The sequence below is a fragment of the Python bivittatus genome, unplaced genomic scaffold (genome assembly GCF_059951505.1).
Source record: "Python bivittatus isolate LINGU-HERP-01145 unplaced genomic scaffold, Pbiv_v1 ctg000100_np1212, whole genome shotgun sequence".
NCBI lineage: Eukaryota > Metazoa > Chordata > Lepidosauria > Squamata > Pythonidae > Python > Python bivittatus.
Genome location: NW_028277038.1, coordinates 1,636,016 through 1,851,243, shown reverse-complemented (window position 1 = coordinate 1,851,243; position 215,228 = coordinate 1,636,016). Strand labels below are relative to the sequence as shown.

The 215,228-nt window shown below is 44.7% G+C and overlaps 13 protein-coding genes and 1 long non-coding RNA gene across 48 annotated transcripts; 5 read left to right on the top strand and 9 right to left on the bottom strand.

The window, feature by feature from the left end:
* Positions 1 to 461: 461 nt before the first annotated feature.
* On the bottom strand, positions 462 to 3,330 carry LOC148216580 (uncharacterized). Its single transcript, XM_088135184.1, has 2 exons — positions 2,063 to 3,330; positions 462 to 934 (listed from the first exon to the last, which is right to left on the bottom strand). Exon 2 carries the CDS (start codon positions 918 to 920, stop codon positions 750 to 752), a length of 171 nt encoding a protein of 56 aa, XP_087991310.1. The 5' UTR covers positions 921 to 934; positions 2,063 to 3,330; the 3' UTR covers positions 462 to 749.
* A 378-nt stretch (positions 3,331 to 3,708) lies between these two features.
* VPS33A (VPS33A core subunit of CORVET and HOPS complexes) lies at positions 3,709 to 13,678 on the bottom strand. The gene is made up of 13 exons (XM_088135183.1): positions 13,525 to 13,678; positions 12,537 to 12,602; positions 12,110 to 12,237; positions 11,320 to 11,509; positions 10,350 to 10,466; positions 9,708 to 9,882; positions 9,177 to 9,370; positions 6,822 to 6,948; positions 6,528 to 6,595; positions 5,988 to 6,125; positions 5,491 to 5,628; positions 5,216 to 5,384; positions 3,709 to 4,746 (listed from the first exon to the last, which is right to left on the bottom strand). Exons 1-13 carry the CDS (start codon positions 13,624 to 13,626, stop codon positions 4,553 to 4,555), a joined length of 1,806 nt encoding a protein of 601 aa, XP_087991309.1. The 5' UTR covers positions 13,627 to 13,678; the 3' UTR covers positions 3,709 to 4,552.
* A 2,152-nt stretch (positions 13,679 to 15,830) lies between these two features.
* CLIP1 (CAP-Gly domain containing linker protein 1) lies at positions 15,831 to 77,850 on the bottom strand. 16 transcript variants are annotated; one of them, XM_088135150.1, is made up of 28 exons: positions 77,707 to 77,847; positions 67,153 to 67,288; positions 66,440 to 66,631; positions 65,201 to 65,781; positions 61,773 to 61,897; positions 59,824 to 60,040; positions 56,616 to 56,813; positions 56,080 to 56,183; positions 54,514 to 54,574; positions 52,351 to 52,383; positions 49,645 to 49,749; positions 46,490 to 47,434; positions 45,463 to 45,579; positions 44,768 to 44,825; positions 44,533 to 44,616; positions 42,809 to 42,965; positions 41,785 to 41,950; positions 40,403 to 40,618; positions 36,278 to 38,563; positions 34,938 to 35,075; positions 33,786 to 33,892; positions 31,247 to 31,361; positions 27,885 to 27,937; positions 22,686 to 22,803; positions 21,702 to 21,843; positions 20,557 to 20,606; positions 18,149 to 18,273; positions 15,831 to 17,791 (listed from the first exon to the last, which is right to left on the bottom strand). In XM_088135150.1, the coding sequence occupies exons 3-28, from the start codon at positions 66,534 to 66,536 to the stop codon at positions 17,569 to 17,571; spliced, it is 6,621 nt and encodes a 2,206-aa protein (XP_087991276.1). In that variant the 5' UTR covers positions 66,537 to 66,631; positions 67,153 to 67,288; positions 77,707 to 77,847; the 3' UTR covers positions 15,831 to 17,568. The 16 variants fall into 16 exon arrangements, with proteins under 16 accessions (XP_087991276.1, XP_087991277.1, XP_087991280.1 ...); XM_088135151.1 differs by having other exon boundaries at positions 20,557 to 20,603; XM_088135155.1 differs by lacking the exon at positions 15,831 to 17,791 and adding an exon at positions 19,226 to 19,304 and having other exon boundaries at positions 77,707 to 77,849.
* On the top strand, positions 77,138 to 79,221 carry LOC148216579 (uncharacterized). The gene is made up of 2 exons (XM_088135397.1): positions 77,138 to 77,222; positions 77,686 to 79,221. The coding sequence occupies exons 1-2, from the start codon at positions 77,138 to 77,140 to the stop codon at positions 78,819 to 78,821; spliced, it is 1,221 nt and encodes a 406-aa protein (XP_087991523.1). The 3' UTR covers positions 78,822 to 79,221.
* A 1,466-nt stretch (positions 79,222 to 80,687) lies between these two features.
* Positions 80,688 to 89,529, bottom strand: ZCCHC8 (zinc finger CCHC-type containing 8). 2 transcript variants are annotated; one of them, XM_088135166.1, is made up of 14 exons: positions 89,202 to 89,529; positions 88,218 to 88,260; positions 87,425 to 87,499; positions 86,795 to 86,900; positions 86,078 to 86,155; positions 85,619 to 85,722; positions 85,088 to 85,153; positions 84,175 to 84,238; positions 83,930 to 84,072; positions 83,351 to 83,493; positions 82,805 to 82,926; positions 82,009 to 82,092; positions 81,795 to 81,906; positions 80,688 to 81,608 (listed from the first exon to the last, which is right to left on the bottom strand). In XM_088135166.1, exons 1-14 carry the CDS (start codon positions 89,359 to 89,361, stop codon positions 80,788 to 80,790), a joined length of 2,121 nt encoding a protein of 706 aa, XP_087991292.1. In that variant the 5' UTR covers positions 89,362 to 89,529; the 3' UTR covers positions 80,688 to 80,787. The 2 variants fall into 2 exon arrangements, with proteins under 2 accessions (XP_087991292.1, XP_087991294.1); XM_088135168.1 differs by having other exon boundaries at positions 80,688 to 81,440.
* A 149-nt stretch (positions 89,530 to 89,678) lies between these two features.
* Positions 89,679 to 132,752, top strand: KNTC1 (kinetochore associated 1). Of its 6 annotated transcripts, none has more exons than XM_088135163.1 (66): positions 89,679 to 89,874; positions 95,703 to 95,794; positions 101,062 to 101,517; positions 102,255 to 102,407; positions 102,843 to 102,963; positions 103,863 to 103,978; positions 104,507 to 104,579; positions 104,878 to 104,955; positions 105,313 to 105,347; positions 105,888 to 105,998; positions 106,458 to 106,551; positions 107,038 to 107,090; positions 108,027 to 108,139; positions 108,613 to 108,670; positions 108,930 to 109,028; positions 109,384 to 109,427; positions 109,520 to 109,585; positions 109,979 to 110,054; positions 110,360 to 110,479; positions 110,603 to 110,692; positions 110,812 to 110,880; positions 111,156 to 111,217; positions 111,330 to 111,441; positions 111,720 to 111,863; positions 112,525 to 112,581; positions 112,669 to 112,770; positions 112,938 to 113,054; positions 113,414 to 113,557; positions 113,648 to 113,746; positions 113,841 to 113,944; positions 114,541 to 114,646; positions 114,813 to 114,947; positions 115,842 to 115,964; positions 116,388 to 116,457; positions 116,568 to 116,635; positions 117,117 to 117,400; positions 117,521 to 117,693; positions 118,378 to 118,475; positions 118,656 to 118,797; positions 119,010 to 119,066; positions 119,631 to 119,794; positions 119,916 to 120,020; positions 120,124 to 120,252; positions 120,403 to 120,519; positions 120,864 to 120,973; positions 121,231 to 121,432; positions 121,722 to 121,811; positions 122,374 to 122,545; positions 122,669 to 122,727; positions 123,017 to 123,233; positions 123,565 to 123,638; positions 124,398 to 124,608; positions 125,398 to 125,507; positions 126,047 to 126,096; positions 126,558 to 126,636; positions 127,075 to 127,193; positions 127,936 to 128,071; positions 128,466 to 128,561; positions 129,164 to 129,220; positions 129,391 to 129,445; positions 130,240 to 130,303; positions 130,792 to 130,921; positions 131,091 to 131,180; positions 131,276 to 131,418; positions 131,794 to 131,884; positions 132,276 to 132,752. In XM_088135163.1, the coding sequence occupies exons 4-66, from the start codon at positions 102,276 to 102,278 to the stop codon at positions 132,309 to 132,311; spliced, it is 6,651 nt and encodes a 2,216-aa protein (XP_087991289.1). In that variant the 5' UTR covers positions 89,679 to 89,874; positions 95,703 to 95,794; positions 101,062 to 101,517; positions 102,255 to 102,275; the 3' UTR covers positions 132,312 to 132,752. The 6 variants fall into 6 exon arrangements, with proteins under 6 accessions (XP_087991289.1, XP_087991290.1, XP_087991291.1 ...); XM_088135164.1 differs by lacking the exon at positions 89,679 to 89,874 and adding an exon at positions 89,881 to 90,220 and having other exon boundaries at positions 101,062 to 101,381; XM_088135165.1 differs by lacking the exon at positions 89,679 to 89,874 and adding an exon at positions 89,881 to 90,220 and having other exon boundaries at positions 116,391 to 116,457.
* Positions 91,299 to 100,771, bottom strand: RSRC2 (arginine and serine rich coiled-coil 2). Of its 3 annotated transcripts, none has more exons than XM_007422738.4 (10): positions 100,616 to 100,771; positions 97,633 to 97,789; positions 97,185 to 97,228; positions 94,782 to 94,972; positions 94,055 to 94,198; positions 93,792 to 93,914; positions 93,360 to 93,439; positions 92,875 to 93,107; positions 92,413 to 92,502; positions 91,299 to 91,930 (listed from the first exon to the last, which is right to left on the bottom strand). In XM_007422738.4, exons 1-10 carry the CDS (start codon positions 100,619 to 100,621, stop codon positions 91,748 to 91,750), a joined length of 1,251 nt encoding a protein of 416 aa, XP_007422800.2. In that variant the 5' UTR covers positions 100,622 to 100,771; the 3' UTR covers positions 91,299 to 91,747. The 3 variants fall into 3 exon arrangements, with proteins under 3 accessions (XP_007422800.2, XP_087991296.1, XP_025018824.2); XM_088135170.1 differs by lacking the exon at positions 100,616 to 100,771 and adding an exon at positions 96,392 to 96,469 and having other exon boundaries at positions 94,782 to 94,994; positions 97,633 to 97,730; XM_025163056.2 differs by lacking the exons at positions 97,185 to 97,228; positions 97,633 to 97,789; positions 100,616 to 100,771 and adding an exon at positions 96,392 to 97,178 and having other exon boundaries at positions 94,782 to 94,994.
* A 45-nt stretch (positions 132,753 to 132,797) lies between the features above and the next one.
* VPS29 (VPS29 retromer complex component) lies at positions 132,798 to 139,138 on the bottom strand. Of its 2 annotated transcripts, none has more exons than XM_007422737.4 (4): positions 139,002 to 139,138; positions 134,848 to 135,039; positions 134,010 to 134,245; positions 132,798 to 133,213 (listed from the first exon to the last, which is right to left on the bottom strand). In XM_007422737.4, the coding sequence occupies exons 1-4, from the start codon at positions 139,002 to 139,004 to the stop codon at positions 133,096 to 133,098; spliced, it is 549 nt and encodes a 182-aa protein (XP_007422799.1). In that variant the 5' UTR covers positions 139,005 to 139,138; the 3' UTR covers positions 132,798 to 133,095. The 2 variants fall into 2 exon arrangements, with proteins under 2 accessions (XP_007422799.1, XP_087991308.1); XM_088135182.1 differs by lacking the exon at positions 139,002 to 139,138 and adding an exon at positions 135,964 to 135,990.
* Positions 139,139 to 139,370: 232 nt separating this feature from the next.
* On the top strand, positions 139,371 to 147,112 carry RAD9B (RAD9 checkpoint clamp component B). Of its 2 annotated transcripts, XM_007422734.4 has the most exons (11): positions 139,371 to 139,651; positions 140,330 to 140,400; positions 140,822 to 140,971; positions 141,488 to 141,602; positions 142,480 to 142,579; positions 143,168 to 143,274; positions 144,092 to 144,198; positions 144,518 to 144,582; positions 145,080 to 145,202; positions 145,954 to 146,074; positions 146,495 to 147,112. In XM_007422734.4, exons 1-11 carry the CDS (start codon positions 139,618 to 139,620, stop codon positions 146,621 to 146,623), a joined length of 1,122 nt encoding a protein of 373 aa, XP_007422796.2. In that variant the 5' UTR covers positions 139,371 to 139,617; the 3' UTR covers positions 146,624 to 147,112. The 2 variants fall into 2 exon arrangements, with proteins under 2 accessions (XP_007422796.2, XP_087991297.1); XM_088135171.1 differs by lacking the exon at positions 140,822 to 140,971 and having other exon boundaries at positions 139,505 to 139,651.
* A 623-nt stretch (positions 147,113 to 147,735) lies between these two features.
* On the bottom strand, positions 147,736 to 165,135 carry PPTC7 (protein phosphatase targeting COQ7). Of its 2 annotated transcripts, XM_088135176.1 has the most exons (7): positions 164,889 to 165,135; positions 164,211 to 164,386; positions 157,635 to 157,814; positions 155,045 to 155,243; positions 153,494 to 153,617; positions 151,809 to 151,938; positions 147,736 to 151,344 (listed from the first exon to the last, which is right to left on the bottom strand). In XM_088135176.1, the coding sequence occupies exons 2-7, from the start codon at positions 164,266 to 164,268 to the stop codon at positions 151,286 to 151,288; spliced, it is 750 nt and encodes a 249-aa protein (XP_087991302.1). In that variant the 5' UTR covers positions 164,269 to 164,386; positions 164,889 to 165,135; the 3' UTR covers positions 147,736 to 151,285. The 2 variants fall into 2 exon arrangements, with proteins under 2 accessions (XP_087991302.1, XP_087991301.1); XM_088135175.1 differs by having other exon boundaries at positions 164,211 to 165,135.
* On the top strand, positions 152,490 to 159,495 carry LOC148216578 (uncharacterized). The gene is made up of 3 exons (XR_015795137.1): positions 152,490 to 152,623; positions 153,355 to 153,449; positions 159,076 to 159,495. It is a non-coding gene; the product is annotated as an uncharacterized LOC148216578 (long non-coding RNA).
* A 4,513-nt stretch (positions 165,136 to 169,648) lies between the features above and the next one.
* On the top strand, positions 169,649 to 181,662 carry TCTN1 (tectonic family member 1; the record flags this gene model as incomplete). The annotated part of the gene is made up of 14 exons (XM_088135169.1): positions 169,649 to 170,213; positions 170,946 to 171,066; positions 173,173 to 173,303; positions 173,642 to 173,811; positions 174,040 to 174,124; positions 174,963 to 175,072; positions 175,265 to 175,285; positions 176,013 to 176,138; positions 176,702 to 176,827; positions 177,161 to 177,243; positions 178,163 to 178,303; positions 178,831 to 178,984; positions 179,430 to 179,555; positions 180,908 to 181,662. Coding segments are annotated over 14 exons (2,103 nt in total), but the record flags the coding sequence as incomplete, so codon positions are not given.
* On the bottom strand, positions 181,607 to 190,811 carry HVCN1 (hydrogen voltage gated channel 1). 6 transcript variants are annotated; one of them, XM_088135179.1, is made up of 7 exons: positions 190,256 to 190,607; positions 185,941 to 186,065; positions 184,651 to 184,892; positions 183,951 to 184,055; positions 183,207 to 183,438; positions 182,467 to 182,579; positions 181,607 to 182,046 (listed from the first exon to the last, which is right to left on the bottom strand). In XM_088135179.1, the coding sequence occupies exons 3-7, from the start codon at positions 184,852 to 184,854 to the stop codon at positions 181,981 to 181,983; spliced, it is 720 nt and encodes a 239-aa protein (XP_087991305.1). In that variant the 5' UTR covers positions 184,855 to 184,892; positions 185,941 to 186,065; positions 190,256 to 190,607; the 3' UTR covers positions 181,607 to 181,980. The 6 variants fall into 6 exon arrangements, with proteins under 6 accessions (XP_087991305.1, XP_087991306.1, XP_087991303.1 ...); XM_088135180.1 differs by lacking the exon at positions 190,256 to 190,607 and adding an exon at positions 189,717 to 190,205; XM_088135177.1 differs by lacking the exons at positions 185,941 to 186,065; positions 190,256 to 190,607 and adding an exon at positions 190,662 to 190,811.
* A 1,108-nt stretch (positions 190,812 to 191,919) lies between these two features.
* Positions 191,920 to 207,239, bottom strand: PPP1CC (protein phosphatase 1 catalytic subunit gamma). Of its 4 annotated transcripts, XM_088135174.1 has the most exons (8): positions 206,901 to 207,235; positions 197,994 to 198,125; positions 196,899 to 197,129; positions 196,028 to 196,132; positions 194,429 to 194,652; positions 193,903 to 194,037; positions 193,044 to 193,104; positions 191,920 to 192,293 (listed from the first exon to the last, which is right to left on the bottom strand). In XM_088135174.1, exons 1-8 carry the CDS (start codon positions 206,953 to 206,955, stop codon positions 192,280 to 192,282), a joined length of 957 nt encoding a protein of 318 aa, XP_087991300.1. In that variant the 5' UTR covers positions 206,956 to 207,235; the 3' UTR covers positions 191,920 to 192,279. The 4 variants fall into 4 exon arrangements, 3 of the variants coding, with proteins under 3 accessions (XP_087991300.1, XP_087991299.1, XP_087991298.1); XR_015795136.1 differs by having other exon boundaries at positions 193,044 to 194,037; positions 206,901 to 207,239; XM_088135173.1 differs by having other exon boundaries at positions 191,920 to 193,104.
* Positions 207,240 to 215,228: the final 7,989 nt, after the last annotated feature.

Below are 215,228 nucleotides of genomic sequence, written 5' to 3'. Positions count from 1 at the left end.
GGGTAGAAAACAATTATGTAGCTAACAAGCAGCTTTGCTGCCATTTAACTTTTACCAACTAAGAAATTTTATATGTAATTTCTGTCCAACGCTTGGAATACCCAGGGTAGTGTGTGTGTTCACAATGTTTCAAATCTCCTGTTTTCCTTTTTTTCTCTTAAGTTTAGACATTATAAGATGTGGCAATATGAATTCTGCTATGCTTAATTTTTTAAGGATTTAACACAGACAATCCCAGACCTGCAGGTAATTTTATTGAGTTGCTTCTTGAAAGAGGGAGCAGCTGAGCAGGCCTTTCCTCTCTCTGGCTGCTATCTAACACCGGAAATGTAACCACCTCATTAAAAAAAGAAAAATAATTAAGAAGTGATGATCAGGAGTACCATCAAAGTGAGGAAAAAAGTCAACATCGAAGCGTTTAGCAATATCTGGGGGGAAAAAAAAGACACGTTACAACATGCTCAGCCACATCCAGCTTTTATATTGATATTCCCATGGGATTATAAAAGAAAAATGGATTTGAGAGGTTAAGCGCATCAGTAACTCTCTGAGATTCCAATGCTTGAGAAATATGTTTTAAAAAGGAAACATCAGATCAAAACCAAGTGGTTTCTCTAAAAAGCGTCTAATTTATCACGAAACAAAATTAAGACGGGAAAAACTCTGGGATAGAAAGAGGCATTTTGTCCAGCTGAGGTATCCCGACTCCATGAGCTGCAGGTGAAAATGGCGTGCGCTGTTACTTGCTGTTACTTTAGCACCAGAAAGTAAGTGGTCCACCCAGCCAACAGGAGCGCCCCAAACAAGACGGTGTAGCTGAACAGCACGAAAGCCAGGAGTTCCTTCAGCACTTTCAGAAAATGAAGAGTGAACGATTCCTGCATCATTCTGGCTTTACAAGTTGGTGAAGAAAACTGCATGGGAACAACGGGATCTGGAAGAGGAAGGGAAGGTGGAAGAGAATGAGCGAAGCACAGAATTAAAGATGCTACAAAACAGAAACCGAGTTCGTGATCTACAACAGCCCAGTCCTATACAGATCTACTCAGAAAGAAGTTTTATGGGGCTCAGTGTTCTTGCTGGTGAGTAAATTGGCCTAGGATTAAAATATGTGTCTGTTAAAGCTCTGTGAGTGAGGTAATTGTCTTTGGACTAGAAAACTATTTTGCAAGATCTGACTATAATTTTAAGAGATCAGGAAAGCTGATCCAAGGGAAATAAGGAAAGAGGCCGTTCAAACAGTGAGTGCGCAGCCAGAGAACAGAACCTCAAGATATATGGCTAATAGTGCATTAGTACCAACTAAATTCAGTCATCAAAGCAGTCAATTCTTCCAAAGGGAGCCTACTTTAATATTTAATGTTATAATTGCATCTAATGGACAGGATGCCAGGAAAAAAATGTTTCTGGTTTGGCAATTATCTACAAATTGTATGGCCAGCATCTTTCCATCAGCCCAAAATAAATGGGGCAGATTTAAAATCAATTTCCCTATCGAAATGACACCCAGTGCTGTAACCCAGTAGGATTCAATAGTGCCTAAACTTTTTAAGTACAAGCTTAGTTCGTTTTCAACCCCCAGGTTTTAGAAATATGCGGTGGTGGTCTAATGAACGACGTACCCTTACGAAGATTTGCGATACTTCTCTTTGGGCTTATTCATTATACTGAATTTTCATTTTACAAAGAGGAACATATGAACAGGACAGCTAGTAATTAATCTTACTTCAGTCCCAAAGGTAGAAAGATAAAGCCAAGCTCAGCCTACGGCTAATTGAGATTATTTTTCTCCCCAACAACATAAAAGATGGGAGAGCAAACTAAATAGCCAGCAGACCAAGGACTTGCAGTATTTTGTTTTTTAAAGATACCTTCAGAGAATTTCCTTAAAATAACCGAAGGTATGATTTTCAGTAGCAATACATATGTTTGGGTGTGAATCTTATCTCCTGTAAGATTAGAATAAATCTAATAAATAAATCTAATCTAATAAAATGATCAGAGCACAAAACCTCTTCTATGGTATAAAGTTAATTATACTTGATCTGAAGAAATTGCTCACCTTTTTTGAACGACGAGGTTTGAAGTTCCTCTTCACCTTTGTTTCTGAAGCTTGTCTTGAGTGAGTGGCTTCTGGATGTGGCTGGATCCTCCCGTTAATCTGAAGAGGCAGGCACAGCGATGCTATATATACATACGCCAGATGACTGAAGTACTAATAGGCGAGGTGTGGTCAGGCACTTGTTCTGCCGTGGGATACACAGACCTTCTTTGTTCTTCGCTACACAGAGAAAAATATTCCGAGGCTTTTTAAAAATGAAAATAGAATGGAAGTCATGAGGAAAGTGTTTTTTTTTTTTTTTACAGATACTTCTGCACTTGCCCTAATGAAATACTTGTGTGTGCAAAAACACACGCGGTAATAAATTTGTTACCCTTCTAAGATGCCACTAGAATTTTCCACTTTTCCAAAACAGTACTGGATATGTTTTTATATCGAGCCACTGGATATTAAAAACGGAAGGAATGATTGTTGAGAATGTGAGAACAACTTTCTCCCCACTATCACAATGATAACCTTTACAATGAAACGAAGGTAGGTTTACATGGTTAGCTGCAATCTTACCTTCATACAAAAAAAGTACTCCTTTTAAAAGATGCGTTTGGTTGTTCAACAGAAAGCAAATATATGACAACAGCTAAACACATGTGCGTCAAGCTAAAAACAGCACATTTTCAAATTCAACATCTGCTTTACGTCTCTCAGCTGGTAACAGCATCCAACATCATTCGGTGCTCGGGTCCGTGTTTCACTCAGCCGGGCCTTGGCTGGGGGCGGGGGGGTTGAAGCAGCCACCACTGGGCTCCGATCCCTGCAGCTGACTGAAGTGGCCGGCAGCTTTCCAACTCTGCTGCTCCTGCAAGATAAAGCCCTGGCCACGTGGCCACGTTTCGTGGTGACATTTTGCAGATGCCTCTGACCTGGGGAGAATTTTCTCTCCCTGCTCTTTGAGCATCCCATGTACATTTATTAAATGTATGTTGGTCCTCTGTAGCTTAAAATTAAAAAAGCAGAATTCAGAGGTGCTGAAAATAATGGGGGGTGGGGGTGGAAGGCAGGGAAATGGCATAAGGAGCACAGGCCGTTTGGCACTTTAGAGAAACCCCCAACTTCCGCTCAGAACCAATTTTCGGTTTTGTAAGAGATTTCTCCCATTATGCCTGTATGTAACTCAAACCTGAAAGACATGTCCACTGCTCTATTTAAAAAGTTTATTTTCACCCTCTACGTTACCTGGCTCTTCCTAGCTTATTACGTATGAAAAGGTCTCATTTGTCTCCCCCCCCCCGCCCCTTCTTTAGCTTACAGACATTCAGGCGCAGCAAATGGACTCTAAATTTAATCAGGAGCTCTCGTTATCAAATTATTAGCCTTGCGATCAGCAAGGCCTTCATCAAAAGTGGATCAAAATCAGACTACCCAGGAAGCTGTTAGAATATAATTACCTCCCCCGAGACTTGGTCAACTTTCCCCCAGAAACAAGCTTACTTTTCTTATTCTAAGGTTTTGTATTAATGGGTCACGATAATGACGTTTAATGGGAGAGAATCGTGATATTTTTATAATGATATGAAGTGATTCTGCTGACACTGTTAGTGTAGAAACTGCACGTTCAATAAAGCACACTCACACATATACACACTGGATAATGCCTGCATTTGCATCTTTATATCATTTATCTTCTTCAATTTCAAATGTAGCATTCCAGCACTTTTTAAACATGCCCAGTTTGATTGCAACTGAATGAGGTTTGATGAAAAAAACCCTCTCATGTTCCTCTCCCACTATTCACAACAATATTCACTGCAAATTGTGCAAGCTTGTTCACTGTTAAAGTCTCATAAGCATTTAAGGAGGTATTGATGAGAAAAAAAGACCAGGATATTTTAAAATAGGCAGGAAAGCAGTATTTCCGTAATCTGCCAGAGAAAATTGTGAGAAACGAGTGAAAAAAACAACACCCATGGGAATAGGATGAGTGGGGTAGAACTGTATAAGCTAAGCGGCAGATCTGTTGGAACTGAAGACATTTACAGATTTGCAGACTTTCAAGCTTTAGAATGGTAGCCCGAGAGGGAACCTGGCTAGTTACAAGCTACCAACATGATCAACTCTCTGGGGAGAAAAATTAAGATTGGTGGACTGAAGTAAGAAAACCAAACAAACTATAGAACAGGAAGGAGGAGGAAGTATTAGGAAAAATATCCTGAAAGACTGGAATATACACTAATGAAACGGTGTTTAGAAGCCGTAAGAAAAAGTCTAGGAATTATACTTGTGGACTATGCGCGGGAGCAAACCAAATTCAGATCACTAGGCTGAGCTTTTAGGAAGCAGCCTAGAAACCATCTTCTTTCTCACATTTCATTCCATGATCTCCTTCTCTCCTTCTAAGGCACCAGCTTCTCCCGAAGTTCTCAACACGTACATTACGTATCGTAATGCCAACACGATCGAGTCCTGCTTGATCCCTCTACGCTGCCTCTTATTCTAAAAAGGCGGGGGCTCCAGCTTCTCCATCAGAGATTTGATCCAGCTTGTTCCATTGATCAGTTTTGTGGTTGCAATTACATATTCGGTGCCCCCATCTTCCATCTGAGAGAGAAACCGGAGGGCTGCAATTTCAGCGTAGGTCACTCCACCCAAGAAGAATACAAGGGTGACTCGATTTTCTCCATGCTGACCTGGATTGTTTATAGGGGAAGAATTGAAAACTGGCTTCAAAACTTTTGTGCTTTGCTGCTCACCCACTCAAACCCTCACCTTGTAACTCAGTTTGGACCAGTCAGGTCACAGTGAAAAAGTCTGCTATGTTATTACTGGAGTGTGAACAAACGTATGTATGATATCTTCATGGAGCATCTGCCATACAGGTATGAAGTGCAACGCGGAAGTGAAACATGCCTGCTGCACAGAAACAAATTGCACTTCTGCACTTTTAGAGGGAAGCAGTGGATCTGATCAAGGTTCTTTGAGTATTGTAATATTTGGAAACAACTGGATGCGTCCCACAGTAAGCAATCATCCCACTTGTGTGGCCACTGGAACCCCTAGGTCGGTAAGAGGTCACTGGATCGTGGTGGCCATTATCAGCAGTCCTGTCAGCATTTCAGAGCATATTCCAGGTTGAACCCCCCATTCAAGGAGACTTACGCTTTTTCTGAAGCCCGGTTGGTAACTGCTGCCTCTCCTCAAAGTGTGGGCCCGGAAGCATCTTTAGCACTTCTTCTATGCTTCGCCATCCTGGCCGGGCCAGCAACTGGGCCAGGCGTACGCTCAGAGGAGCGTAGCCGCTATACACGTAAGAAATATCATTCGGGTTCTGCAGAAAGGGAAGAAAGGGTGGAATCAAAGAGCAACAGCATGTTAGCTTACAACCACTTTGCAAGGAATCCTTTACAAGCTGCGAGAGGCAGAAGAGAACTTGCCTGTTCATTGACGTCGTCCATCCACAAACGCAAAGTTTTCCGAATGGTGGGATAGTTGTTTCGACTACCTAACTGGGGCTTCAGAAGTCCAGCCTTTTCTAGGTTATTTAAGGTCAGTATGTGTTCATAGCCGTAAGTCTGTAACAAGTACAACTGCCTTTTAGCATTGGTATATTTATTTTATACATTATTTATGAAATCGTGAGGTCTCCCGCTTAGATAGAAGCTGTCTACCTGCAAGGTTGAAAGAAAAAAATGGATTTATGACGAACATTCAAACAGGAAATGAGCAAGCCTGATTAACTGCTGCATATTCAAGGAAAATAAGTAAATTGTGGGGCAGGACAAAATATCTTGACCCTTTTGCCGAACTTTTCTTTCATCATCTGTGACTACTTCAATTCTGCAAAATGCAATACTCAGCTTTAACGAATTTCCCAAAATTGCTTAAGGTCTTCCCCGAGATGTATCAATATTTGGCTTTATGAAAGTCTAACCTGGAGAATTTCTCTCTTGTAATGATCCAGGACCTTCTGCTTCAGCCCACTGTTGCATACTGACTGCAGACAAACAAGCCTCAGTATCTTAATCAAGGGGTACTTTTGGGCAATACAATCTTCTACGTAAGAGTTGACCTGCACAGAAAAATCCAATTAAATCTGAAACAAAAATCCCAAACTTGCATAGAGGGTACATTCTTTGCAAAATGTACTACCTATTGAAGCAGATATGGAAGAGGTTTCATGCTGTCAACCCTAACTCTTGGCTTTCAAAAACATTTCGTACCAATCTGATGGACTGTAACAAGGCTACCTTTCCACCTGCAGTTTTTGCTTTCCCGTTAGTGATTGCTAAGGGATTAGTTTGGCCCACAGCAACCCGGAAGACAAAGACGCTGAACAGATGTTGTAAACACCAAGTTATGGATGCCACGTTTCCTGGAATAATGCCACTTAGCCAGATGTACATCCACCTCAGTTCCACAGGAAACTAGATCGTGGGCAACACATCAGCTATTTGAGAAAACGTTGGCCTACCTTATCAGTATCTATGCCGGACATAAATTCTTGCTCCACTGTTAAATTATCGAAGAAGTCTTCGGATGCTTACGGTACCAAAAACAAACAAACAAATAGCATTTGAAAAGAAGTGACGTTAATTGGACCTTGAGACATTTCAACAGCAGGGATAATGCTGAGATCTGGCCACTGGGACTTTAATTACCGGAGGGAGAGGTTAAAAGTGGTTCCTCCTTATCCTCCTTACATTCAAGAGGGCAAACCCGCCTTCCCTCCCACCCCGCCCCAAAAAGATGCCCTTGAGTTACTTACTGGTGATGTCTTTGATAAGTTCTGCGATGGAAGTGTGGTTAGCCAAAGAGCTCCTTGCAGCCTGCATGTGCGGCAGCTGTGACACAAACTGCTTGATCTCCCCCACAGTTTTGGCGTGGTGCCTTTCCTAAGAGCATAAATCAAAGGGTCCTGAACTGTGACCTCCTGGGCACCACACTGTCCTTATTTGGGGTCTACGCGTTTTGCATGTCCCCCTCTGCTTTGCTGAGGTTGGCAGAAGCCACAAAACATCGTTTCTGATGTTTTGAGAAGACCATAAAAATCTTCTCCGGGCTCAACTTTCTCCCCTCCTGTCCAACTGCCGAAGAATAGCAAAATGTCACTTCACTGGAAACAGCAATGTCTTAGCCTCCACTGGACTGGTCCATTTTTATGCCCGTTCTAGTTTTAGACAGCACAAAGGTGTTCCTACTTTTCTGTAGCCTGAAGGGAAGCCATGGATGGAACGAGAGGAATCCTCGACTGGAAACCCCCAAGGAGGAATACTGGCCCACATAATTCAGTAACATCTATCAATACAACGTATTTCTGAGCACGCCAGCAAAACTAAAGCTATTGCCAGTAGAAGAAATGGACCTCAGACACACACTCCAGTTTCTAAAATATATTTATTTTAACGGTTATCATCTGCTCTCATGTTTTTTTCTTCTAAGTTTTGTATTTCATTTTCACCATGCATTTTCTTTCCTTAAAAATCTTGTGTTTTGGTCTGAGAACCCTGGTTAAACAATAAACCCTACGCTTTCTAAGTCACCCCCCTCACGATCTGAGAAACGATCATCTGGCACATCTCAGAATGTTTCCTGAAGAGGGATTAGTGGGATTATCTCCACAGCAATGAAAAGCACAGGGTTTGACTCTAAGGACCGGATACTCTATTAATTAATGATCTATTAATTAACCTACCCCAGAAGTTCATCATCTATATCCAGTTTTCTCAGGGCAAAACAAGAGAAAAAAACCATGCACATCCCACACTGACACTTGGGGAAGTGTCAATGATATGAATGGCAAGCCCAGGCAGGAAGACTGTAATGAAGCTGGTCATTAACGGGCCCCTTCTGCCACTCGTAAGCTGCTGTTTCATTATCACCTATTAGATCTGACGATCTTACACCTCTTCTTTCTTCCTTCCTTCCTTCCAGTGTAAAAGTATGAATATCCCTGTGGTATCAGTTATGAAGCTCAGATCTGAACATGATTTCTGGTTCAAGAGACAAGCAGATCTGCCCTGGCCCTTCACAGAGGAAGCAAGGGGGGGAAAAAGGAAGCATGTTTTTAGATCCCAGAGTTCAGTCACAACAGGAGTGAAAGCTTTTTCGTGCCATCTTCTGGGGGGAATTTTCTGCAAGGCATGCCCAAAATTTCAAGTGACAGGGTTGCCTGGTAACTTTTCAAAGCTCACACACAGGGCTGGCTAAGTCAGTCTTGGAAATAAGATAGGTTAGAAAGATGTTTACAGTTTGATCTGGTAGCGCAAAGATGAGCTTTCTAAGAATCTCACCTTTCTTTTAAAGATCACAGGTTTCTCATTCTCAAGGTTGTTCTCTCAGAAAGAAGCAGGCATAGCTAAATGCAGCTATACATTACAGATGTAGCCAAACAGGTTTTCCTGTCCTTCCTCATGAACAGATGAAACCGAAATACAAAACAGTAACCATCGGAAAACTAAATTGTATGGATTTGCCCAGTTTCCATAATTTCTCTATGCCACGGACCTTAATATTTTTTCTCAGTGCCAAACCTGGCTTCATGTGACTCTGGAGAAATAGAAACTACCCAAAACATGCTGTTTTACTGCAATTTTCAAAGGGATCTGTGCATCTCCTCTGCTGTTCTCAGGAAGGACAAAAGAATACGACAACCGTCTTCTCCTTTTAGAGTCCAACTATGCTATGACCAACACGGTAGCCAAATTTTGTGTGGCTGCAGTGAAAATGCAGCAACACCTTGTTCAAATGGGAGAAATTTTTCAGCCTGGACCTATTTAATTAATTTTACTCTCTTATTAATATTAATTTTACTAATGTCATTTTATTTATTTTATCCTCCTTGTTTAACTTATTTTAGTGTTATGGACCTTTGATCGTAACAATCAAGCAGATTTGATTTGGCTTGGCTTGACAGGGTAAATAATTTAATTGGTTTTAGAAAAGCTTTTGCCTCAACCACTGACAGGAGAACCATCAGGGAAAACGTACAGCTGGGACACTCGGTCGCAACCAGCGACAGCAAGAGGAGTTTACCTAAGATGGAGCATCTCTGAGGCCAAATGGGAAAATCAAAGATGGCGCATCCCTGTAAGAAAGCGATGCGTAACCTCAGCTTTATTACCTCAAAAGCAGCTGAGATGATTTTGGCTTTCTTGCTCAAGACGCTGCCCACGGCGTTGAAGTTTTTGTCACGGATCTCTGCGTACAGCTCCTCCGCGGAATTCAGCTGCAGTTTCTTGGCCTCGGTGGGGAGCTCCTTCGTGCCCTCCCCCTGCTTCTTGGGAGCAAATTTTTCAGGGGGGAGTTTTACGTATGCTGTCAAACACCATTAAAAAAAAAAGAGAGGGACTTGGAGGCTTTAAAAGAAAGCCCTGCGAGAGACTGTGAAGATGTATATGACTTGCTTGCAGAAGCTCAGAACCCTCCTTCCTCCAATTTTTCCTCCTAACAACCCTGTGAAGCAGGCTGGGCTGAGAGGGAGGAGACAAAGTTTCCCCCTTCTTGGAGGGAAGGGGCCCCAAAAGGGAGCAGCCGAAAGGAGAAAACAGGGAGATGGACGAAGCGAAGTCTTGGCAATTTGTCTCCTCCCCTGAGAACGCATCTAGAGAGGATTGGCAATTCTGTCACCCTCTGGTCATGCCTGATTACTTACTGTTCTGAATTCCATATATTTCATCAATGAGGCCCTCGTAGGTCAGCTGGGTGGCCAGAGGAGATATCAAATCCACGTTGCGATCAAGCAGCAAAAGGGTATCGAAGACAGGCAATATGGGATTCTGGATCCCTGAAAACTCCCGCTTCATTCTGATCATCATGTTTGCCACGTGCTGGAATCCAAAGAACCCAGGAGGTTGCAGCACAGGCGACAAACCCTAACCCTAACCCTAACCTAGCCAAGACCAGGCATCTTTAACCTATATTCCTCACTGCCTGCCCTGCTGATTCAGCTCTCAAGTCCTAGGCACGAAAGCCAAGCATAAGCCACCTCCCCTTTGTCAGACCTCTCCCTACCTTTCTAACCTGGCAGGCCATCCCGGCTTCCACCACATCTATTTTGTACACTGCTCTTGCTCTTTGCCCAAACTAGGTGGCCAAGGCCTTCGATTGTTCCCTGTGGTTTGACCATCTGGAGTTAGGACATTGTGCCAAACTAGTGTTCATCAGCCACAAAACTTCCATAGGCCCCAATTTAGCTTCTAAATAATCCAAACAAAGGGGCTCCTCATTGCAAAAGCGGCAGGCAGGATGCTAGGCTGAGCTATTAATAAGGAAAGATGTTCCAGCTCATTTTTACCCGTGCACATTCCCCTTTTCCAAAGATGAGCGGGATGGTTCCGTAAAGAGCCTGGAGCGTCATGAGTCCTTTTGCTGCATGGTAAAGGCTGGTCTGGTCATTTTCTAAATAACACTCCTACGGAAAAGAAAAGTCACACTCAACGTTCCAGGAAGGTGGAATTTCCTGCAATCAAAAATGGATGCTTTCCCCCCTCTTAAATACTTCCAAGGAAAGAGAAGCCACCAGCTAAGGGCAACTATTACCGAACAGGTTTTCAATAATATTAGTTGCAAATTTTAAAAAAAACGTTTAACCACTCATCAACTGGAATTTTCAAAGCTGCTTATTGAAAAAAGCCCAGAATCATCATAAAACCAGAAACACACATCAGATACCTATCAAACCAGTGATCAGAAAGACACTCAACATCGTCTGGCACAGCAGTACTGATCAGATGAAAGCCTGCACAAACTGTTCAAACCCTAACCCTAACCACTGTTGAGGGAACAGTGTGTAAAAGAGGTGACTCTCTTTTTTGGACACCCACAGTAGAAACGCTCAGAAAAGATCCTCCAAAACAGATCTGTTCTGTTCTATTCATAAAACTTACATTTAATCCTAAAAACAACAGTGGAATGAAATACAAAAAGCAGTAAAATCAGCAAGATTAAGTAACCCAGCAGAATGGTAAAGAATGTACTGTAGCTAAAAATTAATTTGGTTCTAAAGCAAACTAACAGCACAAGAAGTACTATTTCACTGTGAAACAAATTTGTCTTACAAGACTGCCGCAAAGGGGCTTGGAAGAGTCCTAGTCCTACCCATGAGGCGGTCAGTCAACTTGCTGCTGATCCTCTGATTTCTTGTCCTACCATGCCTGGGGAGCCTCAGAGCTCTGTCTCTAATCCAGCCTCTTGCCTGACTAGTGAGGCCTGGAATGCCACAGGTCCCAATCTCAGGAGCGGCCTTGCTCTCTGTAGGTGCTGACCTTGAAGGCGTTTTCTGACTCCATGGACAAGAGGTCTCCATCGAAGGGAATGAGGTCCAGGCTGTATTCCTCTTGATGAATGAAGTGCTTCAGCACCCCCAGTTCTTTTAGTCGCTGCTCACATAATGAACTGCGACGTGGCACAAACAAGATATGGAAATCCCGCTGTGGGCAGCGGACTTTATCTTCACTGGAAAAAAAGAAGGAGCATTTCTCAGATCAAGCCTTCCCAGCTGAATGTTAATAGTCTCTGGCCCAATTCAAATGGCACCTTATGTATTAACTAATTAATTAATTAATTCAGTTAATATAGCCACCCATTAATGCATTAAATATAAATTTATTCATTGTTTAGATTGATAAGGCCGCCCAACTCAAAATTGACTCTGTGCAGTGTACGGATCCAAAACAGATACCATATCTAAAAGCTGATAAAAATCAGAACAGGGGAACAAACATGCACCCTAACTGAAACAGACAATGCACATCAGAAGGACATCCCCTGACCTTGGGGACTGGGGAAGAAAACAGGTTTTGACAGATTATTTAAAGGTTTGCAGAGTCGGGCAGTATGAACCTCAGGGTGGATGCTGTTCAAAAGGGCAGGTGCCATGGCAGAAAAGGACACTGATGATTTTGCTTGATGTCTTAGCATGAAGATGCCAGCTCTGTCAGTTCTTATGGGACTGGCTGAAGAGACGGTCTTCCCCCCCAACATAAACAGTATAGTTTTCCCTGATGAAAAAGCCAACGGCAGAACTGGACTCAAACTTCCCCAATGACTTTTTACCTGAGAATGTTGTCAGCAATGATGTCCATGAGCTCTAACCTGGGTCTGACAAAGAAAATAATGTTCTTGACATCAGCTGAGGGAAGGTGGCCTCCTTTGAGGGTGAACATTTTCTCCACCTCATGTTCCTGGCAGGAAACAAACAAAAAAAGACTATGAAAATATCCAATTTTGTTTTATTCTCTGGCAGTTGCTCCAGGAAGAGATGGGGCTTTGGGCTCAACCTGCTGCTATAGGTAGTAACAATAGTCTTTTTTGAAATAAAGGCACACCCTTCTCCATATCATTCCAGATGCACCAAACCATCCCAGCAATGTGGCTTTTTATTTTTCCGTAGGAAGAGAATAAGGCATGCATACTTTTTAATGAAAGCCCTGGTGCATTATCCTGTTTCCGGCATTTTTTACAACTCTTGCCCATGCCTTACCTTGAGAAGAGAATATTGTGCAATCAGTCCAAAGGGTCCTGTAAGGTATTCATCCCACACAATGGCCTAAGGAAGAGAAAACAGATTCAGGGGTGCCACAGCATTTCTTCAAGAAGCTGGGAAAGACTTTGAAGGACTAATAAAATATAATAATATAATGAGTTTGTTCCAGAAGAAAGCCAAAGAAAATTCAACAACAACAATAATTATACTAATGTATTCTGAGACTATAATGGCATAATAATATTATAATATAATTTTAAAACTATAATAATAAAACAGTAATCTGGCTAGGGCCAAAATCCTTGAAGTCACCCTCAGTTGATTAGACTGATACTCAATTGGACTAACCAGACAAATCAAAATAATGACATTGAGCAATAATAAAGCAGTGATTTTGCCCCAGAAAAGAGCCAAATGAAATGCAACCCAAATTTATTTATTTCTCACATTTATATAGCTGCCCATCTCACAATAAAGTGATTCTAGGCGGCTTACGAAAACAATGTATCCTAGAACTATAATATAATGATATACTAATAATATGACCCAAGGATAACGAGGGTGCGATATAACCCCAACAAACTATTAATAACATCAATGTATAATAAATAATATCAATGAATAATGAAATGTAACGTCAATGAATCATAGATATCAGTAAGTAACAATAACAATACCTATGTAGAATAAATATACTGAATAATAAATATTGAATGATAATACTAAATATCAATGCGTAATAAATATCAATGCAAAATACTATCAGCGCATAACAAATATCAGTGCACAATAATATCAATGCATAGTAAACAATATCGATGAATAATAACTAATAATGATAATAATAATAATAATTAAAATTATGGTGAGGATGGTCATGGCTGCTGGTTAAGGAAGAGGTGGGGGAGGGGCGGGGGACTCGGCGACCCATCCTCCCCGGCCGGCCGGGGAGGATGGGTCCCCGGCGAGGCGAGGCGGCGCTGACCTTGGATCCGGCGCACTTGTCGAGGAAGGCGCGCAGCTCGCGGCGCCCGGCCTCCCTCAGCGCCGCCAACGGGACGCGGCCCGAGCTGAGGTGAGACGCCATGGCCGCTCGCCCGCCGGTGACAGCCGCGCCGCGCCGCGCCCCGCCCACCCGGGTCACGTGAGGGGAGGGCCCTCGGGCGACCACGCCCCCTCTGTTCCAGGCTCTCCTCGCCCGCCTGCTTCTTGGAGGGCGCTTCATAGAAGAGGCGGTTATCCCTCTTGGGCACTGCCTGGATGCCAGGGGGGGCGAATGTGGGCACGACCCACGCAGCCCGTTCATGCCTTGCAATGCCTTATGGCAGTTCTTCCACCTTGGCCGCTTTAAGAGGTGTGGACTTCAACTCCCAGAATTCCCCAGCCAGCTTAGCTGGCTGGCTGGGGAATTCTGGGAGTTGAAGTCCACACCTCTTAAAGCGGCCAAGGTGGAAAAACATTGCCTCAAAGTATGGCTTCTTCGAGTTGCAGAAAATCTGATTATCAGTGCATCTGGTCACCCCTTCTTCGTCTAGCGCATTTTATTCACAGGCAAAAGCTTTGAGAGAGAGCAAGGACGCTTTTAATTATTATCATCATCATTATTAGTTATTATCCATCGATATTGTTTACTCTGCATTAATATTATTGTGCATTGATATTTGTTATGCGTTGATATTACTGTGCACGAAAGAGTGTCATCACGCACCTAATTTTTAAAGACCCTACGCTAACCCGGCTCACTTCCTGTAATGTCTTTTTTTTCCCCGCTTAATGCAATTTTGGCACCCTGAAGGTGATGCACGCCCTTCTTCCCTCCACAGCGCCCTAAAATTCTTCCCAGCAGTCTTGCAAGGGGGGGACAAGGTTGAAAGGTCGCCAGCAAACAATGCCGCGTCTGATTTCTTCTCCTTTCTGAACTTCACAACAGCCCTGCGAGGTGACAAGAGGGAAAACTCACCACTCAGAGTCACTGAGGTATCTTATAGTGGACCTAGATCTGAGTCACAAGTGCTGTTAAAGCGATGATGTTGGCTTATATGGGACAGCCTGATGAGGACTTATTGGAAGGAGTCATTTAAAGAGACAAACTTCGAAACTCTTAAGGCGTTGTGAAATATTGGCACGGGGGTACAGCTGCTGACAGACTGAAATGCCACGGGGGAGGCCAGCCGAGATGTCTTCTTCCCGCCTCGGCCACCAAACCCAAATTCACTTCCTGTCAGAGAAAGGCAAATGCCTAGTGACAAATTTTGGAGCAATGGGCTAGCATGAATAACTGGTGGATATGGAAGTATTAATACACGTACAGGACTGATCTGCAACTTTGCGATGCAGCGCTGTCTGTTCCTGTGGAAAAATGGTGTACGAATGAAATGCAGGTTTGCATATACACACATACATGCACGCTTGATGTGTGGTCTGCCTGATGAAACTGCCTCTATGAAGCCAACTCAGATATGGAAAGGAAGCAGATATATTGTGGGTGGCCCAGATGTGCGATACCTTCACCCACCCCCACTGCTAATTTTTTTTTTAAACCGAAGCAGCATCAAAAAACCAGAAATGGCTATTTTGGTTTTACGGACTAGTGTACAGTATCTTGGCTTTCGAGTTTTCTTGCAATCTACTTTCTGCATTTAACCTTCTGCCTTTTGGTGGAATTTACAATCGATCAAAGGATACGAATAATAAAAACCAAGCATCAGGCAAGGGGCGAATAGAAAGCTCGGGTTGAGAGCAGTTTGCTGAATCTTAAATCTGGATTAACACAGTCCCCACATTCATGAAATCATATCCCCATAAACCAGTGTTTCTCAAAGTTGGCCACTTTTAAGATGTGTGGACTTCAACTCCCAGAATTCCCCAGCCAGCCTTGCTGGCTGGGGAATTCTGGGAGTTGAAGTCCACACATCTTAAAAGTGACCAACTTTGAGAAACACTGCCATACAGTAAACCACATCCAGGTTTGGGATGTTCACCTAGCATAGCAAGGAAACAGACCGGATTGCATTTCAGTCTAGCATGTATGTTGGGCAACTCAACCTGTCTGGGTTCAAAGGGAAATTAATCCTAGGTGGTGCGTCACAGAGTGCAACCTGAACCAGAACAGGACGGCTGCTCAAACAACTGAAGGACGGTGCCCCTCAGATGGGTATGGCGGTCTCCTGAATCCTGAACATCTTCCCTTTCTCACGGCCTGTCTGAAATTATGATCCACAACGAGCCTGTCCAAGGCTTGCCGGGCGCCAAAGACCCGGAATTGCTGGGAAAAGAAGGAGGCAAGGCTGATGACAAAGAATAACCGCTTTATTAAAGATACAGTACACTTGGTTTAGCTGAATACTGCTTTCCCTGCTTTTTTATGACTATCCCTATAATACATTCGTTACTCCAAAGTTCAAACAATTACATTAAATTATTTTTTTTTTAAACTCATATGCCAAATACTGATTGTAATCTGGGAAAAATACACTAGCAGCACAGATGTGTGCACGTGTACGTGCGTGTGTGCTTTTTATGTGTGTGTGTGTATACACACATACATATACACACATAAACACAAACATAGACACAGTTATAGAAGAGTTAAATTCTTCCGTAATGTAGAGAAAGCAGGGAATGTTGACATTTTTTTCTTTTTCTTACATTTGTATTTGTGACATTCAAAAAGAAGAGAGCAGAACTAGGCTGGCGTCCTCTTTTGCTATCTTAAACAGTACACAGCATCGGACTCCGTGACAGAGTAAACTCAACAGGAACGCCACGCGCCTTAAGGTAAGCACGTGGCCACATGCATGACACAGTTTCACCCAGAAGTGTGCTCTGTTTCACGTTTTCAAAAATTTCTGGTAAAGTATTGGCTTCTTAGAAACTCCACAATGATTTAAATACTGAGTTTTCTATTTTACATTCATCTGGAACAAAATTCAGACCGAGGGGAAAATAAATAAATTACATATTAATTAAAAAAAAAGGTCTTGATTTCAGAATTGATCTTCAATAAAAATCTGTTAGAGGATACAAATTGTTGCTGGAAGATTTCCCCCCCCCCCTTTTTTGGTACATGCACACCCCCCCCCACCAAAAATCATCCCAGTCAGAAAAAAAGTCTCCCAAACGTGAGGCTATTTAAAGTCATTAAATCAAGTTACGGTGCTGTGCACAAAAGCCCTCTAAGTTCCGAATAACAGAAGCACTGAAGACAATAAGATAGCTTTCCAAAATATAAATCTTTTTCTTAAATATATTTATATATGTACTTATGTACAACTCTACAGAAGCTGAAAAAACGTGGAGAGATTTCCCCAGGGCACAGCTGAAGAGGTTTGGTTAGAAAAAAAATTTCCCCCGTGGTGGCTGACCTGCTTCATGATCTTGTTGCCTCAACGACGTCTCACACTGTTAAGAAATCTTGTGGAAAGGAAGGCACTACTCCAGGTCTCGCACCAGGTAGCACACGAAAGCTTGCTCACGCGTGTGTTCGTTGATCGAGAGGTCACAAAGCCGAGGAAAACAAACCAACTGAAAAAGCTTGCCTCTTAAACCCATTCCAGTGTCAGAACGTACAAAATCTAAAAACATACATCCGCCGCTTGGAGAGCTTAGTGCAAATATGAAAATTAACAGCATAATTTCAAAGACCTTTAAATTAGCTAAGATAGAACTAGTGCTTGCTTGTTTGACCCCCCTCCTCTCCTCCCCCCCAAAGTAAGCAACGTGACCGGAGGGAAGTTTCTCCCAAAAGAGGATTGCAAACCCAGAAGTTGGAAATGAAAAATGGCAGCACTCTGCCTGTTAAATGATTTATTTTAATTTCAGCTTAAGAAGGGTAGAATAAAATATCTTGCTGTGGAAGACCAGACTGACTCCATCTTTCTAAGCTGGGTGGCTGCTGCAAGGAATTCTGGGAAGGCAGAGCGCCGGTCCTCTCTCTTCTCTCCTGACGGCGACGTCCTTGAATGCTGGTGGTGGACGAGGTCCGACTCGCGCCCAGAGCAACGTTCATTTTCCCCGGTCCTGTCCTGCGTCAGAAGGTCTCATCATCGTTGCAGTTGGTGGTCCAGTGGCCAAACACTTCGCAGATTTCGCAGTAGGGCCGCTCTTCTTTCCGACTGCCGTGGTAGGTCGAGTGGGGAGGCTCCTCGGGCGCCTGGGCTTGGGTGGGACAGTCTTCGGTGTCGTGGAGGTCAAAGCAGTCGCAAATGTCGCAGAAAAGGCGAGGCTTTTTCTTGACTTGGTTGTCTTCCTCGCTGTCAAGAGAAATGTTGTACAAAAGATGATTGCCTTTCCGGGGAGCTCGCTGATGGAAGTCATGGGGAATTCCACAAGGAAGGTGGCTGGGGAACAGGGGCTAGCAAGAAGCCGGACCCTGCTTTTTCACCACCCTCTAGGCTGTGCTTCTCAACCTCAGCAACTTTAAGATTGTTGAACTTCAACTCCCAGAATTCCCCAGCCAGCTAAGCTGGCTGGGGAATTCTGGGAGTTGAGGTTCAGACATTAAAGTTGCTGAGGTAGAGAATCACTGCTCTACTCCATTCAGCTGTTTCTACCATAAGCCACCCCAAGTACAATGGCCGCCCGAATTCCCAACTTTTGCTATGACCAACCTGTCATAATTAATAGCTTCTTCCTCATTGCCATTGAGAGCTGCCTCAGACATCATTTCCACTTTCGATTTCAGTTCCTCGTTTTTCCTTTGAAGATCCACAATTACTGAATTTAGGAAGTCAATCTGAAGGGTTGAGGATGAGAGGAAAGAGGAGATGTGAGACACACAACACGAGGCAAACCGGATATACAGAACGTCTAGATAGTCCCTTTTAAACACGAGACATCAATCTTAGGCAAACATCAACTGGGGAAACTTAAAATACTTTGAAATAAATATGTTCTAAAACCAAGAATATTGGCTATCCAGAGGCTTTTTAAGGTAACTCACAAGACTGGCCCAGCCATGAAGAACACACGAGAGCTGAAAAATTTGGGAATGGCCACTTTTAGACAAAATCTAAACACCAAAGAACTACTTTTGAGTTTCGATGGAAGACTGGTTTGCTCCAGCATGTTTTTTTCCGACAAACCAGGGGATGCCTGGAAATCTGGAAATCCAGCAGGAGCACATCCTGTGGCATATTGCCTCTGAATGTGGAGATTCCAGACGGTCATCTGGCCATCGGCCATCCACAGGGTCCTCCTTTGCCATGAATTTTAAAGCTCTCCAAGACAGGGGTGGCTTTTAGGCAGGGAATTCCAAGTAGGAGGCCTGAATCTATTGTTGATGATCCTAACATGATGGGTAAAAGGGGAGAAAATACATCCCCTTTCTTTACAAAGCATGCACAATAGTAGAAAGCTCTGTTACATCTGCTCTCATTCCTCTTTACATCTTGAAAACACCACAAAAAGAGAGCCTGGCTCATCATCTTGGTTGGCCTTTCTCAACTCCACGCTACGGCTTTGTAAACTACGATACCCCTCAGTTGTAATCTCAATAGTTCCATCTCCTTGCGGGGAGAAAGAGAGCAGGGAGGAAACAGCCCAAGAAGACCCCAGCAGACTATCATCATGGCGATGGTAGCTCAGCCACCCTTGTTTATTGTTTCTCCTCTTCTCTCCCTCCGCTTTCTTACAAAAAGAACAAGGGTTCCCCTCTAGGAGGCTGAGTGGAGGAGAACAATAGCTACCTTGCTGAATGACACCAAGGTTATTATAACTGAGAACACTTATTTTTAAAAAGCAGAGAAAGCTGAAACAAACCATATGCTGATTGCAGGAAATTTTTCCCAGCCGCAGATAAAAGCAAGGGGCAAAAAGGAAAGCGGGGGGGGGGGAGGGAGGGGAGGAGGGAAGGGGAAAAAACAAAGAAACCAAACGTTAGTATGTTAAGGACATTACAAACTCAACCTCTGAACACCCAAGCAGAATGCATCTGGTGGCTATAATCCCTGGAAATCCCCTCCAACCTTTTTCTGATGATGATGATGATGATGATGATGGAGGAGGGGGAGGAGGGGGAGGAGATGATGATGATGATGAAGGAGGAGGAGGAGGGGGAGGAGGAGGAGGAGATGATGATGATGATGATGATGATGGAGGAGGAGGAGGAGGAGATGATGATGATGATGAAGGAGGAGGAGGAGGGGGAGGAGGAGGAGGAGATGATGATGATGATGATGATATTTGGTGCAGTGACAGTTATCATTTGAAGAGAATGTCTGTAGCTCAGAGCTGAACTGTGGAGTCCTGGGTGCTCTCTGAGCGCGGTGGTTGCCTTGCAGATGCTTCATCTCCCAACTAGGGAACATCCATCATCAGTACAAGACAGTTGATGTTCCCTAGTTGGGTAATGAAATGTCTGCAAGGCAACCACCACGCTCAGAAAGCACCGTTATCAACTGCCAGTAAAATCCTCTATCCTGGGGAAGAGTAGCAAGTTGGGAGAAATAAAATAGAAATCCTCAGAGCCCATAAAAACTGACCCATCAGAGTTGCTTACTCTGTCCGGGTCTGACTTCAGCAGGAGCAACTGTAGTTTCTCAAGCAGAGCGATCTCCGGTTGGAGCTGCACAGAGTTCTCGCCTCACTTTGTTAGAAAATATGGCCAGCCAGGACAGACCAAGTTGCTCCTGGCTCCCACCCCTTAACGACAAGACTCCAGTTACAGATTCTTCCCCAAAGACAATTCGGTCAGTGGAAAGTTTGCTTCGTCCTTTGAAAGCTACTAATGGCTGGTTGTATGTCGGCAGCATCTCTCCCCAAGTGAGCTGCAGCACAGCTCGGCCCGAGTCTGTCAGACCCTTGGGCTTTTCTCCATGGCTCCTCTCAAAGAAGGGCCTCTTGGATGCTTTCTGGTACAACTAGCTCCAGATTCCACAACCAGATTGCTCCTCCTTCTATCTTCCACAGGAACAATGGGGGAAAGGCAATGCGTAGGAGCCATCTGCGCCGCCAACCCATTAAAAGCTATTTCACAGAGTTAGCAAAGCATCTGCACCCAGGAGGACAGAAGCAGTACCTTGCTCTCTGGGGCATCTTCCTTCTGGAGGTCACCACCAGATGAATCTTCTTGGAAAAGAAAAAGGAAATAAAGTGTTAGAAAGGCATGATATAAAGACTCCCTGATTTCACATGACCTTAATCAGAGACTGAAAACACGTGGGATTCTGGACTCTTTGGGAGCACACGAGAATGTGTTGATATTTAATTCAGTTGACTTGATCCCAAGGGACAATATCTGGCCATGCTTCTCCATGTTTGGATGAAACCACCCTGTTGGAGTAATGTACTCTGTCATACCTTGCATTGGGATCACTCAGGACTCATTCAACAGGTCATATCAGGTCTGCCTCGCGAGAACCACGTGGCTTTTCGTCTCTTTGTGACACAATGCAAGGTGCTGGCTCTTGCATTCAAAGAATGAAATGATTTGAGATGAAGGTATCTTTGCCTGACTGAATGTAATAATCTTCTTTGGAGGCCCTGTTCCAAATTCTGCTTTCGGAAGTAGGGCCAACAAATGTCCAAGGTATCATCTGAACACAGACACCAGCAGCCATTTATCAACAGCAGTGTTTTTCAAACTTGGCAACTTTAAGATGCGTGGACTTCAACTCCCAGAATTCCCCAGCCAGCATCCAAGATCTAGATCAGTGTTTCTCAACCTTGGCAACGTTAAGCTGTGTGGACTTCAACTCCCAGAATTCCCCAGCCATGAAAAACACTGATCTACAGCTACTCAAAGAATATTCCAGCATTTCCAAATCTTGATAATTTCCACATGTGGAGATCCCAAAGTTCTCAGCCACAGCCATGCTCCACTTCTGGCATTGGAAGCTCACACATCTGGCAGCAGCCAAGGTTGGAAAATTTACTAAATTCCCTAAGAGCACATTTGAAAAGAGGCAATAGGTACAAAACTCATGAATGACACGAGGACAGCAGCCACCCTTCCAAGTTCCTCACGGGGTGATGCCAATGGAAGAGGAGGGGGTTCAATCCTGAACTGCTCTCCTCCTTAACAGGATGGATGTAAAGATGATGTGGGTTTTCCCCACCCCATGGAGACTTTGGCTCTGTCTACTTTGAAGAATCCCTATTTAACTGGGCCGCCTGAGGGGATCCGAGGCGTGCAGGTATCCTGCATTCCAGAGCTGGCTTTACCTGAAGGGTCTTTCTGGCTCTCTTTGAGTTTCTGCTCCAGATTCTTTACTTTTATCTCAAGTTTAAACTTATCGGACTCCAGGGACTGAACTACAGAATGCAAATTCCTTGCAGTGGCATTCTCGCCACGGAGCACCATGACCTGCAAAAGTAAAAAAGGAAGAGGGAGGCCGGATGTAAACCTAGTAAGAGATCACAGGAGGAAACAAAGAGAGGGTGTACGATCAGCATTCAGTAGTATGGTTTGTCTGGTGGAGATAAGATGCAGAAGCTATTCAGTTTCTTCAGATGATGTCTCATTTCCCATTACGGAAAATTTAACTTTTCAGGTTAACAATGGCGGTGGGGGCGTAAAGGCAACCCGTCATTTTTCGTTGGTGAATGTTTCAATCAAGCACGGTAGGGCCTGCTATTTACACAAAGAACAGGCTTGCTCGACCACCCTAAGGACTTGGTGTGACAAACTGAAAATTAACTGCAACTCTCTGGCCCGTTCTTTTCTTATTGCTTTCTTTGCACTGCCCAGAGACGCTCCATTTGGGTTTTTGGTTTAACTTCCTCAAGACTCAATCCTGCGGGTTCTACATCTGGAAGGGAACGAATACGCCCCCACCGCAGCAGCCAAAGGCCTAGCTTCTACTGTGACTCCCTGCCACACATCCCTGGGTTTTGGTAAGCCTCAAGAAGGATCTGGCATTTGCCTGAACCTCGTTACTCTTTTCAGTGCTTTTCCTGCCTGAATTCCTGGCCCTGCCATCCTGCCAGCGCCGGCCCAGAGAGGACACTCTCTCCTTAAAGTCAGTACCCCTAGCAGCCATTGTCACTGCATGATGGTTTGTCCCTACCTAGTTCACAAGTTACATTTATTTGTCCATGCTGGGGAGGAAGCCTGCAATGACATGCATGAAGTGGAGAAGGGTGGTGTTTCGTGGGCCAGCCAGCGATCAGAGGATGCTACGGATCACATGCTTTCTACATTTGTACCTCATTTCTGAGTTTTTCCAGCTCTTCATCTCTCTCTGTAATCAAGGCACTAGTAACACTGATGGATTTCTGTAATGAAGCTCTCTCTTCATCAGTTTCTTTTTTTAACTTGGCTTCTCTAAAAGAGAGGGTCAAACAATTTCAGAAGAGTCGTTCTATTAAAAAAAAAATCATTTCTAAAAAAAAAAGGATTAGCAGCAATGGGGCTTTCTGGAAATTTAAATATCATTTCATTTAGTTGAGCAACGTTTTCTATTTGGCGTTAATGACTGGGGACTTTACAACAGTGAAACAAAGTGAAAAGTTTTACCTAGGTAGATTCATGCCAGAATCTGCACATCATCATATCCATTTCAGTTTTTTTTTTTTTTTAATGATGTTAATAGGATTGGGAGATAAAGAATTGAAAAGGGAAAAAACGGGTTGCAGATGGTGAGCCTAAATTGGTTATTTCTAGGAACAGTAGTTAACAAGCTACAAAAACACATGCAAAGCTCAAACACACACAGTTGTCATGCAAAGCAGGGATTGTGCTGGAATTATCGGTTGGTCCTCCCTAAATTCTGTTAATTTAAACTTCCATGGAGGGCCACTATGGAGCCTTAGCTGAGGTTTAAAATTTAGAATTCACGGAGGTTAAAACATTAGAAAATTAAAATTAGAAAATTGAGTCAATGAAACATCTACAAGCCAACAACCATGCTCGGAGAGCACCAAGGACTCTTCAAAAGTAGTTTCGGAGTTTGGTTACAAGGCTGAGATGAGGCCTGAGAAGTGACGCGTGTGCTTGAAGAAATCTCATTCTTCTATGGAGGGAGCAGCCAATAGATATGGAAGAAGGGAGGAGGAAAATGAAAGACAAGAGTCCCCTGGGGATCACGGCCTTCATATTCTTCTACCACTGCAGCCGGTGCTGTGAGACAGCACTGAAGAGGCTCCTGTTCTCGCTGTGGCTATTGCTGCTGCTATTACAATTTCGACATGGGGTAAACGTCATTAGGCAAAGCTTGAGGAACTGACAGATGGGGCCTGTGAATTTGAGAATCCTTCCACTTTCTCCAAGGCTGCAGCGAGCCTTCTCCGGACATCATCCAGAAGGCCCCTTTTCTAAAACTTCCACCAAGTAAGAATGGGAAAGCATGGTGTTAATTCCTATCTGCTTCCACAGGGCCTGCTCAGAAGATATCCCCGGAGTTGCTTTATGTCCCTCCCCAAGAAAGGAACAGTTATTAGCTATGCAAACTAAAATCTAGCAAAGGGAAAAATGAGGGAGAGCGATCATGCACACCCAAACAGAGCAAAATGCAGATTTAAAGAAGGGGGCATCAAGGGGCCCAAAGAGAAGACAGCTAGGTATTCTTGGATCTACAGTTAGAGAGAACCACAATAACCAGCAGGGGAAATACGGCAGGATTGTTGCTGTCATCCAGGATAACTAGCAAACAAGCAATAATGGGCAGACGCATCACAGAAGTCCTTTCAGAAGCTATGCAGATGTTCATTCTCGGTCATGGAAGCAGCAAGGGGAGAATCTGGGATGTACAGACACAGAGGCACACCACATCACAGCTGGCTGAGATGCTTTTGTAAAGCCGAGAGAGAAGGCTACTGTTCCAAACAGAGCAGCTCTCCTACAGATCAGAAACGCTGTGGTTTTGTTCCAGGAAAAATCAGTGACATTTCAGCCTGACTGCAGAGCACAAAGGGAACCTTTTTGTCAAGGATGGACCAACTGGCTGCTAAAGGAACAACAGGGAGCTTGGCAAAATGGCTGGGTCTAGCTGGGCTAGAAAGTGAGTGGGAGGGTGGTCTGGGGTGGGCCAAACCCCAACAGGCCTGCTAGAATTGAATGGTGGGCATTCAGGAACTCTGTGGGTCGGCTGATCTGCATGCAGGTAAGCTCCACGTTTATGAAGACGCAGAAGGGTCTTACTGAGGACATCTTGCCCATGTCAGCTCATTTGGAAATGTCAAAAGATCTACATGAGCCTCCTGCTAATCTTCAGGGCTAGGAATCTGATTAAGAATGATAAGAAAAGAACTAATAATATGCCAATCTTTGCATCAGATGGGAAATGTTTGTGCTTCTGGGGCAACGTGGGAAACTCCTAAACGTGGGGAAGCCGTTGCTAAAGGGTGCTTGAGATAAAATACACAGGAACTGCAGATGATAGACCCTTCCTTAAAAGAGGCATCCTGTTGCCACTGGAGAACAGAGAAGAGGAATGCCTCTTCTAAAACAACAGCTGTGTGCATCGTCGAAAGACAAAGCAAATGACTACTGCTTTATCCAGACGATGAATTTGATTACTCAACTTACAGTCTAATCACACAATCTACATAAACACTAACATCAACCCCAACAGACCTCTCCTATTTCCCCCCAATTTACTCTCCCATGAACCCTTCCAGAACATCTCAAATCGAACTGCCAACCCAAAACCCCACCTGATACCTGGAAGAGCTGAAGGTTTTATTCTCCTTCTATTCTATTCTCAAATTCAGGTAAGCGAAGACCCAACCAGGAGGGTTGTGGATTGATAGATAAGGGCACCAAATTGTCCCGGACAATCTCCATCAACATTTATTTCACGCTCAGCAAGACGTGGCCAGCCCAGGCTTTTTTTTGGCTTTTGTTAAACTGGAAGAGGTTTGCTGATTGTGAGCCATACACACTTGCATCCATGTGCATTGCATTTGTTCTATTTTTACACCCACCCACCCACACACACACACATGCAGATCCCAGCTGTTTGCAAGCTCATTCATGCAAAGAAGCCACATCAGTATTCTTATAAAAATAAAGAGCAGTTACTCTCAACTCAAGAAGCGTAATTTCATGGATGAGAAGACCCACTTAAAAACAGCTTTGGTTCAAGAAGGAAGGATCCATATTCATTTTAGACAGTTACGTCAAGATAATATTAACTAAAAGGTGCACAGGACTCAGTCCATCAGGCGGATCTCTTGAATAGGTCTCTTATAATCAGTAAGATTCACTCCACCAAAATGACGCGATGTGTGCCCTTCTGTGTGCTCAGGAATCATTTCTGAAGATTGGTTTGGTAACCATCTCTGGGCACAATCACAAGAGTTAATTCCAATAACCTCCTGCTAGAAATACCACCCAGATTCTTCCCTTGCCACAAAAGAAATAAAAGAAATTCTAATAATGAAGCAAGTACCTTAAAGTAATACTGGGCAAGCTTTAAAAATGCAAGATAACGAGAACCACATGTTAGAAACATGGAAGAGAAATGCAAAGTACAGTAAAGGAAGAACTAAATTTGCACTGAAGTGGATTCTGCTTGTTATTAAAATATATATATATATATATATAAAGATTTAATACTGCCGAGTATTTTACAAAACCAAAAAAAATAAAATAAAATCAAAACCAGAAACAAACCAAAACCAAAAGCAAGACACGGAGGTAACAAAAGGCAGCCAAAAATATGTACAACAATTTCATTGGAGGAAAAAAAAAGTTATTTATTGTAACGTGGATAGACTTTCTTTAGTCTTACCATTAAAGACACACAGATATAGCAAGGAAGCAAAGGTAGGAAAGGGAAGAGAGATTTTGAGAAAATAGCGCAGAGCCAAGTCAGACAGTTAGCAAATCCACAATGAGTCTAAGGCAGTGTGTCTCAACCGTGGCCACTTTAAGATGGGTGGACTTCAACTCCCAGAATTCCCCAGCCAGCATGCCGGGCTGAAGAATTCTGGGAGTTGAAGTCCACACTTCTTAGAGTGGCCAAGGTTGAGAAACACGGGTCTAAGGAGCTGAAGTAACTCCGAATCTGAATCCTAGCCATACAAACGAAACTTTGGCTGAATAAATAAGTTTTAAAGAATAGAATACATGGTATCATTCATGTATATATGAATGAATGAATGAACGAACGAACAAATGAATGAGATATTTGGTGCCTTCAGGCCAATATGACTCCTGACAATTGCCTGGACTAGCCCTTAAAGTTTTCTTGGCAAGGTTTGTCAGAAGTCGCTTGCCCTGGCCTTCTTCTTCCTAGAGCTCAGAGAGAAGGACTGGCCCAAGGTCGCCCAGCTGGCTTCATGACTAAGGTAGGACTAGAACTCACGATCTCTTGGTTTCTAGCCTGGTGCCTTAACCACGACACCAAACTGGCTTCCATCTATCTATCTATCTATCTACAGGTAGTCCCCAGGTTAAGAACGAGTTCCATTCCCAAGGTCTGTCCTTAAGTCGAATTTGTACATAAGCCAAAACAGTGTTATTGTATAATACTGTTTAAGTAGTACTTGTGTAATGAACTCAAGCCATTATGAATTTAACTTGAACCATTGTGTATTTAACTCGAATTTTGCTACAATAGGCTCCGTTCTTAACTATGGGTTGTCTATAAGGCAGGCGCTCTTACCCTGAGGACTACCTCTATCTATCTATCTATCTATCTATCTATCTATCTATCTATCTATCTATCTATCTATCTATCTATCTATCTATCTATCTATCTATCTTCCGAAGCCAACCTACACATTTGTTTCACAATTATCACTTGTCCTGCAAGTGATTCAGCTATTTTTCCTGTGAGCAGTGTAACTCTTAGTTGCTAGCAGTGTTAGTTGTGCAGCATTGACACAGGGAATTAAGAAAGCAGCAATAAGAATCCACAATACTGTAATTGTGGGTGTTTTCCTGAGGGCAGTGTGCCTTCCTGAATTAGCCATGTCCTCAGGGGCCGTGAGAGAGGGTTTCCTTTTCAGGTTCGTAAGTTTAGCAATGATTTGGGGGGAAAAAAGAAACACTCCATAAAGAATGTAGAAGCTGGACAAGGGGAGGGCTTTGAAGATTTGACACATCTCCACAGAAATCCCCCAGGGGATGATAAAAACGGCTCTGAATTCAGTGGGGATTGAAATGCAGAGAAGAGAAGACATCAGCTAAGTGCTGAGGATGAGCTAAATTGTATTAAAGTCTCCAGAAATTAATGTTTCCATCCACATTTCAGCGATGGGAAGGATATAACTGCTTGCATGTGTCTTTAATTTAATATTCCACATGCAGAAGATGTTTTGAACCACCAAGGTGCAACAGTAGGATTATTTTAACTCCAGAAGAGTAGCAAGAATCAAAGAAATTTATCAGAGATTTATGTTCTGCTATTTTTCCTTCTAATTGCCTACATACCCGAGAGCTTGTGCAGATAAACTTACCTTTTTTTCATCTCCAACAACTGGTTATTGAGGACCGATCTCTCTTCTTCCAGCTGGAAGACAAAAAAAGCGAGAAAGGAAAAAAGGGCATCTTTACTCTGCACATGAAGGCCCCAGTTTCAGACATTCTGAACCTTCGGGTAACTTCTTGGGATTTTGTGGTAAAATCACCTATTCCACATCTTTGGGAAGGGGAAAAAAGGCTTTCATTTAGCCGCCTCCATGGGATTTTGCAACCCGGTTGTGCAGCCAACTCCCCCTTGTTAAAATTTAATTCATTACTAATTTCATATTTAGAATGGCCGCCCATTCCAGAAGACTCTGGCAGGTTAAAATCTCCAAATATAGAGTTAAAAAAAGTTACAAGCATGACACAAAACAGGGCAGCCCTGACTGAAATCAACCACAGCAATAAAAGCACAACACACACACGCCTGTCTCACTCCTTGATTCTCATACACTTTTTTTACTATTAAAACCTAGCTTTAGAGGGCCCTCTTCCAATCGTATTCCTCCCACGCCCTTCTTGCAGGTCCCTGGGGCCCTCTTCAACCCTTAAGCCACGTAAGGCAGTTACTGCTCATGCGAAAAGACCAAAATACAAGATGATGCATAATTCAGGGATCTGGAACATCCATTCTATTAGACCAAGAATATGCCAGCATCTAACATAATCATCCCAGCAATGGCACAACTCGCCCTGCCAGGTTGAGGGGCAGCCCACGGCCTCCCCCACACCAACAGGCTACGCCGGGGGCTGTACCCACGCTCAGGCATGCCCCCCGCAACAAACTCTCCAATCTTTTCTAATCTTACGCCGTTGCAATGTGCAGAAATGGGCTTCCTAAGAACTGGAGTTCTACACCCGCAGGCTGTCTTAAAAAGAGGGTGGTAAAAGTTGGAAGGCGTAACGCCTCTAGGCAGCAGGAGGACCGCGAATGCTCTATCGACAACGCTTCTGACTGCAGAGGATCTTGGAAGGTGCCCCTGAATAAGCCATCCTTGGAATGATACCTCCAGCCCACCTTAAGCGCTCGGACCCAGAAGGAGAGATGTTGGGCATGTCATGCCCTCATCTTACCTGACTTCTATCCCCTCCACCCTTCGGAGGGAGGAAAGTCTCTAGTTTGACATCTCCTCCTGACAGTCAATTTTTCCCCATTCATAAGTAGCCCCCCTCCCAACTCTTCTTGCTCCCAAACAGCAAACAGCGTCCCCTGAGCCACCAACTCCTGCCCATCTGGGTCTCATGGGAAATTTCTTGAACAGAAAATACCTTCTTACTACCCCCAGCCGTCGTGGCGTGCAGACTTTTTAAACGGGTTTTGGTCGGCCCCCGTGGAACCCCTCTGCAGCCCCACTGCCGAGTCTGCGGGTTGCTCCTTGCTAGCTAAGGTGCTCGGGCCCTCGCCACGGCGGCTAAACAAGCCCACCCAGCGATTCCATCATAGCTCCATGACTACCACGCCTCCTGGGGACGCTAATTTTTCTGTTGTCCTCTCTTACCTCCCTATTTTAAGCCTCTTACAAATTAAATTTAAAAAGAAAAAAAAGACGGTCTGCCAACGACATCCACCAAGTGGTTGAATAGTAAGAAGTCCGGCTTGGGAGGTTATGGCCAAATCTGGGCGCATGCTTAGTGTGAAAAGCTAATTAGAGCCGAGCACCCTGCTGACGGTGCAAAGCGAGGAAAAGGCCAGACCTGTTGCAAAATGCTGAGACGTGATGCCTGATTGCGCCTGAGCCTTGTCTGGGTGTCCCAGTTTCTGCTCAGCTTCACAGCTGCCACCAGCCTAACTATTGTCCCCAAAGGGAGACGGCAGAGCTCCAGGGGGTTTTGCACTTTTTTCAGGGGGTGGCAACCCCACGGCCTTCTCTTCCCCGTTCCTTGCCACGGCCTGACTCGGAGAGGCAAAAGCATACAGATCCTCAGGGCAGATCCTCATTCAGCTTTACTGTGGCACGGAAGGGGCGGCTGTGCCTGGTTCACAAAGCCAAAAAGCCACGGTTGTTCAAAAACGTGGTTGGCTGAAGAAGGGCCAGGGAGTTGCTTGGCATCTAAGGCTAAGCCACCGTGCGCAAGCTGAAGACAAACACGGGTAACCCCAACTGCTGCCTCATTTGACTGTAATGTTAAGACCATGAGAAGCACCCTCAGGCGGATGGCTGCTTGCATCCATTCTCCGCTCCTCTACAAGGAGATCAGAAGCTCTCACTTCCTTTTTAGATCAATCAAACTTTAGCCCGTTGCCAAGACCCCAAACTGTGGTTTCTCTCAACTATGTTGATGAAAACATTACTAAGGTTAACGAATAATGGTACCCACCACATTCCTACCAGTGCACAGTACCATCACTGCAAGCCCCAGCTGACCTCAGTTTTCTTTAAATGTATGGTCAGAATTCATCTATAACTTGAGCGCGACGCTCAAAAGCTGAACCAGAGACTCCATTCTCGGAATGGAGAACACGTGGACTTTTTCAGATGAACCTGAACTACTTCTCCCAGCCTCCTTCAGCACTGTCCACGTTGGACAGAGCTTCTGGGAACTGGAGTTCAGCAACCAGGTTGGGCGCCCCACCGAGCGCTTTGCCAGCACCTGATATGATCTTGGACTGCTTCCATTCATTTCAGCGGAGCTCGAATGTGAATCACACCCACACACACTCTCTCTCGTACACACTTTTGCCAAAGCTGGAGAGAGAATGTTCCTAAATCTCCTCACTCAAAGCCATTTCCTTCTGGTGCAAATTAATAGTGCTTCTGGGTGTATATCTGCAAAGGAGCCAGTTTTGCAAAGCTGCTCTGGAAAATCATTCCACTAAAAGTCCGATTATAGAGGCTTTCCATAATATAATCTGGAAATGTTTAAAAAGCCGTGAAGTCAGACTGTTCTCTGAACCCGTCTTCCTTGGTCTGGGATTCTCTCTCTCGACTGGGAATTCTGGGAACTCGTGCCCTAAGACATCTGGGAGGTGCAGGCAGGAGGTCATGCAACTCTCACCCCACCCTACCCCAGTTTTGGGTTGAGGAGATATCCGGGTATCCTAAAACAAAGGGCTTGCTTTTGTGCAGCCAGAATTAATTTTCCTTTGCTGGTGAAAGCTCCCACCTCCCTAAAAACTTCATTCCTCCCTGAGGTGAGCGTGATTCCTGGTCGCCTTCTAGCAGCGCCTAACCGGCCCAGCTGCTCCCCTGGAATTTGCCTTGCAGAAGGGACATTCTTTAAAACACAACCCCGTTTGGCAGCTCCGCTCTCTGGCTTGCCCGCCTCCACGTCCAGCCGCCCGGCCGCTGGGCGACCTCCTAAGGCCCTCTTCCCCCTCTCGCCAAACCTGGAAATCAGAGGCCCAGACACCCACCTTTTGGTGACCTGCGAGTTCCCCTTTTCCCAGCTCTCCGGCAAGTTTAACGTTCTCTTCTTGCAAGACTGCAAGCTGGTGGGATTTCTCCGCTTCTGCCAGTTTTAGCACTTCTCTGGAAAAGACGGGGAATGCATGGTTACCATAGGAACGAGAAGGGAGGAAAGAGAGGGGGTGAGATGGGGAAAAGAGATCAGCGTTGCAGCTCGCAAAGAGCGTCACGGCTTGATGAGGTCTTTCATAAAGAAACAGCCCACCTCCCCTCCCTCCCCTTGGTCCCCCTCCACCCCAAGCATCTGTCCCCCAAGGCAGGTTTTCTATTTTTTTTTTCATTACGCAGCTCACACCCTTGGAAACCAACAGTGCAAACTGAATCCATGCGAAATCCTTAAGTGCTTGTGCAAGTCCCCAGCCACGGATGGGTAGGAGGCTCATTGGGGTAACTTGCTGGATGGGAACCCAATCGCCCAATGGCTTGGGTTGCAGCCGGAACGAGGCAGGGTGGCCGGATCATAAAAGCGCCCTTCCCAAACATCCCAAACGTTCACACGGGCTCACGGACACACTGTGAAGCCACGGCTGAACACAGTGGCCCCAATGCTTGAAAGGGTGGCCCCAATGCTTGATAGCAAACGTTCCTCTTGTGGATGAAACGGCCACGCATCTCCTAACTCGGACTTATACAAAAATGTGTTCGGGTGGGACCTCGGTCCCTCTCCGTCACAGGCACGCTAATTTCCAAGGCAGAAACGCTGCGATATTTTTAGTGACAAACATCTCCCTGCGTCCTGCTCGGTGCATCTCCGTGTCCTACATTTCAGTAAGTGAATTAATATGGTGCCAAATTAGATTTCTTGCCTTCAAGATTGGCCGGAGTGAGCTTGTGTGAACAGTTGGATTTTAAAACCCTGTACTAAAATCTAATAAAAGAAGTCAACAGAGATTGCAATCTGCTTTCCTGCCTGCTGCGTGCAAATTCCATCCATTTATTATCCACCTATCTATTTTTAGAAGAGATTTTACGAGCTCAGTCTTTTCAAGTTGCATGGCATACGTTTGTAGGAAAAAATAATCATTTTTTTGCACATACTGCCCACACACACCTGAGGACTAAGACTGTATTTTCTATAGTGTAAAACATAAAGGAAGTCTGAGAGCAACAACTTCTTTCATTAAGAAAAAGCCATTTCAAAGGCTGTAATTCTCTGCTGCGTTGTAAAAGATTTAGTTTCATATACGGATCTCGTAACAATCTCAGAAAGAATATTCCCAGTTCTACCAATCAAGGTAAAAGAGATGCAACACCCACGATAATTTTAGAATAAGTATCAAACAACTTCCCCCATTATTGCCATGAGCATCAGATGAACACTTTTGATTCTCTGACATGTAAAACCACAAAACAGCATAATGAACACGGTTTGTCATATATAAATTGGGGAGTCCTCTTCTAGTGGACTCCTTGCATAAAATCTGCCATTGGTAATTAAAAAAAGTATGCATGGCATTTCCTCAACATGTTGTTAAGATTGGAGAAGATACACAAGGGGAATGAAGGAATAGTTGGAAAAACAGCGTCCTCTTTAGCGGATTTGGAAAAAAATAGCAATCTCTATGCAGATTTGTCTGTTTCAAATGCAACCACGTGGACTCTGTCCTTACACCCAGAGGCAGCTGCAAATTCTGGCTATTTTTGTTCTACACACAGCTTTAGGAATGCTGACTTCTTTCCACATTTCCTCTCAGTGAACGTCAGAGACGGCAGAGGAAACGGAATTCTCCCAGGAAAAACGGACTCTGCAAATAGGCGATTCAAGTCTAAAGGCAAGCTAGGGGACATTGAAGCGGGCGGATTCTGAAACGTAGGATTCTTTCCACAGAAAGGGGAAAGGGAAGGACCGTTGTCATCACGCCTACAACTGCCAAGGGAAAAGCAACCTATTTCTTTCAGGTCATACAAAGAGAAATAAATTATATATAAAATCATACCCCTGGAACTGGGAAAGAAAAGCTACTTGAGGGCAAACAACTTCCCCTTGTCATTAGCATCCTCTGGCAGCTATTACCACTCGCTCATTTTGGTTATGCCTGTAAGCTACCATGTGTAAAGTTACTGCCAGAATTAGCAGCCTACAGAGCAGTGAAAAAACAACAAAGAGATAGTTGAGTTGGGGTGTGTGTGTGTGTGTGTGTGTGTGTGTGTGTTCACAACTGGGATGGGGTTGGGAGGAGAAGCAGAGAACCGTCTCCTTTAAAGGAGTCATGGGCAAGAGGGTCAACTGTGTTTGGTCTGCAATCATAAAAAACCCCCCTGCACACTGCATTAAATGTCTCATGGTGTAAAACCACCATCATAAAGAGAAGGCAGTGGGCTTTCCTGAGCCAACTGCTACATGTTTTACGAAAATGGCATTTTAGCTACTGATTTTTTAAAAAATCCAATAATGCCCCTTCCTACGCCAGGAATAAACATTTGCTCTCCTGAATGCAAGTCTCACACGAGTAGGATTTTCAAAGAACAACAGGGTGACGCACTCACAGTTCTTTTCTAATTTCTTCCAGCTTTTTGCTCTCGGTGTTCAGACGTTCCTGAGACTTGGAAAGCTCCTCCTGGTTCTTTAGGTGGCTTTCTTTAAGAGTGCCCAACTTGAGAGAAAAAAAGGGGAAAAAAAACTTAAGAGTTCCCAGGAGTGATGAACGGTGACCCAATTTGTCTTGACCCTTTTTCACTTCTATTAAAGCAGCTGCAAGTATCAGATGGGTGGGGATTCAGGAGACCTTCATTAGTGGGAAACAAGGAAATACCATCTTTTTAGGGGGGGTTGTTGGTCCTGGCCCAAATCCCTTGCCATGCTTGTCTTTCCCATGTTTTCATTTTGCCTGTGAGGACTCGGCATCAGCCTGTAAGTCTCGTCTGTCCACAAGTACTTGGGGATATGTTTTATTTCATAACGGATCATCTCTGGCTACTTTTGAAGAATTAGAACGGGTGGGTGGATTTCAACTGTAATCTCTGTCTGTCTGGAAACCAACCAATGGATTTCACAAATATCCCGACTCTTCTTTCACTGATTCTCAATTTCTCAAGAGAACAAGGGGAGAAACAGGAAATCCCTTTACTAAAATCTGTGGGGATCTCCATACTAACGATTTGCCACTGACCTTGCACTAGATCTCTGCCCACTTAGTCTACACTGGCCGCCTTGGACCAGCAGCTTCTCACTAGGGGTCGGCCCTCCGAGGCAATCCATTCAAGAAGCACAAACCATGGGTACTATCACTACCTTTAATTGTAAGGTTAGAATAATCTTGCAAGTCTGAAAGTATTTCTCCCCTCCTTTACTTTTACTCTCCAGAAAACCAGGGAGGGTCCCTTCTGAGGCCCTTCCCACACCCTCTTTCCATCTGTGGGCTGAGATATGTTTTCCATGACGGTTGCCTAGCCTGCGGCTCTTCCTTCTGTCTCCCAAGGCCATTCCCACAGATGGTTACACCAGGCGGAGAAGAGTCCTTCCTATCACTTGTCACCTGAGCCTTTCTCCTCACTGGAAATGCTGGGAATTGAACTTGGAGCCTCCTGCATTCAAAGCGTGGTTTCTGCATGCATTGGGGTGTCCAAAATTGGAATCATGACACTGACCTGTCCCTAACCAAGGGAAGGATTACAAAGCTCAGATTTAATTTTATTTACCTCCCTTTTCAGCTTTTGGTTGACCTGTTTGGAATCTTCTAAGGAGGCCAAGGTTTCCATTTTCTCTTTATGAAGAGCATCCTTCTCTCTGGCCACTTGCTCAACTATCTGCAAAGCGTCTTCTGCTGTTTTTGCAGTCTAAAAGATGAAAAAAAAGTTATGTCAAGTCCTGGGCAAAACTATGTTGGATGATGGTGGGAAGTTTATCATTGGAGGGCAACCTGGTTTCCTATAGAGCTCTGTCTCATAAGCTGAGCCACTGTGATGATGGCTAAGGATTATGGGAGCTGTAATCCAAGCTATCTGTAGGTCTCCAGGTTGCCTACCTCTGTTTGCTCTACTCAATAGTATTTCTCTTGAATAAGCAGCGCTAAAATCCAGTCGCTGCTGGTGTCTAAAAACAATCCCTCTGGTTCCAGCGTTTACATGCCAGAAGCACAATCTAATCTACTGACAGTTTTGTTACATGCAGAAATTAAATTACAATCCCATGCTAGTATTATTCAAGTGAAATAACTGGCCCAAATTAAATTATCTTTGTGAATTTTTAAAAAAAATTACTCTTAAATAATAATTCAGGAGAGAGCTTCACTACCAACAGACTTGTCACTTGCACTCTTTCTTTTAAGAATATTGATAATCAGAGGATTAGCAACTGTGCCTCTAGATTTGTGAGACAAGAATGGGTGGGGGCCAGAAGAGATAATTGAAATATTTCAATAAAGCCCTCTAGTTTTAAGATCAGGCTAGTTAAGAGAGAAAAGCCTTTGGAATAAACCTCTAGGTTTTATGAAGTAGCGCGAGGAATGATTCAACATTCTAATGTGTCCTCTGTTGGTGGTGAACGCAAACCCTACTGTGAATAAAAAGGTAACAGGCTTCGCAACTTCCACTTTACAAACAATTCTGGTTAGAAACTGCCTCCCTGTCTTTTGGTCCAATTGGAGTAACAAGGGATAGAGGGAGGCATAACCATTAGTTCTGGGATACCAATTTAAAGTTAGACCACTTCTCTGATGCTATGGGTCTGCATTCAATTCGGTACCTACATGCCTTTTTATTCACAATTGAAAAGTTGACTTGAATATTCAGCAGCTGTGAGACCCTGAAAACTCTTTTCTCACTCGCCCGTGACATCATGACAGCTGTTGAAGAGAGGTGTCCTCCACCCCACAAATCTAACAAATCAACTTAATTTGCTATCGATAAGAGAATTAAGAAGGGCGTTCAGAGGGAGCTAAGGTGCTCGATCGTGCAAAATTAAGTGCAGACACAGGAACAATTGTCATTAGTGGTTGGTGTTAGTAACCATAACTGGACTGATTTAGCAGTTTCGATACCTCATATCTTTGCATTACCGCCTGTGCCTGCAGACTCTCAATTTCTTCCAGTTTCAAGACAAGTTCATCCCTTTCCCTTTGAAGGGCCTGATTTTTGTTCTGAGATGCCAAGAGGTTGGCAGACATTTCACTGTTGGCCTGGGCTAGAAGCGTTATCTCCTCGTGCAGTTTATAGTAGTCCTCAGAGAACTTCTCTTTCTCCTTCAAGATCTCTTCCTTTATGGTGATGAGGTCCTTCTGCTCAGAAAGCAGAATCTCATTCTCCTGAAGCAGCTTACCCCGTTCCAGTTCGCATATTTCGTGGCTGGAACGGAGGTCTTCTAGGATCTTGGAGACGCTGCTGTGCAGTTCCTGCAATTCTGCTTTGGACTTGGTCAGAGCCGCAAACTCCTTCTTCAACTTCTCAATGTTGGACGCAAGCTTGTCTGTCTCAGCACTAAGGATCTCCTTTTCCTTCATAATTTCTTCTAGCTTGGATTCACTCTTTAATTTCTCCTGGTTCAGTTTATCCCTTTCTACCAATAACTCTTTGTTTTTTATTGTCAGTTGTTCTTTCTCTCTCTCTAAGTGACAAACAGCGTTATGGAGTTGAGTATTCTCTACCACAAAAGACTCCTTCTCCATCTTACGACCTTCCCGCTCTATTGTAAGGTTATTGTAGATGGTTTTGAGCTCTTTACTCAACTTCTGGCATTCTTCTTGCAACTGAACCTTTTCTTTACTCAGTATTTCCTTCTCAGAAGAACTGCTTTTAAATGAAGCTGCTAGGAGTTGTTTAGCATGAAGCAAGGCAGAGTATTCATTTTCCAACACTGTTTTGGCACTCTGGGTCTCTTTTAAGATTTTGGACAGCTCACCTTTATATCTGACAAGCTCTTGGTTCTCTTCTATTTTCTGGTCAAGCTCTCGTTTTAGTGTTTCAGCACTACCCTGCAGTTTGGCCTTATCTTGGACCAGCATCCTCTTTGCAGAAATGTCTAACTCGTGCTTCTTCTTCAATTCACACAAGGCTTTGGTGGCAGACTGCTTCTCAGCAAGGAGCTCGGCACATTTTGCTTCCAAACTGGCCTTTTCCTTTGCAAGGCTCTCATGCTGTTTCTTGAGCTTTGAAGACTTCTGAGAAGCCACCTCCTTCTCTGCACTCAACTGGCTTAGCTTCTCATTCAAGGTTTTCTCAGTAAGGGCAGCTTCTTCCAATGTTTTAGTCAGCTTTTCTGAAATGTTTTTGTTTTCATTCAAAAGTTCTTCCCTTTCACCCACAAGTCTCCTCTCGGAGGAAGTCAAGGCTTCCTTCTCTTGCAATAACTGAATAAGCTCAGAGTCTGTTGATGCCCTGCTAGCCTTAATCTCTTCCAGAAGTTTTGAAAGACTAGCATGAGAGGCCTGCAGTTGGTTCTTGTCTTTGGTGACCTTTTTAAGCTCTTTATCGGACAATTCAAGTTCAGACCGCAGGCCCTCACTTTTCAACCCAAGCTTCTGCTTTTCATCTAGAGCCTGCTCTAAGCTTTTGCGCATCTCCTCCTGGATTTTCAAGAGAGTCTCCTTGTCTGACTGCAGATCCTGGCTAGTCTGCTGCAGACTATCCCGTTCCCTTTTCAAAGCTACATGCTTGTTTTCCAGATCCAAATGCTTGCCCAAGAGTGAGTCCCTCTCAGCAGCCAAGGTGGTTACTTCCTGAAGCAGCTCTTTTTGGTCTCTGGCCATATCTTCATAAGAGCTCTTCAGCTTCTGAATGACATCATCCTTATCTTTGAGAAGAGCAGCGTTCTCCTCTGAAAGCTTTCTCTGACAATCCTCCAGTTCTTCCCTTTGGCTGACATGCTTCCGACACTCCTGGGCCAAGGCCTCGCTGTGGGCTTGGAGCTCATCCACTTGATGGAGGAGAGCTGTCTTTGAAGTACGTAGAGCATCGTTCTCTCTCGTTATCTTAAGAAGGTCATCTTGGGCGGCCTCTATCTCCAGGAGCAACTTCCCTTTTTCAGAGAGCAGTTCATCGTTCTTCGCTTTCTCTTGGTGGGTTTTGTTCTCCGCTTCTTGTTTTTCCTTTACAATTTTTTTATTCTCCAGGTTAAGCTCTTCATTCACTGTCCAAAGTTTTTCCTGATCTTGTTTTAACAACCCAATCTTGGACTCCAAGTCTACCAGCTTTGATAACAAGGAACCTTTTTCTAATTTTAAAGCATTCCCCTCCTGTGCCAAGATTTCCTTCTCTGATATCAAAGCCCTCATCTCGTCTGACATTAGTTCAATCTCTTTTCTGGCTGTGGCTAACATAGAGGTTAACGACTAAATAAACAAAGGACAGGGAGAAAGGGAAACAAAACACAAAAAATAAAGTCAAGCAGACTAATGTGGATTAATAAATAGTGCTACTATTCCAAAATAAGACTAAACGTGTTTATATATTGACACACACATAGGCCTGCTTAAGACTCTCCAAATCATTGGGGAGGTTGCAGTGAACGCTTCCATGTAATAGTGAGGCATTACATCAACTGCTAAGAAGTGAGATTCAATGGCTCTACCATCTCATCCTCCTCTTGCCAACTCAGGAATGTGCATCAAGCAAGCTGAGTGACCTTGCCCCAGCCTAACTGTTGAGGTTGGCTTTGGCCTTCTTCCACACCTGAGGAGGAGTTCAGAACAACCTTCTCCAGGGTCAAGCTTTCTCCTAGCCAGGGAACACAAAATTTGGGTGGCACTCTTTGTAAGAAGTGGCAGCCATCAGGGGACAAGACTGGAGTAGGTGGGTTGTTATGAACTTCAGATCACAAAAGGTTGAGAGCCCTCTCAAATTGGCCAGAAATGAATTTGTGGACTTGCTATCTGCCTGGTGGGAGACAGGTCAACAAATCAGAACTATCTATTGATTTAAAATGGCCTTTCCCAAACTGGTCCTCCAGATGCGTTGTTATAATAATTTTCCCAAATTCCCCAACCCATCACATCTGGAGGCACAGGGCTAAGGAGGAGATTGCTTTGAATGCATTTCTCCTGTCTACTCATTTGTGTTATTATATCCAATCCTGAATTAAAGGATTACTTCAGAAGCATTACAGATCGCACCAATTCCAAAACAGAAAACATCTTAACTCCAGAATTTAGCCTACATTCATCCTTTATGAGGATTTACCATTTTTTCAAGCTTTTACCTGCACCTTACCTTATTAACAAATATGAATCTTATCTCTAATCTGTGTGTCAATATATACACCACATATTCAGGTATAGGAGTTACAAAACATAAAGCTTAAAGCACATTGACAATAATGTGAGATGAATAGCAGAAATAATTTCAAGGAAATGCAGAATAAAAAATTAGAACTGAAACTATTCAAGTCAATAAGGAACATGGTCAATTGCTGTAGGAAGTTAAGCAGTAAGAGATACCATCAAACCCGTCATTTCTAGCAAAGGTTATCCCTTTGAGCAGAATAAGGAGTTTTAAGCAGCCAAAAAATATGTAAAATGCAAACTGAAGAATAGCAAAATCAGAAAGCTCATGATTGGAAGGCCTAAAATTTAGGGGAAAAGCAGGTCCTTCTTTGCATTCTGCGGACCACAGCGCTGGATTCGTTGGCATAACTGCAGCGGACCCTCACTCCCTGATCTTTATTTTCCTAAAATGAATCTCTTCTTCTGACCACTAAAAGGCTTTTGCTCTCAAACCATCACATTGTCAGCAGAGCAACAGCTGAAAGTGACCTTTGGAGAAGCCAATCTCCATACACATGAATGGTCCAAGAGTGACTGCTGGACTGAATGCTGTGGGCTTTCCTGCTAACTGGCTCATAAATATGCCTGCATGGTGTTACTTGTTTTCTCGCGACCTGAAGCCCCACGTCAGACCCTTCATGCATCCCTGAGTGGCACTGCCCTGAGTCACTCTATCTCTGCTGCTGTGGCTCTCTCCAAGGTCTCTCCACCTGACAAGGACATTGCTCCCCTTCTCACCCTCCCCTTGCTGGCTTCTCCTACGCTCAGAAAGACAGGCCGGGCATCCCGGCTCAGCTCCACTTCACCAGGGAGGGCAGAGAGCTGAGGAACCCCACGAGCCTCCACACACAACGTGAGCCTTCCTCGCAAGGAGGAATTGCCTGGCTAATGCTGAAGAAAGACGCGCACCTTTGCATGCTCCACTTCCTTCCTTAATTCCTTGGCCTGCTTCTCTAAGTCACTGTTTGTCTTCTGGGCGCTCTCCAGCAGCTGCTCCTTCTTCTGAAGCTCCTGTTTTAGCTCCTTGATGGCTGCATCGTGCTTGGCAGCCATTTCAGATTGCGCTTTTTCGTTTGCGGCCTGCAGATTTTTATACTGCTCTTGGTTAGCTGCTATTTTCTTCTCCTGCAAAAACAGGCAGAGGAATGGTTGAGCACAGGACTTTGTTCCCTCCCTGTTTCATTAGCCATAGCTAAGGCAGCGCGGGCCCTCTCGAACCCCATGCCTCCTGAGATCCGGTTGGCCCCAACTTAAAAATGGGGCTGCTTTCTCAGGCACGGCGATCGGGAGGCTGATTGGGTCCCGAAAATGGATGCTCTTTTATAGTGACTGTTGTTGTGCTAGCTGCCAACAATGCCCGTTTAGCATTAATATTACTATCTAACTTTTGTTGAGTTTTAAACCTATGTTAGCTGTCCAGGGTTGCGTTGGAAGACAGGCAGCTGTACAGATCGATTAAAATAAATAAATAAATAGATAAATGAATAGCATTCTACAATTAGTCTCTTAGCAAGTCAAAAACATTTCCTGGCATTATTATGGGACACAGATATTGGCCCTGGGGCATCTTGACCTTTTTTGATATCTCCCCCCACCCCCGGCAGACCCCTGCTAAAGATTCTCCTTCACCTGACCGTCACCTCCTCTTTCAAATATTCTAATACTGAATCGTTTTAGGTGTTATAATGAGATGGTAATTTGGTATTATTTTTTTACATGTACTTTTATACCAAACAGTCAAAGGGACTCACGGCAAAAGAATACAAAGCCGTTTTATAAAAGCTTGCCCTGCTCCAACCCTCTATAAATTCTGAGATTACAGAATATCAAAACAGTATCAGCATAAAAGCAATCAAAAAGAAGAAGAAATAAACTCAAATCAAAAAGGCTCTGCATTTTAACTTTAAACAAGAACTAGACAGAATAGCTGGGGAAGTGGGTCACTCTACCAGTTACAGGAAAAAATATGGTATGAAAACCAGGTACATTGCAGTCAGAACACACTGTAAAACTATTTCCCTAGATTTTTGTTTGTTTATTATGTATGAAAAATGGGGAGAACCCGAGTCGAAAGGATATTATGTTTTCTACTGCACCCAGTATCGTACTGAGAATTATCGTAAGAATGACATAAAAATCAACATATTACACTTTCTACCGTATCCCGCTTTGCATCTGTAAGCAGGCGTGTTTGTGTTAAACCAATAAGGATTTCTTGATTACTTAAAGTTTGACCTCTTTGGGGAAATCTCCCCCACCCAGCCCAACAGCTTTCTGTCCCCTGTTCTTACCAGGGTGTCTAATTTCTTCTGCATTTTTTGCTGTTCATCCTGATGCCGTGTGTGCATTTCTTCCTGCTTTTTTTCAGCCTGACGGGCCGCCTGCTCCAAATTTTCCTGCAACTGAGCGGTGCCTGCACTGGCCTTGTTGAGTTGCAGCTGGAGTTCTTCCACTTGCCTAAAATTGACAACAGCAAAATCAGGGCCAGAATGGTGACCCCGGAGGGCTGGGCTTGAGAGTAAGCGAGCTCAGATGGCTAAACCCTTCAAAAGTCTGCTTTTTATGGGCAAGCTTTTGGCTTAATTCTTTAATCCAGACTAAGGAGAGGTAGCATTATTACTGCCTATTCTTCCCCATGGTCTCTGCTATTCTTTCAGAGCGTAAGCTCCAGCCACCAGTTCCTAACTGTTTTATGATCAGAGCGATGGGCAACAGGGCGATTTTTAACACAAGCTTTTCCTGCTTATCCCAGCCCCCGTTCTTCTTCTGCTCCTATTTGATGCTCAGCATGTTCCACAAAGATCACCTGCTTTCCCAAGAAGGGACCACATGAAGTTCTTTGGCTCAATTCAGAAGCCCACAATCAAAACGTCCTTCTCACTTGAGCTACTGGACGTCACTCTCCCTCCCTCTGGAAGGCAGAGTACAAAAACAGAGCACAAGTTCCTCAAGTCCTGGATGCAAACCCTGGCATATCCAGGTAGGGACAGCATTGGAAAAAAATCCTCTCTAAATCCTGGAGGCCCTCCACCAATTTAGGCAATTCTGGACCAACGGTTGACTAGAGATGCCTACTTTGTAATCTAACCATCCAGACCTGAAGTTGTTTGGATTTTTAGCTACCCATCCATGCCCAGTCCACAGATCATACAGACAATGAAAATGCTCAGAGCTGGAGACCAGAAAAGAAAAAGAATGGATAAGCTTATTTTGTTCAAAACAAAAAATATCATCTTCAGCAATATGGAAGACTTCCCCAAGTTATTTATCATAGGGGCAAGAGGGCCGAAAGCATCGAGATGGAAATGGGCTTACTTCTCCTTTAGTCGCAGGGCATCATTCATCTTGGTAAGCTGAGAGGAACTGTCTCCTGAAGACTTCATGATTTCAGCCACATCATTTTCAAGTTTAGTTTTAGCCTCCATCAGCTGCTGCTCCCTGACTTCCCTCTCTCTCAGTGTCTTCTCCATGGCTAAACAAGGAGAAAGACACACGTGCCGTTTTATTAGCCCGTTCAATACAAAACCCTCCTGTCCTTAAAACACAGAGGTAGAAAATATAGGCCTCAAAATAACACACACACACAAATATATAAAAAGCACGCATGTATGTGGTTGATTTTCCAGTGGAAACACTTTCAACATCAAGCTGGGAAACACAAGTCAAAGAAAATCACAAAATCACATTCGCGGCATTGAAAAGTGAAGGAGCAGAAGGGCCGGCCATCACGCAGCCCTGCAGAAACTCAGAATACAAAGGGCTTAAGTGTGATAGGAAGCTGAGTGGAGTTTCTCGACAACCGAAAGGACCGTTTGGAAAGCAGCACCACTGAAGGTGGTTGGGAAGAACCAGAACATCATGGCCTTCTTATGTAACAGAAGGGAAATGAGCAAGACAGGGCCGACCGGCCAAGAAAACTGGACAGGAGACACAGTGGGGTTTTGGACTTCCCACACGCTAGATCTGCAGTGGAGCAAAATTATATGGAACAGATTTCATGATCTACTGGTCACTTCACACATAGGGTTGGTTTGAAAAAGGCCACCTATCATCTACAACAGGGTTCCTCAACCTCAGGAACTTTAAGATGGGTGGACTTCAACTCCCAGAATTCCCCAGCCAGCTGTGCTGGCTGGGGAATTCTGGGAGTTGAAGTCCACCCATCTTAAAGTTGCTGAGGTTGAGGAACCCTGATCTACAACACGACAGATTTCTTGCTTTTGTTCTGAGAATGGTACTTCAGCTTTAATTATTTTATATATCAGCATTCTCCAACTTGGTGCCCTCCAGATAGGTCGGAAGTCTTGTTGGCAGGGGATTACGAGAGGGAAACCAGCCTGAAGCACAGCCTACACCCGCTTGGGTATGCTTTGGGAAAAGGTGGCGCGCGAATGGAGAAACAAACCAACAGCCCCATTCCTGTCTTCTGTCCAGAATTACAGAAAGCAACAAACATGCCTCTTTGCAACAGCACGAACATCCCGACGTGAACAGACAGATTCAGTTCCCCAAACAGCATCAGCGTAGCGATATCAAGCACCGTCGATGCAGCCCAGCTGGATGACAGTTAATTGCCCCCACTGGCAAGTATTCCCCCGCCAATGCCAGGTTGATAAGAACGAAGAAAGAGCCTTAGGGTTGCATCAGGCCAAGGGCCCAACAAGCCGGTATTCTGCCCCACTTTGGGGCATCCGGAAGCAAGAGATGAGTGCCTGCTTCATGCCTGTGCCCTAGCAGCTGGGGTTTAGGGAATGCGGCCTGTGATTCCAGAGTCCAGGTACAGACTGGGAGTGATTGAAAGGAGGGGTATCGGTCCCACGGCGCGCTTGCAAGGCCAACAACCCTCAGGCAGCAATGACATCCAGACTTTGGCCGACCCTGCAGCTCACACACTAAGCAGCGGGGACAGTGATGGAAGGGTAAGGTCCCTCGGTGCTGGAGGAGGGACGGGGGGCAGCTCTGCCAAGGGCCCTCCAAATTTAGAAGGAGGCCTGTCGATCTACGCACAAGACCAGCCTGATTCTGCTGCCTCTTCTTACCTGTTAAGTTAGATCTGAGCTGATCTAGTTCATTTGACATGTGTGCAAACTGCAGCTCTTTTTGGTTTAGTTTTTCAAGAGTTTCTAAAGGAGGAAAAGGCAACAAGGTCAGAGTTCAGCTCCTCAAAGAGAGATTTTTTTTAAAAAAATTAGGAATTATTGTAATAGAAGCCCATTCCATCTCTCCCACCCATCTCAAAAAATTAAAGCAAGACTGCATTGATGAGAAACCCACCTTGCATAGATTTTTGTACATGTTCTGCCTCATCAGCAGCCTTAGTAAATTTTCCTTTCTAGAAGACAGAGAAGGGCGAGAAATACATCTGGCTTAACAGAACAACATAACCACACTGAACAGAGAGCAGCACCCTTACATCTTGAAATGTAAACAACCCCAAGCAGCCTTAAGCCAGGCCAAAAAAAGGCTCTTTGGATCCTTCGCAACATTTGGCTGCTCTTTAAGAATGAAAGCAAGCCTAAGGACATCGCTTGGCAACTGCAAATCTCCCAAAGATGTTTTCTGAAGATGACTGGAGAAAAACTGTGGTTTGATGCTGTCTGTAGCTAGGACCCCTTTCTCATCACATATTAAGTCAATGTATTGCCTTTCTGATACCGTATCTATAATCTGTGAATTGTTGCGCAGAAATATTAGGTCCTACTCACTGCAATGTGTCCCGGTCAAACTGGATCGCTGCATGCTTTCCTAGACCTGCAGCCATTGCTCAAGCAACGTGACGATGCACTGTCACATGTTGGACAACACACTGTGATCACACCAAGCGGCTTTTCTTGGGACAAGCGGGACTGCCTTACCTTTGAAGACCTAATGGACTCAGAACCAGGTAACTGACAGCCTGCCACCTCCCCTCTCAAAGCCCTGAAGCAAAGCTCTCGACTGGATCGGCCTGATAGCCAGTGGTTACTCACCAAGTCTTCCAGCTCCTTTTCCAAAGAATCTTTAAGTTGGTTGACGGTGCCCAAGTGACTCTCAAGATCAAGCAGTTTTTGCTCTTTCGCTTGCAGTTCTTTGACTAGACTAGCAGCCTAGCAAGGTGGACCAGGTGAGGGTGTAAAAACGAAAAGTTACCCAAAGCAAACTAATAAGGAAACCAAGGCGTCTGTGAGAGGGGCAGGTCAAAATGAAGGCGAAAAGCAAACAAATTCACGAACGTAAAATGAAAGGGAGAGGATGTGGTGAATGAATGGGAATTGCATCCAGAAATGACATTTATAGCATCAGGAGGCTTTAGGGATAGAGCAACTATTACGGAGATCTGAAAATCATTTATTCTAGGCTCCAGTTCTAAATTCTGAAATCCCTCGCTTGCTTTTGAAGTTATGACTAGGCTCACTCAGTTAAAAGGGAGACCTTTCACTGTCTTCTCCCCAAAGTGCAGAAGGCAAGAAATGAAAGCTTGAAACTTACTCTGCCTTACAGCCCCTCGGTACCAGAGGGAAAATCCAGACCACATTTCTATTCAGGATGGCAGGTCTGGAACTATGCCCAATATTACCTACCTTACCACATGATCAATATGTCATCCTAAACAGCCTTCCATGTAAGAAGCTAAGAACAGCCCTGCAGGTTAAGATGGAAGATCTATTTCAACCACAATCTTACATCTCATTGTGGCCAATTAAGGACCTTTTGGAAACTGAGCAGAGACTTCCCTGCTTTATATTCCATGGATTTGTCTAAGTTCCAATTAAAACCCTCCAGGTTGATGAACATCACCACATCTTGTGGCAAATTCCATCACAGAATTTCCTGCTGTCCGTCTGGAGATACAATGCCCATTTTGTGACTATTCATTATTTCACAAAGTTTGAAGTAAGTTTTCAAATTTGTAAAAAACAGACTCCCTCCAGCCAATACAAACTGAAATAAATGGAATGAAGAAAAAAAAGAGACAAAAATTTTAAAAAATCACACAAAATGGATGTTGGTACAAACCTGGCTACTTTCATTATTTCTGTCATTCTCTAAACTCTGTATCTTTTTTCCAGCAGCCTCAAGTTCCTTGCTAAGTTTCTCCAACTCCAGTTTACCTTCAGAATGGGCCATCTGAAGGGCATCAAGTTTCATGAGCTTTGCTTCAGTAGCTTTGATCTTTGCTTTAAAGCTATCAACGGCCTTAGCTTGTTCCTTGCACTTCTCCTGGAATCCTTCTAGTTCCTTTACCTTTATTTCAGATTCATGCAACTTGTTAAGCGTGTCTTCCATTTCCACCAGGTGCTGATCTTCTGCATTTTCCAGTTTGGTCTTCAGTGCTTCCAAACTTCTCTCCTTCTCTTCTGTGACCTCCAGTAGTTTCTTATTCAGGGCTTCGATCTCGTTCAGGAGACACAACCTCTCACTTTCTTGCTTCAGTTTCAAGGTAGATGTATCATTCTGATGTTGATCTCTCATCTTCTCAATCTCGACCTTGAGCTCTGCAAATTCAGCTGCCTGAATCCCAGCTCCTTTGCTGAAAGAGGTCTTCAACTCTTCCATTGCTTGCTGATGAGAAGCAATAGCAGATTCCAGCTTAGATTTCCACAATTCAATCACTTCTGAATTCTCTTTGCGTGCAGTGTCCAGCTTGACTTTCAAGGAGTTGTTCTCTTTTGCCATTCTTTCATTGGATGACAACAGGGTTTTGATTTCCTTCTGGAAGGATTCTTCACTGACCCCAAGTTTTTCCCGCAGAGACTTCATCTCCTCCTGATGCTCCTTGTTTATTGATGCCATCTTCTCTTGCAGAGTGCTGATTTCCTGCAGCAGTGAGAGAGACGTGTCCACATTGCTGACTAGTTTATTGGACTCTAATCTTGACCGCAGCTCAGCGACTTCTTTCTCCCGCAACACTAGATCTCTTTCCAGTTCCATGATTCGAGATTTTTCTGACACAGTGGCAACCTAGGATAAATAGCATTAAAAAAGGAGGAGAAAATATTATAAAAGGATGCATTGAAAGGGACAATGGGGTATTCTAAGTACTTCAGAGTACTAACATGACATCTTCAGTGCTTCTAAAGAGGCCTCAGGGTGGTGGAGCACACCGATAATCTAGAAGGTTTTTCTATTTTTGATGATATTGTTAGAGGAATCCTACATACAGTTAAAAGGACATGCAATTATAACATAATAACTTTCAATTCACTCAAAATGTATTTGCCTTCCTTTAAACCAAAAGCAAACATCCTCTTGTGGACTCAGATGTAAGTCTTGGCTCCAAGTGAAGAGTCAATCATCTGAAGTTAGTGGTAAGATAAGCAGGCTGTTAAAGTCAAAAGCTTGCAGCTGCAGCTTGCACATTACTAGAAGTTTGCAGAACACCTTTAAGGGTTCCTTAAAAAAGTGAAACCGTAAGGAAATGTCAGTTCCAGAACTGCTGAAACTTGCGACTATGTACAGATTGCAGGAGACTTCAAAATCCTAAGACCACAATGTCCTGCGTGTTTTGTTTAGAACTGTCAAGTGATGATGCAAAAACTTGCTTTGATTGAGCGTGGAGGCAACAACAGTGATGGGGATTAGGCTCCAATATTTAGGAGTCCACCGCTCTCTTGATATTTTAGGAACATGAACAATACATCTCAGACGAACACCTTTCAACGATTGGCTATGGAGATTTATGAAATCTCTCTGGGTTATAGTGCAAAATGTTCTTAATTTTGTTCAGCTGAATAACCCAGGAAGCAGCTGATGTGTGAATAGTGGGGGCCTGAATAAATAAGAAGTACAAACAGCCGGAATATCTCCAGCCAGGCAGTGACTATTGCCGTGATGGGAAAAAAAGTTGGATTGCATTGGGCCCGCTGACTGGAAGAAGCCAAACAGCTGTCTTTCGACAAATGAACAAACTCTAGAGATCTTAGCTGAGTGTACAGGAAGATCCTTTGCTATAGTTTAGCACTGAGTCCTGGCAGTTGGCTTCAAGAAGAAAGAGAAAACTCATTCTACTCAGTTTTCTCAAATCAAGATTGGAAGATCAGAAAAACAACTGAGCTGTACAGAGGACTGCACCTTCTGAAATTAGAATTGCTGAATTGAAATAAAGTTTTTATTCAAGCCTGGGCATGCAAAATAAATTTTTCCTGGTCTTGGTAAACTCAACTGCCTAGCACTATCTGTACATAATCTTCTTTTAAGCCACGTGAAGTATTTTCTCCCATAAGTTGAGTCTTCAAACAAGTGATAATAGCGCTAAGATCTCAGTATTAATCACTTTTTTCCTAATGGGGAGACAAGGAGTCCATATAACAAAGTTGTGCATAGCTGCAAAAGGAAGGCAATTTGTTTGTCTGCAAGTAAGTTTGTAGTATGCATCAGCTATTCTGACATGCCTGAAGTTAAGAATGAGGGTTTAGTTGCTAAAAGCAGATTGACCAATCAGCACAGGTGCAGAACTGAAGGACTAAGGCCTTGAAGAATTCCACCCCAATATTTAAAAAAAAATAGTGCTAAAGGAAAGCAGGAGACATTTCCCATCTCTTGATGTGATTTAAATTTAGCTGATGTTCTACAACATCATGACTGGCTCTACATCTACTACCTAGTTTATCTTGGTTTGGTATGAGTTATCAGAAAAGTTTGTATAAGAATTCTCTAAAACTGGGGTTGCTGCTTGTCTGCTAGCAAACAAAGCAGAGAGCCATGAAATTTCAACCCATCTCCAAACCAGTTCCATGAACAACCAACAACCAGTATGAAGATCCTTCTTCACATGACTTCAAGAACTTCACGTTCAGCCAGGAGGCTAAATGAGTCCTCACCATGCGGATGAAGGAACCCTGAACGTTCACCAGCTCCTGAAGCCTGTTACTTGGATCCTTGAGGTTCTGACATCCCTTAGGCTTATTATTCCCTATCTGTTTCTGTGAAATTATCTTACCTGAACTTCACTGTAGCCTGAAAGCTAGTCCACAAAAAAGAACTGTAAGTTTAGCGGGGCTTGTATGTTTAAAGGCATGAGAAGACCAAATCAAGTTTAGGTTTTCCAAAACATAACCTGCGGCTTAGCTCCCACATCAGAAAGTTTCCCCACTGAACACTCTCGATCTCTTTCATACACGCATGCACACACCTCATGGCCATGTTCATTGAAACATAGTGAAGTCCATTACCCTAGTGTCTTCTAACTCCCTCTGGAGTTTGTCAGCTTTGGTCTTTTCAAAGAGAAGACTCTGCTCAAGCTCCTTAAGGCGGGCATGCTCCAGTTTGGTCTGCGTCTGTTAGTAAAAAGGGAAAGGAAGAGAACACAACAGTGCCACCATCACATGCCAGCATGAGAGGAAAGAGGAGCGACATGCAGGAGGCGCCACCAGCTGTCTTCTACCAGTAATGAGCAGCAGAAGATGGGGGGGAGCAAAAAGAAGGGGGTGGGTGGTAAAAATGAAAAAAGGAAAATGAACCAGGTGATACTTCAAAAGAAAGACTGATTCACAAAGTGCAACTCAGGGCTGATATACCGAGAGAAAAGGTGTGGATGTATGTACAGAAACAAAGGAGCACAACACACAAACAAAAAGCAACAGAGTCATGCAGCCAAAGTTACTGATCAGTGTGACATTTATCAGCACAAATTAGGAAAAGTTAATGCTCTGTCAGTCATGATTTATGCTCCTGGTGAGAAGAGGACAAGGACTTGTTTTCTGCTGTTCCTGAGGGCAGAAAGAGACTCTGTGATTAGCTTAAATTGCAGGAGCAGAACTTCTGGGAGGATGTGAAGAGAAGGGGAAGGGGAGCCTCTTTTGAGAGAAGAGTGCATCATGATAAGAGCTCATTGTGAAGAGCGTGATAAATCCCTCTTGCTGGAGGTCTTCAAGGAGAAGCTGGCAAGCCAGATGTTGGGGATGCCATGACTCTGAGTTTTGAACAAGGAGCTAGACTGGATGACCCCAACGTGAACCAGATGACTCTGGAACAGTTTCCCTCAGCCCAATCTCCTTCACCCACCTCCTTGAAAAAAAATAGCTCAACTTGACTGAACAGATTCCCTCCAAAATCTTACTAGAGGTTTCTTGGCAACGTTTTATGAGTAAGATTCCACAGGGGTGCTGATGGAAAGGAAGCACTGCAAATTGGGGGCAAGTCTTCCCCAACCTCAAAAGCTTAAACTTGGTCCAGCTGGGAAGAAGGAAGTCAGGCAATCTGAGAATTCTGCAACATTAAGAAACACAGATATCATCAATGTGTACGAAGCAGAGACTCTCCTGGAGCTTATCGAGATCCAGCAAAGATTTTAAAAGGGGTGCAAGACTGCTCCACTGAGTTCATGAGGAGTCACCTAAGTCAAGGGTAACCTTTAGGTAACACGCCCATACTGTAAAGGGTCTTCAAAGTCAACTGGCACAGAGGAATCCCCTTCCCCTACACTACAGGTCATTATAAAGATCCCTGAAATACATCCTTCTCCAACCGGGTCTGCTCCTGGGCACAGTGTGCTTCACGAGAACAGCTGGCTGTTGAACAAGCTGGGGAGAGAATGGGAGCAACATGAGAGGCACTGCCCCTCAACCTCCTACTCCAGATTGAATAAGAGGGAACCCACCTATAAAAAATAATCCTTATCCCATTTTGGGGTTTGCTAACAAACCCTGAATATCAAGGTAGGTAATTTGGTGGCCTCTAGCCACCGTGCCCAGTGGATTAGGAATTACAGAAGTTATAATCCAAGAGAACTAGAGACACCACTTGCCCAGACCTGCTACAGTTAATGAAGAACTCTACAGGTTTTCATGGTCTTGAGTCTTCTTCAGACCCAGCAGTCGTTTAGATGCCCCAAGACCCTTGTTTCTCCCAAAAGTTGGCAGCTGGATTAAAATGGGGGGATGGAGAAACAGATCTTAAACTTTTTGCAAGTGCTCAAATAAGTCAATCTTGAAAAACAATTTCAAGGGGGGGCTCCTTGTGAGCAAAAAAGACAGCTTACGTACCCTGCTTAGAAAAGATACGGATGCAGAAAGGAAGCATTCACAAAAAGGAAAAGAAGAGGAGCACACCGCATGCAGATTTCATTCGGCTACGCCACTGGCCTGATTTAAGAGGAGCAAAGAATCACAACGCTTTGCTGTGCAATCGGAGCGCACAAGGCCACACAGCAGGAAAGGAGTGCCAGGCTTAAGAATTCTGTTTTGTGCAGGGAAAAGGCAGACAGGTCCCTTCAGAGATCTTCTTGAAAACGCCACTGACTTTTTTGTGTAGGAAAAGGGGTGGGACCTAAAGTGTCCCTAGCTTCTTCCTAGGGGTCACACTGCACAATACGGGGAAATATAATAGAAAACATTATGTAAAAGGGAAGATCTTTCACTAAACCACTGAAAATTGGATAGCAAAGCGATGGGGAAAAAATGGAAAAAAAATGATTTCCCCTCCCCTGGTTGCTCACTTTATTATTTTATGGAATGGAACCAAATCTAGGGAAACACCCAACCTGTCCTACCCAGCCGAGGAACACCAGTGGACGTTCCCATATTAGTCAACCAATTCAAAGTTTGGTTGAACTAATCTCTCCAATGAAATTTCTTACAAGCTACTTGCACGGCTTAAGAATTAAGGGCACTATGCTAAGTTTGAAGGTTTGCATAAAAGCACCTTCTATGAATCCTGCCTTTCCTTCCTCATTTTCTCCTGCCGCTCACGTTCCTACGTCTTAAAAGCCGCAATGGTTCTTCAGTTCCATGCACACACAGGGGGAAGCGAATGTCCCAAGAACAAACTGTGTTGTTAGTGGTTAAAGAGCATCATCGACAAATGCTTTATTGGTAAAGAATCTGTGTTAAGGCTGGGAGAAGGGAGAGATGTCTCCACACGTTCAGAAGTCCTCTTACATTTTCAGGATCTTCAGAAATCTCTCTCTTTGGCTATCAGCAAAAATTAAGACAAAATGAGTCCACCAGAACATTCAATGTGAGGCTTCAAAATACAAGCAAAAGGGGGCGAACAACAGTGAGTCGAAACGGGGGGAATTTACACCACTGGCTGCTCTCAGTCAGATTATTTCCCCTTTTCCTTAAGGACGTTGTGAGATTTACCTGAAACAGAGACCAACTAGAGCAGGGTTTCTCAACCTTGGCAACTTTAAGAGGTGTGGACTTCAACTCCCAGAATTCCCCAGCCAGCATATGCTGGCTGGGGAATTCTGGGAGTTGAAGTCCACACCTCTTAAAGTTGCCAAGGTTGAGAAACCCTGAACTAGAGAGACATGGCTGGGTTGGCAGAAGCACACAGAGTGGTCCTGCTTGGTAGGCTGCAGTGCTCACGTATGCCCCACAGTGGAGAAGGACAGTAATGCAGCACCTGCCATACCTGTTGCACGTTTGCAGGAGCAGAGCACCTGCGCACGCATAAGCGAGCGAGATGGGCTGAGCAAGTGTGATCTGGGGTTAAGTCATTGTGTGAATTGACCAGAACACAAGTCTGGGACTAGCACGTGGCCATCGTGTCTTCTCATGAATCCAATTTTGGAGACTTCCCAAAGCTCCAGTGGACATGCGGTCCACAAGGATCACACCGTGGAGTTATTTGTGGTAAGGGGAAGGATTTAGCAATTCTGCCCTTTATGAACCAGCAGCCTTAAGAATAAAGCAGTCTTGAGTACAGGTCGTCCTTGTTTAGTGACCGCAATTGGAACTGGCAACTCGGTCATTAAGCAAAGCGGTTGCTAAGCGAAACTGTGACTGTGCTTACAATCTTCCTTCACCTTTCCTTTGCTTTACCAACCTGCAGAGGTCGTAAATGCAAGGATTGGTCGCAAAGTTGCTTTTTCGTCACTGTCGTAACTGCAAACAGTCACTAAACGAGGACTACCCGTATGCATTGGTGCAGAAAGGCAATCGTGAACTAATAATAATAATAGTAATAACAATATCCAGTTTTTCTGTTTACTGATCACACACACACACACACACACACAGACACAGAACCACAGGCTGAAAAAGTAAATGAGCATTCCTTGAAAAGTCCAGATAAAATGGATGGAAGGAGAACATAAAAGTAGAACTAAAGAAGATATTAATATGAAATGGACAGCCCCGTTCAAGGCTCCTGCTTTCAGTCTGAATTATTTGCAGCTCAGCATGTCAGTTTCCAATTCTGCATCGCACACGATACCAGGAAAAAGCATTTACTAAACGTTCTGAGAGGTTTCGTTTGTTAAAATAAGCAACATGCTACCGAACGTGCTAAAGACGCTCCCAACAATGTGAATTTAGTGTGCAAAAGTAGCAGAGTTTGTGTGGGTTTTTTTGCTGAAGGCTAACTTGCGAGGCAGCCTGGGCCTGCAAGTGTGGTGAAGTCTGACGTCGGCTGGGAACACCGTTCAGATGCTCAGGTAGCTATCTGACTGCTTAAAGCTTGCATCCTCTGAAATTTTTAGTGAAGAAGTGCAGGATTAAACGTAGCACAACTGTTAGCCACGCTCGATCGTACTTCTGTCCACAGCCTTCATCTCATTTGCCTTCCGCCTTCGTTTCGGAAAGGCTGAAGCAACCCCTTGCACATGTTTAAGCTTTAGCGCTAATCTCCGGTGGGTGACTTTAACAAACAGTTTATTAGGGATCTGGAAAGGCTTCTAGAAAGGTATCAAGCAGCATGGAATTAAAACAGAAGAATGAAAAAAGTTACTTACTCACATAGGAGACAAAGAATTAGACAGAAAATCTGCAAGATTTTCGAAATATTAGAACACTCAGCTAGTAATAGTAAGTCACACCGTGTGTCCTCTCAGACTGTCACCACATAGTAAAATGCCACCTCTTTTCTTCATTCTCCTGGTAGTTTACTATGATATAAGCCAGTGTTTCTCAACCTTAACAACTTTAAGATGTGTGGACTCCAACTCCCAGAATTCCCCAGCCAGCATTGCTGGCTGGGGAATTCTGGGAGTTGAAGTCCACACATCTTAAAGTTGTCAAGGTTGAGAAACATGGGTATAAGAAGTTATAAGTTTCTTTTTCAAGTAGCTGGTTTAACAGAATTGGAGACATTTTTACCTCTAAATCGCCTTTAGTAATAGATTCTTCCTCTACGCGGAACTGGAGATCTTCAACCTTCCTGTGAAAAATGTTTAAAAAGTAAGACCATGAAGACGATAGGGGTTGTCCAGATTATTTCTCAGGCAAAGGCCTGGGAGAGAGTTAAGCATCACAGCTGAATGATTTTGATTTTTTAAGGAAAGATTCGAGATGTCGTAGGATTCAAACCAGCAGCCTACGGATTAGGTGCTGTTTCGCTGCTCCCTTCAAGGAAAAGCACTGTAATTCTACCTGGATTCTATTAAGAAAAAAATCCACGTAGAAAGGAAAGAACAAACAGCTGCATGACCTCCTTTGATCTGCAGTGCCACAAATGTCTGGAATAACCCATGACAGGCAGAGGCCTGAATGCACGGAGCACAGTTCACTGCTAATTCCTCTAATGTAGTCATAACAGAAATTTAAATAAGAGTTAAGCAATCTTCATTCCAGCAATGAAGAGAGTCTCAGAGAGACATTCCAGGGGATGGCTGACCAAGGCAGTTCATGGACTTTGTTATCTGGATTCCTAACGTGCACCTCAAAAGACCGTCATCCAACTCCAGCCCTTAACCAGGAGCGCTTGAACTTCGTAACTGGGGGAATGTCCCTTTACAAAGAGCTTTTTCCCCCAACCTGCACGACGCAGCGCTCTTCCCCTTTCTTAACAAGAAAGCCCTAGCTGTGCACTGAAGTCTGATCTCTCACCTGCAGCCCAACAGGTGAGAGACCGCAACGTTTCTGACGTTCAGCAAAATTCTACCTGAAACCCCATTCGTAATAAGCACGTCACAGGAGAGAAGAGCAACGTACTTCGTAGGGGAGAAGCAAATTCATTCAGGTTTACACTTCAGTGGTTTCTACCCACTTCACAGTTGGGCTTGTGCAAATGAGTGTTTGGTAGGTGAAAGCCAACCAACTGCTTGGTTAAAGTTCCAGGTTTACGTGGAAGTGGGAGAAATATCGGGTGGCCCAAGCAACGGATATTTTTCGAGCTGTAAAATGTCAGCTCCCTTAAAGGACCTTAGCTGACTGTGTCCGCTGTGTTCAGTCACCTAGCAACTTGTTCAAGAGAAGCAGCAGGCTAACCAGGGAGAGACTTAAGGTAGCCCTGAAGTGGAATTTCCATGCCTTGCAGTAACGGAGGCCTGTTTGCAGAATAATTATCCCAAAGTAGAAAGCCAACGTGCACCATTCTTAAACAGCGTAACATGCCTAACCCTTGGGCCACACGGTCTCCCATCTTGATCTGGTTCATCCTCATACCTCTGAAAAGCAGGCAGGACTAACGCTTCCCTTCATGAGCTAGAGGGCATCTCTTTCCCCCCAGTAAAGCCCCAGAAACATTCAAAGGGAATAGAATGGTATGAAACCAAAACCGGTACAGGTGGGACTGGAACTAATATGCCTTGCCTGGGTTCTCACCAACTTCGCTAAAACTTGCTTCTGCTGTCCAGGTTTTTCGTGGCCTTCAGAACTACAATTGGTTTTACAACTCATCCATCACTTTTTCCAATTTTTTGTTTATTTGCACGGTTGGCTTACCTCCTTTCCTCCTCCAGCTGGTTAAGCAGCTCCACTTTTTCTCTGTCAGCAGCTTCAACCAGGGCTCGCAGCTGGTCCATCTTGGCTTCCATTTCCAGTATTCGCTGATGAACAGAGGTGCGCGTTAGAGGAACCCCTCTTTGACTTAAATCAGGCTACAGTGAACTGGCTACGTAGAGGGCAGGCTGTTTCCAAAAACAACCAAAGCTATTTGCTTCTCCCAAGGTCTAGCATTTGTCCGCAAACTACTAGGACCCTTTTCGTGAGAAATTGAGCTAATGCAGAATGGCTGTGTTGTAACTTTGCTTGATTAATGCGGAACAACTTAAGGAGCGGACCAAAAGGATGAGCAACTGATTTAGCCAACTGACTTGCAAAACCAATCAATAGTCAGTTACTTCTGCTAACCTGATGGAGACTCTCAGATAAAACCATCTTCAGGATATGGAGCCTTTTTACTTACTTCATCTTTTGTACACAAGCAGAGCTTGGATCTTCCCAGTGGCCACCCAAACCGGCCAACCGCCTCCGCTCACCTGATCGTGTCCATCCCGCGCTAACGCGAGCTGCTGCTCTATCTCCCCGACGTGGCTGGTGGCCTTGGCGACCTCCGCCCTCTCCAAATCCCGCTCAGCCAGGAGTTGCTCGATGTGCTGCTGCTTCTCCTTCAGCGCCTCTTGCAGAGCGGTGGTGCCTGAAATCTTCCGTGCGTACCGAGAGGACGTCTCTGTCAACTACAAGGACGAGAGACGTATTTCGAACAGCCCAGCTATTGCGGGAAAGATCAAAAATCACACCCCGGTGCTGCAAACGCCACCCGCTTCTCGAGTTTGGATTGAACCAGTGCAGCTAGTGTTTGCCAGCTGATCTGTCAAATACCCAGCAGGAAAATAAGGGAAAACCCTAATTAAGAGCTGCCCTGAAACAAGAGGATGTCAGCAGGGGGGTGTACATTAGATGGTGCAAATGGACTGATTTTTGTCTCTGGGAGCAGAGGAGATTCTCTTCTGCTGAACAGTCCTAAGGGCCTATTTCTGGAAGATGCTTTCTCTTAAAATTCAGTTTTGGTCCGGGATCAGAACGCAGCACAGCGCAGGGCAGAGACTTCCGTGCTGCATGAGCGGAGTCCCACCTATACGGACCGGTGAGTGGGGCAGGGTGATTTTTTAATCTTGGCTCCATCCCAAACAAGTGTTGCTTGAACCCCAGAAAAATTTAGAACGAAAGCTCTTTTTAGGGATACTTGTTTCCTAAAGCGAACGAACCCATATAAAAATGGCTGAAAATCCCAGTGAATGGTCAATGGTGTGAGCTAAGCTCTTTGGGGCATTATGAGTGGAACAGTCCCTGATTATTGTCTAATGCAGTGTTTCTCGACCTTGGCCACTTTAAGCTGGGTGGACTTCAACTCCCAGAATTCCCCAGCCAGCATGAATTCTGGGAGTTGAAGTCCACCCGGCTTAAAGTTGCCAAGGTTGAGAAACACTGGTCTAAGGTGAAGCATTTTCCATGTTTCGGTTCTGTGAAGCACGATGCCCCAGGATCACACTGGGGTAGTGACTGAAGGAGTGGACAGAGGGAGGGAGGAAGAGAGGAGAACCATTCACACATTTAAAACCATCCGTCTAGAATGGCTTGAATTTACTACTGCTGGTGATGGTTCCTTATGGTCATGATACAATCAGCAAATTTAGCACAGGGGGGTTTATTCCACATAAGTAGTGGCTAAAGAAAATGGACAATCAGCTAACTCAGTATTGCTCAACCTTGGCAACTTTAAGATGTGTGGACTTCAACTCCCAGAATTCCCCAGCCAGCATGGCTGGCTGGGGAATTCTGGGAGTTGAAGTCCACGCATCTTAAAGTTGCCAAGGTTGAGAAACACTGAGCTAACTGAAAGAGCCTTCCCATTTTAGGAGAAGAGATGAACATTGCTTCCCTCTTCCATGCTCCCCCCGACTTTAGTAGTCCGAGAAAGGAAGTGAACGTACCTGCATAGCAAGACTCTTAACGCAGCATTCAGGAGATAGGAAACAGAAGAGTTGAAAGGGAAACAAAAGCTTGTGTGGCTTCAACCTAAGCGGTGGGAGCCTAGGGCAGATTAGCTCGTTAAGCTGCTAAGCGTTCTTTGACAGGGGCGCTGGCTAAACATAAGAAACGTCCTTCGGTTAAGCCCAAGAATTTGCTCGCTTATTCAAGTCACAACCTGGGATCACGTGCAGCAAAACCAACGCGCTTTGCCAAAAGTGGAGGGGAAAAGTTATTCTTTGGGGTGCCTCTGCGAAGGCAACTGGGAACAAAAATGGTGCTTGCTAGGCCTTGCAGTCTTCCCAAGGAGGCTAGAAGGACCGGAAAACAGACCAAGTGGATTCACCTGGAAGTGTCTGCTGCTGAAAAGCAAATGGGGAGACGGAGCGGGGGGTCCTTTGCTCAGACATGTGAGTTTCCACCAGGCCAGTAGCCCTGAAAATCCTGCTCGCCCTTTCAGTATGTTGTACTACTCCATTGCTTTCCACTTTCTTTAGAGAAGCGCATGGTGAGGTTTATGTGAAGAATCGGGCGTTGGTGAATATTCCTGCAGCGAATAAAGCCCATTCTGCAGACAGCATGGGAAGTCAACTGCAGTCCCACCTGTGATTTACACTGGCAGGTAATTCTAGGGACTGCCCCCTCCAAAAGCAAACAACGGTGACTGTTGGAAATACTCCTGGGGACAGAAATCGTGGGAAGCAAATTCCGAAATCTCCTTGATTCAATTTTAAGCTGCGGGAAAGAATTGCGAGCTGATATTTGCTGCAGGTGACCCCAGATTAAGCCATTCATGTTTTCAAAGGTTAAGGCTAAGAATTAATATACAGTCAGTATGATGTTAACATAATACACGTTTGATACTTGCACAGTGACCAGGTCGTATCAGTTATGTTTATGGTTAAACTGAAGACTAAAGAAAGAGGCTTTTTTGGTGTAGGGAGTCTTTCAATTTAGACAACGCGTCGGCCAGATGCACGTAACCATGATTCTGGAGCAAAACTAGCAAAACAGCTAATGTCCAAAACAAACATGCAGGTACAAAAAAATTTTAAAAATCAAAACCACCCAACAACTATCACCTCTGTCTCTCACTCACATACACACACTTGAACATACATAGATGTGCAATTTTTTCTTCAATTAACAGGGAAAGTAAACCCATAGTACAATTTGAAAAATGCAACTCTCACTATATATTAAAAAAAAAAAAAAATCAGTGTTTTCAGTGTGATGCATTTTTAAGTCAAGGTTTCTGGATTTTCAACCCTCTTTTAATGCCAAATGCTCTCTGATAATACCTATGTGTGTGGGTGTGCATGCATACATACATATTTATTGCAGAAGTACTATACTATGCGTGGTATGTGTGTGTGTATTTATTGCAGAAATATTACTCTGTGGGTGAGTTGCAGATTGCGGGCAGAGACTATTCACTTTAAACCAAAATGTAACCTCTTTCTTATTTTAAGAAGCCACGGTTAGTATGAATTAAGCATTAGGATATCAGCTTAAACACTAACACTTCTATTCTCCAGGGCTAGCTAAGTTTTTTTTCATGCATGCTTTCAGAGAACACCACCATTCGAAGGGAAATGGGCAGGGCAAAACGGCCGGCGGGGGGAGGCGCCCCACGATCTGCGCTATCTGGCGACCCGCAAGAGTGCCAATTTCTGCTCTCAGGTCGTCAAGCACGCAGTACGAAAAGAAACTTACTAGTCCTGCGCGGCTCGGCTTGCTGCTTACGGAAGAGGCCACCGAGCTCAGGGAGCTGAGGGAAGAGGCGCTCGGGCTGCGTTTCAAGCTCGTTGGCGTGGGGAGGACTTTCCGGACGGCAGGCTTGGCCTTCGCCGGGGTGGTCGAGGGGAAGCCGATCTTGGTAACCTTATGCACCGGAGCAAAGAGGCCGTATTTGGACTGGCACTGGAAGTATCTGAGACGGGGAGGGAGGGAGACACCCAACTGTGAAAAGAGGCTGCACAGAAAACCTTCCACATACACAGAGACAGAAACACGACCTGAGCTACGGCTTTGTGTCGGAAGCAGAGGCCTCTTACAGAAGTGGGGCTGCCCCCATACGTGAAGAAATGGCTCATAAAAGCTGGGAATACACAGGCCCCCCACAGCAGGCTGGAGATGGCACACTGCAATGGTTGGCAGGAGGGTTGGCGGATCACCCTTCCCACGTTCGCTTCTTGGCCATTCACAGGAGGGTCAGTAAAGCAGTGTTTCTCAACCTTGGCCACTTGAAGATGGGCGGACTTCAACTCCCAGAATTCCCCAGCCAGCGTGCTGGCTGGGGAATTCTGGGAGTTGAAGTCCGCCCATCTTCAAGTGGCCAAGGTTGAGAAGCACTGCAGGAAAATGTATGTAGTTTATATGCTCGAGGTGGTCCCATCTTAAAATTATACTGAAGTAAGTCACCTGAGCTGTACGCAGGAGACACGCTCTCAGATGACGTGATCCTACAGCTGAATTTTGGAAGAGAAGCAGAAAACCCCGGGCTGCTCAACGGCCCCAGGGACGTAGAAAAAAAATCCAGAACCTGTCAAATGGATTAAAAAGGCGGGTGGACAGAAGGGCTCCGTGTGTCCACCCGGGCCAGAAGTCCTAAAACTGCAGCTGAAAACTCCACGGTTTTAGAATCAGGTCCTCCCATGGCTTGATATCCTGCATGCTTATTCCCAGCTAAGTGTCATTAGCTTTAAGCCTGAACGTACCCCAGGGCAGGGAACCCAGCCCCTCTTCCCGTGGTGTGATCAGTCACTCTGGGGCCATACAGTCAGGCTGCAGGGCAGGGCTACGCCTGAGAGGGCAGTGGGGGAACCGGGGAGATTCCTGGGAAGGACATCTCCTTTTCTGTGGGACACTGACATGAGCCCACACCCAGTTATAGCCACGGCCAACTTCCCCAGCCCCTCTGTATGATGAGGAACCCTGGGAGGAAAGTTGCTGTGGGGAGCTGTAAGCTGTTGATCGGTGGGGTGGGGTTGATGAACATTACCATTCTTGAAAGGTGACCCCAGAACCTAGGTGGGTATGAATCAGCTGGGCGTCAGATTGATCCCTAACTGGATCTGGCCTCATGTAGCCCCAAGGGCATGTAGGCTGGAAGAGTTGAGACAGCAGTGGTTGACTTTAATCCAGGGCTGGCTTAGAGCCCCAAGGCCTCTCCCTTCATTGCATTAATCCTGGGAGTGCAAATATGGCTTTACGCTATGGAAACAGAGCTTTCAAGGAGTCTATGCAAGTCAGACACTCCTGAAAGCCAGCTTGGCCCCATCTTTCCCAGGGTTCTCCTTGCCCTGTGAGATAAATATTGAAGAAAACAAAATCTCCTTGTCTTGGAGACAAAGAATGCAGGCCAGCATCCACAACGAGGCCTGTTTTTGCAGCAGGAAGGGAGCAGAACAGGTTTGCTGCAACGAGCAACTGTCGGTCCCCTTTCCCCGTGCTGTAACAAAAACACCGGAGAATTCTCTCACGGTGGCCATTTTTTTCCCAAGACCCTCCTTGTTCTACCGTCTTGCAAGGGGAAGAGGGGAGGCAGAAACTCACACAGAGATAACTCCCCCCTAAACATGAAGATCGATAAACTCAAAAGGGAAGGTGGCCAGGGCTGACTTGGAAACGGGATGCCCCGACGCTCAGCCACAGGAGCTTACCTTGTTCCCGCCACTGCGCCATCGTTCTTGCCCAGAGGTTCATCCAACTCAACGCCACACCACTCTCCCTTTGCAAAATCCGTCTCCCCCAGGAAACGCACAACGCCGGCTTTCGTCCCCCCAACCTGATTTGAAGAGAAAGAAGGTTGAAAAGAATACCGCACCATCTTTAAACAATCCTCCAGCTAAACTGGAACCAAAACTATGGTTGTGCTCAAACTATTCGGCTCTTCCGTTGCCTAGGGTGAAACCGGCCGGAAATAAATAACGCAAACTTGTGATGGAATGGACTTATGAAGGCCAGGCTCAGGGAGATAAGCGTGTTCTTAGCCCCCAACAGGAGCGTGGGAAGTTCAAGAGGTTGGGGCTGGCACCTCCCTAACGAATTCACGGTGTTGTGGCTGGCTGGCTGGCTTGGGAACTAGGGTTCAGTCTGGGGAGATTTTCTGTCCTGAGGTTGTAGCTAATAAATGCAACAGAACTGTATTTGCATTGTCTCGTGGAGTTCTTCCGGCTGAACCTGACAAAATTTTAGCCAATTCTAATAAATGCCAAATCTAAAATAATAACTAGTTGCTCAGGAAATCTCCAGTGCCAATGAGTTATTTTGGAAATGTATTTGTTCTGGCTTGTGAAATGACCGGCCACGTTTGCCAGAGAAGCAGAATAGTTCAGATCGTTTGACCTTAACAGGAAACTGAAAGAGGAAACTACTGTACGACATTAACCCAAAACATGAAGCGGCTCTTGGCTGTTATATTTTCTTGTCTGGAGCTTTCTCTGCATCCAGCCACGCACATAGCCAGATTCACGTAACATTGAGACGATAACCTGAAAATCATTTGTCCAGGTTCTGCAAAGAGAAAAAAAACCCTTCAAAGTTCTTTATAATATCATGTTTGGTGGACTATTTTATCTACCTCAATCTTGGCAGAAGAATCATCTCATTGAAGCCCTCTGACTGCCCTTTTTTTCCTACTGGGCCTGAAAGGGAATCTGTTGGCACCCAAGACTTGCAGAGACGGCATTTTTCATCACACTTCATGGAGACAAAGCTCAACCCACAAGTGAAGTCATTTCTCACGCGGAATGTCTTTAGGGAAGCTTAATCTGCTACTTTTAATTCTGAAAGGGTGGACGCCAACGCTCCTTCCACTGACGGCAGAAGCAGGATAACTCAGGCGAGGGCATACTCCACCCCAAATAATTCCATTCTGAATGATGGGCTTCTGCGTCGTGTACCAAGTTAAAAAGAACTCCCTAAGTCAAATAAGTTGGACGAGTTTTAATATGCTTTTTAAAACCACTTTTCGTGATTTCTTTAGGCTCTGCCCCCAATAACTGGATGTCACAAAGAATAGAAAATGTCTTTAAAATGCAAAACAAAGTCAAAAACAGAGATACAGCGCTCCACGCGTAAGTAGACATTCGGTGCCTTTCCGTCCTCGCTCACTCTTCTGAAGTTGACACATTGCCATGAAACGGATGCTAACTTCCTTCCCTTTTAGTTGAAGCTCTAAAATGTTTCACTCCAGTTCATTCCTTACCTTATTATTGGGAAAACTAGGATTACACTGAACTAGCATCTGCGATCAACATCTAAATTTCTAAAGGGATTATAAACCATCCTGCTTTAACTGCAGGTTTTTAAACAGCATTTAATTACAAGCGCTACTTTCTGCATTTCTTCTGCTGAAAAATAAATCGAGTGACACAATCATGAGTGGTCTTAGACCGGTGTTTCTCAACCTTGGCCACTTTAAGACGTGTGGACTTCAACTCCCAGAATTCCCCAGCCAGTATAGCAGGCTGGGGAATTCTGGGAGTTGAAGTCCACATGTCTCAAAGTGGCCAAGGTTGAGAAATGCTGCCTTAGACTGAGAAGAATACAGGAACAATCAGAAAATAAACCCTGCTGAGTTAAATTCACATTCCCTTCCATTCCCACGTTTAACCCAGAGGTATGTGGGGTGGTTTCTCTCCTTTCCTGAAAAAGCAGCTTAGTAAATTTACCCCCAAAACGAGGGCATCATCACAACATGGTGAAAATAGCTACCTAGTGACTTTCGCTCATATCCAGGAAGAGTGATAAAAAATGAAAGAGCGGTGAGAAGACCTGCCAAATCTTTTTTTAGTAAAGCATGACAACTCCATATAATTCAGAAAGGATGATGTAAAGCAGTAACAAGCCAAAGCAGCTGATCTAAGATCACCAGGTCATTTATTTTTTTCCAGACTGGGACAGGGATGGAAAGTAGCAGAAAGAAAAAATAAAGGTTTACATCATGAACATGGCTAGAATGATGGAGAAAGGTCCGCGGCCAAATTAAAATAAAAACAGAGTACCCTTTCCTTAAAGTGGCCTTAAGGGAAGTGGGTTTTTTCCTCCTTTTTTTACACACAAACCCATAAAAAGCTTCCTCACTGAGATTAGATGCCGTGAACAAGACTCATCCTGTAAAGAGACCTCTTTACAGTTTTATGCCTGCAAAACGCAACGTAGCAGCCTCGTCAACTTCCTTTCAAAAGAGAAAATGGGTGGTGGTCCTGCAGACCGAATTCTATATACAGGTTGTCCCCGCTTAGCAACCACAATTGGGACCAGCAACTCAGTTAAGTGAAGAGGCCACTAAATGAAACCATGACTGTGTTTATGATCTTACTTCAGCTTTCCTTTGTTTTACAGACCCACAAAGGTTGTAAATGTGAGGACTGGAGACAATGTTGGTGGACTTTCTAGATCAGTGTTTCTCAATCTTGCTGGCTGGGGAATTCTGGGAGTTGAAGTCCACACACCTTCAAGCTGCCAAGGTTGAGAAACAGTGTTCCAGATGCAAGCCCTTTAGGCGTACATTCTCCACTGTCTTTAAAAAGTGCCGACCAACTCAAAATCCAGGAAAACATCTTCAGCTGTTCCTCCTGCCTGGATTTCACTGAGTCAAGAAGACAACTGAAGTGATCTAAAGGTAACAACATCCCTCTTTCTTTCACACGCAGAGACTCGAAAGACATCCACAAATATCTAGGTTCATGCCTCTTCATTCCCGATCCTTCCAAATGGAGGATTCAATACCTCTCAATATAAAATATCCTCAATTTAAAAAATACTGACACAGCAGCTAATCACACTTACGGCGGTAAAGATCCCTCATAGATGAAGAGACTGAGAAACAACATTTGCACGGCTTCTAAAATGGTAAAGTTAGGGCCAGGAAAGCTTTCCTGGGACCACCATTGACCCACCAGCTCTCCAAGGACCTCTTCCCAGACGCATCCCAAGGAAGGCAGCAGCGAAGGCAGCACATGGACCGCTCGATGTCAGAAGCCCGAGATATCAGAGGAGTGTGAGAACCTTGTTGGAAATGAGGCTTATTAAGCCCCACAATCAACGAATCAACGCCATCCAAAACAGCAACCCGACAACTTACCAAGACTCTGTCTCCCATTTTGAGTTCTCTTTCACCCTTCTTTAGGGAGCCGGCTTCCGAAAGGTTTGAAATGGATTCACTGGTGGTTTTAGAGAGGTTGCTCATTTGAGAAACGGGGGTCTCCTTGGCAGCTGGAGGAGACATCTTATGAGGAATGCCGGTGGGAGGCAGATGTGCTACTGCCGAAGGAGAAGACACGAGGCTGGCTGCTGACGTGGAGGTCGGCGACGTGGCTCGAGATGCGTAAGATGCCTGGGTACCGTTGGCTTCATCCTCTGAAACCACTTTGCGTGTGAGCTTGGAGGGCCTTGTGAAGATTCCCCGCAAGGGTTCACACTGGAAGTACCTCACTCCGGCCACAGAGCCATCGTTCTTGCCAATGGCCTCATCCAGAACTATCCCTGCCCACTGGCCCGGAGCAAACTGCGTTTCTCCCAAGAACTGGATAAAGCCTGGCTTATTCCCATTGACCCAAATACGCTCCCCAATTCTGAAGTCATCCACAAACTCATCCTGGGCTTCAGGGGGAGCTGCAGCTGAAGGCTTCTCGCTGGCCGGGGTCTTTTCTGGCGGGGCTGAAACTGAAGAAGGAGAGCGTCAATGTGCAGATGGGTTTAACGCAACAGCCCGCCTCTACTTTCCTTCTGCTGAGAAGGAAGGAAAGAGAGCCGAGTGGGCCACTGATACGTAGCGACATTAACGAGAGCTGTACAAAACGCCTGAAGAGTCATATGGCTTATGAGGGAGGCCCCTGCGGACGTCCTCAACAGAGCCACAGAGCAAAGACCGCCATTCGAAGAGTTGGTACGGCTGCTTCGAGGCCTTCTGGACATAGGCACGCACGCAGACAGGCACATCTGCTGGATCGCTGGCAATGCTGTGCTGGGAGCCTCTCGCTATCCCCAACCCAGATAAGCCTACGTCCACCCTTACCTTGAACCCGTATATGGCCGATATGCGGCTAAATGGGTACAGCCATTTAACGGTGCCACGCACAGGGTGTCCCAGGCTGCAAGTGCCCCCCTTTAATGAACCGAAATGATTGTAAGAGGAGGAAGAAAGCTGAGTAACACTCACCACTAACTTCCCTCTTTTCCCCCTCCCGATTTTTATTCGCTCCAATTCTCCCTCCCTCCTTTCCCAGAGCTATTTACGCCACTAAATCTGCATCAGAAACGTGTGCGGGCGTCGACAAGGCGTGCAACGGCGTCGGTCGCCCTATTTTGAAACCTTCCTTACCCGCAGCAACCGGGGCAGCGGCCGCTTTCACCAGCACGCTTCCAGGTTTGCTGATCTTGGTGGGGGCTTTAAGCCCGCTGGGTTTCAGCATGCTCATGTTCTTTTTGCGGTCGGTACGTCGTCACCTCTGCACGCAAACACCGCCTCTTCCCAAGCACACGGACATCTACTTGGCTTGCCTCCGGGTTAAGCCTGCAGATCAACGGCACCGAGGGGAGAGACCTAAACATACGTTGCTCGGAAAGGACGTGCAAAGAAATTCCGCTCAGAAACCCTGCCCCACAAGCAGGGATGAAAGCATTTCTGGAGTCATCCTGCCAACTGCACATACCAGAAATCTGCCCCGACTTAAAAAATCTAGACTATTTCTTTTGTTTTTCTTCTCCTTAAAAGATAATAGGAGTGTCTGCTAGGTTAAAAAACAAAACAAAACAACAGTAAGAGTCTGCTGTTTGGATGTTTTTACCTAGCGGCTGTTTCGTGTAAGCAGCCTCACCCTAGAAACAATTCACTTATTGGTAAAGATATTAGTCAAGTGTTCCAACATCCCAGAGAAACCATGTTGGTTAGCAAGGAAACAACATACAGCACACACCTCCCTCTCCCACATCAGCACGATAACCTGAGAATCAAACTGTAGCCTCTGAGCGAAGCTCCCCCCAAGATGGCTCAGCAGAGCATTACCCCTTGGCAGCTCACGATTCCACACCCACCTCCGTGGGGCTGGCTAGAACTCCTTGCTGAAGATCATGAGATCGCTCAGGATATTGCACACTCCCCGTGCAGTGCCCCAGCTCAGATCCTTTGAGATAAAGTGAGAAGGGAGTTTTTCTTCCTCCTCTTGCGTTGCTAGGAAAAAAAAACAGAATAGCTGTGATTGATCAGAGGCCCCGTACAGGCTTCTCCAAGAGAAACCATCCCCAAGGCTTGTTTGGGTTTTTATTTCTTGCAGAAATGTTAATCGAATATTCCCCACTCGATATCAGGGTTGACCTGCTATAATTGCAGAAAGAAAGAGACGGGTTATTTTCAACTCCAGCAACACGCTGATCGGGGAGCTTCGAGTATCCGGACTATTTACACGGAAGCCAAACAGAGGTATTTGAAAACAGGCGGCGTTTGGGCAGGAGCGATCATGGGTGGGGACCGACTGGGAAGAGAGCAATTAAACACCTACAAGCAGCACTTTAAAAGGAAGAGAAGAGTTTCTGAATATATGGAAAAAGCATTTGCTTGCTCAGCCCTGTTCTTCACACTTGACTTCGGTTATGGAAGGCCGCCTGTTGTTGACAGCATAAGCTTCTGCACGCCCTGCTCTTAGACGATGCCAGAAGAAGTCCACTGCTGGAGGTTTTCTGGAAGGTAGAACACCTTCCCAGGAGGACCGAGATGCAAACTCCAGGCACCTTCCTCTCTTCTTGTGTTATGCAGACTCTCGCTACACCCTTGCTGTGGTTTACATCTGCTTCCCAACCTGGCGTCTTTCAGCTGCACGTCCAGCATTCCAGGTCAACCTCTGCAGGGCCCCAGACTGGAGAAGGCTGGATACCTCTTCTGTCTCTCCATTCAGACCAAGCCTGGTCTCTTGCTGAGGTCCACAAATCATTATTATCTCTGCCTCAGAAATGGCCTGGGACTCCGCCTAACCTAGTCTCCCTGCCATATTCCACAGACTTTTTTCCTCTTCTGTTGTTCCTTTAGCTCCATTGCCTTACTTTAATTTAATTTGATTTATGTCCTGCCTTTCACTCAAGGCCTTCTGCTACCCTGAAGACCCCTGCTGCCTTAAATGATTCTCCTTGCAGTTTCCTATTTCTGTAATGTCCTCCCCATCTGTTACAGAGAGATATTTCTCATTTATTTTAGCACAGGTATATGTGCCCTGCCTTGTCTGAAATCTGGGAAAGTACCCTTGTAATATAGGAATCTGACTCCTTGGAATTCTAACCAGGATGGCATACGAACTAGTACAACAGCCCTCAAGGTCTAAGTGAGTGGGCTAGATGGTGGAAATTCAAAACTCAGCCATGTCATTCATTGAACTAAGATCTCTCAGCCTAGCCAATCTTACGAAGCCAACCTTATATCACTTGGAGCTCCCTGGAGGAAGGCGAAGATGTGCCTGAGTGTGAATAACTCACAAGTGATGATCAACCTCAAATTGATCAACCTCTTAATGTCACGCATGCTAAGTTTCTAAAGCATTTTTGCTATTGTCGCCTACTAACTACTTCTGTCATGATACATAACCAGCAAATATACAGAGAAGAGTACAAGACCATTTATATACTTTAAGATAACAGAGCTGGAACAAAAGGAAAAATTAGCCACAGGTTACAGTGGGATACCAGACATGGGACAAGAAAAGAGGGGATGAAAAGTTCTTTTCAAAGCACAACCTTCTCCCTGTGAAGAAAACACTACAAGGAACACAACGCCTCCGTTCGATCTATTAACTTAAATTTTGCAGGGAATTTCAAGTCATCCTTCATTTAATCTAATGGCAATGGGTGTTAAACCCATGAGCTAAATAAAACACCCCTTGAAGAACTTCAAATTATAATTCCAGCAGATTAATTGCAAGAACCGATTATTCGTAGTAGGAAATAGATGGGACTGCAGAGCATTAATGGTTGGTCTACTAAGTAATCAACAGGGGTAATCAGCAACGTTCTGAAGTTCAATTTACAATATTTGACGTTGCCTAAAGAATGTAAATTACAGAAAGTCTGTTTAAAGATCCCAGTGTCAGAATGAAGCCATCAAGCGAGCAAGAGGACTAAAAAGAAAATCCATGCTTACAATGGGCTTCCTCAATCGGGCATCCTTCAGTCGTGCAGCTAGAAATTTGGAGAGTTGTGGCTTCAGAACATTTGAAAAGCAACAGACCTTGAGGTATTGCAGAGTTGGAGCTTAAATCCCTTCTGAGACTTCTGCACTACTGCAAACTTTTTACCCTTTGCAAAATGTCAAATGCGCTGTATTTCAACATTTAACCGCACTGATTTCCAACACCAGTAGTTGTAATAAACTGACAAACTTAAAAAGGGCCACTTGGCCTCTGTAGAAATTGTCTCTCTCTCTACATGTGAATGAGTGTTTTAGTACTGGAGGTCTCTTATCGACATTTGGATGGCAAAGGACTATACTCGAAATGTGATTGTTTCCTATTATTAAGTAAACTGACTTAAATGTCCATAATTTATCTGTATAACAGGACTGCAATATATACATAAGAATAGTTTTCATTAGTTCGTGAGAGAGGCATGCTTTTCGAGCAGCTGGATCACTCAAAAGCAGTTGCCTGTCAACAAGGCTGGCCAAGTAAAGGTATAATTTGGATCCATTTTGATCCACATTGCTTATTTCTGAGTAAATTGCAGAAAGAGTAAACAGTTGGAATATCCCAAATCTTGGAGGAAATAGAACACACTAGTCTGTCATCTGAAGGACAACCAAATTGTAGAACGAGGATTTGTAACTTTGGCCCTACAGCGGAAAACACTATTCCTGCATCTTCATCACCATGTTTTAGACAAGGGAGAGATTTGGAGCAAGGCCTCCAAAGATCTCTGACAAGGTTGTCCAGCGTCTTGTGGGTTATCCAGTGGCTTGTGGCCTTAGTCCAGGAGCAACCCAATCGTGTGGCTAACATTCGAAAGCAAGACGAGGAGGAGGAACGGTGCAATGATGAAAAATTCAAATGTAAGTTTAGCCTCGATTTGGGGTGGGATGGGGGTTAATGGCCTTGACCTCTCTCTTCAACTGAAAAGTGACCATCTCCAGATTTCTAGCCCAAGGTTATGTTTGGTGGAAGCAATAAGTCAACCCATCCGTGCAGACTTCAAGGACTCCCCGCTCAAAGTCTAACTGAAGCTAAAGATCGGATTGCTCTGAACATTACCTACCTAAACCACGAAGGCGTATTTCCAGCATTAATATATAGGGCAGTATTAATATCTAGGAAGACATCCAGGGGATCAGATTCTTGAGCTTTGAGTGGTGCGGCCTAGAATTCCCTCAGCTTGCGCTCTTTAATTAATAACATCAGAATGCACAGTCCAGCCTGCTTTCTCTCCCCCTTCCTCCCTTTTGCATTATGACATCACTGGCTCTGACCTCATCATTCAGGAATGCCTACCAGGTCACTTGGAATGCCACCGCAGAAAGACGGGCACTGCCAGCCAACAATACTGGCTTTGTAAAGTGCAACCCCCAGAAGAACAGAAGTTCTTATCCCCGATGGTTCCTTATTCACCATCTCATCAAGGGACAGCTGAAGCAACCTGTAGTTCCTCTATTAAGTATTATTGGGAATGGCAAAGGAACAGGAGGAAACAGAAACAAGAGTAATGAAGGAAGAATATATTCAAATTAAGCTACAAGAACCCTAAGCTTTGCTTTAGGAGAAAGCGCCAACTTCACCTAAGAGTTGGGTTTGGAGAAGGGCCTTGAAGCAAAGAAGAAAGGGGTGGCCTACAGGGTTCAAGGAGAAGGCAAGGAAAGAGAGGACGGATAAAATGGCTTCCCGGAGGGGATACCTCTCACGTGTGTTGGGACTGCCATTCGCAAGCTAACGAGCAATTTTCTCTGGACCTCACCAGAGCTTAAGGGATGCAGAGGTCTTCCCATGGGGTGAGTATAGTCCTTAGGACAAGAGAAGGACATATCTGAAGGAAGGCAAGAGAAAAAGACTGGCGAGGAGGGGAGCATCACAACTGTATCAGAAGAGGTAGGTCCATTTTGTTTGAATGCAAAACCATTGGGGCTGCTCTAGCAAAGGAGAAGCTACGATGTTCTAAGGCAGTGTTTCTCAACCGTGACAACTTGAAGATGGGTGGACTTCAACTCCCAGAATTCCCCAGCCAGCCATGCTGGCTGGGGAATTCTGAGAGTTGAAGTCCACCCATCTTCAAGCTGCCATGGCTGAGAAACACTGGGCTAGAGAAACTGAGAAGCCACCCTTTCCTATAGCCCCATTTTATATTCCTTAAATCACCATTTTAATCTTTGGCTTAAGCAAAGCAGCCCTGAAATGGATTTTAATTGTATCTACAGCAAGCAGGTTTATGGTCAGAGTTCTTCTTCAGGCAAAACCCAAGTATTTAGCTAGTGATTCTTCTTTTTAAGCCAAACAAATGTCTATGCACATCCAAGCATAAAAACACCACCAAAAAACACCCCGAGCATCTGGCTGACTTTATCTTTACTTCTCTGAGGATATATCTAACCCTGCTATTAATAGAAAAATACAGCTTGTTTTTAAAGAACTCTTGTTCTCCTGGAGGCTTTTAAAAATAGACAAGCGGAGTTCGACAGGACCATCAGAGATGGCCCATTGGAGGGTCTAAATAAATGGATTTCAGAGGGTCCAAAGATTCTATCCATGTTTCACTCTTGAAAAAATAAAGGAGAACGGCCTCTCGTGTCATAATAAAACAATGAAAGAATGTTGTGTGGGAACGCAGACGCCATTTCAAAAGAGTAACTGACAAATTGGAAAAAAAATCCCACCTTTAATTAACAGAGAAAACAGCATAACAGATAGAAGTCAAAGATGTGCAGGTGTGAGCTGCTAACGCTTGGAGTCAATTTGTCTAGATATATTTAACGTTTATCAGTGAGAGCCTGGTTTTATAACACCCTCAGATACTTTAGCTTAATTCTTCATTATACCTGCAAAGCAGTATTTTTACCCTTCTCATGATTCTGTGCAATATCCTTCGCTTAAACCTTCCCGTGCTTGAATAACTACCGAAACCCACGTTTCTCACAACCAAATCCAGTAGCGCTAACCAGTAGATCCCACAGGTATTCTTCAAGGGATGCGGGTGGAAGACAGATCATCATTCCACCAACTAAGTTCCAGCTAGCATTCTCTTGGTTAGACTCAGCTATGGGGAGGAATTCTGTAAGAATTAAGAGAATGTCTTACAAGCCGTTGCTTAATTCTCAGACAACATTCGGGCTCCCGTTCCGTGCATAATTTCTGTTGAAGTTTTTATGGAAGGGTTTGGAACGGCTCAAAACACAGCAAGCAGGCCTGTTAAGCAGAATTGAAGGAAGTGGATGATGGTGAAGGAAGGAAAGGGGAAGAAACGAAGTGAGCCAGCGTTATAGCTACCTGCCTTCTGGAATTCCTTCTGTTCTGTTCTGAATCTGGTGTGGACCATTACAGAGAATAAGGCAGACTCCCAAGGTATTATTTAAGATGCAAGCCAAGAATGGAACTTCACAGCTCTTTCTTTCCCCAGTGGGTGAAAAGAAGCTGCAGAAAGCTGAGATCATCGCCAGCTTCCTATAAACAGGCCTTTCATTTGAATACCAAAAAGCTCTAATCCAGGCCGAGCCAACTGAAAACCAGTTAAACCATTCCCATTCCAGAGGACTTCAGCAACATTCCCCACAGGAATGCCAAAGGTATAAACAAAAGGAGCTTTTGGCCACGGCATTTCCTCCTCTGCCAATTTCCAGGCCCTGGAGAAGCGGCATTTTTACTGAGGAGCAAGATAAACTTTTGAGTAGCTGCTGGGACTGACGCGTCCACCTCCAAGGTCCCTCCAAATTCTATGATTTTGCCCCCGCCTTTCAAGTAGGGCACAAAAGAAAGGAATCACAAAGCCGGCGAGAAGCTTGACCACGTGGGGTGAAAATAATGCGATTTTCCTCTGCCACTCCCAAGCAAGGAATAGCAGGCGAGGAGGCACGCTGTTCAGCGGATACACCCTGGAACTGAAGCTAGATTGCTTATCCTGGCCCAGTCAACGTGCACGCCTTTTTTCCTGCAAAGCCACTGCTTGAAATCCTCCAAAAAAAATAAATAAATCATGTAAATTAGCACCTCTTAAGTTTGTGTAGAAGGAAGTGGGAGACTGGTGTGTTTTAAAGCACCTTTCCAGGTGCAGTAGGTCACTTCTAAAGAGTTAAGGATCTTCTCTAAACATTCCTCCTAAAAGGGTGACAGGCTGTTAGGGGCCCTCCCAGCATTTGCTGGTTGCTGGGATTTTTTTGCAAAGAACGTAGGAATCCGAATGCGTCCCAGGGAGACACTTGTGACCGAGTTGACTCACCACGTTCACTGTTTAGATAATTCTGACTAGGATCTCTAAGCAAGAGATTGTAGTAAATAGTGCACCCAGTGGGAGTCTGTCTATCTTTATGTATTAGGAACCACTCCAGCGGCATGTGTTTTGCTAAAAGAGAGGAACACAGTCAAAGGACTCTTCTGAATCATGGAGCAGAAATACCACTCCCAACCACCACCTCCAGTTGTGTTTCATAACGGCAATGTCATGAGTTCCCAAACCTGCATTACCACTTAGGTTGACCTCATCCGTGCTAACGAAGAGGGGTGTGGACATACCAATGCATCTGGGGCTCAGAACCAGGTCCACCCCTCCTCAGAATCCAGTCTAGCAGTTGTTAAAGCTATGGGTTTATTTCACCGGTGTTGTGATGGCTGACAGGTACAAACACGGCATAATGCAACTGCCCTTATTTAGAAAACTCTTCATCCTTATGAATATGTTCAGCTCGTTAAGGCAGTGCTGCTCAACCTTGGCCACTCTTTAAGGTATGTGGACTTCAACTCCCAGAATTCCCCAGCCAGCCTGCTGGCTGGGGAATTCTGGGAGTTGAAATCCACACAACTTAAAGCTGTCAAGGTTGAGAAACACCGCATTAAGGCATGAATCCTGCAACAGTCAAAGATAGTGCAGGATTTTTCCTGAATGGGGAAAAAAGCAAGAATAAATGCGTTCCCGGTGAATCCCTGTCATCCAAAATTGTTGGGGTTAGATGCAAAACCTTAAACAGCTCAGCTACAAGGTTAACCCCAGGCTTCAAAATACCAGCCATCGTTTTTTTTGGACTGATTCTTACCTAGTTTTCCTTAGGAAAACTAAATCTACTGTGCATTCTCTTTTTTACAGGGCTAAAGAAACCACCCCCAAAATCACAAAGGCCAGATAAGACCAAAACATTCCTTGACTGCTGGCACAAAATGGATAAAACATCTGATAAAACACCAAACTTTTTACGTTCATATTGTAGTTTTGGATAACGGGTTGGTTTGACTTCCCCCTTTATTTCTAACACGCAGAGCTGTTACACGTATCCTGAGAAAGTAACAGCAATTTTGACAAACAACGTAGGCTACAACTTTGGCAACTTTAAGAAGTCTGGACTTCAACTCCCAGAATTCCTCAGCCAGCCATGGTGGCTGGGGAATTCTGGGAGTTGAAGTCCAGACTTCTTAAAGTTGCCGAGGTTGAGCAACACTGGTGTAGGCTGCTGTTTTGGCATTCCTCTGCAAGATACAGGCTAGAACTTCTAACACAGAAAGACCTTCCAGAAGTTGGAGAAGAAAGGCGATTTGAAAGAAGCAAACTCCCCCCCCGCCTTGCTTTTCCCCTGAAGCTCATCATAAAATTTTGGCACCTTAGCCCGCAGTCAAACTGCAATGATCGCAATGAAGAAGAATACAGATGCTGCTTTTCCTAATCTACCCATCTATTTCAGAGTGCCACAGGAAGCAAACATGTTCCTTTAATTGCATTGCACATACTGTCACACAAACACACACATGCACACTTCGCCTTGTCACCCTCTCTCTAGAGCTACGAGCTTCAAAGATGATGCAGCAAAACGCAGGAAGAGCTTTTGCCTGCTTTTATATACTGCCGAATCCATTTCTCCGGTTATGTGCAGTAAAATATCGCTTACTGATTTTGGATTCATATCTTAAGGGTGTGCGTTGTGGTGACGTCATCCCAAGAGCCTGAACCCTGTTACTAACCCCATCCTATATCTCTTGCTCATAAATACCCCCTGCACAAAATACACCTTCACGCTTTATAAGACACAAAATCTACTTTCCTGTGGCGTGCAAAAAACGAGAAGGAAAGCTGTCCTTTCCTAATTTTTACTCATTTGCTAAGTCCCGACGAGCGATTTAAAAAAAGAAAAAGGAATAAAGCACCTTCTACTGAACACAAAGAGAATGATTTTCTCTGTCGCTGCAAAGTTACCAGCGGAACGGGCTTTGTACATTCCTCAGAAGCACCGAAGAGCTTCAAGTGAAACTGAAAACCCAGAAGTCGGAGAAAAGTCTCTGAACACACCACCCGAGCCCACTTGCTCCCCGGGCGACCCACGGCTTGCAGGCCAAGGCGTTCGGTTCGGGACCCTCCACCCGGTCACCTCACCCAGGTTCGACGAGGACGTTCAAAACCCCGTAAACCCTCGTGGCAGGAAGGAAGCCCCACCGCGCTCCGGCCAATGGTCTTTCCACCCCACCACTGATGTCATGCGAGCAACCGCACACCAGTTGATTGCCGCGCCTCTCCGCCCGGTTCAGAGGCCGCTGCCTGACACCGAGCTTGCAAGCGCCCAGGAGACAATCCCACCGAAAGGACTCGGTTGCTAATAGCAGAGCAGTGGCGGGCCCGGCCCTCTCCTCTGGCGTGCCCGGCCCTCTCCTCTGGCGTGCCCGGCCCTCTCCTCTGGCGTGCCCGGCCCTCTCCTCTGGCGTGCCCGCTTTCTCTCGGGCTGTTCTCCGCCTTGCTGGAGGACCTGGCCAGGGGAGCCGGCAGCTGTCATTTCAGGGGCCGGCAGATCAGATGACTTGGCACAGTCTGCGCAAATCAAGGGGGTAAATCAGCCAACGTGTTGACAGCAGGTTTTCCTTCTGCCCTACAGCGCCAACGTGATCCCTCGAAGGGAGGAGGGGCACCCTTCGGTTCTGGCTCTGCCTCCCCGGTCCGCACCCGAGTCTGGCCAGCTAGAGAGCAGGCCTCCCGCAGTGCCCCCTCCACTTGCAGGGCCCCCTCCCATTTTTCTTCCGGATGCCCCTAGCCTGGCGAGGGGTGAGCAGATGCCCCGCTGGCAAGCCCAAAGGGAGAAGCAGACACTGCAAGCCGCCTATTTTGGTCCCTTGGCCTCCAGCCGGGCTAGAAACCAGGAATAACGCTCGATGGCGCTACGACTTTCGCCCGAGGGGGTTAGAAGAGAGAAAGACCCCCCCCATTCCTGTTGAAATGAAGCCCCTCTGTCTTGTTTTGTAGGAGAAGAACTGGGTTGGTCTACAGCAATGTTTCTCAACCTTGGCAGCTTGACGATGGGTGGACTTCAACTCCCAGAATTCCCCAGCCAGCCATGGAGTTGAAGTCCACCCATCGTCAAGCTGCCAAGGTTGAGAAACCCTGGTCTACAGCCTCTAAAAAGCAGGAGTCTGGCGGCCCCTTTTCAAACCATCACGAAAGCAGACTGGTAGGTCTGAAAAGGGGCCGCCAGACTCCTAATGTTCGTTTTATTTCTCCATTCCAACGATTCGCAGGGTGCCCATCTTGGAGCACAACTCCAGGGAGCTCACAACCACAATAAAATCCACCACTACCGCAGAAACCCCAAAAACAAAACTAAAAGCAGGCGCCCCAGCCAGCCATCCACAGGCTGCCATCACAGGCGCCCCACGCCATTTCGGTAGGTCCGGTCTACTCAGCGAAGGTAGGCAAAGTCCTGCAACTTCCTCACCGCCCCCCCGCCCCAGCACGAAATCCTTAACTAAAGGCAGAGCTCGCTGGAGTCGGGCGGCTATAGCCAATTTGGAAGAACAACAACAATAACGATAATCATGAGCCCTGCAGCTTTTTCACCCCAGTCCCCCCCCCAGCAAACACAGCCCCAAATTAACCATAAATGAGCGTCGAATCGTCTGTCACAAAGCAGGATTCCAGCAAATCCTGGGGATCCTCAGATCCTAGGCCGTGCCCCCCCGCGTCCAGTGTGGGCCAGGTCTCCCCCCGGATCCCCCCATTGTCCTGGCCATGCCCCCCCGTCTGGGCCCAGCAGCCCCGCTCCGGGGGGGCCGAACGGCGCCCGCGCCGCCCCCCAAGCTTTTAAAACCGGGGGGCGCCCCCTCCGAACGCAGCCCGCCCTCTCAGCAACGAAATGGGGAGGGGGCGAGGGAGCAGAAGGGGTGGGTGGGAAACCCGGGAAGCGGGAGGGGGCTGCCACGCCAGGCCAGCAGCGGCTCGCCTCTCCGCCAGGGCGAGGCGGGGGCGACGCGAGGGCAGGGGGCTGGGCAGGGGGCTGGGGAGGGGGCCGCCGCCCGCCCAGCCGCCCCAGCCGAGGGTGAGGCGGGCCCGTCCGTCCCTGCCCGAGCCGGGAGCACCGAGCCGCCCCCGCGCACAAAGCGGGCGCCCCTCCGTCCCCCTCCCCTCCTCCCCTCCCCTCCCGCGGGCCAGGCCGCCGGGCGCCCCTCTCACCCCGCGGCGGCGGCGGCGGCGGCGGCTCCTGCGCTTCCTTCCTCCTCCTCCGCCGAGGCGCGGCGGCGCTCCTGGCTGCTCCTCCCGGCTCCGAGGGGCGGGAAGAGGCAGCCGCCAGGCGGGGACTGCGGAAGAGCGGGCGGGCGGGCGGGCGGCTGCCTTCCTCCTCCTCCTCCTCCTCCTCCCCCTCCCTCTTCCCCCTCCCTCCTGGAGGGGCCTGGCTTCCCCGGGGATCCACCCCGCGGCTCCCCCGCGGGCGCCGCCCCCCCGGCGCCTTTCCTCCTCCGCCCCCCGGCGACGGCCCTGCGAGGTGGTCCAGGAGGGATCGCTGCCCCGCCCCGCCCCGCCCCGCCCCGCCCCCGGTCGCGGTCGCGGCGGCTGACCGGGCCAGCCTGGCCGGGTCGGCAGGAAAGGAGGCCACAGGGAGAGGACGGCGGCGGGAGGGGGCGCCGCTTCCCGCGTTCCTCCTCCCTGCTCCCTTTAAGGGGCGAAGCGGGCGTCGGATGCCGCTCCAGCTGCGCCTTTGGCAGCCGGGCTTCGGGAGCGGGCACGAGCCTGCGCGGCCCTCGGAAGAGCCCTCTGGAGCGGCGAGGCTCCGCCCGTCCCGGGGCAGGGTGGTCCGGGGGCGGCTCGAGGGCGCAGCGGCCCGGCCACGGCGCGGACGAGGAGGGTCCGATCTCCCGCGCTGGCCGGAGCCGCTCCGGCCTCCCGGGCCCACGGCCCCCGCGCGGTCCTTTCAATGCCCGGAATCAAGTAGCCGCAGGGGGCTGCGCGAGGCTACCCCGGGCCGGCCGCCGGGCGCTGAATTGGGAACGAGGTCTGCTGAGCCCGGGGGACCGGTGCGCTTGGCTGGCGCGGCCCCCCGGCATGCCAGGGCGAGCCTCAGCCGCCTTGGAGCCTTTGCCACTTGCGGCCCGAACCCTCCGGAACGCGCGCAGAGGGCTCGCCCGGTCACGCCCGGTGGAGATCGAGCTGCCTGGCACGGGCCGGAGAGGCGTGAGAAAGCCGGGCATCGCTTTCCGCAGCCCTCTCGCCTAGACGCGCGAACACGCCCAGTGCCATCCCCTGAAGCGGGAAATATGTGCTGGGTGACATGCCTGGCCGGGAATTTTTGAAGTTTTCTTGGATGCCCTGGCCCCGGAGCACGGTTTGGAGCACAGGGCATGAAAGGGCGCAAAGCCAGAGGATGGGTTCAAAAGGCGGGGAAGTGCCAAATGACCCCCACCGAAGAACAGGGGCTAAGGCCATCATGCCAGGGGTCCCAGGGGACGTTGCCTGCGTCAGCTTGTGTGGGGCTGTTCTCCCGCTGGCGCAGCTGTGAACATTCACCGCCTGCTTTAAAGGTGGCCAGTCTGTTTCTTGAAGGGCTCTGAAGCTGCCACGTGTGGCTGGGTCTGCCCCGCCAGCCACTTTCACCTTCTATTGATGGAAAGGCGTGTTATATATTGAATAACTAAAGCATGCGGATATTTGCTTTGGAGAATCCATAGGAGGAGGAGACAGCGCATTCATGGTTTAGACCAGGGTTTCTCAGCCTTGGCCGCTTGACGATGGGTGGACTTCAACACCCAGAATTCTCCAGCCAGCCATGCTGGCTGGGGAGTTCTGGGAGTTGAAGTCCACCCATCTTCAAGCAGCCAAAGCTGAGAAACCCTGGTTTAGACTGAAGCCTAGAAAATAAAATAAACTAGAGACAACAAACTGAAGTGTTAACAGTATGTGCTTTCTCCTGTTCAGGCAAACCGGTCACAAGCTGGGCGAGTTTAAACAAAGCCCAGACTGATCCATTCGATTAAGAACTTCTGTCATTAAAGCCAGCCAGCCCTTTAGGCAGAGGTGTTTTCATATAACTCCACCCTTAAAACCACACATTCTAATACACACACACACACCCCTGACATGGGTTTGTAGATCATGACATTCATTATTGGAAAGTAAGGATATTAACTTATTTTTCAAACCATACAGCATGTTCTGGGCTATCTGGTCTTCGAGGACAGGAGATCATCAGCAGAAATCATACATGGCCACCCATCTGCATCAAGAACAGACAGGGTCACCCGAGCCTACTCCTGAGGGGGAAAAAATGATGCATGCCTTTGACTGGATCTAAACACGAGAGACTTGGGAGAATGGAGAGAAGACAGATGCTGCAGGAGTTCTGTGATGAAAAAACATTGGGAGCCAATGCTCTAAATAAGCAGCTGATTCCCGTCTCAGATATGCATGCAGCATTAAACTCAGGAGTGTTATTTATGGATACCCACCAGTATTTTCTGTTGCAAAATTTCCTTTGCAATAGCTCCCTTAAAAAGGTATGGAGCAAAACAAAAAAAAATAATAATAAAAATGCAATATTCACCCATAGTAAAAGTGTCAAGCTTGGTTTTTCCAGTAGTAGGTTTTCTATAGCTTACCTTGAGGCTTGCTGACATACATACAAAAAAGTTATGAAAAAAATCTTTTTATTAAACTCCTGTACACAAGCACAAATATATGTACAGCAAGTTCAAATATGACGATGTTACAAAAAAAAAAAAGCAGAAGTGGCATTAAAAAATTAAATCACCTAAATTAGTTATAAAACTTTTCAAAAAAGATGGAAAGAATGGTGAAATCATCCCTGATTATTCCCATTGGATTGCCACAATTCCTGGTCCTCCTCAGAATCGTGGGGAAGCATTTTAAAAAACTGAAGTCCTTTTAAAAGTCACGGGCGGTAAATGTATCTGAAGAATGATCAGCTCAGTCTGGAAAGCGCAGGTCGCTGCGGAGACAAAAACCTCCACTTGTAGAGAGCCAAAAACAGGTTTGACCCACCGTTGGAAAAGATTTTCAGAGGCCTCTGTAATGCAGGACTGGATCACGTTTGCACTTGTATTCGTGGACATATTAGCCCTTAGGCAACCCCTGGTCCTAAGTCAAAACGGAAGCCCCGTTTACCAGGCTTTTTCTGAAGAACAAAAGTACTTCATCTGAGGAAGAACCAACGACCGCTTTCCATCTTCTGCCCTTGACTTGGTGCTTTTAACAGGAGCGCCTCCAAATCCCGCTGTTTTTTCTGTGGTGCCAGCAGGGCCGCTAAAGGGGCGCCTTCTTATTCTTCTGCTGGTTCCGTGGGGAGTTTTTCAGCACCCTCCTTATTCTGAGGTAAGTCCCCGTGGACTCAGTCATGTTGTCGAATTCAAAAGGGGTTATCCCAGCAGCAAACTTGCTCATGTCGGGAACAGGGCTGGCGGTCTTGGAGGGCAGCCTGGCGCTGGGGACTGCAAGAGCGTCGCTATGGTTCACGCCGCCTGCTGGGGCCGAGGAGGGGGTCTGGGCTTTGCCCTCAGAGTCCACGGGATCGTGCTGCTCCTCAACTGTTAAATCCACCAGTTCGATGGGCGAAGTCGGTGTATGATCAGGCTCTTCGGCTCTGGGTATCTGCTCAGGGTGGTCGTAAAGTTCAGGTTCGGAGACGTCCAAGTTCTTGGGGGCTGCTTCCTCCAGAGGAACAGAGGGCTCAGTCCTGGCGGGGGATGAAGTTACAGAATTCCCGGCTAGAGGAGTCCCCGCGGGTATGTCAGAGTCACTGTGGGTGCTCTCCGCCTGCTCCAGGGCCGCCCAAATCAGGCGCTGCTGCTCCTCCAGCTCCTCCAGAGTCAGTGTGTCTTCGTCCATGGCAGAGTCCTCTGGCCTCAGTGCAGAAGGATCCCTGGAAGGCGTCAAAGGCGGGGTGTCGCGAGGAAGTGCTGCTGGCATACAAGACAGCGGTTGAGGAGGAGTAAAGCTGGGGGGAGTGCTTGGAGGGGTACCTTGTGGCAAGGGGGGAGGAGTGGCATTCAGCGGTGACCCCGGAGGTAATGGAGGTTGGAACTGGAAGCCATCATAGCCTGGAGAGCTATGTGGCATGTCTAAATCTGAAATGAGGAAAACAGCACCTTCTTTAATCACTCTCCTGCCCGCGTTCTTACCTAAATTGGGGGCTCTTCAAAGAAAGTGCGGTGGTTTCCACTGGGAGTTAGTGGAACTGAAGGAAAGACCAAACCTGGGAGGAATCTGTAAAATACTGCACGGGTGACGGATTTTTAAAATGAAAGTTATACCCGAATCTATCTCCATGTCGGCTGACAGCACTTCGGCACTGTTTCCTTTCTGCCTTTTTGAATGATGAGAGCTCTGATGAGAAGGTCTTTTATGCCTGGATTTTGGACTTGCCTGAGGAAGGATGAGAAACAAATGAAAGAAATAAAGAACGCCAGAGGAAAACAAAACGTTTTTGTTAAGGGGAAGTATACCAGCGTGCTTAAAAATATTCACCGAATGGTAAGTGGAAAGATAATGAGCAAAAATATCCTTTTGTTGGGATGGCTGAAGAGGCACCGAGCCAAACATCCTCCATTCCTGTGTCAAAAAAACAGAAACAAAAACCAACTATGAAGCTATTAGGAAATCAAAGAATTAATAAACGTCCAAGACATATGTATGCACAGCAGAGCTTTGCTGTGTGTATTTAACAAAAGGAACAGAGGCCAGAAAGAATGAACTCTGATCAAATGTATTGCTGTGATAAATGTATGGCTTGCCTTTCCGGCAATCCTTCACAAGGGCATTTAAGACAATTAAGAGCTGTAACAAGCCAAATATTAAAAACGGAAACAACTTAAAAACAGTCAGCATTAAACATCAAGCCGCTATTATAATATTCATTGACAGGCAGAATATAATTAAAAAGAAAAAAAAATGGCCTTCCTTGGCTGGGGATAATGGGCTTCCTAGTTCCAACACATCTGGAGCACAACAGATTGGAGAAGACTGTTTTAAGAATGCTGATGAGGGGGCCGGGCCCACTAACCTGGGGAAGGCATTTTAAATTGGAGAAGCCATCTCCAAAAAGGCTGTGTGCATGATCCTTGCCACCCTGGTCCTGGTTAATCACGAGCGAGACAGCAGAATCTTCGGGATGACCTCAAGGCCTGACCTGATTCGTATAACTACAGGCAGCCCTTTAAAACAGGCTTCAAGAGTGTTGCCAGATAGACGGGTACAAGGAGGATACCCTACAGCTCCTCCATGGAAGGGCGGGATGACAGTGAGTAAAGAAACAGGTACTTACATCTGTTACTCCACTTGGAGTGGACATGTTAAAACCTGGGTAATTGATCAACTTGGAGATATCGTAAGTGACGCATGGATGCTGCTGGTGGTACTCCTCCTCTGTTTCGCTGCCAGGTGACGCTGTAAGAAAGCAGCATCGGTCCTTGATGATGCTACTGGCAAAATACACTCTCCAACTGTTCTCTTGCTTCTAGCTGTTTTGATGTTGAAGGCTGGAATGTCTTTCATAAATTAAACATGACCTAACAGCAGCCCCAAGAAACAAGGTCCCCATCTCTGCTCTAACCAACTAATTAGTCATGGGTTGAAACTGTGGCTTGTTTGTTGAAAAAGCTCAAGTCGTCCGATTAACATGTCGCATTAAGCTGCACTCTATGGCAGTGTTTTTCAACTTTGGCAATGTTGGACCAACTCCCAGAATGCTGGCTGGGGAATTCTGGGAGTTGAATTCTTAAAGTTGCCAAGGCTGAAAAAAACTGGTCCATGGTCTACAAACCATATTGATTATTTGTACAAATCAATTGGGAGCCTTCACTCCTTTTACCTTTTCCATCATAGAGAGTTAACCCAGATTTTTCCATTTCTGCCTCTTTGAGCCAGCCTGGGGGGTAACCCAGCTGCCGCATGCGATAGATGAAGGGAGGAAGCGTCTTATCGGTGACACCAAGGGCATCCTGAAGTTCCTCACTGTGGGAGGCAAGGGTCCAGTTAAAAACACAATGAAATTGAGCAACGGTTTTGGCAATCTGTTTTTGGATTGCCAACTGAGAAAACACAAAGTTGTTTGTGCACATTAGAGTTAGGTAAAGAAGCTGCTGAATTGTAGGTCCAGTCTGAAAATATTTGCAGGATACCATCCCCCACAGCTGTATCTCCTTGAGTCTGAATTGGTAGATTTTTTTTAAAACTCTACCTTCTTGCTTTGAAAGGTTTTACTCAGAAGTTTCCTAATGTATTGGTGAGCCCAAGGTAAAGGGTTGGTAGCACCAGTCATCATTAGGTTGGCCTTGGGAAGCCAGACTTTAACTTCTACTGTAAACTGCAGCTAGTTATTTTTATAGAATTACTTGCAATTCCGGTTGCTAGTTAGGAAAACACAGAACCACTGTGGGAGAAAAACTACCTAATTATTCCCGGTTTGAATCTTCCGAACCGTTCTTCCACTTCATCTGCGTGATACCTCTGCTGGAAGTTTTGGCTGCCTGCTTCCCCACAAGCATCCATGAACTCTTTTCTTTTTTCACTTATACGGGCAGCGTTTCGCGGCTAAAATTTAGTTAGGAGGGAAAAACAAAAAGGTTAGAATAATACCAAGAGCAGTAGTCACTGATGAGGCTATTAAAAGCACAGGCTGAAATATATACTTACCTGTGGGCAATCTTTCATCTGGTGATCTTCAGAGCCACAGTTGAAACAGTGAGATTTGGGCCTGCTTTATTTAAAAAAAAACAACAACACTTAGAGCTATTTCACTTGACACTCTCTCAATGACCTTTTAAAAAACTTGTTCTAATATTCTTGGTGCATCGTCAGATGCAGAAGCACAAAAGGACTCCTGACTGAGCAAATCAACTGCTACACAATTACAACTTTAAAGGTGGAAAAAGTCACACCAATGTGGCAATGAAATGATACTGGAAATATGGATGACACAAACAAAAATACTCCCTTTGATTTCAAAGTCATGTTCCATAAATAAATGATAATAATCAGACATTAGATGCCAGCACAATATCAAATTCTAAGCAGACTATAAGGCAGAGATCAGGAACCTGTGCGGCCCTCTTAGTGCTGGACCACAACTCCCAGCGATCTCTGCCAACGTGCACAATGAGACGGTAAGAAGGCAACATCAAGCCACTTTTGCACTGCTGCCAAGAATATTCATAGCATGCTTTTTCAACAAGTATTTCCAGCCAATCAAAGAAAAACATTTTATCAGAGCTTTGAACCAGAAGACAGAACCTATAATTGAGATAAAAATACCTCCTATAGGTACACATGCCCCAAAGTTTCCAAGATTTTTACTTTCTTGAGAGAGGCAGGCTAGCATTCAGACTTTTGCTCGTATACCTCTGGAGCTATCTGAGGACACAAATGATATCTGTTCGCTTTTTTATTGCGGTCATACTCCATTACCCCTTTAAAGTCCAACTGAAACATTTACATTAGGAAAGTAAACTGTGCTTTTACTTCATTCCCTAATCACATCTATTACTAACCAATCACAATACATACTTTTTAAAACTAGAAACAGTTGTAGATTTAAAGAAATACAAACCTTTTAGGCTTTACTTGTATCTCTTGTCCATCTAGAGAAAGAATCTGCGTGAAAACTTGCTGGTATCTTAAGAATTCAATAAGGAATTGCCATTGTATGAAGCAAAGTGCATTTGGTGTATACGTATGCATGTGCGAATAATATCTAGCCACCACCCAGAAGCGTTTGGCACAAACTGCCTTGCGGGAGCAGGGCATGATCAGAATTATTATCAACTACATCATGACAAAACCCTGTCTGAAAGCCTGCCACTATCTAGGTTCGATGTTTCTTTTCTCTCTTGTAGAGGTTTATCTGATCGCTGCTATATGTCACCTGCCTTTCCAGAAATGCAACATTAAGGTGCAACAGCATTTTAAATCAGAGCAGAAAATCCATCCTGTGGAAATGTTTTATTCAAACCAATGATACCAGACTTCGGGCACTAAGACACTGAAAATATATAAATGGAACCCAATCTGTTTTAGACTTATTGCATGAAGTAGCAAAGTTTAACAGGAAAAGGGAACAACAGTTAACTAAATAGGATACTTGGGTATTTCCCATCCGTCTGTGAGCTGAGGATTTTCATTTAATATAGGCTGCCCCAGTTTATCAAGACAAAAATTGGTAAAATACAGAACACTTCCTACAACCTGTAGAAAGAGTCAAAAAGTGTCAGTACTTCAATCAGACTAAAATATAACATTAAAAATGTACTTAAATATTTCACAGATATAAGTTCTGATATAATTAAGTACATTAAATAAATGGCTTGAGGATATGAGGATTCACAAAAGATCTTACATTCTACAGTTCAGTATCTATACGTTAAACCAATTAAAGGAAAAATACCACTTTCCAAAAGTTATAGGACTAATGACAATAATAAAATGCAATGAAATTTACATGGTCATTTTATAACTTACCAATTATTTCCTAATGCCATAAACAAGAAAAAACTCAAATATGGGACTCAACCACCCAGAACACAAAACAGAAAGAACTTACGCTAAAAGCTTCTTTGATTTTTTTGGACATATTTGAGCCTGTCACTTTATGATCCTCTTCCAGGACAAAGCTAGAAGGCTAATAAAATAAAAACAAAGTTTACAAAGCTAAATTAATTCTCTTTAATCAAGTACAGAAGTGTATTAATTCTGCACAATCTTTCTCGGTGCTCCTTATAGCTGAAGTCACCCTCAGAACACCTGCAGGATGCCAGTATTTGTTGGCTGGATTCATGATCTGCACTAAGCCATGGTTTGTTATGTCCATGGCTTACTGAATATGCCACATTGCCTGGGTTCACATATGCCATAATTAGTTATAGAATACATACTAAAACCAAAGCAAAGAAACCATCTTATGGCCAATCAGCCATATTTGGCCATCATCATCGTAAGCAGCCCCATTTTATGAAGTAGCTTCATGGGGCTCAATTTCAGCAATTCAGGAGAACTCCCCGATGCACAAAGCGTGGCTCTCTTAAACAGCACTGTGTTTTAAAAGCACCAGCTGCCTGAGAAGGCCACCCACCCCAGGGAGGGGTTTGTGACAGACCAGCCCACTGAACAGAAACACATTATTTCTAAGATGGCAATGCAACTCATCTTTCATCACAGTTGCCTACTTGGACTAGGGTACCAGAATGGCCACAAGGCATAGCAAGAAAAACAAAGGTGAAAAGAACTTTATAAAAGAATAAGCCCATCAACAGATAAATACCTGCGGCTTAACATTGAAGCAGGTCTTGTCAGATTCAGTTCTCTGTTGCTCCTCATATCTTTGAACTAAACTAGATATAAACTCCTCTATTTCTTGATGATATTGCCTATATAAGAGATTATCAGAATATAGAATGGATCAATTGCCCTGTTTATTTTTTAAACCCAACAGGACATGACTAAGGATATCTCTGATATTGCATTTATACATAATTAATGCTGGGGATTTTGTGCTGCAAACTTCTCTCTCATACGAAAGAACTGGTAGATTGAATTTCCACAGAGAAAGCTATACAGGTAATTTTTTAATTATTGTTTTTTTGCAGGCCTCTGCTAGCATATAGAAGCAACTCTCAAACATTTAAAATCTTGGGCACACAGAAACTATTTTTTTAAAAAACAATGTCTTCTCTCCTTTACTGCAAAGACTTACTGCAAAGTCTCTTCCATTTTTTAAAAAACAAAAAACCATGAATCTACCAAACATGGGGCAGCCACTAATGAAGAAACTACTTAAGCAGGAATCCAGCAAACTTATGAATCCAGATCCACCAGTGTTGTAATCTAAAACGCATACAACAGCCATCCATTCCGAACGTGAATTCAGCCAATACAAGAAACAGATACTCACTTTGAAACAGTATTATTCATGAACAAAATCTGTAACAAAGGTCCATCAAGTTTACAGTCATCCACTGTTATTGCACTAAAAAAGGAAGCATAAAGCTAACTTTACCATATGGAAGTAGTTTACTGAACCCTACAGAATGCCTTTGATGTCAGTTCATTTTTTATTTTACCTTCTCCATTATTCTTAGACCAGAACTTTCTTTACATGGTAACAGAAGAAAAACTGACTATGCTAAAATCACTCTCTTGTGCATAATTGCATTTCAGATTACAAGCAACATTTGCAAAAAAAGTAACGAACGTGAAGAGTTGATCGTTTCTGACATACTTCTTCAACAGGGACATGAGAATAACAATTACTGTGACAAGACAGCCAGGGATCTCCTGCCAGCATGCAACATATTGCTCCATATTTTAAAAATTGTGAACCATCACTAGGAAAAACTGGGAAACACACACAACAGTATGCCCATAAGCAGGTGTAAAGCTGCCATCTTTCAACTAAATTATGGGCCAAACTTAAACAATGGGTTTACCTGATTTCACTAGAACTCAGAGATGTATAACAACAGTTGAATGTGGGTGTGGAATTACAGAACAAGATGCTTTTGAGGACTTCAGCTCAGACCACAGCTGGTTTCTCTCCTGGCCCTCCCACACAAACCCGCTCCCAATCCACTTCATACCCCAAGAGCCAGAAACCCGTGACAATCTGTTGCAAATGGGCTGGAAATCTACCCAAAGACCCTCTGCTTGGCCTGAACATTGCAGATACTTGAGATGTTGAAACGTACCTTGGTCGAGTCAGGATGTTCAGTTTTCTTCTGAGTTCCTGATGTTAAAATTATTAAGGAATTTCAAGGCACAATAATGACTTCCTAGGAATGAAGCTGAGAGAATCCCTCCGGCCTCCTCTTGCCAGTCCTTATTATTATTATTGTTATTATTGCCTTTGAGTCAGTGTAACTCTTGGCAACTGCCTGGACTAGCCCCTGCAGTTTTCTTGGCAAGATTTTCAGAAGTGGTTTGCCCTTGCCTTCTTCTTCCTAGGGCTGAGAGAGAAGGACTGGCCCAAGGTCACCCACCTGGCTTCGTGCCTAGGGTGGGAGTAGAACTCATGGTCTCCCAGTTTCTAGCCTGGTGCCTTAACCACGACACCAAACTGGTGGTATCATCATCATCATCATCATCATCATCATCAATCTACAATTAGTTTCACAGCCTAAGACTGGTAGAAGCCTAGTAATTCAAGTCCTAACCAAGGACCTAAGAATTATTAAGGTAGTATCTAAGCATACAGGCAGTTCCAAGCAGGGTGTTTTTTTGTAAAATAAGGGTGTTCAGGTCCAATAAATTCAAAATTTCCAGATACCAAGGAAGCCCTTTAGGTATTGCTCCAAGGGCTCCAGACCCAATTGGTTAACAGCGGGTTTCTTTTTCCATAAGTGTTCCGTTACTATTATATTTTATCCCAACTTTTTAATACATAACTTAAGGCGGCGAACATACCTAATTTTTCCCCACCACCACAACCCTGTGAGGTAGGCTGGGCTGAGAGAGGGACTGGCCCCAAGTCCCCCGGCCGGCCCCGAACCCCCCCTCAGCGATGCCGATGGTCGAAAAGCAGCCACAGCGGCCCCACGGGTGGGCGAAGGCCGGACTCCCCCCGCTCCCAGACGCGTCCCACCCGGCCTCTCCCGCGGCCGGCGAGCCGCTCCGCCGGGACGGAGGGGGGCATTTCTAGCCAGGGCCGCTCTGCCCTCGCCCCGCCAGGATATTCTCCGCCCGCAGCTGCCTGACGGTCTCCTCGGAGTCCCTCAGCCGCTCGCGGAGCTCCGCCGCCTCTTCCGCCGGGCCGGGCCGCGCGGCGGCCGCCTCCTCGTCGGCGTCCAGCTGCTGGAAGAGCTCGCGATCCCCGAAGCCCACCTCGGCCGCCATCTTAGCGCGCGGGGGGCGAGCCGCGCAGGCCGCGGAGGAGGAGGAGGAAGAGGAGGAGGAGCAGGCCGCGGCCGCCGCGCGTTACCCGGAGAAGGCGCCCAGGGCCCGGCGCCGCCGCAGAACCCAGGCTCGGGGTTTCATCCGAGGCCTTCCGCCTCTCAGCGCAGGAAGACTACGGCGCCCAGCATGCAACGGGGGAAGGGTGGCCGCCCATAGGCCCGAGCGGGCTTGTCGATGCCGGGAGTTGTAGTTCGACTCGGGAACGGTGCATGCTGGGACCGGGCGAGCGCTTCCGCTCCGAGGTTCGGCGTGCGGAGCGGGGCGGGGCTGGCGGCCTCTTGGCGCTGCTTTGCCAGCCCGGAATGCTGGGAAAGGGCGCCAGCGGCGAGATAATTATGATGGCTCAGGGACGGCATGAAAGGATGGAGTACTAAATTGCCCAGCTCCTAAGAGAATAAAATCCATCACTAGTATGGATATGCGCACACTATTCTTCTGGATTCACAGAAAATGGTAACCAAAGCCACTGTGCTTGCACTAAACCAGTGTTTCTCAACTTTGGCGGCTCGAAGATGCGTGGACTTCAACTCCCAGAATTCCCCAGCCAGCAGGGGGAAGTTGTAGTCCACGGAACTTCGAGCCGCCACGGTCGAGAAACACTGCTCTAGAACAGTGGGTACAGATGCAATACTCATCTAACCCTGAAACCGGCCACGTACCTTGCGGAAGTTGATAGCCGGCCTCCTCTCTCCCACTACGTGGCAGAGCTCCGGGCTGTGGGTTTTCCTGGAGGAAACCCTCTCTCCAGCTGGGTGTCCTGCAAGGAGCTTGCAACCTGCAGCGTACGGGAACGGACCGGGTAAGTGAACGTAGCTCAGGGAAGTAACTGGCTTCTCCACCCTTGGACCTTTGGGATCCTTCCTTAATGCCCTTCCCCTCCTAAAACGGACGGGGCTGCAGGCTCCGTCTTACAGGGGCCAGAAAGGTGATCATTAAGTCCAACTGCTCTTCTCCATCACTGGAGATGGAGCTGCAAGGAAAGACAGATTACAGCAATATTCACAGGATGGATCAGCAAAAGCAGTTTGTAACATACTGTGTGCCCCAGTGTAACGTCTGCATCTGGTGAATTTGTCCAATTTATAATGGTAGGCAGAGCCCCAGAGCCACCCTACCAACATCTATTAACGGTGCTCCTCATTATAGGCCACCCATATAGTTGCCTCTCTAGAAAGCAGAAGTCTGGTAGCAGGACTAATAAATAACCAGCTGCCTTTTGATTTGGGCGACCACAGACTAGCACAGCACTCCTACTTTGCTTCTCCAGAGCGCGTGTTGCGAAGCAGGCAGGGGCTGACATCTTGCTCAGTGTCAGGGTAATGCACGTTCTATCCTAACAGCAGCAGAGCAGGAAACTGCACATTTGTCCGAAGGAGGCAAAGGAGCAACTCTTTGCCTCTCTAACGTAGGCTTCAGACTGATCCTGAGAGCCCTGTGTGCTTCTAGACTGAGCGAACAGCGTTCTCAGGGGTGGGGGGTCAGATACAAACCCGCATCTCATGCCTTGAAACAAAGCAGAAATGGCATGTGTTTACTACTCAAAACAGGAAATCTAAGCTATTTCAACTGAATTTTTTTGCTGAAGTAGCTGGAGGTGTTCTCCTTGGTGTGTCACAGAATGAAGTGGCCTAAAGCGGGAACCACAGGGTAGAGAATTGTTGCATCTGGGGGAGGAGCATCATCTGTTAGGATGGAGTATTTTGATATAGCTAACAAGTAAGTAACACACATCTAATACTAAAACCTGCTGCATGCTTTATCCCCTACTTTATCTCCTTTAACTCTGTCCTCTACTTCTCTACACTGGGGTGAGCACTTTTCTAAAAAGTTAAATATATTCCATGAAATTAAGCTTGAAATAATTTGTCTGCTGTACTTAAATACAACACTCTTTGAGAAAAACGTGTTTATTAACCAGGTTGCTGCACTGCATTATGGACCCACTGGCCCAATCTGCTAGTTTAACACCAATACAATGTGTTTTATGCTTCAAGAGTTGAAAACAACTGTACAGGTTTAAAGTACAAAAGTACACAACACAGTGGACACAAAATATCCGTGTATGAGTTCACCCTCAGCCGTTCTGTTTTAAAACCACAGAGCTAGAAACGTCCTCCTAGAGCTCTGCCGCGTGTAACGGAGGGAGCATAACCTGATTACAACACGGAACACCAGTTATCACTGATCTGATATTTACAAAAATTGTAATGTCAATAAATTAAAGTCAATGTAACACCCATGCAAGCTAGGATGCTAGCTTTTGGTGAGCAAGGACCCAACGTCTGAACAAGAATCTCGAGGTCTCAAGCTTTCGGATGACGTTTCTTCAAACAGCGTCCATTCCTCGCATTGAAGATGTAAAGCCCAATCCCATTCCTCTTTGGGTGTGTGTTTGTGACCGTGCCATTTCGTACTGCGCATCGAGATTTCGAAATACTTCTTCTTGCTGTTTCAAAGTCTTATAGCTTTCTTCATCCACTGAACTACTACCCCCGGCTTCCTCCTCGCTCTAGGAGAAACAGGTGGAAAGGATCAACAGAGGTGTCACTCAACTATTCTGCTCCGATACACGTCATTCAACTTAACAACAGTACATCATAAAGATTCAGATACAAAGATTCGCAGAGGACTTTGTTACTACAAGTCTCAGTTAACGCTCCCATAATTTTCACCAGTTACCAAGCAGTGGAGCAGAAGCTCTCTCCCCACCTGAGCGCCTCCAAATCTGCTCTGAAAAGTTGGAGGAACTCTGGAATGCTTACAGGGCCTGCAAGGGTGAGAGCAGATCCCCAGGAGACCATCTTCATCATTTCTGCAGTTCACAGTGTTTAAGCTTATCTATTAATTCATGCAGCCACATCACAAATCTGACTTCACTCTATGAACAACTCTGAAGTCTGTTTCATAGCCTGTATGCCTTCCAAGACCATACAGGCCTCTTCACACTGATCTTTCTGGCGTAAAGACAATGCTCATTTCAGAAACACCTACCTTAATACCCATCAACTTTCTAAATTTGACATTTTGGTCCTTATTTCCGAAGTTCAGTTTCTCCCAGATTTCTGCAGATTGTGATTTATCCTATAAAAACATAAAGGAGTAAGTTGTTACAGGTTGTGTACAGAAGTGTATTCATACTGTGAAAGAAGAACCACTTTAAAAACCCAGCAGGTAGCAACCAGCAAAAGATTTCTCCTACACATAGGTAGTTTTCTCTTCTTCCTCAGCATTCCTCTAACCCGTTCACCCCCTTGTGCTCTCCCCTTCGAACTCCTTCTAGCAAGATCTAGTTACCGTAGCTTGGCTATTAATGGCTCCGTGGATGAGCTCCTCAAAACAGAATCCCACCAAAGAATTCCAAAACCCCCGAACTGTCATGAGCTGCACAGCCAGGTGTAACCCTGCAACTTCCCATTGGCAGCCACCCAGAGATAGAGCAGCAAAGAGAGTTACCCCTTCTTTTTTGCCCTGCCACAGCATTTTCCTCTTCTTTTCCTGCTCGGCAAACTTCATGGGGTTCACCGCTGCCGGGTTGTAGTAGCTTGGGACTGCTATTCCTGTCTCTGCCAGAGCCTTGGCTTGCAGGGCTGCCATCTGGGCCGCCATGGCTATCTGAGGAGTGACCTGTGTCCCGGAGGCCAGGAGAGCTGCGACATTGATGACTGAACCGCCGGTGGCAGCTGCCGCTGAAACCAACATTACAACGTTATTCTTCAAAAGGCACTAGCTGTCTAATCCGCAAGGTTTACTATTCATGGAAAATAGTACACGCACTTTTGGCAGACAACTTTAACAGCTTTTGCCCAAGCGTGTACCCTTCTAATTTTCTGGCTGATGTATTTTTAGAAGTGGGAGAAGAGTGGAAAAGAGATTTATCAAAATGAAATAAAATGGTGAAACATATTAACTTCATTTCTTTTAAATGGAAGTTCAATTACCAGCAGCCATTTCCTGTTGCTTCTGCTTTTCAACCAATTCTTTCTCTCTCTGTTCTTGCAATTTTTTTGCTCTTTCCAACCTAGGAATAATAATGCAGAAATATGTCAAAGGGGATTCTCATTGCCCCACCTCAATACTGTACCATTCATTTAAAAACAAAACAGTAAGGAGAGTATCATCCCTGAAAAAGCTACACAAGTCACAGATTTCCTAATATTGAAAGAGTACTTTTTTTTGTTGCTGCTTCTTAATTCAAGTTTAACAGATACATTTGATAACAATGACAGGGGGCTGAAGTAATTTTCCTACTTCCAGCTTTATGGAGATTATTAACTGGGGGGCACTTACCACAGCATCCTTGTCATCGCTTAGAAAAGATCAAAGAAAACTACAATCAAGGCATGTAAACATTTGAGAGAAGGGTCTCGTACCTTCTGGCCAATGCTTCCTGCGCATCCATTGCTGTGTTTCGCCCCCGAAAGGGCGGGGGACTAGGAGTTCGGCTGTGACTTCTGCTGAACCTTCGTGGTTTTTCGGGTCTCTTCTTTCTTTCCCTGTTCAGAATCATACATTAAGACTGCACTTTCATTTTTTCCTGCTTCATAATTCCTCGTCTGACACAGTACATTCTCGTTTTCACTATCACATCCCGTAGGTTTACTGTTCTCATATTCAAAAACAAGCATTAACATACCTGCTCCTGCTCCTGGTTCTGCTCCTGCTCCGACTTCTATGTCTGTGTCTAGATCTGGATCTAGACCTTGATCTAGCACGCCGCTTTTTATCTCGACTGCGGGAGCGGGACTTTTTTCTGTCGCGGCTTCTACTACGGTGACGCCTGGAATCACATGCCAAATTCCTATTAACCTTTCCAAGCTTGACTATTCCATTTAATTACAAATAAAATGAAGTATTATCTCCATTATTTTCTGTTTAAGAGAGTATATAAAAAAAATAAAAGTAACTTAGAAAGCCTTTAGGCTTATGTTAAACAGCACATATTCACCTGAAATTAGGGCAAAAACACTACTCAGCATTGCCATTCTACAGAAAAAATTACTGGCCCAGGTTAAGGACTTGACAGAACTACTATATCTGAGATAAGAAAAACAGTCCAAGATCCTGCCTGCATAACCCGCCACCCCCAATCTAGTAAGTATAACAGCTTGGATCTAGGCGGAAGACACAAACAGTGACAGCAAAATCCAGTTATGAAGACACACAATGTTGCACCACCACTGCACATAGATATGTTGATGCAAATGCTTAGAGTGAGAGTATGACAGATGTTAGAAGACAATAACATCCACTAAGTAGGAGAACTCAAGATTTACATTTAGCACATTCACATCCTTTGCGAGTGGGATCAACAATCCCCAAATTCTCTCCAAACAAATATTATGGAAAAACTATTAATCTACCTTTCACGAGATCGAGACCTTGAATGGCTGCGTCCTCTCGAGGACTTCCTCTCCTTGCGCTTATGCCGATCCTCACCATTCTCAGAAGAGTTCAGGCTCTCTCTCCCTTTATCTGAAGAGTGGTCTTTATCGTTATGGTCTTCAGATTTGTGCTTCTTAGAGGACTTCTCTTTGGACCCATGTCTTCGTGCCTGTTTTAAGAAGAAGTTGGTTCTTTCAGGAAAATAGTGCAACAAAAAGAGTTAGTATGGGCATTAGAAGATCAAGAATGATATGTTGTGATGCAACATTAGTAACCTTAGGAGCGTGGCCCAGTCAACTGCAATGGCTTTAACACCACCATCTACACAATGTTGCAGAGACATACCATCATTCCTTCCCACCCAACTTAAATCTCGCTCCACAAGGTTAAAATATCTCCTGCCACAGCCAGTTTTACATCATGAGACAGAACGGCTGTTCTCTGAGTGTTTGGCAGCCTCATCCACAAAAGAAAACACACTGTCTCTAGGCACCCCAGAGAAATCATATGAGCACACACAGGATAAGACCCATGAAAAAGGTTTGTGTACAAGCTCATCAGGCAACGTGGCAGGAGATCTACTGGCCATCCTTCTACAACATCCAAATTGAGGTTTGGTTGTACAATGGATCCTCAGCCTAAAACCTTCTATGTCAAGTAGCCAGTATTCAGCAACATCTTGTATTGAACTTGCAACAATCTGGGCTCTTTTGTAGCAGACTTTTTACCATTCAGTGTTTGGTTTCTCTAAAATTTGGGTAAAGCTTCTCTGCAGCTTTCCTTTTCTGTACTTTTACTGCACAGATGTGTTTTTCTCTATAAATCATACTGGAATCACACCCAGAAACAATTGCACAGGTAATCCTTAAAACATTCATATATTTGTTTATGTCTTCCAGGTCCTAGTAACCACAATAAAAGCCAATACTACATACATACAATTCAATCAACTTGTTGAAGACAGATATTCATGACACCATCTTATTCTTAGGTAAGTGTTAAGCCACTACAATTACTAACATTTTTTTTTCCAGATAAGTTTCCAATATGAAACTATTTGGGCAACTACTGAAAATTATTAAAATACAGAGTGTAAACTATATAGTTATCACATACCCAAAATGGGAAAACTCACAAAGATGGAAGAAACCCAACTGCCAAGGCAGAGGTAATTTATGGACTAACTGTGGTAGATGTTTCTCCAAAACCGTGTGATGCCCATATCGTTCCCGTCCTCCTTCCTTTTTGTTCATGTAAAATTACTAGGAGAACTAGGAATAACCCTTTATTCAATTAGCTTTTAAGCATTACAGATTAGGACAATCACTTACTCTAAAGATATCGGGTCAAACATCAACGGAAATATCAAATACTAATAGCAGTTCTATTCCCCTGGAATTTAAAATCAAAGTAGTACAGGTCTAACAGTTTTAAAAAATTTATACATTTTGAGGGAAACACTTTTTTTAAACATAACGGAATACTCTTCTAAACATATAGTCTGTACTTTAAAAAAACACCATTATATCCAATAACTGATTTAAATTTCTTTGCAAGGGAAATATGAGTTTGAATGACTAATAGTTACCTTATCATGAAGTAGGCTTATAATTTTGCTATCTGAGTCTGGAGCGTCTTCAGTTCAGTCTCTTCGCGCATTAGCACGCTGAGTATGATTTATTATAGAAATGTTATCATGTGATCTAAACAATATAGTCAATTTCACAAATACTCTCCTACTTTTTTTTTTTTAACAGAGCTTCCATTGGCAAAGGGGAAAAATGTCCCTGGTCCCACATTAAGAAATTTCATCTAAAGCTATCCAGCAGAACTTAGGTATAATTTTCTAGCTACTGCTGATGCTCCTTCTCTGAGACAGCCTCTGCACTAGAGGCCAGTGATCCCCTAGCAGTGGTATTACTCTGGCTGCCTCATCTCGATCCCCTTGCTTCTGCTTCAAGACCATTTCTATTTCTGTGACTCCTGCTGTATGGACAATCCCCACCATAGGAAAACTCCAGCAATGTCCTCACCCAAATAGTGAGAAAAACTTAGGGGTGGGGGTGGAACGAGATGGGCAAAAGAACTTTGCAAATGCTTAGCTGAACTCTAGTGAATGGAAGCTCTGTGGGAATCTGATATATTAATATGTTTATAATGGTTGTTTCCACAGTAAATCTCCACATGAATTTTTTGGTCAATTATTACCTTTTTGTTATAAAGATGGCTTCACTCATGCTTCTCACTCCAAGCACTTTCTGAATTTACTTTTTTTTTCGTACTTACCATTTAGACAATTATATCTTAAGATTTATACATGCTATGACATACTTGTAAATATGTCCTGCACAAATACCCAAGCACTACAAAGTATTAATTACCTCTTTGCTTCTGCTCCGGCTTCTGTATTTTTTTCCGTCATTATCTAAAGAAGGAAGCATCTATTAATCATCAAATATAGAGTTTTAAAAAGTAATCTCCATCTACATAAGCTCCAATCACAGTGATATTAATGATTAAGCTATTTCACTGATTTACAATACAGTTGGAAATGTCAATATTCCCAACCCCCTTCTCTGATACAAGGCTCAACATAATTTTGAGGCCTGAAGTATTTAGTCAATTAGCTATTCTATCTTGAATATAGAACTCTAAACTTTGAACTTATAATTTAAATTCCAAAAAGTTGCATTTTGATTTTAAATATGTTTATATTAAAGTTACACAGATTGTAACAAATTACTATCTTAATCAAAGCAACCACTAAACTACAAGTGTGTCCACTAACAAAATTTAATAATGGAAACAAACAGCTAGAGACTTTCATACCTGATTTTCGTTTTCTTTCTCTTGATCGTGAACGTGACCTTGAATAATGGTGTTTTGAAGTTCTAGGTGAACTGGATGCATCCGATCGTTCCTTTTTCTTTTCTCTATCAGGAGATGATTTCTCTGGGGCATTGGCCTCTCGCTCAGAATCACTAGCCTAAGTTAAATGAAATAACTTTTAATATTTGCAGTACAGTGACCGTCTACTACTCTTCTGAAAGTTACTGATTACTAAGAATCTGTATTACTAGTTGCTAAAAAGTCTACAAGCCTCCAAAAACTAGTTTCATAGAAGAGCCTGCATTTATATTGTCTAATAATAAGATTAAAAAGTTAATATTAGTAGGCAATCCTATTCACAGCCAGTAGACAAGAGCTGATAAAAACAACCAGGACCCAATGCTTTGACAATTTTTCTGCTCTAGAATGGGAGTTGCAGAATACCAATTCACAGAAATTCTTCCTAACCTGATTCTTTTGGAGGAAGTATTTCATTTAAAAAATCCTAAAACAAATGTCAAACTCAATGACATCCATGGAACACTATCCCATAAGTCCTTTCTTTACTCAATCATCCATGGCACATATTACAACATGACAATATACATTTTAATGTGTTTAACTGACTCCCCTTATACTAAAATACACAACTTATTTTAATAGCATTTTCCAGAAACTAAATTACCTTCCTCACTTGACTGTTGCAGCAAGTCTGAATACCTAATTATGTCATTAAATAATTTCTTATCAGGCTGAATGAAGAAGCTCATATATTAATTTGTTTCCACAGGCTAGAGAACACAAGAATGAATAGCAACCCCCCCCCCAAATGTTTTAGATTGGATTTGAGCAACTTGGATTCAGATTTCCCATGAGCCAACTCACTGAACTCTCCTCAGAAGGCAGCAAATTTTGCTCATTTCCCCCCTCCTTTGCAGCCAATTTGTTCCACAGGGTTGAAAGGCCCTTTTATAAAACAAAATTATGAAACCTGCTTCCTCTGAGGTCCAGCCTATTATTTCTAGATGTGAAAAACTAGTTACAAAAAAATACAAAGGATTTTATGACTGCAATGCTTTTACTTGGGACTAAAACCTGTTTATATTTTAAGATATAAATTAAACCCTAGCTGAGAATATAGCAGCTAATTGGAACTGTACAACCCAAGGATTTTAAAACCAGGTCACTAACAGCATATAACACTGGCAACTAAGAGCAGCTATATATACCATTACAATGGCATAACAAATACACACACACACACACACATATATGTGTGTGTGTGTGTGTATAATATATAAAATATATATATAGGTGTATATATATATATATATACATATACATATATATATGTATAAAATATATATATGGGTATATATATACACACACTCATGTGCATGTGAGAGGAGAGAGAGAAAAGCCTTGTGGCTAAATAAATGCTAAAGAGCTATAAGTCCTAAACATTTAGTTCTGCGCAACCCATTTCATGTGCTTACTCAGAAGTCTCTGATGCCCACATAATAGGATTGCCAATTTAAAATACTTTTTTTAAAATTTGAAATACAAGAATACAAACCCCTCTGAAGTTAACAGACCCCCCCCAAGCTGTTAGAACTTGATTCCATGAATTCAATTACACGTTTATATTTTACCAGTTCCACATTGCTTGTAATGCTTCAAAAGTTATCTTTTTCAAGTACTATACTCAAAATAGTCAAAGGCAAAACAACAGCATGAAACAAATACAAATAAAGGAAAGCAAAGGGTTTTTTTTCACATTTCACCTGAGAGTATCTGGGGTTACTAAAAGATACCTTAAAGCAGTTAGCGTAGCCTTACACTTTGCATCCTTCAGTTGGGAGCAGGTAAAAGGAGGCAGAAGCCAAAGTGCCCTACTACAGGTAATCCTCGACTTACGACCATAATTGGGACTGGAATGTCTGTTGCTAAGCGATGCAGTCACTAAGTGATATGTGCCCAATTTTACGACCATTTTTGCTGTGATCATCAAACAAATCGTGTGGTTGTTAAGCAAATCTGGCTTCCCCCATTGACTTTGCTTGTTGGAAGCCCCCTGGGAAAGTCACAAATGGTGATCACATGACCCTGGGATGCTGCAACCGTTGTAAATACATGCTGATTGCCAAGCACCCAAAGTTTGATCACTTGACCACAGAGACACTGCAATGGTCATAAAAGTGATGACTGGTAGTAAGTCACTTTCTCCAGCACTGTCGTAACTTGGAACGGTTGTTAAATGAATGGTCGTAAGTTCAGGACTACCTGTAGTACTTTTTTTTAAGCAACTCCAATCTCTCCCACGCATGTACAGAGGCATTTACACAATTCAACTTAGATGCTAAAAAGGTTAACACATGCCCACACATACAGGCTTCCTTGCCTGGTGTTATATCTACAAAATAGTAGCAACAGAGCCTCTCTTTCCCTCCCCTCCCCTCCCCATAATACACACTCCCTTACATAACTTCCTTTTAAAAATCCCAAAGCCTCTGTACCCGCAAACACCCCCGTACCTTTCCACAGGGAGGCATATTCGCCTGCACATCATTTACTTCAAAACCGCCTCAGACCCATAGAGAGATTTGGGCCAACAGGGACGCTCCGCTTACTTTAAACCCGCAAAAAACCTCTCTCCACAACCACCACACGTGTATTAGGCGTGTCATACCAATGTGGGCAGAGATACTAGTTTCTCCCCTTTACGTTGCCAGGAGCGGAGGCTCTGCTCGAGCCCCGAGGCCGTCCGGCCCGCCGCCTCCCGCCCCTCTAAGGGAAGACGGCGCTGGCGAAGCTTCGAGAAGCTGAGCTGGGGGGGGCGCCACCGCCCCCCTCCTGCCCCCCCACAGGAGGCCCATCATGGCGGCCGGGCGCCATCTTGTCTCGCGCTTTCCACCCGAGGCGGCTCCGCCCGCCGCCTGGGCCTCGCCCTCCGCCAGCCCGGAAAGACGACGGGGAGCCTCACCGCCATGCCGGGGTGCAGGGGAGGGGAAGCGGGCCTCCACCGCCACCAGCGGACCTCCGGCTCCTCCTCGGCTTCGGCCCCTCAGCGAGCGAGCGACGCACGGCGACTCCTCAACCGACTGGCCGAGAAACCCCACCAACTCGGCCCCGCCCCCTGCTTCGGATGCCCGGATGTAGCCGCGGGGCGGGGGAGCGGCGGGAGGAAGCCGGGTGGCCCTGCGCCTGCGCAGCGGCCGCGGCTGGGGAGGGAGGCGCCAGTGAGAAGCATAGAGATACCAATTTTAAAATGGGCAGCTCTTGGAGTTCCTCGCTTTAGCTGTTTCTCTGGTTCTCCGGCGGGCGTCATACACCTGCACAAAGAACAGGGGGCGTGCTCCAAATAAGAAACTGTAACAAATAAACAGAAATATGGTTTGATTTCTCTCTTCCCATTTCTTTTTTTCTTAGTGGCTTTAATAAACGGACGAAAACCTCTCTGACGTGCTGGACTAATTTTCCCATATCCCCGGTCGCGCCCAATCCTCCTCAGTTTTGTCCTTGGATGGAATGGGAGCTGAATGACTAGTCGAGAGCCTGGCAGGATCGCTCAAGTCTCCCTTTCATACAGGCACGGGAATCGCGGCGGCGAGCGCACCTCTATACTTTTCCTATCTCCCGGCCTGGTGGCGGGCCGCCGTTCTCACTGAGGAGTTTGGCCCGCGCGGACCGCCGTAGCCGGCTATGCCCCGCCCCGCGGAGAGCAGGGAAAACTCCCGCCAAATCAAAAGGTCCGTTTGAACATCGGCGGGTCGGTCGCTGCTGCAGCTTTCTTGCCTCCTTCCGGGCCGGGGAGTGGCGTAAATTGATGGATGTGACCTGCCGGTGGGCTAGTCTTGCCAAACGCCTTTAAGAGCTGGCTGACAGGTGGGAGTTCATCAGGTGAAGCTTTGCCCTGCCTGGGGAAGAGACCAGTTGGATGCCTGCCTGCCTGGCGACTGTTTTACTTGCCAAAAAGTAAACGATCAGCCCACTGGGGAGGTATTTGGGGGAGACTGCACAAAATCATCTCCCCCCCCCCGATATAGCACGGCGGGATGTTTTGCTTCACAGATTCTCTTTTGGTTTGATGTAAAAAAAAATTAAATTAAAAAGCTTAAAAAGCTTAGCTTACAAAAAACCATGATTAGGTAAGAGAGGTGCAATGCAGAAAAATGACATTATTACCAGCGGCCACTGAGCGTTTGTACCTGTGTTTATGTGCAGGTTAAAGATGAAATGCATCTGTTATACGGTGGATGGGGAGGTATCGCTGATGCTGTGGTGTCTGTGAAATAGACTAGTTGCATAGGAGCTAAAGAAGGGCTGTATTATTTTTAGAGAAATTGAGCTCTTGGGTGCCAGGAAAAAAGGGCTGTGCCCCCATAAATACTGATTTTGCTGTTAGTGGGCTTTAAAAGCACCGTACACGCAGGCTTCCTGAACCATGGCAAGAATTAGACATCCGGGCACGCTGCTTGTAAAAGCAAATCCTAACTTTCTTGCACTGAGAAAAGGTTCCCCTGATAAATGTGCGAACTGAGATCGCTGTTTAAAGGCTCTGAGGGATTCTTTTACCTGAATGCACGCTGTTGCTTTGTCGTTTGCCTTCTGACTTTCGCCAGACGGAAAGTTTTCCTCCGAAGATGTGGGACGACGTGGAGCTTCTGACAAGTGACGATACAGGAAGCGGGCAGCTGAGCATACATTCCAGGCAAGAATGTGGGAGCGCGCTGTATCAGATGAGCACACTGGTGAAAATAACCTCCTCGCAGAAGGTAGGATCACCTTAGCGGCCCATCGCAATGGCTCTGGGTGCAGTGGCAAGCCACAAGGCTCCAATCATGGGGCCTTTTCCCTGGGGGGGCGTGGCCGCTCTCTGCCCCAGGAAAACATACATTTGTGCAGCAAGCGTGAGAGGGGTGCTGTGAGGTCCCTTTTCCTTTGAATCCAAAGCACTGCTCAGCCCCAGTAACTAGATCTGCCAGGTTGGCTACTATAAAGAGGAAACACCTAGACCTGCAGCTCTATCGTAGTAGAAAATTGATGTCTAGCTGGAGCGCACGTTAGTTGTTGATAGCTGCACTAGTTCTTTTGTTTTAACCTGTAGATACACACATGCCAAGAATGCAAATCTCATTAGTTCCTTATGTGCTTTTTTTAATCTGTCTGTCTGCGTGGGTTATTATGATGGATTTTTTTTTATTGATCAGGTTTTATCTAACCCGGCGTTAAATGCGTATAGTTTGAATGATGGCTGTGTGCTGGTGGCTGACAGAACGGTGGTGGTACTTGACAATATTTGTCAGTCTCTTCAAATGTTTATTCATTTTGGTGAGTTTCCAGCTGGGGCCAGGAACTATGGATCTCTGGATGGGGGTGGGCTACAGCTCTTGTTATTCTTCCCCCAAGGCTGTGTGGCTACTTGAGTTTGGAGCTCAACTTCTAGAGAGACACAAATGTCCACAGCTTGATTTCCAGCTCTGAACAGTCATAAACTAAGAGGTCTTTGGGATAACTTCATAAAGCATGAATTCAAACCTTTCAGCATCACACTCTTTCTGGAAATCATGCTGTGGTTTATTATTCTATGCATACGGTGTTGAATTCCTGCTAGAAATTCTTTTTCTGTCCTGTTTACTTGGGAACAGAGCAGCCTGGAATCCTCATGAACCCTCTTGTAGGGTTGGTACAACGTGCTAGACCAGGGAAAAATGGGGTCGGGAGACTTACGGTTCAACACAACCACTGTGTCTTGTTAACCAAAACTGAGTGTGTTGTTTGAACCCTGCCTCTAAATCATGTGGTTTTTTCAACTTAGCACTGTGTTGTGTTAACCTTGTCACCATGGCAGGGGTACCTGCAGGGTATGGTCAAAAAAGTCAAGATGGCAGCCAGGCTTCAATTACACCGTCACATCTGCCTTCTGACTTTTTTTAATCGTGCCCTGCGGACACCCCTGGTGTTTGCAAACTGGTTTACGGATGAGTAAATTCAGCCATTGGCTTATTCAGTGAACCATGGCAAGCAAATCATGATGTGGGATCGCTACTTAAAAAGACCCTAAGTTGAACAACAACGAAATGCTATATTTATGGGTCATGCTATTTCCTAGGGTACGGTTTAGTCATTCTGTGATTGTCTTTAAACGTACTGTACTACGTTGTTTTCTTTTCTTTGGGGTTCTAATCATTGCTCAGAATAAACTGTGGCTGTTTTTTTTAACCTTTCAGAAACGGAGGTGGACATTGTTGGCTTGTGTCAAGAAGGGCAGTTCCTTGTCGCAGGCGAGAGAAGTGGGAACTTGCACCTGATTCAAGTATCTTCGAAGCAGACCCTGTTAACTAAGGCACGTAGCTTATTTCTTACCTGTTCCTGTAAAAAGGTAGCTTCTTCCATTTGAGAAATGAAGGTACATAATGCCAAGCTACAGTTTTAGCACAACGTGGGGACGTTCTGAGCTCACACATGCCCTAGTCCTCTTTCTCTTTCAGCACATTTGTAAAGAGACTGAAAGTTTGGGGTTTTTCGTACGGAAGCAACCCAAGCCATGGTTGTTCACTGATTTTTTTGCAGCAGACTTCTTTCTCTGAAACACAGTTAACTTTAACCACAGCCATAACAACTAGCTTGAAAATGGAATTAAATTTACTTCCACTTTTCTTCACGCTCCTGTGCTGATGAAGTAGAAAACAGGAACCCTCAAGCTGGTGCATTCTCTGAAGCTTTTGTTCAGTTTTTCATACAAAGTGCACCAGATACTCTTGGAACATTCGGTCTTCATCAGTATACGAAGACATCTAAAATCGCTATTTAAACCCTCTCCCAACAGCCACCTGTAATTACAATGATGCTTTTTGTGTGGATCCACATCTAGGGGTTAGTTCAAGGCTCTTCAGATGAAAAGGCCTTCTTGGATCTTATTCTGGAAAGGGACAGTTCTCTTGAAGGTAAGATTGGTACTTTGAAAATATCCTTTGTAAGTCAGGGTGCTCACATCTCAGAATTCAGCCCATGAAGAAACCCGTAAGCATTTTGTTGCCCATTCTGTGAACCTTAAAATTGGGTTTCTGCTTACATACTCAGTGTAACTCTTCTGCCCTTGTTCAGTGCTAAAAGGAAGCCAGAGTAGAGTTGTTTTCATTCCTTGTTCACAGTTAGAGAGTGGGTCTTCCTTGATTCAGAGGTACATAGCTGGAAGATCTGGGTTGGGAACGCTGCTTGACATTTTCTCTGGTTATCTTGTAGGTATCTATCATGCATTCATTTTGACCAGCAAGGGCTTTTTCTGTATCATGCATCTTCCGCTTGCCGACATTCAGAAAGGTAAGCCAACCCTGTGTAGATTCCAGCCACGCTGGACGTTAAGAGATGAAGCTTTCCTTTCGTATTTTCTATAAAGTTCTAAGTGCGCCAATATCTGAGTATTGCAGGAGTTCTGCATATTGTAGGTTGAGCTGCATTTGCATATCCTGCTAAGCGAGACCCGCTCTCTCGCAGCTGTTGTGTGATTCAGCCTGTGTTTTTCTGGGTGTTTTGTGAAATATGACAGCCATGGGCCCAACTCGGAAAAATAAGAAAATATTGAACAAATGCATGATGACTAGACTTTACCCTCCCCCTCCCAAAAGCTTGTTATTCTAAAGCATTTCTGATAAAATACGCATGCTTTTCTTTATGCAGCAATTATCGAAATGGACATCAGTACTGCAAAGAAGGTATCTGAGACTATTGATCGATGTTATTACCATGTGCTTTGCTTAAAAAAAACCTGAATGAGATTCAGATCCAGAGCTAATTCCAGTAAGGGAAACTTTTTATGAACTTTTGTCGTATGCCCCACATGGAAGACAGCCAGATGTATCATATTTGAAAATACGAGGTAACATCTCCTTCAAGTTGAGGTCTACTCCTGGCTGTTTTTTGGGCAACAATACAAAAACGGTTTGTATTGACAAGATTTGCCAGGCGCTGCCAAGATAAGGGCGCATAAAAGTACCAGAGGTCGCGTGCCAACTTAAGAGGCGTTCTCTATTTTCAGGCGGTACCTTCTGAAGGCCCAGCACACATTGTTTAGACCCAACACAAACATGCCTCCTGCTTCAAAATTAAATTATATGCCTCTAAGTTTAATAGATGAATTGAGGAACAGCAACGTTTCTATGCTTCAGTCATTTTAATTATCCCAGATTTGACCCCCTCTCCTAAAGTCTGAATGACTATTTCTAGACAATCTGAATGGCTGTCTTGCCTTACAGCTACAAGGTCAGGTGGAAACATGCTTTATTTCAGTGGAAGATTATCACACTGCTGGCTGCCTTACTTCTGTGACGAAGGACACCGCCAACAGCTTTGCTCTGATAATAGGGGTAACACAAACATTATTTGAATGCTTCTTAAGGTAAAATTTCCTGTGGGTTTATTGGGGGCAACGGGCTTTCTTTCAAAAGCACGGCAATTATCACATGGCCCCTTCTAGAAACTCATCTTCTCTCTTTTGAAAACGTTGCTCAATCCAAGTCTTTTTTTCTCTGCCTCTTCAAAGCGCCTCTCCCCTCACTGCCCAGCCAAGTGTCTTTTTTTAAAGAAAATAAGCAAAATTACAGTCTTAAACACGATATCCATGAGGGGGATATAGTTTTACAATGCATTTAGCCCTGAATTCAGAGTAGGAAAAGTTAGCCCTTTTAATTTGAGTAGGATCTCCCCATCTTGAACATCTGTGGCCTAAGGAGGCAGCCTGAGAATAAACAGGAATTGAGTTGATTTGCAAACTCCTGCCTCGAAGCAAATCTGGGTTTCTGATATCAATATTTGCTTTCTTATAGGGCGTCGGTGACTGTGCGATATCTGTATGGGAAGTGAATCCTAATAAAAAGCTAGTTTCTATTCAAAATGTTGCTGATTCAAGCATGATTAAAGGTATGAGCGTCTGACATTTGCAGGCACATGGATCTTTACAGGAGGGTTTAGATATTTCAGAGTCTTTGGGACTTGTTTAAAGGACAAAAATGATCTAAAAATGCCTTATTTGCTTGTGTTAATTAATATACATATGATAATATGCTTTGTTTTTGTTTATTTTTCTGGCTTTTTTAAAAAATTCAATTATCATGGAAGGGACCCTGCTTAAGTCTGGGAATTTTAGAGAATGGATAAGGAAGGTACAATTTACATTCCTTCACTGCTAGCAGACTGGCAAGGCACGTTTCCTTCCCCCTCCCCAGCCCCCAAATCTGTTTCTTTAACTTTTAGTAGATTTGCTCATCATTTTTAAGCTCTTCCCTATCAGCATGATGGTTATTTGTAATACTGTCTTTAGAGTCTTTACAAGTCGCATTTCAAATACCTGACTTTCTAAATAGGAAATTTATCTTTTCTTTTTAATCTGTTTGTTCTGTTCTCCAGCTGCAAAGAAGCTTCAAGTTCTGGAGAACCTGCTGTTTGTCTTAGATAATGAGGCACGTACGTTTGCATTTATTTTAGAAAGACCTTTATGGAGAAGCCCTGAACTTCAGCAAGCAGACTTAATAACCACTGAGATATGAAAAAAACTTTTATATTTGCATCGTGCTCCTTGATACAAGCCACATTTACCCAGGATGCCTTTAACCATAGTTTCTCACTGCATCTAAACAAGTAGACTCTGGTTAAAAGCTCTGGAGCAAGCCAGGGATTTTAAACTAATCAGAATGCATTGTTTAATGCTTATGCTGAAACGGATAATCATAGATTACTAATTTAGATGGAACAGGACCCTGGCTAATTTAAGATTTATTTATGTTATGTTATATTATGTTATGTTAAGTTATACTTTAAATTTGTCACTGCCCATCTCATTGCACAGCAACTCTGCTTCTTTCTCTTTTCTGCTTCTTTGTGGAAATGCTTATAAACCACTGTTTGGCCAAGATGCTACTTCTGTTTGCTCATGTTGCAAAGGATGGAAGGAAAAGGCTGTCCGTGCAAATAGAGCATCAAGCGAAGATGCCATCAATCGAATGTGGCCTTTATTTTAACATCTATTTATTTATTTGTTTTAAAGTCATTGGTGCTCTCTTATTTACCTCCTGTTTTTAAAGGGACCAATTTTCATTTAAAAAGATTAATCTTTTAACCTTGTAAAGGTGCTAATGGAGTATTTAGCAGGAAGGATTTTAATCTTCACGATCTTTTTACAGATCACGAGAATGAAGTTAGAGCCATTGAATTTCTTGCTGGAAGGGCAATGGTTAAAATTTTGTATTTTTATTCTGTGGATGACTTTTGCATTTGGCTTGTAGCACCGCTGGTTTCATCATAGGAAACATTTAAGCAGTCCAAACCTATCTATTCATGGTGAGCAGTCTTTAGTATACCGTGAAAAATGTCAGAATGTTTTTTTCTCTTTCTTGTAGGATGTGCTGTCCTTGTGGGACGTCCACTCGCTCGCTCTGACTTGGGACTGCCCTTCCATCCACACTGAGGAATTTCTTCTGACCTCAGAATCAGATTTTTCAACAGGAGCAGGGTAAACTCTCCCCATAGGGCACATCTCATGAGAAGCGGAGGGCAAAGCGGTCGCTCTTCAGACCTCCTTCCTCGCTTTCTCCTACAGGCCGTAAATTTCATTGGGAATAAAAAAGCACCCCGTATCCCATAAAGAGTTACTTTAAACATTGCACGCAGAAAGACCTTGCGGACCTTCTGTCTAAAAGAGCGTTTTCAACCTCAGGAACTTGAAGATGCGTGGACTTCAACTCCCAGAATTCCCATCCTGGCTGGGGAATTCTGGGAGTTGAAGTCCACGCATCTTCAAGTTCCTGAGGTTGAGAAACACTGGACTAGAGGCCTGTGAAAAATGACACCGTTCCCTGGGTGGAGGTCTAGCTCATTGCAACGATCAGCTTCTCGCTAAGGAGGAAATCGTTTCAAATGGGAAGAACTTGCAACCTTTAATGGTCATCAGCTGCTTTCCTCCCTCTCTCTCTTCTCTCTCTCAAGGCTGGGGACCGCCAATCTTAAGCTGGTGGCTCTGACAACACCGGACTATGTCGAAGAGGTATTCATCCCTTGTTGTTGTTTAGTCGTTAAGTCGTGTCCGACTCTTCGTGACCCCATGAACCATATTGCGCCAGGCCTTCCTGTCCTTCACTGCCTCCCTGAGTTTGCTCAGTTTCATGCTCAATTCATCCCTAGCCTTTTCCAAAAATGTCCTCAGTGTAACCTGATTGACTTTTGACAACAAAACTGTGTTTCCACCTAATAACAAGACTTATTTCGGCAAGGACCTTTTTCTTACGATCTTCCTTTCTTGTTAGATGAAGAGCATTGTGGTCTTTTCGCTGCCCGCTATGCAGCAGCTCTACGCTTTGGAAGTCACTCCTGCTTCCACGCTGGTTCAGAGTGTAATAAATACGGTAGGTGTCTCTCTGGTCTTTAATGCTAAGTAACTGGCGGGTGAGGAAATGCGAACAGGAAACCAGTTCTATGGGGAACATGCATCAGATTTGAAAGAAAATCACGTTTTTACCAAGCCAAATTGATTTGCTTTCAAATCGGCCTGTCTGGAAGTAATTCCCGCTGTGGGCTTTTGAATCCACGTATCATGCTGCACTACGGTTTGTCTGCAGATGATTTTGGAATAAACCACAAGGGAAAGATGGCGACACCAAGTCAAACAATAAAACCAGATATGACCACCGAGCCGGTTATTATCTAATTAAAGTGACTCAGAAGGAACCACGTGCCTTCTAAGTCTTGTTTATCCCACAGGATACAATCTACTTTATGGAGGGAATGTACGAGAACAACCAAAAGTAAGCTTGCCCTTGAATTAAACAAAGATGGGTTGACACCGGGTTTCCCATTGTTGGTACAGTTCTATTTTTAGCCAAGTGTTCCTTTCTAGATCTTCGGCTGATCCGGTCTCATTCCTGCTCATGAGAAGCTTAACGGAAGCCTTACCCGAGAACAGGTGAGTGTATATTTTGGCTGTTGGTTCTGCTCCGTTGTCAGATTGAGCCTTGCACCTCATTAAGAGAAAGCAAGCCACTTTTAAGTCCCGTTGATTCCCCTTGGGGAGATTTCTTGTCCATGCTGCATTCTAACCCTGGAAGCCAGTAAGATTAAAGGTCCTAGGCGATTTTGTTTGGCAGAAAACCAAGTATGCCAGTCCAACTTGCAGGATGGTCATTAAGCCTCCGGGTTTGAGACTGTGATGCTGAAAAACAGAACTTTACCCCAGCCAGACCTTTACCCCATTTTGGCCTTGCAACTGCACAGCAGAATGACTGCAGAGATAAGCTGCAGAGACCTTGCCTGGCTGATGTAAAGGGAGTGGTAATCGGGGGTCCTGCTTTCTCCTTAGATTAAGCCGCTTACTACACAAGCACAGGTTTAACGAGGCTGAGAGTTTTGCTCTTCAGTTTGGCCTGGACGTTGAGGTAAAAGGCTGCTTATAACTCCCTGTCCCTTACTGCTGTGGTGGGGGAGAGGGGCAAGCGATGTCACGCATATTACGATATGATTGTGCAAATTGTGCAACTTAATGTAATTTGCATCAACAGTGATGTCATTGCGGCAGAAAAGGGGTGTCTGCCCATAGATGGTGTAGAAAACAAATCAGTATTCCCTTTGGGGAAATTAGGCTAGGTCTGAGGTCCTTCCTGAACGCTGCGGGAAAGGAATAGCTTGAAAGGACAAATCAAGTACTTTTTAACGTCCTGCACGGTTCTTTTAACAAATATAGCTTGTCTACAAAGTGACAGCAAACACTATTTTGGAAAGATTGGCTTCTGCTGGAAGTGAGGATCCATCAGCCTGGCTAGAACTTGTGCCTCAAGCTAAGGAAACCTTGAATAAAATAAAGGTAACCATTTCCTATGTCTGTAGCAAATATAAATATTTACCCACCTCCAATGCTGTTTGGAAGTTGGAGACTGACTTATAGTACTGCCCTTTGAAAAATTGTCCTTAATTCCCTTCTCAATAGGATAACCAGTTTGTGGTTGAGTACTGCATAAATACTCCTTGGCCAACCTATGAAACAGCTCAGGAAATGCTGAATTATGCTCGGATGAGGGTAGGTTTCGGTTGGTGCTTTCACGGAACCAAGGACCTCAATTTTCAGTGTCTTTGATTTGGGGCGTGTTCCAGGCATTGAATAACAAATTAACGAAGTATTTTCAATATCTGTTTCAGATGCTAAAGAAAGAAGATGCAGCCATTAACCACCTCTTGAATGTGGATCCTGCCTCACTCCTTACGGAGGTGAAAAGAACCCAACTTGCACAAATAATTATGATTGAGCTTTCGGTCTGGATGTGTTAGAAAGTTCATCTCGGAGCAGTATCATAAAAGCGTGGTTTCCTTGTGATTGTACCAAGATGAGATACAATATACCATATGCCAGTTCTCAAGATCTATTCAGACGTCATTTTGCATCTCAGGAGCTGCTGCTGAACTTTCTCATATTGTTTGCTTTCAACATCTTTAATGCTGAAGGACTTTTCTGACCTCAAACCCGTCTTTCTGCTTTTCCCTAGGTGCTGCAAACACAAGCAAAACTGACTACTTTTCTGGGGGCTTTCGGGCCAGAGAAATACAGGTCGGCCGGTGGGGTACTTGTGTGTGTCTGGGTGTAAATAATGGCTCTCAGTGTTTGGGTTTGTGCATCTCAGTACAACAGAATGTTGACCACGGCACTTTTGCTCCCCTAGCGGAAGGACTTGGTCTGAATTTCTCAACACTAAGAACGTCTTCGGCCACATCCTTTTACAACTCAGAGGAGGAAACCTCTCTTCTGCCCAGTATCTCTGGTTAAGGCATCAGGTAAATAGCTTTCAAGTGGATTTGCTCCGTGCTGAAGTTAATGGCTATTAAATCATCCAGAGTGTCTTCCATATTGGAGGTTGGTCGGTCTCAAAACGTTATAGAAGGCTATTTCGGCACCCATCTCTTCCCCCAGTAGGCTTTTTGTGAGAACAGGACACTAAGTCTGCGGCCCCCAGCCTCATTGAGCACAGCTTTTCCTGCCCACGTTTAAGCCATTCGTGACCACCCCAATTCTCAGTCTCTTGGCTGTGAGAAGATCTCTCTTTTCCCTCCAGGCAGAATTAGAAAGAAGCTTTAGTGTGGAAATGCTGGGTGACCTGATTGACTCACTCTCCGGGGCTCTTTCTCTGAAAGAACTGTGTTTGTGGCTTAAGGAAGTTGTCATTCCTTTCGTAAGGCGAGTTCTACCTCAAGGACAGGTAAGATCCAGCAGGACACCCAGGAAAACCCGGTGAGGCTGAACAGAGGGAACTGTGCCCAGGTTGTTCAAAAATGGCAGAAGAAGAGAGTGCTTTACAATAGTTGGGATGAGAGGAGTTACAACGTACCGATCCAAGCAATGCTTGCTAGCACTGAAGTAAAGCTGGTACCCATTTACTTGTTTAGTTACTTGATTTAGTCAATTTGGACCTTACTCCTCTTTTGCATTGTCTTCATTTGTTTGTAACTGAGGTGGGTTTGTTTTGTTTTGGTTTTGTTCTGGAGCCTTCAAGTCAATGTTGACTCCCGGCGACTGCTTGGACAAGTCCCTGCAGTTTTCTTGGCAAGGTTTTTTGGAAGTGGTTTACTTTTTTTTTAATACATACTTCACAGTTCTGGAACAGTAGGATACAAAAAGTTAGTCCCAGTCATTCTGAGATTTACTTTTTAAATGGAATGTGGGCACGTTTGCCAAAGACATGGTAGATTTTCTGTCCTCCCTGCTACCTGTTAAGCAGCGAGGTGAAGATGTGTGCGGATAGGATTTTTTTCTTCCAAATCTGATGTATTTCAGTGTAACTGAGTGGGCCAAGGCATGGAGTCAACTGAGGCCTTGGATGTAAGATAAATACGCAGCCTAGCTTGGTACTTATTTTTCAGAAAAGAATAGCAAAGTGGTTGGAGGAACGTGCTCGAAGCCTTGAATTAACTGACAAGGTAAGCACATTTTAGTTCCCCCAAGCCTGTATGTACAGCCCTGCTTCTGCATCCGAAAGGTGACTTATGATTCATTTTTCAAAACAGACCAACTGGCCAGAAAATGGACTTGAAATGGCGCAGGTGCTTTTTACCAGCAAAGATGTAGGTGAAATTGGATTGACATCTTTTTCCCACTGGGATTTTTTGGTAAGCATCATAAAACCGTATCGGGATGAGAGGCAGAACGCCTGGAACCCTTCCCTGTTCATCGTTTACTCCACTGAATACGTTTTAATCTTGCTCAGTTAGGACAACATCTAAACAATTCAAATGACAAACGAGCAAAGAATCCTTTTCGTGAATTTGTTTTTCAGAAGGACAGTGATGACAAGGAGATCCGCCGTCTTATGGAACTGGTTGGAGCATTACAGAATTTGGTCGATTTGTACAGGAAATACAATTGTAGGCTAGCTCTCTGTGACTTTGAAAAGGTAGGAGGAAAAAAAAACACATCAAGCCTTCATTTTTAGGGAGAGGGTCTGGGGGTGTCTGCAAAAAGATTCTGCAGTTGGGGCAATAAGTGTGATCATGTTGTTGGGCTCAGACTGAAGATTTTAACCTCTGTGGGCCCTGGAAGCCACTGTGCCCAACCCAGCAGCCTACCTCATGGGTGGCTCTGAGGATAAAACAAGATAAATATTTATCCCATCCCAAAATCCTTGAAATGAGAATGGGATAGAAAAGCAGGGCATAAATTATACCGAAGCAGAATCGGGCTTGTGCCAATCCACTTGGTGCTGCTCGTCTTCCTGCACATTATTATTCTTGGTTTATTTCCCCCATCTGCTAGGCAGATGCAAACACAATTGTGTTCCGTATGTTTGACAAAGTTCTGGCGGCAGAACTCCTTCCGGCAGCTTTAGAGAAGTATATTGAACCATACATACGTCACCACAATCTGGACAAAGATGAAATTCTCCTGCAGTACATAAAGGTAGAGACAAGCTCCTGATCCTAGTCAACTTTGTTGGGGGGTTTTCGCGCCAAAGCTAACCAGCCCTCTTCTGAATCCTTCACCACACAGGACTTGCTGCAACGCTACTGCACGCAGTCTACGTCCATTTTTGACACAACGTGGGAAGCCAAAGCTATTGCAGTCTTGGGCTGCATGTCCAACCTAGAGGTGAGCCAGGCTGGGTGCCCAAAGATCGTCTTGCCACTTGAACTGCAGGATGGGAAATGCTTGAGCCGTGTAATGATCAGGTTTTTCTTTCCAGCTGACCTTCGAAGGGGTGCTGGTGATCATGCATAGCGCTGTGGTTCCCTGGAGCCCAGGGGTGGAAGAACTAGTGCAGCGGTACCTGGGCATGGGTCATGCCAAGTAAGAGAAGGATGGACAAATTCCCTTGCGGGGTTGAGACAAATCAAAAAAGGCGTCTTGCAGCCGTGAGAGGTTTTCTCTTCCAAGTTGGAAGAGAACTGTCTTCCAAGTCCCGCTATGAAATCGGTGCTTCAAAACTCTAATGATGCACCAGTTAATGAGAAAAATGATTCTTTTCTGCAAAAGGATGTACTCCTCCTTTTGAGCCCCCTCACAGGACAAAAGATTGTTAAACATGTGGCCTTGCCTACTCAAATATTAACGACCTGTGATTTCAGGGGATTTCTGCTGACATGCTGAGTTAACTATGTTCACTTCCTTCTTAGCTTGGAATTGGAAGACCCAGGGAGGCTAAAACAACAGACAGGGTCCCAGTGACATTTCATTCTAATAGTCTACAGAATCTCATAGCCAACTGGCTGGTTGTGTCATTTGTTAATATTAGCTCAATGGCCCCATTGGTCAACCATTGGGAGTTTTCCCCCTCCCATGACAAGAAGGGCTGTGCCTGATGGATGGCCCAACCTCACTAACACCCAGGTCATAATTTCTGTGGTCCAAAGCAATCCTGTAAAAGGAGCTGTGCTTTCTTGCAGGGTGAAGCTCCTTGAAGAAGGTTACAGACTGATGGAAATGAAGAAGCTTTTGCGGAGCTATGGAATAAGAGACACCAATCTTTTAAATGATAAGCAGATGATATTGGTAAGCCACTCCTGTGCCCCTTGATAAAAGTTCAGAAATGCCCCATTTGTCCAAGCCAGTGTTTCTCAACCTTGGCAACTTGAAGATGTGTGGACTTCACCTCCCAAAATTCCCCAGCCAAGAAATGAAGAAGGCACTACATTAACCCGATGCTTGTTTTTTCCAGATGCTGGTAAAGTATATCCTTAAACAGGACACGTCTTCTGCTTTGGAAGATGCTCTGAAAATAATAAAGGCATATATGTTACCCGCTGCAGAAGTCTACGTCTGGAAGATTGCAGATCTTATTGACAAAGAAAAGGTATGGATCAGGTCCCAAAGGGCTGGTTAAATGTCAAACCACTGAGTTCAAATGCAGTCAGCAGAGAAAATACATGTTTTTCATCATGTTGGGCACAGCAAATGGTGTTAACAACACTCAGCAGAAGGGGAAAGAACTACCCTTTCTCTAAACCCACAGGTGGTGCAAAGCACCGCTTGCTTCATCACGACTTGTCAAACGAACTGCACAAACAGACCACAGAACAGTTCAGCAGAAAGTCTTCATCTTCAGAGAGGGCTTGGAAAGAGCTGCTACCATCACTGTAGAGTTCTGGTTGTTTTGGTAGCTTTTGGTGGCCCAGTGTGATGGAATGGACTTATGAAGGCCATGCTCAGGGAGATAAGCGTGTTCTTAGCCCCCAACAGGAGCATGGGAAGTTCAAGAAGATGCGGCTGGCACTTCCCTCAGGAATTCACGGTGTTGTGGCTGGCTGGCTGGCTTGGGAACTAGGGTTCAGTCTGGTGAGATTCTGTCTTGAGGTGGAAGCTAATAAACGCAACAGAACTGTATTTGCATTGTCTCGTGGAGTTCTTTGGGCGGAACCTGACACCCAGGCTCTAAAATACTCAGGTCCAAGTCGAGAAGTGGAAGGGGCATCCTCAGAGATGTTGAAGAGGAGATGTTGGTGCTCCTGGAGCAAATGGGTCATTTGTGGCCTGGTATGAGGGCATGCTGTCCAGGAGGTGAGGCTGCGGAAGCAACATTCTGTGGACGCAACTTCAGCCACATTGATCCTGTTTCTTAACCAGGAGCAGCAGAAATGTTCCTTTCAAGATGAAGTCATTCAGTGGTAGAAGCAGTGATGCCCGTGTTTAATATTCATGAAACGTCTGTGATATTATGGCTGGACATAACCCTTGGATGTGCTTGTAGGGGGAAGACGTCATCGATCTACTGAAGTCTCTGCCTCCGTCTGAAGCCGTGGAAATTGCCGAGAGGACCTTGATTTGGGGGAAAATTGCACTGGAGGAAGAAATGGACAACTGTGAAGAACAGGTCATCTCCATGGGGAGAAAAACATCCTACTGATAGCACCACAGTTATTCTTATAGCTGTGACCAATACAGAGTTGAAATTGGGGTGGGGAGCTTTAATAACATCATGGTCCACATTTCTTCAGGCTTCATCATCTGCCAGAGTTGGCGCATTCACAGGAGATGAAACCAGAATGTGCTTGCAAACAGGGTGAGGTCTTGCATCAAAGCCCAACTTTGGCATGAAAACATTAAATTATTATCCAAAGGAGTGGTCAAACAGTCTTCTTTCCATTATTAGATAAAGTGTGGCGAAAAGCAGGTTAAGCTGACTCAAGTTTATTTTGCTCAAAACAGAGTTGTGTTGTTAGGCCTTTTTCTTGTGCAGAGGATAAAGAAATAATTCTTATGTCTTTCCTTATGTTGCCTCAATTTGTATTGCCAGCAGAAAATGCACCTGCAGGTGAAAAAGGTTCTGGTAGAAATTCTCAAATTCCTGCTTAGTCACCAGAAAGGTAAATATTGCATGATTTATGTTTTTCTTTTTTGAAAAATAAATAGGGAACAGTTCAGTAATCTTTCTTATTCTTCCTGTCTCCGGCTTTTTTCTCCCTTTTTTGGACAGAAAATCATTGGCAGAAAGAAGAGTATGAGAAAGATTTAAAAACGTTTAAAATTCTTGTAACTCTGCAGGTAAGAATAATGTGGCATTGGAAACATCTTGCAAGACGTTTTCAGTTGCAATCTAGGTTGACAGAAATGTAATTACTAAGAGTTAATCTATGGATTATAGATGTGCATTGAAACAAACCCATTCATTTCCCGGGGTAGAGAATTAGAGGAGTGGGCTGCTGTTCAGGGGAACAATGAAAGACTTGATCAGGGCTAAGAGAAGAGGCCTTCTTGCACATAGAGAATGTCAAGCTTTGGAAAAATATTTCCCTGAATTCTTGGAGAGTTACTGCTATCAGGAGAGGAGAAAGTGTTGAATCTGGTTGCCCAGTACTGTGAGCTCCTGAGGCCCACGTTTTCTGGATGGGTATCTGCACTGACATTTCATCGCCTGTGCCTATTGAATGTTGGAAGAAATGTTCATCTTCTGTGCTAATGATGGTTATGGAGGTTGATTTTGTATGATTTTCATGCTTCCACCATTTTCCTTTGTCCCCTTCAGGAGAATTTTGATATCTGCATTTCAGTCAAAGATTATTGCAATCCCACACTAATTGCTCAGCTCCTTGAAGACAACATTCAAGCCTATGAAAAAGCGAGGCGACGTAGAAATCCGCAAAAAGGGGAGACCAAGCCGGGAGGTCCCAGTGTAAAGAAAGAGCTGACTCAAATTAGACTTTACAGATTGGCTTTCCTTCTGCAAAAGACAGAAGCTGAAATGGGGAGAGAGATGGCCCTTCGAGCATTAGCGAATGGAAAGGTTGAGGAGGCATTACAAATATGCAGGTGAAGTAAAAAAAAAAAAAGCAGTCTGTTTCTTGAGAATTATCAATAAATCTATCGTTAATCATCTTGACGTACCTGGGATTTCCTTTGCTCAACTCTTTTTTTTTCAATTCCATTAAGTTACTTTTACGAATACCACCATAACGAAGAGACAGGGCGGCTGTTGTTCCTGGTGTCTCAAAAGCTTTGCCATATGCTGGGGTCCAATATTCCCATGGTTATGCCAGAAGGACTGAATCTTCCAGATATGATCAACAAGATGGCTTGCCAGGCAGCTACACTCTGCAGTCCTGGTAGGTAATTAGAAAAGCCTTCATTTGTTACTTTCTGAAAAAAAACACCCTCTCTAAATAATCACATCACAATTCTCAAATTTAATTATTTTTAAAAATTAACACGCTGTAGTGTTGATGGTGATTTCCCCTTAACCTTAACTGAACGACCAATGGAGGGATAATTCACATTTAAATATCTTTGTCCTAGTAAAATGTCTCAAAAATAAAGTCACTCTAGGGAAGTGTATTGAATACTAACTTGGTTATAAAGCCTTTTCTAAATCCCATTTTGTTTATTCCAGTTTGCTTGGATAACTTTCCTCATTTGGGAGGATTAAAAACATAATTCAGTAGCAAAATCTCCAGTAGCAAAATCTTGGTCTGTTTTTGGAATCAGGATGTCCTTGGTTTTTAGCCACATAAATCTGCATAGACACTTGCAGGTTTTCTGGATCTATTTTTGTTGAGAACATTTTAACCGAGCACATATTGTATTAGCCAGTTCTCTTAAGAGGTATTTTTGGAATACAGAAATAAAACTTCCAGGAAGCTGGAATCTGAGGATGTGATTTCATACTATGTGCTGGCTCAGTGTTTCCTAAAATTATATTTGGATCAGGATAAAATTTAACCCATTGCTATTGGGTGACAATGGCAAATGTTTTCCATTTAAAAATACATCCCTCTTTCTCTTCTTCACAGATCTTTTTCTAGATATATTGGAATTTTGCCAATACACTTCACTTGCCCATGAAATTTATGCAAAATGTCAAATGGAAGACTTTGGATTTATACCAAAGGTAACACAGCTGCGTGATTATTCAGTTTCACTGTATTTACCAAGAAGCTTCTCCTGGGGCTTGTGCCTTAGAGGATTTCAACTTTATATTTTGGAATAAAAAAAGGAAAGCGCCATCCTCTAGCACCGATTTCTTTTCTTAGGCACCTCTGACCCCAAAGTGATGTTCTCCTCTGTTTAGGCAGCCTCTCTTGGTACCGATAAAGACCCTTACGCAGACTGGACGTTTGAAGAGTTCTTTACTGAAGACGGGGCAGTCCTGGACCCGCCCGCTGTGCTTCCTTTTGTGTACAAAATTGCTTCTTCCCTTGTGCCTCTGGCAGGTAGCTTCAGCCTTCTCTTCATCTTCCTTCACATTTCAATGCTTGATGTCCTGGTTAAGCCTATTTAAACTATCAACACAGAAAGCTTTTTGCCTCATTCTGGAAGACATTAATTGTCAAGCACCACACACACCCAGATGATGCTAAGCAGTGTTGTAAAATGTCATCTACTGAGGCATTTGGTTGCAAGTCATAATTCTCTTGTCTTGCAGAACGGAAAGTTTATCCTCTGGAATCGACCAGCTTGGCGTATTGTCCATTCGAACAAGGTATTATGGGACCAAGTGATTGTGTAGATCAGTGCTTCTCAACCTTGGCAACTTTAAGATGAGTGGACTTCAGCTCCCCGAATTCTCCAGCCAGCCGCTGATCTAGACTGAGCTGTCTAGAACAGCCCTCTCTGCCCCAAACTGGTTAAAGTCTACCGTGACTTTTAATTAGTCCACGACTCGCACAAACTGTTCGAAAGGAGATGATATGGATGGGATCCAAAGGCTTTCTTCTTTCACTTCTTCCACTGTCAAATCACGGATCATTTCCTAAAGCTCCATTAGCACCCAAAGAGGTCTTGTCTAGAACATGGGAGATCGTTCTTTTCAGAAACAGAAAGCCAATGTTCCTGGGGTCTGCGGCTGCTAGTGCAGTTGTATCTTCTGCAACGGTCTGGATTTCCTGGCCACAGATTGGGTCACTGAAGGCTGGCATCTGGCCATTGACTGCTGAAGATTTCTTTCAGCAGGCTGTTTCCATTGGTTGTCAACCTACCAATGCAAACAGCCCAGTAAAACCAGATCTTTAGTGTTCTAACACCATTCCTTGTTTTCTTGCTGTAGGAAGGAACCGTTGCTGTTTGGGCAAGAACGCTGTCTCTGGCCTGCTCAGCCACCTCCAAGAATGTAGCCAGTACGAGCTGGCTTTAGGGCTGATCTCCTCCTCTTTCGGGTCCCTGTTTCAGCACATGATATCCAACAACATGGATGTCACTCTGAGTAAGAAGGTATGGCCTTGCTGGGGAAGGACGGTTACAAAGGGAGCAGCGCTGAGCCTGGGATGAAAGAGGCTTTGAGAGCAACCGCAGTGTTTTCCACGGTTCCACCATCTGGTTCTGTGTCCATCAGCTGCATGACCAGGAAATGCTAGAAGAGGCTCGAGCGTTCCTCCTGGCCGTGATGCAGAGTTCAACTTCGGCGATCCAGAGCATTGTGACTGCTCTCTTGCACAAGGTGGGTCTGTGCAACGTGCCCAACTGGGAGCGAGCAAGCAGGAGTCTGGCAGGATCATTTCAATTAATCGGGTGCCTCTTTTTCCCACTGGATGTGCTCACAGGTATTCAGCAGTCCCCCAGCGGATCACAGCCTGGCCTTCGGCTACTGCACCCTCTTGCCCAGAGCAATTGTTTTCGGAAAGCTCTGGGACATTATCAACCAAACGTCGCAGAACTACAAGAAGGTCCTGGTAAGTTGTGAAGCTTTTTGTTCCTAAAATGATTGTGCCAGGCAGGACTACAGAGCTGGTGGCTCTCTCGGTTGAGAGGCTTAGCTCTCCCCAGGGCCTGCCATCGAGTGCCGCTCTGGAAGCCCACAGATGCCGTTTCCCCCTAAACAGGCCATTGCTATTGTGGGAGCACAGCTGGCTCTTTTCTATGAAGACCCCCAGGAAAAGCAAGCTTTTGAGGACTTAGTCACTGACGCCGAATGGGGCATAAAGCTTGGGAAGCTTGGGGTGAGTCCCTTTGTCTTAAACATTCAAGTCTGGAACAAAAGGTTGGCGAAGGTGTAATTTCAGCCACTTGCATTCACCCTAGGATTTTGCAGAAACTGCTTTACATACACATTTTTAGGATGCTAAGAAAAAAGAGATTGTTCTGCCATTCCATTCATTTGCATTGTTAGTTACACCAAAGAAACAGGGGAGGGCAAGATGTAAAAATCTGTTCACCATTAATTGGCATCAAGAATTGTAGCTGGAGACCTGAAATTATAGGTCAGAATACAGGGCGCCATTATCATAAAGGTATTTTTGCTAAATGCTTGGCATGCTGAAGTGGGCATTTTGTTTGCCCATAGATCTCTTTCCAGAATATATTCAGGATGCCGTCGGTAAGGAAGAAAGAGCTTCTAAGGACATTGGTTCAACACCCAAACGCAGATACCAACCTCATCCTAAACTACTGCAGGTAAGGAAGCTCAAGTCCATGGTGGCAAGAAAAATGCCCTTCCCTTCTGTACATGGTGGATGAGACATTTAAGCCAGATTCAAACAGCCAAGGAAAATCTGTGCTTAAATGTGGCACATTTCCTGCCCTCTTTATACACAGAAATAACTGTGTTTAGCTGAATCACTGACTCTCTCAATTAGGAAAGTGTGTTCCTTTCCCTCCCTCTCTCCCTCCTGAAAAGTCTGTTCCCCCTTTTGGCTGATTCTGCTTTTCAGAACTTTTCTTTTGGATACGGACGCTGCCCTGCAGCTCTATATTGAAACGCATCTCCAGAACGCCAGTCATGTTAAAGGAGAACTGGAGCAGGATGCTGGGAAACCACCTCACGTTTTGGCAGTGGCCAGAGCTGTAGAAACCATTCCGCTTCTTAGCAGCACCGCAGGCCTGGTGACCAGCCTCAGTACAATGCTACACAAGGTAATGTAATTTTGTTTCACAGAAAAGAGCAAGATTGGTTTTATTTAAGCCAGGGTTTTAATTTCCAAAGCATAGTTATGTGAACCTGGTGAATACAAATGGTGACAAAGGCCAACAGAGGGAAGGGCAGGAGATATTTGTGCTTGAGGATGGTGGTGCTGAGAGGGTAGGATGTGGGATCCCCTAGCCAAAGTTAAGGGATGAGTTAAGGGATGAAAGAAGCTTTATATTCTGAAAATCATTGATTATTCTACTTTGGTTTCTCCCTTGCTTTTGATTGGTGAAACAGGTTGATCCGTATGACTATGAAACCATTGAAAGTCTTTTGACGGTGATCGAAAGAGCTGGAGGGCAAGCCACAGGCCTCCCCCTGAACTGGGTAAGAGAAGGATGGTTTTACTGTAGGACTGGCAGCTGGGCATTTTGTAAAGGGCATCCACATTTCAGCTCATTCAGTTTGAAGGCAACCTCTAAAACCCACCAAAATGTTTATTTGTAGAGTACAGAAGATGACCTTGATAGAAATATGCGGGAACTGTTACCTAGGCAAAAGGGGGCCGAAACATTTTTAAAGTCCAGGATGAGATAACATTTCGAAGAGGCTCAGATAAACACTTCCCTAATCCACTGGACTGTAAGGAGCACAATCAGGCTTGCAAGAGCCTGTTATGATAGCCAATCTTAATAAAGCGTAGTTCTGGTCTTTCTTTGGAGTTCATTTCCTAGTCTGGTCTACCTACTGGGGCTGTGAATATCTGAAAACCATCTTTCGTCCCAGGAATGCTGGTCTGTGTGTTCCATTAGAGAACTAGGCTGCACAGATGTTGAGTGTAACATTATTCAGTGGTTCGTGTTTGGGACTGAACGTGTAGGCGCAGCTTCTAAAAAGCGAGCCCCGGGGAAGAAACTAACCTTCTGTTTGGTCTGTCTGTTCCTTCCAGGCCACCATGCTCCTAAAACACTTGAAATCCTATAAAAGAGTTTCTCCTCCTGGCGATCTGGAACAGCAGTATGCCTTTGACCAGGCTGTCTGTCTGTCCCCAGCTGCTCAAACCCGACTGCCTTTCCATCTGATCTTTTTTAGAACTTCACAGTGCTTCTGGAAGATTATTTGTGAGTGTGCTTTTATAAAAAGTATTTAGAAAGGGATTCTTTAAACATTTCTTCATACGAGAGAGCTGCATTTTGAGCATTAACTTGTTCCCCAACTCACTGCTGATCTTTTTTTTTTTACAGCTGCAGAAATCAATGAGGAATCCTTCCCAAAGCTGCTTTTGATATGCAAAGTCATGAAGGTAACGAGGTCTATGTTTTTGTTCTTTTAAGTCACCGGATTAGCAAGCACAAAAGCTGAAATGGAAGGGCGGAGAAACATGCTTGTGGTTGAGGCCTCTTCAGTAGAAACTTAGTAGGAAAACCCTGCTTTGGCCAAATCCTTTCCAGCTGAAACTGGCGCTTCAGTCAGTCGCTGAAAGGAGATTTAAAATGAAGTTTACTGAAAAAGGATGTAGCTGATTGACGCGGTCACTTTGTGGCAAATCCTGCTTACCGTGCCAGTACGCTGCTCTGTTTACTTTTGACAAGGTTTCCCTGGATATCCTCCACGTGTCGGCAGCTAACCGCATCTTTCAAGAGCAGCTGAAACCAAACCTGTTGGCAACAACGAGCAGTGGGCAGTTGTGGCTAGCCGACAAGAAAGCTGAGAAACCCACACAGGCTGTTCAGTCTTACTTGCTGTTGATCACGAACCCAGAGTGGGCTATAGCCCTTGCCCACAAAATAGCTCAGGAGCTTCCGACAGGTTGGTGACTGCTCTCTGACAGGGGTGCTGGTTTAAGGGTCTTTCAAAGCTGGGTTAAGCCACGGCCTCCCCTTTACTGAATAACCCACCGTTGGCCGGATTCCCTCGGCAGACTAAGCCAAAACAAAATCACTTCTTGGCTTTGCACGAGATCCATCCTCTTAACTATATATCCTTATGAAGCCAACCGTTATTCATGGCAGGTCTCCAGGCTCCTGCAATTTGTGTCTTTGGCATCTGGCGGCCTGTCTCTCTGGACGGGCCGGGAACGGAGACTCACGCAGGGGACTGTGGATGGTGAATTTAACTCTTTTCCCCTCTTTGCCTCCAGGGCCCACCAAGGTCCAGACTTTGAAAATATGCCTCAGCTTAGCAGAAAAGTGGCTGAAGAATACAACAGTGACGGTACTGAGTCCCGCATCACAAACCCTTTGCGTATATTTAAAGAACAGCTTTGAATCGCGCACATGCATATGTCATACGAACTGTTCACTATCACTGCTCTATTCTACTCTGCGGGGGGCGAAGAAACAATCCGGGAACGGGGCACTAGGAATCCTAGCAGACTTGTGTTTCCTTCCCTGGGAACAACTGAATTTAGCTTCCTCTCCTGTGGGCTGCTTTGGATGTTTAGCTGCTTCAAGTGCACGTATCCTCTGCCACTGAGACTTCGCCGCACTCCCCCACTCACACATGCACACCCCTCCACCCTCAGACGCTTGCGGGGTTACAGAGAGAGTCTCCACCAGAGCGCTACACAGCCACCCGTTTGCTGCCATCTCCTTTGCAACAATGCCATTATGCAGTTCAGTTTTAGGCAGTTTGCTAGTTCCCGTTTGTTCATAAAACGCACCACCTTCAGTAGGTTCCGTCCGGTACTTAGGAGACACCACCGGTGTCTTCCTGCAGACACATAGGTGATGAAGAAAAAAGGGCAAACAAATATAGGCCTACAGTTTTAAACTATTCCAGTGTTTCATGGCTGAACGAGGAAGACAATTCAGAGAATACAGCTGGTCCCTCCTGAGTTGGGTGGGCTGTCTCAGCTCTTCCCCTGAGCGGCTGAGAAAAGGGGGTGCTGGGAAGCAAAGGTGACTATCGGCGTGGCGGAGGTGCGGTCCCAATAGCAGGCGTGCAAACGAACGTTCTCCCTTCTGCTCGAAGGACGGCTCTCGTGAGAAGGCCCAGGCGCACCTAAAGAAACTGCAACTGCAGCACCAGAAATCAGCCACAGAAGCTGTCTTGGCAGCCCAGAAGCTGAACTCCGAGGACTATCAGAAGCTCCTCGGCAAACCTGCCAACCTGATCATTCTGCTTTATCAGCACAGCAGCATCGCTGAGAGAATCCAAAATCCAACTGGGAGAGATTACCCAGGTAAGCTCAACCTCTGCCCCTTGGCGAGAACTAACTTCCAATAGTCAGGCACCCAGGACATGCCCCTTTCCCCAGGCCAGAGAAGAAGTACACGTAAACGTCACTCACAGGCGGCACAGAGTTCCACAGAAGCGTAATCAGGAAGACAGTCAGACAGAAGTCAAACAAGTCTTGAGGTTTCAGAGGGCAAAAAGCAAGCAAAAGCTGGCCTCCAGGCAGCAGAGTTAGAAATTGCGGAGGTCTGTCGGCCAATCCAATGGGAAGGGCCGCTAGCATTACCTTAGCACAAGATACAGATGCTGCTCTCACAAAGACAGCTGTGAATATTGGCCAGAGCTACCCTCCTCCAATGCAGGTGGTCTTCATTAAACCTGATCTGACTGCAAGGTTTCAGCTGTGCAGGGCTGCTCTCAAGTAGACGTATTCCTGGAGCGTTCTCCTGTGTCAGTTGATCTTTCTGTTCCTTTCTGCCTTCTGAAGTTTAACCTGGTGCTGCCCCTGTTCAAATGGGCTGGGTGGCACCGATCCATCTAGGGCAGAGGGTGCCAAGGGACTGGCATCTGATTCTGCCCTGGTTCCTCTGCTAGGCCTCATGGAGTGCAGACAGAGTATTTAGGCCCATCTTGGGATTCCTCTGCTCTTGTTGAATGGGCTCCTTGAGTATGTTGAAGCCTCCAAGTCGCTGCTGTATGGAAATGTTGATAGGAAGTCAAATATGGGGCATGTGAAGGGAGTAGAAGTGGGCAAAGGAAGACTCTGTTCTTAAAAAAAATCTTTTTCTCTGGGTAGATATCCATGGTGCTGCAAAAGAAATAGCTCAAATTAACAACTTGGATCTGAAGAAAATCTTGGACATGCTGTTGGAGAGGTGGCTGTGTCTGAATGTCCTCCCCACAGATGTAAGCTCAGCTCCTCCTCTTGCTAGCCAGGTGTTCTGAGGTGGTACCAAGGACAGCTCCCTCTTGCCTTCAGGATTAGGAGCGGCTGCAGGGTATCTTCACTCTGCTAGGCTTGCCAGCTGCAGTGGCACTCATCACCACATCCAGCCGAACCTCAGGAGTCTGCTAGCACCTTTTCGGACTAACGCCAGCTTTCATGTTGTAGCTCACACCCAGGCAGAAAACTTTTATAAACGTTCAGCCATTATATGCCTATGCGTTTAACCTACCTAATAGCAAAAGTTACTTGAAAATGTTGTAAAATGGATCAGAGCTTCTACTCCAGGAGGCTTAATTAGAAAAACTGTACGCCTGCTTAGGGGGAGGGTCTTGGCTTGGCACAGAAGAGGCAAAGTCATTTGGCCCACTTTCTGGCAATCACCTGCTTATTACATTTGAGAAGTAGAGGTGGTCTTCCAAGGAAGAACATCCTTCATTTAATTGCCTTTGTTCAGCTTCCCCAAATCAGTGTTTTCTGCTTTTCTTTTGCGTTTTCAAAGACGGCTTCTGAGGATTCTGAAAACATTCAAAAAGATGAAGACTTGAAGCGGTAAGCCATGGTGTTCTGGTGCGAGGCTGTGCGGGCATGTTTCTTTCAACAGTGCAAGGAAATTGGTAGCCCTGAGGGTGCAAGTTCCCAACCTCTCTTGGGACGCAGTCTGGCAAATAGGATGTACTGCTGTTTTACCAGATATAGCGGGGTGGAAAAAAGATCTTGGCAGTCTCCAAACCATGGGATTGAAAATAATTGTCATTCTTTGTGCTTGTATCTTTTTTTAAAACTTAATTTAAAATCACAGGACTGCATGTATAAATATAGGATCAGAAAGGGGGAAAAAGGAAGGATTCCGTTGATCAGAGTTTGGCTAGACAAGGCATCTGGGTTTACCATAAACTTACAATCTTGAGGGAGGGGGGAAAGCGGTTTGCACCTTCTATTATACATGGAAAAAATGATCATCAAGACGGGGCGGTTTGTTAAAAAAGAAAATACTGATTTTGTTTCTGCAGAGTCATATATCTTCTTCAGCTTTACCCAGCAGATAACCAGTTAAGGATTCTTTATGAATGTGCAGTATCTGCAACATCTGTAAGTTCCTATACTATAATTAATTAACCTTTTGAAATAGTATTTGCTCCACGAGTGTCCAAAATTTGGAAGAAAATTCTAATAGTCAAATCTATGGAATAGCGAATCTATGGAGTGTGATGCAGGCCTACTTATGAATAACATTTAAAATTCGCAGCGGCTGCAGCCCCTAAAAGTAGCAAATAAAAAAAAATCAAATTCTGGACAGTTTACTTCATACCTAGAAGAATGTTCTTCCCTGTTATAACATTTACTACAATTAAAACTCCCTTTAGTCCTAAAGGGCGCTGTGGATAAGCTACAATTTGAGAAGCATACGTCCCAGGTTGATCTGCCTGTTTCTCTCCACAAACACCCACCCCATTCAATGACAGGCCGAATAAAGAGTTGGTGTAAAACAAAAAACCCCAAAAGATGTGTTATTCCTCTCTGTTTCAGCCCATAGGGGTCAACCAGTTGACCTTCGCACACAGGAGCCGAGCCCTCCAGTGTCTGCTCTTCCTGGCAGATCCAGCAGCTGTTGAATCGCTCTTCAGAAAGCCTATCAAGAAAGTCAGGTAAGGTGTCTTCTCCCGTTCGTGATGAGCTTGGTTACGTTTTCCAAAAACCCATAGGCTGGGCTCAGGCACCACGTGAAGCTGTAATCTGGGTTTTTTTCAGGGGGTGTTGGCTAGATAGCTAACTGACTGTAGGTATGAACTCTAGTTAGCTTAGAACCTGAGTTCAGTAGACTGTATTAAAGGAAATTACGGTTCAATGCAACGTGTTGATCTAGTTATTGTTGATGCCCATTCCAGAAGGCACGGGCACTTTCCCCATCCTGTTTTTGCCTCCAGCTGTTCCCCCAGGGAGTTCAGTGATGAAAGTATTATTATCTTTATCTTCCTAACAACTCGGTTCTTTGTCTGGGAATTAACGGCTGGCTTAAGGTTGCTCAGTAAAGTTTAGCCCGAGTCTCTTTGACTAGGCTGCACTGGGTGGCCACTGGGCCAACTGGATCCCAATCACGGAATATAATTTTAATGTTTTAATGGATTTTAAGAGGAGTCCACTGATACAGTATCAGGGAGGGAAAATCACTACTGTAGACTACCCCTTGCAAATTCTGGTCCTTACCTAGCTCAGTTCAACTTCTACGATGGTGTAGATGCTTGTAACCTTCCCCTATTGCTGATTCTGTCTCTTTCATTTCTGCAGAAATCAAAAGAGTCATCCATTTTACATTAACCAGTTAAGATAACTGTCTTATAAACCTCTCTTGCCATTCATACAACATTCCATGTTTCTGCTCCTTAACAGGAACTTTATGAAATGCTTTGTTTACCTCGCAGAGCTGGAAGTTCTGAATATTCCTTACACCTATGAATCCTTCCATAGGACACCGAAGGAAGGCATGATTAAAGGGCTGTGGAAAAACCACAGTCATGAACCCAAGGTGATGCTGCTGGGGTAGGGGGATAGGTGAGAGAGGAACTATACAGAATATGTATTCAGTCTGCGCTTTGCCACATTCTTGTAATATCCTGTCAGATAGGAGGGACCCACACGAGAAGCTGGCTTTCAGTAACATCACATTTGTGAGTTCGTTAGCACAGAAACAGCCATCTTTTTGTTTTCAAATTCACAGCACTGTACATGGGAGGTCAGAAACAGAAATGTACTGTTCTGACATGGCAGTCAAAGATAAGCCTTAAGACAATTAAGCCACAGACTCTATTTTAGTTTACCAATTATCGATGAACAGAAAAAAGAATCTCAAAAGTTATACATGTTTTCCTTAGGAGAAAATTTGGTTGTTGTTGGTTTTTTTTTAAATCATCCATTTTCAGGCAGTAAAACTGGTGGCCGAGCTTTGCTTGGAATACAAGGTGCATGACCCTGTGCTCTGGAATGGGTTGCTACACAAGCTAATGTGCTTCAAAATGGTAAGGCCCTTTCTTTCTTTTTTCCCGGGAAGGATTATTAAGCAGTAACAAATGCTGAGTACTCTATTGTGCTGCAGAATGAGAAAAACTATCTATGCCTGTGCAGGTTTTTAGTTGCATTTGCTTAAATTTGGTATGTTTAGAGGGGGGGCAATGAAAAAAAAAATCATTAAGATGGGCAGAGGTGTACTTTCTCTTTTTAAGAAGAAGATTATTTACATAGAGTTTTGTCACCTGCTTAGCTAAGAAAGGTTGACAATGATCAGCTTTTTCTCTCTTATAACTATTAGCTGGTTATTCTAAGTCCCTTCTAATGTTAAGAACAGCTGCCTAGATACTGTTTTCCTTTCCTTTTCTTTCCTGATCCTGTTTAATTTTTGCATTGTATAATTTTAGATTGTAAGCTTATTAGCACCACCTTCTTTTACTGACTGTAAGTTAGGTGGATCTGCATATAGGATTATTGCAACCAAAACTTGCTTAATGACTCCTCCCACACCCCCACCAAGCAGTCCAAACACTACGCAAAGGGGAAAATAACTCAGACAGGTTTTTGTGTTCAGTAAGATGCTATTCACATATTTTAATCTATTGTGTTTCAGGTCCACTATTTGAGGAAAGTTTTAATGGAGACTTCTGGCATTTATTCCTTATGGCCGGTGCGTAAATTTCTACCATGCCCAGTACAGATGCTTTCTAATTACTTTCTCTTTTATTTTAATGAAATAATCATAAATTCACCAACAGAAAGGGGTTGGCAAGTTTTACAATTCACTAATTTGTTAAGTTTGTTCTCTGGCATTTTAAGATGCATTTCAACTTTCTACAGATTCCAAATTATAGCCGAGCCTGGCAGAGCGTCATTCTGGCTCCAATTCTTTCTGGTGAGCTTTGTCGTTTTGGTCTTTTTGTTAACTTCATGCCACAATCCATCACATGAAAAATGATGCTTTAAAAGAATTGATGGCATAAATCCAGAACCCCATTTGCAGACCCCCCACCCAGGCTAAAGGCCAAGAGGCGTTTCTGCACGATAACCCCCACATTATGGAACAGGTTTCTGCAGGAAACTAGCTTGGTCCCAACATTTCTGGCTTCCAGGAGCTCTTCCAAGCAGCTTTTTATTTAATTATTTGGGAGAAGGACACAGGAATCCTGCAGGAGCTCCCATTAAATTGTTGGTTTTAATGTTTGTATCATAATTATGATAATCATGCTGTGGGTGTTTTTTGTTTAAAGTTTCTGTTCACCACCCAGAGTCGTATGATCGCAGGAGTGTGGTAAGGAGTGACTCTGTAAGCACTTTGCTTGATGCAATACTTGGCTGAAACTGATTGCCAGGGTATTTGAAACAAAAAGATTCTGTGTGCAATGAACAGTTGGTTTTAAAGCCATAGAAGACGGGACCCTAAACCCCGGACCAAGGGGCCGGAAAGGGAGTTGGATAAACTCTGGAAAGGGAGTGCAGGATACCAAGAGAAATAGCAGCCCCTCTGTTCTGAGCAGGGATATCTGCAGACCAAGTGGGTGAGCTGCTGAAGCGACTGGTGTTTCCAGGCATCTGCTTCTGGACTTCCTGGGGGGCTCTGATCAGCCACTGTGGGAAACAGTCTTAGAGCGGAGTTACTTCTCTCACCATGGAGATCTTCTCCCTTTGCACCTCTTTTTGTTTTTAAAGCTTTAGGTCTGCCAGATCCTGATCAACTGGAAGACTGTTGCGGGACTTTCAAGACACTACTGATGTAAGCAGAAGAACATTCTGGGGGGGACAACAAGATATAAAATGTTTGTAATAACTGAAAATGGGGAGAGAGATTCCATATGCAAGAATGTGACGGAATGGATCATTTCATTTCTATCGTTTTTTTTACTGCGCTCCTGTGTAACACATTAGTACACCTAACACGGCAGAAAACAACGGTCCTTTGTCTGTGCTCCCCTGTCTCAAACACTGTCAGTAATAAAAAGTGAGCTGTTCTTGGTCAGCAGACTCTTTATCTGCCAAGAGTTGTTAACATATGGGAACATTTTTTAAAAAATCCAGTTTCATCGCCTCTTTGCAGTCCCTTTTATGACTTCAGTCAGCTGCCCATGGAAAACAGGGTTATGATAAAGCAAAGCAGCACAAGCGAGAACTCAAAGCAGCAGCTTTTCTGCTTAGAGATCTTTGGCTGGTTGATTATCCTGTGGCAAGACCATAGCTAACGTAACCATTTCCCGCCTCCACAAGGTGTCCAGTCCTGGCAGATCTGGATTTAATGGGGATTGCGAAGCGGTACACCCAGCTAGGCCTGGTGGCTTTGGCTTTAGGGTGCCTTCTGCTGATTCCGCAGCTGGAGAAAAGAGCCCAACAGATTCAGGCGAGTGACGAGATGCACGTCTTCCCCACCGGGCGCCTCTCCTGATGGGCGGCGATCGCAATTCCCAGACTCTTGACATTCTAATGTCGTGAGATCCAAGAGCGCTTCCATAACGTGACGTGATTTCGTAGGGAGTTTGAAGAGAACTGACCCTGTTTTCCCACTCCAGGGCTTCCTGTCCTCATCTGACCTCGAGCTGGTACTGCAGCAGACGGAAGAGCACCTGAGCCTGGGGGAGGCCGCTGGTGTTGCTTCCCAGGTGAGATCCTGCCCCAAATTCAGGCCGAGGGCGACCTGGCAAGACAGCTCATCTCGCAGAGCTGTAGCTTGTGTAACTTTCCCGCTGCTTTGCAGGTGAGGAGTTTAACCCTGGACTACATCCTCCACGAGGCAGAAAAGGACTTGGCAGAGGTCAAATATTTCCCGTTATTAAAGTTGCAGGAAAGGCGTCCTGGCCAAGTGAAAGGCCTGGTTGAGAAACTTGTAGCGAAGAACAGGTAGGCAAAGGGAGAATTCCTGGATTTCTTGCTCTTTCCGTTCGGTTTTTGTACGGGAGAGGAAAGGACACATCTGAAGTCACTGCTCCCCAGTTCTTTATTAGATTTATATCACGCCTTTCAGTCAGAAGCTCGGGGCAGTGGACTTCGCACTCCCCCCACTCTTTTCCCCCTACAATATGGTATGTACCAAGTTAATTCACAGCTGTCTGGGGAATTTTTTTCTGGGAAGCTTAACTTTCCTATAACCCCTAAATTATAATCAAGGAAAACAGAGGGCTCTTCTGTGGAAACGTCTGTTTTTCCTCCCTTTGCCTGGGCCAAATTAAGATGTCTACTCCTAACCCCTTGCCTGCTTCTTTCGTGGCTATGCAGAATGGATGACGCGGCATCTCTGATAACAGAATATCTTCAGAAATCTGAGACCCCTCTCCCGCCAAGACAGACCGCTTCTGAGGTTGTGAAGGTACTTAATTGTGCATTTTAGAACACCCTGAAAGGCCTATTCAGAAAAATCGTGCTATTCTACTGTTTTTCTGCCAAAAAAGCCCCACCTTGGCTAAAATTTCTTAGAATCTTCCTGGTTGTCCAACCCAGTAATTGGTGAACTATTTTCTTGGTGTATGAGAAGCCTCTAACAAAAGATTAATACTCCCATCGCCCGGGAAAAGCAAGGATCGCATGATTCAGATTTTGCTCTTGCTTTAGAACTCATCAATTTCACTTTGCCTTTTGCTCAGAACAAAAACTATTATTTGTTGTTGTTGTCATAATCTCGTTATAACATTATTCTAAAGGAAATTTATCTTTATTTCTTGGAAGGGATCTTACCTTGGTAACTTTTTATCCCCCTCCAGATGTACTTCAGTGAGCTGGCACAAACTCTGCGGTAAATCCCCAAAGAAGATGATCCTTTCTCCCCCCCCACTTTTTTCTGCAGGACAACATTGTCAGGATATATAAAACGTATGATTTTAATCCCAATTCTACATGTGAGACTAACTTTATCAATATGTCATTTCTCTCGGTATATGTTAAAATTATCACACAAAACAGATGCCCACATTTCATGGGTGTTTATAGAAAATATTTTTGGCAAACTCACTCTGTATCCCTTTGAGAGTCCCACACTATAATAGCTATGAAATGGTTTTATATAAGGAGAAACACAAATAAATCTCCATGTTTTAATAATAAATAAAAATAAATAAATAAATCCATGAAAACATGGCTTCCCTGCTCTTTCATTGACGTTTAAGGCATAAATCAGTCTTGCCCACTGAATGCTCTTTAAATTAATGCTCTCCAAGCCGCAGACCAACATATCTGAAAGGCAGCAGGATGGGAAGCCTGCCATAAATAACGTTAGCTTTATCAAATTGAAATTGAACAAGTATTTATTACAAGACTGGGAACAGTTCACATGAACAGGCAGAATTCTGCTGTGCGCTTTTGAGTAGTATTTACAAGCAGGAGCCACTTTTGGGGCCAAAAATTTTTTTAAAAAAAGCCAAGCCAAGGCAGACTTTGTCAGAAGTCGAGGGTTGTAAACTTAGTTGCCTACGACAGGGTAAGAGAAGACATCTCATAAACTCACAAGACTGCAAACGCTGCGGACCGTTGGGTGCATGTTGCAAAAAGAGAGACTGGAAAATGTTAGGCGAGGACAGCTTGCTTTTAAGACTTCTTGTACTCGATCCTTTCTACTTTCACATCATCGCCAATCAGTTGATAAACATAGGTAACCACCGTGGAAGCCTGGATATCCATCAGCACGAAGGAAGGGGTGATGTTGCTGGGAAAGGAACGGGAAAAGACCACCTGTTATTTTGTCAACAGCCTCGGGAGCCGGGGTTGTGGGTCTGACCCACGGTGAGCTGAGAGCCCCACTGACTTCACTTGAGGAGTAGGGAGGAGCAGGGTGCAGAACATTTATGCCTGGGAAACCTGCAGCCCCACAGATGTTAGCCCAGCCAGCATGGCTAGCAGGAAGGGATGGTAGAGTTGTCCTGCCCTATAGAATTGGAGGGGTCGCTCTATCCTGTTGACTTCTTCTAGCAGCAGTCTAACCCCTCCCCGTTAGGCATAATCCAGCAGTTTACAGCTGTGGCTCTGCTGCCTTTCAGCACCTTCCTAGGTGCATCACGAAAGAAAGGTTTTAGGAGTTGCACCTACTAGCATCAAGTGACTATGAACTGAAGTATCTCCACACCTCTTTTAAGAAACAATCCAAACCGTGGCACTCTCACCAAAAGAAAACACATTTTAATTAATAATCTTATTATAGCCTCAGCCATTTCAGTCTCAACGGCACGAGATCCACGCTAGGGAGCAATTTATGAAATGAAAGAATTCCTAACATAAGGCAGCTTAGGCATTTGGATTTGGCAGCCCAGGTGGGGGCAGAATTCCTGCAAATGGTAAACCTCTATAACCAGGGACAAGAACTGAGAATTTCATATTATTCAAGCTGTAATGCAGCCTTTCCTAACCTGATGCCTTCACAGACCCACTAGGAATTCAGCTCATCCTTATCTCCAGGGCATCAAGGCAATCCCTGTGTCAACAGTACCTTGTGATGTATAACTTACTTTTCCAAAGCGCTGTAGGCTCCTGTTGCTGACCCAGGGTTAATGTAGAACTTATTTTCATGTTCAAATGCCTCAAATTTGTGTGTGTGCCCTGAAATCAGGATGTCGACGTCAAACTGCCTCTGCAGCAGCGCAAGGCTGGCCACATCACCCCAGGGAATCACTTGATGGCCGTGGATCAGCCCGATCTTAAATTGTCCGACGGTTACCACTTTCTGTTCAGGGTAGTTCAAGTTCTAGGATTGAAGACACAGCATGAAAATGACACAAGCAGAAAAGCCCTTTGCCGTTATTCTCTTACACTATTCCAGAGGAAAATGCCATCTTCAATTCTGACAAATCTTCAAAGAACTGCATTCTACCGTGTAATGAACGAGCAAAAGTGGGTAAACCAGGACATCTCCTGGTGAATGCAGACAGTAAAGAAGAGGACCTTGATAGAAATATGCAGGAACTGTTAGCGAGACAAAGGGGGCTGAAGCATTCCTTAAGTCCTGGGTTATAAGATAATATCTGGAAGCAGCTCAGGCAGACACCTCCCTAATCCACTGAACTACAAAAGGGGGAGGAGGTGCAGCACAAACTGGCAAAATTCTGTTGTTATAGCCAATCTCAATAAAATAAATTTTAACTTTCCCATGAAGTTGATTACCTGGTCTGGTCCATTTAGTAAGGCTGACAGTGAATGATAAGAAAACAGTAATGCGAGCCTACATACGCAAGGGCTTGCAGAATATATACGGAAGAAAACTAGTTCAGCCATCAGGGATAAAGAAGAGCTTGATAAAATGCCCAGAGAGAAATCCCAGTGCGCAGCAACCTCATTAAACGTCATTACCTCATCAAAATCTCCTCTAACGACGTGAACGTCACCAGCCAAGGTCTTGAGGTAGTCATAGCTCTCCTTCGTGCAGAGGTTCCCGGTGCAAAGAATGTGCTGGATTTTCCCTGGAACCAGCAGCTTTTTGAATTTAGCTGGCAGGCTGTTACAGCGGTGAGGAATATGAAGGTCTCCCAACACTAACACCAACTTACGACAAGAGAGAAAGGCAGAAGGGGCACTTAGGTTCTGGCACACATCCACAAACTTTCCAGCACTGGAGAGTAATACGAAACGTAGCTCAAATCAAGGCAGACCTGCTAATTTCTAGAAGAGCATTTCCAAATCCTGTTGCAATTGGGTATTTATTTAAAAAAAAATATATAAACTACTTGGATTCCACTGCAGATAAAATCATGACAATGATGATATATTAGACTGGAGGAAAGTAAAAATAATGATTTAATCCAAATTGTTTCTTTGAATTAAAAAAAAAAATACAGGCAACTTGCTCCAGTTTTATTTTTCTTCCAGTGTACAACCATTTGACTAAACACGCATGAAGCTTGGGTTAACTGCAAGTGAAAACTTGCAAGAATTGTATATAGCTGCTCTTTCAGAAAAAATCTCAAGCTCTGAAGTTTTAAATACACGCCTTTTGCCCCACAGGCCAGTAAAGAAAGCAACTCCTGCAGGCTTGAGAATTGGCCCTGGGCCCCACTTCTGCACTCAGTTGCCCTCTGATGAATTATTACAGGATTCCAGAAGGAAGCCTGGGTGTTTGCACCCCATGCATTTTCACGAGTGTACCTTGCTGGTTGGCTGTGCCACTGCTGGGCAGGTTGGCAATCCCCAACTTTCTGCCTTTCCACGATGGCAGCTGCCAACAGCATGGCTCTAGGGTTGGCTTCACTGAGGGAGAGGAGATTGTGCCTTGAGGATCTAGGGCACTATTTCTCAACCTTGGCAACTTTAAGATGGGTGGGCTTCAACTGCCAGAATTCCCCAGCCAGCAAGAGTTAGAGCAAAGTTATCAAAACAGTGCAAGGCTTTTGACATCATCAGCCATTGACCAGATACTGTTCTTTAAATGGGATTCTACCCTTTAAAGCAGCCAAAAGAGTTGTCACCTACCACCACCACCATCGTCAGCAAGAGGCCAAGATGAACAAACTTACTCTGTGCCCAGCCTTATTGGATGAAGAAGTTGATTGCAGACAAGAGCAAAGGGTGGGGCAGCGGGGGTGGAGATGGGAATGGAAAAAAACGGGTGAGACATGAACAGTGTTAAATAAAAAGAAAGCAACAGAAAAGGAAACATCTCAAGCCAAATTAATAGGCAAATCATCAATGAAATCTGAATGTTAGCAAAGGAAATGTTAAAAATAAATCTGATTTATGCAAGTAATGCCATATGGATTATCGAAACAGCTTCCCCAGCAGTTTCCTGTTTTAACCCCCCATTGTTATTCTATAAATCACAAACGTTTTGCATATATATTTTACAATCTACCAGAGCAGAGCAGGTATGCAAGTTCCAATGTGTTACTCTGGACTCTTCGCCCACAAAGATTTCTGCTCATTTTAGCGATGGAAAGGGTTCTTTGTGTAGCAAAGCATGGGATGGAGCTGATCCAAAATATCCTGAACAAATATAATGAAACATGCTTATGATTTCCATACAGCTGTCAAGTGAAAAACAGGACCTGGGAGATTAAACTATGAATAACCATAGACATCTGTTTAGATCACATTTTCTAAAAACCGGCTTTTAGCTTGCTTGCTGTTTCACTCCACTTGGGATTTTAAGGATCATGAGAACTCATTCCAAATTTACTGCTAGGGCTCTTGGAGCTGATACCTCATTTCTGTTCAGAGAGATGGACGGGGAGAGTGCTGAAACTTCATCCTCAAGTTCAGGCATTCTTATTCTTCTGCTGGGATCTTAAGATTTTACCAAGCATTGCTGCAAGCTTTTCAAGCTTCTTTGCAGCCATAAAGGCTAAAAACTGTCTTGTTTGTATATGAAAATTCTCAAATGACTGACACCCAAAATTACAGTTTCACACTTTTCTGATATTCCCAGAGAATGTCTGCAAACATACACATAAACTAGCCTTCCTGAACCCTGCAGAAGCTAACCAGTTCTTATCCTATACAAAATGTTGCTATAATTGCTACAGCATAAGATGGATCCCACTCACCCCATGAACAGCTTAATGAATAAAAAAGGACTCAACTGCCTTTTTGCAATTATGCTCTTTCACGGATAAAATTTCCTGTACAAATAAATAGTGGCCCTTATTTTTGCTTCTCCTCATCATTACAGTATTTCCACCAGAGAATTTCCCTATTATGACGTTACACATGGTGGCTCATTTCACAGATTCATCATAATACTTCCCAGGGTTAGCCAAGCACCATCATGATAGATAAGTTATTGCCTTACATATCATGAAAGCAGGTAAGTTACGTCGTGCAGGCAGATCATCAGAACCACTATGAAGGTGAAGCAGGAAAGCCAGAAGATAAAGGGAAACCACTGGATCTCATTCTTATTGCAAAATTCACTGAGATATTATTAACTTGACAAGAAAATGACTCAGGACACAGTATCACACATTCATTATTTTAAAATGCCAAACAGTTGTAAATGATGTCCAAAATTAGACTCCCTGCAAAATCTAAGCAATAAGCAACACTGAAACCAAAGGTTCAGAATTTAGAATTAGTGTGCAATTGATTTGAGGGCAAAGGTCTATCCTTCTCTTTCCTAATTTGTTTCAATTTGTTTTTCTGAAGAAGCACCAGTACACTGAAGGTGTGAAACTCCATTCCCCCAAAAGAAAAACGTAAAGTAAATCAACTAGCTGGGAATAACATAATTGAAAATAAGAAGCAGAAAGAATATTGTTGTTGTAGGTACTATTATTTCAGCTGCATCTTGCCTTTCTACTCAGAAGCTCTCAAGGAATAATAGTAACTGTTCCAGAAAATGATCTGCAGCACCAATCTTACCCAACCGAACCTTTAGGGAAAGCCAAAGTGCCACACTGAAACTGTGATACACTGTACAGATATTTCATTTTAATACGCAACAAATTACAAGCACCACAGTTTTGGCCCCTGAAATTAAAACGGAATTATTTCTGCAACAGGAGCACCTGAATGAAAAATAAGATAGACATCAAGTAAGTAAGTAAAAAACTCCTTTAGCAGGTTTTACCCTTTAGCTCTGTGCAAGCTACACTGGCTTTCCCTGATTGCACACTTCCCAGAAACTAGGCACGGTGGCTGACGTTTGTGGGAACAACACTCCCAAAGGATCCAAGGGGGCACCACTTTGGGGAAACCTACACTCTGCGCTATCAGCAGAAGCCACGAACCAGCATCGCAAACCCGACAGGACTTGCTGGCTGCCCAGTCACTCAATCAACCGTTTGCAGCTGTGAGAGACACTGAAATAATAGAGTGAATTCACGGCACGACCCGTTGGACTAGGCTGCCTTCACACAACCGCCTCCCCCCCCCCCCCCGCCAACCTGGTTAGCGTCACCCTCAGGAAGGCTTTCTGCAGCCAAACGCGTTCTGCGGCACCCCGGGCCTTCCGGGTTCGTTTGCCGCTCCAGGCATCGGGCGAGCCCAGAAAAGGGGCCCCTTCGGGGCGTTCAGCACCCTGGGCAGAAAGAGACGCCAAAGCCGGGTCCGAGCCGGAAGCCAAAGGGACGCTTATCGAGAGCGACTTCGCTTCGCTATTTCTGGAGAGGGCCGAACTGGAGCGACAGCGGCGTCCTCTTCCCGGGAGCCGCCGTTCAGTACAAGCAGGGCCCAGGTACGGCCTGCAAAAGCCCTTCTCGATTCGGGGCCGCACCAAAGGGCTGAATTCGTGGCGGGAGCGGGTTTGACCAGGGGCCTCCTGGCAGCTCGGACTTCGGCCGCCCAGCCCGGCGCCCCCCCGCGAAGAGCAAGGGCACGACTGCCCTGCTGCGACCCCCTCATGCCTGGTGGGGATGATGGGAGTCGTTGTCCCACGCATCTGGAGGGGCCCCGGGATGGGCAGCGCGGCCGTTACAGCCCCGGGCAGCGAGGCGACCCCGGACTGGGCTTCAACGCCAGCCCCCGGCCCGTTCGGCCCTCACCCTCCTCATCGCCCCCCTCCCAGAACGACTCACCATCTTGGCCCCTTCAGCGCCGCTCCTTCAGACCCCCTCTCCGCCGCTTCCGGTGAACCAAACCCAGAATTCCGGAAGTACCGACTACGGAAGGCGAGGGGAGACAAAAGCGCCCACTACAGTATGAGAACGCGGGGCGTCGCCCCTGTCAGCCTGGAATGTAGAGGTCTTCATCACATCCGGGGATTGCAGCCTTTCATCTGCGGCGCTGTCGAGTCGCCGAGGGCACGCCCAGCAAGGGTGGAAGGGACAAGAGCAGGGCACCTCGCAACAGCTTAGCACGACGGTGTGCAGGACACCCTCATCGTACGCCGCTTAGTCAGGTGAAGGATGATGGTAGTTGTAGTCGAGGCTGGGAAAGAGTGCTTGCGCTAACGGCCCCGCATATGGCGGCGTCGCAAGGGAGCCGGAAGTGTCGGCCCCTCAGAAGACGGGCCCTTTCCCCATCGCTCCGCCCTCTAAAGTCCCGTCCCGTCTGAGTTCTCGCGATATTTGTGGCAGTCTGGATTTCCCGCTTTTTCTTGCCGGCCAGTCACGAAGCGTTCAGACGTTTCTCCAGACACGCTTGTTTTGGAGGGCCGCTTGGGGTGGGCGCTCAGCCGCCCTTCCTCCCATTATGAAGTGTGTCATTGGGGGCGCCCGTGTCAGAGGTAGAGCAGCCCGAGGCTTCAGGGGAAAAGAACAGTTTAATCCTGGCTGGACGGCGAGGCCCTGAAAATCCAGCCTCGCAGCCCCGAAACGCAGTTAGACGAGCAGCAGCGCGTGGGACGCGGAAAAAGAAAGAAACGCAGACAGTCCGCTCAGATGCGAAGCCCCAGAGCCATGTGAATCCAGGGCTTCGCCATCCTTCGTGTTGCACGCGCGTTGTACACGCGCGTGCAACAGGAAAGCCCTTCTGGGATCCTCAGGCGCGATTTCTGTGTCAAAAGGCAAACCTCGCCTAGAACAAAACTTCAGGATTTCCTTAGGAAACTCAGGCCCACTTTTTTTTTTGAGTATACATAACCGTAACCAGCAGATAAAGTGCGGCCAAAAGTACAGCAGTGCTGACAAAATCAGGAAAAAAAGGACACGGTCATGGAATGAGTTTAGATCGTGGGTCTATTTTAAGGCGATCAGTTAAGATGGTCAAAATTTCTCCAGAGCTGAATTCAGAAAGTAATAGAAGTCAGGCATTCCCCGCCAGCTTCTTTGTCGGGCAGCGCCTAAATGTAATAAGTCCCTTGCACGATTCGGTTTAGCTAAAACTAGGGCTCGTCGCTACCCGAAATGGCTTGTATCGTCTGCCCAGGGAGGGACTCACGCTTCTTCCCAAATCTTCCCTGCAGTGTTCGGAAGGGCTCTGCAAGCCATTGCAAGAATCAGCGATGAATTTTGGATTGGCCCCGAGGAAAAAGGAGTGAGTAGATCTGAGTCCCAGAGCTTGGAACTAAGTAATGAAGCACAGGGGAAATGCACCATAAATGGCCACACAAGGCCGTAGGTACCCAGGCATCCTTTGTTAATTAAGAGAAATCACTGTTCATATATGTATATACACACACACACTCCTGATATTTGTCCAAAATATCCTAGGATTTCCACCATTAAGTAATAGGAAGAGGGTTGAGAGACATGCGTTGCGAAATCCAGTGTTTTTCCTCATACCGTCTGGAAAATCCTAGCACAGTATAACAAAGTTAACGGTTGATTTTGTGTTTGTGCAGTTAGGATGAAACAATCTAACACCTCCAAATGTTACCATATTGTGCATGTTTTGCTTATCTGTAACTTGGAACTGCTACAGTTAATACAGATAAATCATTTAATCCTCTCCACAGCTTTTCCTGAGGACGGTAAATAGTTCTAGGTCAGCCTATGCTTGTGTCTTCTTTTCATCTATGTTCTTCCAAAACTATTCCTATAGAAATGCAACTGAACTGAGCCTGAACGGGAACACTGTTCAACTCGCATGTAAATTAATAATAAAAGTAAGTTTCAACCAGTTGGACAAAATGCTGTTTTATGCTACAAAAATACAGTTCCAATTCTATTTAGTGAAATACATGGAGAAGCTATATGGGATCAAATGCATACTTTACCTAAAATGTATCTTTGGTCAGTGTGTACTTTTCTTCGGGCAAAAAGAAAAAAAGTTTTATTGCAGCTGATAAAACTTGAGAAAAATGTATATCACTTTCTAACATTAGTAATCCGAGAAAATAATACTCTAAAACTACACAAATAAATGACTGTGCCTAAGAAAATGAGCTGAATCACACAGTCAGCTACCTGCTTCACTCCTTCACATCAACAATGTCCACGTAGCTGAATTTGAGTTCACAACCTTGTGTCAAGGGTGACAACTCCCTTTCCATTGCTTCCAAGTGCAATCTTGAAGCATGATGCCATATGTTAATGTTTTAATACTTTTTAACTGCAAGATTATCCAGTGATCATTATTTTTGCTCAGGAAATCCCTGCACTCATACTGTTTTTTATTTCAGGCAATCCTGCCTTTATTTCGATGCTTACACACACTGGAAAGAAATGTAGAAAAATGCAACATTTATACAGACTTTAACGATTGCCATATTGTGTTTAAGCTGTTCTGCAAACATGGTAAGTCAGTAGTTAGCACATGACCTTGTAAGTCTTACATGGCCTAAAGTCAGCATTAAAAATGTTATCAGACAGGATCTGAAGAACTCCACCTTTGCTTTGGATTTGAGTTTTTTGACTCTGGAATTTTCCAAGGAAGTCTCTGTGCTATCCCCAAAATTATTGAATGCCTGAAGGGAGCCTGTGGATTTTGTCTCAAATTAACAAATAGGTAAATGAAGCTGTCTGCTGGATTTGAATACTCTGAAAAGCTTTCAAGATAAAAATGGGGCACCTTACCCGCACTGGGATTAAACTAATCAACAGCATTTGCTTCAGGTACACATTATTGCATGTACTACAGATGGGTCAGGTGGCACTATTTTTTAATTAAGTGTGCATGCTGTGGAAGCAATTCCTAGAAGGAAAAAAAAAACCTAGCCCCTTTGAAAAATTAAAAGTATGCTTTGTGTACGCTGTCCACCAGAGAGCAACAGGTGCCCTCTTTTATTACCACAGGTCTGCAACAGAGCTGGGTGTTAAATGTTATGAAAACCAGATGATTGATTTTGCTACATTAAGAGTAAGAGGTGGTGCGCAGAAAGTCACCATTTCATAAAGGTTCTTTTAAATGGATTCCTGGGGCAGCTGCTGAATTCTGCTCACGGGCTAAAACCGTGGCTCTGCGTCCTCCCGCACAGAAGGATCCAGAAGGTCGTTTCACCTTCTGAGCACAGGTTCTTCCGTTTCCTTCTCTGCCTACATGGCAGATACCATTTTTAGCATACCTCCTCTTTGCACGATGTTGCAGTAAAAATATCCTGATCAATTTCTTTCACATTGGTTTGTGGTAGCCCGCAAAGACATGCTGATTTCAAACCGTATCTTTTTCAATCAGGTGTCGTGAAAACTCATAGCTTAGCTTTCCAGGAATGTGAACCTCTACAAGCTGTATTTGCAAAACATTTGTGCACCAATATACTGAAAGTCCAGCCAAGGTAATATAATATGCGTATTAGCAATTCGCCTAATGTTTTGGATATGAATGGTGGTTTGTCACCAAAGGGATCTCGGCCTTATTAATTCAGACACGAAAAGGGAATTCTATAGGAGCTGCCAGATGTTAAGTGCTTAATTTCCTCCTGTTGTATTTTCTCAGAAGACAGGCTTTGAAGGAAGAATTCTATCAGCAGGATATGCAAAAGTAACAGATCAGTTTTGACCAATCGCTATCTCCACTTAAGGGAGAAGGAATATGGGGTAAACCAGATGTTGCTCCTACTTCAGACAGGACTTAATTGTGACCTCCATTAATTTTACACTAGCCCTTGGCTTCTTTATGACATTGGCTTGGGGAATGTGAGAAAAGAGGGGAAGATTTGGTTGAACCATCTGGTTTAACCTTTTACCTAAGATGATGCTGTGATCATCTAACTTGGATAGGGAAGAATTCAGAGAGTAAACGGCATTAATCCTCAGCATGCTGAATTTCCTTTTAGGAAAGTAAAAACTGAGGTGCTCATGGACAGCAGAGAGAAAGAGCAATTTGTAAATTGAATTAATTACCAGGTTTTTGTACATTTCAGGCAGCTGTCTGACATGCTGATCCACTTTCCGACTTATCAGGATGAAATAACTTTAGCTGTAACACCAGTGAAAGTTTGCTTCAAGACTTATACAGAGGATGAAATGGGTAAGGATTATGCTTCCATGGTGGGATTAAAGATACCATATTGAATTTGTAATATTTTTATACATTTATTTATACATTCGATTTATTGTCTGCCCATCTCCCCCCAATGGGGAACTCTGGGGAATATCTTAAACGCAAGAAGGTATGGTAAGAAAAATGTCTTGATGTGGTTGTGACATGGTTTATTATATAATTAAATAATGTGCTCATACCTATTATACAACTATTTTTTTTCCAGAAAATATTACGTGCCATTGAAATCAGAGAAAAATCCAGCACATTAACTCTTTGAAGTTTATGGACTTTTGAGTTCAGTCAACAGTTGTTTTGCTGTTGGTCTATTAAATATTCGAAAAGCAGAGAACTGAAAAAACTTTTTAAAAAAAGAGCTATATTGTAACTGTTCACTTTATAAACAGTAGCCAGAATGAAAGAAACATTCAAAATTACCCTGATAATGGTACTCATATTTGCTACAAATTGATAGAGTTAATTCATTTTATAGGTGGGAGGCTGTCAAATACTTAGGCACTTAAATTCAGCATATCCGATTTGTTTGATCATATGCATAGAGTTTAATTGTTATGGTCCATCAATATTTTTTTCTGATATTTGGAATGGTTACGCATTGACTTCACAGGTAGTATTTTTAGGCATACAGTAGGTGGAGGCTCACGTATTACCACACTTTGGATGGACATGGTCAACAGCCCTGTGCTGTATGCTAACTGAATTTTTATTAACCATTTCCAAGGATTCTCAATAAAGCTGTGTTTTTAAACATTATTTTTAATCTCCGTCATTCTTATTTCAACAGAATTTACAAAGGCAACACATACAGAAATTCATCTCAGTCCTGAAGAATTTGAATATTTTCAGGTTGGAGTAGATTCTGAAGTCACATTTTGCCTTAAAGAGCTACGGGTAATGTGGCTAATTATGTTGTCTTGACTGTGGGATACTTCAGGATTAGGAATGACATGAATACCTGCTAGAGAGAGTCGTATGGGACACAGTATTAGCAAGGGAGGGGTGTTAGAACAAATGCCATTCAGATTGCCGCTCTTGCATCAGAGTTCAGTATCCCATGTAACCCAGCATTTTATACGCAGCCATGGCTAGACAAAAGTCTCCAGATAGCCCATAAATCTAGTAATAAACGCTGCAGTGGCAAGCATTAGAATTAATACTATCTCCTTCTCTTAGGGAGCTGAGTTAATTCCCATCTTTCACTTGTGTTTAGGGTCTTCTGGTGTTTGCAGAAGCTCTCAGTGCCCCAGTCTCCATTCATTTTGATGTTTCTGGAAAGTAGGTAGTTGTTTTTCTTTTTTAAGGAAGCAGTCCAATATTTTACCACCTTGTTTTAAAATGCTAAAAGCTTAGCAAAAGTAGATTTAAAATCGCTTCAACTGTCTGTGAAGATGCATTTTGTATACAAATGCATTTATGCAGGATTTATGGAATAGAAATGCACTTCTAAGGATTACCCTACAAGTGCCATACAAAATCCATGTGTAATACGAATAGAGGAGTATGCACGCTGATGATGTGACAGCACACAGTGAAGGCAGCTTGCAGTCAGTGAATGAATAATTGAATACTAGTAAGGAACATTGTTATGTCATGCTAAAATGGATTGGCAGGCTATAATTCAGTCAGGGATTGGGGGAGTTGGAATATGACTGCAGTTTAAGGAACTCCTTTATTCCATTTGTGTATGTGTGTGTGAAGAGGACAAGCCCATGCATAAATGCAGATTCTAAGTAGCCGTGCCTCTTAGCATAACCTGACTTTTGCATTTCAAGGCCTGTTGCCTTCAGCATTGAAGATACGGTCATAGAAGCCATGTTTGTTTTGGCCACTTTATCTGATTTTGAAAGCTGGACAACTGTTAGTCAACCAACACACCTTGCACAAGGCCAAAACAGGTAATACAATTTTCAGATTGATTGTAAAATACTCCATTTTAAATAAGGAGCCTCTCTCAATATGTAGGAGAGGAGAGGAAAAGTCACGTTCTCGGGAATGAAGTTCCTAGAAAGGTATTTTTGCCCTCATCAGAAGTGTATTCCAAGCAGCCGTGTGTATTTCAGGTTCTGCGGGCAGCCAAATCATGCTTTTGGCAGGTCTGCCACGTTCCAAAGCGTAACCTAGATGTGAGAAGTCCCTCAGAGTGATCTTAGGGGCAAATTATTTATTTTGTCCAGTCAAATGCAATTACAAATAATAATTTAAACTCCTCCCCAACCTGATCAGCCAAGGCTAGATGTGACTGGATGCATAGGAAGACCCCCGAAACAGCCGGCAGAGTTTGTAAATGAGGATGTAGTGAGCAACTTACTTAGCAAAGCATCTGGGAGGCAGAGGTGAGCCTGCCTGCATCTCTCTGTTGATCCTGTGCCCTTGCCTGAAGCAGAAAAGGCTTGCATTTGCAAATCTCTCTCTCTCTCTCAAGGGGGCTGTCAGATCATGCCAACTTCTCGCCCAAGTAAGGTACATACCAGGCGTCTGCAGGTCATCCCTTGCAGCAGGAAGAAGATAATCTTAGAGCAGGCCCCAAGGAGCAGTTTGAGGTCCACCAAGGCAAAGCTCCAGGCCAAATCGTCTAAAACCACTGCAGAGAAACCCCTTTGTTGGAAGGGAAAATTATACCGCTGATCCATCTTTATGGCATTTTAGGAGCCCTGCATTAGAGAGGAGTGATCGAGACATCAGTTGCAGCAGAAGCACATCCACAATTCCATCAGAGGGCTTTTCCACGGGAGAGGGACGGTTACCACTGGATCCCAGTTATAATAAGGCAAGAGAGAAACAGCTATTTTCAGACTTCTCTCCCCCAGAGCGGGATGCAGTTATTTCAGTTTACGCGACATGCCTCTTGGCTTTCACAGGCAACATTTCAGGTAGTACCAGGACCTGCCAGTGGAAGGCAGGGAGCAGAATCAAGTTGCCTTTGTGAAATTGATCCAGTGATTCTCTTATCCTAACAGCTAATGAATTGGCTGGAAATGGTGGGAAAAGGGAGAGTTGCAGAGAACTGAGGAGTTTGGCATGGCCCTGCGGTACTTAAAAATCATTCCCAGATTCAATGCAATCCAGTTCCTGTATCCTGCTTTGATACAGCAGGATTTTTTGCTACATGTAATTTGACCTTACAATACGCAGTATTTCAGGGTTTTACTCAAGGTACCAGTGATTGTCCTTTATTTTCTTTTTCTAGTTTCATTCCTTGTTCTTTGGAGCCGTTTCACCTAGTGAGCAAAGTGGTGCTAATTTACTTTGCAGTTTGGCCACAGTAAGTGACACAGAAGAGGATTGTGGCGATAGGCAACTCTCGCCGACGTTTTAACAGTAGAAAATGCCTGTTGGCAGAGCGCAATTTAATGTCATCAAGTAGTCTTGTGTTTGGCATACAGGAAAGTGGAACTTTTGCTTATTTTAGGTGCTTGTATTAAACCGATGCTATTGCTTTCTATTTTCTCAACTGTTACTAGTTTTTTTACTAATGTTATTTTATCTTCAACCTATCAACAGTGTAATTTTTTTTAGAATACTTCAGTTAGATATGGCTGAATACATTTGAATAAAAAGTAAGCACTTTTTGCCCTACGTGTGCGTGATCTTCAGTGCCATTCTTTTAACATGGGAAAACTTGGGGGATCCAGGGCTAAGGTACAATTCTGTAGGTTTTCCTAAAATCAGCATATTACAATAAACTTGAAAATATTGCAGGATGTATCCTGTGTACTGCAGCAATCAGACAGAATGTTTCAGAAGCGTGTTCAGCCCTTCCGTCCTCTCCCATCATGTCAAGATGCATTTGGCTGTTTCAGCCTTTCTCACAGGCAGTTACCCACAGCAACCTAACAAAAAGCAATTAATCACACACTGCTGCAAGGCTCTGTCCTTAAGATCTGCTCCAACTCCTCCAGTGAAGGAGAATGAGGCTGCTTTTGAAGCAAAGTGAAACAGCTAGCACAAAATGGAGAACTCAATTTCTCTAGCAGCATTGCACTTATTAACGCCCCCAAACATCCATAAAATGCTTTTCTAGAAAAGCATTTGCTACTTTGCCCCTTTCATTGAATTCCTCATTATAGAGAGATTTTAAAAATTAATTTTAGTGTCTCACTGTTGCTGGGTACATGACCCACCAGGAACGACTTCTGCCCAAGACTGTGTAACAAGCAGATATTGTACAAAACATCACTACAGTCATCTTATATTGCCACACAACATAGCCTGTTTGAGCAATATGAAATATGTTTTTATGAATTCACCTAGTGGAAGGGACTAAAAGATAGACATATATCCTCGGAATATCTCTTCCTTGGCCATCAGAGGGACCATTTTGAGGCCTGATGATCTAAATAGAAAACAAAGACGTAACTGCAACAGAGCCGTTGCCTGAACTTTACAACCACAACTGGTTATTACAGTCACATTTAAAGGAAGCTCACGTATTGTATAAATACTATATTTATTAAATAACTTTACAGTTCATTTAAATGTATTTATAGATACTATTCTTGCACAAATTATACTTCAGACATTCAATTCACGTAATTTCCTTTAGGTAAGTACAGGTCACGATAGTCTCATTTAACAAGAAAACAGCATCCTCATTAGATAAGCTATCCTTGTCAGAAAAAAAAAATGCAAAAATCCATGTCTGGTTTCCCACGGGAAAGAGCAATTCCGATCACAGTTATCTTTTATCTTTGTTTCCACTGTGGACGGCTTTTATCCATATCCAATTCAGTCCCAGGTTTTGGACTGGTTTTCCTATTCAGTCTTTGCTGCAGAAAAAGTAACCTGGTGGGAGCAAAGCTGGATCCAGAGTGGCTCCTAAGGAAGCAGAAGAGGGCCTTCTGTTGGGGGGAACCGGGCTCCCTGCTTCAAGGAAGAGGCAGGCAACAATTTTCAGGATCCCTCCTTCCCAGTAGCTGGAGCAGCGCCGCCCCCACTGGTTTGGGGGCAGAGCCACCCTCTGCAACAGAGCAGGTTTTTAGGGCAGAGTTGCTACAGGGAAGGGGGCCTAGGGAAAATGGCTTTTCCCCACCCGAGAAATCATTCAGAGTTTGCAGCTCTCCCAGGCAACTCTGGATCCCACTCATGATGCTTCAATTCCCATCCTGAACAAACAAATCGGAGCCAAAGATGTAATCCCCTTCATTAATAGGACTGTGGCACATTTGCCTACCTCTTCAGATCTGAAAACTCTGTAACGCAACAGGGTTTTCAGAAGGCAAACCCTAAAGCTGCTCAAATGAAGCAGGTTAATGCAATGTGGTTTCTCACAGATACTCCATAAAGTGAGTTTGAGTCTAGCTCTCCTCTATCAGTGCATCCCTAGCTGAAGAGAACAAAGGAAAATGGAATGTGCCAAATCATAACCCAAGATCGTGCTCCAAGGAAATGCACAATTGCTTTGAGGGTCAGCGTGAAGATAATTCTATCAAGTGCAGAAGACTTGCCTTTTCCTTTTTGTAAAAAAATACTTGTGCGCAGACAGCTTAAGTTCATAGGAAGAAATCAGATTCTGCTATGTTTGAATGCTCACCTTAAAAGGGGGCGGGGAAATATCAAGCATGCAATAGAATTTGTTTATAATACAGTATTGCTTTAAAAACAGATGGCAAAAAGCTATAAACTAGATGTGGTCTTTGGTGTCTAGGGTAGGGAGGGGAGAAAGGGGGGATTCAGTTGATGCAGGTTTAAAGATTCAGTTTGACCATTGGTAAGAAAATCGTCCCAAGGAACAAATGGCTTTACAGATACTGCTTGAGTAGAAATTGCTCTAAATGAAACAAAGCCAAGAATAACCCGCCAAGGCTTATTATCCGTCCCCGACTCTGAAACGTCTTCCCCCTCCATAGTTAGCCAACAGCTGTAGAAAGGCTGAAGAGATGGAAGCGGGAATAGCCCCTGCTCGATGGTCTCGGGAGACCTGGGACAACGGGATGGAGGTGGGGAGAGTCAGTAGCTCCTCAGGGCTTGCTCAAACGAGAAATTACACCACCAAAACGTGAGCTCCAGATTGAGAGCTACCTACTCCTCAAGCGGCGCAGAGAAGAGGTTGCATACTGACCTATTAATACAGGACTTCTAGCAGAAGATAGTTAGGTACGGCTGGTTCAGCATAAGGAATATGAGGGGTTGAAATGGTTTGTACAAAGTTACAATGGGCCACGTTTTTATGCTAATATGATTTTCATAATTTCATTTTATTCCACCCTGTATCCATGCCCCCCAAAAAGATCAGTTTCATCAAGCTACGTTGTTAAGGCATTTGGACAAGAAACGAAAGGTGACTTAAAGAAAAATCGTGCCATCTTTTAAAGGTAGGTTGAAGAGCTTCGATATGATTTTGCCTGTTATCATCGCAAACGAAATGCCTGTTAGAAGCAGGATGCATTGAAACAGTGACATGTACATGGTACATGTTACCTAATTATAAATAAAAGCTTGACACAATTATGCAAATATACAGTATAACCACCAAAAAATATTTAAAACAGGCTGAGGTAACCTCAAACGTACAGTTTTAATATAATAAACCTGGCAGTAAAACCCCCTTTTCATTTTTTTTTTTAAAAGATATGGTTGCTTTACTCACCACGATTATCAGCTAAACATCAACATTACCGACTGCTGTATAAAACATGGCTTTTCATTGCTAAGGACTTTTTTCCTACCAGCAAAAAAAGTTATGAAAAACTGACCAATATTTTTATACATACCTGTATGGGCATGTATAAATAAAAACAGCTATCGTTTTTTTTACACAAGCTTAGAAAAATGGGTTAGGGGAAATTATAGCTACTGAGAAATTGGACTGAGTGTATGTAATGCAAAGATCTGCGATATTGCCAATTAGCAATCAGAGCCCTGTAAACATCATTAGCTTTCTCTGGGAATCCTGTACGCAAACAAACTACTGAAGTATAAATGCCACCCACTCAGAGCTTTGCTCCTGCACCAGAACTGCTGCTGGGGACCACACTCAGTCGATTCTTGGAAACACCATAAAGACCCCCAGATTCAAAGGGGAACGCCTGGAGCACAGAACGCTGTCACTTTTTGCTCCACAGCAAAATCCCGTTATAGCTGCACGGGTCTCATCCCAAACACTCAACCCCGGGTGTCTTCTCTGCAACTGAAAGAGGGTTAGACAATGATCTTCTGGAAGGATAATCCAGCTACCGCAGGGCCCTGCGTGGACAAAGAGCATGCCAACGTTCCACCGGTATAACAGTTAAGCACCTTCACAAACACTCTCTCTCACATGCACACCACATTTCACAAACTATTTCTGGATTTTAAATTGAGTAACAAAGCTCCTGGCTAATACCACAGAGACCAGTGTTTTCCAACCTTGGCAACTTTAAGATGTGCGGACGTCAACTCCCAGAATCAGGAGTTGAAGTCCACCCATCTTAAAGTTGCCGAGGTTGAAAAAAACCGAGACAGACCAAGAGGCGCGCTGCGCTTGTGAAGCCTGGGGAGAGTTCATCTACAAACACAAGGTTCAGCTATCTTTCCCACATGTTAAGCCAGTTACGGGATGCACTCTGACCTTCCACAGATGAAAACTGACTTTTTCTAGCCATACCTTCTTGGGACCTCACGGAGGTTCTCTTCACTGGAATTAGTTTTGAACTACCAACAGCCAATTCTACGTTATTTCTTGCTCACTTTTCTTCAGAGCCATACGTAGGGTTACTCCCTCTTCACCCCCTTTCTATGCAATAACTACTAGTCAGCTTTGAAAGACAAGCTTCAAGTATTGAAATTCTTCATTTCTTGCTTGGAGATGTACCCAGGTGTACTCCAGCTGAGGTGTGCGACAGGGGTCTTGACTGCATCTTAAACAGGCAATGGACGTAACACGTGATTAGCCACTGAGGTCAGGTGCAGAGAAAGACTTCCTGCCAGCAGGAAATAGTACATGTGAAGCTGAGAACAGTTGGAGACACACAAGTCATTAAAAGCTGAGTATTACAGCCGGTCAGTCTGTGTATTCAGCTACTATAGAGAGAAGAACGGTGATGTCATCTGGTTTCCCACCTGAAAAGCAAGATGTTTAGACAATTTTATCCCAAGGGCTGGTGCCATACAAGAGCAAAATATTAAACAGGACTGCCCCTAAACACGCAGGGAGGGGAAAGGAAATTTAACCCAAAGGGCTGAAAGTGTGACTGAACCCTTCAACAGCCTCCACTAAATTCTGCTAGAGATGCTTTTAAGAGCTTCAGAAGTGCAAATCTGCCAAGAAAATGAGACAAATCCCTGCACAAACAAAATCTAACCAACTCTTACACAGTATGGTGGCAGTTATAAAAACATGAACACATTTACCCCTGCCCGGATCACAATTTTGCACATTAGCAACCGCATTAACAAGTTCTCTTGTTCCGTACAATGTACTTTGGCAAACTAATTCTAGCCAGTATCTCATTCTGGTACCCTTGGAACGAGCCCAGCAATACAGGATTGTTCCCTCGTTCCCACTGGCAACTCAGAATTCTCACCTCTTACATTCAATCCATTGTCACACGCAAACTGTGCAAAGGGAGACATGTAATTCGGATCGTACGCCAGTTCGTGAGCCTGTTGAGCAATACTGCTTGCTGTCTGCTGTATGCTTTCATAATTTGAGTTCTAGGTTGAGAAAGGAAAAGAAAGCATGTGCATTTTTAAAAGGCTTGTCTGTTTCACCTGTCGCAAGTATGCAGTATAACAGGACCGCTAATGCAAAGAAGGTGGGGTCCAAATTCAAGTTAAAATGCTAGGTAAACAAAGTACAAACCCCACTCTTTCTACTGTCTCCAATTTGAGGAAATTGCATCCAGTTCTGAAAAGCAGATTTTAAGCTCTTTGATAACAGTCCATCTGCTTTAGATATTATCGGGGATGGACAGTAGCCGATTAAAAGATAAACCTGCTCTCAACTTTAAACTTTTGCTTGGCCCCCTGTTGTACATTTGAACACTAAGAAGAGGCTAGAAAACATTGAGAAGGTCACAGACTCACAAAGCACAGGATCAGAAAACGCTGCTCATGGGGAGAACACATCAACATTTGTCCCAAAGTTGCATTCTGCCATTCAACGCCAACGCACTGCCAAGACAACAATGCAACTTTGGACTGGAGAAATGCTATCTGTCAGGGATCCTTGCCAACTTTAAATTTCTCTGTGGTAGCACCCAGTACTGGACATAAGGACATGACCTCAGCAGGTTTGCAGGCTGGGTTTCTCACACACCCCTTTGGTTTCTCAAAGGCATAATCTCTCCCTCCCAACAGAAGGAGAATTGACCTTCACCGAGGTAGCTCCTAAGATGAGGTAGGAAAGCAAATCTTGTTCCTTATCTTTATATATTTAGCACAGTCTGGTCTCCCCCCACACCACCCCTTTTGCTTTTTACTGATATGGTCGCTGGAGATTGGATTAAAGCAGGCTAAAGGCAGAGGGGAGGGGTGACAAAGACGCTCAGAGGCCCAGTCCAAACTCCCCTCTCATCAAAGAACGATGGACGGAGACCTCCTTCAATACTTGCTTCAGTTTTGGGGGGGGTAATTTTTAGCAAGGGCTTGGGGGGGGTGAAGGAATGGAAAGGCTGCTACCTGTCCGCTCACTTATCAATTTTCCCAAATATGCCCATTTTGAAGGTAGAATACAGAGGATGAACAAAATATTTAATGGCTCTGGTACTGTGAGACAAACATGATTCAATCTTTTAGGCCAGTGTTTCTCAACCTTGGCAGCTTGAAGATGTGTGGACTTCAACTCCCAGAATTCCCCAGCCAGCCTTGCTGGCTGGGGAATTCTAGGAGTTGGAGTCCACACATCTTCAAGTTGCCAAGGTTGAGAAACACTGCTTTTGGCATTCAATTTAAGCAAGAAAGGGCATTCCATCAGTCTGTTTCTATCAAAACGGCACAGTGCTTAAGAAAACAGAATGGAGAAATCTCTTCTCTGAATCTTATTGCTCCGCCCACTCACCAGGTAAGTGCCAGGTGCAAGATTCTCTCTCAGCAGTCTAAATCCCATAATGGTATTGATCTACCTTACAGGGATGCTGCAAAAGGTAACCCCCAGGAAGCACCTGGAACGTGCTAAGGCAACCTAGCAGCGCTTTGCAGAAACTTCCTTCTCTGGCCCTGGTAAGGTAAGCCTGCAAGCAAGCCTGTTCCTTCACACGTTCCCTGTTACCTTTAACTTCTTAAGCTCCTGAAGGATCATGTAGTCTGGCATGTTGTCAAAGAGCCCATCTGTGGCTGTCAGAATGATGTCTCCCAGCTGAACGTCAAAGGTACTGCTGTCAGCAGCATCCGGGCTGAGGAAACACCAATAGGGAATATAGATTTGAACGCTTTGGGGGTTAATGCTTAACCTGTACATACAGCAAGAACAAGAGTTCGCCCTACGCCAGCGAGATAATGCAGCTGGAATCTCGCTGGTGCAGGCGTCAACAGTCTAATCAGCATTTTGTCCCACTGAACCCAGTGGCACTTACTCTCAGGAAAGTGGGCCCTACGGTTTTGATGAGAAAAGCCTGTCTGCATTCTTAAGAAAAGTGGTTCATCAGACACAGCCAGAGTCCCAAAAAGGTGTCTTAAAAGATTCTGCCTTGATCAACAACCCTTGCTGGCTGGGGAATTCTGGGAGCTGAACTCCACCCATCTTAAAGTTGAGAAACACTGCTTGAAAGGTTTTCCTCAAAGGGAGAGAGAAACCTTGCTCCAGTTCTTTGTATGATGTATGTACCCTTTTCAGCCGTAGCTCCCATTGGACAAAATGTGCTTTTCCAGCGCTCCTCTGGCAGAGCTTCGTGTTCTGCCAAGTGGGAGTTGACTCGGCATCCAGCAGTGCTGGAAACTTTCAACGGTGCTGAAACCCAAGCTGAAGTCACGTGCTTCCCTTTCTGTCTGTCAAGTACGTGCTGCCTCATTGCTCGGGTATGTAAAAAAGCAGCAGATTCCTATTCCAAATCCCAAGAAGAGGAGGAGGTCCCCGACTGAGCCAGGCAGCGCAGGAGCCACTGTAAGCCTCACGCACAAAGCCAAGCCATGGCAGCCTTCTGGGCATCCTCGTCTTGATCCGCAGGCCACCTTTTTGAGCTTCTTCACTCACACTCCCTCATCATCCGTCCCCGTAATTCAGTTATGCCCTCTAAATACAATACAGCATGTACCCTGCTACGTTTTTAAACTAAACACACTCCCTGCAGCCAAGTAAATATTTCCCCTCACAACACACAATCGTGGCTTTGCTTTGCAAACAAGTCGCCGGGGGAAACGTGAAAGACGCCTTGACTGTCACTGTCCAAGGAGGGGATCCATCAGCCCAGACCCGGGAGTGTAAAAAGGGCTGCCGCAAAACTGCACCAGGCTTTGCGTTTGCCTCATGAGCTCTGCAAACCGACAATCAGCAGCAGAAAGGGAGGCGAGGAATATTGCATGAGAACCCACCTCCCCCAAAAACCAGTAAGAGAAGGGAATCCACTTAAAAGAGTCCCTTCCCACGCCACGGTTTGGGATCAGATATAACCAAAGAGCGTCTGCCGTCCTTGGAAGGACAAAAAAATTAATGGGGGGGGGAACCCTCAGCAGCTAAAACTCTTGGGATAGGCAACTCCAGCCCAGTCTCCGCTGGGTGGAAACCATGTGCCACAAACACAGCTGCTCCCGAAGGTCCCCTATGGACCGACTGGCCGAAGGACAGGCCGCCTCCGTTCTTGCAAAGTCCCCCCGAAAGCCCTACCTGTCGCTGAAGACGACGCCCTCGGCTTCGGGCGGCGCTATCGAGAGCTGGAACGGAGTATTGAAATAGTGCTGTTGCTCATCAGAGCGGTGCACCACTCTGCCGCCTCTGACGACCAAGAAGCCCGAGTCCCCCAAATTGGCCGTGTGCAAACGATGGCTTGTCCGATCCAAGACCACAATGCAAGCTGTGCTGCTCCCTAGAGACGAGAGTCAAACGTTTACCTAGTGGGAAATGTCAGGGAGCTGCTTTTATCTAGGGGTCTAATGACGCCCCCCCCAACAAGCCACACACACAGTCCAGCTTCTGAAACATCTACTGTTAGGGTTTTAAGCTACTGAAACATCTACCTTGGAACAAAAGCTGGAGTGAGGCACAAATTAGGTAAAAATGCCCCAAACTGAGAATTTCGACCAGTTGCTTCCAGCTTATTTTTAAATCCATGGCTGTGTGCTGTTTTTAGTGAGCGTACATTGCTTTTTCCTTCTTGACAAGTCAAAACGGCTCTGGTTAGGGCTGGTATTTCAAGCCACTTTAAAGCAATTGCTTAATTCTTCTCAAAACCGGCAAACGGCCAGCCAGGTTCACGGCAGTCCTAGTCACTGCCTCCTTTTACTGATGAATTGCAAAGATGGGCAACCTCCCCCCCGCTTCAACAAGAGTGTGAGTGCTGCGTTCTGTGCCTTCAGCCCACACTGTTAGATAAACGTTTGGACAACACAAACAGTGCCATCGATGCAGGAACCAATCAGGAACAAGTTTTAGGGTAAGAGAAAATTTCATAGCCGTTTTGAGAAAGATACGAAACCCCGAGAGATTAAGGAGTCAAATGCTCTAATTAAATAACGCTAACAAATGTTCCTCCAAAGGCAGTCTTGGTGCTCCTCTTGGAGAAGCGGAGCTCTCGTGGTGTAGCTCTGGGCAGGCGTTCTCCTTGAGAGGACTCCTTGGCAGCCTCCACTGTAATGAGGACTTTGGCACCAAAACTAACAGTGTCATTGGAGAATGAGGCACTTCAACAGCTCCCGGTGTTTCAACTGACCCGAAGAGAAAATTCTCCAGCCAAAGACTGTTTGTGAGGCATGTAATGAAAAGGGGGATGGCTGCTCCTGGGTTCAGCTGAGCTCACTTAAAAATAACACATATTAAGAGAGAGACAGAAGCTTCTTGGAAGAGAACCCTTGAATCAGGTGAGAAGCACACACAGCGATCACTGGGCAAAAGGTTACCAGCTTCCATCGGCCAGGCTGGTTCTCAGTAATAAGGATAAAATGTAGCTGTGCCTGGGGACCCCACCAGTTGATTTCTAACGGGACTGAAGCCAAGATAGGATCAGTGGGGACACAAGAAATCACTGGCTTGCTTAGGGAAAAACAAAGTTTGCAGATGTACCAAAATAAAAAAATAAAAAATAGAGGAATGGAAATAATCCTCAAAGAACTGCAGAAGGATGGGAGATGTTCAGAGCATGCTCCATGGATACATAATCTTTTGGGGGAAGAACAGGGAAACCAAATGTCCTCAAAGACAGCATCGTTGACATTGCCTGGGCTAAGAAAACCAGGCTCTGAAATGCTGAAAGCAGAGGCCAATTGGTTGTATACTGAAAGTGTTGAATCTCCCAATACCAATTCTGTAAATTCAGGAGGGCTACCGTATTTCTAAGCAGCTTGGATTTTTTCAAAAACTGAACAATTAGAAATAGAGAACACTAGAGCAACCCTCTAAAGGGTCAATGCCAGCATTCATCTTGCCCTGACGGGCATTCCAGTGATTTCCTAGGTTCTCTGGCTAGCCCTTAAAATCACCATTACAGTGTTGTTATGCCCAGCGCATCCTTTTCCTTCGTTTGAGACGGCTGAAACTCCATCTCAAAAAGAACTGCAGTGATTAACTGGTCCCAATAATAGGAGAGTTACAGTTGTGGGTTCCAGATTCTTCTTAACGAGCCAGCTAGCCTGTCAGTGACTTCAGTCAACCCTTGAAAAGTCCATCAAGATTATCCAAACGTTACAAGGGCGAGAGGGAGAGGGAGCAACACCAAAAGAGAACTTGATTTTCCTAGACTCCTCAGTGGCCAGGTTCACCCAGAATTACCCGACGTCTAATTTCTTTGTTCTTGTCTTCATGGGATATACAAATGCTTCCCGTGAAAGAAAGCATGATTTATTTTTAGCAGCAACCAATTTAGAGCCATAGCATGTTAGTTTACAAAGCTTGGCTTGTTTTCATCCTAACTTGTCGCTCAGTGTTTTTGGGGTCTTGCCTTTGGCCCACTTCTTGTTATTCAAAGACATAGGGAGAACAAACAAGGGCTACGCAAGCCATGATTGTTTTGCTTATGCCCAAACTATGGTTACAGCAAACTCTGACTCAGCATGATGTGTGAATGCAAAACATATTGAGATCAAGAAAGGAAATTGATAAGAGGCTTCCTAGCTTATACCCTTAACAGAAACTTCCAGGAGTAACAAATAAGTGCAGGGACTTAAAAAATTCCACAAAAAATAGACATGGCTGGTGAGGACAAACATCAACATGACTGTTGAGGGAAAGCTGAAGGGGAGGGCTGGGGGACTCCTCTTCTTACCAAGCAACGGGACTTTGTTCTGCAGCAGCTCGCAGTAGCTTGTGGTGAGAATCCCCACAGGATGACTAGGCACAAACCGTCCTTCCTTTACCAAACGTTCACAAGTGCGCATCAGAGTCCCTGAGAACTGAGACGGGTCGACGCCATAGTCTCGCCAGCCACCAACACCATCTGCAACCCCTTTAAAAAAAGAGAGAGAGAGAAATAAAAGTTGGTCCTTCGAATTCCTCAGTGCAAAGGGTGGCAATTGGATAAACGTGGAAAGGTAGTAAAGACTGGTTGGGTATTCTTACTTTATCAACATTTCTAAAAGGAGCTTTCTAAAGTAGTCACTTTCTGAGTTGATGCCACACAGGAAGGAATGCAACAGAGCAGTGTTTCTCAACCGCAGCAACTTTAAGATGTGTGGACTTCAACTCCCAGAATTCCCCAGCCAGCATCGGAAGCCCACACATCTCAAAGTTGCTGAGGTTGAGAAACACTGCAACAGAGCATCACTTTTTATTGCAAAAGCCCAAACAGGGAACTGATGCAATGACGTATGGGCTGCAGAAGCAGAAAAGTAGAGCAGCTCTCAACAGGACCACGGACAGCCCCTGCTAACTCTTTTCTGGAGTTTTTCTACAAGATTTTCTCACTTCTATAAAGCCACTCATTTCCGAAATGCAGGATAAAGGGACAGACACATCCCAACTGAACTAAACTGAAGCACAAAACTGAAAAAAGGAAGTGAAGCAGCAGAATCAGCTGGCTGCATTTATAACAGGTAGCTGAGTTTTTGGATATTGTGTGTTCCAGAAAATGAAAATGTTTGTAATAAATAACAACCCACAGACATACATGGAAAGGTAGAATGGGGCATTTTCTTATTTATTCTAAGAGAAGTCAGCTGACTGATTAACAACATAGCACTACAAATTTTATCTTTTACTGTATTTAGGAAGATCATCATACAGCATCATTCAGGATGCTGCATGAGTCACTAATCAGGAAATCTGCTTAAGGAATATCTCCTTTGGAACAAAAAGCCACTAATCTCTGGCCAAAAAGTTAAAACTGATTTATTACATAAAGTGAAGCCTGCTAATCTGTAAACTGCCCTTTATTTATGATCCCAGCTGAAATAATAATGAAAGCTGACATTGGCATGACCTATGTAATCTGTCAACATGTTACAACTCAACAGACTGGCATGAATCACACTTCTCCCCTAAATAGTACGCAGAATTTTTTTCTAGTATTCCCCCCACCAAAAAGCCACACAGCAACAAAGCCACCCCCTCCTCTATTCCAGGCAGCACCCAACACAATTGCAATGCCATTCCTTCCTTCTGCACCAAGGAAACACACATTAAACCTCCTCCCAAGTTGTCAGAACTCAGTTGCAAAGCAGCCATTTCTCAAGAACGGAATAGCATGAGGTTTGTGTTTTCTGTCTTAGGAAACAGCGATCCATTCTGACGTTTTTCCAATCTGAAGAGAAGACACCCGCCTGGTCCCCAGAGTTACTGCCTATGACGTATTATGTACACCTCGATTATAATGATGTGGCAAGCTGCAGAGGATGACAGTGCTGAACTGAAGGCTAGGACCTCCCAAAAAAGGAGAGGCATTTGGGAAGGGACTTTGCTGATGGCAAAAAGCTCTGAGCACCCCCAAACTAATTAGAGCAGTGTTTCTCAACCTTGGCAATGTGAAGATGTCTGGACTTCAATTCCCAGAGTTCCCTAGCCAGCATGCTAACTGGGGAATTCTAGGAGTTGAAGTCCAGACGTCTTCAAGCGGCCAAGGTTGAGAAACACCAAGTTAGAGTTTTACGTTCCCATTTGCAAAAGCTGCTTATGACCAAGAAAAACAACAGGAGCCTTTTATTAGGCATTGCAGCCATGCCTACAAATGGCAAAGGGTCATTAAGACTTATCCGCCCATTTCTGCATCAGCCAGCAATCAACCCATCCAGCAAACTAAAGGGCTGGATCTTCTCAAGAAAAACTGGCACTGCAAAAAGAGATTTAAGGCTGAGCAGAAAGACTATTCAGTGAGGGAGCCATTATCCCAAGGTCAGCACTGCTGAATAATTACGCAGTGGCAAAGTTCAAAGGAGTTCCTTGGTGATTTGCCTTTTATCCTTCTAGAATAAACCCTTAATTTGTCATTGACTGTCCTTCATCTCATACAAAACTTCCTAATTTGTAAAGTGAACTGGCAAGGTTTGCATCAACAGAGTCTTTCTTTTTCATTAAGCAAGGTCACTCTGATTAAATCTGCAATGAAATTATGGACAGAACGGACATACGCAGACAGGATGTAATTCAACGATCAGGATCACTGCGGAAATTAGGGCTGGTAAATTAGACACCTCCTATGGCCAGGAAGATGCATTAAGACAGCGGTGCTTACTTCTCAACAGGTGCGCTGAAGGTTGTCCTGGCATTTGTTCTGGTTCAAGTGGCAAAGTCACCTTCTGGCATTCCTAATCAGAGGTGGGAGTTTCCAGAATCCATCCTCCGAAGCAAAACACTTACTTCAGCTCTACTTGCTTACTTGGGAGCAAGCTCAACACTAGGGCAAACGTCATCTACCACGCTGCAACCATCAGTCCGTCTGCACCTTCCTTGCTGGCCACACTTAGGTTTTACCTATCTGAAGAGACTTGAGAAGACACAGACATTGCCCTTGCTAATGAGAGAGAGAAAACTCTTGGGCAACCAGATTCTCTGAAGATTCTTACACACAACTACTTCCTCATCTCTTGTCACATATTAGACACTTCCTTGATCTTTTCAAAAATTCTGTTGTCTTTCCAGGTGATCCCACCTGATTAAGATTACTAACTGGTCTGGCATGTCATTTTTCTTAAAACAGATTTTCTAGAATTTAACTCAGTGGACTCCTCAGAGTGAGGAGCAAAACTAGCCAGACCCATGCTTGTCATGACAATCTCTCCCTAACCTTCTGTGCCCGATGGAATGATCAACTTGCAGTATTTTAAAAACGCGTTCCCGGTGATTACAGGAAAACAGTTTGGAAAATGTGCAAAAAGACCATTTACTGAAGCCCCCTTGCTTAGCAAATGTGCCTCTGACAACCTAAAGATGAAAAATGTGATCCCCAAATCCACATATTTGCAAATATGTATGTGTGAATATATTATACACCCAAGTGTCTGTTGGTTTTAATCTACAAAGCCCTTAATTCTTTGGCACCCAAGCATCCTTAGTACCACCTCCTCCAGGTACAACCCACCCATCCAATTCACTTGTCTTAAGTTGGGATGTCAAGGGTCTTCCCCCATATATGAAATTTGGGGGGGGGATTTTTGGTCTTCAATCTTTCCTTCTGGAATAACTTCTCCCCGGAAACTCAGATGGTGCCCTTCTCATGGCCTTCAGGAAAACAGAGCTTTTAATACTTAAGACTGTTGCTGGATTGCAGAGATAGAGGTAGACCATTGGTTTTATATATTATTGATTTGCATGGGATGCTGTAAACTTATGAGTCCTCATGGAGTCAGCAGTATATAAATATTATATATAAACACAGTACATAAAACCCACATATCTGCAAATACATATATATTTATATACAGACATATATACACACACGGGCATATAAATTTTGCTTCAGTGCATAATGTAGGTTGTCTTTAACCCTCAAAAAAGTCATTGGTAAGGGAACAAGGACCTTCCTACTGTAATCTTAAACACAGCTTCCATGGTTTGTTAAGATGTTGGCCATCAGAGGTCCTGCCAACGGAAGGGGACTTCTCAGGAAAAAACCCACCAACAATTAGAAGTTATCTACACAATGGACTCAGAAGTTACAGCACCTCATATCTGCAAAAAGTGCACTCCAGGCATTCTAAGGATCTCCCCAGGAATCTCTGTGACGCCTGCCTTAATCTACAGTACGTTACAGATGCTACTACACTGCACGCAGGGCCTGAAACTCAAGAGCCTGATGGCTTATCTAAAGCCAGCCTCCCACTCCTTTCAACATCCTAGATGAGAATTTTAGGATATCATGCCTGGAGAACATTTGGTTGAGAGAGGTGGATGAGTTAACAAGTAAAAAGATTTGGAGGGTGGGGGAGTTCCTGGTTCACAGTTCGGTCTGATGCATACCTTCTGAGAATTAAGCATCAAAGGGTTGTCCACAGAAAAGTATCCAGGGCTACAGCATTTGTTACTGCAGGACAGCAGCTCTGAAGCACTCTTCCTTGACAAGGGTATTTCTCAGATTACAGTGATTGCACAACAGGCAAAAGTCATGTGTACCTTCTCTTTTTTTAAAAAAAACCCTGGTCAAATAAGGACTTGGCTTGGAAATTGGGCCAATTCCAGGTGTCCACACAAGTTTTCCCCCAAGGGGTGGGAATAGCCCATCTGGCTCTTCCACACCCATCCTCGGCTTATGAGGGCTCTCCAAACAGAAAGCCAAGGAATTCTTGCTTCGCTCCTATCACTGCAGGGCTAAGAGAGAGAGAGCAACTGAGGCCGAGATGGAAAAAGAAACAGGCGTAGGGCTCCTTTTTGGCTAAAGACGTTCTGAAACTATAAAAATGTCCACTGTGCCAAAATAAGCTATGTGTCATCCGTTGTATTTAAGAAGCACAAATTAAAGCCATCGCAAACAGGAAAGCATGGAGTTGCAGAAGGAGGGTGCTCAGATGGCAAGGAGGGAAGGAAAGAGGCCAAACAGGGCACCAAGAAAAGCAGAAAGGATGGGGGAAATGCACCATTAGGTGGGCCCCCAAATCACCAAATAAATGCAGAGATTTACAGGGAAACCACAGCAGCGACTGGAATCCTCATTATTGCTGGTTTAGGGCTGGGATCAAGACATGGCCACCTTTACCTCAACCAACCCAATTCCATCTGCAGATCCTCCGTACTGTAGTCTGAAAGGGAGAGGATCGTGGGGGGGGGGCAAAAGGCAACAATCTCACACCACTCACACAACTATACATTCCTGTGGATTGACGTTCCTGTGCGTTGGAATCAATCTTGACTGATTCAAAAAGCAGGCAGGAAATATATTTATTTAATATAACCTCCCCCCAAAAAAAGCAAAAACAAAAACAAAGTTGCTGGAACGCATCCTAGAGCTTTAAAACCATCTATTTGTTCTGATTTAGTTGGACTGCAAGATCCAATCTGTATCCCCTCCGCACAAATATCTGTATTACAAGAATAACGCAGGGAGGAGAAGATTGGGTTTAAAACAGAATTCACTCTCTATGATGCTTGAGTGACGGGACGATTTGTAAATCACGCCGAAGCGATGCTGCAGCAACCGCAGGTCCTGCAATACAATTCCCTACAGAATCCAAGTGAAGATGGGCTGGTAGGAAAGAAGACACTGAGGTGCAGCCTCAAACGCAGTGCAGAACCAGGATGAATCACACCCGTTCTCTGATCTGATGCGCTCCCCTCCCCGCTCCTCCCGCCTTCCCACTCACAGGCCATGCGCCTATGCAGAAGGAAAGTACTGCACAAACATCCTTCTACTCAGTTGCAACGGGTTTAAGAACATCCATCCAGGGCCACACGTTAGGGTACTTCAAGATCTACGTCTCACTGGATGTTCTAGCCCAAAAATGAAGATGATTAAACAGAAAACAACACACCAACCGGCCCTCCAGTAGGAAGTTCACTCTCTTTGATGCTTGTAGGACTGTCACACAAGCATTTAGCAGCATTTCCTTAAACGTACGCTGGCTTGAACCACCAGCTCAGATCAATGGACGTATTTCTTTATTGTTTACTCACCGCATAACGCTACCACGGTAACATTAAAGAATACATTTCAGAGAAACCACCACCATTAAATAAGCCACAATGTGGAAACATATATTCTAAAGCCCTCAGAGCCTGGCACTGTAACATGGAATTCTCAAATATGCCTGAAAAGGGTCTGGAAAGACCCCTCCCTCACAGAGCACCTGCAGTTTTCTCCTGTTGCTGCTCAGTGGCCTTGCAATGTACATCTGTAGGGAGCCACGAAACCCACAGTCAAGTGGGTGTGGCAAGCCCTGTTTGACCTCTGACACCCCTCTCAATGTCATTCACCTTTGCGACTGACAAGGGCGCAAGGCGTGCAGGGGGCAGGGAGCCTCTTCTCTTTGCATTCAGGGTTAAAGGGGAACACCCCCACACACACACCCTCAGAGTCTACAATTCAAATAGGCAAGAGAAACCAGGACATGGAAATACTGCTTAAAAAAAAAAAAAACTTGCAGCCATTTTGGACCTGCAGGAGAACTCTTGAGGACCCTGCCAAGGCGCAAAGCCACGCGGTGGTTCCTCCCTCAAGAAGCGGGCGACTGGCAAGGCTCCTTTCGGAGACTGCCAGCAAGGGGCTCATTATACGGCCGCGCATCCCGCTGAGCTTTAGCCGCGAGACAGCAGCCTTCCGATCTGCAATTAGGAGGCTCTTCCCAGCGCCTCTGGATATGCAATCCGGACGTCCCAGCAATTACCACCCGGGGCTGCTATTTCAAAAGCCGGGAGTAAACGCGAACGGGAAGGCAGGCGGGCGGGCGGGCGGCGGGGCCCGGCGCCGGCCAGCGCTCACCTAGCACATCTGCGGTCCGGTGGCGGGCCACGAAGCAGGCGTCATCTCCGTAGCACATGCCCTTCTTCAGGATGCCCTTGCGGAAGTCCTTGCCGAAGCCGCAGCTGGCGGTCACCAGGCTGTAGTCTCGAGAGTCCGTCTGCGAAAGGCCCCCCAAGACGGCCCGGGCCACCAGTCTGCCATAGGAGAGGACCGAGAACATGGTGTGGGGAGTCCAGCAGCTGATGGCCTGCAACGAGGGAACGGTGGGCAGGCGGGGCGGGGCGGGGCTGGGCTGGGCTGGGCCCCCGGGGCTATCGGCCGGCAGGAGCCCCGCCGCCTCTCTCGGGGACCGCGTCCGGCGGGAGGCTCTTCTGCCCCGCGGCTCACGGGCGCTGCTCTTCCCTCATGGCTCCGGCCCGCCCTTCGCTACACCGGGACGCTCCCCCTGCTCTTCATGCTCCGGGGCGCGGGCAGGCGAGGGGGTCCCCGGCGGCCCCCTCCTCTGCGGCACGAGGGCGGCCTTTGCTCGCGGCAGAAGCCCGGGGGGGCCCAGAGCGGGGAAGGGGCCCGCCGAGCGCCCTCCGCGGAAGGAGGGCCGGGGGCCGGCTGGGCCGCCCTCTGAGGGGAGAGGGGCGGGGGTCCCGCGCCCTCTCCTCCTCCCGCGCCCTAGCGCTCGACGCCGGGCCCTTCCCGCACCTCGGGCTGGGGCCGAGCCTCCTCGGAGCCGGGGCCGGGCCGGGGCCGCCCTTCCTCAGCCCCCGGCGGCTCCGGCCTCGCGCTCACAGCCGGCGCCGGGCCCTCGCCCCGCGTCCGGGATGCTCCGCCGCCATCTCCCGCCTCGCCGTCGCGTGCTTCAGGCCGCCGCCGCTGCTGCTGCCGCCGCCGCCGGCTCCTCCGGGAAAGGAGAGAAGAGCGAGGTCAGCTCCGCCTCCGCGCCGGCCCAGAGCCCGTCTCCGCGCCCCGCATCCGGGCCTCGGAGGACGACGCCCCGCACCGCCGCCATTGGGCGCGCGGCTCCCCTAAATTTGCATAGCCCGCCTCCGGCCCGGGCGCGATTCGCCCGGCCTCGGTGTCACTCGAGGGGCCTACCATTCGGGTCCCGGACTACCGATCCCGGCATGCTGCGCGGCCCGAGAATGGCCGGCTTCCCCCGTGTTCGGACGGCGCAAGTCTTGCTGGGAACTGCGGTTTCTTCCTTACGGGACCATGTGCGCCGCGCGAAGCAGGTCACCTTCCCTTCCCAGCACGAGGCGGAAAGCAAAAGCGAAACTGGACTCGGCGGGGAGGCCGGGCGCAGCCGCTGGGGTGGCGTCGCAAAGGGGGCCTCGTCGGGAGGTTTCACCGGAGGGGGGTCTTTCCAAGGGAGGTATTATGACGCCTCCTCCGTAAGCGCCTATGCAAACGGGCGCGGACAGACTCTGGCTGCGACCTCGGGGTCAAGGGAGCAAGAAAGGCCCCGAAGCCTTCGCAAATGCTGCCCGATTGAGAAGTCCCGAACCTCCTCCAGCCGCCAGAGCGGTGTTTCTCCATCTCAGCAACTTTAAGATGTATGGACTTCGACTCCCGGAATTCCCCAGCCAGGATGGGAATTCTGGGAGTCGAAGTCCATCTACCTTAAAGTTGCTGGGACTGAGAAACAGTGCAGCCTCGGCTGTCGTGAGGGCTGTTTGTTTGTTTGCTTCCCTCCGCAGCCGCAGAAATATTCAGGCTTTCAAAAGGAAAAGCAAGAGGGGAGGAAACCCATTTATCTTAGGCATATTTACTCAAAAGCAATCCCACGAGTTGGCTTTCCTCCCAGTAAGTAATGTGGGTAGAGAATTCTGCTGTAGGTTGAAAGCTGCTCTCCCTCCACTGTCTCTGTATTTCTGTCCCTAAGGGACTCTTAATCTCCCATTTAAAAGAGGCCACGTTAATTAAACATGACGTTTCAGCCAGTATTTTTTCTATTTTTAAAAAAGATGCTTAGGAATCGATAGAATGCTCCTATGAGTTTGCTTATAGCTTTTGCCTGAGAGAAACAGAAGGTAACAGTTCCAAAAATGTAAATGCGCCAGCCTCTTGAAAACCAAGAGGCTAGAGAGCTAGTTTGCTTGTTTGTGGCTTGGCAGAATGTAGGAATCCCAGCTGTTATTGTGACTTGTTGAGAAACCATGGCTTAATGCAATGTGTGTATCTTTACATGATCACTGTAGGGGAATGAGAGAGAAGGGAACTTTGATGAAGACAGCAGATGTGCCAATGTGTTAAGTTTCTCATCAGGTGTTGCCAAATTATCTCCTTCCTTTAAAACACAGGCATAAACAAAATGTGGAGAGATCTGCCCGGGACCAAGTACAAGAAAATCTGGACAGGCGGAGCAAACAGGATGAGTAAATGGAAAATGACACATGCTTTGTTTTCCTTTCACTTGGCCTATAATGAGGAGGAATACTCGGCTGCACCCAAAAATTGTGTGATTTTTGAGTCTTTATTTATGAAGAAGGGGTAATGGGTAATTTGGCCAGGAAAGCTACGGAAGCAGCTACAGGAGAGGTTTCTCTCCAAAAGACAGCCACTCGATACTTCATGGAGACGGAGGAGTACCCACATCTCTTTGTGGAGGATGGCATTCTCACAATACAGGATAGCAATTTTAAATCGCCTCCTACTCCTTGCTGATAGTTAGACACTGGCTCTCCTCCTGCTTTGGACCACTCCTCCTCCTCCCAGTTTTAAAGCTGATAAAATCTCAGCCAAGAAGAGATTTCACCATACCTAATCTGCTTCCACTCAGGCGTGGTCTTCCGTGTCCTTTGCATGCCAATTGCGAACCAAGCACTTGAAAGCAAGACAGAAATCCTGCCTCGCCCTTTTCTAACCCGCACACTTTTTTTAATCAGATCCCTCTCAGCATTCTTCTTCAGCCTTAATAGCTGCTCCTGCCACCCTCTATCGTAATGCTCCTATAGATGGGTTTCTGGATTCTTTCTCTTATAATAGAACAATCACTGTTTAAAAAAACCCTGTGTTCATCATTTTCAACCCCCCAAAATAAGTAATTTTCACTTCAGCTTTTTAAGTCCCAATCACAGAGATGTGTGAGCTGATTATACCAATCTTATTATAGTCATCCTAAATAAATCGTTCTCTCTTTACTTGCTATTTAGCTATAACTTGTAGAGGCTTGGGCCTCCTTTTCCTCTTCCCTAAACTTGTATCGGAGGCAGGCCCAGCCTGCTTCAAACTTCTTGTGGGCCGCAGTGTACCACTGGCTGGGGGCCTTTTACAACCAAGTCCTGCTTTTTTTAAAGCCCCGTGCAGCATTCCCAGCAAGGCAAATTTTTGTTTTCCAACTGATCATGCAAAAGGGAATGCGGACTTTGAATAGGGAGGATTCTGCTCCTGCAGCGTCACCAAAGAGATGCACTTTGCTCTGTTTGGGGGGTCAATTTAGAGAGTGCTTTAGACCAATTTGTTGGACAAGGGAGTATCACTTTTTGTATACTGAATACTCACTTAGGCATATCATTGCACTTGGCAGCAGACTTGCCGTAGTATTTATTTATTTTGTTACATCAATTTATAAACCACCCAGTTCTCATGAGTCCAGGTAATTTACAATAACATGAATTAAGGACATAATTGCATAAACCAAATTTCTCCAAATGACCCCTCTCCAGATGGCGTGGAACTAAATTCCATAATTCACCTGCTGGGATGGCCAATTCATCTGAAAGACACCAGGCTAAGAAGCTGGACCAGCTGTACGTTCCTGATAAACACACAAGCGTTACACAAGCTCAACGGCCGTCTCTCCTACTACTGAATGTGGAGGTTTTATACGGCTATGACAGCCAACAGCCATTGGCAGACCTCCATCTACCTTATCTTCATTTTAATTTCAGGTCAAAGGGCTTGTGATTTTGTAACCCAACAACAACATCCAGTAATCTGGGAGGTACCGATGGTGAAGACGGTTGGCTGAACTTCCTGTAGGAAATGAAGTTTCTTGATTAAGAAAAGTCTCCTCCATGGGAATCTGCTATTCATAATAATATGAGGTGCAATTGCTTCACGCTCATTTTGACAGATTTTGGAAAGCTTGGGACTGATTTACATAACCACATATTGAGCTTGTTAGTCATGTGGGTTTTGCCCATAGTTTTCCATAGGCAAGATTGGCTCATGAGAGAACAAACAGTGCACATATGGAGTGTGTGGCAAACTTGACAAAATATAAGCAATTAAGTGTACTTCTGTAAAATGTGTAAATGTCTGTCATTGGGTAATGCCAAAGACTGGTGTGATATCAGAAAGTGGTTTCTCAAATGAGAAGCTTCAAGTTGGATTCGTTACAGACCAATTCTTGCTTGGGACAGAAATGAGTCATCAGCTCAGAATGCTGGCTGACTTGGCACCTATGGAAAATATTACATTTGCACGCAAGCTGCAACTGCTTTTAAAAAAATGTTTCTTCATTTTGTTCCTATGCAGTTGGTATTGCCTAGCCTTCTTATGACTGTCAAAATACATTCTGGTACTCCCTCTGCAGTTCACATGGTGAAGCTACAGAGTCAGGAAGGTTAAACACTCCCTCTGGGGACCGTTATTGAAAAGGGAACTTTTCGTTTAATAACCAGAAACATTTAATTTAATTTTATGATTTAGAAGCCCCTGACTGCACAAGACTCTGGACGGCTTACAGTTTTAAAAGCAAGAATGATCCAGAAGCAAAAGTCACAAATGTCCAGCCAAAACCATCCATAACCAACAACAAAGGCTACGGGCCACAACACCCACCGTACCCCAAGGCTTGGGAGAACAGCCAGGTTTTCAGCGATTTTCTGAACATCATTAGGGTGGGAACTGTATGGATCTCTGGAGGACACTGTCCCAGAGAGCAGGTGTCCTTCAAGTCCAGCCCCCCAGATTGTAATGAAGCCTCCAAGACTGAAACACAACTTTAAGCCTCACTTCTTATCCCATCTAACTTCTGCTTGGAAACAAAGGTCATTTTTCATGGCACGATACGTAAGCAAAGATGTCTAACGGCATATAAAGGGCATCTTCTGTGCCCGCTGATTTCCCTGGAGCGGAATGAACATTTGAATCTTTCTTGAGTGCTTATTCCTCCGCATATATAGCCATTTCTGTTTATTCCCATGCAAAGGTTACATGGCCCTTCTGTGCTGCACTCAATAACCAGTTGAACTGGCTAAGCTACAGTGTGGTCTTTTTCTTTGTTTGTGGTATATTGTCTTAGGTAAACATAACCAATGGTGGTTGAGTAAATAAACTATGGTTAAGCACATAATGGCTTAACCTTCTGAGTGAACAGTCACTGTTTTGTGAATAGTCGCTATCTATGGGTAGGTATCTCTGCCTGCACCTCCTCCATCCTTTTTGAAGCCTCATGCCCTGGACTAGTTGGCAAAAAATGATGCCCCAGCAATGTTGGCATTAAGTCAGTCAAATAACCCAGAATTAGCTGGGTTCCCACCACACCTGAAGAGGCAAAGCAAACCCAAAGTAACCACAGTGTGCTGTGGGGACTGGGCCAAAGCCAGGCATCCTCAAGTGGAGGTGAGACTACAAGTCCCAGAATTCCCAACAAGAAAAAGAAAGGTCACTTGGGAAGGGGCTACAGCGCTAAGCCGTTCCCTGGCAACGCTTTCCCGGCGTTCTCCGAGCGCAGCAAGGCAGTTCTGCCCATCGCCTCTAGGAACGCGGAGAGGCTCCCAGCGTACCTTGCGCCGTCTCCACGGTTACCAGCGCTGGGCGCCCAACTGCGGCCTAGGCCACCGCGGCCTAGCAGACTGGATGGGGCGCAGAGGCCGGCAGCCGTCGCCGCTCCTCCTGGGGCGGTGTGCTTTCCTTCTCTTGCTGCTGCCAGGGGTTTGCCCATCCACGGCCGTGCCGACGAGCGAAGCGCCTTCGGAGCCGGCCACCAGTCGAGGCGAAGCCACCGCTGCGGGGCCGACAGCAGAGCTCCCTCCTCCTTCGACCTCCGGCTCCGTAGGGCTCAGCGAGGCGACCTCGACGGTGGGCACAGTCGAGACATCCAGCCCGCATCTCACGGCTCCCAAAACGCCTCATGTCGGCCCCTGGCCGGCGCCCGTGACCGATGGTGGGTCCCCGCTGGGTGGCAGGCCGGGAAGCAGGCTGTTGTGACTGAGTGGAGCCTCCATTGACAGGAGCAGTGATGTCGGAGTCCCGGGTCAGACTCTTCCAGCAGAAGGGCGAGAGGAGGTGGGGGAGGGGGCTGGACACGTCTGGGTGTCCGCACCATAGGGGTGGGACGCCAGGTGTCGCTGCACTACAGCTCCCAGCATCCCGCGCCATAGGCCGTGCTCCCTAAGGATCCTGGGAGTTGTAGGTTATTGGCATCTGGAGCGCTACCAATGGCTTACCTCTGACTACCTGTCCCGCTTCTTGGAGGCATCTGGCCAGCCGTGGTGGCAGGGAGGGAGAGGGCAAAAATTACCCGCCGAGCAGCACCACCTATGCACCTATTTCAATGGTTTTTCTCCTTGGTAAAATCCAGGGGTATGGGAATGCAGAACGCTAGTGTTAAAATATGCGTGTGGCTATAAGAAAAGAAAACTTGATCTGAAATTCCTTTGGTTTAGTTGCTCGGAAGGTAATAGTTCATGCAAAATGATTTTTAGAGTCGCTGGGAGTCAGGCGGCATATTCATTTAATTATTATTATTATTATTATTATTATTATTAGGATTTGCCATTTATTACCATTGTTGTAAAATGTGGTTTTCAGTGGCTAAGCTATGCGTCTGTGACCTCCTGGAGGATCAGTGTGATGTAAACTGTTGTTGCGATCCTGTTTGCACGGCTGCGGATTTCAGTGTCTTTACTGCATGTTCGGTTCCCGTTGTCACGTAAGTGTTCTGCATATGTTGTAGATTGTTGAAGTGAATGTGCATTTAGATGTTTCCACAAAGATCTCTAAGGCACTCTGTTTGAACCTGCCACATCACAATAGCAAATTGACAATGCTGTCCCTAACTCTAGGACAGTGTTTCTCAACCTTGGCAACTTTAAGAAGTGTGGACTTCAACTCACAGAATTCCCCAGCCAGCGTGCTGGCTGGGGAATTCTGGGAGTTGAAGTCCACACAACTTAAAGTTGCCAAGGTTGAGACAGATTGTTCTAGGGCAATGTCTCTTGAGATTAATATGTATGTATGCATGCATGCATGTATAAAAATAGAATAAAAATAGGATCTGGTTCAAATAAGCAGCTTTTGAAGTGGCACAATCTCCTCATAAAATAGTGCCAGTGCATAATATATAGAGTGGAGGTGTTTCTCTAAAAGCTTTAACAAGCCACAGTGTCTATGAAGTGAAAAACCAGTGCACTGGGGAGAAAGCTTTTCTTAACGTGCAAGGCTTGCTTGCAGGGAGATTTTTAATGGGGTTTCTTTTGAGAAGCAATTGCTATGAGTGTATTCTGAGCAGCTACAATCCTGGGAGAACCAAAAGCTGCATATGTGAATTTTAAATTCCAGATCGATAAAGGCAGATGATTTCTTAACCCCACTGAAGTGTTGCAAAATATTTGTAAGCCTCTGATTTTCCAAGAACTTTTCATTAAAGTTTGAAAAAATGTAACTGATATTAGAGTCATATTGACAAGGTAACATTTATAAATTATTATTATTCTTTACTCATGTAGATGGGCCTTATGAGTTACAAAGATGATGCTGGTTTGTAACAGCTTTCCCAACATTTTCAGACAAAAGTAACCAAAAACCAAACAGGATTAGTCTTATTTCTGTATCATTCAGATTGTTTTTCATTTGGGCACCAGGAATTGTTTCTACAGCAGATCCAAAAATACATTGCAGCTAGGTATATAGCAGAATTCTATCAGGTGAAAACCATGCAAATTAAATAGGGTCAGAAATGCAAAACATGAGCTAAAATGTTTTGTGTTTGCTAAATTCTGTATTAGCGCTTTAACACAGTGGGATTGTCACTTCCTTGCATTTCTGTACCCAGTTTAATGTTCCTGGATTAATTAATTAAGTGTGTGTGTGTGTGTGTGTGTGGAGTATTTTTCTGTTTCTCCATAGTGGAGCAATATCTCTGTAGCTACCAAGATTGTTTTAGGGGTGCATTTATGAATACCGTGTGCACTATTAATAGCCCATTACAATCCTCCTCCTGCTTTATTAATTGTTACTTGTTATGTATGCTGTTTCCTTCGGCATTCTTTCTTTGGCAGCCTAACCACGCTCCTTTCCTTTTACCTCTGCTGTTCTTGTGTGTTGTGAATTTGACATCCAAATTAAATGTTTGTGGATTAGTGGCATTCTACTTGAATTACCAAGATGCCAGCAAGTTTCCTGTTGCAGCCTCCCAATGCAGATTTTGCAGACTTTTTCACAGACTCCTCCTTACTTCATAGGGCCGTTCAAAATCACAGTATGAATGTTTGGGACAAAAGGCCCCACTTATCCAACTGCTTTCTTTTCCCTGACAACACCTCAGCATGTCTCCTTGCAGAAAATTGTCCTCAGCTCTTTGGAACATGAATTGTGCCACCCCAGGGATTAATGCTGGCTCTTGTTTGCCCACAGTGCCAGTTGCCACCTACATTCAGATATTTTGAGAACCGTTAGTTATGTCAAAGTTAAAGCTGACTATTAGGTGAATTTTCACCTATGAAACGAAGTATCACCTTGCTAGTACAGAGGCCCAAGTTGCACGCATGCATACGGTTTTGTGCTGACTTTCCAGAAGATGCGGCTTTACATTTGACCCCTTGTTTTTACACTGTCTAACCTGTTTGTCAAAACCACTCGCACCACTGACAGTTTACATACGGTGGTTTGATTTCAGAGGGTTGTTTTTATCATTTATGTGCCTTATTTTGACAATAATTTTTTTTTCCAATGGATTTTTATTCCTCCATGTGGAAAAAAAAAAAGGCATTCCTGTATGTAAAATGACTGAATGTTTAAAAGCTTCTCTTTTCTCTAGAGGTGACAGTCATTTCTGCAGGCAACAAGAAGCCCTCTATTCAATAGACCAATCAGCGCAGCCTCCAGAACGGGTATTTCAGCTAGTCGATAAAGTCAGTCCCGCTGTGTTCTGCCTTCAGACCACCAACTGTAAGTAGAGCGAGTTGAAGCCTTTTGGTTGGTGATAGTGAGGTGGGGGTGGTGGTCTGGGCATTCTGGGTATGCACTCCTGTTCAGATACACTTGCCTGTGAATCTGCCCCTCTAAAGGATTGTCCTTGCCAGGAGGGGCATAATTTTTCTTCCAACCTGAGTTCCATGGCTATCCGTGCTTGCTGTTGAAACTATCTACACCTTGTTCTTGATCAACTTTCAGCTTTTTTCCATATGACCTCAACACAGGAATCACAGGACGTGCAGTGGACATCTAGTTCCACCATGCCACGATGGAGTGTGATGTACTAAACTTTTCCACATTATTTTTTGCAGATAAAGCTGGCCTGTCCTTCCAAGCTCCAGAAATACCCACTCTGCATAATTTTGATAGGTTGCTTCAAGAATTTAACAGGGGTACCTTTGCTACTGAAAATGATCTCGCGCTGGAAGCTGAATCAGAGACCCAGCATGAGGCTAATGCAAATGACACCAGCAGATACAAAGTAAAGAGACCCTCTTGCCCATTCTATCTCTTGTTTTCTAGAAGCCACATTAAACTTTGTGTATGGGACATATATAGTGCCATTAGATGTTTGCCTAAGCATTTCCCACAACCTGATACTCTCCCAGCATCTGGTTGGAGAAGGCTGAGTAAAAGCCTCCCAGTGATGAACAATGACTGTATGTCTTCTTACTGGTAGAAAATGAAGCTTGTGTTTTTCTGTTGACAGTTTAAGGATCTCATTCAGACCTCCAACGGCTTTCTGAGGCTTCCTGCTCCACTTTTCTCCCAATGTGCTCATGGTAACCCTGCAGGTCAGAGAACACCCTCTTCCTTCTGGAGCTACTTCAGTGTTGTAGTTTGGGGATGGGGGCTCTGAACAATGTCCCATTTTGTTCTGATTTTTGAGATGATTGTGTCTGTCACAGCAGGCTCCACTTCATTAGTCATCTCTCTTTCCTGAAAGAAACCCAACAGGCCGCTCCTCTAAAGTGTTTTGCTTGGCTTCATAATTTTTAGAAGGACATATGTTTCTAAGACTTCAAGGCCAGTTCTGTACAAGCTTTGAAACAGGAACCTGAATCTTTGCATCCTTACTGGATGTGGATAAAACACAAACATGAAGAAACAAAGAGGGTGAGGAGATAGGGACTTCTCTGAGTTGCAGGCAGAGCACAAGCTTTGTGTGAAGAAGGTCCTAGGTTTGATTAACTATACTTGCATTTCATCTCTGGCTCAAGCCCTGGAGAGCAGTTGCCATCCAGTTAGTGTCCTTCTTGCAAGTATAGCAACCATCATCCTCAGCTAGATGGGGCTATAGTCTGATACCAGGGAGGGAAGTTTTGATGAGACAATCCTAAACGAGGCTTCCTTTATCATGTTGTAATCTGGATTTATCTGAGCTTCCTTTGGTGCTCCTGGAGCCAAACAGTAGAACATTTTCTAAGTTAAAAAAAGGGGGGGCATATATGTACATTAACTTCAGACACACGGATAACATGTTCAGAGAGTTGTAGAAAAGGCTGCTTGTTGCAACGTAGCCCAGTCCAAACTAGACATTCCAGGGCTTTTGATTTAACCCCTAATATGGATCTCTGCACTTGCCAAACTGAAGATTTCCTTCTGAGTCCTGGGCTTTGCTGCTTTCTTCAGGCTTCTTAATGAACCAGGCTGAGAAGTGCAACACGGTGATCAAGATGGATGAATGCACCACCTTTCCCGAATTCAGCATGCAATTTTACACCAATTTTAGCATTTTGGTGGTAAGTGCTTGTTTTGGGAGCTGTCAGAACACACAAAACAAATTGATGGATGGGGCACGCAGTCAGAACGGCTGGTTTGTTTTTCATTCAGAAATGAGTTTTCTGGCACAAACGCTAAGAGGTTAGGATAAGGCTGTACAATACGTGGCAATGCTTTGCCTGAAATATGACTTCTTTTTCTATTCCCATTAGGTACCAAATTCAAGGCAAACAGTAAGTTTAATTTTAATTCCCACTTTGAGCAATTTCTGATGGATCTGTAGGCAGATTGTGCTTAATGGCACAGTCATCTGCAACTCTCCCACTATAATTAAGAAATAACGGGGCTGTTATCTCTAGGTTGATATTCCACGTGACATTTCTATTTTAGTGGATGGATTTTGGAACTGTTACAAACCCAAATCGCTCTTCCTGAAGGCAGCAGGCGCAGGCAAAAAGAGGCATCCACGGGGTGCATAGGAGAAAGATGCGTCGGGCATTTCTCTGCTGCTTTTGCTTTCTTGGGGAAAATGGAAACTTACTGCACCTATATATGATCTTATGTAAGATTTTTCTTACAGTGCATATTGAGTAAAATCTTACCTTAAAACATTTCACCCATTCCAGAACAGAAAATACTTCCTAAGAGAGGTTTTTTAAGGGGGTATGTCAATTTTTCCTTGAAAAACTGTCCATTACAGAGATAAGGGAGATTTTTTTTTCTTCCAGATAACTTTCCCTGTTCTTTCCTGGGGCCCTCATGTCACTAGTGTGTGTGTCTGGCTGGATTCATGCATTATGTTAAGCCATGGTTTAGCAGTTTGAATAAACCACACCCTAGGTCTAAACCACCAACCCTAATGCGTGAATCCTGCCTGTGTGTGCCTGGGCTTGCCTGCACCAGTGATCACTGTCCCCTCAGCTGCAATAAAGATGCTGTTGTCACTCATTGATCTTTCAGGTTAATGTCACCGTCCAGTCCATCACAATTCAGACACCGGAGGGGCTGTGCACTCGCCTGGCCACTACAGATGTTGTGTTGCTCCCTGCATTAAATAATCAGTCATGCAGCAATGTGGTTCTTGAGGTAGGCAGTATTCCATTTTTTTTTGCCTCAGCATTTCATGCAGGGACAAGAGACTTTTGCACTTAATTCCAGAAAAAATTTCTGGAATTGTGCCTTCATTATCTCTTAATGCACTGTGCTAAGCCAAGGTTTGTTAACCGTGGATGGTTTATGAATTATCCAGGGTTGGCTGAGCCTAGCCAAAAGATTTGTAGCAGCCTGTAGTTTGAAAAGTACCATAACAATATAAAGAAAGGGCATTTTCGTTTTGCTTGATTTGTGGCGCCTGCCCTCTGGAATCTGGTCCTCCCCGAGATCTGGCCAGCTTCCATCCTGATGGCGTTTCAGGAGGCCTTAAAGACTTGGCTCTTCTCCCAGGCTCTGGGCCAGGGTAGCGGGAGCATCATGCCAGGTGTCTGATGTGTTTTTGTTTTGCTGACCAGGTTCACCATCTTGTTTCATGTTTTTATTCCTATTAGAGATTTGGTATAGATTTGGTTTTTATATTGTGAGCCACCCAGAGTAAATTTGGAGTCGGGTGGCACCTGTCGAACAAATTAAAACAAATTATACTTGCTTTTCAGGCAGACTACCTCATTACCTTTACAGAGGCGGGTGAAATCGTAGGGGCAGCCGTCTTGCTGGTTCTGGGGACAGTTAATCTAACCACAATTTTTGTGCAGCAGACCTTTGCCATCCATTTCATACAGGTAACTTCTCAAGTATGTTAATGATTTTTTACAAAATAAATATTGAGTCTCCCCCAAGGAATTGGAAGCCTCATTGGAAGAAGGTATTTCTCAAAAGGAGGGGGAAGTGTCAAAGATTTGTATTTAAACTTCAGCTGAGCGCGCTGCCCCAGCTCCGATGTTTTTCAGTAGCTGTCTCTCTTCTGCAGGCCATTGAAATAATAATAGCTACTTAATAAGGCAATACGTATTTTGCTAAGGGATGATTATATATGTGGCTTTGTATTCAAAACAAACAATGAAAAGAAAAATCAGTAAACTTCAAATGTTATATTTTTCACTTTTTTTTAACAGCAAGACACTCAGCCTGTTCCCCTCAGCGGAAGCCCAGGTTATGTGGCTGGATTACCAATAAAGGCTGGATTTAGGTCAGGTGGATATCCTTTTTTCCCTCCATTACTGAAGCAAAATTCTCTCTGGAAACTGGGTGCCTTCCTAGTGGCTGTCTGAGGCAGGTCTCTGACTGTATTTCCTACCCTTTATTTCTCAATTCTTGAATGGTTCCAGAGCATAACTGGAGAAGAAAAGTTTTGGTTTCTTCCATCTGCTGGGTGACAGAAACTGAGATAGTGCATCATCCTAGGAACTGTCACTTTTAATTAGAAAAGTTGCAGAAAGAGCAGTTCAGAAAAATATCAAAGCAATGGCAAATCTGGTTACTAGATTTATAGTTAGAACAACTCGTGAGGTTCAAAATGTAAGGCATTTTGCAGGGAAAAAAAATAGCCTACAGACACATTTTAGGTGGCCAAATCTTGGCTCCTCCCCTTTTTTGGAGCTTGCCACCTCCCTTGGCAGCCCACTGGGTTGCAGGAAGCTGCATCACATTCCACCCCATTCCAGCTCACCTGGATTTGGAAAGGCTATCTGAATATGCCAAGGCAGCAGCTGAAAAGTGTGTGATTGGCTGTTTGCTCCAGCATTAGAAACAAGGTGGAGGTTTGCCTTGACATTTTGGTCTCCCTGCATTCAGCACTGAGGGCATTGTTGTCCCAGAGACTTTTCATCCTGGAACTGAATTCAGTCCCTGGAATCTCCAGGTAGATGACCAAGTAGCTGGAGACATGAGGCTGGGCTCACACTTCAGGCTAAGGCATTGTTTGGAACTGGTTCTGCCACTTGTTGTATCAGCTCTGCCATGTTTGTGAGCCACAATTTATGATTGCCTGTATTATGCAAATCCAACTAATTGTGGCTAATTCAGTAATCTGTGATTAAAGAAACCACAGCTTAGTGCAACACACAAGCCCAGCCGCTGCATCAAGGCTATGTTTTTCCTTCACTCGCTGCATTTACCTCTGGAGTCATTCAGAACTTGAACGAAGGAAGCCAGCTGACCATGATGAAAAGCACCACAGCTCAGGATTGTTTCCGTGTGGAAGGGAGCCGAACCCCAGTATTGTTTGGGTACAATATGATGTCTGGATGCAAAGTGCGGTAAGGCGTAAGCCAGCTGTTTTTCTGACACGTGGTCTTCCCTCCTTGCATGCTGCAGCAGCCCTTAAAAACATTCTAAGTAGCAAGATGCCCACATTTCTGGAGCTTTGGGGACTGCTGGTTTGGTTTTCTAGCCCAGCTTTTCCTGACCTGCTGCCTTCTAGATGTGCTGGACTACAGTTCCCATCACCCCCAGAGCAGCATGGCTAAAGTGTAATGGGATGTCTGAGGGACCCTGAGGAAGGAGGGCTGAGGAAGTGTCTGAAAGAGAGTAACCCTGCCTTAGTTATGCTCGGTATAAGTTGATCTGGAGGATGGCTTTGACAGGCTTTCAAGGTTCTGTTACATACAATAAAGATCTTTTCAGAAGTCCAAGTGGCTCTTGTGTCCTGGGATTGAACATAATCCCACTTGCAGGGCCTGGCACAAGGCAACACAGCCTAGTTTAGCTTTTCCACAGGCAGATTTATGTCAATTTATGGAGGCATCCACAACAGGGTTGCTGACAACGGTTTTCTTTCCTGAAGAATTACCGACAGTGCTGACTGTACGCTTCTGGCTCCAGATATCCTAAGAGTGTTGAAGGGCCAAAATTTTCCAGACTGCGTGGCCTCTTTTGGAGATTCCCTGCCTCAGAACGGACTGGACTGGGTCCAAATCTCTTACAATTCCACCAGACCGGTAAGACGACAGACAACCTGGCTAACTTCTGTGTGGATGTTTTCTTTGCTCCAAGAACTGTCCTGGAAGAGAAACTCTCTCCCAAGATTACTTTGGGATATGTAAATTATGCCTATGTAAGCTAAGTAAAAAAAAAAAATTCCAGAACACAGCACAGAAAGGTGCTTGGAATTTACTGATGGCCCAGAGGGATTTGGGTTCAGCTTTCATTCTTATCTAAGAATGTATCCGTCCCCCTGCTGACTCAAATGCTCCAAGTCCTCCATTTATGGGACAAAGTGCGGCAGTCAACATCCTGCAGGCTTCAAGATGCTTAGCCAGGTTAGAGGGGGCCGATACCTCTGCAACCGTAACAATGATCACTGGGGCAGCTGGAAGAAGTCCAGCCAGCTCTTCCTCATCGAAAGCGGGGCTTGTAACTGACCAATGTCGCTATCTTTTTCAGACCTCCTGTGAAATTCCAGTGTCCTTTGAAATGGAAGTTAAGTGGACTAAATACGGGTCCTTGGTCAACCCCCAGGCTAAAATTGAGCGCTTAACGGTGCTAATAACAACTGCTGCCTTACCCAAGGTGGGTGGTGATCTTCTGCAACAGGAGGGAAAGGAACAACACTTAGAGCTTATTTTTAACTTGGCTTACTCATTCTGTGCTTGTAAGGTACCGTGGGTGTGTGCTAGACATCCGCCTGACAAAACTGGCTTTCTCTTCTTGAAAGGGCAATCTTGGCGCCTTGCAGCACCACATTGGAGGCTTCTTTGTGGCTTGTGCTTTAGTCCCGAAAGAGGCACAGAGCTGAATGCGACCAGCAAGCTTTGCCCAAAAGCTCTACGTGCAGCCAAGGGCTTCCCAGGGAAACTGGCCAGGCGTTCCTGTTCTTCTGCTGTAATGAAAGCTCTTTATAAAAAAAAACCCATTCATACAATGGTTCTCACAAAATATTTCTAAAGTCAGATTTAATAAAAGCCTGAAGTCAGTCTGGGGTCTAGAATAGAGAGGAGGAGAAAGTGAATAAGGCTGGGTTAGTATTTGTGGCTTCTGACCATCAGTGAAGCCAGCAATCCTCCTTGTTTTATAAACCAAGATTTGTGGCTTAGTGCTCTTCATGAACAGAGTTGGAAGAGGTCCCTTAGGCCATCCAATCTCACCTCCTGCTCAGACAAAAACTTAAAGCACCCCTGACAATTGGCTATCATAATTGTGCTTGACTGCATTCACCTATTGTCTGGATGTTTTTTCTAACATTTAGTTGGAATCGGTTTTCCTGTATCTTAAATCCATTATTCTATGACTAGAGGCCTTCTGGGCAGCATCTGCTCAGGTATTTGAAGAATATATCTTCTAGTCTTCTCTTTTTGAAGCTAGAGTTTCCCAGTTCATAGGACTTAGCTTTTTAATCCCCCAATTATCTTCACTGCCCTTCTCTGAATGTTGTCCAGAATTAGTTTAGTGCAGGCAGGCATCATAGTATTTCACATCTGGATGCAGCTTCAATTTTGCAGATAGGCCTTCTATACCTGTAGAAGCTTTCACTTGGGCGACCTCCCACTGCTAAACTTGATATCCGGAAGCAAAAGGCTTTTGTGCTGCACTCCCACAGCAGCCGTACTCAAGTCCTGACTTCAGTCTCTTTTGCTCTTGGTTGACTATTGGTCTATTGGTCTATCATCTGCCTCAGCATATTTTTAAAGTCCTTTGGCTAGCATTGCCTAGATCAGCATTTCTCAACCTCTGCAACTTTAACGTGTGTGGACTCCAACGCCCAGAATTCCCATGCTGGCTGGGGAATTCTGGGCATTGAAGTCCACACATCTTAAAGTTGCAGAGGTTGAGAAACACTGGTCTAGATCATGTTCCAAAGTAAAATGTTTCTTTTGTCTGGGGGGAAGTGATAGCCTGATTCTCTCTCTCTCTCTTTTTTGCAGGTCGATTCAGGAAGTGAACGCATCCTCCAGATCCTCAGCTCGGTTTCGTTTGTCGACATCTCTGCCCCTGCGCAGCCAGGATACAAAGCTTGGCCAACCATCGAGGCCAACTTGCCCTTTGATTTTTTCTTTCCTTTTGTTTAAAACTACATGCAGAGTCACAGGATCTCAGCTTCATGTTTTAAAGTGGGAACTTTTCTTCAAATCTACACTGAAGTTGAAAACAGATGTTGCATAAAAGCGAGCAGGTGCCAAGATTGTTTCTGCCCGCACTCCTGCCAGCATCAACTTCAGGAGGACAGCTGGAATTAAGGTGGGCCTTGGCAGAGTTGGGTTGAAGATCTTGCTGCAAGTTCATAAATATGGACAGAGGCATGGATTCTACCATATGCTCTCATGCAAGAGAGCCACACAGACTGGGAAGGCTTAAGAGTTGAAATCCAATGTGTTTGGCAGGCCCCAGATTGGGAAGGGCAGCCTGCCACCTCCAGAGTCCAGTATGATGGGGTCTTCCGGAAGTTAAGACACAACAGTTAACAGTGCCAATATGTCCAATGCTCAAAGGAGGGAGCAAGGGGAAAAAAAGTAGCAACCAAAATTCTGAAAGCGGGGGAGTCTGGAGAAAGATACTGCCCTTATACATTAGAAACCTCTTCTGGCTATTACAGTTGTAGCTTTTGTGAATTAACGGAGATCGCCTTCTGAATATGGATTTGGATTTATTAAATTATTTCTGCTAGTCTTTTGAAACTGTACAGCTGTACAAGAAAGCGTGGAGCAATTCATTTTATAATGTTGGAGCTGTTCTACAACTCTGGGTCTCCAAAAGAGATCTAGGGCAGCCTAGTCCCAGCTGGGTGTCCTCCAACCCCCCTCCAAGCATGACTAGGAGGATAGGGGGAGGCAAAGTCCACTATATCTGAAGGGCATCAGCTTCAGAGGAGAGCAGCCCGTGCTGATAAATGCGCCAAAGGATATTTTCACAATGTCACCCTGTAAACATAAAGTAGCTTCTCAGGGCCAGAACTGAATCCAGGGAAGAGATTGTCCACCGTAGGTCCAAGCCAGGCATCTTATTTGGACTGGCTGAGTAGTCCATGTTGCTTCAAAAGACCATTCAGCCTTTCAATTTCTATTTCCTGTTAGAGAAAAAGAAGTGAGGTAATTTCCCATGTCACTCAGTCCTTGATCCACATCTTCATCAACAGCCCCTTCCCATTTGGGGGGACAAAGCAGGTGAAGAGGAGAATGAAAGTGGAATTAAGAAGCTCTGAGGGAAGCCTAAGATCAGTTCTCTCTTAATTATCAAATAAAAATAATGACAACTGAATTCCCAGCTATCACTATTCATTTTTTTACCTTTCATTTGCTCCTGGCTACATTTTATATTTCATGGAAAAAATTAAGGCTTCCAGGCCATTCCAAGAGGCAGTGCAGTCGAAGCCATGCCACTAAATTGGAATAAATTTAGTTGTAGCTAGCATAGAAGCCCCTGTTGTTTCAGCTGCGTCCATAGCCAGATCCAGGGAAGTCCTCTGGAAGGGAATGAAAAACCTCACCTTCTCTGCACAGCTGCTTTCCAGGTGCTGGACTTTGACACTAAGCTGCAAATTGGCTTGCTTCAGTTTGGAGATCTGCTGCTCTGAGCGGGTCTTCACTGACAAGATGATTCCTGCAGATGGAATCGAAGGACAGAACATTCACAAAACTATCTGCCATTCACAAAACTATCTGCCATTCACAAAACTATCTGCCATGCCTGAGGACCACTTATAAATTAGCATCACAAGATATTTAGAGCAAACATCTTGCTAAGGAAGTCATTACAGAAAAGGGAATGGCGGGCTGGAATTGTATAAACCTTAACAAACCCAGAGGCTAACTCAAAACTTTCTAGTTCTTTTATCGGTTCTCAAAAAGATTCAGGGGTCTCCCTTGGGATCTGGATTCTGAAAGCCTACTCATTTAACCAACAGGCTTTGGCAAAGTAATGGGCATTATGTAAAGACAGCCCTGGTAGACTTGAGAAAAGAAGGGAGTGCAGAAAGAGAAGATTCATGGGGATGAAAACATCCAGGACCAGGTGGTCCAGGAGCTGTGCAGCATTGGCAGAAAGGCTTGGTCTTTAGGTCAGGGAGCCAAGAGTGCAGCAAACCCCAAAAGAGATAAAGGAGGAGGAAGCTGTCCCATTAAAGCACCTCTTTTGATAATTCTTGGACAACCAATACACTATTCTTGAGCACTGAACAATTGAATTCCTAAAGGCACCCTTAAAATCTGTCCTGTTTTCAAGACTTACCATTGATAATCCTGGCCACTCGCCACAGCCTGAGCAGAATCAGCAGTCCGAGAGCTTCAAACTCATGCTCCCGGAAGAGAACAACAATGTCGAGGATGAAGGAGACAACCACCACGATGGCGTCCAAGACTTCAAACTTGTGGTGGAAGAACTCCAGGCGGTAGGCAAAGAGCTTGAAGCTGACTTCCACCAGAAAGAGGGTTAGAATGGAAAGGCTCAGGTAGTGAAAGACCTGGGAAGCACAGAAGCGGCAACAGGAATGTGAAAAAGCTACAAATGGCACAACAGGGAGTCTGGGGTGGCATGAGGCATGAGACCAAAGGAACACATGTGCCCTTTACCATTATTATTATTATTGGCCTCGTTCAGGAAGACGTAGTTCACCGTATAAGCACATAAAGCATTTCAGTATTTGTCCAATCCAAGTTTTTGCACCCTTATAACTTGGTCTACAGTTCGACAATTACTCCCTACTTTGCCAAGTTTGTCTTCTGATTCTACAGGAGGGGAAAAGTACACATAAACCACAGTTGCCCCAACCAGTGAAAAATCTTCAATCATCTGTTCTCTTAGGTTTCAGCAGATTCATTCAAGCTTATCTTTGCATCGAGGATTAAAAATCCGCTGTCTTTTTATTTAAACAACGCAGGTGTTCGAGACACTGGATGGGACTCCCACCACAAACCTTCTGAATGATCAGAAGACACCCACTGCCCAGAGATTCTCCTCTGTTCCCATTTTCACCTTTGGTGCAATCTCATCTTTGTCAGGATGGATGATTTTCAGATCCAAAAGCAGTTCCCCAAGGACCAGCACAGCATCCAAGATAACCAGGCAGACCACCAAGATCTGGGATGAAAGGGGAAAGCATTAGGGTAAAAATGATACGATGTTCTTGTAAATCAATCAGCAGATCTTGAGGTCATCTCCCATAGATATTAGCAGTGAATATAACCAAAGTACAGCAAATAAGTGCAGGGGAAGGGGAGAACAATTAGGACTATCTCCTTTTGCGCTTCCTATTGTCTTCCCAAAACAGTCAATGATGAAAAAACGAACAGCAGTAGTTAATGCATTGGGCTCCAGAATGGAAAACCAGGAGTGATAACTCTGTTTGAAACAAGATAACAAGTGTGTGCACACAACCGGGGAATGTCATAATTGACTTCCACAGTTTACTATATAAACCAGGACTGGCTAGGTTAGCTACAGCAGAAAGTGAATTATTTGGTTTTGGCAAAACACACGGTATAAACCATACCTGTGATTTGGATGCTACTTAACAAATTGTGCAGATCTAGTCAACCAAAGATTGTTCAACAACTCCTGGTTAAAACAAACTGGAACAACCCAGTGTGAGAACGGAATGAGAAGGTTGCATCCTGGTCTTCTGCTTGCGTGACCCAGAACTTAGGTAACAGAGCCCACTCGGAAGAGTCCCTACCTGAAACCTGTGGGATTGGAATAGCTTTTTCATAACATCTCTGAAGGTTGGAGCCCTGGGTGCTGACTCGACTTTAACGACAGCCTCTGGTGTCTTCCCTTCTCCTTCCTCTTCCGTCTCTTCTTCCTCCCATTTCTTGTAGTCGTTGTTCCACTGTGCAGGATCGTCTCCCACCACTGTGAAATGTTTCAGATACATCGACATGGTGGCTCCTCAAAAGTGCATCACCCCCTTGAGAACAGCTGCAGAAGTAGATCACAAGCCACCCTCATTAGTAAAGGCACAATCAATCACCTTCCTAGGAATACATCAATAAATTGCATTAATCTGTAATTTATTTCAATAGAATTTTGTATTAGAACAGTGAAACTTGCTTCTCTGTTGGCTTGAGCAACAGTCTCATGGCTATCATAAAGAATTACATATTCAGTCAAGAGCCATGCTGGCTTGGAGAAAATGGGAGTTGTTGTCCAGCACATCTGGAGGCTGTGGAAGCTGGATCACTTGCATGATGGAGGAAACTTTACTGAGCAGTCAATTTTGCACACCCAAGGTGAAAGGCCATAGGACCAACCAAGAAAACACGTCCGCCGAAGAGAAAGCCCGCAATTTCCTTGAGAGCTAACTCAAAATGTATCCCATTGTTTGGAGGCCCCCAGAAACCCACTTCTGTGGTTAGCCTTACATGGACTGACTTTTCAGACTGACTTTTCAAATAAGCAAGACAAACGCGTATTAAAGGGAGATTATATTCCTGATGTTCTCAAGCTGGACAGGTGAAAAAGAAAAGGAATCAGCTGGAAGTGATCCTTTAGTCTGCTGAGTCCAGATCCCTGCTCAATGCAGAAAACCAAATTTAAGGCCCCTCCCCAGCAGATAACAGTGCAGGCACTACTCCGCCCAGAATCATTGACAGTCAGGTGGCATTCGACTTTAATAAATCAAAACCATCCAGCACAAGAAAATGTAGCGCTTTCCTAATTTACTGTTCCACTCTTGAATCACTTTTCCTACTAGGAACATTCAATGTAGCATCAATTTGTTATTGAGAGTGGCTGCCACAGCATGTGATGAAAGCCCAGAAATTACGTTCCTTTAAAAGGGAGGGGGGGTTAAGAACCCAATCTCTCCCATGAGTGCTGCAAAGAGAAATAAGATACGGGGAGCCTTTTAGTGAAAAAATGCTGCCTTAATGCATACCTTTAAGAAGAGGAGAATTAGGATATTTAATGGCCACACAGGCAGCCAGCACTGACCCTCAGAGCACCCACAAGGCGTCTTCCCTCTTACCGTTTCTAAGCTCCCCTTCTCCGTGTGCAAAGTCTGTCTGCCTTCTACAAAAGGATCTTGACCAAAACGGTGGACCCAAAAGGCCGCCACAGGGAGGTCTGCCGTGCTAGAGAAACATTTGCCCGCTTGTAGGAAGGGCAAAAGGGAGAACAAAATAAGCCCGTGTTTCCTGTCTGGTTTATTTTGCATAAGACATTTCTGTTGCAATCCTTTCTGCTGATGAGGGTGAGCAAGCCCTTCATCGGGGAAAGCCCACCCTGATTAGTCAACAGCTGCGATTAGAACAGCAATCTCTCCGCGTGTTTGTTGTGGGTACAAGCCGTCGCTAGAACAATTTCTCCTTGTCCTTGGCTATGATGGAATCTAGGTGGTGGGTGAAGAAACCTTATGGAAAGCTTTTTCAAAAGGAAGACCCACATGGGAGGGGCAAGGACTTGCTCAATCTAGCCAAAAGTGCAACCGATCAGTTGTAGTGCAACCAAAGTGGACGCTGGGTGAGAGGACTAGTCGGCCCAGATGTTTGTTCTGTTTATGGTACCTTACTGATCAATACCAGTAAATACTGGTTTATGGTACTGCTTAAAATAACTTCCAGGTTATTTCAAGAACAGGTTTACATTGCTATGCAAGATCTCTAATCGAGATCAGGAATTACAACTTTCTTATCTATTCCCTTCACTGGCTAGAAGGGATTACAGTGAATATTGTCTAGCAACAAACATCCTCACTTCCCTTTAGGGGTGGGGGAAGAGTATAAGCTTTACAAAAGGAGCAAGGAATGCTCTTGAAATGCTCAAGGTTATTGCGAAACCGTAGCATGCCTTCAGAGCATTTGTCGTTATTGCTAGCCTTCTATTTTTAAGCATTAAGAAATGTGTCAATGTTTCTCCCATAACAAATCAGGTCCACAACTGCAAATTCTTCATTATTTCTTAATATAGTGCCCCCGCTCCTCCCTCTTCCATCGTCCTGAACTTGAATGCACTGGCTAAACCGATGGGCGGACACCAGGTTGGGGCAAGCTTACACAATCTGCAATCCTGTTGAACAATTTATAGTAACAGTTGTGTGAAAGAGAAAGCCGTTCAGAGCTCAGCCACGAAAATCAGAAATTTGCCTATTTATAGAAGCCAGCATTTAAAACAGACAGTCCCAAGAAGGAAAGTAGGTTACTTGACTAACCCCAAAGTGGTTGGGTTCAAGCACCACACTAAGCCACTAACCATGAATTACAAATGTCAGTGGCTCCGTTGACAGCTTGTGCTAAACTCAGAATAAAGTGTCTATTCCAGGAATAGGAATCTCCCATTAGTACTCTAAGCCCCGCAGAAGAAGAGGCATTTGGGGTTGGGGAATAGTTGAGGCAGGAGAACAGACCCAGTCCTCCCGAGCTTTAAAAAGCCCCTGTTTGGTTCACTTGTTTTTGGAAAGCTGTAGCATTTACACCACCCAAACTCGAAAGAAGGAAACTTTCTAGGCCTAAAGTGCTGACCGTTTCATCTGTCACATGTCTTGAAAACCTGGACTTCAATGCCACCTGGCAAACTGTCAGGTCTGGACTGACGCAGAAATCATAGCATCCCACAAACCATTTCTCAGCCATCTTCCTAGTCATCTGGGAAGAGGGGCAGAACTGCTCTACTCCCACAGCACTGAGGGGAGAGCCCAAGAAAGAGAGTGATCTGGTTTATATTCCATGCCGCCCCATAGTTTCTTTAACCATGATTTGCTGAATAAGCCACAATTGGCTGTCAAATCCAAGCAAACTGTGGTCAGATCAAACAACTGAGTTATTTAAGGCTTCCAGAATTCCCCGATTTTGGACTTTGAGCCAAATGCCAAGAGGCATCTTCCGTTTCTTGTAAGTCAACTCTCCCCACCCTGTTCAAAACACCTAGGAAACTCAGTGAAGCTTGTAGAAAAGTCTGCCTAGTTAAATATTCTCCGTCTTCCACTGAAACTGACACAAGGGATTTATTTACCTTTCTTGCAGTCAGTCCGGTCCTCCTTCAAGAAGACCTTTCACAACTTTAGGATCTAAAAGACCCCCACCCCCCCCAACAACCTTCCCAACCTTTCTGCCCTACAGTGTTGCTTGCCCTCAAAACTGCCCCCATCCTCAACTGAAATGTCTCTGGCTTCCTTTATACTTTCAGCCATTTCCTGCTGCCCAGATCCACCCCCCCCTTTTTTTTGGCTCAACATATGATCAGCTCGCTTGATTTTATCAAACGGTGTGCATTGCCAAACATTCCAGTTTTGGGCAATACTGTTTGGTAGTTCTGCTAACATCCTGTTGGACTTCATTATATTAACATCTTTAAATAATCACCCAGCTTCTAAATTCTCTGGCCTTCAACTTCCTTTTCCTTTTTCTAGCGAAAAGCCCTTCCTTCTACCGTTAAAAGCTCAACCATTTTCTTATTTATTAATATTGAAAAAAGAAGTTCCTCTTTCTATAATTTGAGAAACAAGTGCTTAAGGTGTTTCATTTTACACTGCTTAGCCACTGCACTTATATGGCTTGAGCACAATTGTGTCAGTAACATGTCCTGAGTAACCCTGGGCACACACGTTGCTAGAAGCATTCATGGAGTCTGTTTGGTTTGGGATTAGCCAAATCCATCGTTATTAAACCAGGTTTATTACTGCGAGGCTTGTATGAAACTGGTGCAAGATGTTATTATTGAATAAGCCATAACTTGCTGGAATAACACAACATGCTGTCATAAACCATGACTCCCAAACCAGAAAGCTGGACTTGAACAACCCCGAATCCCAATATTCCACTGAGTATTAATAAGCCAAGCCACATGAAGCAGTACCAGCATAAACTTTTTTCCTTTGACTCTGCTCTGATTTCTTTCTCCAGAGTGCAAATCTCTTCCTACCGTGGTACAATCATCCAGCAGCATTAAATTTAAAGCACACAAAATCCCGTCACCCCCAGATGTTCCCCTGCCATCCCAGCCTCCCCTGACCTGGAGCCCCTTGAGAGAGCTCAAGCCCATCTTGAGGACCAGGTCAAATCAGCAGACTTCACCCGTAATTCCTTGAATAAAGCCCGGCTGGCTAGATTGGTTTAGTCTTTGTGGTTTTGAACCAAACAAACTACATTATGGGTTAGTGCAGTGCGTGAACTCAACTGGAGGCTAAACCAACTATGTTACGGGTTAGTGCACTCGCTCAACTGAAGCAAAATTCCCAAGTGAAATGGAACAGGTTAACTCTGAATGGGCATGAGGAAGGACCCCATCCTAGAAGCCCACTCTGCACACCGAACGGCCTTGGGCCTGTTTCAGGATGGATGCTCTCAAGACAGCTGGCCACCTTGGGCATCCTGGACCATGCCCGCCTTCTTCTAACTCAGACTGCCACCAACCCTTGGCTAAAGAGCCCGAGGGATCTTTGGGGAAACCGCCGCAGCCCACATTCATTTCTAACACAAGGCTCCTAAGGGCAAGCTTTCAAAGAGCCAAAGAGGAAAGCCCTGGGATCTGGTTCCCACGCAGCTGCACTAAATCATGGTTTGTTGACTCAATCACAGCAGGCTGGGCTAGGCCGGCCACCACGGTGGACAACTACGCTGGCTGGATTCACACGTTCAAGCCAACCATCTTTCGATTTAGACCCTGGCCAGATCCCGAGCAGCGGTGGAATGGCCCAAGCTAGTTTTAAACGCTCCGAGCAAGTTCGCCCAAAGAGGAGAAGAAAGGCGCGCTTTCGCCCTCGCCCTCCCCCCCCCCCCCCGCCTGCATGCCCTGCTTCCAAACGACCTTTCTCCGGCGAGAGCTGAGCTGAGCTGAGCTGAGCTGAGCGGATGTTCCCCGCGCTGAGCCAAGTCGGGGCGCCTGCGCAGCCCTTCGCCTCCCAACTTCGAAAAGAGAACGAGCCGGAGGAGGACGCCGAAGCACCCCCAACTGGGGAGCGGGGAGGTCCTGCCGGGGGGAACCGCCGCGGCTCCCAGCATCGGTGCGGGGCAGCAGCGGCGTCATCCCGGGTCTGCTTTGGGGGGCAAGGCTGCGCCCCCCGCCCCAGGCAAGGGCTACTCAAGCCCCTTGGGGAGGACGCAGGACGCAGGACGCGGCCAGCTTTTCAGGAGGCCCCTCCCCGCCTCCCTTGCTCGGGCGAGGGGCCCTTCCCTCCACGCGCCGGACGGCCACGCAGCGGGGGAAGAAGCAGCGCGAAGGGGTCGCCGCCGCCGCCGCCCGCCTTCTTCTCGGGGTCCTCGGCTCTGCCTGCCGCTGCCCTGGCGGAGGGCAGGCAGGCAGGCTGGCGCGGCTCCCCTCCCCTCCCCTCCCCTCCCCTCCCGTACCGTGCGGGGCCACCATCCGCCTCGAATCGCCAGCGCGGAGGCTCGGCTGGCTGCTGCTGGTGGTGCTGGTGCCGCCCCCGCCTCCGCCTCCCTCGCCTCATTGGCGCAACCAGCGGCGTTTGGATGCAGAAAGAAGTGCTCGGGGGGGGGGCGGCAGTCCGGTCCGGTCACCCCGCCCCGCAGCCGCCTGGAAGGGCCCGGGCGAAGCAGCCCGGAGCGCGGCCGAAGGGCGCCTCTCCCGCTGCGCCGGCTCTCCTCGCCCCCCGCGGGCAGGGAGCGCAGGCGGGGGCTTCTGCGAAGCCGGAGGGGGATTCGGGAAAGGCCCCCGGCCGCGGCGCTCCAGGCGCGCCAAGAGCGGGAGGAGAGGGCCCGGGGAGGCGGGGGCGCCGGGCCCTGGGTGACCGACCTGCGTCTGCCGAGCCAGCTCCGGGCGGGATGCTCGCGCGGGTGGCGGAACCACGTCGAGCGCGCGGCCTGGATTCGCCCAGCCCCTCGGGGTCAGCCGCGGGCCCGGCCCGGCCCGGCGTCGCGCTTAAGGCGCCAGACTAGAAACCGGGGACGGCGAGTTCCCGGCCCGCCTAGGCGCAAAGCCAGCTGGGCGCCCGTGGCCAGTCCCTCCCTCGCAGCCCTGGGAAGGAGGCAATGGCGAGAAAACCGCTGGGGCTCGTCCGGGCAGCCTCCGAGAATCGGACGACTGGACCAATTAAAAAAAATGCACGAAGCCCGGCTGGGAGAGAGTTGGTGGCTCAGCCGCATCCCCAGAGAAGGGGTTGCCAGCTTCCGCTGGACTCGGGTTAGGCCTGCTTCGCACATTACGCTGTGAAGCCGTGGTTCCCGAGCCAGCCAAAGCAAGCCCGCCGTGGTTTGGGGGCTGCATGTATGTGCGCACTCTGACATGGCACCTTTAGCCTGGCATCTCCAAAGTGGGTGGGCACAGCTGTTTGGGGAGGAGGCTCAGTGGGTGGCTCTTCCACCCACTTTGACTCAACCCCCCATTAGTTCTAACCCCACCCGTGTGTGCTTGTGCTGCACTAGTTAAGGACCACTAGCCCCATTATTACTTTGATTTGTAAGCCAAGAAGTCTTCAGTAAGTATAGAGATACCCAGGACCACCCAAGAGGCCATCGAGCGCATAGCACCCCGGGGCACCTTCTGTAACCACTGAACAGCTACGGTCGTGCGTTTTACAAACCCCTGCTGCTTCCGCTGTCACACCCATTGAGGGTAGTGCACCATGGACTCTACTGGCTTGCATACAGAGTTATGCGATGGCTCCCTCTGGCAGAGATCACCTTTTCGAGTGTGACAAGCAGATCCTCTAAATGGGACACTGGAGAAGTCTTCCGCCCACCCAGCGCTTCCACCCTGACCAGACCCGCAGTGCTGCAGGTGACGCTGCTTGCAAAAGTGGACTGGTTTCCCCACTGTGATCACCTCTGGATCAGAAAAGGCCCCGGGTCTCCCTGCCTTCCATCAAACACAAAACTTGCTTGCCCTACAAGGAAAATGCCTGAGCCCTTATTGGGCACCGTGTGGCCATCGGAAAGGGATCCTCCGTTCCATTTGCTCAGTTCTCACCTCTTTAGATACAATTTTTGGGGGGAGAGGGAATTTCACACGACTCTTCACATATGCGATGCTGATAAAATTAACACCAAGAAGATTTAACAAGTTACTCATTTAATAGGCATTTTACCACATTGTATTGTACACTGTCATCTCTTCAAAAAGATTACAGTTCTTTTTTTAAAAACAAAACAAAAAACCACAAGAAACTGAGTCATAGAAACAGGTGAACATTGGTTCACTGCTGTAGTTGGTGGTTTTCTAAGCTTTGTAGAGCAAGTCTTCAAGATGCAAATAAAACCTAAAGTAATTCTAATTCTCAGGCAAGTCTCTTCACATGTTACACCTTTCTGAACTGGCTAAAAGAGCACAGTAGCACGCTTCGACACTGAATATAGGGGAAGTATCAAAGTCTTTAATCCTGTACTCCAGCTGATCACAGCTTTACTCTGCTAGTTCAAGTCGTCCTTCCTGCAGAGGAAAAAACCCAGCTTAGATACCAGTGCATCTCTATGGGCTGTGCTGACAGGTCTTCCCCTACACACTTTGATTTCACAGAGACACAGCCTTAAAATAATGGCTTTAATTGTGATTTCAAAGTATATGGGAGGGAAGTGTGCTCCAATTAAAACAGACATCATACTAGTGAAGCTGGCAAAAGTTGAGGGTTGATTCAAAAAGCCGACAACAGGACTCATGTACATGACAAGGAAAATGCAAACCCTTTAAAACAAAATAAAAGCTTTCACAGTGAATTGTATAAACAGTATGTAATTTGACAGTCATACGTTTCCTAGTCTCATGGCACGCTGGTGCCTTGTTCGCTCCTAAAATAAAAACAGGCATCGCACGTCACCTGGTTTCCACAGGTTCAAGGATTCAGTTATACAATTACCCAGAATGGCAGGATAGGTGCTGTGAAGTGTACAGCCGGAACATCAATAACAAAAAAGGTGTTTTTTCCTCTCTCTCCAAATGAATACCAAATTTTTTTAAAACTCTTCTTCAGAAGGGAGAAAGTCTCATTTGCTGTTACATCCAGCAAATGCCATCCATCAAAATGAACCAAAAAGAAAACCACAACACATTAAGTCTACTCTTAGCAAGCTGACTGATACACGTTACCGTTTTTTTTAAAAAATGAAGATTATATACTATAGTACAAGTCCCAACCAGGCAGGCCCAACAGCGCTTATTTCTTTGCTTGTTTTGTGATCATACCCCTGGGTGGCGTTACGGGTCGGCTAGCATTGGGCTTCTTTTTCTCAGCAGGCTTCAGGATCTGGAATGACAATTTGCTGATTTAGCAAGTGATGCCAGGCAGCTGTGCACACGGCTAAGAGGGACTACAAGGAAAGCACACAGGTAGAGTTACAATGGTACGCTCAAACCTGAAAATATATGGCTAAATTATCATTTCAAGCCACAGAAGACAGAACGGACTAGGCTTGTGCGCTCTCTCTCTCTCCCCCTCCCTCCCTCCCTCCCTCTCTCTTTTTAAAGATCAGCGCACTTCATTCCAATTCCCTAAGCTACAGCAGGAGAGAAAGTATCTTCTAAGGACTTCATGGAACAAAGTGGTCTCGGACCATACAGACGGAGTTACACAGCCGCAGAGGGAAAGCGTGGGCAACAGAGCAGACATAGCCCGAAGAGGCCTGTTCCTCATGAAAGCCTGTCTGGCTCCAGTTTAGAAGACAGCCAGGGGATGATGCTGGAGGATATCTCAGGCCAAAAGTGGTTTGGGCTTTCAAGATCAGCACTACGAACCTGAACTCAGATGCAGTTCTGATGTTCCTCCCACAGCTTGCGACGTTTCATACTTCCTCTCAAAACGCCACTTTACAAAGCAGCAGGGAGAGAAATGATTCTCTGGACAATCCAGCTCAAGGTGAATATATTAAGGCTGCCTTATTTCTATTATGGCAGGCTGGCAGCTCAGCACAGATTAAAGGAGACAGAGCGCATCTTCAAATAGCTAACGCTCATAGCTCAGAAGGTTTACTGAAAGAAAACCATAATTGAGCAAAAACAAATTAATGGGGAAAGCAAAGCACCTAGGGCTTGACAGATACTTTACCTGAAAAGAACACATTAGAGTCTCATCCACACTCATCATAGCACCTGCATTGTCAAACTCCCCACAGTAATTGGGGGCAGAAAACAGAGTTACCAGCTGTCTTTTTGCAAAGAACTCATATCCATCTTCAACTACCTGTAAAGTAAAGAGAGTTCTGTTGGTACTAATAGGGTGGGAAATATCGTAGGACACGAAAGCAGAAAACTGCATTATTTGTTTTGGGCAAAACAATACAGGGATAATACCAGCTGCCAACAAGCGCCAAAATCACGTTAGCTATTCTACATAACTGTTGGATGTTTTAGGCAGGGCTACGAAGAACAGTGGCTTGTTGATCTACGCAACATTTGCTATGGTTGTGCTTTCATACTCTGGGGCCTATTTCTTTCTCTATCAAATCATGTGAAATTCTTACTCTGTTCAGAGAGGAGGCCCAATCTGCAAGGCAGAGAATTCCTAAAATCAAGCAGCTACTCTGATGCTAGAGGTGGACAGGATCATTTTCTAACATCTGGTCTTCACCTACCTGATGAGCTCTGCATATAAGGTCCAAATCATGTTTATGAAGGAACTTTGCAACCACTTCAGCTCCAAATGTAAAAGAAACCCCTCTGTCATTTTCACCCCATCCAAGCACATCCTTGTCAGGGTCAGACCACAGGAGATCACAAAGGAGGCCTTGATCTGGCACGTCCGTGGGTCGCATAATTCGTCGGATTTGTTCCATTGATTGGAGATCTGGTGATAAGCCTGTGCAGGATTAAGATGCAGCTGGCTTGTGTTTGGCTCATATGGGAGATGAAGGCAACCACAATGTTGGAAGCACACGAGGAATGAGACCTGTTGCCCTGGCAGCTTCACCCACGTTTCCGAAGAAGAGCAGCTAGCCAACTTTATCCAAGAGGCGATGCTCAATCAATGGGCACAATACAGGATCACGGTAAGAGAGGCTCCACTGCCAGAACATGGCCAGAAGGGCAATGCCCTGAGGAATTAAAATAATTCCTTAAGAGGCTCCCATTTCTTGGATAATGTATCTAGATTTAGTCAGACTTCAGATGGATTCAGCAGAGTGATTTGGTAACTTAAGTGATGAGTAACACTGATTTAAATGGATTTAGTTGAAATAGAACTAAACCTGGATCCAATGCTAGGAAGACCACAGGCGTAATTCCACACATACACACACAGTCCCAGCCCCTTCCAGAACTAGAGAATCACCACTACGGCCAAATAAACTGCTCAAAAAATAGACATCCCTTTGGTTTAGAGCACTTGCCTCAAATTAAAGAGTGACCTGCCCTTGCCAAGCCAAAACATTTTCCTCTCACGTCTGTTCAGCCGTAGCTTCCCACTCACATCCTCCAACATTGCAAGCTTGAGGTTTCTGCCTCTAAACATACTGCAGATGTTTAGATTATAAGGCAAGAATGGCAAGACCAAACATTTAAAGGGTTCACACAATGCTAGACTATTTGAGCACAAGTATTTATATACTATAGGCAGCAGGAATTGTCTATATAACCTGTAGTTATCCATTCATGATAGACAGACAGCCACACAGACACCCACACGTACAGCATTAGCTTTCACAGAACTTTCTTGGTCCAGATATTCAAAAGGCACTTTGCACCCAGAAAAGCCTGTCCCCATCACCTCATGGCCGTTTTTCCACCTTGCTTTGAAAAAGAGCAACATGGATTCCAGAAGTCTGGTATCTTAACCTGTACCATGCTCACCCCTTCACAGCAAGCAGGACCACCTTATTCTAATGACAGATTAATCAATACATTTCCCCACTAATTTGCTGCTGTTGTCATCATAGTAATTAGGAGAGATAACTGGGTCCACTCTGGCATGTAATTTCTTCACACCAGTTTTGATCAAAAAAACATTCAGCAGTCTTCCTACAAAATCAAGGGATAGCTAAATAATTGTAAGCCAGCTTCTTGATCTAAACTGGTGGCCCCCAAACCTTGCCACCCATAAGCTTCCATTACACAAGCTAGCTATGATTAAGGAGTGAAATGCTGGGTTTATCTTTGAATATCTCAAGTGTTAAACACACCCTGAAATTCAGCTCTGATCAATTATAAGGCCTAAGATAGCATCTGGAATTACTTACCGCCATGGCAGCAAAATATTTTCTCATCCACAATGGCTGCAATTGGTAAGCAATTGAAGCAGTCTGTAAATGTTTTCCACAGCTTGATGTTATATCTTCTTTTACCTGGGAAAGTGAATCAGCCAATGAAGCCATTTCAAAACCAAGTGGGACAGAGGAGACTAGTTTAGGGGGAATAAAAAGACAATCTCCTTTCTACATCTCACACAATTACTTCTGGCTGACTAGACCCACAGGTATCACGGAACGTTTTTAACACAGCGTGTCCAGGGGTTGAGGCCCAGTATCCAGCTATTTCTTTTTTCCCTGGAGTGGGGCCAATAAATCACAAAGACAACCTTTTTTACTTTTGAAAAGCTTCCCCCGAAAGAGATTTTGAAACTTCTTGGCATCAGAAAATTATTGGACTCATATTCATCCAACAAGTTTAAGAATATATTCTGAAATGCCTCCTCCCTGCCAAAGATCCAGTTAGCACCTTGGTCATATCCAAGTACCATACTGAAAAGAAACATATGCTTTGTACCTGTAGATTTAAAATGGAAAAAGCTCAACTTTTTAAAATGAGTTTGATTTACATTTAAGTGGTGACTGGTAGAGCAGTATCTGGCTGAAAATGCATTACGCATTTCATTTCTGAAAAGGAGCGTTATTTGGTTTACTTTCTTCCTTTGTAACAGAGGGCCTTCAGGGTGATACAGAAAGAACAAAGATGTTACACCTCACCTTATTCCAGAAGCTTTTCAACTATGCAACCCTATTAATGCACAATTCCCTCTAAGGATAGAGATCATCTTATAGTAAAAATGACTGCACATTTTATCCCATAATTCTTTCCTAAAATCCAAAACACATTCCCACACGTACTTACATTCATCATAGAAGCCATAAATTCTATTAATGCTAGCACATTCATGGTTGCCTCTAAGGAGGAAAAAGTTCTCTGGATATTTTATCTTGTAGGCCAGTAAGAGGCAAATTGTTTCTAAAGACTGCTTCCCTCTGTCAACGTAGTCCCCAAGAAATAGATAGTTGCTCTCTGGTGGAAAACCACCATATTCAAATAGCCGCAGTAAATCATAGTATTGTCCATGGATATCACCTTAAGCAAACAAACAAACAGGCTTTCAGTAGTTTGAGGTTTGACAGCTTGGCTCACTAAAGCAGAGACTAACAGACCAATATATTTTATATATGTAGATTAAAGGGAGTATCATACAAAAGCATTAAGGAAAGTAACCAAAGACCACTGTCAGATTTTCAACAGATTTCCCCATGGCACAAAATTTTGGGATATTGTATTGTCGAAGGCTTTTACGGCCGGCATACGATGGCTGGTGTGGGTCTTCCGGGCTGTGTGGCCGTGTTCTTGAAGTTTTGTTTCCTAACGTTTCGCCAGCACCTGTGACCGGCATCTTCAGAGTGCAGGAGCACAGACAGGAGCAGTATCTTTTGGGATATTATTTATGGCTTTGGTTTCAAAATGTGAATTTCCCTGTAGTTTTATATCAGTTTAAACCAACTGTGTCACTCTCAGAATATACTTACTGAAAAAGAGGAAATAACTACTTCCCCATATCAGGTGGACATTGCAAGGATGGGCAAAGTAAGATGGGCTATATACTATTTAAATATACAGAACAGCTATGAGACTTAAACAGTGTATCAAAATCAAATAAGTACAGTATCTTCCTGGAATCTGTCCCCTTTTAGCTACATGTAGTAGTTCCTTTCAGCACTCTATTCAAAGGCAGAGTTTTATCCTCAAGCAACATGGATGAAAGAGGTTATTGCACTCTATTCAAAGGCCACATTTTATCCTCAAGCTATAGGGATGAAAGAGGTTATTACTGCAATTTTCTAACAGATTCAGCATCTTCAGAGATACATCATCTGAAGTTACTACCTAAGAAATTCTGCAAATTATTAGTCCATTAAAAAAAACCCAAACAAACTTGGTGCTTACCACATATTTTAAGTGGTGCTTCAAGTTCTAACAGAATTGGTTGACTGAGAAAGATCTCTCGAGATTTCAAGCACAATCCTCTTATTTCATTCTCTTGCAGCTGGACATTTTTACCAGGTTTGGATCCTCTCACTACATAGAAAAAAAAATATGGTACTTATAATACATAAATGAAAATCATGAAGTTCCAATCAATTATGTTTATTAGGAGGGAGGATTTTGACCCCCCAAATCCTCCTTCAACTATATGTGTCAGTTCATTTCACAGTGGCAGAACATTTAGGATATGCATGCAGTTATTTTTTTGACTACCAGCTCATGCCAATATATTCTGTGCTGTTAGTGTATTTTTTTTTTTTTTTGCAAACAGCAACACACATCTGGTATACCTCAAAGCTTATTCCAGCTCCACCCTCTAAAAAGGTTGCATACTTATTAAATTCAAAATGGCCACTTGGAATAATTGTAGATATAAAGCACTGCCGCTAATGGGTTATGAATATTAGCAAAGGCCATAACAATAGGTGGATATATTTTAAAAGTGCAATATCCAGGTATGGCTATATTTAGAGCTGAACCTGTGTACAAGGTATAAGAGTAGTAAACTGATCAAAATCATAGTGCACAGTTCAAGATGTCAACAACAGCATTCTCTAAATAGATGCAAAATATTCTCAAAAATATTGAAGGGAATTGTAGCAGCTTTATAGACTTGCATAATCAGCAGAACAAAGGATCAAGAAATCCTGTTGGCCAATTGCTTCATTTGCATAATCTATGCCTGCTATTTCATGCTTGCAGAGAGGGAACAAGCTAGATTCTGTGATTATCTTCTCCAAGGGTTTGACTGTAACATTTTATTTTCTCTCTCATCTGTGTCTTGGTATCATAAAACAAGCAAAAAAAAAAAGTTTAAAGTATTTGTGCTGGCAGCTCTGAAGAGTGCAAAGATTATGTTTAACAAGCTTTGTTTTGAGTCAATATCAGAAACATGTTGAAATTTCCAGCAGATTACCCAGGAAATAAAGGTTGTGACCTGACCAATACTTACCCCATAATTAGCTTATTCTGTCAGTCATGTTAGCATTCCATGGTGACATTATCAGCACCAGTAGATACTGGAGTAGCAATGGAAACGCCTTGCACACATAACCTAGCATAAACTCATTGAAATACTTCCTTCTGCACTGCAGCATGGCTGCTCTGTGGCAGAATGGCTTAATGCATAATTTTCTCAAATTCACTTCCCAAGCTATAACTAGGTAACTCGAAATTAATTTATTTAACAGAAATGCCAAGTATCTAACAGCAAAATAGTTATAGAAACCAACCCAAGATACCTGTAATATAAAAGTCAACAGGACAAATTAGTATTTATTAACCTATGCTTTATTACAGTTAAGGGAAGCATGTTAATACAGAATAAGCTTTTCAAGCATGATATGCTGAAGAAATATTCTTAAAATTAAACTGAAGTCCAAAAACCAGATTTTAGGGGAAGATAGCAAGGCAGATGCTGAAAGGAACGTATGCCGGAACAGTGATCTCCATTTTAATTTGTAATATGACCAAATGGCAATTGTCCTCACAATTGTCTACAACATAGTTTATATTGTTGTTCCAAATTCTATTAGTCATTATCATTCAATGAGGCATATATCCAGGATCCCTGCAAAGTAATACCAGACTATTGGCCATACATTTGCTGCTTTGAATCTACTACAGGAGCTGATTTTCACTGAGAAAGCACAAACCATCTGAATTTGTCAAATTTCTACAATATGCAAGTTTCATTCAAATTGTGTTAATCACTAGTAAACCAAGAGTAACAAGATACATCCTTTACAAATTGTGTAACCACACTGGATAGTGGACTACCCTATAAATAAAATTACTATCCATTAAAGAATTTTCTTCACCAAAAGGTGCAATGTGTCAGCAGATATCTGTTTTAGAAGCACTTCCTATCCAGGCTGCAACTGTAAGGTACATCAGCCATGTGTAAAGCCAAGCCCCCCTCATGCTTCTCAGAAATGAGTACTTCAGTGTTGGAGATATAAAGCAGGTCTCCCAGGGTAAGCATTTCCAAGGAGATGATGCTGTGGCAGAATCTCTTCAGATCTAACTCTGTAAATAAGCAGTCAATGAGCTGGGCAACGTGGCTGCATCAGAGGGAGAGAGAGACAGGCAAGACCAGGAGACCCTCTTTACTGGTTCAGCTGGAATCTAACACCACCTATTCCTCCCTTCTCAGTGTTGTTTCCTTTAGTGGCTGTTATGCAACCTTTATATAACACTGTGCAAGAAGTGGTACCTGAATTAACTCATTTAATTCTCTCTCCATTTTCTCCTTTTAAACTAGTACAGCACAAGCTAACATTTTATACTTAATGAGAACTGAAAGGTATATATCCCGTGATCATCCACCATCATGGGAGGAGGTATCATCAGTATGCTGATGATGCACAATTATACATCTCCATCCCAGGTGAAGTAAGTGATGCTGTGACCATCCTTTCGCAGTGCCTGGAGGCTGTAAGGGTCTGGATGGGGAACAACAGGCTTCAGCTGAACCCTGGTAAGACGGAGTGGCTGTGGGTTAATGGCTCCTCTGTATCCAGGACTTTGTCATCTTTGGTGCTGGATGGGGTAGCACTGCCCCAGACAGACCCAGTGTGTAATCTGGGGGTCCTCCTAGGCTCACGGCTCCTGCTTGAAGAGCAGGTGGCAGCCGTGGCCAGGAGGGCCTTTGCACAACTTCAGATTGTGCATCAGTTACTGGATTGGGATGCCCTTCGAACTGTCACTCATGCCCTTGTTATCTCCCAGACAGACTACTGCAATGCGCTCTACATGGGGCTACCCTCAAAGAGTATCCGGAAGCTACAGCTGGTCCAGAATGCAGCCACGTGGGCTATTTTTGGAGCCCCAAGGAGGGCCCTTGTAACGTCGTTGCTCCGCGAGCTCCATTGGGTACCTGTGATGGAATGGAATTATGAAGGCCAGGCTAAGGGAGATAAGCATTTTCTTAGCTCGCCGATGGAGCGTGGGAACTACAAGAGGATGAGTCTGGCACCTCCCTGAGGAATTCACACTGTTGTGGCTGGCTGACTTAGGTACTGGGGTTTCAGTCTGGGAAGATTCTTGCTAGAGGTTGTAGCTAATAAACATAGCTGAACTGATTTTGCATTGTCTCTTGGAGTTCCTTGGGCTAGGCCTGACAGTACCAGTTTGCTTCCAGGTCCAATTCAAGGTGCTGGTTATCACCTTTAAAGCCGTACATGGCATGGGACCAGGTTACCTAAGGGACCGCCTCTTCCCCATGACCTCAACCCGTCCCATCCGATCACACAAAGCGGTCATCCTTCAGACCGCCTCAATAAAAGAACTCCGATTAGCGGGGTCCAGAAGGCAGGCCTTCTCTGCGGTAGCCCCCACTCTTTGGAACATTCTGCCCCTGGAGGTGCAATTGGCCCCCTCACTCCTGGCCTTCCGAAGGGCTTTGAAGACCCGGTTCTGTCACTTGGCCTGGGGCAGGGAGGGAATACTTCAAGCGTGGGGATGGCTAGCCCCAGAGGCCTGCTGTCTTCAGCCCCAGATTCATCTTCTTGAACTCTCCTTTTCCTCTTTTTTAGTAATGTTTTTGGAATTTTGATGTTTTATGTATTTATGGTTTGAATGTTTTGTGTGAGTTGCCCAGAGTCCCCGACTGGGGGGAGAAATTTAATAAATAAATAAACAAACACACACACACACACACCCCAAACCCATGAACAGGAGAGTGAACCTTACTTACCGTGGCTTTCAAACATATAATGATCTCTTAAACTTAATCTCAGTTCCAAATTCTTTAGAGGAAACAGCACACACCCTGAATTAGTGCTAGTACATGTGACTAATAACACACATCTGTTTTGCCATGCAAATCGTTTAGAAATCTATTGATAGGCCCCCTTACCACATGCACTTGTAACCAAAATAACTTCTGAATTAAGTGGAAGAAACAGCTTCCTTTATGAAGAGTAACAACACAGAAGTTAATCATGGAGACCACTCTTGATTTAGTACCATTTAAACAGCAGAGAAAAACAATGGAGTATTGAAAACAACAATCTCATATTTATCAGATGGGTGGGAAAAGCTCTATCAGTCTATAATTCTCCCCAGCAGAAATTGGTGAGGTGAATAACTACAGAAATACCATACAAGGCCACTGAGAAATGAATGGGTAACAATGTTTGGGAAACAATTAAGTTTGCAGAAGTACAGAAAATATTTTAAAATAATTTCCAGAGCAACCCACCCGTTGAATATCAGCTGGAAAAGAAAAATAGAAAAAGGAGGGTAGAGGCAACGGAATGGCCTGCTGGGCTGGCTGAGCAAGTGAAACTCTCCTATGAAGAGCGCACCTGCAGAGCTTGTTCTCAGTATCAGTTGACAGACATAAATCTTACAAAGCAGAAATTCTCATTTGTGCATGCCAAGAGAAAAACATCTACAAAGTTAAATCTGACCAGTGATTATTTCCATTCCATTGTTGCCTTCCTAAAAAAAACAACAACAAAAAAAAGCAGTGAAAAATATATTGCTATTTCCACATCACAGCTGTTCATTAGTTACAACTTCACTTGTTTACACAGCAAAGAGAGAAGAATGGGAGTAGCAGGCAGACTCCAGCCAAACCTGCTTTGTTCCTCTAAGCATCTGGAGCATATCATGTGAAGTATCCTATATGGCTTACTAGTGATTTGTTCCACAGGAAAATATTTATCAAGGACATACATATAGCTGGCCTTTGGACTACTAGTAAATACTAATAAAGAACTGCACAGTTAAAATGAATTAGTTCTGCAGCCTTAAATTTGCTTCCATAATTCACTAAGCACTGTGACCACCAACTCATAGTAACTATGGACTGAAAAATCCTAATTCCTTCACCACAGAGGTGGCATGAAAATGCTAGTAAAATAGGAAAACTAATCATTGGGTTTTTTTTAAAATAACCCTCTCTAATTCAAGCTCATGGAATCTTGCACGCAACAACTCTGAACATTTAGCCCGAGTTCACTGCTGAAGATGGAAGCAATCTGAGTCCATCTTTGCAAAGAAGACCACATAAAATTCACAATATGCCCGTTTATTAGTCATCTGTGGTCAAGAAAGATTTTTAGAAATATAATGATGAGACAGCATGAAAGCTTGTTCTTGTAACAGGAAGCTCATACTTTTCCATTGCATCTGGACTGGGTTGTTAAAGGCCCAGATAGGATTAAAATATATTGCTTTGTGATAAAGGGCTAAGCTATTCAACATCTGCTGGTTAATAAGCAAGTAAATAATAACTAGACTTTCTGGTCATACAAAATAAGTAGTTATACATACTGTTTGTTTCTGAGTGTCAAACTAATCAGATCTAAATAGTCTGTAGGCTCAGCCTAAAACCAGAAAATCTAGGTTTGAATAGGCTCACTAAACTTTTGTCTGAGAACCAATAGCTTTCCCATCTATAAAATGAAAATTAATCTGGCTATTATGTGAATACAAAACTACTCTACTTTGTACATTCAATCATCAGCTCAAAAGTTAATGAAAAGCCACCATATCCCATTATCAGCATAAACCTCACATTCATATGCACCACCTCCTTTTTATTGTATTCATGAGGCTGAAAGCTTCTTCAGTTCCCTGCATTAACTGAACTTGGAGAACTATAATCTAACATACAGAAGGAACAGAGGTTTTAGTTCTAATTATATTTTATAATGATACCGCCCTTCCAAAGTTCAGAAATTATATGAAACTGGACTTTGTAAAATCAAAAGCAGCAGCTTTCATTCACCTCTTCTTGGGTTTGAAAAGATGCATGAGAGCCTAAGGCTTTGCAGCTCCTTTGTAGGAACAAACCATTGTTTCCCATTGCATCTCAAGTTAGCCCCAAGAGTACTGTGTGTCTTGATCTTATTGCAACTCTTCAAGGAAGAACAGTGTAAATACACAATTAAGGAGCATCATTGTCCAAGATGCTGATAGATGGATTTTAGAACTTGAAGTCTTTCATATTTGGGATTGAAGTAGCCAATACAGAAGAAAAAGCAGATGAGATACTTTTATAGCTAATCAATTCCAAGAGGCAATAATTTTAAAAATTCTCTCTGCACAATTTAAATTATATTAGTACAGATGTAGCATTAAATAGCAATAAGATTTCTATTAATAGAGATAATAGAGGTGTCAATGTGCCCCATTTATCCCTCCAAGTTATGTCTACGCAGCCAATTTAAAACTCATGTAGCATTAAAGGACACCAAAAATTAGTCTATATTGAATTCATGCTGTTGACATCTGAAATTTAAATTCGTTAAACAAATGGAGACAGATGATTAAGCAACCATTTCTACTAAGCATGCAAGAAAAGATCTAATAATGACACCCTGGAAGGTGTTTTTTTTTTTAAATTCTATCTAGGCTAATACCAAACATCTTGAATTCACAAATCCAGCCATTTTTCGTACTGCTGCTCCCTTTCCATGGCCTTTCAGCAAACCAAAAGAAGGAACAGAGAAAGGCACATCATAGAAAGGATACATATTTGGCCCAGATATTATTTTATACTTTTTTTTTCATTTGATGCAAAGTAAATTCCTCAATTGAACTATTAATCTGGTATGGACTCAGATAAGGCTGGATCAGTGTGGTCTCCTTGCTGCTGGGACGAATGTTTGTCATCAGCTCTGTCACCCAACTCAAGTTTAATTTAATCTAAGGCCAGCCTCCTGCAATAAAAACTGGAGACAAAGGGAAAAAAGCAATACCCCAAACATATGGAACATTATATCTTGGAAGTACCCCAGAGAAGCACTAGGATCAGTCAGCCAAATTGTTTAGATGAGAGAAGCCACTTGGAACTCATCACCACGGTTTAGAGTAATCAAAATGTCACATTGATGTCATAATGCTTGGATTCAATCTATAATTTGTTTGCAAGCAAAATTTTCACCCTAGCTCAAAGAAGCAAGCCTATTTTTAAAGTTAATGGCCATAATAGACGGGCACAGGCGGGTGAACAACATTTTTACGCCCTCATGATTCCCTGGGCCAGCAATCATACAGTGTCAGGAGAGAGGCTAACCAACAATCTCTTTCTTCCCTCAGAGCAAGCCTCCACCTTTGTTAAAGAGGGCAAAACAAAGAAAGACCTACCAGACACTATAAACTACTTATACTCCTATCCTAAGAAACAGCAGACTACAGATGCATGTAAGACTCCCATGATCCAAATATAACATGTACAAAAACAAATGAAGAGATCTTTTAGTAATTTGAAGGAAGACACTGACACTGGGGCACAAGGCACCAGGCTCTTAATCTTGGATGTAAATCCTCCCATCTCTCTCCTTCCCCTCACAACTTCACCAAAGAAGTGCAATGAAGCCTACGTACAAGGAATATAAGGAGATCAAAACCATACATGATTTCAGCTTTCAGATACTGGGGAGGGGGTGTTTATTCCACACCACCTCAGATATCCTCCATTCCTACTTTTCTGCTTTTCCTTCATGCAGAGGGACCTACTTTCAGTTCATCCTTCTTATAAGCTCCCACATTATTTGTGTTTATTGCATGATATCTCACCCCCAGAAGCCCAAACTGATATATAAAGCATTCCCTCCTGTTATATCTTCCCTATAATAACTTAGTAAGGTTCTAGAGCTGAGAGAGAATGATCAAAGTTACCCACTGAGCCAATGTTTTCAGAAGCCAGTACTGTGCCATCACACTGGCTTCAAATCAAATAACTGCAGCCAAAATCCAAATCAAATTATTCTTAGCAGCTTCCCACTTTTTGCAGAAACTAGCAACCCAATAGATCCCAAACTCCCTACCCCTTACCAAACTCCTGTATCCCCAGGTTATACCTCAAACTGTTTCCCCATACTCATTCCCCGCTAAGCATGACCTATAAAGAAATTCCAAAATACATCTTATTTGGTAAATAAAATTAGAGATCAAGATACAAGTATTTGTACCTTGACATGTTCTAATGGATAACGCACAACAGTCCTGTATCATTCGGACCTTGTGTTTTTCATTAATTTACCCATATTTATTTATTTGTGTGTGTGTGTGTACACACACACATCTCATAATTTGCTCCCCCTTCTACTTGTGAGATTCTTGTGCCAATGATTTAGAGCTCTTTAAATGTCTACCCGTCACCTAATTCACCATAGCCTCACATCTTCTTATTGGACATCCTGCCTTTCTCTTAAAACCCATCCCTAATAATGAAAGGGGGGGGGGAGCATTACAGAAAGGTAAAGAGAGAAATCCCACCAGGTAAACAAGGATATATTTAAATCAGACACATGCATATCGTTCCCTCAATTAGGCATCCCTTCTCTTCACCAGCATTTCTCCCAAGAGCTTTGGATCCCCATAACTCCCCTCTTTAAAGTGGGGGAGCACCTTCGCGCCCTCTCCCGCCCCATTACCGGCCAGCCCTTGCTTTGTCCGAAGCGCTTCTGATCTCCCCCCATTCCAAGGGCCTCCCCAGCTCGTTGGAGCGGAACCCCGATTCTCGGGGGGGGGAAGAAAGTGGGGACGGCCTGCAATGAAGAGGAGGGCGGTTATGGGTTGTGTATCTTGGGGAGTCCTCCCCGGCTCAATTTCCCCCGCGCGGAATTGCTCCGCAGAGAAGAGCATCGGGTTTTTGGGGGGGTGGTATCTTACCCCTTCCTGTGAGCGCAGCTGAAGGAGAGGGGGCCCAAACAAGTCGTCGTGAGCGTCCTCTGGGGTCGGCCCCCAAGGATCTCCAGAGGGGCGCGCAGGTACCTCCCCCAACCCGCCGCCCCCGGCCCCCCTCCCGCGCTGCGGACCCTCCCCACGAGAGCCGCCCCCGCTCCTCACCCTCCAGCAGCCGTTGGATGATGCTGTCGATGTTGAGCTTGTCAATATCCGCCATCGCCTCTCCGCGGCTGGGGAAGGAGCGAAGCCGGAGCCCGCCGGGTCGACTTCCTCCTCCTTCGCCGCGGCCGCCCCCGGCTCCCGAGCCGGCGCTTCCCTTCCTCTCCTCTTCCAACCGCGCTCCTCCTGCTCGGTCTCCTTCGGGTCCGTGGATCCCCTTCCCTTCCCTTCCCTTCTCTCCCCTTCCCTTCCCTTCCCTTCCCTCCCCTCCGCTCCGCTCGTGCTCGCTTCAGCAGCCGAGAAGCATCACCGGCGTCGGCGGCGAACAAAATGGCCGCCTTTTCCCTCCCCTCTCCGGAGTTACCTCCTTCAGGCGCTCAAGGATATCAGAGGAAGCGGTCGCCGGAACGTCTTTCTGGGGCAAGAGCGGGAAGCTTGAGGAAGGAGTCCCGCGCGGCGAAGTGAGCCTCGCGCTCTCGTCCGTTTTTCCTCCTCGCTCCGTGCTTCCCCCCCTCCGTCCCTGATCGTGCGCGCGCGCGCGCTCTCTCTCTCTCGCGCGCTCTCTCTCTCTCCCGCGAGTTGCCTCACTCAATCGCGCGCCCGGGATCCTTCCGCCTGGGAGTGATAGAAAGAAAGGAAGCGGGAGGGGGGAGCAGAAAAAGAGTCCGTCTCTGTCTGTCAGGGCGCTTCTGAGGAGGAAGCTAAAGAAGGGGAAAAAATGGAAACCTGAGACAGAGAGAGGGAGAAGAAAGATGGGAGAGAGGGGAAATGGCATTCTGGTCAATGCAGGACCCGCTAGGGGAAAACCACCCTCCTGCTTTAAAAACAAATCAAGTGGGAACAAAGGAAAGAACATGTGCAAAGCTCTGAGTGGGTGTATTTTTAAAATTAAATAGCCCCCACCACCCTGGAGGGGTTGAGCATGAAGGGCAGGGTGCATGAACCCTAAAAGCCTTAAAAACAGAGAGGGTCCCCAGGTGCTGAGTTGGGCAACTGAATTAAACCATTTGGTGGGTTGGCGCAAAAGTCCACATATTCTGGGTCCATCCTGACAACTCGTAGCCACACCTGCAAAAGCTCACCCACAGTTGCAAAGGCCCTGGAGGGGGCTTTTCTGTGAAGAAAAGAGGGGCCGTGAAGCCCTGGGATGATAAAATAAGATTAAGCCCTTGCAAAACATTGTATCCACAGCCTCAAGCCTCCTCACATGCCACCATGTTTCAGAATTCGTGGTTTCAATCCTGTACAAGATGGGAGGAGGAGATCCTTTAAAGGAAAAATGGGAGCTGGTTAATTGAATTGATTGACAGACAGGATTTATCAATATTAGTTTCCAGAAAAGGTGGCTTTTCCTCTTGACAAGCTTGCTTTCTCCTGAGATCGCAACCCATTTTCCCAAACAAGACATGATCCCCTTGGCAGCCCTCAATCCAAAAGAAATCCACAATGGGATGGACTTTCGGTCACACGCAGGGTAAAAGGAAAGAGAACGCTTGAGAATGCACAGAGTTCTGTCTCCTTTTGGGAAATGAAATCGCCCTAAGCAGTGCACGCTTCCCTGCGCAGAAACATCCTTTCTTTTAGAAGAGGGGACGGATCATCTGACAAAAGGTAAGGAGAAATTGGGTTTAGTTTTCAAAGTTTAATTGGCATTGACACTCTCTGCAGTATTTAGCACTGAAGCAGGAATATTTGCCTTTGCACCTTCATACACGGCCATGAAACGCAACACGGATCAGGAATCCCTGAGTCCAGAAAGCTGCAGCATGAAACGTGCTAGCGAACCTGGCTTTTTTCAAAAAATGTGCTCGATTTCTAGACTAAAAGCAACTAAAATCACTTGGGCAAGTCTGTTGGGCACAGAAGGTAAAAATTTTAAGAGCAAATGTGAAATGAACACAGAAAGCAGAGCCAGCCTCAATAAAAAACCGAAGTCAGCACTGATATAGCACATCATGTAATACTGAACAGCCCGTATTCCTTTCGCACCCACCCACAGACATTCAGCATTCTGTGGCCACCGAAACATCCCCAGTCCTTACTAAGTTATTTTGAGGCTTTCCCCTTCCTTCCATATCTTTTCTACCATAAGCATATTGTATTTTGGTGTTTCAACCATCCTTGAGGCTTCCCAAACACTGTTTCTGAGGCACGGATGGAGGATTGGCAGTCATGAATTACTTCATTATTAGTATGTACTATTATTATGACAGATGTCAAGGACAAATTATGTCCTTTCAAATTGACCCACTGCTGAATATGTTTAATAGTCTTTCTTTTAAGCTGGATGCTACAGAAATCAGTCAGGGAAAAGCCCCAAAGCAATTAAAACCAACAGAGTGGTGATAATATGTATAATTTCATTGGCAGGGAGAAAGGATGTCCAATGTGTAACTGCTTTTGCTTTTAAGGTTTGGCCAAATGTTGTTTAATTACCACATTTATGACTACCTTAATTGATAGGGCAGGTTTTTTTTTTAAAGCCGTCAGCTCTAAGATTTAAATATTAAATAAATATTTCTGCTCTAAAGAAATATTTTTGGAATATGCACATGCACACAGCGGCTCCATTGCTCTGGTGGTTATGTAATAACATTAACTAACTATGTCATCACTGGTGGAACTGATAAGTGTTTGAGCTGAGGTGGGGAGCAGGAGATTGAAAAAAGCTGCAGTATCATCTCACCTTGAAATAAGTCAGGAAGGAACAGTCAATACCAGGAAAATAGAGGTCATCTGGGTTAAACCATACGCAATGTACAGAATATGACTCTACCTAATATTTTTTAAAAATTGGAGTAAGTCTGGGCAATAGGACTTAAACCACACTGCAAAAGAACCATACATAACTGTACGAAGCCATCGGTATTTGGAAAACCCATAAAACACCTGGGTTTATACAGGCATATCTGAATAGTAACTGGGCTTACTTATATGTTTCTTATCCATAGCATCTTGTTAGTTAAGTTAGAATTAATTGTGAGTTCCAAAGCTTCCTTTCCTTCTCATTCTGGGACACCCATAACTTCTTATTTGAATCTTAAGCAATCCAGTTGCTTCTTCCACAGATAAAACCACCTTCCCTAGAAGATGTAACACTTTGCTGCCTAAGCCATTGTGCCCTTAATTATTCCCTCTGTCCTGCCAGGTTCTGTAATCTTTTTTAGTTCATTGTTCTTCCTTATTGCCAACAGGATCTTTACCAACAACAGCAACAAAAATTCCCAACTTTATTTAGCATTTATAAAAATGTTCATATCAGTTCTGTAATCCAATCACAATGCAGCTGTGATTCTTGCATACTATTCTTCTCTACCCGAATTAACCTACCATCCTATTTATTAGGCAGTTATATTGCTTAGGACTAGGCAATTTTTAACAGGTAAGATTATTGTCTTATGGAACTAATTATCTTCAGTGAAGAAAACTTAGTCTCCTTTTCAAAGCTACAATTGTGCAAATAAAAGAAACCCAAACAAAATACCACAAGCTCTTTTTGTAGTTTCACAGTTTGGTCTTTCATATTTCTATTCCCAATGTGTTTGATGAGAACTGCACATATAGAACTGAATCCTAAATGTGTTAAATCCCTCTCTTGCTCCTGAATAACTCTTTAGAACACAGATGTGATCTAATGAGTATACATTCCAAGAAAATCCCTTCTTGATCTCTTATATTTGCACTGCTTGACAAAACCAAGCACACACAAACAATGGTTCTTCCTCTCTCTTGACATTTCCCAAGACTTGAATGACAATTTGGCTAAATAATGCAGTGTGACCTTATTCCCTTTGCTCTCTAGATTTAAGTTTCTTTCATTGCTACCTCCCTCGTAAAAACTCTACAAATCCCCAATTTGGAAAGGCTTGCTTGTTTAATTTTCCTTTCATAATTCTTTTCTTTGTGGATGCTTTTTGTGGCCTTACAGGGTTGCTGATTACTTAAGATGCTGCTGCTTTTCTGCTTTTTACAATAAAACTAAATTAATTTAACTTAATTTAATTTAATTGTGACAGATTACAAAGGACCATCATTCTGTGGACATCACATTTATGTAATAGCCACTGTATGCTTTATATACATGCTATATAAATTTTGCAGAGATAGTAATATTTTCTAAATAATCTTTTTCTAATAATTGAAGAAAACTTAATGGAACTTATCTGAGGTCTTTAACAACTGGCAAGGGAGGCCGTCAGTTCTCAGTTTTTGTGGCTTTGTGATAGGTTGCTAGTCAGAAGAAGGATTTACTTATTCTTTGCTAGAATGCAGCTCTTCCACTTGGAGTGGCCAGAGGCTGGCATTACAGATTATCGATACAGCAGGAGATCAAGTACAGTACAATATAGGCTTCCAGCCAGTTTTATAAAAGAAGTGACTGTAGCCTAGGTTAATATGTATTTTTTTATTAATGGGGTTCAGGACTTAGGAAAACCATTTTCCACTTTAGGGGTGGGATGTGATTGGGGATGTGATTTTGAGACCCTTATGGCAATATCTACACATTACTGGGCTTTGTAGTTATCAATAAGTAGGACTTGTGCTGGTTAGTGGCTTTTTCAGTAGTAAAAGGAGAGCTGAGTGCCAATGGACAATATGAATAATCAGCAAAATAAAACTGCACAATAGATTTTGAAAAGTCAGGAACAGCGTCTATTTCCTTTTCATCTGACATTTTAAAAATGGCAAAAGTGTGACAGCAGCACCGTCAAGTGCTTTCAGTGTGGCAATACTGTACTTTCATGCACAGTTGAGGAGGCAGGAAGTGACACAAGAGAAGAACTTTTTTTTTCCAGGCAGTGAGACCCAGTGGTGAACATTTTCTCTTTCCTTAATCTCTTTTTCTTCCTCCCAGTGAGGCTGAAGCCTGCTCAGTGGCATGGAGAGGGGCCTGGGGTTTGAGGGGCATAATAGAAATGGGAGAGAGCAAGCCTGAATAGAATTCTGAACAAGACCACTCTTTGCTACAACATGTTTTTTTTTTCACTTCCCATTTTTTCATTTTAGACAGGAACTGTCAATGATTATGGCAATGGGACATATTCTTATGAGTGAGAAGACTAGCTGAGATTTGACATCTAATTGTCAATTTCACTATCCTTGTCTCAAAACTACAGCAAGTTTATCTGTGGACAACCATGAATGAGCTAGTTATATGGGGCCTACCTTATATCTAGCTCACTCCTTAGCACAACATGAGAACCCAATTCCGATAAAAAGGATTATTGTAGTTGGTTCTTATTGTGAATTTTCCCAAGACATCTTATTAGTGACAATGCTGGAATACATAGATGCATCTGGGTTTTTTCCATGTTCTTATGTTCTCATGAAGTAAGTCTGCAATCCTGGTGACTACTGTAAACACCACTGTAATCGGAGATGGGAAGAGAGACATGTGTGGAGATAATAGTCATTTACTCTGTCACCGGCTGTCTTTATTTGTTTTCATTTTCACATCTTCCTCTTAACCATTCTATTAGGATAAACTGGCTGGCAGGTCTTCAAGCATGATGTCACTGTTACATAAAATACCATATGAGCATGAATGAGCAGATTTTAATAGTACACCTGAATTAAACAAGAAATTAAAGCTCAACTGAGAAGGAGCCTTGCACCCATTAATGGACTTTTTGATATGCTGTTGCATGCATCTTTTATATGTCTTCAAATTGTTCCCAATACCAAGAAGATTATTAAATGAGAAAGCATCCACACTGATTTCTATGTAGTTGCTGGGTAGGAATTATGAGAGTTGATCTAGTACATGTGAGGAAGATTGTTCTGTCTGTTGATCACCTTATTGCCAGTGTACCATCTTTTCTTGCATATTTGAATTGCTTCCATGTATGAAGCACCACAGCTACAGTAGTCCCCCAAACCCAGTTGTTGGTCAGTAGGGCCATGAAATAACACATGACAAACAGTACTGCAATATCCACAGTTTTACAATGTGATCATGAGACACACACTTTGTAATTTTAGGATGTGCAAATGTTGATGCCCAATAGTTCTGCAATTGTAGCTTCCAATTGCTAATGTACTTTTCAGTCCAATTTTATGCTGAATACCCTTGATTTTAAAATTCTAGCAGACATGTTACTTCCTTTAAGTTTCTACGAGCTCCTGTCCATTTCTTTGGATTAACTTCCGCTGGGGAAATCAGTGATAATTTAGGTTCCTCTTCTGTTTGAGTCAGCATCTAGTTCATTGATTCAGAGTTGCATTAAGATTCTAGGCTGTTCAAAGTGACAAGTTCCCAATAGATTTCGACCATTCTAACTGATGTGCTTTTTAATTTTTGTCAAGAATGAGTATAGTTCTTCCAGCAGAACATGTGGGTTTTGGCTAAGGCTTATGTAGAACTAGAAACAGCTACAATAGAGGAGAACAATGGCGATTTAAGCCCAATTTGTCTCCTTTCAGCTGCAGCCAAGCAGATGCCACAGATTAATTTTCAAGCAGTGTATGATTTGCTTATGGTTTTGTTTATGCAGAATGGGAATTCTGGGAGTTGCAGTCCCAACACATCTGGGGAACATCAGATTGGAAAAGCCTAATTTAGAAGATACCAAAGACTGAAATGGCAAACAAAATATAAGTTATGAAACAAACAAATTGTTTTTTACTTTGGTCATGTAAATCTTAACATTTAGATCATGATAAACTCATTCTAGGATTTGGGAAGCAATTGTGCAGTGCCTGCTAAGAATATGGTTCCTTAAAATACACCTAAGAGGTTACAATTGTGTTTACAAATATGAAGCTTGTATGGGCACAGTTGTAAAGGAGCCATGGCTGGCCAGTGTCCTACTGAGTGTACCCAGTAATATTTGAAGCAGTCTCCAGAATTACAATTATATTTACACTAAAGACTGGAGAAAACATTGTGAGATGATGTCCTATGTAAAACATAACTCTCTTAAACTTTTTTTGGTAAATAGATTTTGGTCTATCTGTCTCAGATAGGGTCTTACTTAAGTGACGTTGACTGATCAGTTTAATTTGGGACTCTGCAGATAAAAGATGAATGCTTAAGTTTATCCAGCAACAAGTATCAAGGATGACAAAAATTAGATGTTGTTGGGTATTTTACAAAGTTCTCATATCACTTCTTTTTCTGGCTATTCTTATAAAAGAGCTAAGCTCCTCATTCTCACCATATAATTTCCTGTAGGGAAAAGACTCTGTACAAACCTGAGGCATGATTTTCCAGCATGCTCATGAATCCTATGTTTGAACTATAATAATACCATGCCATTCATGTCCCTGTCTAGCAGGTAAAGCAATAAGATTTTCCTACTGGATTTTGTTCTTCAATTCAGGATCAAGATTTTTGCTCCACCTGTGGTCCTTTGGTTAGAGAACACAAACTCCCCGTCTGGATATCTTCAACCTAGTCTGGGATACTTGATATTGTCATGTTGTCACCTATTCATCTCCTTTGGTCTTTCATCCTCAGTCTCCTTCGTAACTGCATTGGAAGATCCACAGCAGTCACCTTTCTGCTGCATAACCACTCAACAGAAAATGCAAGCACATCACTCTTGAGCTATTTGCCTTCCCTCAGTTTATTCCAGCCAATATGGCAATCTGGCCCTGTGTATTTTTGCTACCTCACTCCACTTTTGCTCTTAGGAAATGCTGTGTCACTGTCCATTCTTCAGTAGTACATATTCATTACTAGGCAGCCTGGCTGAGATTCATCTGATTTTTAAAAATCTGTTAATACATTGTGCTGACTCAGATAAGGGATTATAGTTTCAAGTTTTTTATATAGCTGCAATTAAACTGTCTTTTCCAAGACAGTGCCAAGGCCAGTTGGATTAAACAAAAGAGATATAATTGATTTATATATATGTATGTATGTATGTATGCAAGGTGCAGTCTACATTCTTGTCAGTTTAGCTGACTTCAGCAAGGCTAACAGCTTCTATGAACTTCCCGTGGTATCAGTTTAGAGGTGAGTAACCTGTGGTGCAGTCTAATCTCATACAGTGCAGAGAAGGAAAGTGTGAATGAGAAGAAGCCTTAACAGATGGAGAAATAATGTGAAGAGGAAAAAGAATGGCAGTAAGAAAGGAAATTGGGTGACAGAAAAGTCATTGCTCTGCCCAGTTTGGGCACTGCTGTTTATGTTTGTTTGTTTGTTTGTTTGGCTGCCCATCTCATATACATGACTCTGGGCAGCTAACAATCTTTTTCCTTCTGATGTGCAGACTCCAACAGATGAGCAATGTAGTCCTTGGCAGGAAATCAGTTCCCCACTCCTATCCTCTTTATGCAAAATTCATTGTGACAGATAGTTGGTATTAATAAATGCATCCTGCTAAT

Excerpts from the sequence above, each read along its gene's own strand:
- HVCN1 (XM_088135177.1), bottom strand. The coding sequence starts at position 184,854 with ATGTCGATGTATCTGAAACATTTCACAGTGGTGGGAGACGATCCTGCA. Across the intron at positions 184,056-184,650 it reads TCCAATCCCACAGGTTTCAG|ATCTTGGTGGTCTGCCTGGT; the intron begins GTAGGGACTCTT and ends CTTTCATCCCAG. Across the intron at positions 183,439-183,950 it reads AAGATGAGATTGCACCAAAG|GTCTTTCACTACCTGAGCCT; the intron begins GTGAAAATGGGA and ends TGTGCTTCCCAG.
- RSRC2 (XM_007422738.4), bottom strand. Across the intron at positions 94,973-97,184 it reads GCCGGAGCAGAAGCAAAGAG|GCACGAAGACATGGGTCCAA; the intron begins GTAATTAATACT and ends TTCTTAAAACAG. Across the intron at positions 93,108-93,359 it reads GCAACAGGAAATGGCTGCTG|CGGCAGCTGCCACCGGCGGT; the intron begins GTAATTGAACTT and ends TGTTGGTTTCAG.
- CLIP1 (XM_088135145.1), bottom strand. The coding sequence starts at position 66,536 with ATGAGCATGCTGAAACCCAGCGGGCTTAAAGCCCCCACCAAGATCAGC. Across the intron at positions 60,041-61,772 it reads GGCGCAGTGGCGGGAACAAG|ATACTTCCAGTGCCAGTCCA; the intron begins GTAAGCTCCTGT and ends TCCCCGTCTCAG. Across the intron at positions 45,580-46,489 it reads GAAATAATGAAAGTAGCCAG|GCTGCTAGTCTAGTCAAAGA; the intron begins GTTTGTACCAAC and ends CCACCTTGCTAG.
- LOC148216579 (XM_088135397.1), top strand. The coding sequence starts at position 77,138 with ATGAGCGTCGAATCGTCTGTCACAAAGCAGGATTCCAGCAAATCCTGG. Across the intron at positions 77,223-77,685 it reads GCCGTGCCCCCCCGCGTCCA|GCCGCCGGGCGCCCCTCTCA; the intron begins GTGTGGGCCAGG and ends CCCGCGGGCCAG.
- VPS33A (XM_088135183.1), bottom strand. The coding sequence starts at position 13,626 with ATGGCGTCTCACCTCAGCTCGGGCCGCGTCCCGTTGGCGGCGCTGAGG. Across the intron at positions 6,596-6,821 it reads ACTTATCAAAGACATCACCA|CATCCGAAGACTTCTTCGAT; the intron begins GTAAGTAACTCA and ends TGGTACCGTAAG. Across the intron at positions 4,747-5,215 it reads AACCGGGCTTCAGAAAAAGC|GTCAGCATGGAGAAAATCGA; the intron begins GTAAGTCTCCTT and ends TAAACAATCCAG.
- ZCCHC8 (XM_088135166.1), bottom strand. The coding sequence starts at position 89,361 with ATGGCGGCCGAGGTGGGCTTCGGGGATCGCGAGCTCTTCCAGCAGCTG. Across the intron at positions 86,156-86,794 it reads GCTTCAATGTTAAGCCGCAG|CCTTCTAGCTTTGTCCTGGA; the intron begins GTATTTATCTGT and ends TTATTTTATTAG. Across the intron at positions 85,154-85,618 it reads GACGGATGGGAAATACCCAA|ATACCAGCAAGTTTTCACGC; the intron begins GTATCCTATTTA and ends TGAATTCTTAAG.
- LOC148216580 (XM_088135184.1), bottom strand. The coding sequence starts at position 920 with ATGCAGTTTTCTTCACCAACTTGTAAAGCCAGAATGATGCAGGAATCG.
- PPP1CC (XM_088135172.1), bottom strand. The coding sequence starts at position 206,955 with ATGGCGGATATTGACAAGCTCAACATCGACAGCATCATCCAACGGCTG. Across the intron at positions 198,126-206,900 it reads CATCCAACGGCTGCTGGAGG|TGAGAGGATCCAAACCTGGT; the intron begins GTGAGGAGCGGG and ends TTTTCTATGTAG. Across the intron at positions 194,653-196,027 it reads AATATTTTGCTGCCATGGCG|GCTTATCACCAGATCTCCAA; the intron begins GTAAGTAATTCC and ends AATCCTGCACAG.
- VPS29 (XM_088135182.1), bottom strand. Across the intron at positions 134,246-134,847 it reads TTAGAGGAGATTTTGATGAG|AACTTGAACTACCCTGAACA; the intron begins GTAATGACGTTT and ends CTTCAATCCTAG. Across the intron at positions 133,214-134,009 it reads GCCTACAGCGCTTTGGAAAA|CAACATCACCCCTTCCTTCG; the intron begins GTAAGTTATACA and ends TTCCTTTCCCAG.
- RAD9B (XM_007422734.4), top strand. The coding sequence starts at position 139,618 with ATGAAGTGTGTCATTGGGGGCGCCCGTGTCAGAG. Across the intron at positions 142,580-143,167 it reads ATACTGAAAGTCCAGCCAAG|GCAGCTGTCTGACATGCTGA; the intron begins GTAATATAATAT and ends TGTACATTTCAG. Across the intron at positions 144,199-144,517 it reads TTTGCCTTAAAGAGCTACGG|GGTCTTCTGGTGTTTGCAGA; the intron begins GTAATGTGGCTA and ends ACTTGTGTTTAG.
- KNTC1 (XM_088135163.1), top strand. The coding sequence starts at position 102,276 with ATGTGGGACGACGTGGAGCTTCTGACAAGTGACGATACAGGAAGCGGG. Across the intron at positions 110,055-110,359 it reads AGTTTGGCCTGGACGTTGAG|CTTGTCTACAAAGTGACAGC; the intron begins GTAAAAGGCTGC and ends TAACAAATATAG. Across the intron at positions 126,097-126,557 it reads AAAGATGAAGACTTGAAGCG|AGTCATATATCTTCTTCAGC; the intron begins GTAAGCCATGGT and ends TTGTTTCTGCAG.
- PPTC7 (XM_088135175.1), bottom strand. The coding sequence starts at position 164,412 with ATGTTCTCGGTCCTCTCCTATGGCAGACTGGTGGCCCGGGCCGTCTTG. Across the intron at positions 157,815-164,210 it reads CCGGACCGCAGATGTGCTAG|GGGTTGCAGATGGTGTTGGT; the intron begins GTGAGCGCTGGC and ends CTTTTTTTAAAG. Across the intron at positions 151,939-153,493 it reads AGGAGCTTAAGAAGTTAAAG|AACTCAAATTATGAAAGCAT; the intron begins GTAACAGGGAAC and ends TTCTCAACCTAG.